This window comes from Leopardus geoffroyi, chromosome D4, assembly GCF_018350155.1.
Source record: "Leopardus geoffroyi isolate Oge1 chromosome D4, O.geoffroyi_Oge1_pat1.0, whole genome shotgun sequence".
Lineage (NCBI taxonomy): Eukaryota > Metazoa > Chordata > Mammalia > Carnivora > Felidae > Leopardus > Leopardus geoffroyi.
In genome coordinates, this window is record NC_059342.1 from 71,111,073 (window position 1) to 71,376,501 (window position 265,429).

At 39.5% G+C, this 265,429-nt stretch overlaps 1 protein-coding gene, 1 non-coding gene and 1 pseudogene across 3 annotated transcripts; all 3 read right to left on the minus strand.

The window, feature by feature from the left end:
* Positions 1–13,474: 13,474 nt before the first annotated feature.
* On the minus strand, positions 13,475–213,892 carry SVEP1 (sushi, von Willebrand factor type A, EGF and pentraxin domain containing 1). 2 transcript variants are annotated; one of them, XM_045469413.1, is made up of 48 exons: positions 212,785–213,890; positions 187,384–187,639; positions 184,215–184,391; positions 153,962–154,120; positions 152,420–152,599; positions 143,623–143,802; positions 137,448–137,645; positions 131,693–131,811; positions 128,697–128,826; positions 125,695–125,802; positions 124,582–124,713; positions 123,526–123,720; positions 120,081–120,202; positions 118,080–118,188; positions 113,860–114,024; positions 113,070–113,303; positions 111,023–111,184; positions 109,395–109,556; positions 102,687–102,848; positions 102,190–102,281; positions 101,013–101,109; positions 99,278–99,391; positions 98,106–98,219; positions 97,079–97,280; positions 93,648–93,805; positions 92,593–92,794; positions 90,571–90,746; positions 87,147–87,271; positions 85,969–86,092; positions 84,590–84,760; positions 83,413–83,586; positions 82,275–82,394; positions 80,695–80,871; positions 80,384–80,468; positions 79,299–79,490; positions 78,183–78,350; positions 59,905–60,577; positions 54,876–57,667; positions 52,723–52,948; positions 50,053–50,208; positions 36,758–36,821; positions 33,414–33,587; positions 31,614–31,790; positions 27,747–27,917; positions 25,862–25,957; positions 23,829–23,924; positions 18,664–18,757; positions 13,702–13,862 (listed from the first exon to the last, which is right to left on the minus strand). In XM_045469413.1, the coding sequence occupies exons 1-48, from the start codon at positions 213,313–213,315 to the stop codon at positions 13,841–13,843; spliced, it is 10,713 nt and encodes a 3,570-aa protein (XP_045325369.1). In that variant the 5' UTR covers positions 213,316–213,890; the 3' UTR covers positions 13,702–13,840. The 2 variants fall into 2 exon arrangements, with proteins under 2 accessions (XP_045325370.1, XP_045325369.1); XM_045469414.1 differs by lacking the exon at positions 31,614–31,790 and having other exon boundaries at positions 13,475–13,862; positions 212,785–213,892.
* On the minus strand, positions 18,335–18,444 carry LOC123593890. Its single transcript, XR_006710577.1, has one exon. It is a non-coding gene; the product is annotated as a U6 spliceosomal RNA (small nuclear RNA).
* A 21,098-nt stretch (positions 213,893–234,990) lies between the features above and the next one.
* LOC123593525 lies at positions 234,991–236,476 on the minus strand (annotated as a pseudogene).
* Positions 236,477–265,429: the final 28,953 nt, after the last annotated feature.

The window sequence follows — 265,429 nt, forward strand, 5'->3', positions numbered from 1 at the left end:
AGGCACCCTCACCTCTCATTACTACGTCTGTTAAGTTTTATCACTTTTATTTGAGACAAAATTTTTTACTGAATCTGTTTCGGATTGTGTGTGTATGCTTTTGTTTAAGAGGGAGGATAGCCAAGATGTTCAATGGCATGAAGAAGAGAATACATCCTCATGTCAATGTCATATAATTTCACGGTAAAAGATGTTTGATAAATGAATCCAGCCAGGGAAGAGCCCCCAATGGAGAAGGCATTAAAGGATCAAAGACAGAACCTATCACCTGGTTGAGTGAAGATGTCAAGGATATAGCTTGGGATATGCTTTGACCCTTTCCATACATCCTCCACTCTTTGATGCGGACAACTGATTTTCTCTTGATCTTAAATAAAGTCATTTGCAGGTGTGCCTTCAAGCTCCATTTCCCAACCACACTGCTACACCTATAAAGCCACCACTCTCTGGGTTTTGACAGTGATGTCCAATACCTTCTCATACCCTTTTATTATAATCCGGAAAGATTTCAAAGAGGATGATAGCTGCTTAGTGTTACCATTTATCTGCTCTCCTTGAGGCTGCAGTGGAGATCATCTAAACTGAGGGAAGAGGTACACATTCCCTGGGGGAAGGGCTAGTGGTCATGGCCAAGGTTCTGTTCCTCATGGTTATTCCTAATGGTGTCACTCTGGGTGAGTCCTTCACCCTTGAGCTCCATTTTTTAAATCTGAAAATCAAGAGAGTCCTTGGCCCCTGAGGACCTTAACTTTCCCAAGGCCCTTTCCCCTTCTGGTTATAACAACGATTCAGAAAACTGTGCCATCAAGGGGAATGACCAGTTGTGATTGTTACTGCAGAAGCTGATTTGGGAAAAAGCATACTTCCTAGGAGAGAGGACTATGAAGCAAAAGATCAGCATACCAGGAGAAAAGGGAAAGGGGATCATATCAGCAATCAGAAGACAAAGTCAGGGTGTGGAGGTGTAGTTCAGATACCACTGCCAAAGAGACAGGCCCTTCAATGTGTGTTTATGTGACTCACCAGGGAACTTGATGACAAGGCTGATGGTGGGTGGAGAAGGTAGTTTACGTGTGTGAAAGGGAATGATTCTGTTATGAGGCATTTTAGGGGGAAAGAAGTTGGATTTAGCCAACTCCTTTTTTCCGTTTTCTTCACTCACTTATTAGGAAAAACCAACAGAATTGAGGGGGGTGGTCAGGATCTGGAGAGGCATTCCACAATGACTCATACAAACAAAAACAATGGAGCTTAGGAAAGAGCCTTTTTCAAATCGAAGTTCAGGGTTTCAAAGAACTCATTTGTTTTTCCTTTATCTTGCTGTTTATTTTTTATTAACAACAGCAGGGTTGGGAGGACAAAGAGACTCAGAAGGCTTTTCACAGACCCAGAAAGCACCTCCAGAGACTTGGGCCAGCAATTCACCTAAGACTCTAAGTTTCCTTATGTTAAATATATTCATACAGGGCCAGGCACTGAAGATGTCATTTGATTGCTTCTTATTAAATCTAAGATACCACAATGGTAAGATACACGATTAAACTGCCAGTTATATTACACCATGCCATTTCTAAGATGCATTTTCATCTTAGAGACGTTAAAAATATATTTTTGGTAGGGGCACTTGGGTGGCACAGTTGGTTAAGCGTCCGACTCTTGGTCTTGAGTTTGAGCCCCGCATCAGGCTCAGTGCTGATGGTGCAGAGCCTGCTTGGAATTACGTCTCTCCTTTTCTCTGCCCCTCCATGCTTGTGCTGTCTCTCTCTAAATAAATAAATAAACTTAAAATAATTTATAAAAATATATTTTGGATGAATAAAATGTATTAAATATCCTAACTCTTTGAATATTGTGGTTTGTGTTAAAGTCTAACTTTAACTGCTCCCTAGACACCATCATAGCTAGGGATGTGGTCAGGTGACTCCAGCCAAGACTTTATTAATCCTCAAGGCCTTTTTCTTTTTCTTTTTTTTAAATTTTTTTTAATGTTTATTTATTTTTGAGACAGAGCATGAACAGGGGAGGGGCAGAGAGAGGGGGAGACACAGAATCTGAAACAGGCTCCAGGCTCTGAACTGTCAGCACAGAGCCCAACGCGGGGCTCAAATTCACGGACCGTGAGATCATGACCTGAGCCAAAGTCGGATGCTTAACCGACCGAGCCACCCAGGTGCCCCTCAAGGCCTTTTTCTAATACCTGGGTCAGAAGGCTGAACACCAAGCCAGTAGACCTAAGTGGAGGAGACTTTGTGCTGTGTTGGTAGCAGAGGCACTGGGTGGTAGAGTATAGGAAAACTGATTGTCTTAGCAACTTGAGAGCAAGCCATAACAATGGGCCAAGGATAAGAGTGCTCTTTAATTCCAGTTCTAGAGCTTGACCGTATAGTTATCTCAATGTTGTTCCTTCTTCAATGGAAGAGATTTGGGGCCATCAAGGCATCAAATCCATAAGATCCACAGAATGTTTCATTTACCTGTCTAGAGTATCGGCAATGTTGCATTGTAGCTAATGTTGCCTGTATTTCCTGTGAAGGAATCGTTTTTTGGTATTGTAACATTTCCTCCAGTCTAGTCCAGTTGCCTAGAGAGAATATGGGCTTAGAAAAGAAAACAGCCTGGGCTACAATCCCACGGATGGCTAGTGTAGTAATGGGACTCACAAGGAAATTTACTCAACTGAGAAAAACTGGTTCAGTAAACTGTGCGAGTGCCTACTTCTTTGTGTTTGTCATCCTCACGACAACAGCAATCAAAGTAGGTCCTGTTATTGCTTCCATAATGCAGACGAAGAAAGGGAGGCTCTTGGACAAGCACCTTGTCCAGATGATGTGGCCCGTAAGGCAAGGAGCCAGGATTTGAATGTGGGTGGTTGAATTCCAGAGTCTGTGCTTTTCATGACTATATCCATAAATAAGAAAGAAATCTTGCCATTACGGAGATTCAGACACATAAACTAGCCATGACATAAAGAGAAAACTGCCTTAAAAGATATGTGAACAAAGTGCCCTGGAGCCCAGAGGAGGAAGCTATTAAGTTCAGGGATCTTTCATAATACGAAAAGTGACAATGAGAGCAAGTCAGCTACATTTTCTATTTTTTTTTTTAAGTTTTATTTATTTTTCAAAGAGAGAGAGAGAGAGAGAAACCGAGAGAGAGACCGAGAGAGAGATCATGGGTATGCACATGCATAAGTCAGGGAAGGGCAGAGAGAGAGAGAGAGACAGAATTCCAAGCAAGGCTCCACACTCAGTGTAGAGACAGATGCGGGACCCGATCCACAATCACAAGATCACGACCCGAGCCAGTATCAAGAGTCAGACGCTTAACTGACTGAGCCACCAAGGCACCCCTGCACTTTCTTTTTAAGAAGGGACTTCCCTTATTGTTCTATAACCTCAGACCACGGGTTTCCCAGATACCGTGCATTTGCCTATTTGTGGATTGAATGGCAATACCTTTTCTCTAAGGCTCATGGATGTATATCAAACACAAGGGTTTTCAGCGAATAGCCAGTAAGTGTGATGTAAACATATTGTTTGGTTGTGGAAAATTTCACCCACACCCCAAGGTAGAGGACAGTATGATGAACCCCAAGTATCCCCTGCCCAGCTTCAGCTGCTATCAACATTCTGCTGCTGTTCTTGCTTTAGCTGCACCTGCCTGACCCCCACTTTTTTTTTTCCTGGAGCATTTAAAAGCATATACAAGCATCCATTTAGTTTCACTAGTAAATACTTCAGTCTGAATATCTATTATACCAAGCCTTAAAATATTAACGACAATACCATTATCCCAACCAATGAAATCAACAATAATTCCAAATATTCATCTGATATTCAGTCTGTGTCTAATTTTTCCTGATTAATAAGCACGCTTTTAACAGAAGAACTTTTACTTCTTTTGTGCAGAATAGATGCACACAGTTTTCCCTCTCAGTTCTATTCTGGCATATTTGCAAAGACACAACCTTTCCGAGGAGCGATTTAGGTTGTTAAGAAGTAAAATAAAATGAGTTTTCATAGATCACACATAGAACGTAGCTGTATTTGTAAGGTTAAAGCCACTAAGTAAATTAAAAAAATTTTTTTAACGTTTATTCATTTTTGAGAGACAGAGAGAGAGAAAGAGAGAGAGATCATTGAGCAGGGGAGGGGCAGAGAGAGAGGGAGACACAGAATCCGAAGCAGGCTCCAGGCTCTGAGCTGTCAGCACAGAGCCCGATGTAGGGCTTGAACCCACGAATTGTGAGATCATGACCTGAGCTGAAGTTGGACGCTTAACTGACCGAGCCACCCAGGTGCCCCAAAGCTACTAAGAAAATTGAAAAACAAATAAATGCCTGGTAATGATGGAAGCGAAATAGCATGTGCCAAGGTGAGGAACTAGGCTGCAAAAATCCTATTAAAGTATAAGCCTATTCTTGAGACACTAAGGTTACAGGCTTCTGGTTCCATTTCTGCATTTTGGGGTTTACCCAAGATTTAAGTGTAGCAAGCTGGGCAGTGGCTTAAGACCAACGTCATGAACTATTTTAATAGGAATGAAAAGGCTTATGGTGTGTGTGTGTGTGTGTGTGTGTGTATTTAAGAGAGCTTCTGAATATATCTGACCTGTTGCTTCTCCTCTGAATCTTAGTATCGTGAGTGCGCATGCACACACACATGCACACACTCACACACACACACACACACACACACTCACACAGAGTATATTCATTCTATATTGGATATCCACGTTGGTTTGTCTGTTCTACTCATTGGCATTGTTGACTGGAAGGAATACTGAAATGAGAAAGGGCATAACTCACTCTCCCTGTTCCTATGAACTTGACCTTGGGAGAGAGGCAGGGGGTTTAGAACGAAGTCACCAGCATCTCAGAACTCAAGAACAAATGGTAGAAAAAACAGTGTGGGGGATGGTGACTACCACGGTGGGGTTAGGTGAGAATTGGGAGTAGAGAACAGTGACACAGGTAAAGGGAAGGACTTGGGCAAAGGCCTCGAGATGACAACATGGGCATTCTGAAAACTGAAAGCCATTCATCATGAGGTCTTCTCAATGTGGCAATTATGACTTATGGAACATTTTGGGCTGCCCTTTAAACATAGCCTAGAGTTATTTGGTGGGACTCTCACAAAAACCAAGGCTGCTTTGTGATTAGGAACATTTTCTTTTCCAAACGCCAGAAACATAGGCTGTAATAATAAACTACCATGGTTACGAAGCTTATTTTGGGGTTGAAAATGCCAGCCATATTCTAGCTAAGGTTTGTTGTCTAGAAAGTGCTGTGGCTGAGTACTCAAGCCTAGCCTTGGACTTCAGGAGTTGGCTGGTAGTTCCTAGGTCTTGTAGGCATTGTTTCTCGGTAACTCAGTTTTCTTGGGTTCAAGAGAGACCTTTGCAGAATTAGCTGAGAAGGGTCGGGGAGGGGCTGAGAAGAGGGAGGGACACAAACATTTATTCAGCCATTGGTTAACATAAGGCATCCACATAACTTCTTTTGAGACAATGCAGGACAAAATACATGTTAAATTACAAAGCAGCATACAAACTGTAAGGTGTGCAGAAAAGAGTTTGGAAATATTTCCCCTTTGATTATATACTTCATAGAGTCTCAACAACAGCTCTTTTGAAGAATGTGGTAGAATTGAGAAACACACGTATGTAGTTTTTGCTTCTTTTTTGTGGTCTTCACGCGAATCCATTCTTTCAGGTTTTTCTAGTTTGTCAGTTCACACTCTTTATTACCTTTGCTGATCGGACACACTTTAACTTACAGAAGCATAAACTAGCTTGAGCACTGTGCTGGGGAAGTCAAAGATCCAGTGGACATAATGAAAGAAGGAATCTCAATGATTCAGAAGGGCGAGGATCAGGTGTGTAATTAGACAGGTCGGGACTTATGAGGGTGGAGGGAACGCACCAGAAAATGTTTTCTGTGAGCGGTGGGTGTGATCCGCATCTCTCGGTAGTTAGTACTGTAACTCTTACAGACACCCAGCTGAGTTCTGTGTGGGTTTCTTTAAAGAAGCATGGCTTTGTTCACAAAACGTAACAGCCCAGAATCGTTCCACCTGAAGAGCGCATATTTTAAGTGGCTTTGCCTGCTGCTTTCCGTGGCTAGGAGCATGTGGACGTGCAGCCCTGACAACACGTTTGCAGCTTTTCATTATTTTCAAAACAGCCCATTTCACTCAGGTTCCATCCAAGTCTACATGTTGGGCCCAGGTTACCTGGGATGGCTGGTTTGTAAGATAATGAGGGGGAAAAATGAAGGTCTGAAGTTGCTGTCACTGCCTTAAGGTCAGAATTAGGAGGGAATCATGAGTAATTAGGTGTAATCCCTTTAAAAAAAAAGAGTATTGTTGCCACTATGTTGGTTGTTAAGGAAGCATAAGAAGGTAATTCTGATGTAACCTGGCAGGCAACTTTGCAATATTGTGTCAGTCTCTTAGGTTTCCTCTAGAGCATAAAGCACAAGAGTATTCTGTAAAAATACACTGATAGTCTCAATAATTAATCTGTTAAATCCTTTAATTTGATCCTCAGCAAATATTTTTCTCCTGTGTACAAAGGTAGCTCAACATTTATTGGTATTTCCTCTTGGTAACAGTTTCCATTTTTCTATTAACCTAAGGATCACCTTGATGTGAATTCTTCTCTAAAGATTCCTAAAGAAGTGTTTAAACAAAACCATATGGAGGCAAGATCTTTCAACTTACACATGCCGATGCATACCCCAGGCTCATTAGGGCAAACGGAAAGATGACACATGCATTAATGGGGGGGGGGGCTTTAAATCAATTACTTTTCATGAATTTAAGATTACTTCTGATGAATATGAAAGTACACTTGTGAATATAAAAGTAATATATTCTCATTGAAAGTAAGTCAGAAACTCTAGCCATTGTCCTGGGACAATATGTTCCATTGCCGTTGATCCTTGAACCCTACTAATACCTGGACTGCACGTCTATCTGTGACTCTGTTCTGCAAGTAAACATAAGTATATGTGACAAATAAAAATTCTCTGCATGTTTCAGTAGAAAAAAAAAAGTCAGAAATAAAGGGGAAATTTGGACAAGAGATAAAAATCTCCCAGTGTTCCATGTCTTAGGGAAAATCATTACTAACAAAGACTGGCATACTATTTCTTTCTATGCATACTGCATATGCATATTAGGCAATGGAGAGCATACATAAGCACTTTGTTGGTGCTATTTTTTGATTTTTGATTTTTAAGTAATCTCTACACCCAGCGTGGGGCTCAAACTCACAATCCTGAGATCAAGAGTCCTGCGCTCCACTGAGCGAGGGGGCAAGCCAGGTGCCCCCTATAAGCACATTTCCTATACTGTTTTCCACTGAACATTATGCCATAATGATTTTTTATGTTATTAAAACTCTTTGTAAATATAATATTTAATGGCTTCATAGTATTTAATACTATAAATATACCATGAATTCCATAACCAATTCCAGGATTTTTAGTCATGTAAGTTGTTGCTAATTTTTAATATTAAAATGCCATGATATTTTTGTGCATAAATCTTTGTCTCTAAGTCATATATATATATATGTATATATATATATATGTGTGTGTGTGTGTGTGTGTATGTGTGTGTGTGTGTGTGTGTGTATATATATGTGTGTGTGTGTGTGTGTGTGTGTGTATATATATATTTACAGAATTCTCAGACTGGGAATTACTGAAGTAAAAAATATGCATGCCTATTTTTCAAGTTTTTAATACATGTTGCCAATTTTTTGGACAAAGGTTGTACCAGGGTACATTCCCTATAGAAGTTCAAGGAAATGACTATATTTAATAGCCAACTCCATTTATCACTAAAATAAATACCACCACCGCCACCAATTTAGTAGGCAAAAATTTACATCATTTTAATTTGCATTTCTTTCATAATTCATGAGGCTGTTCCTTTTCTATCTGTATTTCTTCTTTAATGAATTGCTTGTGCATATCTCGGCCCCAAACAAAATGTTTTCTAAGGGCTATTTATTAAGTCTTAATACTTTAGAGTATTATTATTTCGTCATGTATGTTTTTGCTTTGTTGGAAACTCCGTTTATGGTCATTTTTGACTTGTGAGAGAAGTTTTCACATTTTTTGAAGTTTATTTATTTTGAGAGAGAAAGCAAGAGCGTGTGCATGAACTGGGGAGGGGCAGAGAGAGAGAGAGGGAGAGAGAGAGAATCTCAAGTAGGCTCCATGCTGCCAGTGTGGAGCCCAACGCGGGGCTCTAACTCACGAACCGTGAAATCACGACCCGAGCCAAAATCAAGAGTCGGACGCGTAACTGACAGAGCCACCCAGGCGCTCCAGAAGTTTTCATATTTTGTAGTCAAATACATATTTCTTTTGTGAGTTCCTTAAAATTTTATTTTCAAATTATTTTTAAAGTGTACAAATCAGTGGTTTTTAGTCTATTCACAAAGTTGTGCAACGATCACCACTATCTAATTGCAGAACATTTCATCACCCCCCAAAGCAATCTTGTACTCATCACCAGTTACTCCTCATTCTCTCCTTGTGCATCTTCTGTCCCTGTAGATCTGCCTATTCTGGGCATTTTACATAAATGGAATCAAACAATATACGGCCTTTTGCATCTGGTTTCTTTCATTGTGCATAATAATTTCAAGTTCCCAAGGTTAATGTCAGTCTTTGTTTTTTGTCTCCTCCTGACCACATTTGGTTTTGCTACATCCTTTGTCCTTTTTGAGAAGCCATAGGAACTTAAGATTTATTTGGTTATAGCACACCCTAACCCACTGGCTTCAGTTAATTTGCTAGTCAGCTTCTACTAAACATGATTGATATTAGTTTGAAAAAGAAAAGATTTACTTTTCTTTTTATTTTTTTAGATTTATTTTATTTATTTTTTTTTTTAATTTTTTTTTTCAACGTTTATTTATTTTTGGGACAGAGAGAGACAGAGCATGAACGGGCGAGGGGCAGAGAGAGAGGGAGACACAGAATCGGAAACAGGCTCCAGGCTCTGAGCCATCAGCCCAGAGCCCGACGCGGGGCTCGAACTCACGGACCGCGAGATCGTGACCTGGCTGAAGTCGGACGCTTAACCGACTGCGCCACCCAGGCGCCCCAATTTTTGAGAGAGGCAGAGACAGAACATGAGCAGGGGAAGGGCAGAGAGAGGGAGACACAGAATCTGAAGCAGGCTCCAGGCTCTGAGCTGTCAGCACAGAGCCTGACACGGGGCTCGAGCCCACAAACCCTGAGATCATGACCTGAGCCAAAGTTGGATGCTTAACCGACTGAGCCACCCGGGCACCCCAAAAAAGGAAAAGCTTTACTATAGTAGAGAAGTATCTTTCTAGTCTGAGTTTTAGAGATTCTTACTGAGAATGGATATTAAACTTTGCTGAAAGCTTTTCCTACATCTGTTGAAGTGACCACATGACTTTTAGTACTTGATGTTCCCATGACACAGGGTAGGAATCACTTTACTGTGGTTGAACGGTTTTTTCACTCTTGTGGCAAAACCATATTCCATTTGACTGTCATATATTGTTGAATTTGTTTTTATCTATTGCTGTTAATTATTTTATGTTTGCCATATAGATATTCTAAAGTTAAGAAGTAGTATTTGAAGACAGTGAAAAGAGCACAGACATTTGGGGCCAGACATAGCTGAAGGTTTTTTTTTTTTTTTTTTAATATTTCTCTATTTTTAAGGGAGAGAGAGATACAGAGCACGAGCAGCAGAGGGGCAGAGAGAAAGGGAGACACAGAATCCAAAGCAGGCTCCAGGCTCCGAGCTGTCAGCACAGAGCCAGACATGGGGCTCAAACTCAAGGACCGCAAGGTCATGACCTGAGCCAAAGTTGGCTCTTAACCGACTAGATGCCACTATGAGTTTTAATTCAAGTTCTAATAGTTATAATTCTGTGACCTTGGCATTTTTCCTTAGAATTTTTATTATGCATTACTTTTGTAGATTTGTAACCAAATGAGCATGGAAAATTTTATATCTTGTTTTTTTCCCCCTAATTTAACCTTGTACCACAAGCATTTTCCATGTTACTGCATAGCTTTGAAAGCGATGTAATATGTGATTCAAAATGAGCTTCAGGTAGCAGAGTTTAGAATTCCTTACTGTTGAACCTTTCATCCACGTCCATATTTTAGCCAATAATAATAATGCTATGATCAACTCAATTATGCCTAAAATGTGCTTTATATTAGCTCAAAGTGTATAAAAACACTGATTCATAAGTTTATTTATTTATTTTGAGAGAACGAGTGAGTGAGAGCAAGGGAGGGGCAGAGAGAAGGAGAGTCAGAATCCTAAGCAGGCTCCATGCTGTCAGTGAGGAGGAGCCCCACAGGGGGCTCGAACTCATGAACTGGGAGATCATGACCTGAGCCAAGATCGAGAGTTGGATAGTTAATGCACTGAAGTCACAGCAGGCGCCCCTGTACAAATACTTTTAAGGATACATATGGTCAAAATGCTTTCTAAAATTATTATACTGATTTACATTTTCACTGACAATGTATAAGATTTCCTACATTTGCCCACATTGTTTATTAACATTCAAAGTAAGTCGCTGCTAATTCAATAAAAAAAAAATGGCTTCTCACTGTTGTTTGAATGTACATGCCACATTTGTGAGGCCCAACATTTTCTCACATGTATATGAATTTACTGCATTTCTTTGGTGGGTTGTCTGAGTTCTTGAATTCATAAATCTTCTTCAATTTATATAATAAAGATATAATAAAGACACTGTTCCTTGGTCTGTTATAAAAATCTGATTATGATTTTTTAAATGACACCAGAACTTTCCAGATGCTATCAAATCTGCCCATCGTTCCTACCATGATTATTCTGACTTCTAGGCTTAGGGGAGGTTATTAAGCCTTCACACTGTTAAGAAAAATTAATTCCCAAAGCCATTTTTATGGTTTTAATATTGGTATTTCACTTCCCTATCCATCCTGAATTTAGTTTTGTTTGTGGTGAAAATACAAATTAAAAGATTCTCTAAATTTTACCAATTGTCTAATGGCAGTCACTCCTTCTAATACTTGGCAACAAAAATTCCACTGGTCACTTACGAGTTTTTAAGTAGAATATTTGAAATTATGTATATAAACTATCACATTGATGCTTTTGTAATTTTTTAAAAATTTTAAGTGGGCTTCATGCCTAGCACAGAGCCCAGTGTGGGGCCTGAACTTCAGATCCTGATCAAGACCAGAGCTGGCTCGAGTCAGGTGCTTAACCAACTGAGCCACCCAGGCACCCCAGATGCTTTTGTGACTCTTGATCCAGCATGCACTATTCGAATTACTGTAGCTTTTTTAAAAATTTGAGAGAGAGCGCGAGTGGGGGAGGGGCATAGAAAGAGAGCGAGAGCGAGAGCGAGAGAGAGAGAATCCCAAGCAGGATCCACACTGTCAGCACAGAGCCTGATGTGGGGCTCAAACTTACAGATCGTGAGATCATGACCTGAGCTGAAGTCAAGAGTTGGATGCTTAACCGACTGAGACACCCAGGGGCCCCATACTTACTGTAGCTTTTCAGTGTTTTGAATTTTAGTAAAGATGGGCCTTTTCATCATTTTTCTTTAAAGTATTTTAATTTCTGGGACACCTGGGTGGCTCAGTCAGTTCAACGTCCAACTCTTGATTTTGGCTCAGGTCATGATTATATAATCTTATATAATTATGTAATTATAATATATTTATATTTTATATAAATATGCTGATATTGTGAATAGGATCTTTTTCACTACATTTTCTACTTTATAAATATTCAGGAAAGCTCTTTCTGTATATTTATCTGTAACAATTCAGCTTACTGGACTCTGTTTTTAATGGATTTTCAGGCCTTTGGGTTTTCATTTTACAAGGTATATCACCTTCTGCCAAAATAAAACTTGTGACTATTAATTTTCTCATCTTTATACCTTTTATTTGTTTGATAAATTTATGTATTACTGTTTTGGCTAGAACTCACAGAATAATGTCCAAGATAAGTGGGGACAGCTTTTTTGCTTTGTTGCTGATTTTAAAGGGAAGCATTTAATACCTCACTACAGGACTGGTTATAGTTGGTCTGGAACAGATAGGTTTTGGCATGCTGGACAAACACTCTCACTTCCTTTTTAGAAATTTAAGAATTCACTGTGAATATATGCAGTATAGAAAATTTAAAAAAGAACATTCTTCAACTACTTTTAGTGTTGTTACTCTGTGACTCACATTTCTAGTTAAGAAATATGATTTGCAAACCTCATATGTACGATGGTTTATTTCATATTACTGTCTGCCTAACACAGATAATTTGACTTATTGTGAAATATGGATTTTTTAACCTATTCAAAGTAACCCAATACGAGTTCTACTCAGTAGGCACACTTTCAGAAGTGAGTTTTGTTTTCAATTGCAGTAGCTTTCCCTAGCTTGTATTTTCTGGTACTCTCTTTCTTTTTGTTACTTGGCTTTCATTTTGTAGTTTTATGATTATGATGAAGATCAACATAGTTTGGAAGCTGATGGGACAGTGATAAGCTAAATAAGAGGTATGCTTGTAAGCACGTAAAATTGGTCGAGAGCGAATGTCAGGAGAAATAAGGAGAAGTCAACAGCCGGTACGTGCAGGGCGGTAAAGAGAACCACTAGGACAATGAAGATCTTTTTCATCATTCCTGCATTTCTTCATAGTGTTACAATGCACCCCACGGCCTATTTGGGAACATTTCTTCCAGAGGATGAAAGTGAGGTGATCGTGATTGTTCCTATTTTAAACAAAACCTAGCGTTTGGCGTCTTTTCCCCCCAGAAGTTTGGGGAAGTCTTTATCCCGGCAGAAGCACGGTGATGGAGTTAGCGGGGACTGAGGAGCAGGTCCACTCTGCCTTGGGCAGCATCAATTCTTTTTTTGCAAGTGAGACCAGGAGCACAGTTTTGGGGACCTTCTCCCATTTGCATTTTTCCTTCCCTTTCTCTGTCCTGCTATTCCTGTCTCCTTTCTCCCAAAGCAGTGAGTTGTGGAATTCTGACCCACAAGTGGGCTCTCTGTTAATCTTCTGGTTCGTGCATTTCTTATTCCAGCTGCGAGAAGAAAGGGGAGCGCTTTGTTTTGTGAACCATGACCATTATACTTTCTTCCTCTGTCCACTAAGTTGATTGCCTACAGCTTTACAAGTGCTGGGAAAGGAATTAGCCAGGCTGCCCTCTGAGCCGGGACAGCATTCTGTATGGAGGGAAGTATGTCCAATGCTTACCTGCTGATTAAATAAAAGGAAACCTTTACTGTTACACATACTGTAAAGAAGAAAGAGCTAGAAGGAAGGGGTCTCCTTCATTGGGATTTCTTGGTACACTGCTTGTGATCCTGTACTGTGCCAATAGCATAGATGAAAGATCATGACCCTCTTCATTATTTCCTGGACAGCTCACAAAATGGCACTATCCAGCAAACTATTATTTCATAGCAAAATATATTTTAATTGGAAAATCACTTGAAGTAACGGAATAAAAATGTGTAGCAGGAACTTTCCCAACAGACAGCAGAGTATGTACAGTTTGTGAGCGGAGCAGCATGTATTTAATATATTTTTATATAGAAAATACAAGCATATTTAAAAATGGAAACATGTAACAAAGTATGTCACAACGAATAACACAATATAACACAAAATAAAAAGGTAAACCCAAAATAACAAGTTTACTAAACAAAACAAGACCCAGCACCGTGTTGGAATTTCTTTGCGTAAGTTCCAGGATGCCCAGGACTCCCAGGAAGAGATGATCCTGCTTTTAGGAGAGCTGGTTGGTTGTGCAGTGGTTAAAACCCAGTCCTCCTTTTCCTGGAACAAAAAAACAAAGAGATTCAACAGAAAAACTGAAGACGTAAGAGCTTAGGGGCTGATGACAACAGCACTGAAAGTCTCAGATGCCTGGGCATTATCTGTGACATAGTTTGTAGGGATGGGGGTCGTTCCTTGAGAACAGGTGCTACCTTATGAAAAGATCGGAGAATCAAAAGAACCCGGGTTTTGATCCCGTCCCTCTCACCAATTCCCTGTCTGATAATCCTCTTATCTCTAAAATGATAAGCTTGGACTTTGTGAACCTGGAAGTCTCTTAAGCATTAACAGTTGATGGTTTTTGTTTACGGCATTTACTTAGGGTCAATTTTCTGAAGATGCACATAGAGATCAGAGGAAACCCGGTCTCTTTCTTAAGGACGGAACGAACTGGAAATGATACGGGGTCTGCCTTTTTCATCAGCAGAGGAGGTTAGAGGCTGAGGGATTTAATGGTTGCCATGGGGTGCTTGTCCCCCAGCCGTCACTGATGGCGGGAAGGCGCTCCATCCGTGAAGAAGCGTCTACTGAGCACCAGTTTTTGTGCCCGTACCAAGTCCGAGGGATACAATCTTCAAGGCACTCAGTCTTGTGGGAGAGAAGGAAATAAAAAATTGCTTGGAAACATTTACTGTTTTGATTTCTCAGAAAAGCTTTCTCTTCTCCCCATTTCAGGGAATCATACTCCACCTTTCTTTCTTCTGGGAACTGCCAGCCACCTCTCCCCTTCACCCATAAGTAAGGTAGAGATTTTGACAAAATGACCCTTCAAGTTAGTACAACAGAACTCAACCTAGGGCTGCAGTTTCACTGACCCCTCGTGGGCCCTTCAATCGATCTGGAGTAGTCAGTTCTTCTGGATTGTTAAACGGGGTCAGTGCCCTATTTGCGTGGATACTGTGGGATGACACATAAAACGTGGAAGCTATAAGCAGGGCTGTCCCTCCACCTGAACTGAGCAGCAGAGAAAACCCCATTGCAGCAAAAGACAGGATGGAACAGACGCTGGAGAGAGGAGGGGAGACAAGAGGCGGACAGGCTTTAGGTGGCTTTCAAGTCCTCAGTCTGGTCCTCCTGATGCTCAGCCACCTCATGTCTTTGGGTGCAAGGTCCTTCTAGCCTGAGGACATATTCCATTCTTTTTTTTTTTTTTTTTTTTCAACGTTTATTTATTTTTGGGACAGAGAGAGACAGAGCATGAATGGGGGAGGGGCAGAGAGAGAGGGAGACACAGAATCGGAAACAGGCTCCAGGCTCTGAGCCATCAGCCCAGAGCCCGACGCGGGGCTCGAACTCACGGACCGCGAGATCGTGACCTGGCTGAAGTCGGACGCTTAACCGACTGCGCCACCCAGGCGCCCCGGACATATTCCATTCTTTAGTGAAGCTAGCTAGAGTTGCAATAAGAGAGTCCCGACTGTTACACATCTCTTAGAATAACTGATCACAGTACAAGGAGGCAGGGACTTGCCCCATTTTCTGGGTTGAAGATGAACCTTTCCTCGTATATGGGCTCTGCCTCTTAGCTCATTTTGCTGAATATATACATCTGGATTCCTTCATTAAACTTTTGCTTTAAGAAATCGAGATTTTGTTCTCTTTATTAATCATTTTCTTCACATAAGCTAATAATTATCCTTCCCCTAGTTGAGAAAGAGATCCTCTGGAGTATTTTGATGTTAGGGAACCACATAAACTCTGGGTTTCCTTTTCTTATCTAGAAGATGAAGGAGTTGAAAGTATAAAATTATAAGAATTTTATAAATACTTCCTGTTCCTTTTTGAGTCACTGTCATTCTTAGTCCTTTTATCTTTCCTCTCTCTCTCTTCTTTTCTTTTTTCCCCCCAGAAATCCATTGCAGTTCGACTCTCGTTTTTTTTTAAATTCTTTCAACTCTGCTCTCATGTAAAACCATCATTTTTATCTTGGAAGTTTCTACATATCCTTATATAATCCAAATTTGCTCTTTGGAGTTTATGTTTTCTCTCTGCAGAGATGGCATATACTTGATAGGAAGAAATTCACTGGCCCAGGGCTGATTTTTTGTTGTTGTTGTTGTTAATAAAGTGTGTACTTAAATAGGTTTTTGCCTTTGCAAGCTGAATTGTATTCTAATCACAATGAAATTTTAAAAAATGGGAAAATTAGAGATGATTTCAGTTGGCTGAATTTCCCACTTTTTGAAGAGAATATGAAAATATCCATTTATTTTAAATGATTACTTTAAGACAGAAGTAAATGTACATAATGCAAATCTAAGTGATGTAATACAATGACACGTACTGAAAACCTTAAAATAGAGCTGTTAATATTCCAACACTGCAACATTTGTGAGGACAACGTTACAATATTGAAAATATTTTATCCGTGGTATGAGGTAGTACGTCTGACATTTCCTGAAGTTTAAAAAAGTTTAAACCTTGAGGAAGAAGAACAAAGCTAGAGGCATCACGCTCTTGCATTTCAAACTATATTACAAAGTTTAGTAATCAAAACAATACGGTATTGCCATAAAATCAGACACGGAGATCAGAAAGACAGAAAAACGAGCCCAGAAATAAACCGTTGCACGTATGGTCAATTAATTTATGACAAAGGAGCCAAGGATATACAACAAACTCTTCAACAAATGGTGCTGGGAAACCTGGGCAGCCACATGCTAAAGAATGAAATTGGACCACTTTCTTATACCAAACATAAAAATTAACTCAAAATGGATTAAAGATTTGAATATAAGAGCTGAAACCATAAGACTCCTAGAAGAAAACATAGAACTTGGTGATGATTTTTTTGGGGGGATTTGACAGCAAAAGCAAAGTCAAGAAAAGCAAAAATCAGCAAGTGGGACTACATCAAACTAAACATTTCTTCACAGCAAATGAAACCATCAACAAACAAAATGAAAAGGCCACCTACTGAATGGGATTATATATCTGATAAGATGTCACCATCCAAAATACATAAAGAGCTTATACAACCCAATAACAAAACAAACAAACAAACAAAACAAAATAAAAACAAACCCCAAACAATTGGATTAAAAAATAGGCGGAGGATATGAATACACATTTTCCCAAAGAAGACATAGAGCAGGCCAATAGGTACATGAAAAGTGCTCAACATCATCAGTCATCAGGGAAATGCTAATCAAAACCACAGTGAGATATCACCTCACACCAGGGAGAATGGCTATTATCAGAAAGACAAGAAATAACAAATTTCGGCAAGAATGTGGAGAAAAGAGAACGTTTGTGCATTGTCGGTCGGAATGCAAATTGCATACTATGCAAACAGCACGGAGGCGCCTCAAAAAAGAAAACAAAATTAAAAACAAAACTGCCATACAATCCAGCAACTCTACTTGTACTTCTGGGTATTTGTCTGAAGAAAATGAAAATACGAACTTGAAAAGATGTATGTAGCATGTTCACTGCAGCATTATTTATAATAGCCAAGATATGAAAACAACGTAAGTGTCCATTAATTGATAAATGGATAAAGAAAATGTGACACACACACACACACACACACACACACACACACACACACACACAATGAAATACTATTCAGCTACGAAAGAATGAAATCTTGCCATTTACAACAACATGGATGGCCCCTGAGGACTTTATGCTAAGTGAGATAAGTTGAACAGAGAAAGACAAATACCATATGGTCTCACTAATATGTGGAATCTAAAAGAACCAAAAAAAATCCCTTACAGATACAGAAAACGGATTGGTGGTTGCCAGAGGCAGGGGGTGGGGGTGAAATGGATGAACGGAGTCAAAAGGTACAAACTTCTAGTTATAAAATAAATAAGCCATGGGGATGTAACATACAGCATGGTGACTACAGTTAAAAACACTGTGTTGCATATTTGAAAATTCCTAAGACAGCAAATCTTAAAAGTTCTTACCATGAGAAGAAAATTTTGTAATTATATATGGTGATGGATGCTAACTAGATCTACTGTGGTCATCATTTTACAATATATATACAAATATCAAATCATTATATCGTATACCTGATATAACTAATATAATGTATGTCAATTATTCTTCAATAAAAAAGTTTACATTATTTTAAACGTATTTTTTTCCTTAGACTTAATTTTGTGATAATCTTTTCTCAACTAACATACTTACTGGTTAGAAATGAGAAACCAATTGACAGATGTATTTTTACACTAAAATTTTTTAGTCAATTAAATACTGAATATATATATATATGTATGTATATATATATATATACACACACACACTAAAAATATGAAACAAGAGTTTTGATTTTAAAAATAAACATTTCTTATCAATTTCAATAGTATTTTTTTTGTAATCAGGAATGCAAATGAACATCATTAAAATGTACTGTTTCTTATTTATTTTACAACCTTACATATGAAGGATGCAATCTTCTGCTCATGAAGGCAGTTAATTTATTTGTTTAATGAAACCTTTTTTCTTTTGTTTGGAAAACTATGGAATGTTGCATGAATTTGCATGCAATCCTTTTAGAGGAGGCCATGCTAACTTTCTCTGTAGTGTTCCAATTTTGACTTTATGTGCTGCCAAAGGTAAGCACAAGATTATTTATTTGTGAGATACCCTTTTGTCAATCCTTAACTAACACTTCTTTGTGTGGCTTTAGTTCAAATTTAAAGAGTACCGGAAAGCGGATATTTTTGGAAAATAAAAGCTTCTACTTAAACTGGAGATACGTTCTGGCTTTTGGGACACACTTAACTTGAATTTTGATCTCTTTGTGTTATAGTTAAACATTCGTTTCTTCTAATGGTCTTACCTGGAGCAGTCATGTCCTGTCCAAGCTGAGAGACAATGACATCGGTTTGGTCTTATGCACTTTCCACCATTTAAGCAGGGAGACTGGCAAACAGCTGGGATGAAAAATTCATGCATTTATTTAATTAATATTTAGCAGGTTGGAAAACATCCATGAAGAGGTGTAGAATAAGATCTGATTCTGCTTTCCACTCCAGCCATTCCCATTCCTCACTGACCATTTGTATTACACATTCCTGCCACTCCGTTTGACCTTGGGTCTCATGTGAACTACCCACCATCCCTCCCTTTCCCTTCCAAGCTAGTCAAGTTGCAAATGTAAGTCCCAGGTTAAGTCCTGCCTGTGTATTGAAACCTCTGCTGATGACATTAAATCCACTGATTTTTCTCAGCAATTCTTTTTATTTATGCAACCGATGTGATGTATACCGTTTTGAACTGCAAATTTTTCAAGCGCTCAGTGAGACTGTGTATCACTTGAGAGAGCTGGCAGTGAATTCTATGACTGACTGCGTTGTTACACCAGACATTGACACGTATGATAATCAGACACAAAGATTATCCAAAATAACAACAACAACAACAAAAAAACCAAATAAATAAAAATAGCAGATGATTCAAAAGCTCCTTGTATTTGCTAGAAAACACAATTTTCATGGCTTTTACCAGCTTTACTTGGAATTGCAGAACCTGGAATAGAATTAAAAGTTAGCCACAGGGAAAACCCTGAGTGAACATCCAAAGATTTACTATATGGACATCTTTTCTCACAAGGCCATCTTGGCATAACCACACTCTGCTTGCTACAAAATTTACAGATGCTAAAAACTGATGAAGACCTACCACCAGCAAGTTTAATATATCACAGAGAAAGAAGAACTTTCTCGAGGAGGAAGAAAATAAAATTCTTGTTGAAAGAAGGTTGGAAATGAGAAAGTTTCAGCCTCATGATTTTACCCTCATTATTGCTTGGACAAGTAGCCTTCCCCAGATGAAAAACTCATCTTTGGTAAGATATACATGAATGTCACTTCTTATTTTTATTTTTATTTTTTAAGTTTATTTATTTTTGAGGGAGAGACAGTGTGTGAGTTGGGGAGGGGCAGAGAGGGAGGGAGACACAGAATCTGAAGCAGGGGCCAGGCTCTGAGCTATCAGCACAGAGCCCGATGTGGGGCTCGAACTCACAGACTGTGAGATCAGGACCTGCGCCGAAGTTGGACGCTTAACTGACGGAACCACCTGGGCACCCCACAAATGCCACTTCTTTTATCACTTATTTATAAAACATGGGGAAAACTCCAGAAAGTACCAAGCACTTGATATGCAAGCACCAGGTGGGAAGAGCGAGGACAAAGGTAAAACCATCTTTGCCCGTGGGGAGCTCTCTTGGGGAGTTAAGAGTAGGTATGGGCCAAGAGAAGGCATGCATTTGCCACATAACAAAGAGGAAATTATGAGACAAAGCAGAATTTTTTTTTTAATTTTTTTTTCAATGTTTATTTATTTTTGGGACAGAGAGAGACAGAGCATGAACTGGGGAGGGGCAGAGAGAGAGGGAGACACAGAATCGGAAACAGGCTCCAGGCTCTGAGCCATCAGCCCAGAGCCTGACGCGGGGCTCGAACTCACGGACCACGAGATCGTGACCTGGCTGAAGTCGGACGCTTAACCGGCTGCGCCACCCAGGCGCCCCGAGACAAAGCAGAATTAAAAATAACAAAAATAAAACCCAATCATTGAAAACTAACTCTCCATAGATTCCGCTTGCTAATAAAAAATTTACTCCTTTTCATTTTTTAAATGTTTATTTATTTATTTTGAGATAAATAAATCTCTGCACTATCAGTGCAGACCTTGATGGCAGCTTGATCTCGTGAACCGTGAGATCATGACCTGAGCTGAGCCACCCAAGCACCCCAAATTACTCCTTTTCAATAGCATGATGATTTAGTGGTTCCTGACAGTACTAACAAATTCATTTCACTTCCTTGTCTAATAGCTTAACACCTTCCTCCTTCCCTATAATATGGGTGCCCCCAATATTCCATTTTAGGCTACCTTCTCGTGCTATGTGCCTTCTGCACCGTCTTACGTTTTTCTTCGTGTATGTTTTCCATTGATGACTCACATACCACTATCTTCAATCTAGATGTATCTTCTGGGAACTCAAACCGTCATTCAACTCCTTATCAGACCTCTCCCTTGCAGGTTTCATGGGCTCCTCAAACTCAACATGTACATACTTAACTCCTTAACCATACATTCACAGTTGCTCCTCTTGGGTTCTCTATCTCAGTAAATGGCACCACCTTTCCCTCAGGGACCCCAAAGCTGTATCAGTCTTGACTCTTCTCAGACCTCTCCCACTGCAGTGTATCTATAACAAAACAGTAACTTCTCTCAAATACATCTTTTTTGGTTATCATTTTTTCAGAATTCATTACATCTTGCCAATTCTGCTTTGATAACTTCCTAAATGGTCTCCCTATTGCAAGTATTACTTTCTGCCATTTTCCATACTGCTGCCAAAATCACTTTTCTAAAAGAAAATCCGATCGTATGATTTTCCTGCTTAAAACCCTTCAGTGGCTTCTGTTGCTCGTAAGACCTAATCCAGCATCTTGAACTTGGCACCCATTGCATTTTTCTACTCTGGCTCTGTCCATCTTTACAGCTTCATTTCCCAGCCACACCCCTACATTCCCTCTATGGCTTCAGTCCTGCTATGGTGAACACACCTGTGTTATGCTTCCACACTTTTGACTAGAATGATCTTTTGGTGACTACTCTCGCTTTTCTGATTCTATGCTTGCGAAGACTTCTGAATGTCTTTACTTGGTTAGTGTACCTATCTTCACTGTTGGCAGAGCCCCTTTTAGAGAATTCAATTAGCTAGAATTATCTACTTAGAGGCCATTCTGCATCTTTTCTCCTGTTTCATACACTGCTGTCTGCTTAATATGTAGGGGGTGTAAGCACGTGCCAAGATAGCTGCTGCGAGGTTAACAAGAAAGGAACACTATATGATGCGGCATCATTAGGGAGCTTATTCTAGTTAGGGAGCCAAGGAGCTAAAAGAAATACAAATAAAGCAGATCAATGGAGCTTTAAACTTCATGGTTCTAACGAACTGTGTAGTATCTACAGAAATGGAATGTTAGAAAATAGATTATTGTGGTATAAAGCAAGTTTGGGGATAAGAGGAAGCTTAAGCAGGGTTTTTGAGGTTGGATAAGCGTTGAAGAGGTAAGGGAAAGAGGGAGACTGTGAGTTTGTGCTGAGAGATGCGGGGAGAAGGGACTGACTATTTGGGGGTAATGAAGAAGCCATCACTGCGGGGGACGGTATGGGATTGGTAGGATGGGAACTGAGTTTTATCAGGTGCGCTGAAGCCAATTTAGGCAGAACCTTGGAGGTTAGAAGAATTTGGGCTGAAAAATATGGGCTGGATATGGAGACAATAGGGAACCATGTTAGGTTCCTAAATAGGGCAAAAAGATAAGCCCAAAGTGGTACATAGTGATGTCTAGCTGGGAAATGGAGACAGAAAGATTAATCAATAGACTCTGACAGTGATTCAAAGAAGAGCTCTTTTACTAGCTGGTGACAGTGAGGACAGAGGAGGATGTAGGAGATACTGTGCAGAAAGAAACAGAAAGGGGCTGATACTGGTGATCGCAGAGGAAGGAGCAGGAGACTCAAGGATGCCTCCATCTCGAAGAGCGGTGCCCCCACTGCAGAGTAAGATGCCTGGAAAAGGGCCAGACTCGTCTGCATGTGACTTCAATTTGAGAAATGCAGATAAAACATCACAGCTGACTTGTTAGAAACAAACACTATATAGATTGCGTTTAGAGTTTCAAACAAAAGCTTCACATTTGGCTTCCTCTGGTAGGTTTTTCCTTTCCTACATTCATGGGTGGCTGGCTTGAGGGAGGGTGACTACACGTGTGATTTTGCCTGTGACAGTATGTTTCACTCCCATTCCCTTGGTTTACTGATTAATAGTACCCCTTTCACTCAAAAAATGCCCTAGTGTGAAAGCTAAATTACATGGTCACTGAGCCTTAGAGTTCATGCCAAACCCTGGTGCCAATATGCCTGTTCTACTTGATGTTTTACCCACCAGAGAGGTGGTATAAATACTGCTTTCACGAGGGATGGTAGAATGTTAGACATAATACAAATAAATACAGCAAGTTCTGTTCTTTTAACAGTTGCCTAAAGATTTCAGACTTTAAAAACCTGTCATTCATTTTTTTTTTTTAAAACTTAATGTTTAATGAGAGACAGAGAGAGACAGAGCATGAGCAGAGGAGGGGCAGAGACAGAGAGAGAGACACGGAATCCAAAGCAGTCTCCAGGCTCTGAGCTGTCAGCACAGAGCCCGACTCGGGGCTTGAACCCACAGACCGTGAGATCATGACCTGAGCCGAAGCTGGCTGCTTCACGGACTGAGCCACCCAGGAGCCCCAAAACCTGTCATTTCAAGCAGATTCATTTATTCGATATGAGAACTGATCATATGCAGGCACTATGCATACAGACATACATAGACATACAAAGATCATGAAGAAGCATCCCTGCCCTCAAGTGGCATATAATCTAGGAGGAGCAAGGACAGATCGATAATCAGTTAAGACCTCAAAGTACAGAAGAGTAAATATTTGAGACAGGCAAAGGTTAAGGGGACAACATTTGTCACCAATCAATGAACAACAGTTTGTTACTGTTGTCCACGAAGGAACCATCTCTTTGAGGAGATTTCCACTTTAACTTAAATGGTTTTTATTCAGGGTCGTGTTCTTTCTAGTTACCACAAATACAGTAATTTAGTTTCACAGAGTTTAAAATAAATATTCTTCTGAACCTCCGCATGCTTTCTCGATATTCTGCAAACAGAGCAGATGACGTGAAGAAGGCAGGCGGCTGAGCTGACTTAGAAGCTCTTCTTTGGTTCACGACCCTGACAGGTGCCTACGAAGCAGCCGTAGAGTTCAGCATTGAGACTCTCATTCAAGACACCATCTTGGGGGATTTGTGAAAAACCTTGGCATCCTTTTGTTTCACTGCCACCTCTGAATCTGAGTCATACTCATCAATGTTCTCCAGGGCCTCATGGAGCCAAGTCACCAAGAAAACAAACCCAGAGAGAAGACCTACCTGTATGACAGCGGGACCCCGTCCAGCCAGGTGGGCAATCACACTGATAAGGGGCCACACAGCGACCACCGTTCAGACAGGGGAGGATGCATATTGCTAGAAAGGAGATCGACAGGGATTAAATCAAAACACACACACACTCAGACATCCGTTCAAGTGTTCACAAAACGTTTTCCGGGAGGAGTAAAACCTTGAATGACCCACTAGATAGTCTCCCCGGATGTGTTCTGTTTATTAATCAGTATCACTGGAAAAACACAATCAGGAAAGTAAGCCTGGACCTTTAGCCTAATGAAATGACTCTAGTGCCAAATGCACTCTTTTAGAGAGGATACACCGTGATCGATGTCCGCTATCGATGTGCTTTCTCTTCACAGGATAAGCAGAATGTTCTCCCGTTGTTATTGTTTCAAATTTCCTTTTCAAATTACATAAAGTGCTCAAGAAGTTTGGCCGTCTCGAGGCTCTCTTATTGTCTCGAATTAAATCTAAGAACGGGTCAGATGGGCTCTCTGTAGGCCGGTGTTGGCAACACATTAGTAGCGATGGAACAGCTCATCCTTTATTTCCTTGAAGCAAAGGCCTGATGGGGACTGAGTGAGGCCTCTCCTACACTGTCCCCAGTGATCATTCTTCCTAGAAATTACTGAGCTCTTTAAAAGGGAATAGTCTGTTTAGAAGGAGTGAGATTGTCTATTGGCTTGCTTACTCAAAGCACAGTTCTCCAGCCAATAGCATTACGTAGGAGTTGGCTACAAAATGCAGAATTGCAGGTCCCAACCCAGAACTACTGAATCAGAATCTGCATTTCACATCTCCTAGGAGGAGCGTATGCACCTTAAAGCTTGGGGAACCCTGGTCTAATGCAGTAGCACAGGCACGTGCTCTGTGAACCAAGCTAGGCCTGCTGTCAGGGTCCCCCAGGGTAAATGTTTCCCCAGTCTTTGGACGCTTAGCATTAAAGCAGGTCAAGTTTGGGAGCTCTAAATGGGAAAGAATGATAGCAGAGCAGAGGGAGGAAAAACGTAATTCTTCTTCTTTCTTACTCAGTGTGAGAATACTTGCTTTGGTGAGTTGTTGGCCTAAATTTATTTCCATTGTATATATTTTTTTCTTTCTAGATTAGTTGAAATAGTTACACTCAAAACAGTTTTAGAATCTCTTATGACATGTCTGGCCTTCAAAAAAATGATAAAACTGATAGAGGCCAAGAGCCATCACATGAATGACCCTGGATGTGATTTCCATATACCACTCCCAATGAAACAGGCAATAATTTTTCCCACATATATTTTTTAAGATATTAAAACAGAGAATAGTTTAGCCATTAAAATTTTTTTCAAAATCACTTATTCACTTTCTCCCGCAAGTTCAAATTCAAACTTACAAGGATCAAAATTCTGTATTAATTTACTAAGCGTTGTGTAGACACAGGAGTGACCGCTTCCCCTATTTTTTTTTTTTAAGTTGGGAAGAACCACCCCTAATGAAAAAGAGTGAATGGTGGGTTGCAAATACAACACACAAAGTACAATGTTATGCAATGCTGTGAATGTATCCCAACTGCAGCAATGAGAGACACAGTATATAAATTGACTTGAGGTAGGAGAAGATGGGGGCTGGGAAACCCTCTATTATAAACTCCTTCCCAAGAAGATTCTTGGGAATTTGTGACAGGAGGTATGTGTGGAGACGGCTCTTGATAACTGTGTTTTCAAGGTCACTTATATTCCTTCCAATTCTTCTGCAACCAATTGACATATTCAGATAGACTCCAGATGCTCTTGTCTGGTCTACCACAGGATCAAATGAGCTCCTTCCACCAGTAAAGCCCACCAAAAGCAAATGAGTTCCTTCCAGCAGTAAAGCCAGTTCCTTCCACCAGTAAAGTTTGCTTCCACCAAAGCAAATGAGTTCCTTCCACCAGTAAAGCCAGTTCCTAGTAACTCCCCTGATTTGGCAGCTTCCAGGCAAGGTATCAGGACTCAAAGTAAGATTTAAGGACATAGTATGTAAGGTCTGAGGAGACTCACGTTCTTCACAGAGGCGCCCCATCCAGCCATCTGGACAGGAACAGGCATTTGGGCGTTGGCAGATACCTCCATTCTGACATGGGAATCGACAGACAGCTGGAAAAGAAGCAGGATGGGTCACAAATCTAGGGAATTATAGAAGAGTGTCTGTCAGAAGACAGGATTCCTTATTTATATTTCCTTGAGTCAAGTTTTACAGAAGAGAAACAAAACTGAATCTCAAGATTCAGTGAGGGGTTAACGTGAGGGTTTTGAGACAGAGGCATACACAAGCTTGGGTAGTTCTGGGAATATGGCTTCCAAAACTTAATAACCTGGGGGTTCAGAGCAGAAGGGGACAAGGTGGTTCAGGCCAAAGGTAATCTCTTTTGGTCTGCCCCAGGGGAAATGCCTCTTCCAGAAGATGTGGAAATGCCCTTCCGAAGGTGCCCTTTGATGGCCAATAGCTCTTTGGTGCTGCCTCTGTCACTCAGTGTCTTAAAACAAACAAGTGAAGACACAAACAAGCAAGCAAAGCAAACACACGACTCTCATTTGCCTTCTGGTTTTAAGGGAAACTTGGGCTATTCTTTGAGGATGTCACCTCCTCAGCTGCCCTCTCACGACGAAGAGGTTGTACCTTCTCTTACATCTCGCCTGTAAGTGATCTCATTTCTCACTGCTGCTGTCAGACAATCTCCTTCCAGCTCTTGCAATTGCCCTTGCCTCTTTTGAGGCCATCCGTTCATGGATTTCCTCAATTCTCCCAACCCCACAGCTCATTAAAGACTTTGGCCTTTTCACCCCAAATCCAAATCCAACCATTGTTCACGCGGCCATGTGAACAACTCATTCAACAATTAGATTATTCTTTTAGTTCCTGAGTTAATGTTTGTCATGTTCACTAGCATAGCTCCTGACTTGCAGTAGAATGGAACAATCACTATGATTTGTAAAACAAAACAAAACAAAACAAAACAAATCTGTTCTACTAGAAAAGTATAAGTTTTAGGACATACCAGGATGCCTCATTGTCTACTTCTTTCAATTTTGCAGAATTTTAAGCACAGAACCTTCTTCCCCCAAGGAAGATTTTATTGAGTGCACATACACAATTCATCCTTGGGTTTGCCAATTCAGTGCACCAAATGAAGAGACAGCAGTGCTCACATGAACTCAGAGTGCTTGTCACCAGCCCCCAGCGTGGCCAGGGAGACCATGGGGTGGGCTCAGCTTCCCTGGAGCTGACTGGTACCTCTCTCCTCTGAATCTGCCCACTGGGCGGGCTATCCCGTCCCCAGCGGGGCTAGGGGTCTGCCCAGGATGCGAGTGTGGAACTGGAATCTGCTGAAACACCTGAGCATCCGAGAGGTGTCCTCGTGGCTCAGACATGACACAGCTTCCCCCTAGCAGCTGGAGAACACTCCAAGAGAGCACAAGCACTTCCCCGAGGAGCCATGATTGACTCAGGAAGGGGCAGTGTGCTGGGCCAGAGTTTTGTGTGAAAGCTTTTAAAACTCAAACCCAGAATGTTAAGGAAAATGACACAAATGTCAAGGGAAACATATTTATTTTTAAAAATGTTTTCTTAATGTTTATTTTTGAGAGAGTAAGAGGGAGACAGAGTGCGAGTGGGGTAGGGGCAGAGAGAGAGGGAGACACAGAATCCAAAACAGCTCCAGGCTCTGAGCTGTCAGCACAGAGCCTGACGCGGGGCTCGAACCTGATATCGTGACCTGAGCTGAAGTCAGACGCTCAACCAACTGAGCCACACAGGTGCCCCAAGAGAAAATTTAAAGCCAAGGAAAAAGAACAGAGCAGGCATCCTAGCTGTTGGCCTCCCCAGACTTCCATATACATTTCTCTACAGTTTCAATGAGAAATAACCATTCAAATATTTCCTTACCTCTGCAAACAGGAGGTGATGTCCAGGTTCCATTCTCCAGGCAAACACTCCTTAGGGGACCTTCCAACATGTATCCACTGTAGCAGGAGTAGGTGATCATGTCCCCATACTGATAACGCACGCCTCGAGTGATGGCATTTTCTACAAAAGTTGGCGGACCGCAAGATATTTCTACAGGAAAACAAAAGCACAATTGAGCCTGTGCTACTAACCCAGCCAGCGGATGAGAGAGAACACAGTCTCATCTCAAAGACTGAATTCATTTCAAGAGCAAAGATCAAATAGCACCAGAGAGGTGGCTTCCAAGAGAACTTCAATGCAGGATGTTTATCAAATTAGAAGACGAGAAGCATGGGGACTATTTGTAGTCTATTGTGTTAGAGTAAAGATCATTAATTGCAGTATTGCAGATTCCATCAAGGCTGTTTTATTAGTGCCTAGAGTAGCAACTGACATGCGGTGGGCTCTTGATAACAAATGAGTAAATGAATGAATATTGTCTCTAGCCTCTAGAGACTCAATTTACACACTTTGATGAGGTTTACAACATTCAAGGTTTCACATCAGTTTCCTTCTTTTCAAGACTGTAAAGCAGTGACTTGTCACTTATGAAACGTGTGAGAATGAATGATAATTTTAAAAGTGATGCATACTGTATATTTTTAATTTTTATTATTTTAAGAGAGAGAGAGAGAGAGAGAGAGAGAGAGAGAGAATCCCAAGCAAGCCCCATGTTTGGTGAGCAGCCTGATGCGGGGCTCGATCTCACGACTCTGGGATCATGACCTGGGCCAAAATCAAGAGTCGGACGTTCAACTGACTGAGCCGCTCAGGCACCCCCGTACTGTATGTAAATTTCAATAAAAAATCTTGTAACTAATTTTGCTTTAACTAGAGTCGTTCTGGGGAGGCTCACAAGACAAGGGTTGAATTAGAGTTGGTGCTCCAATCGATATCCAGTTTGTAGAAGTCTAACTTTCTGGATGACTCTCCCTGAATTGGCTTCTAAAAGGTGACTGTGGACATAATACCATTAAGAACTTGTCGGTGGAAATTAACAATGTGTACGATTTTTCTAAATTTTCTTTTCTTTCTAAGGTGGTTACAGACATTAATTAAACGAATCGGATATCAAATATGTATTAATGTAAATACTTAAATCAAATATTTATTGGAAACTGGAAAAGAAATTGATGAAGAAAATGCTGCCCCTTTACTCAGAGTAGTGGGAGGAAGATGGGCAATTTAAGAGACAGCTGTCATAGAGGCTTGGAGACTCTTTTATGGGAAAATCAAGGTGAACGTCACTAATTATGCCTAGGACTGTCAAGATACAAATCGCAGTGAGAGTAGCATTTGGACTAGGCTACAAAGCTTGAGTGGAGGCTATGAAGCTTCCAGGTTGGGGTGAATAGCATGTAGAAAGATCATGGCTGGTTCACCGAAGTGATCAAAGCATGGATTTCAAACCACCTATATGGGAATCACCTTGGGTTCACATTAAAAGTGCAAATTTTGGGGGGGCGCCTGGGTGGCTCGGTCGGTTAAGCATCTGACTCTGGCTCAGCTCATGATCTCGCGGTCCGTGAGTTCGAGCCCCGTGTCGGGCTCTGGGCTGACGGCTCAGAGCCTGGAGCCTGCTTCGGATTCTGTGTCTCCCTCTCTCTCTGCCCCTTCCCTGCTCGTGCTCCGTCTCTCTGTCTCTCTCAAAAATAAATAAACATTACCATTTTTTTTTAAAGTGCACATTCTGGGAGTTTCTAGCTTATGAGTCTGCATCTTACTACCCTTGGTGATTCCTAGACACACTGAATTTGAGTCGCTGACTCGTAAGGACAGATATCAGGATGAGGTGACAAAAAAATGAGGGAAGTTGTTGCTCATGTCTCTCAGGGAAGATACTTTCTTCTAAGCCAGAGGCTTTGCTTTAATGGAAAATGCAGAAGAGGGATTGAGGATAACAAACAATGGTAGAAACTGTCTCCTTCTCTCCAAGGCAACCCCTGATCCTCTCAAGAATATTGAGGAATAATTAAGCATGCACCAGAGTGCATGTCTCTCCTTGCTTTTTCTTCCAGTGCTCGGAGTGGTATTTGTCAGGGAGCCAAGACCGATGTGAGGATATGCGTGCAGAAATCAGGCCACTTGGCCTGCTTTAGTCCAGGCTGGTGGTCAAGGCTTATACACACGTAATGCTTCCTATTTCACTTGGAGTAGATTTTATAAGACTAAAAGCATAGTATATGTTCCCTGGAGTCAAATCAAAATTCTTTTTTTTTTTTAATCTTTTAAATGTGTATTTATTTTTGAGAGGGAGACGGAGTGTAAGTGAGGGAGGGGCAGAGAGAGAGAGAGAGGGAGACACAGAATCTGAAGCAGGTTCCAGGCTCCAGGCGGTCAGCCCAGAGCCTGGTGCAGGGCTCAAACTCAGGAACTGTGAGTTCATGACCTGAGCCAAAGTCGGACACTTGACCGACGGAGCCACCCAGGTGCCCTAAAATCAAAATTCTAATGCTGTAGTAGGCTGCTAGTTGAAACTCCAGGCACTTGGGCCATTGGTGCATCTCCTCCTACCAGGGGACACTGCTAAAATACACCAGTTCATTTACTCTTCAAAGCAAACTTACAAGATAGCTATTATTGGTGTCACTAACACAGGAGAGCCCGAAGGTTCGGAGAAGTTAGGGCACTGGCATGAGTTCCGACTTAGAAAGTTTTGAGGATAGAATTCAAACCCAGGTCTTCTCTGACTCCACAATCCCCATGGCCTTCACACTTCACAACTGGGGTGCAAGTGTTCTAAAGATAGACGCTACTGTAGGCATGATACAGTTGTCGACTATGTAGCCCAGTGTCTTGCATCTGGTTAGACTCGATGAGAATTTGTTCATTGACTGCTGCAGAGGGAGTAGCTTGGAGTACAAGGGAGCCGGAGGGCAGAACGTTGGGCAGGGGAGATGTTTTAAGTGCAGGAAGCGTATGTGAAGAGATGTCAAGAGTTATCACAAGGCAATAAGAGATGCCGCCAGATGACGTGTGATGTATCACATGGTACTAGCCTGGAGGGTCTCAAATCGTTTGGTTCCGGGACCCGCAGCAACACCTGGGGGCTTGTTCAAAAGGCAGATTCTTGGGCCTCGCTGAATCAGACATTCTAGGGTGGGGTCCAGAAATCTGTTTTAAACAAGCCCTCTAGGTGGTTCAAGTTTGAGAACCAATGTGGAATCATTTTCGTATTGTAAAGCATCCACAGCCTATAGTCTGGGGACTCTCAGAATATGGGGAAAATACGTATTTTATTTATTTACTTATTTACTTATTTTAAGGTAGGCTTCATGGCCAGCATGGAACCCAACATGAGGCCTGAACTTACAGTCCTGAGACCAAGACCTGAGCCAAGATCAAGAGTCAGACACTTAACCGACTGAGCCACCCAGGCGCGCCTTATTTTATTTTTTTAAAGTAATCTCCATGCGCGGTGTGGGGCTTGACGTTAGGACCCTGAGATCAGGAGCTGCATGCTCTACCCACTGAGCCAGACAGGTACCTCAGAAAAAAATATGTATTTTAGATTTAATATTTTGCTCATTCCTAGAAGAGCATGTTTTGAAAATCTCTTCAGTGAATTCTGGTCAGGTAGGTTTTAGCCTACTTCTGGGAAGATTTTTTCCTTTCTATGTTTGGAATGCAAAGATCTTTTTTTTTTTTTTTTTAATTTTAAAAATTGTCAACACAGAAGCTGATAACCACGATAAGACAGAGACCTAAATATCTACATTTAAGTTACTTGATTCAAAATAATCTCACAAGGATGAGAAAACATTTTGCACTCATGAGATGAAATGGCTTCCATCTCCATTTACTTACTTTCACATTTGGCACTTGTCAGTGTCCACGTCTCGTCGGGGTTACAGGTAATGACGCCCCGGCCTTGGAGCAGGAAGCCTTCCCTACACTTGATGGACACGTTCTGATCAACGTAAAACTCCTTTTCAGAAAGCAGAGCATTCTCAGGAATCACAAAAGGAACAGGGCATGGATTTGCTGTTAAACAGAAAAAACAATGCTTACCGATATTCTCTTTTCTGATTTCTTCAAATGCAGAGTGGGGTGAGCCCTGTAGGAGCCGGGTTCACAGTTATGATAATGAGGCTTAAAAATATGGAACTTCAAACATTAAGAAAAAAACAAAAAACCTCGGTTTGGGGGCAGGTGGGTGGCTCAGTCTGTAAGCACCTGACATTAGATTTTGGCTCAGGACGTGATCTCAGGGTTGTGAGACTGAGCCCCACGTCGGGCTCCACGCTGAGCAGGGAGCCTGCTTAAGATTCTCTTTCTCTGTCTCTCTCTCTCTCTGCCCCCCCTCTCTAAAACGAAAAAAGGAGGGTGCCTGGGTGGCTCGGGTGGCTCATGTCTTGATCTCACAGTGTGTGAGTTCGAGCCCCACGTGGGACTCTGGTGGCAGCGTGCAGTCTGCTTGGGATTCTCTCTTCCTCTCTCTCTGTGCTTCCCTGCTCGCAGTTCTCCCTGCACCCCCTCAAAATAAATAAATAAATATTTTAAAAAGTAGTGTTAAAAAAATAAAACAAAAAAACATAAAAATATTTGTTTTGTATCCACATGACATTATTTTTAAGGATAAGATCAGTTAAGGTCTGAAAACCCCAAGTTAGTCAACCACTCACACATTGCCCTAAAATTCTAAGATGGGAAATTAAATAGTTGTTTGAAATGATGGCTCAACACTAGGGAAACAAGAGGTGTGCTAGAAATCACAGAGTGCATCAACATTCCCCCTTTTTTTTCATTTATATATATGAAGAAAAAAATATTAAAAATGCAGAGTAAATGCTTCTCGTTGTCACTTTACTCTCTTTAACTGAACATCCTACAGAAGGACGACCCAGAGAATTGGCAGACATTTCTAAGCAAGCTGATATTAACTTTAGACTTACACTACCATGAACAGGATATTAGAACTTAAATTGTAGAGTTTTCAAAGCTTATTTCTAAGAGTGGATTCGTTTTGTAGGTGTGAAGGAAAAACAGCAATGATGATAGCACAAAGACTTCTCACTGCAAGTGTGTGACACACATATTAACATATATTTCAGCAGTTTTGGTTTTCCTGATTTTCAATGCGCACAAGAGGTGTTTGTGAGTGAGGAAGGCATCAGCTGAGTCTTGAAGGCTCAGTTACTGCATTATAACACTTGAAACAATAACCAGAGCTCCCTCAGTTCAGATCTTACATGTGAATATTGTTTTCATTCTAATGCTTCTAACTAAATTATCTTCATTCATTATATATATGTATATACTTTATTATATTAAAATTAGACATTAATATATTCTTTCTTCACCCTTTTCACAGCCCCAGTCAAATTCATTACACACTTGTGTCAAAATTTTTTCATTAAGTTGCATTTTTTATTAGTGCCTTGGACTACCTGTAATCATCCAAGGAATCTGACGAAAGCCAATTCTTAGGATATTTCAGATAATATAACTGGGTTTTAAAAATAGCCCACAGTATTTGGTTTGGATATACACTGATTGCTTTCTCTGGGTCAGTCTCACTCAGTGGAGTTTCCTCTGTTTCAGACACTGGGGAAATTAATCATGAAACTGAATCTGATTAAAACCTCTCTTAGAGTCAACACACACGTTTGCAGAAAGGAACTGGGTGGGTCCAAGCTCCGTTTTCAGTGCAGTATGCCTCAGGTGCCCCTTCAAGGCTGTACCCTCTGTTGCAGGAATATACCACACTGGGTCCAGCAGCAGTGTTTTCGACTTTGGCTTTCCCGTTCAGAAACCCAAGAGGAGCTTCACACCTGGTCTCTGGAAAGAAAAATAAAAGCCTCATATTACATGCTTCTTCCAACCCTCTTTCCTTCTTCTGTTACAACCGCTAAAGGTACTCAGTGCATCGTATAAAATATTATAGCCTGCTCATATGTGAGATACAAGGATACGTTTTGAAGGAAGAAAAAAACCCCAGCGTGTCTAAGTTTTGGATTCATACATGCAGGTGATTCAAGACTGGCATTTTGCCTATTGACTCTAGCTGTCTTTATGTCTATTGCTACCTTTTGTCGTTACTAGTGCTGGGGGGATAAATGAGCAAGCCCTGTCTCAGACCAAACGAATCAGAATCTCTGTGTTGTGGCCGAACTTCTGGTATTAAAAGCACCCCAAATGATTTCTAATGGTCACTCAGGGTTGAGAGCCAATGGATTAGACACTAACTGACTTCTCTGGGCTTCTTCCAGCCCGGTGAGTATTCCGTATACTGAGACCACGGATCTTAACTTTGGCTGTACCTTGGAATTACCTGGGAGCTTTAAAAACATATTGATGTGGGGTTCTACCCCCAGAGATTCTGACCTGATTGATCTGGGCAACGGATTTTTCAAAGCTCCCTTAGGGCGTCCCAGTATGCTGAAGGCTAAAAGCCATGGGAGTAACGCAGTGCTTTCAAACTAATGCACACAGGAATCACCTAGGGATTTTGTTAAAATGCAAATTTTGGTTCAACAGGGTTGGGGTAGGGCCTGAGAACTTGCATTTCTTTTTCTTTTTTTAAATATTTTTAATGTTTATTTATTTTTGAGAGAGAGAGAGACAGACAGAGCATGAGTGGGGGAGGAGCAGACAGAGAGGGAGACACAGAATCGGAAGCAGGCTCCAGGCTCTGAGCTGTCAGCACGGAGCCCGACGCGGGGCTCGAACCCACAAACCGTGAGATCGTGACCTGAGCCGAAGCCGGACGCTCAACCGACTGAGCCACCCAGGCGCCCCGAGAACTTGCATTTCTAACAAGATTCAGCTGCTATTGATGCTGCTGGTCTGTGGGCCACACTTTGAGAATCATATTGATGTGAACAGGCTTCCCTGAAAACTGATAATACAGATATCAATATATTTAACAATTCCATAATTATATAAGAATCTTTCAAATCAGGTTGCTCAGTATGAGCACTTTTCCCCCACAGAAATATCTGTATTTTTTATATGCCTCAGAAAAAAGGTGTATAATAAAATATATAAAATACCAATAGTTTTTTTTTTTTATCCATGAGTGGTGGAATTCAAACTATCATTTTCTTTTTGCTTATTTGTGTTGTTTAACTTTCTGCCAAGAACTTGTGTCACGTATTTAGTAATTTAGAAAGAGAAAACCCCACAGATAATAATAGGATTCATACAGAACTTATTACTATCTTGCATTTCAGAGAGAGCAACTGTACAAACCATTGTCATTGCAGTTTGATTTATACCCGCTGCAGAACTAAAACAATTCCCTCACCAATGCCATGGTGGGTTCCTATGCCAGATCTCCAAGTTTCCTTTTCTTTCCTCTCTCCCATTCCCTGCAAATATGTTCCTACATTTTATTTTAATCATGAACAGCTGAGATTAAAAAAAAAAATGCTATTATCAGGAATCCCCAATGATGCCTTTCTGTGACTTATCACTCAATATCTTTAAAAAATATTTTTCTGGGGCAGCTGGGTGGCTCAGTCAGTTAAAAGTCCGACTTCACTCAGGTCATGATCTCACGGTTCATGGGTTCAAGCCCTGCACTGGGCTCTCTGCTGTCAGTGCAGAGCCTGCTTCAGATCCTCTGTCCTCCCTCTCTCTCTGCACGCCCCCCACTCGTGCACTCTCTCTCTCTCAAGACACATAAATAAACTTAAAAAAAAATATTTTTCTGTATAATATATACAAGTTTTGGAGAACTAAAAATAGTCATATATTCCCCATTGAGTTTCAACCACACAATATTCCTTTAAGAATGTAAGATTCCTGTGTATATGAAATCAAATCGTTACTCTACCTCAGAAGACATGTGGAAACAACCTTGAGTCCTAGCGGCAGCTTTGACACTAACTTAATTTATGATACTGGGTAGGTCACTTCACTTCTCCTAGTCCCCATTTACTTATTTAGTGAGATAAATAAATCTATCTGATCTTGGACTTAATCCAATCTAGTCCAGTTGAATCATCTAAGAAGCTGCTTGACTAGAATCTAAGAGGCCAATTCTAATTTGAAAATTTGATGATTCCCCACGATTATTAAGAAAAAAAGTTTAAAGCCTGCCACTTTGATAGGCTTGTAACTACTTGTATCTAAATACAGTTGACACTTGAACAACATGGGGGTTAGGGGCGCCAACACCCCATGCGGTCAAAAATCCATGTATAACTTTTGAATCCCCAGAAACTTAAGAAACCAATAGTCTACTGTTGACCGGAAGCCTTGCTGATGACATAAACAGTTGATTAACAATATTTTGAATGTTTTGTGTATGATATGCTGTATTCTCACAATCAAGTAAGCTAGAGAAAAATGTTACGAAGAAAGTCCTAAGGATGAGAAAATACATTTACAGTACCAGACTACATTTATTGAAAAAAAAAAAAAAACCCCACATATTGTACATTGTCTCCAGCAGAGGGATCATATGGGCCATGTGTTGGGAATGAACTCATGTGAATGAACTCATGTCTTGCTCAATAAACTTGCATGTTCTCATAAGATGAGTTAATGCAAAATTCCACACACACACAAAAAGTGACAGATGTGATGGCAACATCACTTTAAAAAACTGTCAGTTTTGGCTAGTACTGTCACCAAAAAACAATAGCGCTAAGCCTTCTAATTATAATTATTTGGGGGAAAAGCCCACAAAAAGAATGCAAATAAATCCAATAATGAACTAATTTCGAAACAAAATGTTTGCTATTCCCAATTTGGTAATTTTGTGCTCTATTCCAATTTAATCATTAGTTTCTACTATTATTTTTGACCCTTTTATTGGCTTGGGGACCTTGAGCAAAAAGCCCATAAAAGATTCTCCGACAGTTTACGGAGATGATTAAAAAAATGTTTTTTTATTAAAAAACTGATTTATAAAGAAAATGTGGCCACGTTGTTATCATGTGTCACATGATATCGTATCTTTTTTTTTTTTTTTTAGGACTGCTCAGTGTCATTTGACTTACTTTTGCACATTGCTACCTCTCCACTCCACATTGTGTTCTTCTGACAAACACGTTCCTTGTTCCCCTGTGAATTGATGAGAAAAAGGTCATTGACAAGATTATACTCAGTAATGGAAAGATAATAAGGGAACACAAAGTAATCTTGGCCATGAACTTGAATCTTCCAGCACTGGAATGCTAAATAAATTGATTAAATAAATATAGTTTTTTTTTTTTTTTTTAATTTTTTTTTTTTCAACGTTTATTTATTTTTGGGACAGAGAGAGACAGAGCATGAACGGGGGAGGGGCAGAGAGAGAGGGAGACACAGAATCGGAAACAGGCTCCAGGCTCTGAGCCATCAGCCCAGAGCCCGACGCGGGGCTCGAACTCGCGGACCGCGAGATCGTGACCTGGCTGAAGTCGGACGCTTAACCGACTGCGCCACCCAGGCGCCCCAATAAATATAGTTTTTAAGGGCTAGGTTTAGACTTTCAAAAATGCTTTCATCAAATTACTTCAAACTTCAAACCCTGGCTGAGCAGTGTAATTAAAGTACAGATTTTATTTCACTTTCTACTGACCTGACAACTGATTATAACCAATAGCAAAGGTCGATCAAAAACATGTTTGAAATGTCAAAGAGGTATATTTGCTTAGTAAGTTTTAAAAATATTTTGAATTGAATTTATTTTTCAGTACCTGAGAGGTATGGCCAAGAATGTGAATTGGCATTGTTACACCTTATAGTTTTGAACATAAAACAAGTTAAGGTATCTTGTGGGTATGAAGATTGAATTTTTGGCAATGTAACTTAACCATTAAAGATAAATTTATCCTGGGGCACCTGGGTGGCTCAGTAAGGTCAGCATCCGACTTCAGCTCAGGTCATGATCTCACAGTTCACAGGTTCGAGCCCCGCATCGGGCTGTGTGCTGATAGCTCAGAGCCTGGAGCCTGCTTCAGATTCTGTATCTCCCTCTCTCTCTCTGCCCCTCCCCCACTCACGCTCTGTCTCTGTCTCTCAAAATAAATAAAGGTTAAAAAAATTAAAAAAAAAAAGAAAAAAAAGAAAAATTTATCCTACTAAGGGCCCAAGCATTCAAAATTTTATTTGGGGTAAAAATCTTTCTAAAATGTATTTCCCTGCCTTCTTAAATAAAGTAAAATGATGGGGCGCCTGGGTGGCTCAGTCGGTTGAGCGTCCGACTTCAGCTCAGGTCATGATCTCGCGGTTTGTGAGTTCGAGCCCCGTGTCCGGCTCTGTGCTGACAGCTCTGAGCCTGGAGCCTGCTTCGGATTCGGTGTCTCCTCCTCTCTCTGCCTCTCCCCTGCTCATGCTCTGTCTTTCTCTATCTCTCAATAATAAATAAAAATGTTAAAAAAAAAAGGATAATTTAAAAAAATGAATATAATTTACCTGAAAAATTTTATGATTATTATTCTGAATATATTTTTGCATATTTTTCAATATCCCATAGCCCTTGATGGCTATATAGGCAGTTGGTCCTCTACAGTTATTATAGGCATATTTGGACTAAGATTACTATTCTTTGACTTCTGGATATAATTTTTATGAGTCTTTGTTTCTTCCCTCTTTGTTGGTTATCTTTTACTGTAATCATCAGTGTTCCTAATGATAACGCTTCTCCATGCTTTAAATTCCTTAGCTACTATGGAAAAATAAGATAAATAAAATTTTGTAATATATGTTTAAAAAGATTAGGTTCTAAGCAAAGTTTTAGGGACCTTAATTCTAAGTCAGTATATGTACATGGATTTTGTCACCTGTTTCTTCATTGCTCAGAGCCCTTTGGATATCATATTGTCTTGAAGCTGTGTTCTACATTAGCAAGAAGTCTGAAAATGAGCTATTGCCTCTATTTTGGTTTGATCTGACTGATGCCTTTCATCCTTATTCTTTATCAAAGATATTTTCTTTGAGCTATCAGTTTATTGATAAATCTTTACCTATAAAGATTCCATTGACTTTGGTGAAAGGTTACTCTCCTGACTTTCCAAGAAAATAATTGAATCAATTAAGAAAATGTTCCTTTTGATATACATTATTTTTTTTCTTATTGAAAAAAGTTATGTGTGTTGATTATAGAAATTTTGGAAAATACAAATGAAAAATGGGGTTTTTCAGGATTCTCCATCCAGAGACAAACACTGTTAACATTTGCCATGCTTTTTCTACACCTATATACTTACGTATGCACAGGAAAATGTGCTATTTTAGTTTGTGAGTTTTTATTAATTTTGAGGAAGTGTATGACAAGCCATTAAAGCCAGTTCCCTATTTAGGTACTTCCAGAGCGGACTACAGTCAAGTAGTTAATTTCAGTTAATAGTTGAGCATTTTCCCCACTATTTTTCCCTTCTCTTTCATCTAACGATTTGAATAATAAATATTCTGTTTTGACTATGCCAATTTTTAATTCCAACAGAAACTCAAATAAATCTATTTTCTGTAATTATTGATGTAAAAAAAAGCAAATGCTATCTTTGGGCTCCCTCCACAGTTACACTGCGAATTTCATCATACTTTTCCTTTTGACTTTTTTTCTCTCTGTCCCTTTACATCTCTTATTTTTGATGAATGAAGCTGGAGTTTTAGATCCAGATTAACATTCAGTTGCTATTTTTGACATAATGTTTTTGCATGATCAACCATTAGGTTAGATACTTACAATGTTTTAGAATCATCACAACTACTTTATTGTTCCCTAGTGATTTTATAAAATGACTAGCCCATTTTTGAGTTCTTTATTTTGATTTATACCTCAATTTCCTGTAGTAATTTTATTTCAAGAAGATTGCACGTGTGGTAAAATTTCTGAGACTTAGGTGGCTTAAGAAAGTTGTTTATTGTACATATAAACAGTAACTTACTTACAAAGCGGAAGAATTTAACATGACTGACATTGATTGTCCAAATTGCTTTGCCTGATTTGGGTAACAATACAAATAGTAGTAGGGATCACAGTAATTGCCCTATACTGAACTGGAACCATGCATAAAAGGCAGTGCTTGCCACTTTTTAAATCTTCAGCCCTTGCAGTAACCTTGCAAAGGTCGCTATCAAATTTCTAGTGTAGACACAACAGAGATGAAACAGCGGCAGAGAGGTTTGATTTGTTCTCTTAACACTTCTCACCCAGTGAGAGACAGAGCTTGTGACAGAGGTCTGCTGGGACCATGTTGCTCTTCTTAACCACTTTCCAGCCACTGACCCTTGCCATCTGGAGTGCTTGTTAAAAATGCAAACCCGTACGTCCTATTTTTAGAGGATCGCAGCCTAGGAACGTACACTCCTTTTTTGAACTTCTCGGGTGATTCACGAGCAACGGGTTCATAGACCGCACTTTGAGAAACACGGAGTGATGACTCAGAGTGGTTCTCTGTCCTGGTCCTGGCCCTACATTGGAATCACCTGGGAAACTTTTTTTAAATTTTTTTTTTTCTTTTTGAATGTTTATTTATTTTTGGGACAGAGAGAGACAGAGCATGAACGGGCGAGGGGCAGAGAGAGAGGGAGACACAGAATCGGAAACAGGCTCCAGGCTCTGAGCCATCAGCCCAGAGCCCGACGCGGGGCTCGAACTCACAGACCGCGACATCGTGACCTGGCTGAAGTCGGACGCTTAACCGACTGCGCCACCCAGGCGCCCCCCACCTGGGAAACTTTTAAAAAGATGCTGCTGCCCCAGACCCAACCAACAGAGGTACTGAATTAATTAGCCAGGGGTGACAGTAGGTATTGGTAGCTTTTAAAATCTTGTCTCATGGAAAAACTCAAACACATGAAAAATGTAACAGTAGAAAGAAGAATAACAAACTCCCACATAACCATCACCCACCTTACACAATTAATTCAAAGCCAAACTTGTTTCCTCTAAGCCCCACTCCCTTCCTAAAAACTCACATTATTCTACAGCAAATCCCGGATATCAAATCATTTAACAGTAATTATTTCAGTATGAATCTCTAAAAGATGAGGGTTCTTAGAACTATAACCACAATAACCAATAACATTACCACAGCTTAAAAATGACAATTCCTTAACATTAATCTAATCCTGTCAGCAGTCAAATTTCCAATTGTTGCATAAATTTTGTAACTGATTATTTTGTAGTTCACTTGAATCGGGACCAAAATAAGTCCACCTGGTTTATGTACCTTTTTAAACCTATAGGTTCCTTCTATTTCTCCCTTACACTGCCAACTTATTTGTTTTAGCAACTGGAAAACTGGGTCCTTTGTTCTGTAGCCATTTCTACAGACAGAATTTTGCTGATTGCTCCATGGTGGTATCACGTAGCACGTCCTTCTGTCTTTGGTGTTGGTTGTCGGGATTTAGAGATTTTATAAGATTCAAATTCAAAAAAAAATTTTTTTGGCGAGACTTTTTCATATGGTGTGTTTTTCCATCCAGAGGCACATAACATCTGTTTGCTTCTATTTTTTCTAACACCAGTAGCCATGATGATGACCTACATCCATTAGTTCCTAAGAACTGCAAACTCTGAGATTTAAATCCTATTATTTATTGACTGAAATACTTCTATAAAGGGAAGCCTCCCTCATCTACTACTGGTTTTCTAGTCATCCAGCTAGACTGGAAAAGACAATTCTTCTTTTATTGCCTGTTTTCAAAATAATGAATTTGTTCATAAGCATCTTCTAATATTGGTTACCAACTAATTTTCTTTAGTGTCATTATGAGTCTACTATTATTCACGACATATTTGATGTGTTTCAGTCCATTAAGTTACTACCTTATTGAAGCCCAAATGGTCTTATATTGGTCTGTGGGAGCCTCATTCAGTTGACCCTCAAGGCTTTTTGACACGTAGGCTTTGATAAGTTCCCTGCTATCTCACAGGACAAGTTTTCTTAGCTAATCTTTTATATTTCATGTACCAGACCTGGCATTGTTTATTTCTGATAGTAATTGGACATTAACAATTTTTAAAAGTTTCTAAGATAAGGGGAGCCTGGGTGGCTCAGTTGGTTGAGCATCTGACTCTTGATTTCAGCTCAGGTCACGATCTCACAGTTCATGAGCTAGAGCTCCGGGTCAGGCTGTGTGCTGACAATGTGGAGCCTGCTTGGGATTCTCTCTCTCCCTCTCTCTCACCCCCTCCCCCACTTGTATGCATGTTTTCTCTCTCAAAATAAATAAATACACATTAAAAATTTTTCTAAAACAAGTTTCTAAGATATTTCTAACATGTAGCCTAGAATGAGAACTATGGCTATAGCACTTCTTCTCAATTTTATAGTTAACACTAAGGTATTTCCAAAAATTTTTAAGGTAAATTACCTACCTCCTCAAATTTAATGACGCATCAAGTTGTTAAATATTAAATTTCAATTATTAAGTTTAAATTTTATACCACTTTACTTCTTAAGAAAATGCAAGATTAGTACTCTAACATGAAGAAATAAATTTCAAAAACAGAAAAACTCTCCAGTTGCAATCAACCATTACATTATCCTCCTTCTTTTCTTTTTTTTTTTTAAATCTTTTAAGAAAATGAAATAAGATCCATATATGTCTAGTTCCAGTTTTCATGGACCTATGTTATGACAATTCTGATTGCATGCTCAAAAAATAATAGAACATACTATACAAATTTAACAAATCACTGGCAATGAATACTTCTGTAAAACCCCTATTTAAATACCATTACAACAATAAAAACAGGAAAGAAGTTTCCTGAAAAACCAGATGATGGCATTATGAAATATAAATAAGTCTCTTAAATTTCAAGTTTGATGATATAATCAATCTTCAGCAAAACTGACTCCCGAGAGGAGGGGAGGATGGCAATGGAGGAGGACCCTAGACTTGCCTCATCCCGCACGTACAACTAAATAACTATCAAATCATGCTAAATGCCACCCCCCCCCCAAATCAACTTGAACACTAGCAGAAGAGCATCCACAACTTAAGGTAGAGAAGAGGTCACATGGAAGAAGGTAGGAACTGAAGAAATACAGTTTGAGAGAGAAACAGATTGTGGTCATTGCAGTGGGAAGAAAGCTGCAGTCACAGAGAAGGGTGAGAGGCAGAATAGCATAGAGGGGAGTGCATGGGGAAAACAAATTCCCATAGCAATTGGCTTGGAAATCAAGAGAGCCTGAATTTCATGAGTTCTGGCAACCAGCAGGGCTTCAAGCCTGGAGTTTGTTTTTTTTTTTTTTAATTTTTTTTTAACTCTTATTTATTTTTGAGACAGAGAGAGACAGAGCATGAACAGGGGAGGAGCAGAGAGAGAGGGAGACACAGAATCCGAAACAGGCTCCAGGCTCTGAGCTGTCAGCACAGAGCCCGACACAGGGCTTGAACTCACGGACCGGTAGATCATGACCTGAGCTGAAGTCGGACGCTTAACCGACCAAGCCACCCAGGCGCCCCAAGCCTGGAGTTTTAAAGATAAGTATGCTTGTCTGGAAGAGCTTGGAGGACATTGGGGCTGCTCTTAGAGAGAAGGCAGGCAAACATCCTCGGACATACAGTGTGGACACAGTGATCTGAAGAATGTCTGGGGCATACAGTGGGAAGGTTAGTTGCTTATCTCGGAGCATGTCCTAGAGAGGTAGTGCTCACAGCAGACCCATCTGGGAACAAAGGAACTAGCAGGTGCCATTTCCCTCCCCTACCCTCAGCATAAGCCCAGAGCTACCTGCAGGAACCAGCACAGTGCTGACACTCACTACCTAACTTGCTTACACCAAACCATGCCATCCCATACTTCAGAAGAACCCTGCTTCCCAGTCATGCTTGCCTCAGTCCCAGTGTAGCAGACCTCTCCCTCAGAGGAACAGTCTAAACCCCTGCCAACACCTCATCTCTCAATCTGGGAGTTTTGGAAGACCTTACTTCTGGTGGTGGTGGTGGTGACAGATCTCATTTCACAAACAGACCAGAACACACCTAGTTAAAATGTGCCACATTCAGGTCAGGGACAAACACTGCTCACAATAAGCAAAGAGAACCTCTGCAGACCACTGGCCTGAAGTATAACGAAGCCAGGACACAAAATCAGAGCACATGCAGCACACATTGGAGTTACTCTCAGAAGCACCAGGCCCCGGGGAAAAAGGGACACTACAGTGCAGGGTACTACAGACCTCTTCTTCATAAAGCCATTAACCTCAAGAACAAGAGATGTAGCTGACTTTCCTAACACAGAGAAACTGGCACAGAGAGTTAGACAAAATGAGAAGACAGAGGAATCTGTCCAAATGAAAGAAAGGACAAGGCCACAGCCAAAGATCTAAGCAAGACAGATATAAGTAACATACCTGATGGAATGTTTAGCAATGATCATGAGGATACTCACTGGACTTGAGAAAAGAGTAGAGGACATCAGTGACATTAACAGAGATAAGGAATAACATAGCAGACAAAGGGCTCAAAAACCAAAATGAGCAACATGCTTAATGGAATGAACAGCAGGCTGGAAGAAGCAAGGAAATGAATTAATGACATAGAACAGAGTAATGAAAAGTAATCAAGCTGTAAAAAAGAGGAAAAAAAAGAATTATGAAAAATGAGGACAGACTTAAGGAACTCAGTGACTCCATGTATTATTGGAGTCTCAGGAGAAGACAGAGAAAAGGCAGTAAAGAATTTATTTGAAGAAATAATATCTGAGAACTTGCCTAATCAGGGGACAGAAACAGATATTCAGATCCAGGAGGCACAGAGAACCCCCAACAAAATCAACAAAAGCAGATCCACGCTAAGACGTATTATAAATAAAATGGCAAAATATAGTGATAAAGAAAAATATTAAAAGCAGCAAGACAAAAGAAGACAGTTACATACAAAGGAAATCCCATAAGGCTATCAGTGAATTTTTCAGCAGAAACTTTCCAAGCCAGAAAGGAGAGGCATGATATATTCAAAGTGCAGAATGAGAAAAAGTCTACAGCCAAGAATATTCTATCCAGCAAGGCTCATTCAGAATAGAAGCAGAGATAAGGAGTTTCCTGGAAAAACAAAAATTAATGGAGTTTGTGACCACTAAACTGGCCTTGCAAGAAATATTAAAGGGGACTCTTTGGGTGGAAAGGAAAGACCAAAAATGACAAGTATGAAGGTAAGAAACACAAAGCAATAAAAATGAGTATTTCTGTAAAAGTCAGTCAAGAAACTCACAAAATAAAAAAGATATAAAATATGACACCATATACTTAAAATGTGGGGAGAAGAGGAGTAAAGAATGGGTTCAAACTTAAATGACCATCAACTTAATATAGAGTACTATATGCAGAAGATGTTATATACAAACCTAATGGTAACCTCAAATTAAAAACCACTAACAAATATGCGAAGAATGAAGAGAAAGAAATCCAAATGTCTTACTAAAGAAAATCAGTAAAACATGAAAGAGAGAACGATAAGAAAGGATCAGAGAAAATCTTCAGAAACAACCACAAAACAAGTAATAAAATGGCAATAAATATACATGTCAATAATTACTTTGAATGTAAATGGAATAAATGCTCCAATCAAAAGACATAGGGTGACAGAATGGATTAAAAAAAACAAGACCCATCTATATATGTTGCCTACAAGAAACTCATTTTAGGCCTAAAGACACCTATCAACTGAAAGTGAGGGGATGGGAGTAACAACTATCACGTACCTGGGTGTCAAAAGTAAGCCAGAGATGCAATACTTACATAAGACAAAACAGACTAAAACAAAGACTGTAATGAGAGACAAAGAAAGACACTATATAATAATAAAGGGGAAAATGTAACAAGAAGATATAACAATTGTAAATAATTATGCCTCCAACATGAAGCCCCCAAACACATAAAATAGTTAATTACAAACATAAAGGATCTAATTGACAGTAATACAATAATAGTAGGGGACTTCAACACTCCACTTCAATCAATGGACAGATCATCAAAACAAAAAGTCAACAAGGAAACAATGGCTTTGAATGACACACTGGAACACATGGATTTAACGGAAATATTCAGAACATTCAATCCTAACATAGCAGATTAGGCATTCTTTTCAAGCACACATGGGACATTTTCCAGATCACATATTAAGTCACAAAACAAGCCTCAACAAATTCAAAAAGATAAAAGTCATACCATGCATCTTCTCTGATCACAACACCATAAAAACAGAAATCAACCACAAGAAAAAAATCTAGAAAAAACACAAATACATGCAGGTTAAATAAAATGCTTTAAACAATGAATGGGTCAACCTGGAAATAAAAGGAGAAATAAAAAATACAATGAAACAAATGAAAATGAAAACACATCAGCTCAAAACCTCTGGATGCATCAAAAATGCTTACAAAGAGGGAAGTTTATAGCAGTATAGGCCACCTCCAGAACCAAGAAAATCTCACATAAACAACCTAACTTTACACCTAAAGGAGCTAGAAAAAGAACAACAAGCAAAACCTGAAACCAGCAGAAGGAAGTAAATGATAAAGATAAGAGCAGAAATAAATGATATAGACAATGAAAAAAATAGAACAGATACATGAAACCAGGAGCTGGTTCTGTGAAAAAAAAAAATGAATGAAATCCACCTAGCTAGACTTATCAAAAAGAAAAGAAAAAGGCCTCAGAGACATAAAATCACCAATGAGAGAGGAGAAATAACAAACAACACCACAGAAATACAAATATTTTTAAGAGAATATTATGAAAAACTATATGCCAAAAAATTGGACAACCTGGAAGAAATGGAAAAATTCCTAGAAACATAGAAACTACCAAAACTGAAATAGGAAGAAATAGAAAACTTGAACAGACTGATAGCCACCAAAGTCCAGGACCAGATGGCTTCACAAGTGAATTCTAGCAAACATTTAAAGAAGAGTTAATACCCATACCTTCTCAAAATATTCCAAAAAACAGACAAGGAAGGAAAACTTCCAAATTCACTCTATGAGGCCAGCATTACCCTGATACCAAAACCAGACAAAGACATCACAAAAAAAGAGAACTATAGGCCAGTATCTCTGATGAACATAGATGCAAGTATTCTCAACAAAGTACTAGCAAATCAAATCCAACAATATGTTAAAAAATCATTCACCATGATCAATTGGGATTTATTCCTTGGTTGCAAGGATGATTCAATATTCACAAGTCAATCAACATGATACATCGTATCAGTAAGAGAAAGGATAAGAACCATACAATCTTTTCAATAGATACAGAGAAAGCATTTGACAAAGTCCAACATCCATTCACAATAAAAAAAAAAAAAACCCTCAACAAAGTAGGTTTAGAGGGAGCATATCTCAACATAATAAAAGCCATATATGAAAAACCCACAGCTAACATCATCCTCAATGGGGAAAACATGAGAGCTTTTCTCCTAAGGTCAGGAAAAAGACAAGGATGTCCACTCTTACCACTTTTATTCAACATAGTACTGGAAGTCCTAGCACAGCAATCAGACAAAAAGAAGAAATAAAAGGCATCCAAACTGGTAAGGAAGAAGTCAAACTTTCACTGTTTGAAGAAGACATGATACTGCATATAGAAAACCCAAGACTCCACCAAAAAACTTCTAGAACTGATAAACAAATTCAGTAAAATCACAGGATTCAAAATCAATCCACAGAAATCTGTTGCATTTCTATACACCAATAATGAAGCAACAGAAAGAGAAATTCAGAAAACAATCCCATTTATAACTGCACCCAAAGTAATAAGATACTTAGAATAAAACTAACCAAAGAGGTGAGAGACCTGTACTCTGAAAACTATAAAAGACTGATGAAAGAAATTGAAGATGACAGAAAGAAATGGAAAAACATCCCACGCTCGTGGATTGGAAGAAATAATATCGTTAGAATGTCTATAATACCCAAAGCAATCTACACCTTTAATGAAATCCCCATCAAAATACCAACAGCATTTTTCACATAACTAGAACAAATAATCCTAACATTTGTATGGAACCATAAAAGACCCTGAATCGCCAAAGCAATCTTGAAAAAAAAAGCAAAGCTGGAGACATCACAATTCCAGACTTAAGTTACAAAACACAACTGTAATCATCAAAACAATATGGTACTGGCACACAAAAAAAGACACACAGATCAATGAAACAGAACAAAATGCAGAAATAAACCCACAATTTATGGTCAACTACTCTTTGATAAGGCAGGAAAGAATATCCAGTGGAAAAAAGGCAGTCTCTTCCACAAATGGTATTGGAAAAACTGGATGGCAACATGCCAAAAAAATGAAATTAGACCACTTTCTTGCACCATACACAAAAATAAATTTAAAATGGATTAAAGATCTAAATGTGAGACTTGAACCATAAATTCCTAGAGGAAAACATAAGCAGTAGTCTCTATGTCACCAGTCATAGCAACATTTTTCTAGATAGGTCTCCTCAGGCAGGAGAAACAAAAGCCAAAATAAACTATTGGGACTACATCAAAATAAAAAGCTTCTACAGGGGTGCCTGGCTGGCTCAGTTGGTGGAGCATGCAACTCTTGATCTTGGGGTTGTGAGTTCAAGCCCCACGTTGTATGTAGAGATTACTTAAAGATAATAAATCTTAAAAAAAGAAAAGCTTCTGCATAGTGAAGGAAATAATCAACAAAACTAAAGGGGAACCTATGGAATGGGAGAAGATGTTTACAAATGACATATTCGATATAGGGTTAGTATCCAAAATATATAAAGTACTTATATAACTCAACACATCCAAAACAAATAACCCAATTAAAAATGGGCAGAAGACATGAACAGACATTTCTCCACAGAAGACATACAAATGGCCAACAGATACATGAAAAAATGCTTAACATCCCTCATCATCAGGGAAATGCAAATCAAAACTATGATGAGATATCACCTCACACCTGTCAGAATGGCTAAAATCAAAAACACAAGAAACAACAGGTATTGGTGAGTTTGTGGAATGGAATGGAATGGAATATTAGCCATAAAAAGGCTGAAATCTTGCCATTTGCAATGACATGGATGGATCTAGGGAGTATAATGCTAAGCGAAATAAGTCAGTCAGAGAAAGACAAATATCATATGATTTCACTCATATGTGGAATTTAAGAAACAAAACAAATGAACAAAGGGGGATAAAGAGAGAGACAAAGCAAGAAACAGACACTTAACTATAGAGAACAAACTGATGGTGACCAGGAGGGAGGTAGGTGGGGGAACAGGTGAAATAGGTGATGAGGATTAGGAGGGCATTTGTCATGATGATCACTGGGTGATTAAAATAAAAACTTTAAAAAAAATGCAGCTTTCCCACCAAAGTAAATAGGAAGATAGAGATGCTGCTGATGGGGTTTTAATATTACAAACCAGGAGTGGTCTTGAGACTAACTTGGTATTCAGCTAGAACTGCTCTGAGGATTTTCAGGCCACACCTGCCAGGTGGCAACCTAGCATTTCTACCAAGAACTCTCCAAAGTATTTAAACCCATTGCTTGAGGAAATCCTAGTTTGCATACGTCAGTCCCTATGGTTACCTCCCCACAGTGACAGATGGACTGGCCTGTTACACAGTAGGATTAACAAGAGGCCAAAACACAAGTTTAAATGGCCAACTAAAGTAACAATAAAAGTCTTGTGGCTGGTATACTAGTTTCCTCTTCCTTTTCATGGCTCTGATTCTTTTGTAATTTGAGACTTACTTTGTTTTTTTAAAATTATAAGTCATTTAAAAAAAGTAAAAAAAATGTTTTTAACGTTTATTTTTGAGAGAGAGAGTGTGAGTGGAGGAGGGGCAGAGAGAGAGGGAGACACAGAATCCAAAGCAGCCTCTAGGCTCTGGGCTGTCAGCACAGGCCTGACGTGGGGCTTGAACTCACGGACCGTGAGATCATGACCTGAGGTGAAGTCGGACGCTTAACCGACTGAGCCACTCAGGCTCCGCCCCCAACTTTTTTTTTTAATGTTTATTTATTTTTGAGAGAGAGAAAGAGAGAGTGCAAGCAGGGGAGGGGCAGAGAGAGAGGGAGTCACAGAATCTGAAGCAGGCTCCTGGCTCTGGGCTGTCAGCACAGGGTCCAACGTGGGACTTGAACCTGTGGACTGGAAGATCAGGACCTGAGCTGAAGCTGGACGCTTAAATGAGCCACCCAGGCTCCCCAATTATAAGTCACTTCAAATATTTCTTGGCAAGTGTTAGGATATAAGGTAACAAAGTATAAAAAAAATCTTTTAGGACCAGAACCAGTGAAACAAATTGGTATTACACTAAAAATGTTCCCAGAATACTCAAAAAACAAATTGATTCTAGTTAAACAATTTGTTCACTTACCTCTAATTCATAGCCAGGTTCACACTGATAAATAACTGTGCTTTCAAAAGTAAATTTACTGCCAAACACGAACCCATGTTCTGGACTTTCAGGTTTCCCACAAGAAACTGGACTGCAGGATTCATCAGAAAACGGTGGCTCCCAGGTGCCATCAAGCTAAATGACAAATGACAGATTAGAAGTTACACTTAAGAGTTAATACATATGAATGAAGTTGGCAAATATTGGCAGAGCAGAATAATCCCTAAAATGATGATCCTAGAATTTGGTTCTACTTCTGATACGTATAGTCTGTGACCTTAAAAAACACACATTAGTTATTAGATGCCCTTGTTAGTTACCACTGAACAATTTTAGACATTTCTCAAACACATAAAACAAGCATTTTCTTCCTAATAGAAACCATTAAAATATCAAGAACGCCAAGAAGTGTGTTTTCATTATGATGCATGAGGACTGGATTGTTGATACAAATATTCCAGGGCATCCTTCTATCCTGATACCAATCTATCCTCACTTTTCACTTTTATTTCCCACTGCCATGGTCAGAGTTAACATTTTTCAACCTTCTATTTAAGTGAAGTGAGGCATACACAGATGTTTCCCTTGAAGACTGTTATGCTCTTGCTAATATTCTTCTGTTTTCCTTGAGGAAACAGTGCATGAGCTCATTAACAGTCAACAACAGGACTTCAGGCTAAACCCTTTATTCTATATATGAGGCAGAATTAATTTTATACATATGTCTGCCTCATAGTTAACCATTCCCTTAGTGTCGGAAGTGTTAGTTGTATCTAATTTTTCAATACTATGAATGGTGCTTCAATAAAGATACCTTTTTGCATAAATTGTTCTGGGTATTACTGTTAACTTTTAAAAACTACATAGTACTGTTTTCTTTTGATACATCTGAAACCTGTTTTGGCATATTTTAATCCCCCCCCCCCATTGGTTACTTCATTATATCAGAGTAATTTGTTTACTAATGATTCCTTTCTCTATGGACTTGTGGTGACTCCTTTATCAAGATGTACTTGGATTTATTTCTTCCCTGCCACTCATTTTCCTTTCTGCTGAGTCTACACCAATACCACACTGATAGGACCTTTGTAATTCTGTAATATGTCATCATTTCAGGAAAGGCTGGACCTCCTGTACTCATGTTTCAAACTTCATAGTGATCTTCTCATCCATTTATTCTATGAAGGACAGAATCATTTTGCTCTATCAAGATAAAATATTTCTAGGCACTGAACATAGCGTTACACAATTCGTGCATCTAAACACTTATAAGGGGTCTATTCTACCTTTCGGACCAAAATTCAAACCCAAAACTCAGTTGTGTGAGGGTTAGGGGGTCATACCTTGTGTAGAGAAAGTGAGGAGGGTTGCCAAAAATAAATTACTGATTCAGAAAAAAAGAGCATAGTCACCAGTATTTGGGGTCCCACAGGGCACATGGAGGGGCACTCGATTGTTCGCACACCCAACCTGGAGAAGCTCTGGGAGAACATCGAATTATTCCCTTAAATGTGGTGGGACGAATTTCCCATTAGCTTATTTCAAACAGTTCAGGGTCTTTGAAGAAGCTTCCCCTCAAACTGCTTCAGTTCTAAATCTAAAAGGGATAATCTGGAAACGATACCAATTTTGAGAGCACGGTACCCCCGCCAGTCATCTGGCCTGCTTCCTGTGCTGTTCCTGTTTTTAGGTTTGGCAGAAACCAATCACTGAGTATGCATGACTTACAAATGGAAAACTGGGAGGAGAATGAAAGAGTTCTTGAGTCCCTGCTAAATGTCAGGCATGTACTAGATGCTTTATTAACATTAATTAAATCCTTGCAATTACTGATTTACAAATAAAACAAGTTGGGGGAACATAAGGCCACAGAGCCTATAAATACTGAGATGCAGTTCAAAGGAATGTTTAAGGTAAAACTTATTTCTAGACCATGCAGCCTGCTCCCCACCTTCAACTCCTCCCTCCCCCAACTCCAGAAACAGAAGAATATATCAACAACTCATTTTATTTTTCTTTCTCTGGCTCATCTTATGGAAGCTAGGAGAAGGGGATGTGCTAGGGATATCTTCTATCTATGGTGTTGATCTAGGCCCTTTCCCCCATTAATTCTCTAGTTTTTTGTTCTAATCATACAAGACACACACTATTATACACATTTTTTTTCAAATAAGGAACCTGAAGCTTAGACATTTTAGGTAACTTTCTTAAAGTCATACAAGTAGTAGGTAGCAGAGTCAACGTTTGACTCTATTTTTTCTGCGACTTTTGTTTTTTTTACTAAAACTAGAGACAGTTGCTCTCAAACAGGGCTCAGTTCCCACACAAAGACACTCTTTACGGGATTTATGTATGAGCCACCTGACTTATGGTTAATTTTTCATGAATATTTTGTTATAGACATTTGAACACTTTATCTGACTTTGGCACTTTTTATCTACTCTTGGCATTTTCTTGGTTTAAAAATGGGAATACTGAAAAGAAAGATGCTTTATATTTCTACCAAAAAAACTTCTCAAATTCTTGACACAATTGGAAACTTGAGACATTTTTTTTTTCAGGGCTGCAAAATACTTCTTGTGTGGACACACACACATTTAATATATGTAAATGAGTTACAAATACATGTTCTAAGGCAGTGAATCTTACCTGACATGCTGATATGTTAACTCCCTCATAGATATACCCTTCTTCACAGGACACAGAAACTTGCTTATTCACACTGAAATCATCCCCGTGAACAAGTATACGTGTTGTATTTGCTGGCAGAGGACATTTTTTAGGACTGCAGGAGATTCTCTCAGGAAACCAATGACCGTCTTTCTGACAGGTGAATGTGTCTATAGCTGTATCCATCACATAACCTTCTAGACATCTGGAATGGAAAAGCCAAGTGAGTGTCTTAAAGAGAGTACAATACAGCTGGTGACTTATTCTTGGATTTAAGATGATGTTCCAACACTCAGTGGAGATTTTATGTGACATATTAAAACTGATTCAAAGCTCAAGAGAATGGCACTGCCATGCAAAAACAAAACAAAACAAAACAAAAAACAACAGAACGAGGACAATCAGATCAGTCCTCAGTTGTCCACGCCAAGGATTAACCAAGCCTACAGTTGATTTAAACGTTGTTGACATTATTTACCTTTCTTGCAGGTAATATTAACATTGAATTCACTTTTATTCTGAAAATAGCTAACAGTTCTAAAAATTCTAGACAAAGTCCAAAATAGACTCAGATATTCACAAGAATATGACATAATTAATATTTATTGGGTATCTATTTGTGCCAAGCACCGTTCTAAGTCCTTGATAGAGGGCATTTCTTTTAATCCTGAAAGGCAGATACTGTTATGTAACGAACCATGAGTTTGGTATTCAAACTCAAATCAAACTGGCTCTAAAATACTCTGATTTTTAGAATTTGCATTTATTTATTCAGCGAATGTTCACATAGCACTTATTAAATTCCAGTCACTGTTCTAAGTGCTGTACAAATATTAATTGATTTCATTTTAATGTCAACCCTATGGGTAGGTATGATTATTATCTTTATTCCCATTTGGCAGATGATGTGACTGACACCAGAGATACCCCAGGAAGTGACAGAGCTGAGATTCCTGCCTACGGAGTCTGGTTCCAGAGTCCATGCTTTCAATGCCGTACTACACTGCCGCTTAAGTTGAACCATTTAATTAACTAACATTCACTAGGTGGATATATATATTTTTTTAATTTCACAAGTCACCAGGCTGGATAGGACTCACTTTTGCAAACCTGTAATCTGTTTACTACAAGATCTGAAACATCATCAACACACAACAAGGAAGAACAAACAAGGGGGGGTCTTGAGAAAGAGGTGATATCGGGATTTCTCAAGATATCTCACACATCAACATCCAAAGAGAAAGCTGAAAATATATTTCAAAAGCAAGGGATAATTGTTGTTTTTCTTCTTGGTGCATGATATAATACTCTTTGGCTTTCTTGTCATTGAGGATCCTCCTGTGGGTTTATTCTTACCGCAATTAGGAGAAAAGGAAAGTAGGGCTAAAATGCCCACAAGAACAGTTACTGAATTATTAACATCTAAGAAGCCAATATGTGAAAGATAATCCATAACTCCTTCACAGACGTGAGTCAAATCTAAGTTGATTTAGAGGGTTGATATATTTAGGGACATTCATTCCAATAAAAAAAATTAATTTATAGATTTATTCTGTATTCTCTCATTTCTTTTTAAGAATGCATTGTAGATAGGGAACTTTACAGAAAAACTCACTATTTGTGCATTAAACGCTTAGTTTGTTCAAATTGCGAAGTCTGAAAGGTTCCTTAAGATATCTCCCTATTTATATTGATCAGTGAAGGTATATGCTTTTTGACCTGAATTCTTCAGCTTTTGCCCAATATATCCAATATTTGCATGTATGGATATAACCATAAAGTGGTATCATAAAGAAATTTACCAGCATGATGTTTAAAAGAAAAAAGAGCCTTGCGACTTAAGAGATAGGAAAGCTAGCTAGAGAATCTTACTGTTTCATGAAGATCAACAGAATATGATAATCATGATACTTGTATTAGGAACTACAATCTGAAAATGTAGTTTATTTTTTATAGACAATGGACTTCTACATAATTATGAATAGAATAAGGCCAAGGGGTTAAAAACTTCAGTTTTGGGAGAGCAGTCCAGAGGTGGTATTTTCCCAATTTGCTAAATTTTTGACCGAGTGTTTTTTATTTTACCGCCCTCCAGCCTGCACCCTTTGGAGATTCTAGAGCCACGGTCTTACCTGAGTCTCACTTTACTTTCATAGGTGTGTGACTCTCCAGTTGCTACTGCATTGGCGACAGATGGTGGGGGTCCACAGGACAGAGGCTCACAGACTGGATAAGGCTGGCTCCATGTCCCCTCCTCGGTACAAATCAGATCTGAACTCCCTTGGATGACATACCCGGATCTGCAGTTGTAAGTTATCACATTTTCCTCCAAAGAGCCGCTCTCACTGATGAATGCGTTTGGTATCGTTGGGGGAGAACCACAAGAAGCGTGTTCACAGTGTGGGAAGACAGAGCTCCACTGGCCATTGGCTTCACAGGTGATTTCAGAAGCTCCATGGAGCTTGAAGCCTTTGAAGCACTGAATCTGGGTTGCCTTTCCACAGCCAAAATCTGTCCCGTTGACAGCTCCATTTTGAATTACTGGTGTGGAACACCTGCAAGGCAGGCAGGAAGGTGGGCTGCCGCTCCAGGAGCCGTTGGAAAGGCACCTTCTTGAAGGACTGCCATGGAGCTTATAACCAGGAAAGCACTGATACTGTATATGCCCCCCGTGATAAAAGGAGAAGCCATTAGAAAAGCCATGGGGAAGATCTTCAGGAGGGCCACAGTTGACTGGCTTACAGAAAGGAAACTCTGTATCCCAGTTGCCATCTGACTGACAGGTGAGTCTTGGAGCACCATGCAACACGTAGCCCTCCTGACAGTGGAACACCACTTCCTTCCCAAAGCCATAGTCCAAGCCATCCATCACTCCATTGGTCAACTGCGGTGGGGTAGCACATCTGACAGGCACACAGAGGGGAGTGGTTCCACTCCAATTTCCATCGGCAAGACAAACACGACTCCTGGCACCCTCGAGTAAGAACCCTACATTGCAAGTGTACTCAACCTCTTTTTGAAATGTATATTCATCTCCTTTCACCTGGCCGTTGGCTGAGACTGGAGGTGAACCACAGTCCACAGGGATGCAGATCGGCTCATTCCCATCCCAATTTTTATTTTGTTGGCATGTTCTCCTCTCGTTGCCATTCAACACATACCCAGGATTACACTCATAGAACACCACACTCAGGTAGGTGTAGTTGCTTCCTTTGACAGAGCCATTCATAACTGGATTTGGTTTTTTGCATGAAATGGCCTCACAGGTTGGGGAAGCACCACTCCACTCTCTATTCTGTAGACAAAGTCTTATGTCCGAGCCCACCAGAATGTGCCCAGGTTTGCAGCTATACTGTATAGCACTGCCCATGGTAGTCTCTGTAAAATGCATAAAGCCATTTTCAGGAGCAACAGGCAAGTCACATTCAACTGAAATACAGGAAGGTGCACTGCCATTCCACGTTCCATCTTCCTGGCAGATCAGTATAGGGTTCCCCAAAAGTTCATATCCTGGATTACAGGTGTATGAAACCATGGTGCCATGTGGAAAGTGTGCTAAATGTGCAGTAGGAGATCCCTTTGTGTTTTCCCAGGATTTAGTCACTGCTCCCAGGTGATGAGGAGGGACAGGAGTCCGATATGGAACTTCCATCAAGTCCTCTTCTTGGTCAAAATATCCTTGACCACCTTTGACCTTAGTACAGTCTCCAAAATCAATATGAGGAGGGAGACCACAGTCTATGGTTACACATGTTGGTATGGAGCCTGACCATCCTGACTCTTCACAGGTCTGCATGGCATGACCAGCTACATGGAACCCAGGAAAGCAGCTGTAGATGATCATGGCACCGAAGCTATAATCTGCACCCTCTACAAAACCATTTTCAATGGGTTGTGGGGGACTACAGTGGATCGCACTGCATGATGGAACATCCACATCCCAATCACCTGTCTCTAAACAAGTCAAGGCTTTGGGACCTTGAAGCCTGAAGCCTCGGTCACAAGAATATATAACGCTTTGCCCATAGTGTAGGTCTGTATAAGAGAATTTGCCATTCAAAATCTCCTTGGGTTTTGGGCACTCAATGGGTTTACAGGTGGGTTTTCCTCCGAGCCAGTGACCATTTTCTCCACAAAGGGTGGTAGTATTTCCCACCAACTCATAGCCTGGCTTGCAGGTATAGAGAGCTGTGCTGAGATAGGCAAGACCTTGCACATCGATGATGCCATTGAGAATTTCCTCAGGTTGGGGACATTCCACTGGGACACATTCTGGCAGTGGGGAACTCCAGGTACCATCAGCTTGGCAGGAGGTGGTAGGATTCCCTCTTAGGAAAAATCCATCCACGCAAGAATACTCGACAGTACTTCCAAAATGAAGACTGGAAGAGGGAGCGGGGACACCAAAGGGAATTAGGGGAGGTGGGAGGCAAAGAACCATCTTGCAAACAGGAAAAGAATCATTCCATTGCTGTGATAGCAAGCATTTCAGGACAGGGGGGCCCTGAAGGGCATGTCCTTCTTTACAAGAAAATGTCACCGTTCCTACTTCACTAGCTAATTCCTTCAGGACGAGCTGGTTTTCCAAGAGGGGTGGCTCTGGGCACCTGGAAGGCACACACTTCTGGTTTGGCTTCTTATTCCATTTGCCAGATTTCAGGCATGTCCAAGAATGATCACCAATGAGCTCATAACCCTCATTACAGAAAAACTGAACCTTGGACCCTACTTCAAAAATTTCTCCTTTCATGTAGCCATTCTGGATTGGGGGAGGTTTTCCACAGTTGAGGGGGATGCATGACAGAGGGGATTCACTGTACCAGTGGCGATTGGCTTGGCAAACAAATACAGGACTTCCAACTGCTTTGTAGCCTGGATTACACCGGTATCTCGCTTCACTCTCAAAGATCCTGCCAGTTGCATGCTGTATAACAGGGAGAAAACAATTAAGCACAGTTTGCATAACAAACCATATGGTTGACTAAATACTGTGAATAATAATTTAAAAATTAAACTAAAAATACCTATGTTAAAATGAATCCATTAAGGCATAAGTAAATGTAGACTTCTGTTTTTTTTCAATAGGTCCACTCTATTTTTAATAAGCGAAAAGGATAGGTCAAATTAGGTAATCTCTACTGCAGAAATTTTTACCATAGGGTTGAGCCCATAATTGGTAAAAGACCAACCGTTTAAAATTGATGATTTGATGGAGCACTACCAAAAATTATAAATTACTTAGTTCAAAAAAATCTTGCTCACCAAAGCAATGCTGGAGTGTGTTGCTTTAATCACAGAAAAGGAAACATACACATACAAACATACATCTATTTGTTAATGTTGTTAAAAAAGAAGCAAACAAAATATGTTTCATGGATATATTCCTAACAGTACCATCAGAGTGTTTTGTGTTCATTCTTTTTTTTTTTTTTTTTTAATTTTTTTTCAATGTTTTATTTATTTTTGGGACAGAGAGAGACAGAGCATGAACGGGGGAGGGGCAGAGAGAGAGGGAGACACAGAATCGGAAACAGGCTCCAGGCTCTGAGCCATCAGCCCAGAGCCTGATGCGGGGCTCGAACTCACGGACCGCGAGATCGTGACCTGGCTGAAGTCGGACGCTTAACCGACTGCGCCACCCAGGCGCCCCTGTTCATTCTTAACATACTTCAAAAAAATTGCTGCTCTGAGGATGGGAAATAAAAAAGTAATACTTCATCTTTTAAACAGAAAGTTAATACTCATGATCTCAACATTTAAATAAATAAGTGCTTAATATAAGAACAAGTCCTTTTCCTTTCCTTCCTTCCTTCCTTCCTTCCTTCCTTCCTTCCTTCCTTCCTTCCTTCCTTCCTTCCTTTCTTAAAAAATGTTTAAGTAGGTTTCACACCCAGCGTGGAGCCCAGTACAGGGTTGAACTCATAATCCGGAGATCGAGACTTGAGCTCAGATCAAAAGTCAGACACTTCACTGACTGAGCCACCCAGGTGCCCCAATAACAGATCATTGTCAGGCAGTACGAAAGACGAATTAGTTATGAAACCTTTAAAAGGATTATCATGGTAATGTCTAGCTTCCACGCTATAGTGAACTTCTCATTCTAGTGGACGTAATTATTTGTTTTGTGCATTTATTTCTTGGGCACCCACCCCCATGCACATAAGCACCATACCATCAGAGGCCTAAGCTGTGTTGTTAAATGCCAGCTTTCCGATGCTTACCTGGCACCTAGTAGGAGCTCCAGAGATATGTGTCAAAGAAACAGATGAAGAAAGCTCCCTTATCTTATATACACCCTCTTCCAATGGAATGCTAATACAGCTGAGCAAAGGTGTCAAACAGAAGGTTGTTACTGTTGTTTTAGAATATAAAGGAGAAAAGGTATTATGTATGGGTGGGTTTTTACATAGTGTTTAATTAGAATATTGTCTCTTTAAAATGGCCCTTGATTTGGGGAAGTAGATCCTCATTACTGTTTTCTTTTTTGTTTAAGTAGGCTTCATGCCCAGTGCAGAGCTCAACATGGGGCTTGAATTAATTACCAGGAGATCAAGACCTGAGACCAAGAGTCGGACGCTCAACTGACTGAGCCACCCAGGTGCCTCTTATTCCCATTTTCTTGATGGACTTCATGAGAAGGCACATATTAATATGAAAGGAAGACATGTGTGGATCTGAGAGAGCTCTTTGCCCTGGTGAATCTACCGTTGGGTCCGCTGAAAGAAACTTGCAGAAGCTGCATTATAGTGAACGGGTGGTTCACGCCATCTGCTGTTTAAAAATTAGAAATGATACCAGATGTCTACAGGTTCCATTAGACCTTGTTTTCTACAAAATATACATCCATCTTGGAATAACTTCTTCTACAAAGCAAAACAATATTGTATTAAAATTGGTTTATTCTAACTTCGTAGTTAGGACCAAGGTGTTGCTACAAAGCACTTCAAATGTCTCTATGCCAGCAGAAGGTAGAAACTCTACATTAAAAGGATTCCTAACCTCTATCAACTTCTTGCCAATACTCACTAACCTATAGGGTTAGCCACTTCTGTTTTTCAACAGTTAATGTGTTCAGTGCCCTGCTTCCGAATCCCAGGTTAGCTGCAGTGGACTAGCTGTCAGTGACAAAAGCCACGAACTACTCACTCATCAGTCTCTTACCTCCAGAAAGCCATTCTCAACCTTAGGTGGTTCACTGCAAGACACCGGGTGGCATGTGGGTGTGGGGCTACTCCACTGTCCGGTGGCTTCACAGGTGCTCTTCTTCTCCCCTTTGATGTAGAACCCTCTGTTGCAGCTGTAAGCCACGATGGCTCCAAAACTGTAGTTTGATCCACTTGCATAGCCATTCAGGATGCTTGGTGGCTCTCCACACCGCACGGGGATGCACCGGATGGACATGGGGGAAGGGCTCCACTGCCCGCCTCTCAAACATTCAATCTTTGCTGAGGTGTTCAGTACAAAACCTTCTGTGCATTTAAAGCTCACAACTGACCCTGCTGCAAATTTTGCTTTGCTCACAGATTCCAAGATGCTATAGGAAACAGATGGAGGTTTTTCACAGAAATGAGCTATACAACGGGGCATGGCCTGACCTTCTGGGGGAACCCACTTGCCCTGGGCATTGCAAAGGAGCTGGGAATTGTCTGCCAGGCTGTAACCATCTGAGCAATAGTAGAATGCAATGTCTCCAAATAACCGATGGGCAGTCTCTGGAGAGGCGTGTTCCACGTTGGGGGGCTCATCGCAGGAGACCGCCAAACACTGCTGGTTACTTCCATTCCACTTGCCATTGGCCAGGCATTCAATGGTGTCAGGACCAGCGAGGGTATAGCTATGAGATTGGGAGGAAGGGAACAATAACTAAGCATAATATTTGAGAAAAGGTATTTGCATCTTTGTATATTCTGTTTTTATTTTTATATCCTTCCAACAATGATTTTGCTTTCATTTGTTATTCTTTAAAATAGTATTGGCTAAGATGGAGGCATAGTAGGGGGACCCTAGGCTCATCTCGTCCCTCAAACACAACTAGACAGCTATCAAATCATTCTGAATAACAAGAAATCGACCTGAGGACGGACAGAACAAACTGCACAACTAGAGGGTGAGAAGAGGCCACGTCAAGAAAGTGCAGAGACGGTTTGGGGAGAGATGGATCACAGGTGCTGCAGAGGGGAGAAAGCCCTGGTGGTGGACAAAGGCGACAGAGAAAGCCCTCAGGGAAATGCACACAGAGAGTGCTTCCCCAAAGCGATTGGCTGAGAAAATGAGAGGGGCTGATTTTCGTGAGTTTTTGCAACCGGCAGGGCTTGAAGACTGGAGTTTTAAAGATCGGCAGGCGTGGCTGGTGTAGAGACCTGAGGACGCTGCCCTGCTCCTGGAGAGAAGGCAGGCAAGCGGCCCAGGGGCAGATGGCGCGATCTGAAGAACACCTAAGCCACACGAGGAGACTGTCTGCTCTTCTTGGACAGCATCCGTGGGAGGTGGCATTCACAGAGTTACCTCTGCAGGGACAAAACAGCCGGCAGGCACCATTTCTCCCCCTTGCCCCACAGCATGAATGCAGAGCCACTGGCAGTAAACAGCACAGCACCGACGCTGGCTGCCTGACCTGCTTACACCAGGTCCCACAGCCCCGAGCTCTGCTGCTACCGCCCTTCTCGGGCAAGTCTGCCCCAGCACCGATGCAGTGGGCTCCTTTCCCTTTCAGACCAGCACAAACCCCTGCCCACATCATGTCTTCTGACCAGAAAGTTCTGCAAGGCTTCAGTTCTAGTGGAGGTAGTATCAGGTCTTACTGAACAAGCAGAGCAGGGCACATCCACTTAAGGCTCACTATACTCTGGCCAAGGACCAAACACTGTCCACAGCAGGCAAGGAGAGCCTCAGCAGATGACTGGCCTAAAGGACAGGGCAGCTAAAACATAGCACCAGAGTGTACTCAGCACACACCAGACACCCCCGGAAGCCCCAGGCCCTGGACACCATATGACCTCTTCTTCACAAAGCCGTTCCTCTCAGAAGCAGGAAGCGTAACAGGTTTTTCCAACACAGAGAAGAAGACAGAGCCAGACAAAATGCCAAGACAGAGGAATTCATCCCAAAGGAAACAACGTAGTAAGGTCATGGCCAGAGAGATCTTATCGAAACAGATATAAGCAATGTGCCTGATGGAGAATTTAAAGCGACAATCATAAGGATACTTGCTGGGATTGAGAAAAGAATGGAAGACTTTAGGGAGGCCCTCCACAGAGATTAAGGAACTAAAAAATAAGCAGTCAGAAGTGAAAAATGCAGTAACTGAGATAGGAAATAGACAGGATGTAGTGAACACAAGGCTGGAAGAAGCGGAGGTACAAATAAGTGATCTAGAAGATAAAATAATGGAAAATAAGGAAGCTGAACAAAAGAGGGAAAGAATTATGGAACATGAGAATAGACTCAGGGAACTCAGTGAATCCATCAAATGTAATAACATTCATAAGAGTCCCAGAGGAAGAAGAGAGAAAAGGGGACGGAAAATTTATTTCAGGAAATAATAGCTGAACACTTCCCTAATCTGGGGAAGGAAGCAGACATCCAGATCTAGGAGGCACAGAGAACTCCCACCAAAATCAACAAAAGGCAGGTCAACACCAATGCATATAATTAAATTTGGAAAAGATAGCGATAAAGAAAAAATCCTAAAAGCAGCAAGACAAAAGATGCCCCTAACTTACAAGGGAAGAACCATAAGGCTAGCTGGAGATTCTCAACAGAAACTTGGCAAGCCAGAAAGGAGAGGCATGATATAATCAATGTGCTGAATGGGGAAAACCTGCAGCCAACAATACTCTATCTAGCAAGGGTATCATTCAGAACAGAAGGAGAGATAAAGTGTTTCCCAGACAAACAAAAACTAAAGGGGTTCGTGACCACTAAACCAGCCCTGCAAGAAATATTGAAGAGAACTCTTTGAGTGGAAAGGAAAGACCAAAAGTGACAAAGACAAGAAAGGAACAGAGAAAATCTCCAGAAACAACAACAAATAATAACATGGCATTAAATACATTCTAATAATAATTCTGAATGCAAATGGATTAAATGTTCCAATCAAGAGACATAGAGTGTAAGAATGGATTAAAAAACAAGACCCATCTTATATGCAGCATACAAGAGACTCATTTTAGATGTAAAGACACCTGCAGATTGAAAGTGAGGGGATGGAGAAACATTTATTGTTTATCACGCAAACAGGCATCAAAAGAAAGCCGGAGTGGCAACACTTGTATTAGAAAAACTAGATTTTAAATCAAAACCTGTAACAATAGATGATGAAGGGCACTTTATCATAATAAAGAGGACTATCCAACAAGAAGATCTAACAATTGTAAATATTTATGCCTCAATATGAAAGCACCCAAATACATAAAACAGTTAATGACAAACATAAAGGAACTAATTGACAGTAATACAATAATAGTAGAGGACTTTAACACTCCACCTACATCAATGGGCAGATCTAGGCAGAAAATCAACAAGGAAATAATGGCTTTGAATGACACATGGGAACAGATGGATTTAACATATATTCAGAACATTCCATCCTAAAACAACAGAATACACATTCTTTTTGAGTGCACATGGAACGTTCTCCAGAACAGGTCACATACAGGCCACAAAACAAGCCTCAATAAATTCAAAAAGACTGAAGTCATGTCATGCATCTTCTCTGACCACAACACCATAAAAATAGAAATCTACCATAAGAAAAAGATCTGGAAAGACCACAAATACATAGAAGTTAAATAACATGCTACTAAATAATGAATTGGTGAACCAGGAAATAAAAGAAGAAATTAAAAAAATATACGAAAACCAAAGGAAATGAAAAAACATCAGTTCAAAATCTTTGGATGCATCAAAAGTGGTACTAAGAGGGAAGTTTATAGTAATACAGGCCTACCCCAAGAAAGCAAGAAAAATCTCGCATAAACGACCCAAACATACACCAAAAGGACTAGAAAAAGAACAACAAACAAAAGCTAAAACCAGTAGAAGAAAGGAAATAATAAAGATGAGAGCAGAGATAAATGATATAGAAACTAAAAAAACAATAGAACAGATCAATGAAACCAGGAGCTGATTCTGTGGAAAAAAATCAACAAAATTGGTAAGCCTCTAGCCAGACTTATCAAAAAGAAAAGAGAGAAAGGACTCAAATAAACTCACAAACGAGAGAGGAGAAATAACAACCAACACCACATAAATACAATTATAAGAGAATGTTATGAGAAACGATACGCCAACAAATCTGACAACCTGGGAGAAATGGATAAACTACAATCCTACAAATCCTACAAACTTATAAACTACCAAAACTGAAACAGGAAGAAATAGAAAACTTGAACAGACCAATCACCAGTAAAGAAGCTAAATCAAGAGTCAAAAATCTCCCAGTGAACAAAAGTCCAGGACCAGATGGCTTCACAGATGCATTCTATCAAGAGTTAATATCTATTCTCAAACTATTCTGAAATATAGAAGAGGGAAAACTTCCACATTCATGCTATGAGGCCAGCATTATCCTGACACCAATAAAAACTCCACTAAGAAAAACTCCACTAAGAAGGAGAAACACACAACAACATCCCTGATGAACACGGATGTAAAAATTCTCAATAAAAAACTACCACATTGAATCCAACAATACGTTGAAAGAATCATTCTCCAGAATCACTTGGGATTTATTCCTGGGTGGCAAGGGTGATTCAGTATTTGCAAACCAATCAACAAGATACAGCACATTAACAAAAGAAAGGATAAGAACCATATGATCCTTTCAACAGATGTAGAAAAAGCATTTGACAAAATACAATGTCCATTCATGACAAAAACCTTCAACAAAGTAAGGTTAGAGGGAGCATACCTCAACATAATAAAGGCCATATATGAAAAACTAACAGCTAATATCATCCTCAATGGGGAAAAACTGAGAGCTTTTCCTCTACAGTCAGGAACAAGGCAGGGATGTCCACTCTCACCACTGATATTTAACATATTACAGGACGTTCTAGTCACAGCAATCAGACAATACAAAGAAATAAAAGGCAACCAAATTGGCAAGGCGTAAGTCAAACTGTCACAGTTTGCAAATGACATGATATTCTATATAGAAAACCCAAAAACTCCACCAAAAAATTGCTAGAACTGATACATGAATTCATTTAAGTTGCAGGATACAAAATCAATGTACAGAAATCTGTTGCATTTCTATACATCAATAATGAAGCAGCAGAAAGAGAAATCAAGGAATTAATCCTATTTACAAACATACCAAAACCCGCAAGATACCTAGGAATAATCCTAACCAAAGAGGTAAAATATCTGTACTCTGAAAACTATAGAACACTAACGAAAGAAATTGAAGAGAACACAAAGAAATGGAAAAACATTCCATGTTCATGGACTGGAAGAATAAATATTGTTAAAATGTCTATATTACTCTAAGCAATCTGCACATTTAATGCAACCTCTATCAAAATACCACCAGCATTCTTCACAGACCTAGAACCAATAATCTTAAAATGTGTATGGAACCACAAAAGACCCTGAATAGCCAAAGCAATCTTGAAAAAGCAAAGCAAAGCTGAAGGCATCACAATTCCAGGCCTCAAGTTACATTACAAAGCTGTAGTAATCAAAACAGTATGGCACTGGCTCAAAAACAGACACATAGATCTATGGAACAGAACAAAAGAAATCTAGAAACAAACCCACAATTATATAGCCAATTGATCTTCGACAAAGTAGGAAAGAATGTCCAATGGAAAAAAAATCTCTTCCACAGATGGCTTTGGGAAAACTGGATGGCAATATGCAAAAGAATGAAACTGGACCACTTTCTTGCACCATACACAAAAATACATTCAAAATGGACTAAATACCTAAGTGTGCGACCTGAACCATAAAATTTCCAGAAGAAAACATAAGCAGTAGTCTCTTTGACATCAGCTGTAGTAACACCTTTCTATACAGGTCCTCTCAGGCAAGAGAAACAAAAGCAAAAATAAATTATTGGGACTACATCAAAATAAAAGCTTCTGTATAGTGAAGGAAACAGTCAACAAAACCAAAATGCAACCTACGGAATGAGAGACGATATTTGCAAATGACATACCCAATATAGGGTTAGTATCCAAAATATATAAAGAACTTATATAACTCAACACCCAAAAACAAATAATCCAATTAAAAATGAGCAGAAGACATGAACAGACATTTCTCCAAAGAAGACATACAGATGGCCAACAGACACATGAAAAGATACTCAAAAATCAGGAATTGCAAATCAGGGGAATATAAATCAAAACCACAATGATATATCACCTGACACCTGTGAGAATGGCTAAAACTAACAATACAGGAAATAACACGTGTTGGCAAGGATGCAGAGAAAGAGGAACCCTCTTACACTGTTGGTGGCATTGAAAACTGGTATAAGTCACTGTGGGATAGGGTATGGAGGTTCCTAAAAAAGTTAAAATAGGGGCACCTGGGTGGCTCAGTTCGTTAAGTGTCTGACTCGTGATTTTAGCTCAGGCCATGATCTCACAGTCTGAGAGTCTGAGCCCTGCATTGGGCTTTGCACTCACAGTGCAGAGCCTGCTTGGGATTCTCTCTCTCCCTCTCTGTGCCCCTACCCTGCTCATGCTCTCTCTCTCTCTCTCTCAAAATAAATAAATAAACTTTAAAAAAAAGTTAAAAATAGAACTACCATATGATCGAGCAATCACACTACTGGGTATTTACCTAAAGGATACAAAAATACTAATTCGAAGGGACACATGCACCCTGATATTTATAGCAGCATTATCAACAATAGGCAAATTATGGAAAAAGCCCAAATGTCCATTGACTGATGAATGGATACAATGTATAAAATGATGTGGTGTGTGTGTCTGTGTGTGTGTGTGTCTGTGTGTGTGTGTGTGTGTGCCTGTGTGTGTGTGTGTGTGTGTGGTGGAATATTACTCAGCCTTAAAAATAAAATCTTGCCATTTGCAATGACGTGGACGGAACTAGAGTGTATTCTGTTAAGTGAAATAAGTCAGGGAAAAACAAATACCATATGATTTCACTCATACATGGAATTTAAGAAACTAAACAAATGAACATGGGGAGAAAAAAAGAGAGGAAAACCAAGAGACAAGACTTTTAACTATAGAGAACAAACTGCTGGTTACCAGAGGGTAGGTGAGCAGGGGGATGGATGAAATAGGTGATGGGGATTAAGGAGGGCACTTGTTGTGATGAGCACTGGGTGTTGTACATTAAATGTCAAATCACTAAATTCTACACCTGAAACTAAACTTACACATTATGTATGTTAACCAACTGGAATTTAAATAAAAACTTGGAAAGACAAAAAATAATATTTACTGCTTGAATATATTGAGCTTACTGATCAAATGATGCTCCTTTAAGATATAGAAATATATCTTCATATTAATATTAATGCTTGTTTAAGTAAGGGAAGTGGACTTACAATTTTGGCTATTTCAAAAACTCTAAAAATTGTTGCACATTTCTTTAAAAATAAGAATGACTCAGTTTAAATTTAGAACATCATCTGTCTACAGATGGTTTTAGTTGGTTGATTTTATCACTCGTCTTTGAAACAAAAACTCTAATGAACCATATGTGGCCCACACATAATTCATGCATTTACTCATATTCAATGATATTTAAAGCAGCAATTATAATTTCAGTCCGCAATGTTTCCTAAACCCTCAACCAACCAAGCGTTAGCATTTGGCGCTGTGTTCCACATACGGCTCTGCTATTCAACCAGTATGAATCAACTTTGCTTAATAACTCTCAGTCTTTCTTTCTGCCTTTAACATATTTTCCCATAGATGATGACAGATTAATGGCTTGCAAAACCTTAAATTATTCTCAAGGGCTCTCTCAACAAAGTGGAACAAAGTATCATGATACACAGTATTAGAATAATTATTATGGAGTCATCCTTATTTTTTAAAAAATTTTCTTAATGTTTATTCATTTTTGAGAGACAGAAAAAGAGAGAGCATGAGTGGGGGAGGGGGCAGAGAGAGAGGGAGACACAGAATCTAAAGCAGGTTCCAGACTCCGAGCCATGAGCACAGAGCCCGTGAGATCATGACCTGAGCTCAAGTCAGACCCTTAACCAACTGAGCCACACAGGCGCCCCTGGAGTCGTCCTGATCTTGATTCTTTCTTTTTGAAGAGAAAGATACAGAGTTTTAAAGGAATGTCTGGGGCACCTGGGTGGCTCAGTCAGTTGAGTGTCCGACTCCTGATTTCAGCTCAGGTCATGAGTTCACAGTTTCTGGGATCAAGCCCCACGTCAGGCTCTGCACTGACAGTGCAGAGCCTGCTTGGGACTCTCTTTCTCCCTCTCCTTCTGTACACCCCCGCCTCAAAAATAAATAAATAAAAAATATAAAGGAACGTCTAACACCTGATCAGTCCATCATTTTGCTACTAATGAAGGATAAAAGGACTAAAATAATTTGGCAATTAACATAATCCTTTTTAGACATACAAATTTCTTCATTTTACAGATGAGTTAATGGTGGTTCCACAGGTTGAAAGACCTGCCTGGAGTCACACAGCCGCAAGCAGCAGAGTTAAAAATCTGCCTTTGATTTACTAGATTCTAACACTTATACCTTTTCCATGACATTGTTCTGTTTCCCTTCCTTTTTCTTTTTAAAATGAGGCAGATCACAATTTGCAGGTGTCTCGTGGAAACTGCACTGCAGTGTCACTAGTACAAATTATTTGACCCACCCTTCAGCAGAGATTCTCAAGTCATCAGTTAGCAAACATTTCCCCTGAGGTCCCTTTTAGTTTTATGAGGGATCTGCTATGATAGAGAGCTTTGAATCCCTTCGCCCTCACTGTCAAGATTCATGAAATCTGTAGGAAACAAGGATCAAGGAGAAAAAGGCACAGCAACAGCAGAGATGTGAGCATTCACCTTGCTTACGGCCATATATCATGCTGTGGACAGAAGAGGTCTGGAAACACTCATAGACGTCCCTAACAACTAAGCGCAGGTTCTGCTACAGTTCATGGCGATCGATAAGCTCTGCTCTTTCTATTAGAAATCAAACTTAGTAAGTTTTCAGATGGCTTCTGTCTAGAAGGATACAGGAAAGTATCCAAAGACAATATGTAAAGGCATAATGTTTTTAAAAAAATCCATTATCCCAGGTTTGAGTGCCCAGATTTCACTGTTTCTCTGTTGAATGTGCTCTGAGTAGAAATCCCATCTTTAGAGGCTCCTGAAGTTTTGTATTTTTATAGCACAATTTACATCCTTTGGGCACTTTGAACCGTGCATCATTATTTTCATGGGTCCCTTGATGCTCCTAGCATCAGTTCATTGGCGGAAGTTCACAGACGTCACCTGAGACATCCCTGATTTATTAGGATCCACCGGGCCATCTATAAAATGCTTCCTTTGTTTCATGGGACCAGCTACTCTGAGGCAGAAGCATCTGCCTCCAGAACCTTCCTTATTCTTTGAAGCCTCTTAAGGATACAAAAAATTGTGTGTAGCAGTTTGGCAGCACTTTGTTAGGCCTCTGACCCCTGATCTTCAGGAAAATCTCCACCAACGACTCCTCCCTAACAAAAAATCACAGCAAAGCTCTTCTGTAAAGTAGTGGAAGATTACCACCAAATAAATATATTATGAATAAATGAATTTAAACAATGCATTTTCAACACTACCCATAATTTCCTGGAACCTACAATATCTCTTTCTCTGACCTCAGGTGTTAGCTTTTCTTTATTACTCTCAATCAGCATTTAGTCCTTCATTAAAGAATTCTTAAGGACCATGCTATGCGTTAGAGTCACTTCCTTAGTACACAATGCAAAGCTAATGCATTTGCTTGTTTTATGCATCTGTGTCCATCCTGTATTCCTTACCCCCTTCACTGCCTGGCGTACTGTAGGCCCCTTCACACCTAGAGAAGTTGCTTAAAGGAGAAACGATTGCTTCTACCTGAAGAATGGAAAGAGGAGGAAAGCCTTCCCTATTGAAATGGCTTTTGAGAGGAATCATCAGAGAAGACGAGCAGAAAAGGAGTCACTCAAGGCTGAAAAGTAACATGAACAAAGGGCTAGGAGTATGATATGGGTGGGGCATTCTGGCAACTTACAAATAGTTAGGAATGGCATATGAACACCGGAAGAAGGAAGTGGGGATCACTAGGATCTTGTGTGTTGTGGCAGGCACAAGTGAACAGGATATGGTTTTTGACGGTGTCTTTTCCAAGGATACTCAGGTTTTGGCAGACAAAATGTTGCTAGAGCAGAAAGACACTGAAGTGGTGTATTACCTGGATGACCCGAAGAGCACTGATTCATAGAAATAAGCAAGTTGGGAGTTTCATATCTTGTGAATGCCATAAAACTCTGTCCTCAGTCCCTATGGTGCATCAGTTTACAAGAAACACATAACAGTAGGGTGGGGGATAAGGATTTTTATAGTCCAGTTCTAATAATGTTTCTAATTACAAGTATAAGACTTAACAAAGATAAGAGGCAAAGGTCCTGCACATACACAGTAAAGTAAACCTGCACAAATGGCAAACCCGGCTTGATGACGGCCAATACGAGTCTTTAGTGTTTCACTGAATATAAGTTGAATGAGTCAATGGTGACATCCTTAAAGGATGACTGATTTCTAGAAACTCATTTATTTAGAAAGAGAAATGAAATAAATTTTTATCTTTGTATGTATGTGTCAGCCTCTCGATTTGGCATTTTTATCTCTGTTATGTTCTAATTTGCACGTGTCAGTGTGCATTATGGCTTCGGGTACCAAGGTTGAAAATGGACTGCAGACCTACAAAATAAGCTCAGACAGTGACTCTGAGAGGAACAGGCTTGTAATCACAACCATTTAAGAGGAACAAGAGCAGACTGGAGGCTGAGTTGGCTGAAATGTCTGTCTCTCGGCACCAGAATAAGGGATCCTTTCTCAGTCAGGACATGTGTGAAGGGCTGGGATCTTTTCCTGAATGCTCCCCATTAGCTCTAATGATCCCTTTGCAGGAGAACCTCAGGACCAAGCTATGAATACTCGAAGGTGCGGAAAAATGTATGCTGAGTAGTTTCAAGAAGTGAAACCAAAGCTAGTACTTGAGAACAGATAAAATATTCAATAAAGATGGGGGTTGAGGTTTATTAAAAAAAAAAAAAAAACTCTTCCGGGGCACCTGGGTGGCTCAGTCCGTTAAGTGTCTGACTCTTGATTTGAGCTGAAGTCATGATCTCACAGTCGTGAGACTGAGCCCTGCATGGGGCTGTGCGCTGACAGCATGAAGCTTGCTTGAGATTCTCTCTCCCTCTCCCTCTGCCCCTCCACTGCTCACATGCACCCTCTCTTTGAAAACAAAATAAAAACAAAAAAACGATCTTCAAAATATGTCAGGTAGTCTTTCAAGATGCTAAAGAAGGATATATTTTCCAAATGACAAAAAAAAAAAAAAGAGGAGTTGTTAACTATTGGCTAGATTGAATTATAATTGGTCTCTGATCCGACTGCTGCATTACTTCCTTATGTTTGGAGTCTGAAGGTGTGTTATGATTTCTGGGGAACATATTTCACCTGCTCATTTGTTTAAAAGAATCATTTAAAAAACAAACAGTTTTGTACAGATGATGACACACACCCTATAAATGTTGGCCAGCAAAGCAGGAAAATTGGAATTGGCACAAATCTAAAGTGCTAGAATATTTAATATTCTGTGACATATTGTATTCTCATTCAAGAGACATTGTGGACACTATTACAGACCCTCATTTAAAAATCAGGGCCTACGTATTATATAACAAATTGTTTTACTCTGTAATTCCAAGGAAAAATGACCCACTGATATTACAGTGATGCCATAAAGGGCATACTCCAGGATGCAGTTGCTGTAATTCATTAGCATATTTCTGGAATAATGTTGAAAAATTCTTTGAAAATGGGCAGAGTAGTCTTCAGATGCAATTTTCAGTGATTTGATTCACACACTGAGTGGAAGCCTACTAAGGGAGCATGTGTGAAGCTTTATGAGAGAGCTCCCCAGTGGATTATTAGCTCTTCTCTTTTTAAAAGAAGAACCTTAAAAGAGCCTTAAAATAGCAGCATACTAGATATGTAAAGAGCCGCAATTTAATAAGAACGATAGAAAGTATAAATTTCCATCAGCAGTTAATTCTGTTTCCAATTAAAAATGATCAAAATTTTTATCTTAGTATATTCAGTAATTGAATTTAAAAATCTCTATAATTAAAGACGAACCAAAGGGAAACATTCTATTAGGATTTTAGGATATCAATGACTCTTCTCTCCCTCTGAGCTTCTTATCAAAAGAGCAGACACATAAGAATGAAAAGGAAAATGAGAGACAAGTTACCATTTTATTAACTTGGGCAGACAGCTGAACACTTCCAGCCCAGTATTTTGATAAAAGGTGAATTTTAAAGACCAATTTTAGGGCAGGAGGCAGAAATCCACTTCCTGCTTCTTTCTTTCCCTGACACTCATCTTACCACTCCTGTCTCCTAAAGTATCGGCTCTTCCATCTAGAGTTGGGAGCAGTTCACTCCCCCTTATTTCAAGGAAAGGTCTGTACAAAGGACAACGCCAATATGAGAAGAAACAACACTGAGACTGAAGCAAGAATGTGTGTCTGTGGACTCACTAAGCAGGCCTGGGTGGCTCACACAGTGTGCAGGGCAGTGGGAGTTGAGGCGGCTGGAGAAAGAAAGAGGCTCTAACCCTCATAGCAAGCCAACAGTATCTTGGGAAGCAGAAAGAGACCGCCAAACAGGCCCATCGCACATAAGCCATCACTTGCACACAGTGATGCCATCCTGAAGACACAGTGCATGCTGGCCTATGCCAATCAATTCCTTGGGGGAAGAAACAGAAAAGGAGTGGACAGACAGAACTTCTACTTCTGGCCATGCCACAGTCTGAAACCTTCCCTCTACCATATTTGACGGAATATAACAAAAGTTATTATGCACATGCCAGAAATAAGGAGGGAATTAACAGAGAAGTAAGCCTGTGACTGGATGCTGCAATTGCCATGGATTGGACAGGGAAGGGAGAAGAGGTGGTAGGAAATATAACTTTGGAGTTGAAACAGGGGAGCAGCCAAGTATCGGACATGGATCTTTGTCCTACAAGGACATTCATTGAAAGGACATTCACTAGAAGAATTCCACCTAGAGGCCCAGTGAGAGGAAAAGTGAGATCTCTGTATTTGTTGGGGCCCTGGGTGGGTAAATAAAAAGTCCCTGCTAGGGGCACCTGGGTGGCGCAGTCGGTTGAGCGTCCGACTTCAGCCAGGTCACGATCTCGCGGTCCGTGAGTTCGAGCCCCCCGTCGGGCTCTGGGCTGATGGCTCAGAGCCTGGAGCCTGTTTCCGATTCTGTGTCTCCCTCTCTCTCTGCCCCTCCCCCGTTCATGCTCTGTCTCTCTCTGTCCCAAAAACAAATAAACGTTGAAAAAAAAAATTAAAAAAAAAAAAAAAAAGTCCCTGCTAAGGTAGTAGTCCCTGGGTCTCATCTCACGTGGACTTGATGTAGAATTTATACTATTTACTTTATATGGAAAGCCTTCAAATTTGTAAATTAATGTAAAATTGGGTTCTTATCTGGTGATATCCCCTGGGTTCCTGATAGAAAAAACTATCCACATACTTAAACCATAAGGGATTGTCATGGATAAAACAAGTTTTGCTCACTCTAAGGACACAATATGAAATTACAAAACATACATGATCATGTTTTTCATCATGAATCAGTCAGCAGGCAGAACAAATAAGCGAGATTAGAGTACCAAGAAATTGAGACAGTAAAAAAAGTTCTAACATTAAAAAATTATATGAAATAAGTATGTTGAAATAATTAATAATAAAAAAAGACACAAAATCCTATCAAAAAAGGAAAAGATATTTAAAAAGAAAAGATATTTAAAAGTTATTCAAAAAGAAATATTTGAAAAATAAACAAATATAAATTCTAGAAGCAAAAATATATAAAGTACATTTTTAAAAAAAATTGATGGACTCATTTAAAAGCAGATTACAGATAGTAGAAACTGTAAACTAGATGATATATGTGAGAAAATTACCCAAATTGCAGCCCAAGTTTATATACAGATGGAAAATGTGACAGACTAATAAACACGGAGAGAGAAAGGAAAGGTCCAATACATAAGGCTTAAAGAAACAGAGAAAAGCGAAAGTGAAGAGGAGGGAGTATTTGAAGTTAAGATAGCTGAGAATATTCCAAAATTGGTGAAAGATGTGAATTTTCAGAGGTAAGAAGTACAATGAGTCCTGAACAAAGATGAATGACAATATAACACATTTTTAGTCATATCATAAGGAAATACTAAAACAACAAAGACATATTAAAAATAAAAAAGCCAAAGGGGAAAGATATTACTTATAGTGGAACAACAATTCATTCAGAATTTCTCGATCTCCGCACTACTGACATTTTGGGCTGGACACTTCTGGGTTGTGGGCTGCTGGTCTATGCATCATAGGCTGTTTAGCAGCATCCCTAGACTCTATCCATGAGAGCTAGGAGCACCTTCCCCTCAACTGTGACAACCAAAAAAGTCTCCAGACGTTGCCAAATGTTCCTGGTGGGCAACACCGCCTCTGGTTAAGAACCCCAAGCAGACTGATGATGGAATCCTCAATAGCAACATTAGCAGCCATAAGGCAATGGGATAATATTTTCAAAAATGTCTAAGGTAGAAAACTATTAGTGTAGACTCGTATACCCAGCTAAACTGTAATTCAAGAGCAAAGGTAAAGTACTATTATTTTTAGACAAAGATCGTAGAACATACGTTTGGTGAAAAAAAAAAAAAACGTAAAGGATATACTTTAGGAAATAGAAGTATTAAACCCAGAATTAAGGAATGGGAGGCATAAAGCAATGGTGATGAAGAGATTAATAAATGTGAGTAAACCTAAATAAGCACTGACTATATTAAAAAATTACTAATTTGGAAAGTTGTAAAAAAAGGGAAATAAAATATAGTGATGAGACGTTTAAGATGAGAGGGGAGACAGAAGTTATTCATGCTTTCCAAGATCTTTGAGTTGTTCAGAAGAAAGGCAAAGATATTCAGTATGACCTCAGGGTGGGGATGATTCCTTAAATTTGACAAACACACACACACACACACACAAATATAAACAACTGATAGATATCAAATAATATCTCCTAAGGTTTAAAATATGCATATTTCATGACACAACACTAATTCTTGGTGTCTGAGCCAGAAACAGTCTCACTCATATGTACCAAGAAACATGTGCATCTGATATTTACTTCAGAACGGTTACATCAGCAAATAAAGTGGAAACAAATTAACCTTCTACCAGTAGAGAAACGGGTGACTTACAGATAGTTCATTCTTCCAAGGGAATACCTTATAGTAGTCAAGATGAATTCTGTTAATTTACACGTATCAATAGAGAAGAGTGTAAAACACGTGGTAAGCAAAACTCAAGCTTCAAAAAGACACTTAAGAGTACTAAGAGTCATATTCAGAAATTGAAAGACATAAATCAATAGAACATTGTTTATGGAGACATACATATGGAATAAGGGGAAAATGAACATTTGTTACTTCGGGGAGAATGGGAAAGTGATGAGGATGGCTTCTCGTTACACTTGAGGTACTTTGCTGTATTATTTTTACTTCATACTGTATTTCTTTCATGAAAAGAAAGCTATTATAACTATGGCAAAAAAATTAATATGTACTTGTCTCTCAAGAATGGATGCCCAGTAACTTTAAGTAGAGATTAATGACTTTTTGTGGTTTTCTGTATATTTCAAATGTCTCATTGGCCATTTGGCCAGACAAAAGAGGAGTACAAAGGCTTTCTTTCTATCTGGCCCTCCCTGTAGCATCCCAAAGAGGAGTGAGGGGATGCAAAGGGGCATCAATGTTCTTCCTCTTGCCTAAACTTTTGCTTTCAGAAAAAAAATGAAAACTATCTCTTAATAGTTTTTGATGTTTTTCGTTTAGAACAAAATGTAGATGGGCAGTGATTTGTGACTGCAGGTACTTTCTATTAATTTGATTAACTATTTAAGATAGTTGCCCCCTAAATTATTAAAATGTTATCACTGTATACAGCAATAATGGTGACAGAGAAAATAAAACAGCCATTTTTACACATAGCACTTCATGTATGTTTAAAGCACTTTCTTAAAACTGTTCTCAGGCCTTCTAACACCTATGTGATTTAGGTGGGTAGATTCGGTTTCCATCTTTTCAATGGGATGAAATCTCCCACAGAGTGTCCACTTGCCTAAACCAGGAGGAATATGTAAGATAATGTGGCCCAATACCTTCATGTTTTAACTATAAAGCTGGAATACTCTTTATTCTGCCAAACTTTCACTGTTGTAGAAGGGGGCACATGAGATAATTCATGTGAAAGTCCTCTGAGGAATGTAAACCCTCTATGAATGTATGGATTTGTTGTAATTTTTATTACTGCCTATAGTACTTTTAATAAAATCCTTTTGTATAATATATAGACTTAACATTAGGCAGACTCAGAACTCTTGTGACATATTTTAGGTGAATTATTCGTAAAGAAAAGAAGAAAAATGTTAATTTGCATCTATAGAGTGATCTTTAATATTTAAAAATATTTGTAGACAAAATTCTGGGAAGAAATACAGTAACTACTACCATTTACCTTTGGGTAATTAAATTTTTTTGATGTTTATTTATTATTTTTTAGAGAGACAGAGACAGAGCGTGAATGGAGGAGGGGCAGAGAAAGAGAGACAGAGAGAGAGAGAGAAAGAGAGACAGAATTCAAAGCAGTCTCCAGGCTCTGAGCTGTCAGCACAGAGCCCATTGTAGGGCTCAAACCCATGAACTGCGAGATCATGACCTGAGTTAAGTCCGGCGCTTAACTGAGTGAGCCACCCAGGCATCCCTATTTTTGGGTAAGTTTTTAAAATATATTTTTTACTTAAGAAGGTGTCCAGGTTTGGGATCTCTATCGGCTATTCAAGAGTTTGACTCTCAGGAGCTTTTTGCAAAAAAAAAAAATATTGTCGCCACCTGCTGGCAGTCCTGTATTCCCGGGACTGTCTTCAACCCAGGTGAAATGAACTTCAGCTTCTATGGTAGAATAGAAACTTCACTGTCATTTGTGCTCCAGTCATAATAATGGCAAGGTTTGTTGAATTCAGTTTTTTTTCTTTTTGTCTTTTAATTGAAATGTTTTTAATGTTTATTTTTTATTTTGAGAGAGACAGACAGAGTGTGAGCAGGGGAAGGGCAGAGAGAGGGAGACACAGAATCTGAAGCAGGCTCCAGGTTCTGAGCTGTCAGCACAGAGCCTGACATGGGGCTCGAACCCACAGACAGATCATGACCTGAGCCCAAGTCGGATGCCTAACCAGCTGAACCATCCAGGTGACCCTTTTTTGTTTTTTGTTTTTTCTGATTAGGCTAGGCATGATACCATTTTATTCCTCACAGTATCCATAAGAAGTGTGAGCCTTTAATGAGATTATTTTTATGTAGGACAATTGAAGCCCAGAGCTTTTCCCCAAAGCCACACAGTGAATGACAGACTTGAGATGCAAATCCAGAAAGCAGCAACTCTTCTGCTGTTGCTGCTTCCAACTGTGTGAAAAATACCTGCTGTTAATCTGGAGTGTGAAAGCACTATTAATGGTGAAAATGTTTCTTGAAGAAGCAAGGGGGGGAAGCAAGCAATGAAATGCACATCAGAGGAGCCGGGATTCTCCTTCACTTGCTTGTTGCCTGCCTGAGATCTTAAGCAGACCACCCTCCCAGAGTGAGCCCCCCCCTTTCTCTGCACTTCCACAGTTTTGGGAGGATCCTATGAAACAGTGAGTGTGAAAGCTCTTTGTAACCTGCTTCCTCGTTTTTCAAAATTTATCTCCGAATGATACGAGATCATTAAAAATATAAAAACCTGAACTCTATTATCTTTTGTCCCTGTGGACATGTCACCTTTATGTTGTGACTTAAAGTCTTGCCTTCAGGTTTGCAGAAGATAAATATGCAACTGCCTATTTTAATGTGTTTTTCTCATCTCTAAGAAAGGTACAAAGATATTTTCCACTGCACTGCCCAATATCCATTATTCAAGGCCTAATTTGATAAATTACTCTAATTCCAGGAAAACACTGTTCCCACAGGAGAATATGCTCCCTTTCTGCTGTCAGGAAACAAGAACATAAAACTCTCTGTGGCTTTGGCTGCCAAGAAATTTAATTTAGTGTCCAGTGGAGCCCATCTCCACAGTTGGGGGTGCGTCCGCTCCCTCGAGGCTCCCAATGTTTCTTTCCCTCATAGGGTTACTCACCCTTCTTTGCAAGTGTAAGTGACAGTGTTCCCAAAAGTGAAGTTGCTCCCAGTGATGACAGCATCTTTGATTGCCGGCGGCTCTCCACAGACGACAAGATGGCAGGTAGGTGGCGCTCTGTCCCAGCTGCCTGATGCCGAGCATTCAATGACAGAAGGGCCCTGTAAGCTACAGGAAAGAATGATGCCACCTCTTTCATTGGCTATTATTCACTGCTATGGAGAGGATTACATAAAAGCAGGGGAAACCCGAGCAGGCTCCAGGGTGTTTATAATAATGAATGGGCTTAGGGTCTCAGCTGCAAAATAAAATGTGCTCACTGGTGGTGGCGTAGGGCACTCCAGACCTCACAAATAGGATACCGGGATGAGAAGGGGTTAAATGGGCTGGTTGGGATCCAGCAGTAACTGAGGCAGACACTCAGGAAGTCATGGTAACTGAAGTCAACGGGCATGAGCCTGGGCACCTGAATGTGCGTTGCTCACGACTCTGACCTCTGGTCTTCCTTTGATTTACAAACCTTACATCCCAAGGGCGTGGCTTACCCACCTTTGCTTGCCAACCTGATTCTGACTGTCTGTATCATTCTACTTTCTGGTCACTGGGTATGTTTCACTTCAGATCCTGTTGGCCAAGTTTATGACTACAACCTCTCTCTATTGTCCCTTCTGTTTGAACATACGCACATACATCCCCTCACACACCATTAATCAAACCAACCTCTTACAGTATTAAGAACCCGGGCCCTTACCTTGACATGTTTTTTGGAACATTCCATGCAATGTTGAGTATAAGCGTGGTAAGTTATTTACCACCTCCCCCCCCAAAATCCAGGTATTGTGTTTTGCTTCGCAAACGCTTTTTGCTTTTATGTTTAATGACTGAATGCTTATGGTAACTGACCTAGAGCTCCCAGAGTCAAGGTTAGGTGGAGTATTTTTCTAGGCATTCCTAGCACTATAAACTAGTCTTCAGGAAGCATATAAATTTGAGACGATCTTTTACATTTAGAAATTTGTATTTAAAGTCAGCTAGTCATATACAAATGAAATCTACTGAGTGAATAACGAGTAACAGGGTATTATAGGCAGCTTGGCTGGTGTCTACGGACTTTACCTGTATCCACTCTCACACGAATATGACGCAGTAGAAAGGTAGGTAAGCCCGCTCAAAATATATTTCCCATTATTTATGTTTTCGGGGCTAGAACACTTGACCAGTTCACACACAGGAAGAGAATGACTCCAAGAACCGCTAGCAAGACAGGATGATTCTCTAGCACCATCCAGAGTATATCCTTTATTACACCTAAAGAAGATAAAGGAAAATTACTGAATATACTTTGCTTTATTTTGCATCATTTTATGAGCACCAGAACCTTTAAAAATATTGAGGATTTACACTTTACAATTTATTGGAGGAGTTTTTTTTTTTTTCCTACTGAAATAATGCTTTGAAATTTTTTTTTTTTAAGGTTGAATATTGTACATCTTCCCCCAGGGACCCTGCTGAGTGATAAGTAGAAAAATAAAGAATTTGGCTTGCCTCCAGTTTGTGCCATGGATTAGTAGCTGCAAACAGACAATTCCTAATTTGAGAATGGTCTGGTTTAGCACAAGTGCCTGAGATATTGGGTCTGGAGACAAAACTCCAGCTTATAACCAAGAATATTCATCAGCTTGCATGGCCTTCCTCTATGACATCCATTCTCAGAACACCTCAAGGAGATGCTGGGGACAAGAATAGGTGACTGGTCAAGGGATTTAAGGATTCTAGATAGGACTACCCATTAGGTTATTAAATTAGATTTCTTCATACTAGACATAATTAAATTAATTCCATATTAATTCAAAAACATCTTCTGGGATTCTTCTTCTCCCTTTCTTTCAGCATTATATCACAGCCAGCATGTCATCAACAATATATACAATGTAGTTTAAACAAAAATTTTTTAGTGTTTATTTATTTTTGAGAGAGAGAGAGAGAGAGAGAGAGTGAGACAGAGCATAAGCACGGGAGGGGCAGAGAGGAGATGACACAGAATCTGAAGCAGGCTCCAGGCTCTGAGCTGTCAGCACAGAGTCTGACACAGGGCTCGAACTCATGAACTGCAAGATCAAGACCTGGGCCGAAGTCGGACACTCAACTGATTGAGCCACCCAGGTGCCCCCTACAATGTAGTTTTAGTCTTACGCACTTACTGATATGTTACTTTACTGCCATAGGTAAATGCTGAGCCATCAAAGCCTCCGTTTTCTGGAATAGCTGGTACACCACAGGAAACAGCTTAAAGGTGGAAAAACAAAGAAGGTACTGTTTTTCTTTGCTAGTGTGTACAAAAATCTCTAAAAGCTCCAGGGCAGCTCTAGGTTATCTTGTCACGTTTAAAGATGAACCTAATAGTTGGGCTTTAAATATGAAGAATATTGATACACTTAACACGTGACATTTCTACACTTTAAATCTCTAGTGCTGCCCAATGCCACGAACATGGTGAATTTACTACACATACCTTCACAGTATGGTATCAGATGACTCCATTCTCCAGACCCCAGACATGTGATTTTGGTCACTCCCATCAGCTGATATCCTTCCTCACACGAGAATGTGACTTCGGCGCCCACTGTATAAGTCTCACCATAAGAGTGGCCATTTTCTGGATCTCCTGGAGCCTTACATTTTATAGGTTCTTGAAAGGAAGAACAAGTTTTTGTGGGGAAATAAGTGGTATTCACACAACCATGCAAGGTCTCACAGCAAAAGAGTTTCACTGCCATTAAAGTACCAGTTAAATTTTTTGGAAAAAAACTTTTGAAGGGAGATGCATGGAGGTCTGGGATAGGCTGGACATTAGACCAGAACGTTTTTGTTTTTGTTTTTTCAGAGAGAGAGAGAGAGAGAGAGAGAAAGAGAAAGAGAGAGAGCTAATAAGCGAATGGGGGAGGGGCAGAGGGAGAGAGAAAGATTCTTAAGCAGGCCCCACATGGAGCCCAATGCGGGGCTTGATCCCACAACCCTGGAATCATGACCTGAGCCGTAATCAAGAGGTGGATGCTCAACCAACTGAGCCACCTAGGCAAACCCACAGAACATATATTTAATAGGCATTTAAACAACAATATTTTGGAACATCAATGACTACCAAAAATATACAAAATTGATCTGGCTGCAAAGGGAGTTGTTTGTTGGAGAAGTAGCAGTGGTACCAGGGCATTTATTAGAAGAACGTTAGCTCCTCCTACCTCGCCCAACCTCATACCTACTTTTTAAGCGCAACTGACTTTCTCTCAAATTGATGTAAAGGCAATACCTAAGCATGTTTGAGGAAAGTTCTCAAACTCCCCTTCCAAACAGGCTATGGATCAGAGACCCCTCCTACGTACAAATTTGAGGTTGGTCACCTCTTCTAGGGAGAGAAATAAGTTAAAGGGATATTTGGGGCTAGAGTTGGATAGGAGTAAATATAATACTGGAATTCTCAAAAGGGGAAGATACATTGATTCAATCTTTCTAAAGGTCATTATGGCTATGTAAGTCAAGGACTTTAAAGCCTCTGAGAAAGTAAACGCCATTATAAGACTTGATTTTGAGCATTCCTCTTCACTTCCTGTTTACTATTTTCTGGGAGTTGCTTTCTCTCAATAAATGCAGAAAGACATCAGTGGGTTGAGGGATGCGCTCGTTTTATCAAAGTTACCACAAAATACAGAGATGTGATAAGGCAAGATGTCCCTTTTTTTCAACAATATAATTCTGTGTGGCTGAGGCAGAGGAAAGATACTGATGGTAAAGTATCTTCTTTGCTCCGATTGAGGCTTTAGAGGCCAGGTTATAGTTCTAAATCCCCTCTATTATTCTCATACTATGCAGATATTGCTTCAATATTCTGGTGATATGGTTGGCTTTTGTTTTTCAGAGACTGGGAAGCTGGGCATAGCACAGTGCTACGGTAAAGCTCCTTTAGTCGTTACTTATGTGTCTTTTTAAAGATGGTTTATCTTCTCCACCTGTCCTTTGAACTTGAAAATAGTGTTGTGTTTTTAAAAAACAAAAAAAATTAATAATCTTCCCAATTACACACGTACTAGTTACCTGCACAGTTTTTGCCGTCTCCTGTGTAGGGTGGGATACAGGAGCAAATGTAGGATCCATTTGTATTCAGGCAGGAAGCATACTCACTACAATCTGACCCAACTGCACATTCATCGACATCTAAAATGAAGACAGCTTACAGGTAGTGAAGTTGATTGATTTTTCTTATGTATTAAGCATTTTTTTATATTTAAATCATTACATATCGCTTAACATATAACACCGTATACATTTTCATAAAATTTAAATATAGTAATAATGATCACATTGCAGTTACGCAATCAAAGCTACGATTTCCGAACTACTCTACAATCTAGCAATTGCACTATTAGGTATTTACCCAGAGGATACAAAAATACAGATTTGAAGGGGTACATGCACCTCAACATTGATAGCGGCATTACCAACAACAGTCAAACTGGGGAAGGCCCAAATGTCTATCAACTGATAAATGGATAAAGAAGAAGTGGTTTATATATACAATGGGATATCACTCAGCCATCAGAATGAAATCTTGCCATTTGCAATGACATGGATGGAGCTAGAATGCAGTAGGCTAAGTGAAATAAGTCAATCAGAGAAAGGCAAATACCATATTATTTCAGTCATATATGGAATTTAAGAAACAAAAATGATGGGTATATGGGAAGGGGGAAAAAGAGAAGAGAGGGAAACAAACCCCAAGAGACACTTCATGATAGAGAACAAACTACGGGTTGATGGAGGGAGATGGGTGGGGGGTGGGCTAGATGGGTGATGGGTATTAAGGAGGGCACTTGTTGGGATGAGCACTGGGTGTTGTATGTAAGTGATGAATCACTGAATTCTACTCCTGAAACCAATATTGCACTGTATGTTACTTACATACAGTAAAAAAAAAACCCATTTCCCCAGTTTGTAGGTGGGTAAGTAGAAGAACAGAGAGATAAAAATAGTCTTGATGTTGAGCCTGGTAACAATTTAAAACATTTTTGGCACCTCTAGGGACAGCTGCTTGGTCACTATGGCTTGTCCAGGGTGTCTTGGGATGAGATGAAGTTAACAAAGGAATGTCACAAGAGAGCCTCAGGGATTTGGGGTGACTGTCTCTCATGGAGCTGGACTAAACGCACACAGTACTTGCCAAGATTTATCTCACCAAGGCATGATGGTGAAATGCCATTCCAGCTCCCATTATCTGTACAGAACATCCTCGAATCACCCAACAAATAGTAGCCATTGTTGCACTGGTAGGTCACTGTGCTGCCAGCATGGAAGTCCTCGGCTGAATAAAAGCCATTCTCCAAAGGGGGTGGCACCCCACAGCTAATGCCTGCCACGTGACCAGGAAGAACAGAACTACGTTAGGAGAAACATGCTCAAAGGACATGTTGTTTATATTAAACTAGTAGTTCAGTTAAGCATGACTTTTTCATTGCACACAAACATAGACGGAGAGTCTGCTAGGAGGGGGAGCAGGCAGAAGACATGCCCGTGCCCTCGGCATCTAGCGTGCTCTCTGGCTCAGAGTGGGCATGCACTTCATTCGTTAGGAAGAAATATTCACAAAGGTCCTACTAGACACTGCCAGAGGCGCTAACGTTGCAGTAACGAACCGGAGATAAACTCCTGCCCTGTGGAGCTTACTATCTAGTGGGAGTAGAGAAACAAGCCACAGATAAATATATAAGTCAGTGAGAATAGATGCTATGGAGAAACTTTGCTGATCACCCTACCTAAAACAGCAGTCTGCCTCCACCCAATCCCTCACTTTGTATTTCCCTGCCTTGCTTCATTTTTCTCCATAGTCCTTACTTCTGGCCCTTGTTTTTCTTATTTATTATAACTTAAAAAATTCTTGTTATTTTCTGTCTCTCCTACTCCAATGTAAACTCCATGAAAGAGACTTTCTTCCAATGCTGCATCCCTAGAACATAGACCCGTGTCTAGCACATGGTAGGTGCTTTAAAATTGCTGAATAAAGAAATGAATGGATGCACCCAACTCAAGGGATCTTTCCCTATTTCCCACCCGGCCATAACCCGTCCCCCTCTGGACTCCAGGTCGCAGATCTGTCTTTCCCTCCCAACCAGTTCCCTGCTGCACCTGGGGTACAGCCACAGGTGGGTGTCTCTTTGGATTTCCACCACCCATTTCCCTCATGGTGGCCAGCACAGTTGGTTACACGAAGGAACTATTCAATGAACATTTGTTGTATTTGCTACTGTGGTGCACCAGGCTTTTATGCAGCATTCCCGAAACATTTCTTATGGACATTTCTTATGGTCCAACATCTTTCAAGAGCTACTGAAATGCCTTCAACAAAGGCAGCTCACGTTCACAGTGGGGGAGTGGTTGTGTCCATTGTCCTTGATTCAGACAGTACTGCACAGGGTTCCCGACCATCTGGAAGCCTGGATCACAGAACAGACTGATTTTGGAGCCTGGCTTTAAGTCTGTTGATACAGTTCGCAGATGAGGTACCGTTCCTTCTAAAGATGGGCAATCTGACGGCAAAGAACAGAGGCGCAGAGCTTGTCAGCGACATTGTAACAGCATCGCTAGGTCGAGAGTTTCAAATCATGTGTTGTGCAGCATCCAAAGGCCACTCCACTGACACTAAAACAAGGTAACACGTGACCAGATCACTGACAAGCAAATTTACTCAAAAAAACTATTTGAGTCAACCACTTTTCCTCTTTCAGCAGAGGTCAGCTGAACATTTAAAAAAAAATTTTTTAATGTTTATTTTTGAGAGAGAGAGAGAGAGAGAGAGAGAGAGAGAGAAGAGAGAAAGAGAGTGGGAGAGGGGCAGAGAGAGAGGGAGACACAGAATCCAAAGCAGGCTCCAGGCTCTGAGCTGCCAGCACAGAGCCTGACACGGGGCTCAAACTCATGGACGGTGAGATCTTGACCTGAGCAGAAGTCGGACGTTAACCAACTGAGCTACCCAGGCTCCCCACTGAGTATTTTTTTTGAAAGGAAGAAGTGGTATTTTAGGAATATTAATGAAATCTATCAAAACCCACAAATTCTAGGACATCTTTTTTTTAATGTTTATTTTTGAGAGAGAGAGAGAGAGTGTGTGAGCAGGGGAGGGGCAGAGAGAGGGAGGCACAGAATCTGAAGCAGGCTGCAGGCTCTGAGCGGTCAGCACAGTGCCTGACATGGGGCCCAAGCCCACAGACTGTGAAATCATGACCTGAGCTGAAGTCGGACACTTAACCAATTGAGCCACCCAGGTGCCCCAATTCTAGGACATCTTTAGGAAATTCTTTACATACACTGAATTTTACAATCATTGAGACTTTGATTATTCAGTGTATGGGTTATAATGTCTGTTGCTTTACTCCTTGTAAAGTAGGCTGCTAGGAAGTGTGGAGTCAAGAGAGTACTCCATCTCAAACAGGAGGACAGGACTTTGGGGGCATTTCAAAAATTAACCGTATCCTTCCTCTCGTCCTATTTTCCTCATCTTCTTTTACCATTGTCCAAGTTTCCTCCATGATGAATTTCGTACTCTCTTATACAGCATGTATTTAAGAATTAAAAAATGAATCCTTTGGATAAAGGTTAGAGTGAAGACGAATTTGTAAACAACAGACTGACAGGCACATACTATTTGACCAACATGGAATTTTGAATTGTCTCCTTTTGCCATAAAGTCTCGGGAGTGGTCAAGGGATGGCAGTCTACAGAAGAAAGAAATTCTAACCAGAACAGAATATGCTCTTGGAATCGATCTTCACTTTCCCCACAATTCCAGACAGGAAATCAGCCCAGGCTAACACATTTCCTTTACGGAGTTCCTCTGGGCATGAGGTTGCCAGTGACTTCACCTGAAAGTTTAAACACACGTCTTTAGATCAACCTTACTTGCCTCAATGTGACAGAGTTATTATGTCTTAATTTAGTCCTGCTGAAAACATTCACAGATTTTAGCGGGGAGGGTAAAGGGAAGGAGGCTTTTGTACAGTATGATTTCAGGGGTAACAGGTAAGCCTCTTCCCTCCCTCTCTCTCCTCCACCCCATCATTCCTTCTCCCAAATACGTCAGTTGCCAGAAATCCTGGAATTCTACACAGAGAATTTCTCGTGAAAAGCTTTACAGTTTGTGGAAGTATTGTAGAGGTTCCCCATTCCTCATCCTCCTGTTTTCTGTCTCTGATTGAGAGGCGGGTAAACTGAGGTCTAGGCAAGTTCTGCCACTGTAATGAGGGCAGACATTTATGAAGCCCTTGCTCTGTGCCAAACAAGACCATGACTGTATATGCCGTGTTGTGTTCGATCCTGCCGAAACTCTACTAGGTACTATGCTATTCGCTCATCTTTCACAGATAAGGAAACTGAAGCTTGCTTGTTCATCTTTCACAGATATGGAAAACTGAAGCTCAGAGAGATGGGGTAACACGTTCAAAATAATCACTACACGTCTGTGGTAGAACTGGGATTTGAACCCAGGCTTTTGGACTCCAGACTGTCTTTAACCACTAGCTCATCTGTTAATCTCTATGCGTGATCTTGGGCCAACCCTCAATTTCTGCAACAGAGGAATTTGAAGCAGTATTCTCTACAATTTCGAAAGCGCCGAATCCTGACCACTAGACCACCAGGGGGTGTCCCTACAGTCCTGAAATTACAAGGCATCATAAAATAATCATGTCTAATAAAAGTTTAAAACATCACCGAGAAACCGAAAAGGGGATTCGCTGAAAGTCACTGTAGATAACCTCCGCCTGGCTTTGTCTACGACTGTAGCATCAAATGATCTCGGTGGTCAAGTTTGAAAACCCAGAGGTTGCAATAAGATATGGCATCATTAGTCTGTTCACAGTTGTACTAGGTTTGTACCTTTGTATCTCATTACTGTCATACACTGAAAATGGAATTGACCTGCTGTGGAGACAGGACATAGTCCCAGAGGTTCAGCTGGCTTATGGAGCCCACAAAAGACTCAGCTGGGTTGAATCCCTCTCCTTTTTTGTCTTGCTCTTGCCCAAGCACTAATGCACCACCACCTAAAGAGACAAGAGAAATAGGGAGGAAAATTGACCTTAATGTCTGTTAGTCTTGAAATGCCAACTTAATGAAAGCACTGCTGATATAAACATATCAGGGAAAATTATTGAAAAATCAAATTACCTACATTTACTGTGTGTTTTACCAATAAGGAAAAATTCAGTATTTTGTATAAAGCTTAGAACACAGTCAGAGAAGGTTTAAATATTAGATTTACAAATATTTAACTATTAAGAACCACACATATACATAATATGCATGTAATATTTTATGTCAACATTAAGTCCTATTTTTCCTCCTTTCTTCCGGGAAATTACCAGAAGCTTCCAGTAGCTGCTCTTTGTTTTCTTCTTAAGCCTACAGTGCTTACATTTCTATCACCAATTCCAAGGTAACTTCTACATTTGCCAGGCCTACCTAATCACCAAACTCAATGGAAAGTCTTTAATATTCTCCTCTGGGGATTTCACTGTATCATCTGTTGCAGTTGAACATTTCATTCTATTAAACTGTCCTTCCTAGACGCACTGGATGGTCTGTGTTGGCTCCTCCAGAGACACTGCCACCCTTCTCATCTCTGCTTTGTGCCCCCAAAGGTTGACACCTATCGATGGCACCACTGGCTGCCTTGTTCCTCTGGCTTCTGTTTATCCCTGGCCAATGGAAGGACCGGCTCAGGCAAGAAAGTGGGATGAGAGAAAAGTTTAGTTTTCCTGGATGCCTTTGTCCCAGGCAAAAGGTTGGAGGAGGCTGTTTTCCTCTATCGAATGTCATGGTTTCTGCTGGGTGATTTCTCTCCGGCACCACAGGTTTGCCTAAGTTCTGGCAACAACTCCCACTCCTTGCCACTTCGAGTTTACTTCTTGTGCCATTCCATTGTTGCTAGTCATGGATGTTTTATTGTCATGTTTTGCTTCTCTGAGTCCTGACCACACCTTTGAAAACAGTCCCTTCCTTAAATTCTTGTCAGTTTATCCTCCTCGCGTGTGCTACCCTTCCTGCCAGAAGCCAGGCTGATTCCACTTGGTGAACATGAAAGCATCTTCTCCTGGTTCTCCTCGAACATTTCTGCTCATTCATCTCTCTTGTCTGCCTGCCTCTTAAGGTGCTGATGCACCCAGGCTTCCACCCCTGGCCTCCTTGCTCCTTCCTTCAACAAGCTCCCCATCTAATCTTACTCGCCTGCCAATTGGTATGTGAAGAACCCCCTTTCAAGGCTTCCCAAACTATATCCCTTTCTTATAACGGTAATCATTAAAAATTAATACATGCACGGAAGGAGATTGGGAAAAATAAAGCATAAGGAATTCTACTAACCCAGAAAAAAACATTTAACAGTTTTGTGTATTTCCTTCTAGGATTTATTTTTATTATTTTTTTAGTATATTTGTATGTGTGGGAGAGAGAGATTTTAATACACACAACTAAGGATCATACTATATACAATGTTTGAATCTTGCTTTTCTTCTTTTTTAATTAATTAATTCATTTATAAATGTATATTTATTTCTTTTGAGAGAGAGAGTGAGTGGGAAAGGGGCAGAGAGAGAGCATCCCAAGCAGGCGCTGAGCTGTTAGCACAGAGCCTGATGCAGGGCTTGAACTCACGAACCATCAGATCATGACCTGAGCCAAAATCAAGAGCCGGACGCTCAACACTGAGCTAAAAAAGAATCTTGCTTTTCTTCTTCAACATGTTCTCATTTCATGAGTTTTAATGAATGTACAACAGTTCCTAATTTGCTTAATTAATTATTAACCATTTCTTATTGGATACTGGAGTTATTTCCAAGTTTGGTGCTAAAGTTTCACTGAGATAAATATATTGATACATAAGCACTTATTCAGATCATTGATTATTTCCTTTAATCTGATTCCTGGTAGTTGAATCGTTGGTTGTATGCACAGGGTTTCTCTAACGTTCTTGATGAAAGTTTCTAAAATGCTTCCCAGAAAGGCTGTATCAATTTTCATATCAGCAATCTCTAACAGTGTCTGCCACGCTGAATCCTTGCCAATCACATCCTATCATCAAAAACAACTCTGTCAATTTGGTATAAAATGGTAAAAACCTATGTTTTTAGCTGCATGTATTCCTGTGATTAGAATTCAAACTCAATATGTCTAAAATCAGATATAAAATCTTACTTCACTCCTAACCTCTGCTCTGATAACTGTCCTTTTTCCTAGAATTCTTTTCTCAGCTAAGAGACTCTTCAATAGACCTAGTCACCCAAACTGAAGCCATCTATTCACTAAGCTCTGTCAGTTGGAGCTCTGCAATTTTTATGGACTCAAATTCATTTATACTGATATGGGCAGACAACCATCTCCTTGGGTAGCTACTATTACAGTTTCCAGGTTTTATTCTCCTATTCCTTTAACCTACTTTCTCTCTTTTATCATGGTTTATTTTTTTTAAATACACAAATCCTTTTTTTTTTTTTTTACCATAAAGGAAATACACGTTCATTATGAAATATGGGAAGAGAATAAAAAAGAAAATAAAAGCCACCTGCAATCCCACTATCCAGAGAAGAGATAGTTGAACATAAGAATACTTAAACACAAAAAGGGAACAACACCCCACTTCACCTGATAATAATGCCACTTCCTGTTGAAACACTTTTAATTTTTCCTTATTTACTACAGGGAACCTCCAACCTTTCCTTTTCATATATGTCATAGAAGGATCCAGATAGAGCAAGCATATTGCCCTGCACAATACTGAGAACCCCATATCACCTAATACTTCTGCATTCCTTCAAACAAAAACTCTCTGAATACCTTTTAAAAAGTACTTTTAGAAAAGAGTTTGGAGTTCCATTTGAAAAAGGGCATTAAAGAATTGCTGGGAAGATGGCGGCATAGGAGGATGCTGGGCTCACCGTGAAAAAGGGCATTAAAGAGAGATACTATTAGCAGTGCTCCAGTTTATATATTGGATATACTTGTATACTATGTACATGATCATGAAACTAAATAAGCAAATGGAACACACCAGCAACTCCTCTCCTCCTTGGAAGACAGTTTAGTAGCCATCCATTGTTACCTCAGCATGGGTCTTGCTAGTCTTACTCTAAGTCCCCAGTCGCATTTCCTACACAGGGAGTCCCACAGCTCACCTAGGAAAAGCTTCTCATGATTCACAGTCTGGATAATCAGGGAGTAGAAATCGAGAGATAATTGTTGACCTTTGTGTAGAACCAAGGACAACAAAACCAGCAAACTTGATGTTCATCTAAGTACCTGCACGTCTGGCGTCAAACAGAATTACATTCCTTTAGCTAAGACATACCAGGTATGGCTGAACCAACAGAGAGGCCCACACCACCGTCAGATAATTTCCCATCAATATAGACTTTCCAGGCTCCATTAGCACTTGTCCAAGTGATTGCAATATGATGCCAACTTCCATCATTCACGGAGGGACAGTCTGTTATCTTTTCCTTGCCATTCACATAAAGAACCCAGCTGTGAAAAGATTCCAGGCAATAGAGTCATCAGTCATATGTTGTAATCTCATCTGTAAGACATGTTGCTATTTTTCTTCTTTTTCTTTTTTTGTTCTTTAAGCACTTCCAGCAAAAACATTACTTCTTTTCTTCCATTTAGTCATATTTCATTGAGGCAGATTTGGTTTACAAATTATACTTTATCGTAGTTCATTGAAAATTAATTTATGCTTCTTAAACATGAAGGGGTAGGAAGAAGTCTTAGGATGATGTGAGAGGCTGATACAATGTGAGATAATTCACCAACTGTCTATCCTGGAGACGGTGAATCAAGAATGGAAGGAATGAGAGTTGTACAAACGTCAGACTGGTTTCCTTCCTTCTGAGTGGATGTTCCTAAGACCCGGAACAAGCTTCGGATGACTCTCAGAAAGTAGTTCTGTCTCTGGGTTGCTGAGGCTGTCACAGGGCAGACAGCGTATGTCGCTCCAAAAGAAAGCATAATTGGCACTAAACAAAGGTGACCAACTACAAGAGGGTTCCAACAACCATGTCACTTTGGGGAATGTCAAAGATAATAAGCAGCTTAAAGTACTCTATCTTCAAAAGCAATTGGAGAAAAAGAAAAAATTAGGGAAAACTCATAAGGAAGATAAGAATCCGTTAAATATCTCTTTCTGCATCTTCTTAGTCCCTATTTAAAGATGTTTGTGGAAAAAAATGGTATCTTTATAATATTAATTGTTCCCCCTTTGTGTTTTCCCCTTTTCCTTCTGCTATTCAAGGGGGTAACAGATTCTCTCTTTATATGTATTTTGCCTCAGATTCTCTCTTTATATGTATTTTGCCTCAGGAGAGTTTTTGTTTTTTTTTTTTTTTGCAAATACCTTGGATTTTGTTTCTGAAAGTTCAGGTCCACTAAGAAGAATAGGGTTTGAGGACAGGGAGATTTCCACCAGAATAGTGAGCGCCCCCCATGGACTGAGGAGAGGGAAGGGAGCTCTGTGGGGCTGGCAACCTGCCCAGTAGCAACAGGACAGAAATTTGGGAGGATCAGACAGAGAAAGGACACCACAGAATCTGTCTAGATTGAAGGTAAGGATTCCACGCAGCAAAGAGCTGTGATTCTGAAGGAGCCACGGAAGCCAGGGCAGTTCACAGCCCAGTGGAGAGCAGTGTGGACAAAGGACCGATGACAAAAGTCCTGGCCAAGTCTGTGGCTCTTTAACACAGCTCTGTGGGGTTTTGACAATCTGCAAAAATCTAAGGTAGGGAAGTGCTCAATAGAAAAAGAAGGCAGAGACAGCTGAGGATGGCCTTTCTGACAGCCCAGAGAGATGGGGCCCTGCAGTTGGAATTAATTGATCCAAAAGGAAATAAAGAAATATCATTTTGTGCACCTGAACTTGTAGGTGGATTCATATTCAATATACGTGTCTCGCATGGGTCAGTAATGTCACTGAAATCCTTCAACCCACAGAGGCTCTGATATTTTAAAGACAGAGTGTCAGTGTTAAGAGTCAGAGTCTGAGACTTAGCTCTTCCACTCCCAAGGTGTAAGATTTTGGGCGAATCATTTAGTCCTTCTGAAACTTTGTTTTGCTACCTGTAAAACGAGTTCCTCAGGTCACTATGAAGATAAAGGAAGTGATACTTAGAAAATAGCAAAACATAATACATGCAGAAGGTACTATCCCTGAAACTTTCTTACAGAACTTGCCCAAATGTTCTGTTTGATTATTGCCACTCTGCTGTCCTGCTGGGGCACCTGACCCCCTTGTTCCTCTGTCCCCCATCCCCAATGTCAGTTCTACCCGGTGCCGGGATAAGATCCAGAGTATGGCTTTCCTGATGGTTTTGCTTACCCATTATAATCGGTCAGGAGGAAGGTGTTGTCACTGCCATTCTCAACCGCATAGGAGATCGGTGTCCCATAGTTAGTGGTGTCAGAGGATTTCATCCAGAAGGTACAGGTTACAGCATGGAGAGGTGGAAGCACACCATCTAGCATGGCGTAGCCATAGATACCCGAAACTTCAAAATCCAGGTTAAAACCTGAAGACTGGTCTGCAACAAATAAGAAAAGTGTGTGGCCCGTGGCACTTGGGAGGCATTTTTCAACTGTCTAAGGTGATCAGCAGATCATGTAGTACTATTGTCAAAGCAGCCCGTTTCAGTAAATATGATGATTTGAGAAGCAGTTTCAACATTAAATATATATTATTTATAAAATATAGAACATGTTCTTTTAAATAAAATAATCAGTGGGTATCTAAGATAGGGAGAGCACTCAGTAGTGTCAGGAAGCAGAGAAATAGGGAATAGCTAGAAGGAGAGGTGGAATTGGGAAGTTAGTAAAGCTGGCATTTACTTAGAGACACTAAGGCACGTCTATATGCTGATGGGATGACTCCGCAGAACGGGGTAATTGACGCTGCAGGAGAGGAGGAGGGATAACTGCAAGGGCCACATTCCGCCTCTACTCAAGCCCCTAGTTCTTCCCTAGTTCATGAGCAATTCAGCTCTGCCCCAATCCTGCATACCACACTCAACAAAACAAAAGTCCTACAGCTAAGAGACTCCAGCGTCCCGAGAAAGCTGCTCGGCACCGATTCTCATTCGTGTCCACGGACTCTGAAACCAAGTCCTCCTAAATCAAGCGTCCTTTCTAAACATGTAGAATGTGAAGAGTTCTACTATGTTCCATTTTCTCTATTTCCCCGTTAAGCTTCAGTTTCCTCACCTTTGCCATGGGGGAGAATATTACCTCATCTGCTGGATGGCTATGAAGATTAAGTAAATTCAAAATGCTTAGCATAGGTTATGGTATGTAGACAGTGCTTGGAACAGGTAAAAATGGACACTTTTATGATATCAATAATTTTAGTGCTGTTATGAGTAACACTGAGTTCATATATACCTATTTCACACCTGCTGCCTGAAAATCCTGGCCGACATTTACAACTGTATGAGTTTAATTCATCCACACAGGTGGCCTGATTTCTACATGGGTTAGAATGACATTCATTGATGTTTAATTCACAGAATGGCCCCGTGAAGCCTGTTGCACATTGGCACCTGAAAGAAACAAAATGTTACTAACACATAGAAAGGCATCAGAAGAAGTCTCCCATCTATGACAATATTGTCTCAAAAGCCTTTGAAAACTGAAACTCATAGATACAGAGAACAGATGGGCGGTTGCCAGAGTGGAGGTGGGATGGCAGAAATGGGTGAATTGGGTTTTGTTTGTTTTTAGTTTAAATAAATTGGGTAAAATACTCTGAAATGCTGAAACATGTTCCACGTAAAAACAATACTTTGTTAGTCACCTTTATTTTTTTAGTTCCTTTGATTAAACCTCTTTAAGACAATATATATTTGGAGTGTTGTAGTAGCAAAAATAGTGTAGGAAGTAGGTCTGATCCAGTTGAAGTATTATGTACACACTGGGAGTTCTCTCCCCATAGAAGTACTAGGAAAAAATATAAAAAGCTCACGTGCCATTCTAAAGCCTTTATATACATTAAACCAATCTTTACTGGTTTAATGAAGTAGCATTATTATCACTCCCCTTTTACAGACAAGTAAACTGGCTCAGAGAGGTTAATCTGCCCAAGTTCCCTTGTTATTAAACAATGGAGCATCATTTCTAATTAATTAATTAATTAATTAATTAATATCATTTAAAAAGTTTTTTAAATTTTTTTTTTTTGAGAGACAGAGAGACAGAGTGTGAGCGGGGGGCAGGGGCAGACAGAGGGAGACACAGAATTGGAAGCAGGCTCCAGGCTCTGAGGTGTCAGCACAGAGCCTGATGTGGGGCTGGAACCCACAAACTGTGAGATCATGACCGGAACTGAAGTCAGACGCTTAACCAACTGAGCCACCGAGGCGCCTCTGGAATATGATTTTAAACTCAATCTAGTGCCTTGTTCTTAATCATCATGCCATACGGTCTCTGTGGTATGCAACAAATCATTTAAACCTGTCAGAATGGAAAAAATATTTGATGATGTCAAATGCTGATATAGGTGTCATGAAATGGGAAATCTCATATAGTGAGTAGAAATACAATTTGCGATTGTCAAGGGAAGTTGAGAGTTTGCATTCCCATAGGCTGTATATCCATTTCTACTTAACGTGCTCCAGGAAATTACTGCACCAGTGCACAAGGACACGTGTAATGAATGTTCATAAGCATTATTTTAAATATTATGAAAAGGAGAATGGGAAAATAAACCGTGGTATAATCATTCACTGGAATACTAATCAGCAGTTAAAATAAATAAACTAGAGCCAAATGTATCAACCTTGACAACACATAATGTTGAGCGAAAACAAAACCTAAATTGCAAAAGGATATATATAGTATAATACCAATTATGTAATATGTAAAATTATACTATATACTATTTATGTGGTAAAAAATGAAATCTGAATGAGAAAAATATTCACCAACTTCAGAATAGTGGTTACTATTGAGGAAAAAGAGGAGTGTGTGTGTGTGTGTGTGTGTGTGTGTGTGTGTGTGTCTGTGTATGTGTATTGAAGGGACTCCAAAACTATCTTCAGAAGGTATTTCTTTAAAATAAAAGATGTGGGGGCCCCTGGGTGGCTCTGTCGGTTAAGCATCCAACTGTTGATTTCAACTCAGGTCATGATCTCACAGTTCGTGAGATTGAGCCCTGTGTCGGGCTCGGTGCTGACAGCGTGGAGCCTGCTTGAAATTCTCTCTCTCCCTCTTTCTGCCTCTCCCCTGTTCACGCATGCTCTCTCTCTCTCTCTCTAAATAAATAAATACATAAACATTAAAAAAAACCCAAAAGATGTGAATCAAATATGACAAAAGGCTAAGGTTTGATAATTGCTGTGATGAGTGTGTGACTTTTATTGTTCTTGGTAACCTTTTGTATGTCTGAAATATTTAATTAAAAACAATCAGTCCAATACATGATATTTAACATTGTTAGTAGCATGTTTCCATGGGGACCTCTAAGAATAAATGGTGTTTCAGGGGTTCAGAGAAAATGTCAGTTGGAATTGTGGTAGGGGGGATCTTTACTGAGCTCTCTCCATTTGGCAATAAATCTATTTTGGCTAAAATTTCACTCCTATTTATCTGCCCATGTTTGACATCATCACAGCAGTCCAATATCCTTGTCTGGGAAACAGGTTCGCTGTGGTGACAACTAACATTTCCTTGGAATTAGGAGAGTTTACCTTCACCTTTCCTCTAGTTAGGATTTAGACAGATTTGGTAATCAGCAATTGTTTTTGACGCTGGGGAGACTTTAGAACTCTGTGTTTATCTGGAAATTTCTCATTTCCTATGGGTAGGCACTATATGCCAGAAGATGTAAACAGCCTATGAAAGATGAAGCTACACTGATAAGATTTCATTTCCACATCAAGAGTGAAAGTCTCACTGCCAGAATTTGCTTCCTATTTCTTCTGGATAGTGCCCTGGCTATTTTGTCGGGGGACAGTAACAAGGAGGGGGGTTGCTGAACCAGAAGAGGACTGGGAAATGCTGGAATTGGGGTAGAGTGTTTTTTTCTTTTAACTTTTATAAACTTACAGAGACAGTGGCATGTTGAGGACAATAAAGTTTCCTAAGATTCTGCAAGTAAGACGAGTTCTGTTTTCTGTATTTGTACTACAGAAGGCATACACCCTGCACGGGTAACAGGATGAAATAGGGCAGACTTGATCACGATGAAGGAGAGTGTTGGTTTTCAAATGATACTCCACTGGCACCCCAAGAGCTGCCTCGGGAAGACAAAGTGTTTCTTCTCTACAAATACTACTGTTTCCGAACACAAAAGTTTGGTTTTTATTTATTTTTTTTACTTGTTTACATTCATATTAGATTTCTTATGAAGCAAGGGTTACTGAGCTAAAAAAAAATGTTTGAAAGCCACAGAGACTGTCGATTGGCCCTGTGACAGCATGATTGCACAATTTCCTTTGACTTTAGCTGGTGTAAAACCTCCAGCTAAAATATAAAACGTTTAAAAATGAGGTTTTGTCTCGTGCTTCGGGTATTTGCTTCTGTGTTTCTCTGTTTCTTTTGATCTTTTGACCTCCCAAGTATAGAAGAGTGGTTTCCAAGTCTGGCTGTGCATCAGAATCACAGGGGAACTTAAAATATACAGGTTGCCTAGACTCTAGCCCAGACTTAGTGAATCAGAACCTCAGGTGGTGGGGAGAGTCTACTGTAGTCTATTCTTGGGCTAGAATTAGGGAATGGCTGACTCGGGACTCACAGCAATACTCGGTAAAGACTGCAGAATGACTGAATGGTTAAGAAAATGAAAATAGTGCAAAGCACCAGACTTAGGGCTTTACCTGAAGCTACTGGCACCGTCTTTACAGGTAGCTCCATTTTTGCACGGTTGGCTGAGACACTCATCCATGTTTTTTTCACATCGGGTACCCAAAAATCCAGGAGGGCATTTGCACAAGAATCCCCCGACCTGATCTTCACAGACGGCATTATTTAAGCATGGGCTTGGCTGGCATTCATTGACTTCTGTTTCACAGTGCAGGCCTGGGGATGGAAGAGGACGAGGAAAGAGCCCAAATGTTAACCTTCTCGAAACCACGATCAAAGTGTTGACTCCTTGGAGGATGCTGCTCCTGAAGGAAGCAGGAGATTCCCTTCCTGGAAGGGAAGCTGTTAGAACTACTGGCCTGTCACACTGCTTTGAGATCCACTCCTGAATGAGCTTTGGCTTTTGTAAGTCATTTTAGCATTCTTTTTTCTTTTTTCTTTTTTTTTTTTGGTAATCTTCTGTTTTTATCTTAGAACTTCCTGAAGCTAACATTAGTAAGGGACATCTAATTGAGATAATGTTAAAAGATAAAACTAGCAAATTTAGTTCAAAATTTTACTCTGTTTCTTTGACCTTGCCCTTTTCCTTCACTGGTCATTTTTCTGGAAATTTCTCTTTATAAATTATATATACTACATCATTTTATTTAGCATCAATTTGCAATACGATCTTATACAATTTATTTCCGGTTCCTTCTTGAATGTTTATCTTAGCATAAAACTCTGGTCTTCTCTCTCTCTCTCTCTGTCTCCGTGTCTCCCTTTACACACACATACATATGCGTGCACACACACACACACACACACACACACACACACACATTTTTCTAAACTGTTTGAGACTAAATTGCACCCTTGATGCCTTTTTACCCTGAAATACTTCAGGGTGAATTTCCTCAAAGGACTTTCGCTTAGATAATAATAGCACAGTTACAAAATCAGAAAGTCAATGTTAACATAGCATAATGTTAAAAACAATGTAGTACCTTGTGGTGCTTTGCAGGACTTTGAGACAATGAAGGAAAAATGGAAACATCTTACCTGTGTATCCCTTCACACAGGTGCAGTGATAGCCATCTAAGCCATCAATGCAGGTTCCTTTATTTAGACAAGGACTAGAGTTACACTCATTTATATTTTCTTCACATAGTTGACCTGCAGAGAATAACAGAATATTTTACCCAGAGAAAACCTGAAAGGAATTTAAGACTAATAGTTTTCAAGCAAGTCATTCAGGTGTAAGAACAGAAGAATCAGAAATTGTGGCTAATATAGTTGTGAAAAATTGTTGCTCTTTGCCAAATATATTGCAGTAAAATGTTTTCTTCCATTCTACTTATTACAAAACATTTCTAGCAGGAAATCTGGTATTTTCAGCATAGGACGGAAAATGATGACCGTGAATATCTTGCTTATTTATTTATTTTTATATTTATTTATAGTTAGGATGATAAGTGTGATCTGCTTTAAAAACTTTATATTATTTGTTAGTTGTTCACCTCTCTGTTGAATTTATTCCCCGAGTCCTTAAACATGACTTACTTATCTAGTAGTTGTAGGTTTGTACCCTTAAATGACATATATGATAACCCCACACCCAGCCCCTGGAAACTACTATTTGACACTCCGTTTCTGTGAGTTTGACTTTTTTAGATTCCACATATGAGTGAGATCATACAGTATGTCTTGCTCTGTCCAACTTATCTCATTTAGCATATACCCTCCATTTTTGTCCGTGTTATTGCAAATGGCAGGATTTCCTTTTTTTTTTTTTTTTTTTTGTGGCTGAGTAACACTCCACTACATATAAATCGATCGCCTTTTATTTATCCATTCATCCCTTGAGATACACTTAAGCTTCCTTCCATATCTTGGCTATTGTGAACAATGCTACAATGAACAAATTTTCCAGACAGTGACTCCATTTCCTTTGGATAGATACCCAGAAGTGGAATTGCTGAATCATACAGTAGTTCTATTTTTAAGTTTTTGAGGAACCTCCATACTCTTTTCCATTAGAGGCTGCACCAGTTTACATTCCCACCAAGAAAGGCTCCCTCTTCTCCATGTGCTTGCCAAGACTGTTATCTCCTGTCTTTTTGATGATAGCCATTCGAACAGGTGTAAGATACTATTTGTGGTTTTGATTTCCAGCAATGAAATTTCAATGATTTCAATGTTTATACTGTAAAGACAACAAACTCTCCTCTTACCTGTGTAACCAGATGGGCATTCACAAACGAACTGCCCAACTAGGTCTTTACAAATTCCACTGTTGAGACATGGCAGCGAGCTGCATTCATCAACGTCTGTTTCACACTTTAAGCCTAAAATGGAAACCAAACACTGAAGGACAGTCAAAGGAAGGATTAACAGAAACAGAACCATGATCATTTAAAGATAATTCTCTCAATCATCTGAATTTATAGGGAGCGGTGGTGATGAAGGAAAGGGCAATATCCCTTAAGTGCTACCGTCTAGTTAAGTATTTAATGAAAGCACTGCCTCTTTCTAAAGAGATTTAAGATAGCCTTATAAAAATACATAAAAGATAGAAAATCCCAAGTTAGAGGTTGGTGGTGGGAAGGGTGAGGGGGAAGACCTGGGAGCATAAAATGGAGCCAGAAATTAGCTTAACTCCAAAGTGAAAAGCACCGAGTCATGTATACTTTCCACCAAGACCACGGGCTGAGAAGAGGGGGTGGGGCCAAGTCTCGCCAGATCTCAGCTCCTACACCAGGTGTCCTAGAGTGAGGATATATCTTTCCATAGGATGCACACAAGCTATCGGTGGGCTACCTCTGCCAGAAACCCATGTTCTTCCTCTACACCACTGGGTCTCAAAATGGTCCCTGGACCAATAGCATAAGCAATTACCTGGGAATGAAACAGAAATGCAAATGCTCAAAACTTCCCTCGATCTACTGAAATCAGAAATTCTGGGTTAGGGTCCAGCACTCTGTGTTTTAAGAAGCCCTCCAAATGATTCTGATGCACATTAAAATTTGAGAACCACTGTTCTATATTACGCCCTTGCTCAACCACCACTCGCTTATAAAATTCTAGGATAAGATCCATTATTTCTTATGGAATGTTGGGACAAAATTTTTGTGAAAATTGAAACACACACACACACACACATACACCCAAGTTGAAATAAGTGGAATGCCATATTCTTGATAGGCCTGGGCTACACTGTTTTCCAACTTTCCTTTTGTTCATTTTGTGGTGAATTCTTTTATTTCAATACCATTTTCCTCATTGAAAAGATATTTTATGTTGGCTTCATAAAAGTGGGGAAAAATGCAAAAACTACATTTCTAGGAGGAAATAGCAAACTGTTTTAAATAAATTATAATTTTAAGATATAGTTCACTTCCCTCTCAAAAACTGTATTTCTGGACTGAACTAGAATGCGACTCAAACTGCAAGAAAACATAATTTTTACATAATTCCTGCGTAATCAAGTTCAAAGCCATATTGTTTTTCCAGGCATAGCTTCCAGAAAGACAGAAACAAAGCAACAAATCACAGCTATTCACAAAAACTTCCACTAGTGTGAGGCCAATGAGAGAAACTGGAGTTTGTTTAAAGATGTTTATGCTGGACAAATTGTTCTACGTTGAGTATCATACATTTAATTTATGTTAGAATGGAGCCTTGGCCATGGCCTCTGAAACTGCATTCCTATTTAAATTGTGAGTTATGATGTAACTTTTTCATAGAGAAGATGATTCGTTATTCTTCCTCCAAAATGTGCAAAGAAAACTGTAATTTGTAATTTATGCACTTTTTTCACCTTGGTTTATCAAGCCTAATCAAATTTTTGTGCATTGATACAGTCTAATGTATCTCACAGGGTTTATTTTTAGCGTCCCAGAGTCTGATATGCAAGTCACAATGATTTCATTTGAAACGTATATTGAAAGTTGCATTCCTCTATGTTACCTGTATATCCAGATGGACAGAGACAAACATAACCACGCCCAAGCTGTTGGCAGGTTCCACTATTATGGCAAGGGTTTAAAAAACATTCATGGAAAACCTACCGGGTGGCAAAAAAGAAATCTATCAGAGACAAAACACTCAATCACTTCAAAGCAATCCTGACTAGGGAGTTTGATGTTTGCAGTGTTAGGTTCCTGTTTCTGGGTGAGTTCACGCAATGCTAGCTGGACTGTTGCCTTCATCATGTTGGTGTCTGCCACGTTGGACATATATGATATATATTATCCTTAAGTGATGTTCTAGTAAGTGTTTTCAAATGCTGCCTTCATGTTAGAAACCATTTGAGGTGTTTTAAAAGTACACAGGATGGGGCTCCCACCCAGACCAGCTAAATCAGAACCTCTGGAGGTTGGGGATCTGTGCATCACTGTTTTTTAAATTTGGCCAGAGGATTCTAATACTTCTCCAGGGTTGGTAGTCACTTCTCTGGTTATTATTACAAATTTCTATGTCTGCTGGGCTCAGTTTCAAATGTGACTTATGAAGCCCTGACAAGCTTGGACGAGACTGCAGAAACTTGAAATAAGAAATACAGCCTTATTATCCTCCTTAAAAATACTTAGAGCCAAAGAATTTATCATGACGTTGGGCAAGGTCTATTCAGAGTAATGGCTAAATCTACCAAACAATTAATCTAGTTATGTTCATGAGCTCTATCTCTTAATTTTTAAAAAACTATACCTTATTCCAATAAACAACTCTTTTTTTTCTCTGACAAAAATTGTAAATAACTTTCATGAAAGTTGAGTAACTCTTCCTGCCAATCAGAAAAAAAGGCCTTTGGCTAAACCAAATGCCCCTTACTCAAATGATGGGTTATGCTTGTGATAAGTGTTAGTTATTAGTGAATTTAGAGGTTCCCCTTACCCACACATTCTCTATGCCAGACATTGCTGGGGAAAATTCCCAATTTTTGGTACTCAGAATTTCTGATACTGCATTTTTTAAAGTTCTTATTAGAAGTCACAAGTAAATACTATTATTCATTGATAATATCCATGAGATGATTACTTAAGGTTTCAAATCTGGCAATTTCCCCGAGTGTGGCATGTAAAATGACATCATGTTTTCCAAACATTCCACTGGAGAAGATTCTAGAAGTATAAAAGGGACTTGCCTGACTGCTGACTTCATAGTTCTTTTTGATATGTCCAGGAGAAGTAAGGGGCACTACACTTTCCTCTGCTGCTGAGAAAGTTGAACTAAAACCTAATAAGATTAATAAGAAAACATTAAATTTTCCAATTAGTGTGCCATAGATATTGCCAGTAAGTAGACTCTACCTAAATATGATAGTCAATATTCTGGTTATCAAAGTGGGTAAAGTCACACATATTTTGTTTTAGTAAGAGTAAAAAAGAGACCATATAGATGGATGGCATATATAACTAAATCCTAGACTCTTAGAGAGAGATGTGGAAGTTATCAAGTTCAATGCTCCCAAAATAAGAATCTTTGAGTCACTGTCATCAAAAAGCCCCCCAAAGGACAATTTAGCAAGTCCCGACACCCACATCCACTGAGAATAGTAATATTCGGAATCACGGTTACCACAAGACAAACGCAAGTTGCCAACATGCGCGATTACATAAGAAATGAAGTGTATCTTCTTACTGGAGCAGTCGGTGATCGATCCGGCACCAGAGGAGGCTGTAGTTCCATAAAAGGGACAAGATAAGCAGAAGGACTTCCCTGGATTGGGTTGGTAGTAGTCTCGAGGACACGGGTAACAGGGTGTTAATCCAGAACGAGAGAATTCTCCTACTGGACAAGGTACTGCACGGGTAAAAACAAAGCATTTGTGAGTCAGAAGCAACATGCTCTATTTTGAAAAGAAGTACATCAACCTTCAGTGATAAGAAAGCTACTGAATTGTGAAAATATTCTCTTGCACATATCTACTGCTTGCACTATGTTATCACCCAAACATTCTGTTGTTCCCCCCCCCTTAACAACACACATTAACTCAATAAAAATTTGAATTGACCTTGTAATATTGTATTCTGATTTTTCTACTTTACATTATATCCTAAGCATTTCCCAAATCATTCTCCAACTTGTTAACCAGCATGGTTTTTAAGAAAAGAAAAATATTACATGCCATTGACAGACCATAAACAATCTAACATTTCCTCTACTACTGGCCATTTAGGTTGCTTTTCTTTGTTAGCTATTATAAATATTGCTGATGTGAAATTTTCTACATAAACTTATGTATACAGCTCTGATTATTTCCTTGGGATAATAGTTGAATTTGAACAGCTGAATTTGAGTCGTTGAATCTATAGATCTAAAGATAATGGAAAATGTAAAGCCATGAATACAGAATGTCAAATCCTTAAAAAAATAAATAAATAAAAAAGATTTTAACTTACGGCCCCATCAGTAGTGTATGGAATTGCTCTTACTACGTACTCATCACTACTGATAATGATCACTTAAGTATTTTTTCAATTTGAAAGTGAAAATGGAATTGCACTGTTATTTGAATTTACATTTTGATGATGATTTAAGTTGCTTTTTTTATGTTATTAGGAATTTTATTTCTCCTGTATAGTTATCCATGATTTATGGTATTTATGGGGAAGGGTCTTTTTTTTTTTTTTTTTTTTTTTTTTTTTTTTTTTTTACTTTTAAACCTCTTAATGTCATTTTGTGTTAGACATGCTTTTTATAAACAACATCCAGTTGAATATTGCCATTTATCCAAATCTTGCTAATTGGTGGGACGGTAACCAAACAAGAAATAGCTTCAAATATGACATGAACTTGCATTTCCTTCAATAAATTTTGGTTGCATTTGGCAGAGGGAAGATGGGGCAGACTAGCCACGACTAAATCTTTGGGTTGGGATTTTAGATTGTGACCCAAAGATGAATTCATCCAGAGCATGTTCTTATGTGAACTGACTGGTGTCATGTGCATGAGTCCTAAAACCGTTACAAACTGAGGAAACCACTAAAATTATCAAGACGTGTCTGCATAAATTTAAATATAGAAGAACACAAGGAAGTAGCTTTGGGGAATCTCAGCATACTTTCCATTTAGGTTTTGGATTTTTGTTAATAAAAATCAGTATGGCAGAAATAAGTAGCAATATGACTGAAAAATTTAGAAATGCACTTGAGGCTCAACGGAGCAGGATATTCTGGGTAATGGCATCTCTTTTTTATTGGTATGACAATAAACATTAAATAAGCAATAAAGCATTTGCGGTCATCTTAAGAGGTTTAGGTCAAAGTTTTTAAGCAGAAACAGCCAGTCACATCTTTTGCAAAAGTGCTCCTTTACACACCCTCTGACAAAAAGTCAGGAGTCAAATCAAGAGATGGCAGAAGATATCATAGATATTAATGCTTATTTAGAAACAAATATTCTCAATACATCTGTTATATTAAAACTTTAAATTGTAAGTATCTTAGTGAAACAAGATACTTGCTATAACAAAAACATTTGTATATTAAAACTTCAAACTATAAATACCTTTGTTCACCAAGAATAAATTAATCTATTCTTTGTTGCTAGATCTCAGAGTTCTAGACAGGGCTTTGCACAAACATATTATAAAGTTGCTGAGTTTAAAATGGGTTTTCTGAATGTCAAGTTTCCAAAAAAAATTATCATCTATTTGGAAAAGGTACCTCCAAACAGCTAATTACAGTAGTTAATTGGAGGCATAGATCTTCCACTAATAAAGGTATAAAACTCTGCTTCAGAGGATATATGAGTGTGTATGATAAGGTAAAAATATAAATTCTGCCAGTGAAACCAAGATGCTATGATGAATTAAACTGTTTTGCACATACATTTTTTTCAGCACCTTACCCTCAAAGAGAAAAAAGGACTCCACCCTTAGAAACTGACAGAATGTCAAAAATTATACTAATATGCAATAATAATAAAATCTTAAGATTAAAAATCAGCAAGTCAGTTGGCTTTTCAAAACAGTGATGTTTATATTTTGCTTTTTTTTTTTTTAACGTTTATTGACTTATTTGAGAGACAGTAGAAAGTGCAAGTGGGGGAGTGGCAGAGAGAGGAGAGGCAGAATCCCAAGCAGGCTCTGTGTTGCCAGCGTAGAGCCTGACATGGGGCTTGAACTGACAAAACTGCAAGATCATGACCTGAGCTGAAACCAAGAATGAGATGCTTCACCAACCGAGTCACCCAGGTGCCCCTATACTTTGCTTTTTGGCACAGAAAGTGTGAATTTTCATGTGAAAATGAGCTTAAATTATATTCCAAAGGGAGACAGTTGTCATCAGAAATATACTTTCCAGGAGTGGACAGTCAGTACTTAATATATTATTGATACATATAGTAAATATACATATATATATATGTTGTAAGTATACATATACCCATATAGCATATGTAAATGTAAACATAACATACATAACAATAGCGCTATATGTAGTATACAATACAGTATTAAATATACACACATGCGCCTATACACAGGCAGTTCCTCATGGTCTAATTTTGTAAGAAGAGAGGGGAAAAAGTCTCATTTTGAATCTTGGTCAAAGCAGCTGTGGTTTCTGAGTCAAGAAAAATGGGACAAGATCCTTTTAACCTCTTCTACTGGAGACAGAGAGAAATCTAAGTATGCCAAAAGTGATATTAAAATAGAATTAAAAATAGTGCATTGAAGTGACCTGAAAAATGTAATCCCACACGTCTGTTCCCTGATGGTGTTAAGGATAACACAGACAGCCCTGGAGCCAAGTGAATTTTGCATTTTAAATGGTTTTCCTGGGGCGCCTGGGTGGCTCAGTCAGTTGAGCTTGAGGTCAGGCAGGCTCTTAGTCAGCTCAGGTCATGATCTCCTGGTCCATGGGATCAAGCCCACTGCAGGCCTGCCGCAAAGAGCTTGCTTGGGATTCTATCTTTCTCTCTCTCTCTCTGCCCCTCTCCCACTTGTATGTGAGCGCATGTGCTCTCACTCTGTCTCTCTCAAAATAAATAAACTTAAAAAAATATGAAATAAAATAAATGGCTTTCCTAAAACAAATTCAGGGGTCAGAGACTCTTATCCTAAGCTTCCTTTTAACTTCATTCTGTGGGGCCGGGGTAAGAAATATCATCCTGGTTCAGCAATAATCTTTCCTTTTCCTATAGGACCATATGTAAACAACACCATCACCAAAAAAAAAATCATTTGTGGGACTTATTCTTCTGATAAAAGTCTACGTAATTTTTAATTTTTTAATTTTTATTTTTTAAAGTTTATTTATTTTGTGTGTAAGAGAGAGAGCTTGAGCCAGACTCCATGCTGCCAGCACAGAGTCTGATGTGGGGCTCGAACCCGCAAACCATGAGACCATGACCTGAGCCGAAACCCAAGAGCTGGATGCTTAACTGACTGAGCCACCCAGGCACCCCTGAAAGTCATTTTTAAAAAATGAAAAATTTCAGACTCTTCAGTTTGTAGTCACCGACCTAAGGATATTTAATATTCTAAGTGGTGATAAAACATGAAATGCATGAAATATATATTACTTTAATATAGTAATATACTTAAAAATAACTTTAAATTCAACATGCTAAAGAATGCAAAAAGTAAAACTTTAGTAAAAGAGTAGGTAAACCATAAACATATACCTAAAAATAAATCACTACAGAACGAAAAAAATAAGAAAGGGAGGAAGGAAGGAGCTTAAAACTGAGACAAATATATATGAGACTATTTTAGAAATCATACACATGTAAGTTTAAAGTAAAACGGTATTTATTTAACACCACAGAAGAATGTTGAGTTCAGCTCTGCCTAACTCACTTATGACGAACGGAATGTGGTTAAAACTTATGCTGGGAATATTAGGAGAAATATGGCAGTTACCAGAAGTTTAATTAGAGACTTTCTGGGAATTATAATCACTTTATTGCAATAATTTGGTATTAGACAAACCTCAAGGCTTACTTGGGAAGCTAAAAGGAAAAATCGTCAGATATGAATTTGTTTCACTGTAAAGATCCTAGTTACTTTTGTGGTTGGAGGGAGTGAGGGAGAAAAAGAGAATTTTTTACTGTAGACTTTCTTCCAAAACTCATTTGTATATTGACCAAAAAAAAAAAAAAAAAAGTCCTTAGTAGATCTATTTCAACCATAATGTGAAGCCTGATTTGCTTTTTTTTAAAAATTTTTTTTTTAACATTTATTTATTTTTGAGACAAAGAGAGACAGAGCACGAACAGGGGAGGGGCAGAGAGAGAGGGAGACACAGAATCTGAAACAGGCTCCAGGCTCTGAGCTGTCAGCACAGAGCCCGACGCGGGGCTTGAACTCACAGACCGTGAGATCATGACCTGAGCCGAAGTCGGACGCTTAACCGACCGAGCCACCCAGGCGCCCCCTGATTTGCTTTTTAATAAAAAAAAGAATCCTCAAAGCTGGTATGACGTAACAGACATGGTTTATGAGTTTCAATTAGGTCGCCGTTAAATTCTCTTCTCTTCAGTGAAATATCAGGTTGATGAACGCCGCTTGCCCGGTTCCAAAGTTCTAACAGACTTTTCTATGTACTGCGATCCCACCTGACTGAGACGATTTAAACTGACGAAACTGGCACAGTATATAAAACCTGTAATTATGGCATGCTTCCTGGTTTTCTCCCTGCAGCACCGTCTTATGAGGACTGCAGATCCTAAGATGTAATGCTGGACATTACAAAGGAGTGTCCCAGCACCAAAGGAAAATGTCCTATACAGTTGTTGTCCAAAAATTTGTTTCTAATTGGATACAGATGTGTATTATTTACTAAGGGAGCAGTTTTTAAATTTTCAGATGGCCATAGACCTTAGGTTTTTAAATAAGGGTGTAGAGAAAGTGGAAGATCCACAATTTTTAAAAAGCCATGTTTCAACCAGCATGCTTATTCTGTTCCCAGTGATGCAGCAGAGGTAGGCCAGCGACTTTTTATTTTTAAACAAGTTTCATTGACTTTGCAAAGTACATGCATGGAGTTGGGAGTTCCTGGCAGCAGGGCTCTTAGCCTTAGGGTCATGGCCATTTTAAGTTTTCATTTTTCAGTTTTGTTTGCAGCTTCTAGTCTTTATGCTGTATTGGAAAACTGTACATGGTAGGGATGTTAGAAATATTGGAAAACTGGAGCCCTAATCTTTTTATTTCTGTTTAAACCAGTGGCTCTTGGGGCACCTGGGTGGCTCAGTTGGTTAAGCAACCGACTCTTGGTTTTAGCTCAGGCTATGATCTCAATGTTCATGAGTTTGAGCCCTGTATGGGATTCTCTTTCTCCCTCTCTCTCTGCTCCTCCCCTGCTCATGCTGTGTCTCTCTCAAAATAAATAAATAAACTGAAAAACAAACACACGAACAAACCAGTGGCTCTCAACATATGGTCCCTGGACCAAGTAGAAGGAGCATCACTAATGAACTAGTTAGAAATGTAAATTTTCAGGCCCCACACCAGACCAGCTGACTTAAAAACTCTAAGGGTGGGACCCTGCAATCTTCATTTTGAAGCCCTCCATGCTGACATGTGAGACCCAAAATTAGTCATACTCAACTTTTCCTGTTACTTTTTTTTTTAATGTTTTATTTTATTTTTTAAGAGACAAGGACAGAGTGCAAGCAGGGGAGGGGCAAAGAGAGAGGGAGACAAGAATCCAATGGTGGCTCAGGCTCTGAGCTGTCAGCACAGAGCCTGATGCGGGGTTCGAACCCACGAATGCAAGATCATGACCTGAGCCAAAGTCAGAAGCTCAACTGACTGAGCCACCCAGGTGCCCCCTTGTAACTTTTGAATCACTTGGGGAAGGGTATAGAACTTAAAAAGAACACCAGACAAGTTAAATCAGAATATTGGAGAGGAGATAGGGCTTCAGTATTTTTAAAATGTTGATGTAAATGGGCAGATGATTCCAAAGTACAGCCAGAGTGGATAACTGCTCACAAAAACCTTCAAACTATAGGAAATGAAATGTCATAATTCATTGAATGTCTTTTCAGAGTTTCAAGGAACATGAGACAGGACCTCACTTCATAAAGGAGGAAACTAAGTTCCTAGATGAGACATATTTCTACCATATCATGGAGGCACATGTTTATTAATACTGAATCCTGAGACCAAGTCTTGCACCTTTTTTTGGGATCCTAAAGGCACGAGCACAGTGTTCGTGTTGCTGGTGTTTAGACTTAAGTGTTGACTGGCTGAATGAAAGGAAACTCTCCATGAAGAGACAGTAATTTACTTCCTTTGCGTGCAGTAGACATAACGGTTTTGCTGAAAACATTCCACTCCTCCAGGTATAGAACCTGTATCAGGTGTAAAGAAATAACAACTTCTAAGGCTTCGATTACCTCCACAAGCAGATATGTCCACGGCTCCTCTTTTCACAGTTGAAGTGCTTTCTGGACACGAGAGGCAGCTCCGGGAACCAAATGCTGGCTGGTAGCTGCCCAGTGGACACGATTCACACGTCTCAAGGCCATTTGATGAGTAAGTGCCTTGTTTGCACTGAGCTGAAGAGAAAAACGTAATATGGTTAGGAACAATGACATTAAGCTATACAAAACTAGCACTCGGTAGGGTAAGGTTTTCTGCATTTTAATTTATTCAGGATACAATGAGGGACACAAAGAACTACATATAGACTGTATTTTAGACTGCCCCATGCTTCTCTGTTCTAGTAAGTTTTAGACTGATTTCTAGTTACTTTCGTTATTACCTAGCATAGCCACCTAGAAAGTGCCAATAATTATTTTTTAATTTTTAAAGTTTATTTATTTTTGAGAGAGAGAGAGAGAGAGAGAGAGACCGAGCACAAATGGGAGAGGGGCAGAGAGAGAGGGGGACACAGAATCCGAAGCAAGCTCCAGGCTCTGAGCTGTCAGCACAGATCCCGATGCAGAGGTTAAACTCACGAGCCGTGAGATCATGACCTGAGCCGAAGTCGGACACTTACCCAACCGAGCCACCCAGGCCCCTGCTAATAAATGGTTTTTGAGTGAAGTTAGAAATCCCATCTCAGAAAGGTACTGTCATAAGAACAAGTTGTACACAGGGGGACTTGTCCTTGTATAAGTTCTCAGCTGGTACACTACTTCTGGAGTGACAGAAAACAAAACCTCGAATTGGGCTAGAGCCTCATAATTACAGTGGTAACTTCATGGCTCTGAGAACTGGCCCTCTTCTGCCCTCCTACCTACAGACCCCATCTGAGGGCTGGCAGAGCAGAGAATAAAAGTAGTCTTAGCATGAAGCCCAGAGAGAGTAAGCAACTTTCTAAGATTCAAAGCAGTGGCTTTGTGGTAGAGACAGAATCCTCAACCCCCAAGTACACCATCCATTCCTTCTGCCTTCGTCCTCCAAATGATGCTCATTTCCAGCACTGCTAATGTTTTTAGCACTTCTAATCACCTAGCGCAACTCTCACGTTTATATTTGTCATTCAGCAACCACATCTGCATTTGCAACAACAGTGAGGGGTGCAGGTCTGAAATTCCTTCTTCTAGGTGTAGCTTATTATAACTTTAACCATGAAAGAGAACATTCCCATCAGGAATGTTTATTGAGAATGACAATAAAATGTTTTTATAAAATCTTGAGATACTTTACTAGAAAGAATACATGCATCTGTACCTATAGTCATTAATTTCCAAGTAAATGGAGAGTTGATCTCGTATCAAGTATCATTCTAATGTGATTGCTAAGTGTTACGGAAGTCCTTGCCACCAGTTAATGTGAGATTCACTAAAAAAAAAAATCTGAGTTATTTGATAAATGTGGATTCGAATTATTGACAGTGGAATTTGACTTAGAGCAATAAAATGTTCCAAAGGGGAAAAAAATAGACTTCTTTAAAGTGAGGGAAACATTAAGATAATAATTGAAAATCAAAAGACAAAAATAATCCTATCTGCCATTGAGACTTCATAACTGGAGATCAAATTCAGGCTTCTGGTCAAAATGTGCACTAGGCCATTACCTTTGCATTCCGAGCTGCTTCTAGAATGGGGATATTCAGTATAAGTCCCTGTTGGACAGAGTTTGCACTCAAGTTGCCCTTCTTCATCTTGATAGGATCCCGTGAAGCAGCTTTCACAGACAGAATGCTTCAGGGAATAATAGGTTCCCAAAGGGCAATTGACTGAAAAGAAAACAAACAGGAAACACTGAATACAGTAAACTAGAGAAATGGAACACATTTGGGTTCTTTTTTCCTAAGGTACGAAAATAATTAAGCACGCTTCCAAGTACTACTGTTTATGTGTTAAATCTTATTGTCAGAGGTTTACTCACAAGATAAACCTTCCAGAAATGTATTTCTAGAAACCAAGAGTAGATTCTTTTTTGTTTAAGAAAATGCAAATTCTTATTGCCCAAGCTTCAGGCTTCCATGATAGGGGCTTTAAAGTGTGGATTAAAGAAGATCATCCCGGGAAACACAGAGCTAACAAAGAAAAGGCTGCTGAAAGAAAAGGATAAAACAATGCACATTTAGGTTAATTTGAGGCTTCAAGATCTGAAAAACAGTTCCTTAGCTGTTGCTCTGAATGGCTCCCTTATGAAATGGACTGCTTGTCCATTGCAGCATCATTTCTAGAAACAAAACCAGGAAAAGGCTGTGAGAGTAAAGAGATGAGTTAAGCAGACCCCTGTCTCTGCCTACAGGAATTACTGTCCACTGAAGGCAAGTCCGAGGCGTCCTCAGACTCAAGGGTTCCCAGGAAACAGGCCAATGTCAGGACCTTCTTCCTTGGAGATCTGGTCTACTACTTGGTGGACTTGACGTGACTGAGGATTTCTGAGACCACAGTGGAATGTTAAGCCCACTAAAAGGCTGCTTGCAAACTTAGTATTTGCACAGAGAGGATATTTGAAATTAGCACCTAGAGGATTCTGATGTTAAAGTCTATAAGAATTACCTGGGAACTCACTAAAAATTCAGAGTCCAAGGCTCTGCCCCCAAAGTGTCAGATATATTAGTTCTGGGATAGGACCTGAGTCAAGATGCATTTTGATAAGCACTTCAGATGCTGCTGCTACAGGCAGTCTCAAGAACACACTGAGAAATGCAGAACACTGGTCAAGGTGACTTCTAATTTTTATTCACAAGGTAGGGAGGAAACAAGAGCAGGCTCAGAATGACCACTTTAATGTGCTTTTGCTGGGCTGCATTGATCACCCAACTGAGCTCTGGGAAAAGCAATAAAAACTGCTGAGGCAGGTTTTCCATCCAGGAGGCAAGATCCCATGCCTACAGAGAGACTGGCACCAGACTCATGTCATTTGGTCCAGTTGAGTGTACAGAACCTGGTTAGAGGAGTTTCCAGTATCTATAAACAATCGGCTTATACGGGAAACAGGCTGGAATTGATCCAGACTGTGGCAGTCGGGGTTAGAAATTAAGGGACTGGGGGTAAGGAGAATGAGGAATGACTACTTAATGGTTATGAGATCTTCTTTGGAGGTGATGAAAATATTTTGGTAGCAGTGATGGCTGAACAACATCATGAATGTACTAAATACCAATGAACTTGTACACTTTAAAATGGCTGATTCTATGCCACGTGAACTTGGCATTGGCTACCCGGGTGGGAATCTTAGCTACACCACTTACTGTCTTAAGGGGTAAGACTTACTAAGTGCCTAGCCTCTCTCTCTGGCTTCAGTTTTGCCATCCATAAAATGTGCTTAATAATAAGAGCACTTCGCAGAATTGGTAAACAGAATTAAACACGAGAGGTGCTCAGCCAGCCTATGGAAATGGTCCAAAAGTATTCGTTATTATTATTACTGGAGATGTTGTTGAAAGCTGTGAACTCTAAGGATCTGAGTCCCATACGTGAAATAGTTTTCTTGTCCTGAACAATAGTGGTTACTTAGACTCCTCAGACAGAATAGTAGTAAGGACCACACAGCAAGAGCGAAATGCTTCATTTCAGTATCCCTGTATAGTTGTAAAACAGCTCTGTGCATCTCATCTGACCCACTATGCGCCAGGTATTTTGTATTGCAGGGAAAAGTCTTACCACACATCCGCCCTCTCAGCACTGAGCCTGGTCTGCAGAAAAGGAAAGCCTTTTCAGTCTCCAACGAATTGCTCTCGGCTACAAGCATGTCAGTTTCAAGCTGAAAGGAATACATGGGCTCCTCATTGAGGATCCTTTTCAGTTGATTTGTAATGGTTTCCAAAGTCATAATGAGTCGTTGCTGATTTTCCAGTTCAAGGGTATCATTTCTTTCACTGGGTAATGGCACACTAGCTGAGATAAAAACAAGATGAAATAAAACATAACACGGCACACACGGTGTTTCAGGAAACTGTAGTTAGTTCTTCAGCAAGAAGAAATGGCATATTTAGAATCTTCCAGGAAAGATAAACTCAAACTCAGTCACTACTTACTGAACAACTAGTACGTGGACAATATTAGGAACAATGCAATTTGTTTAAATCCTTCTCTTATATGCAGGATCTGGATTGTTTTTATGAAGTTCTCCCATGTAGCATGTTAAATTTCTGCAAGCTCTTGCTTTTTAAAAACATGCCTCAGTGTGTCATGTCAAAATGAATACAAAGAAGGCTACTTGTTGCTGCGAGAATCATAAAATGTATCTGTGATATTAAATTGAAAAGAATGACAAAACTTAGGGGACTGTGCTGTCCCTAGTTTTGGGTTCCAGGATTATTTCCTAAGAATGATAAGACATGGAAAATTTGCAAAATAGGTTTCCACACCTATTTTCAAGGTTTCCACACTTGAAATAGGTTTCAAGACTTCCCCACAATATTGTTTTTTCAAATAGACAGTCTATCCTTACCTGTGATGTTAAAAATTAACTTAATTTTGTGGTTAGATAATGGGGCGCTTCTTTTCATTCGTGAAGATCTGGCTTTGCTGGCACCTGAGGGTGTTTCTTGCACGGAGTCCAAGAAATCATCATAAGAGTAATCCAACCTATTAGCCGCGCCCCAGCCACCAGGTCCTAGAGAGTTGGGGCAGAGAAACAAGATTCTACAGTTGCCTCTTTAGCAGCATTTAGATTTTAATGTTAAGCCACAAGTCAGATCGCCCTTGATTATTTCTTAAATTGTCCATAATGAACTGAATGATGTCCATAATGAACTGAATACAGGGTTTCTTCTAGAACCTCATAGTTTTCATCTATAATTTTATAATTTTTAGGCACATCACTTTAATTTAAATTACCAAAGAATTACACCAAAAAGAAAGAAAAGTCTCAGTGGAGTTACCTATGCCTGTAAGCCATTCTATCTTTGAGCTAATAGTTAATTACTTCAGCTTTAGAGGTAAATAGGATGTGGGTGCAGAATTTTAATAAATTCCCATTTCCCTTCAGGATTTGTTCCATTCTCTTAAAAAATGTTAATATCAGCTTTACGAACTTAATGCACATGAGCAGGTTTCCTTTTGTGGGGATTATTCAAGATAGCTACATCATACTTTAGAGTGGGGTCAGTTTCTGAAGATAGCATGTAAGTTAAACGTGATGTAACCACGCTGGAGGATGTGACATGGAGACTTGAGATTCTTTAGATTCCCTGCATGGATTCAGATTGTAGCTTCATGATGTGAGGGTACAGTCCTCATCAAATTACTTTCATCTCTCTGAACCACACTTTCTCCTTTTATAAATTGAGGTCACTATTCTTACCGCACAGGTCTGGGGGATAACTGAGACAATATACATAAACCATCTAGCTCAGTATTTGACTCACTCTAAAACCCCAGTAAATGATGCGAATATTGGCCTGAGTATATTGTTGTTGCTTTCTTATGTGCTTTAAATACCAAATTATATTGGGGTGCCTGGGTGGCTCAGTCGGTTGGGCGTCCGACTTTGGCTCAGGTCATGATCTCACAGCTTGTGAGTTCGGGCCCCACGTCGGGCTCCGTGCTGACAGCTCGGAGCCTAGAACCTGCTTCGCAATCTGTGTGTCTCTTTCTCTCTCTCTGCTCTCCCCCACTCATGCTCTGTCTCTCTCTCTCAAAAATAAATAAACATTAAAAAATTATAAATATCAAATTATATTTATACAGGCCTGTCCACCTAAGTAGGCTGTTTAAAAATTTTAAATAAAATTTAAAATAGATTTTTAAATAAAATAAGCTGCTTAAAATTTTTTTTTTGTTTAACTTGTTTTGGGCTATTAAAATTGCCTACGATAAATAATTTTGTAAAAATTTTGTTTTTCATCTAAGTGTTTTTCCCACAAGTATTAGGTAGCCATTATAGAAAAACAGATGAGCAAGACCAAAAAAAAAAAGTGTAGATTATCTATAATTCCACCACAGAGAAGTAACAACTACAGCATTTTAGGCAAGATTTTCTTCTATGGATATATAAACCCACACATACACATTTATGCATACAGATACGTGTAACAGTGGAATAGATATAAACATAAAAGATTATACTATGTGTATATTATTTAGTAATCTTTTTCTAATTTTATCAATGGTATATTATGGCATTTCTGTGTCAAATGTTTTCATAATATTCTCTTCTATGTCTATATACCAAAAAATAACCAGGTTTCTGTTTTCAGACTTTTAGGTTATTTTAAAATTTTGAACATCCTTGTGCATATATGATTTCATACAGTGTAAGCACCATTATTGAGAAGACATATTCCAATTTCAGAGATGTTCAGATGAAAAATGTACACCTTAGAATTTATGAAATGGAGTACATCTTTGCATATTGGCATGATTTTTACCTTGAGGAATATTCTTAGAAGGAGAATTTCAGGCTTGAGTGTTTTTAATCCTTTTGACACATATTGTCCACTGTCCTCCAATTTCTCCTCTGTGTTCAATATGTGAGTATGTTTTTTTTTCCCTTATACCCTTGCCAAGTTTGGATGTTATGATTCTTATTTGAATTTGTTAATCTGACAGGTTGAAAATGGCATCTCATTTTAATTTTCATTTGAATTATAAGACTATCATGAGGTCAAACCATATATATATATATATATATATATATATATATATATATATATATATAAAGTATATATATATATATAAAGTGTATATATATATATAAAGTGTATATATATATATAAAGTATATATAAAGTATATATATATATATATATATAGTATATTTTTCATACATTATGACTCATCAAGTTGTTAGAAAAAATTATGCTAATCTTGGGGCACCTGGGTGGCTCAGTTGGTTAAGCGTCTGACTTCAGCTCAGGTCATGATCTCGCGGCCTGTGAGTTTGAGCCCCGTGTGGGTCTCTGTGCTGACCGCTCAGAGCCTGGAGCTGCTTAAGATTCTGTGTCTCCCTCTCTCTGTCCCTTCCCCACTCATGCTCTTTCTCTCTCTCTTTAAAAATTAAAATGTTTTTTTTAAAATAAATATTACGCTAATCTTGGGACTCTCCATTGTAAAGGCATTCAAGGATGAAGGCTTATCTCTTAGGATCAGTGGTACCATCTGTCCATGTCTGAATCTAGAAAACTGTTATTTTGATCCTTATCGGATGACAAACATTGCCTATCTCAAAGTCTTCTGACGGCAAGTGATTCTCTCTGTGTGTATCCCTAAACCCTCAATAATCTACCTCAGTAACATGGGAGGGGAAACTTGGGTCACGTGTGGCAGAAGAGGCCTGTTACTCTAGTCATGTCACTACCAATGCCACTTCATATTTTCCTACCTAAAACTTTAATGTCCGAAATTTTCGCTGAGAAGTTTTATATAATAGTTCAAATGGAGAGAAACCCCAAAGTCTACCAACCGGAAGTTGTTTACCTAAGTTACAGCAATTGATTGATTAAATAATAATATGTGGGCCCTGAAATTGAAGTATAATATTTAATAAAGGAAAAATGTCCTCAATAAAATGTTAACTAAAAATTCAGGTTAATAAGATAATATGGGCACATATACACACATACATGTACAGTTATATGTGTGTATACATATACATTAGTATATTATATATACATATATTAGTACATTAATGGAATTATTTACAGGATTATTTATGTGGATTATCTTTATTTCATTCTTTGGGCTCTGGTAGTTTTCAAATTTTTGCAATAAAAGTATATGCAAAATAATATTTCTAAAATTGAAAAAGTATAAAGCAAAGGTCAACATCACTCTTCATGCTAAGTCACTAAAAATATGATATATGTGATTAGTGCGAGAAACAAAAAGGATGTCTGCTGTAATGTCAACTAATATTGTCTCAGATAACCTTCTAAGGACTTTATTTGTACCTGTGTTTACTCAATTTATCCTGAGAATGGCCCTATGAGTTTAGAATTCTTATATACCCATTTTATAGGTGAGAAGACTAAGTAAGGCACAGAGTACAAATTTGCTCAAGACCACAAGCTAGCAGGTGGTAGAGCCAGAATTTGGATGTAGGAAGTTAGTGTTAGAGTCCATGGTGCTTAACCATGACACTATTCTGTTATCACTATTATTTTTAAAAACAGCATTCTGGAAGTGTTTGGCAGTTTTATAACAATGCGATAAAAATCAGAAATATAATTACTGGAAAGGTTGATGATTTTGCTAATGAAAGACCCAAGAGTGACTACTAAAATCTACCAGGAATATTAAGGCAGTAAGCAAAATGGCCAGATACGCCAGCAAAAAATCACACACCAGACTTAGGAATAACCTTAATAAAAATGTTTAGAGATGCCATGCAGAAAACATCAAAATTCAACCAGAAGGTATATCCGACCTGAACAGATTGAGTCTTAACATATTCTTGGTGAGGAATCGGAGCATTTTACACGTGTAACTGTTTTAAATTCACGGCTTAATTGCAATTTTAATTGAATGCCATATAAAAACTGCTTTAGTACTATCCTATCATATAAATATTAAACTATCACGATCATAATGTGACTTATTCTTCTTTTTATCACTTCAAGAATTTTGTGGCTTAAAAAAAGTTAATTTTTCTAATTTGTCCCACTCTTCTGGAATTAGTTTATTTTGCAGATCAGTCTTGCAAACTACTGACACTACATAACATAATTACCAATTGCAAAGCCATTTTCATAGTCATAATTATATTCAAGGCAATATTTCTTGGTCAGGTCCTCCAATCTGCAGTCAATGTCATCAGCATCACTACAAAATGATGGGACCTGCAAATAAAAAATGAAAAGTATAAAATGTAAATCACATCTCTGTGTGCTTTGGATAAGCCCTTCTTTCCCCTGACCTTCACAATTCTATCCACAGGAGAGAGGAGAGGGCTAGAGCCCTGCATGTTCCTGGACACACTCCTGGTCCTCCTCCAGGCCCCGTCCCTTACAGCCTCCCGTGTCTGTGAATCACCACAATTATTTTCATGCCTTTTTGTCTCTGTTTATATCACTGATCCCCAGAAGCCCAGAACTCCTGGCATATCTCTTGTCTCTGATCTTTTACTCCATATGGCTCTTTAGATCCCTTTCCTCTGACTTTATCTCCCACCCATCTCCAAGTCCTCAGAATCTTCCTCTGCCCTTTGGAACTCACAGCCAGTAATCAGCGAATCTCCTATTATTTTTTTCATCTCCTTTCTTTCTGTTCCTTTTACCTTTGCTCTCAATGTCATCTCACTTTCCAGCTTCCCCAAACTGTGGGCATAGAGGTGGAGGAAGTATCTTCCTCACTCTTCCCTGCTGTTTCCAGATCATGCTCCCTCACCCCTCCTTAGAGCCTCACAGTGCTGAAGCTCATGGTATAGTAGATGGCCTCTCCATGTGGCCGCTACCAACAGCCTTTCCCCATTCTGCATCACCCCCTCCTTCTAAGAACATCCAGTAACTCTCCCTGCTATAATTGTTGGGGATTTCTGTATCCATCCAGCTAATCCTTCCTTCACCTTGGCTTCTCACTTCCTTTTTCTCTTTCTCCTCATGTCTTCCAGCCTTACTTTGTCACCTGCTCTCATGGCCATACCCTCAGACCTCATCATGCCCGATAACTGCACCCTCTCCTCCTCTTGGAATTCTTTGACTTCATCAGATTTATAATCCGTTGACCCCTCCATCTCTTCACCGTCTCTCAGCCTGATGTCTCTTCACCTCCTTATTATGAATTACTCCTGAATTACTCTCTCACACGCACCCTTCTTCACTTGTTTGTCTGCAGAACCCTTAACCCTAAACTGATTGCTCTGCTTTGTCCACACATGCACCCACCCACATGGTTGATTACAGCTTGAAAGAAAACACACACCTGCTTCTGGCCAATCCTAGCACCTTTCTTTAGCACATTCATTTGTGCCTTTTTAGAAAATTATTTGGTACCATCACCTCTCTTTCCAAACCTCAACAACTCCTTCCCATCCTTATTCTCTCAGCTGATCATTCTGCATCGTTGTTCGCTGAGAAAATAAGAGACATCAGAAAAGATCCTCTGAGACACTCCCAGCCATGTGTACCCATTCGTGCGCCCGTGTTCCTGGGCACTCTGCCTCCTTGCCTCCCCTCTTTCTCTCACACTGCACATCACATCTACTACCACCCATTCCACTCTTAGAATCTATCCCAAATCTAAGCTGCCTACTCCACTAGGGATTCAAATACGTATAGAACACGTTTCCTGCCTTTGAGATGCTCAACACAAGTTAAATATATTGCTTTGCTTTCCTGTAAACATTGAAAGAATCCTCAACAAAAATGCATGAAAAAGAAAGCCCTTTCAATGTTCAATTATCCCATCCTAAAATAAATACAGCCTACAATGGCATTTTTGTCATACTTTAAATAACAAAGCAGACATTTTCAAACCACACGGACCCCACGCTTCTCTGGCTTTCTGACTCAGAATGTTTTAAAAAGTTCAAAATGTTTTAATAAAGAGTCACTTATAATTCATTCCAGACGTCCAAAACCTATGACCAATTCTAAATATGAGGGAAAAGTCTGGATTACATAGAGGAGGGAAGTCATCAGGACAAGGAATTCCAGTGGCAGGTTACCCTGAGACGCGACGAAAACGCTCAACGGTATCCTTTAAAATATGACAGACAATACTACTGACATACCATTTTCCCCAGGGTAATCTCAAATGCTTCAGAAAACTTCTTCAACAGATCTGTATCATCACAACGAGTTGCTTTGTACAGCATCTCAAAGGACTTGAACCCATGATTTGCAAAACGCTTTACTGGAAAATGTTAGAGAAAACAGTTTCACTTAGCTGGTGTTCCAACCCAAAGATTTAATTGTCTTTGGAGTAATGGTAACTTAGTATTTTAATTCTAAAACAATTTGTGGGATCATTAGAAAAACAGGAGATGACAGTTAGGAAAAGTTTCTAGGCATTATAAACCACGAGCCAAGCAGCACTGTACCAAATTACCCAGTGATGAGTTTGCTTTGATAAATTATTCTTTAGCTTACAACCACGTTAAGAAAATGAGTATTTAAGGGAAAAAGAGATGTAAAAATTTTTTAATTGTATTTCTGGGAATTTCTGAAAAATCCTGCCTGGGTCAAAGAAATCTTTTATGTTTATATAAATTTGTATCATACATGTTTATATTACACTTTTAACCAATAGACACTGAAATTTTTCTAAATATTAGAGAAAATAATTCCTTGAAAGTATAATTTCCACAGAGAATTTCTCCTTGGATCAAAAGCTTGCATGGTTAGCCTTAGCAAGATGTCTCCAAATATTCAGAGACAATGCCTCCTAGTAGTATCAGCATTAAAATCCTACTGTCTAAATCTGTGATAGAGGTGAATGATACTGCTTCTAATTACTTCCCTCATTTGGGATAAAAAATAGCTCAAGTAAGCGGGCTTTACCCTTTCTCCAAGACACTGGCATTTAAACTCCATCTATGGTACTGGATCAACTATTAATTCCAAAGAATATTTACACTAGACAAAGATATTGGTTATCTTTATAACAATACACATATTTAAGATTATAGAATAGCTCTAAATCTAAATCAGATCTAAAGAGAATGTGACTGATCTTTCATCCTATCACACATGTTGGATCTTACTTTTTTATTTTTTTTAACTTGTTTTATTTTTTATTTTTTTAAATTTACATCCAAATTAGTCAGCATATAGTGCAACAACGATTTCAGGAGTAGATTCCTTAGTGCCTCTTACCCATTTAGCCCATCCCCCCTCCCACAACCTCTCCAGTAACCCTCTGTTTTGTTCTCCATATTTAAGAGTCTCTTATGTTTTGTTCCCCTCCCTGTTTTTATATTCTTTTTGCTTCACTTCCCTTATGTTCATCTGTTTTGTCTCTTAAAGTCCTCATAGGAGTGAAATCATATGATTTTTGTCTTTCTCTGACTAATTTCACTTAGCATAATACCCTCCACTTCCATCCACGTAGTTGCAAATGGCAAGATTTCATTCTTTTTGATTGCCGAGTAATACTCCATATTGTGTGTGTGTGTGTGTGTGTGTGTGTGTGTGTGTGTGTGTGTACACCACATCTTCTTTATCCATTCATTCATCCATGGACATTTGGGCTCTTTCCATACTTTGGCTATTGTTGATAGTGCTGCTATAAACATGGGGGTGCAGGTGTCCCTTCGAAACAGCACACCTGTATCCCTTGGATAAATGCCTAGTAGTGCAATTGCTGGGTCGCAGGGTAGTTCTATTTTCAGTTTTTTGAGGAACCCCCATACTGTTCTCCAGAGTGGCTGCACCAGCTTGCATTCCTACCAACGATGCAAAAGAGATCCTCTTTCTCCGCATCCTTGCCAACATCTGTTGTTGCCTGAGTTGTTAATGTTAGCCATTCTGACAGGGGTGAGGTGGTATCTTATTGTGGTTTTGATTTGTATTTCTCTGATGATGAGTGTTGTTGAGCATTTTTTCATGTGTCGGTTGGCCATCTGGATGTCTTCTTTGGAGAAGTGTCTATTCATGTCTTTTGCCCATTTCTTCACTGGATTGTTTTTTGGGTGTTGAGTTTGATAAGTTCTTTATAGATTTTGGATACTAACCCTTTATCTGATATGTCATTTGCAAATATCTTCTCCCATTCTGTCAGTTGCCTTTTAGTTTTGCTGAGTGTTTCCTTTGCCGTGCAGAAGCTTTTTATTTTGATGAGGTCCCAGTAGTTCATTTTTGCTTTTGTTTCCCTTGCCTCCGGAGACGTGTTGAGTAAGAAGTTGCTGCGGCCAAAATAAAAGAGGTTTTTGTCTGCTTTCTCCTCGAGGATTTTGATGGCTTCCTGTCTTACATTGAGGTCTTTCATCCACTTTGAGTTTATTTTTGTGTATGGTGTAAGAAAGTGGCCCAGGTTCATTCTTCTGCATGTCACTGTCCAGTTTTCCCACCACCACTTGCTGAAGAGACTGTCTTTATTCCATTGGATATTCTTTCCTGCTTTGTCAAAGATTAGTTGCCCATACGTTTGTGGGTCCATTTCTGGGTTCTCTATTCTGTTCCATTCATCTGAGTGTCTGTTCTTGTGCTGTACCATACTGTCTTGATGATTACAGCTTTGTAGTATAGCTTGAAGTCTGGGACTGTGAGGCCTCCTGCTTTGGTTTTCTTTTTCAAGATTGCTTTGGCTATTCGGGGTCTTTTCTGGTTCCATACAAAGTTTTGGATTATTTGTTCTAGCTCTGTGAAGAACGCTGGTGTTATTTTGATAGGGATTGCATTGAATATGTAGATTGCTTTGGGTAGTATTGACATTTTAACAATATTTGTTCTTCCTATCCAGGAGCATGGAATCTTTCTCCATTTTTTTTTGTATCTTCTTCAATTTCTTTCATAAGCTTTCTCTAGTTTTCAGTGTATAGACTTTTCACCTCTTTGGTTAGATTTATTCCTAGGTATTTTATGGTTTTTTGTGCAGCTGTAAATGGGATCGATTCCTTGATTTCTCTTTCTGTCGCTTCATTGTTGGTGGGACCTTACTTTAAATATAAGCTCTTCTGCAGACTATAAGGTTATACTTTAAGTTCAAGTTTATAGATCAAGAACAGTAAGTCTCCTCAGATATTTCTGATAAATAACAATAAGAGGGCCAAGATGGTTTTGCTTTAAACTGAATCTTGTCCTGTAGCAATTCAACCAATAACCAGTCTCTGGGGGGGGCTAACATTTTAAATCAAGGGATGAACATTTCTCTTATCCACAGACATTTCAAATTCATGGCACCATTTTTTCCTAATCCCTATTGTAAGGCAGTTTTCCTCTTTAATGGTCAGAAATGTGCACACACCCAGGGGTGCCTGGTTAAGTGTCTAGGTGCATTTGGTTACGTGTTCAACTCATGATTTCGGTTCAGGTCATGATCTTACAGTTCGTGAGATGGAACCCTGTGCCAGGCTCTGTGCTGACAGTGCGGAGCCTGCTTGGGATTCTCTGTCTCCCTCTCTCTCTGCCTCTTTCTTTCGCTCTCTCTCAAAATAAGTAAACATTAAAAAATGTACACACACCCAAACACATACTCACATATATGAAAGGAATCCAGAAAAAAAAATTAAAACTTACTAGCACAGTCTGGCCATTCAGTGGAATATGGCGGCCTCCATATACCATCTTCAAAAGCACAGTAATAATTCTCAGTAGACCCTTCTGTGAAATCATAGCCCTCCAAGCAACTTAGTGTGCAGTTAACTCCAGCACTATCTTTAGTGCATATAAAATCCCCATTTATTGGTGTGAATGGAACTTCACAGGGAGAACCTGTATAAAAAAAATTAGACTATTTATATACAGTGGTATAAACAACATAAATTAAATTCCATGAGTCTAAGGTGATGTTTGAAAAGAATTCCCTTTCCACCACTATTCCTAGAAAAACTTTTAGCATAAATCCTTGTGACAACGGACACTTTTTGGTTCTGAGGCGGACACAGTTGAAAAGCTGTACCTATGTGTAATCAGAATTAGAGGCTGTGCAAATTTTATGAAATGCTAAAAGTTATTTCTGAGTTGGGGTTGCTGTTTGTGGCGTTCCTTTAATAAGAATGAAAAGTAGGTAACATTATGTAGCAAGTACATCTTCAGAACCTGTCTCCTCAGTTATTTGAAGTAGAATTATGACCATAATATTTTGTACCTTTAGTGCAAATGTTAACGAAGCATTAATTAAAGACTACCTTGGAAGAGGTGCCTGGGTGGCTCAGTCGGTTAAGCATGCACCTCTTGGTTTCAGCTCGGGTCATGATCTCATGGTTCCGTGACTTCAAGCCCTGCGTTGGGCTCTGCGATGGCAACACCAAGCCTGCTTGGGATTCTCTCTCCCTTTCTCTCTCTCTCTCTCTCTCCCTCGCTCTCTGCCCCTCCCCCACTCACACTGTCTCCGTTTCTCTCAAAATAAAGAGATAAAGGTTAAAAAAAAAAAGTAAACTGAAAAAGACTACCCTGGAAGAAAATATTTCTACCTATCGTCAGGTGAAGCAATAATAATCGGAAACGTAAATAAAATCTGTCAGTATTCTAAATTCACAAATCTGCTTCGCACAGCCTATTTTCTGCCATAAAACATAGCAATTAAACGTAACAAATGTCAACCAGATTTTTTGAGGCTTATGAAGAGAATACCTTTTATGACAATGTGGATGTCACATGTTCTGTTATTGCCCGAGGGGTCCGTGGCTGTATATTGCACTACAGTCTCCCCATGAGGGAAAAGATCTCCTGGTGTATGGCTTCTGGTGATGATCAATACAGCCCCTAGAAGGGAAAGAAGGGATCTAGTTGTGGGGTGACTGGTCTGCAGTCACTTTACTTCTCACTTGCTTTGATTTGAATTTTCATTTTCTATTTATGCAAACCAGACGGGCACGCAACTTACGTTGATTTGGCCACTAGTGAAAAACAAACGATGTTACGCTATAACGCAGAAGTAGTAGACTCAAAAGGTTCGTTAGACTAAGGCATTCTTGCTGAATAAGTGATTTTCCTCGAATGGGTCAGTCTGTTGGGACCCTGCAGAAACTTAATTAAGAAATCTATGTAATTTGCATTTTTTATTATTATTTACTGGGCGTTAGTGAAACCTTTAACATGAAATTCAGTTGTGTTTGCTCTTTTTTTTTTTTTCTGCTGTCCTATGAACTTTTATCATTTTGGGGGCATATGTTTAAGAAATGAGCATGAATACATAAACTGTACTAAAGATACGAATAAAATGCATAGTTTATGCCTTCAGGGATAATATAAGCTTAGAGATTCAGTGAATTTATAGAAATCTTCAAGTCCTCCTAGTACAGGTTTAATAAATGTCCGCTAAATACTGAATGAAGGAAGGGAACCTAAAGAATGGGTAAGATTAATAATATTAAATGACATGTAATTATCCTAGATTAAAACATATTACCTTATGTGATTATTCATACCACTTAGACAAGATGTAATTTGCTTTTCATTTCTTTTATCCTTTCAAAAGCTTTTAAGGGGTGCCTGCGGGTGTCAGGTGCTTAAGCGTCCAACTTTAGCTCAGGTCATGATCTCATGGTTCAGGAGTTCAAGCCCCAGATGGAGCATAGAGCTATCAGCATAGAGCCCGCTTTGGATCCTCTGGCCCCCTCGCTCCCTGTCCCGCCCCCACCCTCTCTCTCACTTTCTCTCAAAAATAAACGTTTTAAAAAAGCTTTTAAAAAGGAAACATAATTCAGTGTTACCATGCTGACCACAAAATCCCTGGGCTCGCACCTGAGTTGTCTGAGAACTGAGGCTCATCCCAGGTTGCAGCATGCTCCTTCTCTGAGACCTGCATCGGAGGTGGGGATCTGCACCAGTCTATGCTAGGCGGTTCCACATCTAAAAGACAGGAAAGCAGACAAAGAAGTCACAACTGATATTCAAAAATGACAAGGAGGTTTGCATAAGAGAACTGAAGTCTACTTGTGCTGGCAGAGAGCCTTGACCTTGTTAGCACAAGGCTGGCCCTGGAGCTCCTTTGACAATGAGAGTTTGTTATCCCTCGTCTCAAGGCAGGAGAGAGAGCTGGTTCTTGCTATACTTCCCTCTGCCTGTTGAAGAAGAAATGTGTCTAGAAAGGTGTCTAAAATCACCCTATGCACAGTGGTGTCCGAGGCAATTCTGGATGCGGCCAGGAAGTGAAGAGAACCTTCCCAGAGAAGCGGAAGGAGTGAAATGACCAAATCTCAGAGTACGCAAATAAAGGGACTCATCTGAGGTCACTACGCTAGAAAATTGCAACCGCAGGCATCCAGACCAGGGTGTTTCTTTACATGATATATGAAAACACACACTCCGAAATTAAATGAGCTGTATCCGTGAGAATGTAGAGATTTCTGTTTTACACTACGTCTTAGGAATAAATTCCATTTTCTCTTTTCCTCATGCTTGTCATTTCATTGGTCTAGCACCTTTGGTTTGACTCCTTTTCTAGACCGTAAACTCTGGGGACCAGTGACGAAGTCTCTCTTGCTCACAGTTAGGTTTCCACTGCATAGCATAGCACCTGGCCTGTCACACAGGCTCAGAAAAACTTGCTGCACAAAGAAAAAAGTGAAAAAAATGTTCAGTGGAGGTCTGTGCGCTTGAAGAGTGACTCAGTCGAGTCAATTTACAGTTAAACTGAAGAATCTGGTGGTATTTACTATTTTCCCAAAGACATTGCAAATCGGTTCTTTCCAAGATTTTCTACACTTATCTGATTCTAGACGAATATTTTAAAGTCGAACTGCAGTACGAGAGGGTGCTAAGACTCAGTCAATTACTGTCAAAAGAATGGGAGGTACCAGCGGAGGCGTGGTGTCCAAAGGAGAGAGAGAAAGCCTATTTCAAAGCAAGTGAGGCAGTATTCCCTGGAAAGCTAAGCCAAAGCATTCCTGCCTCCTCTCATTTATCAATAAGACACCCACACCCTGTCATCTGAGGAAACAAGAAAATGCAGGCTTTAGAATATTTTCTCTGTCTCTTATCTTTCTCTCTCTCTCTTCCCTCCCTCTCTCCACGTCTCCCTTTCTCTCACCTTCTCCCGCTTCCTCGTCTTTCCCAGGTCACCTCTCTCTTTCACACTTTGAAAACTCAGCTAGTGTCTAGTCAGACGCTTGAGTACGTATTTTACATTTCACTGTGCTGACTCTTCATGGCGAAACACTGAAACTTGGCAAATGCTTGAACCACAATGCCATGTTTAAGATCATAGCACCACAAAAAATGAATCCAGCATCTTTTACATATGACTGGCCAAGTTCATGCTTAAAACAAGTGAGAAAGCATTTAAAATACCTAAGCACTCTGAAACGAAGTAGACAGATTTTTACTTGAGTCTCTTTCTATGCACTTCTACCAAATCCTATCATTTCTAGGGTCAGGAGCCGGTCTGATTATACATTAGTTATTTCAAGAAGTTATGTAAAATTCTTAACATAAAATGAACTTGTTGTATTGAAATTTTAAACAAACAGATTAAAATATATGAGGTGAATATTGCTAAATGTCAATATGTTTACACAGAACTTAATGTGAGTTAGGCACTAGTTCGAGTGGTTTGTATATTTTAACTAATTAAAAGCCTTACAATAACCCTATACTCTACTTTTGGATGAAGCAGATTGGGTTCAGAGTCTGTGCTCTTGACCACTACAGGCTGCTACATATCCTATTTCTCCACATATTACTTCTTGGTGGTGGGTACCTGGTATCTATTGAATATCTACTGAATTGATCGAAAGTACAAAGAACAATTGGAAGACTAAGAAATAAACCAGCACCCCATCCAAAATAAGGACTGATCTACAGCAGTGGTTGTGAGGGTGAAGAGACTAGGGCAGATTTCCGAAACAATATGTAGATGAAACCAGAAGAACTTGAGAAATAATTGAGTGTTGATGATGGAAGGAGAGGAGTCAGGGATGACTTCCAGATTTTTGCATGGTAGGTAGGTGGTTGGTTGTGCCATTCTGAGCTAGGTTTGGGTGAGTCTGAAATGCCTGTAAGACATTTACCTGGGAATGTTGAATAGGCAGTTCTATATATTGGTTTGAATTTCAGAAAATAGATCTAAGCTTCAGATTGAATTCTGGAAGTTGTCAGTTAACAAAATCGCCAGAAAAACTAGAGAGAGAGAGAGAGAGAGAGAGAGAGAGAGAGAGAGAGAAAAGAAGGCTAAGGCTTGAACCTTGGGGATGATCCACATTTGAGAGCCGGTCTGAGGAAGAGAAGCAATGTAGGAAAGAGATAAAGAAGGAGAAATGAGAAAAACAGGTTGTGGAATCAAGACAGATTGCTGTCAGATAAGCTGGGGAAGGAGACAGTTTCGATAAGGAGAGTGTGGTTAATAAAATCTAAGATGATAAAATCTAAGGAAAGGTTATGTAATATAAGAACGAAAAAGTGTGCAGTAGAAATAACTCTAGGGACCAGTGATGCCCCTGATGAAAGTAGTTTGTATGTGAGTGAAGGGGACGAGAGTCACTTGAGTGACTTTGAATATAAATGGCTGTGGAGACAAAACAGATGACAATTACTGGGAACCTTTCCAGAGGCTCATATTGGAAGAAATCAAAGAGAGGCAGCAATGGTTAAAGAGGATGTAGGTTTCAAAGAGGGAGTGGCATGGGCAGGTTTCAAAGCCAGCCGGGAGAATCGGGGGGAGGGAGTTGTTGAAGATAAAGGAGAAGCCAAGCCCTTGGACTACTGGATTATTTTTGCAATCCTACTCAAGCAATTTTGTGACTTACCGACAACCTTGACGTGGAAAGTGCAGCTGGCTTGGTTGCTGGATAGGTCAACGGCTGTATAGGTGATAGCAACATCTCCAATTGGGAAGAGGTAAGGTGGGGTGAAAGCTGGATGAACATGGATGGATACCTTTTAGAGATAAATAAATATTTTGAAAGTTAAGGTTAATACTGACAGTGTATTTACTGTTCTTATATTTAAATATTATTAGGGAAAATAAAATTTAAAACGGCACAATCAATATTTCATATATATAGTGAAATGGAAAAAAAAATCAGACACAGCCTTTTAGCATGTTTCTTTCCAGACTACTATTTACATAGTTTGTGCAGCTGACGTACACATGGAATATTATTCTTTGTTTTTTAAACATAATATCTTAAAACACTCTTTATTCTGTTACGTAGTCTTTAGAATTCAAGATTAAATGTCTCTGTAATTTTCTATAGAATAAATACATGGTAATTTAAAAAAATCTATTGAAGGACATTTAAATTGGTCCCAAATTTTACTATACCAAACAATACTGGGGTGAACAGTTTTGTACAGATAATTCTAAAATATTTTTATTATGTCTTTATAATACATTTCCAGAACAGAATTACTAACCAGAAGTCATTAACAATGTATTGATAGATAATACAAAATTCCTTTCCCAAAACATGGTAGTAATTTGCATTCCCATTTGTCAGCATTTGAGAGTCAATGTGAAAGTTCCCACTCTAAGTTCTCTGACCTATATTAAATAAATGATATGGAAATATGGACATATTCATTCCTTTTTTTTTTTAAGTTTATTTATTTTGAGAGATCACGACCTGAGCCAAAATGAAGAGTGGGATGCTTAACCTACTAAGACACCGAGGCACCCCTGTTCTTTGCTTTTTGAGTGATATGCTTGCCTTCTTAGTCCCTTTGAAAATTATGTTATAACATAACATGAACATGTTAGGTAATACATATTCTTCACTTTTGACACTTTCGAAGCATTTTTTTTTCAAGTTTGCTATTTGTCTTTTAATTTAGAAAATTTTTAAAATGCAAATTTAGAAATGCTTTTGTAGTCAAATACCCTGGTCTTTTCAATTGCACCGTTAAAAATATTTCAACACACAGGTGCTGCATTTAGTGTGACTTCTCATTAGATCCTGAAATGTGTCCCTGTGCTCTTCTTAGAGCTTGATGACGATCAAGATGAAGGTAACAACAATGCATGCATGTTTTCATGGGTCTTTTAGTGAAAAGTAAAAACCACACATGACGGACTGATCGTTCAACACTTACATCACCTACTAGATGTCACATTTGCACTTTCAAATTCACATGTAAAAGTTACCTTGTCTTTAGTTACCTAAAATACCATAGGATCTCATTTAATGCAGACTCTAAGAAAACAAAAAAGCAAACGCATAGATACAGAGAAGAGATGGTGGTTGTCAGAGGAGGGGATGGGGGTAGGGGTGGGGGTGGTGAAATGGGCAAAGGGGATCAAAAGGTACAAACTTCCATTTATAAAATAAATACATCTGCTGGATGTGTGATGGGTTTTAAGGAGGGCACTTGTGCCTGGGTGGCTCAGTTGGTTAAGCATCTGACTTCAGCTCAGATCATGAACTCACGGTTCCTGAGTTCAAGCCCTGCTTCGGATGAGCTTGAGCTCTGTTTTGGGTGAGCCCTGTTTCTTTCTCTCCCTCTCTCTCTCTCTGCCCCTCGTAGGATTTTTTCTCTCTCTCTCTCTCTCTCTCTCTCTCTCTCTCCCTCCCTCCCTCTCTCTCTCTCTCCCCCTCTCTTTCTGCCCTTTGCTCACTTGCGCCCTCTCTTGCACAAAAAAAAAAGGAAAGAAAAAGGAGGTCTCTTGTTATGATGAGCACTGGGTGTTGTATATAATTGATGAATCACTAAATTCTACTCCTGAAACCAATACTGCACTCAGTAAATAACATAAAGTAAACAAAAATAAAAAAAAATAGGGGTGCCTGGGTGGCTCAGTTGGTTAAGCATCCGACTCTTGACTTCAGCTCACAATTTGTGGGTTCAAGCCCTGCATCAGGCTCTGTGCTGACAGTGCAGAGCCTGCTTGGGATTCTCTGTCTCCCTCTCTCTCTGCCTCTCTCAAAAATAAATAAATAAACATTTAGAAAAAATAAAACATTAAAAAAATACCCTCCCCCCACACAAAAAAAGAAGCTGGTTTTACACAACACACACACACACACACATACACACACGCTCTCTCTCAATCAATCAATCAATCCTGAGAATGTAACCCATAGTTAATTTTTTTAAGTGACCTTGATTATAAGTATATTTAACACAACTATCAGAACAGTTTTGTGTGTGTGTTGTGGGCCCCACCCCAGTATATCCTGTCTGCCATGATTTGTGTATATTTATATGCAGCTGTGAAAACAATGTACCATAAAAGTATCTTCATGTATGTGAATACTAACAGTACAGGTTCAAGGGGAGTTAAATCATAAATTTATTTCTTTTCCAACATCTGATGGATAATTATCTCAAGCTACTGTATATATAATATTAAAATATTGTATTCTGAATAAAATACTGTGTTGGAAAATGCTGAATTAAAAACACTGAAATCTCCTTCAGCTTGGCCAATATGCAGTCATTTGGGGCTCATATTTTAAAAGATATGTTCATAAATAGGAATTAAGATCGTTTCCATATCTTCTTTTTCTTAAAAGATCACTGGAGCCTAGTAAGAGGCAAAGAATTTTTAGTCAAGTAATCTTAGGGGATATACAATACAACAAGTCCACGGAATAAAAGTTTTCGTTTTAGAGATTTTTTTCTGATTTCTAGTTAAAAATTCAAGGTGAATCATTCTTTTATCCAATGAGGCATTAATATTTATGAGTAGAGTTTATACAGAAAGTACTATCATGAGGGTATTAGTAAATCTTCAATATCGCACATATTTGCAGCGCATTCAGAATCCACTTGAAAAGGATGCAAGTATTTGCACAAACCTTACCTTTTCCCCAGAGTTGTCGTTAGCTGTGGGGATTTGCCAAGTGATATTGGCGGAGTCTTGCTGTTCCTGGGTCTTCACCTCTATGTCCTTGGGACAGCTGATCTGAGGGGCCTCCACATCTGACTCAGAAAATGCACAAATCGATACATAGATTGATATGTAATTCTAAGTCATTTAGGAAAGAGGCAAAAATATATGAATACTCTGTGACTCATGTTTTTGTTTATTTATTTTGAGAGAGGAGAGAAGGCCAGTGGGGATGGGGCAAAGAGAGAGAGAGGGCGAGAGAAACCCAAGCAGGCTCCGTATGGTCAGCATAGAGTAGCCCCAATTGTCTAGCCCCAATGCGGGGCTACATCGCATGACCCATGCGATCATGACCTTAGCCAAAACCAAGTGACTGAGCCCTCAAGTGACTGAGCCCTCCAGGCACTCGTGACTCATTTTTTACACCGCAATTCCAGATTAATTTGGAATGTACAACTGCCTTCAGCATGGCTTATGAGGCCCTTCCTGAACTGAAACCTGCTGACCTCTTAGCTTCATCTCTTACGGTTCCCCTACTGGAACTCACTCTCCATGCTGGATAGTCTCATTCCCATGGAAACCCTGTGGTCTTTCCTGCACCTGAGCCTTTGCCCATGTTCTTCTCTGTGCCTGAGTCAGTGCCCTCTTCCTGTTTTACTTAGATAACTCCTATTTGTCTTTTAGCTCACAGATTAGACACAATCTCCTCAGGAAGTGCTCCCTCCAAAGGGGCCCCCACAGCCTTCTGTCCTTCCTGACCAGACAACTTGCCATCAGGAAACTGAGTTTCTCCTCCAACAGAATTCAAATTCTTTGAAGGCTAGGGTATCTCTTGTCCCATTGTGTTACACAGTTGCCTGGAACACACTAGAAGCCTGATAGATACTTTTTGAATGAAATAAAGAAACAATCAAAAAAACCTGGGGCACCCGGGTGGCTCATTTGGTTAAGCGTCCACTGTGGCTCAGGTCACGATCTTGCGGTTCGTGAGTTCGAGCCCTGCGTCGGACTCTGTGCTAACAGCCCAGAGCCTGCTTCTGATTCTGTGTCTCCCTCTCTGCCCCTCCCCTGCTTGCATTCTGTCTGTCTGTCTGTCTGTCTCTGTCTCTCTCTCTCTTTCAAGTATAAATAAATATTTTAAAAATTAACAAAAAAGAAACAAACAAAAACTAAATGTTGACTGTGGCAGGAAAGAACCACGCTTGAAAACAAGGCTGTCAAGTAGAATTAATTAGCAGTGCTAACATGTACTGTCAAAACAAGAAATTAAAGCCAATGTTATTTTTTGCAGTGTGAAACTCTATGGTACAAATACTGAGTTAGAGCTGGTAACATAAACATAATCCACATCAGTCACTGTAGAGCTAAATTCTGAATATATAATATAAAAAATCCCTTATTTTATGTTATGTTAAATTAGGTCTTCTGTAACTTGCAGGTGAATATATCCGAGTTGATACAATCTGTGTCTCTTCTTGTTTCTTTGAAACTTCATACAATTTATATTTTCTTTTTTTCCTGGAGGGAGCTTATCCTTGGACACTTTTTCCCCACAAATATGCATTAACATATTGACTCTGAAAATCTAAAAGAGTAGCTGACTTTTATTCATACTTGACTAATACTTTAACTGGATTTGGGATTGAAAGTTTATATCCATTTTCTTTCTGTATTCTTTGGACATTGCTGTATTTCCTTCTGGCATTTATAGCTGGAAATGAGAAGTATAATGTAAGTCTGGTTCTTGTTTCTTCTGTGCAATTTCTCTTTTCTCTCTGGAAACTCATTTAAGACTTTCTCGCTTGTTTTTGTGCCAATACCATACTGTCTTGATAATTACAGCTTTGTAGCAGAGGCTAAAGTCTGGGATTGTGATGCCTCCCACTTTGGTCTTCTTCACTACCACTTTGGCTACTTGGGGTCTTTTGTGGTTCCATACAAATTTTAGGATTGCTTGTTCTAGCTTCGAGAAGAATGCTGGTGCAATTTTGATTGGGATTGCATAGAATGTGTTTGTAGATTGCTTTGGGTAGTATTGACATTTTGACAATATTTATTCTTCCAACCCATGAGCACGGAATGTTTTCCCATTTCTTTTTATCTTCTTCAATTTCCCTCATAAGCTTTCTATAGTTTTCAGCATACAGATCTTGTACATCTTTGGTTAGATTTATTCCTAGGTATTTTATGCTTCTTGGTGCAATTGTGAATGGGATCAGTTTCTTTATTTGTCTTTCTGTTGCTTCATTATTAGTGTATAAGAATGCAACTGATTTCTGTACATTGATTTTGTATCCTGCGACTTTGCTGAATTCATGTATCAGTTCTAGCAGACTTTTTGTGGAGTCTATCGGATTTTCCATGTATAATATCATGTCATCTGCAAAAAATGAAAGCTTGACTTCATCTTTGCCGATTTTGATGCCTTTGATTTCCTTTTGTTGTCTAATTGCTGATGCTAGCACTTCCAACACTATGTTAAACAACAGCGGTGAGAGTGGACATCCCTGTTGTGTTCCTGATCTCAGGGGGAAAGCTCTCAGTTTTTCCTCATTGAGGATGATATTAGCTGTGGGCTTTTCATAAATGGCTTTTATGATGTTTAAGTATGTTCCTTCTATCTTGACTTTCTCGAGGGTTTTTTATTAAGAAAGGATGCTGAATTTTGTCAGATGCTTTTTCTGCATTGATTGACAGGATCATATGGTTCTTATCTTTTATTAACGTGATGTATCACATTGATTGGTTTGCGAGTATTGAACCAGCTGTGCAGCCCAGGAATGAATCCCACTTGATCATGGTGAATAATTCTCTTTATATGCTGTTGAATTCGATTTGCTAGTATCTTATTAAGAATTTTTGCATCCATATTTATCAGGGATATTGGCCTGTAGTTCTCTTTTTTTGCTGGGTCTCTGTCTGGTTTAGGAATCAAAGTAATGCTGGCTTCATAGAATGAGTCTGGAAGTTTTCCTTCCCTTTCTATTTTTTGGAACAGCTTGAGAAAGATAGGTATTACCTCTGCTTTAAATGTCTGGCAGAATTTCCCAGGAAAGCCACTGGTCCTGGACTCTTATTTGTTGGGAGATGTTTGTTAACTGACTCAATTTCTTCACCAGTTATGGGTCTGTTCAAATTTTCTATTTCTTCCCATTTGAGTTTTGGAAGCGTGTGGGTGTCTAGGAAACTGTCCATTTCTTTCAGGTTGTCCAGTTTGTTGGCATATACTTTTTCATAGTATTCCCTGATAATTGCTTATGTTTCTGAGGGATTGGTTGGGATAATTCCATTTTCATTCATGATTTTATCTATTTGGGTCCAATGGAATAGAACAGAGACTTCAAATTGGACCCACAAATGTATGGCCAACTAATCTTTGACAAATCAGGAAAGAATATCCAATGGAAAAAAGACAGTCTCTTTAACAAATGCTGCTGGGAGAGCTGGACAGTAAGAATGAAGGACAGAAGAATGAAACTAGACCACTTTCTTACACCATTCACAAAAATAAACTCAAAATGGATGAAGGACCTGAATGTGAGACAGGAAGCCATCAAAACCCTAGAGGAGAAAGCAGGGAAAAACCTCTCTGACCTCAGCTGCAGCATTTTCTTACTTGACACATCTCCAAAGGCAAGGGAATTAAAAGCAAAAATGAACTACTGGGACCTCCTCAAGATAAAAACCTTCTGCACTGCAAAGGAAACAATCAATAAAATGAAAAGGCAACCAACGGAATGGGAAAAGATATTTGCAAATGACATATCGGACAAAGGGCTAGTATCCAAAATCTATAAAGAACTCATCAAACTCCACACAAATAAAAACAAATAATCCAGTGAAGAAATGGGAAGAAGACATGAATAGACACTTTTCTAAAGAAGACATCCAGATGGCCAACAGGCACATGAAAAGATGCTCAACGTCACTCTTCATCAGGGAAATACAAATCAAAACCACACTGAGATATCACCTCACGCCAGTCACAGTGGCTAAAATGAACAAATCAGGAGACTATAGATGCTGGAAAGGATGTGGAGAAACAGAAACCCTCTTGCACTGTTGGTGGGAATGCAAACTTGTAGAGCCACTCTGGAAAACAATGTGGAGGTTCCTCAAAAAATTAAAAATACATCTACCTTATGACCCTGCAATAGCACCTCTAGGAATTTACCCAAGGGATACAGGAGTACTGATGCATAGGGGCACTTGTACCCCAATGTTTACAGCAGCACTCTCAACAACAGCCAAACTATGGAAAAAGCCTAAATGTCCATCAACTGACAAACGGATAAAGAAGATGTGGTTTATATACACAATGGAATACTACGCGGCAATGAAAAGGAATGAAATCTGGCCATTTGTAGCAACGTGGATGGAACTGGAGAGTGTTATGCTAAGTGAAATAAGTCAGGCATAGAAAGACAGGTACCATATTTTTTTACTCACATGTGGATCCTGAGAAACTTAACAGAAGACCACGGGGGAGGAGATGGGGGGAAAAGTTACAGAGAGAAAAGGAGGCAAATCATAAGAGACTCTTAAATACTGAGAACAAAGTGAGGGTTGATAGGGGGTGAGGGGGAGGGGAAAGTGGGTGATGGGCATTGAGGAGGGCACCTGCTGGGATGAGCACTGGGTGTTGTATGGAAACCAATTTGACAATAAATTATACATATATACATATATATATATCTACTTTATATGTATATCTATACATATGTATGTATATGTGCATACACACACACACACACACACACACATATATATATATATATATATATATATATATATATATATATATATATATATAACTTTCTTGTTAAACTCTGAAACTCAGAAATTTCACCAGTAGTGAAAATATGCTGCCGTCCTGGGCTATGATTGATCTCAAGTTTAGCCCAGAGAAACTTCCTTCTGCTGGTAGGAAAGTTTTTCTCCTCCATCGACTCCTCTCTCTGCTTCTGGAACTTGTTAGTAAATGGATACCGGGTTTTTAAAAATCTATCACTGGTATCTCTTAACTTCCATCTTTTTAGTTTGATCCATTGGGATATTCAAGTTCGTTGTGTATTATTTCTCCGTTCTGAGGGAACTCTCAGTTTGGTTCTTCAAATTGCTAATACTGTTTTCAACAATATCCACTCCACTTTATTTATCCTTCTCTTAGAGATATTTATGATGTTTTTACTTCTAAGAACTCTTTCTTGTTTTTAAAACCCCCTTTTATGTAGCAGCCTATTCTTGCTGCCAGTCAGATGGCAATATTCTATGAAAGTAATGGGATGCTCATGTCTCTTTAATTTTTTTTAATTAAATTTTAATTTTTATTTAAATATTTAAATAAATTTTTTTTTATTTTTTTAATTTTTTTATTTTTTATTTTTTATTTTTATTATTTATTTTATTTTATTTATTTATTTTATTTAAATATTTAAATAAAATGTTTTTTATTTTTAAATTAAATTTTTTAAATTAAACCTGATTTCCAGCTTGAACATTATCCTTATTTTTCTATTTCTTCTGTCATTGCCTGGCATATTATAATTGGATTCTGTAAATCCATCATTTTGAAACAGAAACCCTCATAGATCATATTAGGATAATACCCACCACTGTATCATGGGTTTGCAGCAAAAGCTGCAACGAGGCACAGCCCCGCACTGTACCAGTATATCATTATATAGGAATCTGGTTTTCAGCCCGATGGATGAATGATGGGACCTACCTTTACAAACAGCTGTCTGAACTCTGGCACTCCACTTTCCAGAGGTGGTACATCTCATTTCTTCTCTGACGCCTGATAAAATGAATCCTCTGCGGCAACTTAGTTGACAAATCGCCCCAGGTCTGGCAGGCTGCTTGCCACAGCTGGCCGGGAAGATGATGACACCTTTGGGCTTCTGAAACGTGGGGCAGTGGCGCTCTATTGTAGGGAAATGAAAGAGTGTTACTTGCATTTCCACAAATTTCAAGAAAAATACAATTGTGCTGCCTTGGAACTGATGTAAGTCACTAAACGGTATCTGTTGATGACACTGAACCTATGATAGATTATAAACAACGCTAAACTGTTCTCTCTCTGGTTATCTCATGTTATTTTCCCAGTGCATCAACACCTAGAAAAACTTCTTATATTTTAATTAATGCCAACTGTGACTGTTATCACTTTCAGTTTGTGGAACATTTAAGGTTCTGAAGTATGAAAGGAGTAAACAGAGTTCCGCGTTCATGGATTAAGCAAAATATTCAGCAGTCTCCATTTTATGAGTTTTTATTGGTTCCATCTTTATTTAAGTGGGCACATTATGAGAAAAGTTTTTATTCCCTCCCTCAAATCACTGTGTCATAATCGGGGCCCTGACCCTTAATGTTATCTTTGGAATCAATGAAGAATAACAAATGAAGGGGGCAGAATGCAAACAAAATGGAAAACCAAGACTAAGACCTAATGTAGGGTGTGTGTGTGTGTGTGTGTGTGTGTGTGTGTGTGTGTGTGTGTGTCTGCCCATATGCACATTTATTTGTTGTAGGAATGGTTCTCCCGGCAGCAGTGCTAACATCTTTAGTTTGCATCTCCCATGTAATAATTGCTAACATGTATATACTATGATACTATGTGCTGGTCATTGTTCTAAGTGCTTTACAAGCATCGACTCATTCAATCCTATGCACTAAGGGGTACTGTTACCATTCCCATTTACAAACAAGAGTCCCAAGGCACAACTATGGGGAAGTTACCCACAGTCTACATTCTTGAGGTCACCCCGCAGCTAAGTGGCAGACTCTCTGTGCCCCTAAACACTTCACCACCAGGCCTCCTCCCTGAAATTTCTTTTAACCGTCTGTGCCGGCAAATGCAATTGTTCCTGAGAAATTGGTTTCTTCCTTTTATTTTCGCCCAGTATGTGCCAAATGACTGCCCAGCCTTGCTGTTCCGCTGTGATGAAGAGCAAAACACAGAGCCAAATTTGCGGTTCAAATGTAATGACTACGTGGGGCTCAATATACCTTATTTATGGATGGCTCTTCATAAATTAAGAAAATTATTCTTTTGGCTGTGATAATTGTTGAAGATTTTGTTCCCTGTTAATATTCTCTTTTTTATTGTTTGCTTACGGTATTTGGGGTAAACATGTCTTTAATTATTTATATAGTCTAATCTGCTGATTTTATGTCTGCTGCTTTTATACTTAAGTCCTGAAATTGGCTAACGCTCACCTATTTTAACTATACTGTCTTCTAATTTTTAACGGTTTTATTTTTTTCTTTATATTTTAATATCTAGGAAGAATTAATGTCAGTGTCTAGTATGAATTAAAGACATACGAGAAATTCATTTTGTTTCATTTGTTTTTCCCAAAGAGCCAGCCAATTTTTCTATATTATAAATTGAATAAATCTTTTCTTCGCAACTGACCTGTGATGCTTCCTTAGTAATACATGAAACTCGTAAGTTTCAGGATCTATTCAATCATCTTGATCTATATGGCAGTACTTGCAAAACTCTTCATTTTTGTATTTTCAGTATATATTTTAAAACCCTGTAGGAGCTACTTTCTCTTTACTATTCTTTATTACTCTTCCCTTTTCAATCTTATTTTCGTGATTCTTGCCTACATATTCTTCCAGATAAGCTCTAGGATCACTTCCTAATTCCAAAAGAGGGTCAAAAAGAAAAAGCTTTGTTGGGACATTAAATGAGATTGCCTTTTACCTATACATATATTTAGAGAGAACTTTCATTTTGATACAATTTTATTAAAATATTAAGGTATGTTTTTTGCTTCTCAGTAACATTTTCTAGTTTGTGCGACACAGGTTCCATGCACTGCTGTTTAAGATTATTCTTACATATTTTATATTTTCCACAAATCTTTTGAATGTGATTTTTCACTACATATTCTGCTTATCACTGTACATGGAAAAGTTCTTTATTTGGTATTCTTATGACTTTAGTGAACTCTCAACTCTCTTAGTAGATTCATTCAATTTTAAGACATGTAATCTACAAATGATGATGGTTTTAAATCCCCAAAGCTCTAATCTTAAGATTTATTACACGTGCTCCAGCTTTTTTTTTTTTTTTTAATTTTTTTTTTTTCAACGTTTATTTATTTTTGGGACAGTTAGAGACAGAGCATGAACAGGGGAGGGGCAGAGAGAGAGGGAGACACAGAATCGGAAACAGGATCCAGGCTTTGAGCCATCAGCCCAGAGCCCGACGCGGGGCTCGAACTCACGGACCGCGAGATCGTGACCTGGCTGAAGTCGGACGCCCAACCGACTGCGCCACCCAGGCGCCCCACACGTGCTCCAGCTTTGAGAACAATACTAAACAATGGATGATTCTGAGCCAGCACCCTTTTCTCTTCCCAGATTTAATAAGACTGCCTATATTGTTCCATAAGTGGCTGGGGGTTTAAGGACATCTTTTTTGTTACGTCAGTTATCAACAAGAGTTCCTCAGAATTGTATTGAAAATGTGATTTAAACGATGATGAATGGCATTTTTATCTTCTACCAAGCAGCCATGTGAATTTTTCCTATTTGTTATGGTGAAGTAATTTATTATGTTGATAGATTATATCTTATTTTAAGCCCTTCTGCATTCCTGGGATAAACCCCACTTGTTTGACAGGCTATTCTTTCAGATATGGATTGGTAGCATATTTGCTGTCATAGTTTATTACCTGTTTGTTGGTAATAGCTATTGGGTTGCCAACAAAATAACATTATTTTATTTGTTAATATAACCTGTTTAGCTTCCCATTACTTGGGCCAAATTATACAGCACAGAGTTACTGTTTCTGAAAAGTCTGGAAGAGTTTCATTGGTCCCTCAGTCATTTTTGGAGAATTAAAACTCTGATAACATTTTCCACTTATGACTAATTATACACTTGCATTTCTACTTTTTCTTGATTCATTTCAAAACTTTCCTTTTCATAGAAAATCATACATAAAATATCAACGATTTTTATTTTATGTGCACATATTTATGTATGATGTTTTATTATTCCTTGAAAAACCTCTGGCCTCTTATATTCTTTGTTAGAGCTTCTTAGAATAATTTTACTTTTGCATTTTTCTTACTTATACTTTAAAAATCCATTATTTTATTCAAAGATTTCCCTCTTACTCGCTCTATGGCATCCCATCTCCCTTTATAGCTCATTTTCCTTTACTTAAACATTAGTATGTATTTCTTTCAACTTCTGTTGCAATCTTTCTTTTCCTAACTTTTGAATTTAATGTTTAACTGTTTCCACTTCCCTGATTAACAATGAAAGGATTTCTAACTATAAAATTACATCAGTGTGTAATTTAGCCCATATCTCGTAACTCTGGTTTTAGAAATTTCTCATTTTTTATTTTCTAAAAATTGTATTTTTAAATTTCTCCTTTATCCATTTAATTCACTTCCTTTATGACTCTTGGTATTGGAGTCTATACACTTTTGTGTTTTTGTCTAGTTTCATACTTTAGAAAATGTTAAGGACAATCATTAATAACATTGACGTGGTTGTGTGGGTTTCAAGTAACCTTTCTTTTTCACTGTTTGCCTTTTAGTGATGTAAAGAATTCATTTGAAGAGTTACTGTTTAATATTTAAATCTTTATGTATTTAAATATTTATGTATTCAAATCTATTCTTTTTTCCTTTTATTCTTAAGAAATTCTTCTCCATTAAAAATTCAGATTGTCTTTTATTCTTAGAAAGTTCCCCTTCATAAAAATCTGTACCTTTTCTTACATTTCACCCCTTAACTTGCCCAATTTAACTAATTAACTTAATTTAGTGATTTTTTTTGTGGGTGTGTAGTGAGAGTCAAGACTAATTTTTAGATAAACTTTTTCCCCATTGATTTCTGAAATTTCCTTTACCAAGTGCTATATTCTTCTATAAACTAATGTTTGTTTCTGTACCATATTTAGTCATGTGTAGCTCCATTGTTCTGTGCATTCTTGTACCATTAATGTGCTATTTTAGTTACTGTGGGTGCACAATCTGTTTTATGATGGCGAGAATAAGTTCTCCCTCATTTTACCTCATGTTCAAAATTTTTGTTTTGTACCTGTCTATTCTTCAACACACATCCTATTCATTTATATCAATTTTTTAAAAATCAGAATTATCATAGTAATTACGGTTGTTGTCAGAATTTGGAGGCTACAGTGAGTGGTTCTCCAATAAACTGTAAAAAGTGATGCAATCTCCCTTTGATGGTTACATAAATCACCAAGATTTGCATATGCTTTAAATCATTACAGAAATGCACACAATGATTTTTAAAAGAACTGAGAATAGGAAAACCTTATTAGATGCATTATTTTTTTTTAAGTTTTATTTTATTTACTTTTGAGAGAGAGAGAGAGAGCACACAAGTCAGGGAGGGGCAGAGAGAGAGAGGGAGAGACAGAATCCCAGGCAGGCTCTGTGCTGTCAGTGCAGAGCCCAACTCTGAGCTTGACCTCACCAACCCTAAGATCATAAGCTAAGCAGAAATGCAGAGTCTGATGCTTAAGTAACTGAGCCACCCAGGCACCCCTGTATTACTATTTTTAAAAAAAGATTGGGTCCCTCAGAAGAGGAGTTGATCAGCCATGGAAGCAGGGTAAGAGGTGATTCTTGGGAGTAAACATTTGTACTTACATAGAAAATCTAGTGTAAGGAGACAACATCCCAACTAAAGAAGTTCATTGACATTTATTGTGCCATCGTAAAGGCACCTTTCTATGATGGAAGACCCATCATTTTTACCTCATTTAATTCTGTGGAATATCTGAAGGGCTATCTCCCTTTGTCTGGGTTTCATACAAACTAAGTGTATTCTTGACTTGGGTGTCCTTGCAGTTTCTGTCTACAAGGAAATACAACGTATTCCAGGCCTAAGTCTCACAATATCCATAATAGTAGGCATCTCATTGTTAATGAATTGAATTTTTGCTTAATAGTGAATTTCATTTGCCCATCCAGGAGAGATTAATCTCTTCTCAGTTTGATAATATCAGTTTTTCTTAGCTTAAACAGTGAGAGTCAACTTTTGGACTGTTAAATGAATCCCCCCATACCCTGTAAGCTCAACAACCTTCCTGGTGATACCTTCATCAACCACGGATCGAGTACTAGATTATACTAGAACAAACCTGTAAATCAATTTGGAAGGAAATGACAGATTCATAGTAGCTCGTTTTCCCATCTTGGGTCCTGGCATATTTCAATTTATTCCTTACATATAGTTCTTCTTTTTCCTTTTTTGGAAGTTGCTTATTTAATTATCTACCTGCCAAGCTCTGCATACTACATCTGACATTTTATAAGGATTCTCATCATCATCATCATCATCATTATCGTTATCATTTGTATTTACAGTGTATAAGGAGCAGCAAACTGGAAAGATTCCTGAATTTATTCATTCTGGACCTGATTTCAGTAGTGAGATGTCACAACTCTTCGAGAAGGACAAGGCAAAAAAATCTTCTGATGAAATAGAATATTATGGTCTATCCTAAGGTTCACTGGTTCGTAATTTTGTCCTTTTATCAACAAGGTAAAAGTAACTTCTGTTTAACAAAGCAAGGGAATCACACGGAATTTGGTCTTTAAAACATCCATCCAAATTGGCCCCAGTTACAAAAACATCATCACCATTTCAAGCTGTAAACTTCAGTGACTCGGATAATGGGATTCTGGTGTCTTTTTATCAGTGGAGAAGAATAAAACTGCACACTCGTTTATGTACCTGTATACCTGTGTCTCCGTGCATCTGTATACATGGATGTGGATTTATATTCATTATGAATCAACTTCACAGAAGTTCTAGGCCTTCACAGAAGAAAGGAGAAATCAGAGAGCAAGAGAAATAAATCACCAAACGCACCATGCCTTCCATGACTTACCCACACACCGAGGTTCTAGACCATCCCACTGGGTGTTAGCTTGACAAGTAAGCTTAGCACTTCCTTCTAATCTGTACCCTTCATCACAGGTAACCAAACACACTGTCTTGTAGGACATTTCCTTGGTAGAACAGCTGATGCGGCCATGTTTGGGTTGGCGAAGATGGGGGCATGTTCGTACTATATAAAATAAAAAACATTGGGTCACATTTTACTAAATAAAGACAAAAATAGTAAGTTTAACAACGTCTACACATTGCAAGCAAGAATATAACTTTTCTTAAAATGGCAAATAGTAAATAGCACATCATTATGTTTTGAGTTAGTATGGGACAACTGAAGGCATGTGTTTCATCAAATGCATTGCCCTAGTAAGATCCCGGCACTCAACCTCCTGCCCATAAGTGGGAAACTTAACCTGTTTAAGGAGTCTGGTCCTAGATGGACGATGATACCTGTAGATTGGAGGTGGCTGACAAAGGGAGGGATCTTCAACCTTCAGCTGGGCCTCTGCTGAGCTTTTTCAGGCTACATTCCAACAAAAAGAGGACGTCTTTTCCAGGACAGGGATTCAGGTTCACGATTAACTCAATTCTCAGATCTCATGGGTACATCCTGGGCTTTTAATGACCCCAGCCTCTGTAATCTTCAATTTCAGTATCCTACTCCTTGACTGTAACTCTGCTCCTTTTGGCTTTTTCACTCCTTTCTTCCAAGACACTTGCTGCAAACTCTACTTCATGATGCTAATCTTGACTTACGCGCTAACGTTGTTTTGTTTGTGTGTTTTGCTGCTTTGGCAAAGAGTGCCAGTTGTGCACCCGATAACATTCTTCCCAGTTCTATTCAGCACCAAATATGCACAGTTAGAAGGTAACAACTGCCCACCTCCATCACAATGATTGACAGCCAATGAAATATAAGCTGCAGTTGTGCGGGATTTCTGGAAAAGCTTTTTAATGGTGACCCTTTCAATTGAGAGAGTACTTTTTGCCTTCCCCTCTTCCTCCTTTGTTGTCCTGAAATATGGACATGAGGGATGGTACCCCAGCATATTATCGTCTAAGTACGAGATACTACTATAGAATAACTATCAAGTACTAAGAGGGTACAGCAAAAAAAAAAAAAAATTAAAGAAGCCTGGGTCTCTGATGATAATGGAGCTATCATACCAGCTTCTCATTTTCTTTTAGATGAGAGAAAAGTAAACTCTTAATTGCTTTAAGACATTGTTATTTGGGTCTTTGAAATAGCAGCAGCTGTACACAATTCCTAATTTCCTGTGCATCCATTCACTCCTCCTTTGCTACTTTCCTAGGGAAAGGTTTCTCCCCTCTTTCAGCTCATGGGATTTGTGTGTGCTCCAGCCCTGCTCAGAGGTAGAGCATGTGACTTAGGATCACATTTCCCTGGGCTCAGAAGTGAGCAGGTACAACTGGTGACATGATCCTTTTTTCTAGCAACTTCAAAACCACCCTGAGAGAGTAGCCAAGGGGTATTTACTAACCCCTCAATGCTGGAAATGCCCCTGTGCCTCAGTCAGCCTCAACACCACCAGCAGAAGTCCCACGGGGTGTCCAGAGACATATGCCTTTTCCTAGTACTGCAAATTCTAACTTGATGGCTTCAACACTACATCAGAGAAGCTACGAGAGAGTACTCATGCTGATTCTGCCTCTACAGGTCCCCAAATGGAATCTGTGCTCTGAGCTCTCCTGGCAAGATTTTCCTCACTGCCCAGCCCACCAAAATCCCATAATGTGTTTTAGGGTCTCTCTCAATTAATCCCATGATGCCCTATATTTCTGTTTCTGACAATCTCATAGGAAGCCCAAGGCTCCAAAGTTATCCCTCATCTATCAGGGTCATCCTCATATACGTCTAATCCAAATCTAACTCACAAACTCTGGCACCTGCCCTCTGGAATACACAATCAGTCTTCAATAAATCCCCTCATAACCTAAACTTCACTTGTGAACTTTTCTCTCACTTTCTTATCTTAATCAGAATCCAATGGTCTCTTATAGACAAGGCCTGGAGAAAAAGATGTCCTCTTTGTTCCTTGTGCCTTCCCAGATTATTCTCTCTTCCTCCTCCCTTCTCTGTAAAACCTTTTAGCTCCCACGAAGTGTCAAAGTGTCATATTAAATATTCAACATCTTTCTCCCCCCAACTGTCTGCTGACCTCCGGGCCACTTCTCATTCTTTGAAGATTTTATTCTGTCTCTGTCTCTATCTGTCTCTGTCTCTCTCTCTCAGACACACACACACACACACACACACACACACACACACACACACACATTGATAATTTCATTGTCTGTGTAGATGATCATTCCAGTATTGTGGGGTCATATTCTTCACCTCCTTTCCTGCAATAACCAAATCCTTCACCTATTTCATTGCCTTATCCTCTAGACCGTGCCATCACCAAGCTAACATCCCACCCTCTGACAACAACCTCCTGTCTTCTTGGATCACTCGCTGAAGGGCTTCAACTCCATCAGTTTCTGTACCCTACTGGGCTCTCCAATATGTTGTGTGTTCTGTAGATAAAATCATCTCTAAAGAATTTATACTCTCTCTACTTCTTTTTCTCCAGTTCTAGCTTAAACCCACTCCCTTCAGATTTCCAATCAGGGGAAGGAGGGCAAGGGAAAAGGAGAAAGGAAATGGGAGGATAAGAAGAGAGAAGACAGGGAAGAGAAGGGGAGGAGAAGGTAGGTATAAGAGAAGGAGGGGAGGAGAGAAGGGGAAAGGGGATACGAAGGACAGTGTAGAGGAGGGAGAGGAAGCTGAAAAATAGGGAGGAGAAGGCAAGGTAGGAAGAAGGGAAAGGGGAAGAAAGAGGGAGCGGGGAGGCTGTCCAGCCCCGTGGAAATTTGTCCTGTCAGACAGCATGTACATCCCTGTCATAAACAGAAATACAGACAGGAATAGAGGGTGAATTTCTGTTAGATATGTCAAAGGATGGTCACATAAACTCATGTGCTCACAGATAAAATCCTACAAGCATCAGGAATAGCACAAAAAAATAACCCCTACAGAAGAACAAAGTTCTACTATCAACAATAGCACTTCTGCAACACTAAAGGCCCGAAGACAACATAGCAATCTCTAAATATTTTTGAACAAAATCATTTGGGACTCAGAATGTTTTGGAGGACTCTGGGTAGGATGCATTTTTCTTTCTTCCACATTTCTGTATTTGCCAGTTTTTCATATCAAGCATATATTTATGAGGAAAGCTTAACTTTATAATAATAGGAAATGAAGTTGGGGCAAAACATTCAGTGCATATTCAACTGAAGTCACCGCCTGGCAGGATCTATTCTGAAGGAACCCATTCAAATGATATTAGTCGGCAGAGCATAAATATTGGGTGCATTAAATATATATTTAGGATTGATCATTCTTAGAGAAAAGACAAAAATCAAATTAGAAGTTAAACCATAAGCCTTTGCCTTTCAATCCCTGAGATGGCTTGGATCGAAATCAACTACTAATGACAAATGAGTAGACACATTTTGCCTTTCACATCTTGATTTTTACTGAATGTGCCCATCATGTAAGTAGAATCATTGCTGAGTGCATCAAGGGCATAGAAATATTTTGCCTTCCACAGTTTGGTTTTTACTCAGTGTGACCACCATATGTAACACAAAGCCAAGTGCCACGTGGAATTAAAAGGTAAGATAAATCCCTATGATCAAAATGTATAAAATCTGGAAAGCCATATCTTAAACAACTGCTTTTAGATTTAAAACACTGATGAAATCACTCCAGCTTTCCCACTAAAATGAAATGGATTCGCAACATCTCTCAAGAGTACTGATAGTAAATTAGAGCTGGTGTTTCATACACATACAAATTATATTGCTTCTCAAATGTTGCTTTCAATAAACTTGATTGCTCCTCTGAGAAAACAAAGCATATGCAAGGATTCCTAGTTAGCCCTTAAACATTTTATACTCCTTTTCAACCAGGAATGACCATGTATTATCATTCTTAATAGGAACATGTTTATTTATTAGTTTCAATAAAATTTTTTTTTTATTTCAACAAGCTGACAAATTGTGCAATAAACATTTCTTGATTCACATTCATGTCAAAGCAACCTTAAATGCTCATTTGGTCTTTTTAGAAAATAGCAATCGTTTCAAGAATACAGTCTACTAAGAAGTAGACACTGTGAGACCTGCTCTGGTTCTCATTTTAAAGACTAATTAGATTTCCACCCATATAAATAATTCCTGTCAAACCCAAATTGTGATAGCATCTATACTGAAAATAAAATAAATCTGATATTAAGTGTAGGATCCTTATTGTTGTGTGAGCCATTTTCTGAGGAAACCTATCGCAAAATTTAATTTACTGTGATGTTGTGGCTTAGTTATCATTAGGAAACCACAAAAAAAACCCTTCCTAGTTTAGCAATAAATGTATAATTCAGAGAAAACTGAACAAAAAGTATAAATGCTTTATGATGAGTACAGAGGAGGAAGAAGGCTCAAGCCTATTAAGTATTACTTACCACTATAAAACATTAATGATGCAAAATGAAATTTGTAAAAGGCTTTACATTTTAAACTGCTCTTTCATTTCTGTCTCGATTTCAGGAAGATTTGCAAGAAAGAGATGACATAACTAAAACGATTCTGTTCGTACCATTAGATTTCACCTGGAAATGTAAAATACAACTTTCTCCAGTTATCCGCCCTGAAACAGAAGTGAATCCCAATGCAGCTGTCATATTTCATTGAATGCCAGATGCCCCATTTGTGAGGCACACCATTATTTTATGTGCCGCTAATAAAGAAACAGTAATATCTATGAAAGGATTTCATGCCACTGACTTTAAGGTACATCTGAGTTTTTAGAGACGTTAAAATATGGGGGAAAGTGTTTTATAATTAATGAAATATGGTATATATTTTCAAAGAGCAATATCTCAAGTAATTAAAGTCACAAATGATGCGCCAGAGTTAGGGAGTAGATATCTTCATTCGGGACAGCTTTGTACACTGGTAAGTTACGTGGTAGCTTTGGGAATGAAACCAACGGGATCTTTTAATCTTTGATTAACATTGTTTTGTTTACATTGGAATGTCAACTGAAATCACATAAATAAGAACAAGAATGCTCTTTAACAATGTGAATGCATAATGGGAAGTGACGCAGTCCGACCATCAGTATATCTATTTATCAATGGACTTACCAATACATCTATTGATCAAGTTCTTGATCATTCACCAGAGGTATAACTAAGGGTTGAGAAGAAAAGATACATTCTGTGCTCATAAAGAACTCAGTCTAGCAGAGGCGACAGACAAGCTGATTAATAAAAGTTAAGTGTGTTGGTTTGTATTATATCGAGTTGGTTAAGCTGGGAAACAAGCTGTCAGACTCCCCTTACTATAGGCCAGGCTAGGGTTGGTCAGAAGAAGAACGTGCCCTGGATTTTGGAAAGCAGCCTGGGCCACTGTAGCCAGACACAGTGATGGACAAATGTAGACATGTCCCACGTATCCCAGCTTGTCTTTGCTTGCCTCTATTCCATGTCCCAATTGTTGACTGTGTTGGCCTGAGGAAGCCCCCAGCTTGCTGCCAGGCTCTTGGCTGTGGAACCATGGAAACCTTCTCTAAGACCTCTCAACGCATTTCTCCTTTTCAGTTCCACCCCAGCAGCAGGGCAGGCTTGGTCTCACAGACTGAGTTGGTAGAAACACCTCTGATGCTCCAACTTCTCTTCTAGATCTTCAGTTTGCCTTCAGCTCCTTCCAAAGTTGCATAAGGTCCAATTCCTAAAATAAATCCCTTATCCCATGACACTCATGGTCACTGTGCCTCCTTGACTGACCCTGACACACAGAGCACAAGCTCTAGAATGAGGGGAGAACGGATGCGTGGACACATGTACAGAGGTTGAGGTCATCCCATCCAGGCTGAGAAGTCTGATGACAGCAGAGGGTTTATATAGAGAGACAAAGAGCAAATTCAGGGCCATCAGGCACTCAAAGCTGTGGTAACAACTTGTCAAAGGATGGCTTCCCGAGAGGACATGGCCATTTCTTATGGCTTTAGTGTAGGGTTTGAGGCTCAGGGTGTAGACTGTGGAGGGTAAAGAGGCAGGGGTTGGACCTTACCCTGAAGGCATCGTCTACCCGCTTTTCTCACTCTTCTTTGGAAGACCAGTAAGTGGAAAAGTTAAAATGTAATGTTTTCCACCCTCTGCCATGACGTATTTGAAAGAAGGGGTAGTGATTTTACACAGAGCTGATAACTGTTGACTTTATAGGAATATATCTAAGAGGCTTTCTGTGATTAACTTTTTCAGGCACGGGATGTGGCTTTTTTACCATTTGAGACTGCATGACTGAAAATGTCTTTCCTTGGCCTTCCCACATAAAACAGTAGCTGATCTGAGCTCAGAAATCTAGGGTCTGATTCTTTTCTCTCAGACTCCTGGCAACATACCCTTATCTTCTCATATTTAGAATGGCTAATAAGAGGCTCAAGTCTGATTCTCTTTCCTTTGTAGGTAATATTATTTATTTCTAACTGTGAAACAGGCACAATTTTCTATTTTTCCAACACATTCACAAATTTCACTACTATTCTTTCCAGACATGGATCTGTTTTTCAATAATTTTTTTCTAGCACCTCATTAAGTGATTTTAAACTGAATATCAAAGATGTTCATTGCATATATTTTCAAGATTTCTGCTTGGGGCTATGTTCTTTTTCATTCCACTCTCTCTCTAGGTTCCAAATATGAAGAGTCTATTTCCCGGGGCTATTCTCATGTCACGTTATCATTTTATATTTTTTTAATCTTTGAAACTCTGCTTTACTTTCAGAAGAGTTTCTTTTTTTTAAAGTTTTAATGTTTTATTTATTTTTGAGAGAGAGAGAGAGAGAGAGAGAGAGAGAGAGAACAAGCAGGGGAGCGGCAGAAAGAGAGGGAGACACACGATCTGAAGCAGGCTCCAGGCTCTGAGCTGTCAGCACAGAGCCTGACACGGGGCTCAAACACGTAAACTGTGAGATCATGACCCGAGCTGAAGTCGGAGGCTTAACCAACTGAGCCACCCAGGCGCCCCTTTCAGAAGTGTTTCTTGAGTTGATTTTGTAACTTATTAATTTGGCTTTTAACTACGTCTATTCATTGTGTCTGCACACTTTTATTCCCTCTTAAGAAATCCTTTTGTTTTCAGAGATCTCCTATTTCTTGGAATCCTGGCCTTATTTAAGCACTGGAATTGCCTTAGAATCTCAGTGATTCCATTTGTTTCCCTTTTCTTTCAGGACTCTCTTGTTCAATTTTGCTGATTTCTTCTTATTTTTTTAATGTTTATTATTATTATTATTTTTTGAGAGACAGGGAGAGAGCACAAGCAGGGCAGGGGCAGAGACAGAGAGGGAGACACAAATCCGAAGCAGGCTCTAGGCTCCAAGCTGTCAGCACGGAGCCTGACGTGGGGCTCGAACTCATGAACCGCGAGATCATGACCTGAGCTGAAGTTGGAGGCTTAACTGAGCCACCTCAGCACAGGCGTGCCTCTTCTTTTTTTGTAGGTACACAGAAGAGGACGGGTTGGGACCTGAGTTAAGCAGACTCATACTTGCAGATGGTAAAAACTGGCAGGTGATAACCACAGTGGTTGTCTCCTGTGGCTCACAAACGACCTCAGAGCCTGAGTAGGTGGGCTTCCCTTATGAGTGCAAGAGCCAAGAGAAAACTCCTTACCGTACTCCAGTGAGCTGTGTGATGTGGGGTCCTGGAGCAGTCAAATCCTCAGCAAAGTGTATTGCCAAAGGATGCCTGGGGGATGTGGTGGGGGGTGAGGTTGCCAGATTTAGCAAAGCAAACAAACAAATGAGGAGATCCAGTTAAATTTGAGTTTTGGAAAATCAACACCTCATTTTTAGTATAAGTAAATCCCACATCTTGCATGGGACTCACTTACACTAAAAGTTGTTGTTTATCTAAAGTTCTCGTCTCGCTGGGTGTCCCCTGTATATCATCTGGCAACTCTAGGTAGCGGGTGAATACTGTATTCAGAAGCTTGAAAAGGAGGGATTCTCAAGGTCTTTGGCTTGTTCCCCTCTTTTCTTAGATAGCCATCTTGTCCAACCCTACTTGTGAAACCTTAGGAAGTTAGTTGTGTGTAAAAGTTGTAAGAAGAAGGAAAGGAGATCCTACAGATGGCGAGAGTGGAGGTGAACTAAGCTACCATAATATTCGTCTTTTCTCTGTGTGATGTGGGAGCCTCTGCTTCTACTCGAGGTACAGTCCCCATTTCTATTGGCCTGACTCGACTCTGTGATCTCACTTTGGCAAATCCCCACTCTCTACAGCACACTGTCTATTCCAAGCAAAGGCTGGAGACATACAAGTTGGCTCACTGCTCCCACTGCCGGACCCTCATGTGGCTCCCTGAGTCCTCCAATCACATGAGTCCTCAAAGCCCTCATTCTAACCCTCTCCTTGGCACCCTATTTTGGCTGCTTGAAATCTGAGGTTTGGGGTGACCTGTCCATTTCCTTCCCAGGAAGGCCCTTTCTTTGCTCTCTGTCTGTTCATAAAAGAAACATAGAGGGCATAGTTTACGATGATGTGGTCAATTGAACTTAGCAGTTCTGACTTCCAATGTCCCTATAATTTTTTTCTCTTTCTGTGGTCTGTGGTCTATGAAATCAAAAGAAACAAAGAACTTCACTGGTCCATTAAAGGTTAAGTTAAGAAAATCAAGCAAGGCAATCAATAAACAATGTGAACTGGCAGTTTGCATACCTCTGCAGGAGCTCTCTGAACCGGACCACAAACCATTGGGTAGACACAGAAGGATGCTGCTTCCCACGAGGTCAAATCCAGGGTTACATCGGACCCCACAGGCTGCATTGAAGTGGTTGTTGCAAGTGTTCTGGATAAAGTAACCGTTTTCGGGAGGCCTCAGGGCAGGGCAGTGGACAACTAACATTTACAGAAAGAAAATAAAAAAGCAAAATTAGCCTTTTGCCTATGAAACGGCCTCCTTTCCTGTGTTTGTTTAAGAGGACATTTTACACACACAGCTAAATTACCCACATCATTCCAATTTACTGCATCTCAATTTCTAAGTGCATATTTGAAAGAAGAACCCTTACATCTCACTCCTATTAGGTATGTATTTACTTCCAATTTTTTAAACAGACTAAATATATTTTAAGCCCTAAAAATGTTTTATTTTGACATCTATGTGGATATGAAATTTTCTAGTTCTTGATCTTCATAGGTCATAACCTATTTTCCTTCTTTTTTTAATATTTATATATTTTTGAGAGAGAGACAGGGACAGAGCATTAGAGGCGGAGGGCAGAGAGAGAGAGGGGGAGACACAGAATCCAAAGCAGGCTCCAGGCTCTGAGCTGTCAACACAGAACCCAATGTGGGGCTTGAACTCACGAACTATGAGATCATGACCTGAGCTGAAATTGGACACTTAACCAACTGAGCCTCCCAGGCGCCCCTATTTTCCTCCTTAATTAAGGGGGCATAAAACAAAGAATAAATTCAACAAAGTATGTTTGCTAAAAATCCCAAGAGCCACAGCCTCTTGTACATGTTACAGGCTAATTACACAGTTTTAATTTTTGATATGAATAATATCAAGACACTTTACTCATAAACATATTCTCTTAAATGGATATAAATGTCACCAGAGCCCAAACTAGCTCATTTATTATATTTTTTGTTAAATTTGTGGCTTTTAGATTCATATTTAGATCTTTTTCAAGTACTAAATCTTTCTGGTTTCATAGTTATTGGGGTCTCAGACCTACTTTCTCTGGAGCAAGATATGGGTGTATGCATTGAGAAGAAATGCTACTTAGTAAAAGCAAAGGGGGGCACCTGGGTGGCTCTGTCAGTAGAGTGTCTGACTTCAGCTCGGGTTATAATCTCATGGTTCGTGAGTCTGGGCCCCATGTCAGGCTCTGTGCTGACAGCTCAGAGCCTGGAGCCTGCTTCGGATTCTGCGCGCGCATGTGTGTGTGTGTGTGTGTGTGTGTGTGTGTGTGTGTGTCTGGCTGTCTGCCTCTCCTCCACTCATGCTGTCTCTCTCTCTCTCTCTCAAAAATAAAAAATAAAACAAACATTAAAAGATATTTTTTAAAAATATAGCCACCTTGGTGCCTATGGTTATAATTAAAAGAAAAAAAAAAGAACTTCCCCCAAATAAGATTAGAGAAAGGATTATTAAAGATCATTTAAAATAAACTGGATGGAAATATCAGCATCATTTTTCTTAAGAGATCAGCTTTTGTATTTCCCATTTGCCAAATGTGGGAGGCTTACCTTCACAGGTCTGGCCGGATGCCCGATATCCCTCCTTGCAGACACAGTCTTCCAGGGACGTACTCCCAGGTGGAGAGGTGTGATTTTCATCAGGACACGGAAGGCAAGTGCTGATTCCTCCTGGAGAACCTTCTGGTTTGTAGGTCCCTGACGGGCAAGCTGGGGAAGTCCATTTTATATTAACTGATGGTAAGTGATAGTTAACATTTTTGAGACTAAGTAGGCAGAAAAAAAAATCCCAATAATAGCTTTCCATACCAATAATAGTATAATTCAAGCAAGGACAGAAACAGAGATTCTTTTTTTAAAGAATAATGTAGTTTGTTATTTACAGGTTAGGATGTGGCCTCTTCAGTCCCACAGTTAGTTACGATTACAACACAACCCAGCATGAGATGCTTGGGCTTATTTGTGGGAAAAACCAAAACAACGACGCATGTTAAGGGACTAAAAGGAATCAGTGATACAGGACATATAAAAATTCTTTTTTTTTTTTTTAATTTTTTTTAACATTTTTTAATTTATTTTTGAGACAGAGAGAGAGAGAGCATGAACAGGGGAGGGTCAGAGAAAGAGGGAGACACAGAATCTGAAACAGGCTCCAGGCTCTGAGCTGTCAGCACAGAGCCCGACGCTGGGCACGAACCCACGGACCGTGAGATCATGACCTGAGCCGAAGTCGGATGCTCAACCGACTGAGCCACCCAGGCGCCCCTAAAAATTCTTAAATACTGTTGACTCCGTATTCTCCTACCCCCACCTGTACAGCCCCACCTCCCCTACTACACTCTGGGATCGTCTGCCAGCAGAGGAGAAGAGCCAAATACGCAAAAACCAAGGAGCCCATTGTTTCTGTTCAAAGCACTTGTCTAAGGATAGAAGAAAGTAAAAGAGGGAAATAATCCAACTGATGGGAAATAGGCCCTTTGAAGAAAAAAGAATTATTAAGACCCTGCTGTCCCTGGCTCAGAAAATCTCATTCCCTCTCTCTCTCTCTCTCTCTCTCTCTCTCACACACACACACACACACACACACACACACACATGCTCTTTACTGACATTGTCACTTTGAATCTGTGACTTACTCTCTGGAGTTACACATCTACAAAATAACTCAAAATTGAGTAAGGAAATTGCCAAAAGGCGTCGGCTGGGTGGCTCAGTGGTTAAGCTTCTGACTTCGGCTCAGGTCACCATCTCGCGGGTTTGTGGGTTCGTGGGTTTGAGCCTGCATCAGGCTCTGTGCTGACAGCTTGGAGCCTGGAGCCTGCTTTTCTTCCCGTGTCTCCCCCTCTCTCTGCCTCTCCCCTGCTCATGCTCTGTCTCTCTCAAAAATAAATAAACATTAAAAGAAAAAAAAAGGACATTTCCAAAAGAAGGACTTGCAATGCTCAGCTAATTTGATGCAGCACTGTCAAGTATGCGTGCAATTATTTAAAAATAGTAGCAACAGGGGCGCCTGGGTGGCTCAGCTGGCTAAGTGTCCATCTTCGGCTCAGGTCATGATCTCACACTTCGTGGGTTCGAGCCCCGCGTTGGGCTCTGCGCTGACAGCTCAGAGCCTGGAGCCTGCTTTGGATTCTGTGTCCCCCTTTCTCTCTGCCCCTCCCCCACTCATGCTCTGTCTCCCTCTCTCTCTTTCAAAAATAAACACACACTAAAAAAATAATTTTAAAAATAGTAGAAACAGGGGCGCCTGGGTGGCGCAGTCGGTTAAGCGTCCGACTTCAGCCAGGTCACGATCTCGCGGTCCGTGAGTTCCAGCCCCGCGTCGGGCTCTGGGCTGATGGCTCAGAGCCTGGAGCCTGTTTCTGATTCTGTGTCTCCCTCTCTCTCTGCCCCTCCCCCATTCATGCTCTGTCTCTCTCTGTCCCAAAAATAAATAAACGTTGAAAAAAAAAATTAAAAAAAAAATAGTAGAAACAAGTAATATATACTTGTGATACTATTTTATATAAATCATCTCATTTAGTCTACAAAGTATTAGTCAATAGTATTAACAGTGTTATTAATATATGCATTAATTTTATTAGTATTTTGTCCACCTTAAAGATGAGACAATGGAGGCTTAGAGAGATTTGCTGACTTGAGTGAAGTTCCTGAGGAGGTAATACGGCTAGAATTTTTTCTTTAGTAGTTAACATTGGTTTGCTACATTTTTATGACAAAAAAATCAAAGTTACATTTATCTTGTTCTTAATTAGCAAGTCACATATTTCTAAATGGTAGCACATTCCTTTACCCTTCCTGTTGTCATTTGTTTAAGCTCTGTTTCTGAGAAGATAAGGTCTGGCTTATTTATTTAAAAAAAAAAATACATATATATGGTTTACAACAAAATTGAGAGGAAGGGTAGAGCTAGAATTTTAAAGTAAATATTTATATGGTACTTACTATGTCCCAGGGACTGTTCTACATATTTTATAAATATTATCTTTTTATATCTCCTTAAAGACCTATGAAGTAACTAATATTATTAATTTCCTTTTATAGGTGAGAAAACCAAGGCAGTAAGAGGTTAAATAACTTGCCAAAGTTACACAGTAAGTGGCAAAGCTGAGATTTGAACCTGGATAGTTTGTATCCAGAGTCCAGATTCTTTACCACTGCACTTGCTGTGCAAGACCTTAAAACCAGGTCTCTTGGATGCTATATTCCTTGTTATAACCACTAGAATAGGCTAAAAATATAAAAGAGACAAGATTCACAATATAATGTGATTATTAGAAAAAAAATAACCATGCTTCTGAAATTCTTGATTATATTTATAAACAGAAGGTAACATTTTCCTGTGATATTTAGTAGAAAATTCTAGGACTGGCTAGATCTGTGACAGTACTTAAGACTGAAAGAAACATTATAAAAATAGTTATAATGATATGTGACTTATGAAAAATAGCTCAGCAGAAAGAGAACATTGCAATCAAAGCATCACAGTATTAAATGTCGAATTATTATTGAATTATTCATATTACTGAGTATTTCTTTCTAGGAAAAGTTCAGTACATATTTGCACCAGTCTTCAAGAAGATGCAAGACAACATGGTCTCCTTTATTTTTTTATTATTATTATTTTAAAATTTTATTTAAGAGAGAGGGAGAGAAAGACAGTGCAAGCAGGAGAGGGCCAAAGGGAGAAGCAAAGAATCCTAAGCAGGCTCCACACTCAGCACAGAGCCTGACGTGGGGCTTGATCCCATGACCCTGGGATCATGACCTAAGCCAAAATCAAGAGTGAGATGCTCAACTGACTGAACAATTCGGGCACCCTGAACATGGTCTCCTTTAAACAGAAGTCAGCAGCTGTAGGAGAAAATGATTAAGACGAACACTGAGATGGAGAAGAAAATACAAACTGTAACAGCAAAATTAAACTTCTGTGAGACAGTAAAAAGAAGCCATAAAATTCCATAACAATAGAACTAAGTACACCTAGGAAAAGTACTAGTTGTGATATTAACATGAGAATATATCCCTTACTTGAAGATTTAGTGCAAAAAAAAAAACCCCTCAAGTTTCAGGTGAAATTAACAAAAAGTGATTGACACCCAGGATAAAAGAAAAGTATAGCAAGCATCTAGGAAAGAAAAGCAAGCATTTATAAATGCAAAATCAAGCTGATATTCCATTTCTCCTGTGCAAAAACAAAAGGCAGGAGAAATAATGGAAATAAGATATATAGCTATGTGGAAAAAATATTATCAGCCCCGAATTCTATATCTAGGCAAGCTATTGGTAAATATGAGGAAGAGAAAGACATTCCAGGATATGTGTAGCTTCTGGAATTAAAGACACATTTCAGTGACTGAAAAGAAATCAAAATTAAAAACTCAAGCATGGGAAAAATGGTATTTAGCAAACAGCTTGAGATTAAGAAACGAGCAAAACATACAGTAAATCACTAAATATCTTGCTAAAATTGCAAAAATGAAAAAAAAATATCAAATAAGGCCCTTTTTAAAAAGAAAGATAGATGATCTGGGGTGTCTAGGTGGCTCAGTCAGTTAAGTGTTTGACTCTTGATCTATAGATCCTGTGGTTTTCCAGCTAAGAAGCAGAATCTCATTTTAGTACCTTTAGTTTTTTAAGTCATGAAGCCATATCTTTATGGGCTGTATTTAGAGGCACAAAGTCTGGAATATGTGTGTATTCACATAGTGTACATTTTGTACTTTGAATCACTTTGAAAAGTGTCTCAGAACATGGTTCACGGGATCGAGCCCCACACTGGGCTCTGAGCTGACAGTGCAGAGCCTGCTTGGGATTCTCTCTCTCCCTCTCTCTCTGCCCCTCCTCCTCTCTCTCTCTCTCTCTCTCTCTCTCAAAATAAATACATAAACTTCTTTTAAAAAAGAAAGACATATGATCTAAAGAAGAAAATAATCTGCATAATATAAAGAAGAAAGGTTTAAAATATGAAAGAAATTGGGAGATGAGTGGAATGAGGAACAAGGGGGGGGTTCTCATTTCTTTTTAGGTACATTGATATGATAAAGCCGAAAGAAAAACAGAGGATCAAATTTGTACCTGAAAAAAGCAAGGAACTATGAACAGAAAAAGACTGTATAACCTCCAAATCAGTGGAAGAGGGGAAAAAAAAAAAAAACACCAAAGAATACAGATAGAAAAACCCTAGGAAAATAAAAAAAAAAAAATAACAGAAAGAATGAAAAACAGAATAGCATAAACTAACATGACAGAAGAAAACCCAAACACATCAGCTATCATAAATTATATTCATGGACTAATTTAACCCTGTTGATAAGATACACACCTAAAATAAGCCAGACCTACAGGTCAAAAATCATTGGATGTACAAAGATACACTAAATACTTCAAAAACCTATAAATTACTACTTTAAGAAGAAATAGAAACTTAATACATAAAGAGCTTTATCCAATGCATGAAAAAAAAATGAATACTCCAATTGAAAAGTTGACAAAGAACAAGAACTAGAAATTTCCTACAGTAGAAATGAAAATAACCAAAAATCACAGGATAAACAGTTTAACCTCACTCATAATAAAGAAATACATAGTGATGGCTACATTTTAATTTGGCAAAATTTTTAAAGGATGTTGATAGTCATTTGCCAGTAAGCATGTGAACAAACATTCTCTCCTACTCTGTAGGACAACCTGGGGGCAGACGCCAAAACCCTCAAGTGGAACCCTCCTTTTTTTTTTTTCTCTTTTTTTTAATGTTTTCTATTTATTTTTATTTTTTATTTTATTTTTTTTAATATATGAAATTTATTGTCAAATTGGTTTCCATACAACACCCAGTGCTCATCCCAAAAGGTGCCCTCCTCAATACCCATCACCCACCCTCCCCTCCCTCCCACCCCCCATCAACCCTCAGTTTGTTCTCAGTTTTTAACAGTCTCTTATGTTTTGGCTCTCTCCCACTCTAAGCTCTTTTTTTTTTTTTTTCCTTCCCTTCCCCCATGGGTTTCTGTTAAGTTTCTTAGGATCCACATAAGAGTAAAACCATATGGTATCTGTCTTTCTCTGCATGGCTTATTTCACTTAGCATCACACTCTCCAGTTCCATCCACGTTGCTACAAAAGGCCGTATTTCATTCTTTCTCATTGCCACATAGTATTCCACTGTGTATATAAACCACAATTTCTTTATCCATTCATCAGTTGATGGACATGTAGGCTCTTTCCATCATTTGGCTATTGTTGAGAGTGCTGCTATAAACATTGGGGTACAAGTGCCCCTATGCATCAGCACTCCTGTATCCCTTGGATAAATTCCTAGCAGTGCTATTGCTGGGTCATAGGGTAGGTCTATTTTTAATTTTCTGAGGAACCTCCACACTGCTTTCCAGAGCGGCTGCACCAATTTGCATTCCCACCAACAGTGCAAGAGGGAACCCTCCTTTTGATTAATCACTTGATTTCTGAGAATATGTCCCAAGTAAAGATGAGTAAAAACATATGTATAATTGTTGTTAACCATTTACACACTCAGCAGTGGCAATAACACAAACGTCAAGAGATGGGGGGTTTGTTAAATTCTTATGACAATTCCATCCAATGGAATAGTAGCCATAAAAATACAAGTCTTGACATGGAAAATCATTCAAATTATGCAGCTGAGTGTAAAAAATGCAGGTTTCAAACACTATGTTTTATATGAGCCTTTTGCGTTAATAAATACATATAGGAAACTTCAAGGATATGATCTTTAAGGTTATGTATACATGGTATATATTCATGGTAGAATTACGAGCCTTTCGGGTTTATTTTTGTTGATCTAGTATTTTCCAGTTTTGCTACACTGAATAGGTATTACCTGTGCAAAAAGAATTAAAAGTAAATAAAAATTATATGTAAAAGAAAGTCATTGTCTCAAATGCTGTATTTCACGAGGTTACTGGTTCTCTGACCTCGGAGATCACTTTGGTTCCCCCTTCTCCCTCTATCTTCTCCAATATCCAAATGGAAACCGTGTTTTTCGGATTTTTCTCTTTCCAAAATCCTCTGCGTTTCCCCCCTCCCTCCATCAGCATTGCCTTATCTTCGATCTGAACTCATTATCTCTCATCCGGGTTTTTACACAGCTCTTTACTGGTCTCTCGGCCTCCATTTCTTCTCTTCATTCCACCATGAATGCTGTGCCTGAAGAGCTTTCTAAAATAGAAATGTGATCAAATCACTTTCTACCTAAAAACTGCACCGACAGGATAAGGCCTTCTCTCTTCACTCTGATCTTCACCGATCTTTGATCTGTCTGTAACATTCCTGTCCGTCTCCTACAAGGGATCGGTGCAATTTCACATCCTGGTTGGAACCTGCTTCAGAATCAAGGAGAGCCTAGTCTTGCATACCTCCTCCATCTCAATTTACTGGACTTGGGAGTTTGAGCAATTAGTTACTTTTTCTGGGACTTGGTTTCTTCGTGCGTAACATTAGTAGTATGTCCCTTATAAATTTTGTTGTTAGGATTAGCAGAAATAATGTGAGTAAATGCCTGGCGTGGAGTTAGCATTCAGTAAATTTTAGAATAAGGTCTCCAACTCTTAACTTTCTCAACAGATAATTATCCATCTTTTATAGATTTGTTGTGCCTGGTGGGTGCTCGGTGCTTGGCAAATATTACCTCTTTTATCTTCCAGTTAGCTTTGCCTTTGCATAAGCTCTCCTTTGTCTGAGTGAACCGCCAGCACCTTTCATGACTAACTCGTTCTTCACAGCTCCTCTGACTTTTTCAGACAGATTCCATTGCCTTCGTTTCTGTGCCCCCAGAGTACCTCATGCTTACCTCTGCTCTGGCACATGTCACACTGTATGTAAAATATGCAGTTGTCTCTTTCTCTCAGTAATATGAACATGCCCTTGTATGTTCAGAGTCTTCCAATTATCTGACCTAGCCATTAGCCATTGCATCGCCTGACCAAGTCACTCAATCAAAGAAGGGCAAGGGCAAACAGCTGTGTTGGAAGGTGCAGGGCGGGTTAGTGAGGAAGGAGGACTAAAGTCAAAGAGAATAACAATCAGGTGATGTGAAGGCATTGACCTTGGGGTCAAGACCACCGAGTTGCATGCAACCTTGGCTCTTCTGCTGACAAGGGACAGGGTCACCGGCAAGTGACTTTCTTCTCTTTTCCTACAACCTACAGAAGTTACAACTGATGATGGCCTTGACCTTTTCAATGCTAACATTTGATGATTCTAGAAATAGAATAATACTAGAAAGTAAGTTAAAGAAATCTTCCATAGGAGCAATCAGATTCGGTTTACAGATTCTACAATTTATTTTTAAAATAATATTACATAAAAAGGAAGCAATCTTAACAATATTACTCTCGAAACTGTTTTGAGTAATCAAGAGTTTATAACATTGGAGAACAGTGTTTTGGATAAAAATATCCAAAAGTACATTTGGAAATGTATTGTGAAATTCATAATGATAATGGAAAACAGACTTCAGGAGAACTATTTAAAGGCATTGCACAATTCTAGTGGGAGAGGTGTAATCAACTTCTTTGATACCCAAGGGGGAAAGCTCCTCATCTAAAACCAAGCAAAAGTTGAAAATACTAAATAAAACCATGGTTTGAACAAGTTTCACAAGTGATGGTAAAGGGCCAGGTATGTTCTTTTTTTTTTGTCATGAAATGTTTCCTTCCTGGAAATGTACCAAATATTATTTCTTAATTGCTCTTTTAGTTGTTAAAATAACCACTTTCTCTTTTCAGAAACATCTTGGCAGCTATCAGCTACTATTACTGGCAGTGTGATTCTTGAAATTATCATGTTGTGCTAACATTAGTCTTCTGCTCGGCTGACAGAGGAATCCTTTGATTGATGCAAATTAAAACATCAGCCAGTTTGGAATTTGTACAATATAAGGGAGCCTCCATTCTCTCTACTCTATCTTATCCACAATATTAAACTGTTAGATGACTATTTTAGCTAGAATAAATAACATCCATTATACAGTAACAAATATTTTATAAACTTCCTTCTTACACATAATCTAAGATTAATTTTTTAAAACTGTGATAATTGTTAAGAGCCTCTTTTCCTTGCACAACTCATCTTTAAAGGTTAACGAATTCCTTTAAAGAATATAGTGGTATGGGGCGCCTGGGTGGCACAGTCGGTTAAGCGTCTAACTTCAGCCAGGTCACGATCTCGCAATCCATGAGTTCGAGCCCCGCGTCGGGCTCTGGGCTGATGGCTCAGAGCCTGGAGCCTGTTTCCGGTTCTGTGTCTCCCTCTCTCTCTGCCCCTCCCCCGTTCATGCTCTGTCTCTCTCTGTCCCAAAAATAAATAAACGTTGAAAAAAAAAAAAGAATATAGTGGTATGGTAGCTACATCAGCCGCATTCAGGCTGTGTGCTACACCACCCCAAGGGTGCCCATTCAGGTAGATGACAGTGCCACCCCGGTTCTGCTCTATCTAGGAAGGGCACCAAGCAAATGTCTGGGCTCCCAGAGAAAGGTTCTTTATTATTACAACATCATGTTCCTCCTCAACTTTATGGATCTGGTCTGAATAAGGAAAATGTTCCTACAAAGAGTTCTGTTCAAATTTCGAGCACAGGGATCCACCGCCCTAGAAGAGAACCAGTTCTCTTTCCCCATGCCGAGCCAATATTTTCATAACTACAAGACAAGGACGCGGGCATGCATACAAAGAACGACGCTTCTACCAGAGAGCCGAGATCCTTCCGATTTTCATTAATGAATTAGATAAGGGGACTTTTAACTGCCTTGGATGCCGCACAACTGAATCTGTCGTAAACGAATTAGGAGCCTGTCAATCTCCCTGCCATTGGGTAGCTCATTTGGCTGAAGTGCAGCGTATTTGGACTCAACTGAATTCGAGTAACTGTGTGGTGCCAAAGGAGCAAATGGCACACTCGCGGCGGGACGCCATGTTGCAAATAGAAGCACCTGCTCAGACTAGAGAGGAGATTACTGATGGATCAGGACAAGTCTATCAAAAAACAAAAATGAAAAGCCTCAAAAGACTGTGTCCAAAAGAGGATGCATCAGCAAAGTTATTATTATGTATTAAGAAATAATATATGTGAGGCGCCTGGGTGGCGCAGTCGGTTGAGCGTCCGACTTCAGCCAGGTCACGATCTCGCGGTCCGTGAGTTCGAGCCCCGCGTCGGGCTCTGGGCTGATGGCTCAGAGCCTGGAGCCTGTTTCCGATTCTGTGTCTCCCTCTCTCTCTGCCCCTCCCCCGTTCATGCTCTGTCTCTCTCTGTCCCAAAAATAAATAAACGTTGAAAAAAAAAATTAAAAAAAAAAAAAAAGAAATAATATATGTGACACACACACACACCCACATGCTCACACGTAAATATGACCTGGCTGAGTACAGAATACAAGGTCTTTTGGGTTGAAAATTCTGTCTTCTTAATTGTCTTAAGGTGTCTACTGTCTAGACGAGAAATGTGAGATCATCCTAAGTTTTATAATGAAAACTTGGTGGGCAAACACTTTTAGGAGAGGCCACTGGGGATTTTAAAATTATCTTTAACCTTGTTTAATAGCTAATGACTCAGAATCATATAAAGAAGAAAGTAAAATTTACTGTAAGCTAAACCACATTGGTTTAATGTTTGATATTTAAGCTGAATCCAGTTTTTTAATAATTATAAATAACTTTCATGCAATCATCTTGTTCTCTTATTTCTTTCATCCATTGAAAATCTTTTCTCTTAAGCAAAATAGTATTAACTTTTCAAACTCATTAGACTATTGTCGAATTACTTTATATTTATATATTTATATTACTTTATATTTGACTTAAAGTCAAATACTTTATTAGGGCTAAAAGTATATATCTTATTGTACTCTCATGAACACTGGGTATTAACTTTTTTTAAAATTACTAATTAATCAGGCCATTTTGGAGCCTGCGGAGACCTGCTGGGAACAGGACTCCTAAAATGACAAACATGTCTGGAAGGCTGTGGTCCACGGCCATTTTTGCTGGGAGCACACAGTTCTTAAAGTTGAAGGTGTTTATGCTCGAGATGAAACTGAATTCTATTTAGGCAAGAGATGTGCTTATGTGTGCAAAACAAAGAACAACACAGTGACTCCTGGTGGCAAACCGATAAAAACCAGAGTAATCTGGGGAAAAGTAACTTCTGTGCATGGAAACCAGTGGCATGGCTCATGCCAGATTACAAAGCAGTCTTCCTGCTAAGGCCATGACCACAGAATCCGTGTGATGCTGTACCCCTCATGGATTTAAACTTACTGAAAAGTAAATATAGGTATAGATTTGTTCTCTTATTAAAAAATAAAATAACCAATTAATCAATTATCTAAATGTGAAATCCTATGAGTTTCAGTGCAACAGGGTTTCAACATGAACCTAGGGTGGATCTACCCCTGAGATTCAAATATGTGTAGGTCTATTGCTTGAAGAATGTGAGAACATTTTGGGAGAAAACACCATCCATGGAAGGGTGATATTCAAAATATTACAACTCAGTGGCACGACCACTGATCACTGACAAGAGACATTAGCTGTAGCATCAAGCAGAATTCTACAGGCCCACCCATCTGCCAGATGTTGCCTCTACAGGTGTGGACCATGGGATAGGTGCCAGTGACCCTGGAAAAGGGGTTAGATCAGTGAAGGAAAATTCAAGAGACTTAGGGCAGTAGCCATTTACCAGTCAGTACATAAGTATTTCAATATCTCAACAACTTTTACAACTGGACTAATGCATAGCTGCTGAATATTAGCCTTTCCTAAGGAAAGAGAGCAGTGGTGCAAGCTGAATCTAAGAACAACCTTGGCAGTAAGAAAGGAAGAAAGCTCTGAGTATGGTTTTGTGTTTAGTGTCAAATTTGTTTCCCTGTGGTCTCATAAGGAGTGGTAAGTGACGAGTAAAGTCTGAGGCCACACTCGCCTTCAATAAGGCTTTAAGATCTTTGGTAGTTTGGAAATGTGTTTACCTGTTGTTTTCCATGCTCACTGTTGTTACACTAATTATACCTAATTATTTTATGATATGATTGATTCTGTAACCTCCATACATACAACTCTTGTTCTAGGTTACATTCAGTGATTTCTGTCCACAGATGCCGAATTCATATTCCTGTAACATCGTTTTGAACGTGCCACTTTCCTGCTCAAAAATCTTCAATGTCTTGCAGTTGTCAGTTAACCAAAGGCCATCTCTGTAGCGTGGAATTCAAGCCCGAGTACAATCTAGTTCCTACTCCCTACCTTTCTTGCTCTGAACCCCACTATGTTCACAGATGTAGCCCGTTCATCCATCCATACAAGCTATCACCAGTCCCCATCACGGGTCTGTACTGTCTGTTCTCCACAGTGGTATCTCCTATTTCTAACTGTCCAAGTCCTATCATTCAAACCCGGTGAAAATCCCATTACCTTCATAACTAAATATTTTCAGAACAGTGATAGCCTTTTGTGTATCATACATGTCACAACATTTTAATTTTCATTCAATCTCAGTTGCTTAGAACCGGATCAGCTATAACACTTCGTTCATGACACACATTCTGACTTCTTTATAGTTATAGCTCCATTTCATGATAAGCTACTTTAAGGCAAGTTTGGGGCAATAATCATATCTTCCAAAATATCTAAAAGATATTTGACAGTTAAAGGAGTCAATGGATAGATTGAAATGATTTCCTTCTGGAGTTTCCATAAAACCCTTATTCCACCTGGCATTCATTCTGGTATCTGTGTGGTCCAGTCACTGCACCTTGAAGTAGTCCGCTCATGAAGCAATATTTTTCCTTCCATATTCCCATGTTAAAATGTTTGGATTATTTTCTGAATAATCTGTGTGTAAATAAAATTGCAAGTTTCACTGTGTCATCACCTTTCTCCCATTTCATCCATTAAAGCAGGGTGTGGTGCGAAGGATCAAGTGCAGAATCCTTGGATGAGAATTCTGCTAATTATTACTGGCTCTGACACTGTCTGCCCTTCTCTAAGTTATATAACCAATTGAAGAACTTGTTTTGCCATCATGACACGATGGGTGATCATGTTTGTAAAATTTCATGACCCTCTGGGGGCGTCTGGGTGGCGCAGTCGGTTAAGCGTCCGACTTCAGCCAGGTCACGATCTCGCGGTCCGTGAGTTCGAGCCCCGCGTCAGGCTCTGGGCTGATGGCTCAGAGCCTGGAGCCTGTTTCCGATTCTGTGTCTCCCTCTCTCTCTGCCCCTCCCCCGTTCATGCTCTGTCTCTCTCTGTCCCCCCAAAAATAAATAAACGTTGAAAAAAAAATTTCATGACCCTCTGTAGAGATGAAAAGGGTATGACAGGTAATGGGCTACAGGGGACAGGGGATAACACAGAACTCCATCTGTACCTTACAGTCATTCGCTTTGACACAGATGATTAAGAGGGGTAAAGTGCCATGTTATATGAAAACACATAAGAGAGACACTACCTAGACTTGAAGCAGGGGTGGGGTGATCAGGTAAGCTTTGTTGGTCAAAGCGATTTCAGAGCGAGACCGGATGAACCATGCACACCAGTGAGAAGTGTAGGCGGAGGGCGATGGCATTCAAAACAGAGGCATCGACATGTGTGGGCCCAGAGGCAAGAGAGAGCATGCCTGAAAATACACGTGTTCACTCTGCCTGGAGTACAGAGAGGCCAGAAAAGAGAGTGAGTGCCAAAACCATGAAGGTTGGGTAAGCCACATTCGAAAGCTAGGAGTTTATCCTTAGAACAGTAAGAACAATGACAATGTTTAAGTTAAGGTACGTGACAAGATCGCTTTGGGTGACTTCTGGAGACTTATTCAGAAGGACCGTAACATTTCATTCTCAGACACATGGCATGACTCAGTCACTTCCATTTTTCCCTATATGTAAGGATCATTTAAGAACTTTGAGCTCTGATGAATGTTTTTTTTTTCTTTTTTGCTTAACTGCAAAAAATCAAGATTTTCTCTATAGCTTTGTCTAAAATTGTTAGCCTTTATTTATTGATCTTTAATTATTTTTTTTTCCATTTCACTTTTGATTTCAGTAGAAACAAAGTCATCACTGGGTATAACATGTGGGAAAACTGATACCGCTGTGCTTCCACAAAAGATGTCCCTAAGTAAGTCAACACATAAAAAGTAATACCACAGTCGGACTGATACAACCAACATGGAAAAATCTGTCCCTAGAGAAGATCTGATGCACACAAAAAGCAGAGGAATCTGTTTCTGAGAAGATGGAGTAGATGCACTTTTTCTCAGTCTTCCTAGTGGTACAACTAAAACCTCTGAATGTTACATATAAAATAAACATAAAATGACACTGATACAAAGGCAGACCAGCTAGGGACCTTGAGAACCAAAGCCCAACATGGCAGTGAGTCCCTTGGGCTTCCTTTTACCTCACATATCCCAGACTTAGGGCTACAGAAGCTGGCAATCCAGAACACCAATGGGAATGGACAAAAAAATCCCAAAACAACAAAATACTGCTCTCTCCAGCCAAAGGATGAAGAAACAGACACCTAGCAACTTAGGACACTTTTAGACAAGAGCCACTCAACTCCTCTACTCCAGCCAAACACCACACACACAAAAATATAAATATAAATATAAATATAAATATAAATATAAATATAAATATAAATATAAATATAAATATAAATATAAATGAAATAAAATAAAATAAAATAAAATAAAATAAAATAAAATAAAATAAAATAAAATAAAATAAAAACAAAATTACAAAACAAAACTGTGGCCCAATGCAGCCATACCAGGCAGAGACCAAGTGGGAAGTCTAGATTTCTACTCTTACAAAGCTCTAGCAAGGCACCCCAACACCTCTGCAGGTGCTATCAGAGAAGGTCAAGTAGCCTTTCACACCAGTGGAGACCACAGAGGTGAGCACTGTCTCTCACTTCCACACCCGCCAGAAAGTAGCAAAGGGTCTTTCCTCTGCCCCCTGGAGTGCTGTTAAAGCCAGCCCGTGGAGAGTCAGAACTTTCATCACCACCAAGCAGCAAAGAGGTCCCCTCTTTGTAGTGACTGGGGAGCAATAAGGAGGCCTTCCTAGAGCCAGAAATCCCATCTGCAGCCAGCAGTAATGAGAATCCCCTCACACACATTCATATCAGGGTCACTAGTAGCAAAATGAGGAATGTAGATATCTATGTTCACTTGGCAGGCGTAAGGCAATGCTCTTCATCCCTCTTTCTCTGCTGAGCGAATGATTATTTAACATTCTTGAAATGACAAACTTATAGAAACGGAGAACAGATTAGCATTTGCAAGAGGTCAAAGTGAGGGCAACTAGGAGTAGAAGGGAAGTGTTGGGGCTCTATGAGAGCATATTATGAATCCTTGTGGCGGTGGGGCTGTTGCGTATCCTGACTACATCCATGTCAGTATCTGCACTGTGATATTAACTATAGTTTTGCAAGATGCTACCACGGAGAGAAACTAGGAAAATGATATAGGGGATTCCTCTGTATTATTTCTTTTTTTTCTTTTCTTTTTTTAAATGTTTATTTATGTTTTTGAGAGAGAGAGTATGAGTAGGGGAGGGGCACAGAAAGGGGGACAGAGAATCCAAAGCAAGCTCTGAGCTGTCAGTGCAAAGGCAGACGTGAGGCCCAAACTCATGAACTATGAGATCATGACCTGAGCTGAAGTCAGATGCTTAACAGACTGTGCCACCCAGGCACCCTATTCTTTATTATTTCTTTAAATAGTTTTTTTAATGTTTATTTATTTTTGAGAGAGAGAGAGAGACAGACACAGACACAGAGCATGAGCAGGGGAGGGGCAAAGAGGGAGATACAGAATCCAAAGCAGACTCCAGGCTCTGAGCCGTCAGCGTAGAGCCTGACACAGGCTCAAACTCACGAACCATGAAGTCATGACCTGAGCGGAAGTTGGACGCTTAACCGGCTGAGCTACCCAGGCACCCCTGTATTATTTCTTAAAACTGCATGTGACACTACAATTATCTCAAAATTAAAAACGTAATAAAAATTAAAAAGCAAAAGGCAGGAAAGCAAAATTTCAAGGTACATCCAAGAATATCCAAGATCAAGACACTGTATTTTAAAGTCTGGGGTACCAGGACACTACATAGGTGTGGTTGGTTGGTGGTTGGAGGTATTTCTTCACGGCTAACCATTGCTTTACAGATACCTTGATCTGTGAAACAGAATACCATGAACAGTGTATGTGAGCACTAGCATGACTAGAAACTCATATTCCTTCTGCTTAAAGTCATAAGTTGACCTTCTTATTCATAATTGGTTTCCATAAAAGTTTACAGTTCCTCATGGGGGTCACATAATTCTATTTCAAATTATTCTCATGAAATATATATATTTTCCTTATTACTGTAAAAGAGATTTGATAAGGTTTTTTAAACCAAAAGTTTCTACATAAAAATTTATTGATTTTAATTGTATTTTATTTTGTCAGTTTATAAATCTATTAATTCTAGTGGTTTCCAATTTACTTCTTTGTATTTTCTAGGTTAAGAATAATACTACATACAATAGTAAAACAGCTCTTTTTTTGTTTAGAATATTAAATATTGATCGTGAAACAGATGTTGAATGTTGCTTCAACATTAACGTTTATGGTTGTGCCTTCAGTATTTCACATATAATGTGCATTTGATTTGTCTTTTCTTATAACTTGTTCCATAGTTCATGACATATTTTCACATACCTGCTTCCATATTTTGACAAAATTTATAAATCTCAAGTTTCAATGGAAATTTTCCTGACCGCTAACATTATCCTACACATAGTAACAATGATTTGCCTTATATATTCATTAAATGATTGCTAAAGTGGTAAAAATCCACATCATCCCGGAATGCTGTCTTACACTGCTAGATGAATTAAAACACTTTCCCAAACTATCAATCATCAATATATTCAAACAGCTTTACACACACACACACACACACACACACACACACAACACACACACACACACACACCATTGTTTTAGGACTGGATTTTGGAAATAATACCAATAACTAGATAACATAAAAGAGATAAATGTGTTATTAGCCACTTCCTATTGTTGAACTCAGCCTTCCAGATGGCTTGCTTTGATTCTAAGCCAGTGCTTCTCAGGGTCAGTAGACTTGTTCACCTTCACTTCTCCAAAAAAGGAATGGAAAATTCCCAGGAAGTTGGGAACCAAGCAGAGTTTCCATATGTTGTGTTCTAGTATCTGAACATACAGTTCGCTTTATTTATTCATTCATTCTTCAAGGTTTATTAATGCTTACTCTAAGTCCCTGTGCCATGTAGCAGAGGCTATTAAAAAAGACAGAGAGAGAGAGATACAATCCTGCCTTAAAGGAATTCATAGAATAGTAAAGAAAAAAAAAACTACCCCGAATGATAATACCATGTGGTGGGTCTTAACAGAAAGAGAGAGGTATTTAAAAAAACCAAAACAAAAACTCTAACCCAAACTCATTGCTAGAGCAATGAATCTATGCAGGAAGGGATGAAAGGAAAAGTTTCATGGGAGAAGTGAATTTGTTGTGAACCCCAAGTACCAGTAAGAAATAGAAAAGATGTGGGATATTCTAGGCAAAGGGGACCAAAACGCACAAACTTGGAGCCATGAAAGGCCTTGACGTGTGTGAGAAGCCGCAAGGGTTTGAGATAGCTGGAGGAGAAGATGCTGCAATGTTCATAACCAAGAGATAATTTAATCCTAGTAGAATCACGTGGCTTTGATGTTTCCTCTACAAGTTTAAAAAGAGATCCGGTAATGCTTTTTGAATCTTATGTTAAAGCATTAACTCAGTTTGTCAGTACAGAGCACAGTTTCCCAACCCCAGTGCTATTGACATTTGGGCCTTGTTGATGATGGTTAGTGTATTATAGGATATTTAGCAGTATCCCTGGCTGCCAGCCACTAGATGACAGTAGCTCCTTCCAGCTGGGACAAACCATATTGTTTCTGGACATTGCCAAGTACCCCCTGGGGGGGGGGGCAAAATCGCTCCCTGTTGAGAATCATACTATAGACTGTAATAATTTAAGCCAAAAAGGGGGGGGGGTGGAGGGGCGCCTGGGTGGCTCAGTAGGTTAGGTGTCTGACTTGGGCTCAGGTCATGATCTCACAGTTCGTGAGTTCGAGCCCCTCATCGGCCTCTGTGCTGACAGCTCAGAGCCCGGAGCCTGCTTGTGATTTCACGCCTCGCTCTCTGCCCCTCCCCCACTCATGCTCTGTCTTTCTCCATCTCAAAAACGAATAACTGTTAAAAAATAGAAAAAATTTGGGGCGCCTGGGTGGCGCAGTCGGTTAAGCGTCCGACTTCAGCCAGGTCACGATCTCGCGGTCCGTGAGTTCCAGCCCCGCATCAGGCTCTGGGCTGATGGCTCAGAGCCTGGAGCCTGTTTCCGATTCTGTGTCTCCCTCTCTCTCTGCCCCTCCCCCGTTCATGCTCTGTCTCTCTCTGTCCCAAAAATAAATAAACGTTGAAAAAAAAATAGAAAAAATTTAAATTAAGCAAACACTTACTATATGCCAAGCCTCCTAGTGAGCTTTTTGCACACATTATCTCATTAATTTTTATAACAATCCTACTATTACTAGCCCCATTTTATAGACTAGAAAACTGAGGTCCACAGAGGTAAAAACAACTTGCCCAGAAGAACACAGTAAGTGACAGAACTAGGATTTATGAGTAAGATTAATGCCACTAACTGCACTCAAGAACTATACATACAGATATCATACATATATGTATGATATATACAGATGCTAAGATTTATATATATCACATATAAAAAAAGTAAGACAGATATATATGCATTTAGCATACTATGGGGCACATCATGATTTTAGAGAGTCTCACTTTCTCTAGCTTGGGCCGTCATTTTCAAATTGCCAACAGTGGCTATCACCCAAACTTGGCTTATCATCTATCGTTCAGTAAAGTATCAACCCCGTGCAGACCCCACAGAACCAAACATTTGGGATGCTGAGCTACAACTTGGAAGCAAGAGTTGCCTTTAAATACAACCTGGAAAGAGCATCGAAATATTTCTGGATCATTTCTTTGATGCAGAATGACCATGCAGTAAGTGTTATGGATGGATCGTGGGCAATCTAATGACAACACGGACACTAGGATCTGAGAGAACTGGGTGCGCATGCTAACTGCTTTATGGCTGAATGGCATTAGGAAAGTTTCTTAAATTCTTTAACACTGTTTCCTCTTCTACAAATGAGGAACGTAAATAGAGAAAAACTGCAAGAGGCATGCGGTTGTAGCACGAATCTTTTCAGAGAAACAATTTCCAGAACCTCAACATTGACAGGTACTCTTACCTAAGCTGATGTACCAAAGAAAGCATCCACAGCACCTCTTCACAACTGCCCTTCATTCGTTTTTTCAAAAAAAAAAAATGTGTACTTTTCATCCCTTTTGAATCTTACTACGGTGCATTGTCCCAAGGTGGCAAACCTTCAGCACAATTCAAAAATCTTGGTACCTGGAAACCTTTCTTTAATTAAGGTACCATAAGCAAGTCCTCTAAGAAATGTTCCTTGTTTTTCACATATCCCAGTTAAATATCATTCAATATTTCCTGACCTTAGAAATGGAGTATTTTGGCTCGTTTCTGGGATGTTCTGAATTCAGAAACATTGTAGGCTGGGAAAGTACCAGTAAAGGCATTGTTCATTTACCACCTTTTCTTTCCAACTTCCTGACTACTGTCAAAGAATATGTCACTTCTTTAGAAGAGTCCAATGAGGGCAAAGCAAGGAAGAAAATGTCGACGGGAAATATTGAAGGCAGCAGCAACTTCTATCCAGCTGAGAGACTCAAGAGCAGGCTCTCTGCCTTATTCATCAATTGTGGAAATCTAAAGCAATATGCTGGCCACTGGAATGTGCATTAGTTTATTTAGCCTTTTTCTCTCAGAAAAGATTTGGAGGATAGGTTTAACTGTGTGAACCATTTTCACAAATAGGTTGTATATAGATACTTGTCCATAGATTAAATAAGCTAAATCTATGGCTCCAAGATTTTGGTAAGGATATATTAATGCACATTCTAAGGTAAAATAATTTTATCAGAAACTACTGGATTGCTAAAAGTTTACTGAAATTTGTATTGTTTTGATTTTCCCAGACATAATTAAACAAAGCTCTTCCATATGAAATAGTAACAGGTTGTCCTTTAACGTGTCCTAGTGAAGTCTCTAGGGGACTTCCCAGAAACTTGTGAAAAAGCGAATGGTTATAATGATTGGGTAACAACTACTTTTGCAAGTCAAAAGCATTCCAATTCTTCAGTTTCAATAAAATTGAAAAAGGACCAAAGGGAACAGTCAGCTAATCATCTCCAATATTTTTTTAATGATAGATCACTCATTTATTTTTGGCACATAACTCAGGAGGAACTCAAAGAATGAAGTGACGTCAATGTCACACAACTCTTTCAAGCTCCATCTACACATTGGTATGAAGGTTTTCAGCACTAAGACCTACAAAAATGAAAAAGAGAATGCAATTGATGTCGTATATGCCTTTATTCTTATAGCAGAAGTCCACGGGCACATGAATTAATTAATGATCCATCCCATGAAAAGATGAAATCTCCAATAGCATCTTATTTCTACGGGGAGTAAGTATCAAAAGGAGTAATCGCTCTGACAAATTATATACAAATAACAATTATAATAATAACTCTAATACTTGATATCTAACATCAATTTTGATCACAGAAAATTTAAAAATTAATTTCAATATATATCCACAATTTTCATGGCAGAGAAGTAGAATTCTGTGATCAATAAAAGGCTTTAGAAAATAAAAACTTACTGTATTCGAATCACATGGTACCAGGAGAAGGGAAGAGATCTAAGAAAACAAGAAACCACGCAAAGTTTCTCCACTGAAAAAAGCTGCTTCACAAACGAATATTACCAGAAGGAATCAAATTTGTTATAGTATTGAGATTTCAAAGGGTACATTTAAAAGTGATATAACACTTTTATTTTAAAAGGCAATATTGAATTATGGAAATACCATCTTTAAAAATCTTGCTGAAAACTTTTTGATAGCTATTTAAAAATCAACAAGGGGTACATGGGTTTTTAGTTATTTTAGGGGTGACATGAGCAAAATATTTAAGGACTACCAATTAGCATATGTTAAATGTTTTTCTTTGCATCCTTTTTCTTGTTACTGAATTTACTTAAAATGGGGCTAGGAAACAGAAGGAGAAAAAGTAAGATTCTATGATGATAAGCAGGAATTGGTTATAATCCTTATTTTCAAAATTTTAGAATACTGGATATATTTTTATGAGTACTCCTAAAAGACACAACATACTGACTTTGGGAGATTCCAGTTCAAGATAATGATATAGGAGGATCCTGGGCTCACTTCATCCCAAGGACACGCTGACTCTGCAGCTACATACGGAACAACTTCCTCTGAAAGAAACTAAAAACTGAGCAACCACTACGTATCAGACAAAAAAGAGAAGGCCCACTTCGGTGTGTCGGAGAGACTAGGACACCATCTCATCCTAAACCCCATCCCTGCCCGGGATGACCCACCAATGGGAGGAAACTCAAAGCCCAGGGCATCTCCTTGAAGAGCGAAGGGTTTGAATCCTACATCAGACACCCGAACTTTTGAGACCTACACCTGAGAGACGAGCCCAGAAAACGTGTAGCTTTGAAAACCAACTCAGGCTCCAGGCTTGTGTTCACAAGCTGCACAGGGCCGTAACCAACCTAGAAGCGGGTCTCTCAGGAATCCCTCGATTCACCTGCCCCCGCCCAGCCACCTGCAGCCAATCCGGAGGCACCGAGACCTCACATGATGAGGCTCATTTGCTAACCCTAAAGGGTCGGCCTGGTGGGCAGGCATCTCGCAGAGCTCACAGCTAGAAGCCTGCTGGCTGGCAGGCACCATCTTCCCGCTTGCTAGCCAACGGGCACCATCTTGTTTGTTTGTTTCAAATGCGAGGTTTTTGAGGGTTTTTTCCCAGCATGTGCCATCTGTATGAAGTCTCTCTGCCACATTCTATGGTGACAGTATCTCCGGTCTAGGGCCCTGGCTTTGCAGCTGCAGCCTAATCAAGGCTGCCCCTTCATCACCCGGCTCTGGTGGCCATGGGCTTGTGCTCCTGGGTCCCACAGATGGTATCAATGGGAGGGAGAGTTCTTGGCAGGCTACCACCGCCAGGGCACTGCAGAGACAACACCCCCTGTCTTTCTTTCAGAGGCCTGTTGCTCGTCCTGGAGCTTCGGCCTACAAGCGCAGCCTCTGGTTTGGCACACAGATGCTTCCTGCTGAGAGGGAACAGAGGCAGGTGGCTGCTATCTTGGTGCTCTCCCTCCGCTTGCTACAGCTCACCAACATCTCCCCCACAGGAGTATATACGCTCCACTGGAGGTTCAATTTTTCCAACTGCCACCCAGGGGACACCTCTAGATCACCTGGCTCTAGTGGCCAGGAATGCCAGGGCTTATGCAAGCATTCCCACAAGACTGTGTATATTTGCATACTTTAAAAGCTGCTTCCTGAGGGTCTGGCTTCTAATCAATCTGTATCTAGATGCTAACTGCGCTCCTCCCATTTGGGACACTGTCAGGTCTTGGCACACCCTTAACAACTGAAAGCCATTAAAGATAAAAATGGCTGCTTGGACAATCGCAAAGGTTTGAGAGACAACCAAAGTTAAGTTTCATCTCCTTATAGGAGGTCATTGCTTCAAGACTGGGAGAGGTGGCTGTTTTGTCTAATGCATAGACACGAACACAGAGAGTCAAGCAAAATGGAGAAACAGAGGAATATTTTTCAAACAAAAGAACAATATAAGCCTTTAGCAGAAGAAACCTTGACGAATTGGAGATAACTAATTTGCCTGATGCACTTCAAAGTAATGGGTCATAAAGATGCTCACTGAACCCAGGAGAATGGATGAGCACAGTGAGGACTTCAACAGAGAGCCAGAAAATATGAGAAAGTACCAAACAGAAGTCACAGACCGGAAGAATACAATAACTGAGCTGAAAATACAATTTATTGACTTGGGAGTTTGGTGGTGTTTCACACCTATGGTTGTAGGCATCTAATTTTATGCATTTCCCTGTTATAAAATCGTGATAGACTGGAAAATGCACCACCAGGACTGAATACCTACCTCATTCAGTGGAAAACTGAACAAACTAAACTATTCTAGGCAGCAACCTTAAGTTGGTGGGAATCAGTGTCAACCTGCTAGCAATATTCTCTCATAAAAAGCAAATAGGAATACATTGTACAAATTCCTTGTACCTTACAAACCCATTATTAGGCACTGCTGGGGATGTTTTTTTGGGGAAAAAAAAGTCAGCTAAGCTCTGCTCAGAGAACAAGATTTCCAAATGTTTTGGTTTCCATTCAAGAATTTGTAGAGCTCTCTGTCCTCTCTCTTTCCAAAGAAATGACATAATATTTAGACAAGAAAATATCTGTGTGCAGTAGGGGGTAGGGATTCATGTGCATATATTTACATGCATAAGATATTTCCACACAAATATTTTAGTGTTTCTATTTCTATGGCGTATCCTCCTTTTATGAAAAATAATGTAACTGGGGCTTCCGCTTTTTATCAAGCCCTCAGCCTTGGCCCTTATCCAGCTATAATTTCCAATCTGCGAATCATTCCAAACTCACTGAAATAGAGTCAATGTCTGCAGAGGAGCAGTGTCCTCAAGATGCCTATTGTCTTCATACTCTGCATCTCTCAAATCCCTTCAGGGGAAAGTTTAGAACAGCTGCCCTTGCATGGAGTTACAATGAGAGTTCACTGGCTATTCACAACTGATTTGATGACCTAGCCATCCAAAATGACCAATCCAGATATCGACCATAGACTGAATTTGATTTATTGTTGACAAAGTTTAACCAAATGTAAATATTTTACATTAAAAAAATACATTCTTGAACTTTTCTTACCATGTGCCTTTGGGCTAGGGATCGTGTGGTCCCCAAGCCAGACATGGAAACCATGCATTGACTGAGATTTCAAAAATGAGTTCTCGTCTACTTAAGATTCTGGTATTAAACTTGACCTCTTACCTACATCCTTTTTTCTTTAGCATTTACTCTTCTTCTGAAGGTAGGCAGTGGGGATACAAAATGAGCCCTTCAGTGCCTGTTAGAATCACTAGTTGGATGAGGTAGGACAAAGAAAATAGTTGGGTGTGGTGGAAAAGAGAACCAGAAGAAGCATGAAAAAAGGTCTGAGGAAAGAAATAGCACAGTATTTGGTGGAAACTATAACTAGTTCCAGCTTTTAGCTCAAAGGGTAAAGACAGGCCAACTCAGGCAAAGCCTTTATGCCATGCTAATAAGCCTGAAGTTTATTCTATGAGTGAGCCATAATTAAAAAACATTAAGCAGATCTGTATTTTATATAACTCCTTTTCTTCTTTTCCTTCCTAGTATTCAGTTAAAACATACACTATTTTGTGGGTAGAAAATGATCAAATACTGAAGATCTCATAAGGGTCCAACTAATACTTAGCAAATTTGAAATTATATTTTTAATTGCGTGTTTGTTAAATACCAATCTCTATGGCCAGACTGTAGGCTCTGGAGCCAGACAACTTAGGTTCACCTCCCAGGTCTACTAGCTATGTGACTCAGGACAAGTGACTCAACCTCTCCAATTTTTAGCTTCCTTGGCTCTTCCTTGGTGTGTGTGTGTGTGTGTATTGATATATATTGATATATATTGATATATCAATATAATTGATCAATATATGGATATATTGATACATATATCAATTATATATGTGTATATATATATATACATATATACATATATATACATATATATATATATGTATATATATATATAAATGTTTGGGAAAGTGAGTGCCTGGAATATCATAAGTGCTCTTTATTTTTTTTTATTTTTTTATTTTTTTTATTTTTTTATTTTTGGGACAGAGAGAGACAGAGCATGAACGGGGGAGGGGCAGAGAGAGAGGGAGACACAGAATCGGAAACAGGCTCCAGGCTCTGAGCCATCAGCCCAGAGCCCGACGCGGGGCTCGAACTCACGGACCGCGAGATCGTGACCTGGCTGAAGTCGGACGCTTAACCGACTGCGCCACCCAGGCGCCCCTCATAAGTGCTCTTTAAATATTAGTTAATTATTATCAGTTATTATTGCTGTCATCATCATCATCATCATCATCCATATCCCTGTCAAAGCCAATGTCAAAGATGCAGAATGAAGAAAGGAATACTAGAGCTAGAAATGGAAGCAACAACTACTTTTCACTAGACTCCACAGTTAAGCAGTACAGATCCCTTAGCTGAAGTTCAATTACTAATCCTAGAGGAATGTCTTTTCAATCCTTTAAATATAAACATGCGGCATTAAAACCCCACACCTGAATTTGAATCACACAAAATATTTACGGTAAATGAAACTGAGTTATGTAGGTTTAAACAAAACCAAAATATCATAGGCCTTAAGCACTGATTTATGACAACAACAAAAAGTACTGATATGTAAGTATTCTTGGCTTTTCTCCCTCTCTGGTACCCCAGAGGGTGATGCAGATGCAGGAAGAAAAGAGTGATAAGGATGCGGAGTTTGAGTTAGGTCTTGTAAGGTACATATATGTGTGCTTGAGTATGAGTGGTGTGTGTGTGTGTGTGTGTGTGTGTGTGTGTGTGTGTTTAGGGAGGAATTTGAACAGATAAGCACAGAAGAGTTATGGTTTCTAAGGGAAAGGATGATTAAAAAGGGGTGATTTTAAGAATTGCTTGGGTCTATAAATCCCTATTTTGGAGTCAGAGAAAATCAAGCAAAGGACTTGCACTATTTTGAAATCTATTTTGGTTGCTGCACTGGATTTCTTTTCCTGCAATGCCTCTCTGAGCCTGGAGTAATGGGAATATGGATCTGTAAGTATTACAACTATGTTTCAAATTCTCTTTCCCTAGCAGGTTTTCTACCATTAGTTGAACTTTTATCAAATATGGTTTCTGTGGTCAATGCCATTACACAAATGATTGAGACATACACGAACAAAGCATCATTCTACTTTGGATTATCTATTTATTATATAGTCCTCACTTCTGTAAAACCTACTAGCACACACTCTCCAAGACCACCACAAAAGCACGTGATTATATTGAGACGAACTCAAAAAAGTTTTGAGCCAAGGGAAATTAGAAACCAGCTCAAACATATTAAGCAATGTCTCATAAAATTGAACTCTTTTGTCAGAGCATTACTTGTTAGTAACTTCTAATGAATATCTTCAAGCTCGCATTCAAGCTAAGATGTTCAGAATATGGGACGGATCCCCAGTGATTAAGATCTTTCTGGGCATCAAGGTCTTGTCCGTGAAGCAGCTGCTTACTGTGACAGTGGTTCTCAGGCCATTTCAAGCAAAGCTACTGCCTTGGACAGAGCTTTAGAGAGTCACTGTTTCAGAACCCAAGCAACCTAGATTGCCCTTCACCCAGAACGAGGACAGAAAAAGAGAAGAGCCCACTCATCCTACAGTTATCAGCTTTCTTTGAAGGCTGACAGCACCAGTGAAGATGGTCTAGTATAAAGGAAGGACCATAGGGATTTGGGAGACCTCCATTCGGCTTCCACTCTGACACTTATTTCCTATATGATCAGAGGATTGAATTTCCTCATCTCCCAAGTGAGCAGGGAGAAAAGTTCTTACAGGTAAGGTAGCTCTAGCATTCTGGTCTATGAAATTAACAAACACAAGTTACCTCAGCATAGTTTTCCCTAATCAAAGTAAACAAGCTCAACTTTCTTCAACATCAAGTGGCACATTATCTCACTGTCTTCTCTCCACTCAGTATTCTTGATTTGCACTGGATACTCATGGGTCAAAACTGCATTCCCAACACTCCTTTTACCTTGAGTACGTGTAAGCCTTCTTGATGGTGTCCACCTGCATGCATCGATCTTCCTAATCCTCCCATGGCAAAGTTTTATAAAATATACGGTGTCATTCATCTTCAAGACTCTCACACATGAGGTAACTACTTAAATACCCATCCATTAACTTTCTCATAATAATACTTATATCATCGCACAATAATGATTAATCATAAAAGTATTATTAGGATTAGTATGATTAGGAATTGATGGGCCAGATACCATCCTAAGCAGTCTATTTTCTCAATTAACCTAAATATATATACATATATAAAATATATAAATATATGTAAAATAGACACATATATGAACATATAGACATATCTATGTATTTCTATATACAAAGATATATGTGTGTGTATATGTGCACATATATATACCATTATCAGGTATATATACATACACCAATATCAGGCCCATTTTACAGAAGAAACAGAATCAGAAGAAATTATCAAGCCCACATCATTTGTAATTGGCAGAGGCTGAATTTGAGCCAGATCTTCCTATGTTTTTAAACACTTTGAGCACAGTTCGGTGTCTACGGTCTCTGAAGAGCAATGTATATAAGAAGATATTTTCAAAAAGGCAAAATAAGCAGCGTGCTATCTTGGAAATAACCTAGAACTTAGATAAGAAGTGTCCTGGGTCCCTACTGGGGTCCTGCTGATGGCTGGATATGCCATCTTAAGTAAAATAATTCATCTTTTCTGAGACCTCAATTTCCTCTTGTAGAATGAGGGATTTCAAGCAGATAACCTCTAAGGTTTCTTCTGGCTCTGAAGAGGAATGATTTGGTTCTGAAAGGCACTGTTTCTACAATGAGGAAAACTACTGGGAATTCCAAGTATTCAGAGCGAAAGGTAACATCCTCTCCTGGAGCAAGACAATAGCTGCTATCAAGGCACCTTCAGATCTTACTTAGAGGGATGATCTTAGTAGAGCCTTCCCTGCAGCTCCTTCTTTACCGCACAGGCCTTTTTCTTTCATCACAGTGCGTGATTACAAATTGGCTTGTGTGGGGAGGCTGTGAGTTCCCAGCAGGTGAGGACCATGTCTGTCTGCTCACCATCAAACCCCTGCCTGGTGCCTAGCACAGGGCTTGGCGTGAAAAACACGCTCAATGCCATTTGTCGACTGAACAGATTGTAAAAGGAGGATCACGGCTTCCACGTTTTCACTGCTGGATGATTTAGGGCTAATATTTCTTTTTGCCTTGCCTAAAGAGTCTGGTAATGAGTCTTTCATGCCACAGGAAAAGATGCAATTAATTTATTTTCTCTTAGTTCCTAGCGTGTAGGAGAAGCCAGTGATGAGTGCCGCCTCCTACAAATACACAAATCACAGCAAACAAACTGGGGTTCCGACACTCCTTTTCCTAATCCCTTTGAAACAAATACTGAAGATGACAGTATGAACATTTATATCGATGCAACTAAATCCAATTTAACTCTTGCGTGAAAGGAAGCAGTAAGCTGAGGCTCACTCATTTAAGAGAAGGGATGGATAAATTAATCCTTTTGTGTTGGTGTTCTTGGCGAGATCCAGCTGCAAAAGTACTCCTGTCCCCTCTAGGAAGCTCTACTGACAAGCCCACCCAATCTCACACATTTACAGACTGCTGTCGACATGCCTTCCAGCCTGGAGTGCATGACTAGTAGCAGCCGCAGCTACTTGGGGATCTGGGGGGTAGTGGGTTTGTGAACTGCCCCCTCTCTCATTCTGCTGCTTCTCCCTCAGGATGCGAGATTATAGGGTCGCGGAGCAGAGGAGGCTGCAGCCCAGCATGGCTGGGCAGCCACATGGCAGTGGCTTATTGGCAAGGAGCAGTTCGGCCTACGACCACACGGAAAGCAAACATGCTGACTACAGCACGGAGAAAAGAAAATGAGAGCTTCTGCCTGCGTTTGGTGGGCTTGGGTGGGAGGAGGGGAGAGAAGGGGGTGTTGGGGAGAGTGCCAAGCTGGGCTGTTGATGAAAGTGTGGGAAGATTCCAGGGGAGGCATTTTGCCAACTCAGAGGCAGTTGGGTTGATCCCCCCCTCCCCTTTCTTCTGCTTAAATGAGAATTCCTGCTGGGTGGGGTAGGAGCAGAGCCAAGAAAGGAGTGATTTGCTGGGTGAGCATGGATGGTTGGACCTAGGAAGTATGTGTCTGCCCGCTGGGACCCAGGCCAGGGGAGGAAGGAGAAATGAAAGGAGAGGAACTGAGGGGCAACAGGAGTAAAAGAGAATAAAGGAAGAATGCACGAGGAAATGTCCTATGAGGAGAAGGAGAAAAAAGGAAAGAGACAGCAGGTCACGTAGACAAAGAAAAGCCACGTTTCTGTGCTATAGAGCAGGCCTACCTACCTCCCAAATGTCAGCATAAAATAATGTTCACATGAAACAAGCAGTAAAAGACCACATGGTGCAGTATAAAGTTAAGCTACTGCTCCTGCATTTTCCTGGTGGCTGTTAATTTCCATGGGAATGTATCTTTCCCAAATAGCAAATGTTGCCTTTTGGCTAAAACAGAACAAAGAAAATGCTATCACAGAAAGCCACATACTACTTCTAAAGATTAGGAGAATATGATTTAGAAGTAGTTCCTGGGGCGCCTGGGTGGCGCAGTCGGTTAAGCGTCCGACTTCAGCCAGGTCACGATCTCGCGGTCCGTGAGTTCGAGCCCCGCGTCGGGCTCTGGGCTGATGGCTCAGAGCCTGGAGCCTGTTTCCGATTCTGTGTCTCCCTCTCTCTCTGCCCCTCCCCCATTCATGCTCTGTCTCTCTCTGTCCCAAAAATAAATAAACGTTGAAAAAAAAAATTAAAAAAAAAAAAAAAAAAAAAAGAAGTAGTTCCTAAAATACAATGTAAAATACCAGAATCCTAAGTTGCTCTCTTGGCTTTTCTAATAAAACACTAGAAACATAAATATTCTCCTGTCAGGAAATCTAGAGCAGGTAGAATTACAAATGTCGATGAAGTGAAACCCATTGTGAAGTGATATCACTTTTAAGGCTTTCATTTTTTAATTATTTTAAATGTTTATTTTTGAGAGAAAGAATGTGAGCAGGGAGGGGCAGAGAGAGAGGGAGACACAGAATCTGAAGCAGGCTCCAGGTTCCAGGCTGTCAGCGCAGAGCCCGACACGGGGCTCGAACCCACACACCGTGAGACAATGACCTGAGCCGAAGTCAGATTGCTTAACTGACTGAGCCACCCAGGTGCCCCAACTGTCAAGCTTTATGAGGCCCCTATGTGGAGGCTTGCGAAGAGGTGAAAGATCATCAAGTGAAAGTTGCAATTTTTGTGACAATCCCGTAAGTTATATGAGGCCTAAGGACCAGAATCCCACTGGCTTCAATCTCCCACAGAGACAACAGCATATTTTGGCTTAGGACAGACTTGGTTACTGATTGATTACAAATGAAAGACCCCAAATCTTCCCTTTCACAGTTCTGAACCGAGACTTCAAGAGGTCTTGCAAACTTCCTTTCTCTCTCTTGGACCTCTGCCACCCCCACAGGGACAAGCCCGGGCAGCCTGAGAGAATCTGAGAGGTCACACGAAGGTCAACCTAGTGGTCCTAGACAAAGTCATTATAGACCAGACTCCAGCCAGCTGATGCCCAAACAGGTAAGAAAACCCAGCTAAGACCAGCGAGGCAGCCGACCCAACTCACAGCTGATGACAAATGCACGCGTAAGCCAGCACTGCTCAGACCAGACAAGCTGCCCAAGTGACCCACAGACTCATGAGCGGCAATAAATCAATGCTTTAAGCCACTGAGTTTGGGGATCTTTTCTTTACACGGCAACAGATAACTGACACGATGATGCACAAACTGGAGACTCACCTGTGCATTCGTACTGCAGACCTTCCCCATAATAGCCCTTTTCACAGATGCACTCAAACTGCCCCGTGTGTGTCCCACATTTGCAGCTCGCCATTCGGTCACAGCAGTCTTTGCCGGCTTCACACAGATAGGAGCAATGAGACATATCCTCTTGAATAAAACTCCCAGAAGGCAGATCTATCAATGACATATGACAGAGGGTAATAAAAAACAAATTCGCCGATCAATGTTACATTCTCTAGTTACTAAAATGTAGGTGCAAGCTGCAGAAAATATCTTTTCATATCCGTCTAATTCCCAGCTGCACCCCACTCCCACCCAGATATGAATGCATGTTATTTGCACTAGCACAGGCTGGGAATTTGCTTCAGCCAGTTAAGTTATTTCAGTCTGGGACCTCATCATAAGTTCTTGGGGCCATGCAGGGTCAGGCAGAAATTAAGCACTTCAGCAAGGAATCTCCAGATGCCGCAGGAAGTATTGTAGTCCGTTCCATAGGTCACTTCCCTGGCTTCCACACAAGCAGCGTTCCACTGCCTCAATATGAGGTCAGGCAGCAGTAACGAGATTTCCAAAACGTTTTTCAAAAAATAAATAAATAAAATGACAATCTTGATCGCTGCAAAAGGATTTTGATTATGAGCTACTGACTTAAGAATAAATCCCGTAACTTCTATAGTTATTTGATAAAGACTTCACAACGCCACACAAGTTTAATAATAGAACCAGAATATGGCTTATTTCTCAATGTTAAGTAAATGATCGTGTTTTATGTGACGGGAGATCATACTCATTACGTGAGCCATGTTCTGAAGTGAGGCATGCTGGGAAGTCAATAATTCAGGCAGAGTTGTTCAGAAAGTGACTTAACTGGGTAAGGTAAGGTTGAATATGACCCACCCAGAAAGAATGGCCTAGAACCAGGCAAACAATAAGTTCCACTTATCTGTTGAGGAAGTTTAAAAGTCTTAACCCAAATCCTAGAGGTAGGTCCATGGTGCTGGGCCCACACATAGTGATGGGCCCGTCATAGGAACTCGAATGCATGAGTTCCAGCAAGAAACATGCACTGCAATTGAATACCTGGAAATAAGATTGGTAGTGGCCTCATTTATGGAACATCTGTCTCTATGCATTAAGACTCTGAACAATAAATACACAGGGGCAAAGTAAGGAGAAGACTCCAGCCCCAAGGGAAAGAGACCAGTACAATCAGGTACCCTATTAAAGCTCCATCTAACAGACTGTGGTGTAGGTTAAAGGTCTGCAACACGCACACTTAGTTCTGAGGCACTGGGCCATGGGATAATTTGGCGGTAGAGCAACTTAGGAGCAAGAAAGATCTAGCTACCAAGACTGGTACACTGGCATTCATGTCTGGGAGAGAGATAAGTATACATGTTATGGGAGGCAAGCTATTATTCTGCAAGCTATGTCTATGGAAGATGGCCAGAAAAACGGATGGTCTTGAGACCGAAAGTGGATCCAACCAAATTGAAAGTAGCTTCGGAGGACAGAGAGGCAGGGAAAATGATGCTCATTTCCTTCGATTTGACTATGTCTTTGCAATGGGAACAGGATCTTTTCTTACCAAATCCGGAAACTTGATCAGAGAATTATGCATTCTAGATATTTGTTTATTGTAATAAAAGTGATGCCTTCCAAAACTCTGTTGCAATACTGTAACCAAGAGAACACTCTGTCCCACCCAGCTTCTGGGGCAACTTGGCATTAGGGTTCTAGAAGGCCCCAACGCTACAAGCAGAGGGATCACAGGACCGGAAATTAGTCCTCCACAACATAGCTAGTAACACCATGATTTCAGAATCCCATCTATTAACAGCCACCGTGCCTTCCCACTCAACATATCACTTTTCCATGAGAAAAGGAGAAACAAAGGAAGCCCCATAGTTACTGAACTTCCACCAAGTGACAGCACTATACTTGGTAAATTTTAAATATTTTATTTAATCCTCTTGACAAAACCATACGGTACACATTATAGTGTCTCCGTCTTAAAAGTAGAGGAAGTGAGGCTTGTAGACGTTATTACATAAATTGCCTAAGGTAATAATAACAGTGGACGGTTAATGAGGGCTTCGGATAATAAGCCCTCAGTAACTTTTCTAATCACTTTATATGTATTAACCCATCTAATCCTTGTGACAATCCCATGGAGTAAGTACTATTCTCATTCCCTATTCTATTAACAAGACACCTAAGGAATGTAAAAGCTAAATAATTTGCCAAAAGTCACACAGCAAGCAGGTGACTAAGATTTTTTGTTGTATCCATAGCTAGTCTGAGACCCTGTTCTAAACGCTTCCTTTGGAACTCTGATAGGGCTGATCTGTCGTTATGTACATCACTAACTGCTTGAAACCTTGTGTGGCCCGATTTGCCCATCAAACCAAATCTTCCACATGGATACCTGCAAGGATCAAGCCTCACCTGCTGCACGGCTTTGGTCTGAGGCTGGATCTCCTCTAATTTCCTCCCAATCGACACTTTCTCTTGTGGCTTACCAAGATACATGCCCATATCATGCCTGGAAGTTCATCTAACCTAAATCATATAACTAAACATCCTTATAAATGGTGTATAAAGAACTCTAATGATAGAGTTACTGATTTTATTCCTTGTTGGGGTAATGTTCTTCAACTTCTACATAAGCATTATGTGTCTTCAGTCAGTCAAGAAGTACGTGCTAGTATTTATTGTCCCTATATCTTCATGTGTATTTCTGGAAACATTCTGGTGAGATTCACTATGCATGTCTCTGAATGTTTACTTCGGCTTTCCAGATAGCTGTAAATGAGATCTAAGTCAAGGCTTCCCACTCTGTGTGTGGCCTTAAAACACACCTAAATTCATTCCATTGATTCTAACAGTTCCTAGGTGGGAGCATTATGGATATTCTAGTGAAAATCCATCACAACTGTTAAAAAACAAAACAGAACAAAAACCCCAAATATTCTTCTTGCAAATCAGACTGTCATTTCTATTTATGAAGTTCAACACAGCTCACAAAACACCAAGGATACATGGGCATCATGCTCAGTGAAGACATCACAGGGTCTGGTATTACCCTCCAATGGGTTTCAAGCAGTCAAAGTGAAGGACCCCCCCCCCCCAATTGCATCATGTTATGTCATTGGGTTTCCATTACCTTCATGCAATGCCCGGCGAGCTAAAGCCTCAAATTCTTCAAAACTGTGCAGCAGGTAGCAGTGCTCCTCCTTTGGGGTGGAAGCCATGTCATTCAGTTCTCGAATGTTCCCTTGCCATATGCCAAAAGTGAAGATCTCCACTCCAAAATCTCGCAGAGATGCTGCAATTGGCCTGGGATCTCCCCCATTGGAATATCCATCAGTAATGAGGAATATAACTTTTGTTGAGTTTTCTCTAGAGTGACGAAGAATTTGCTGTAATGAAACAAAGTTAGCGTGAGTTTGTATGGTGTTGGCCTACTACATGCTTCCTTTCTTACGTAAAACAGTATTTGTGGGGATCATCAGCATGTCGCAAGAGTGAGGACAAACACTGATCAATGAGAGTAAGATAGAAGTAGGCAGACTAGGGCCTACCACGGTCTCTGCACAGACCCACAAAAACCTTAAAAGCACTTAAAAGATATCATTAACAGCAGCAGCAGCATTATCATCAACAAATATTTGTGGAATTCTTATGGATTTCCAGGCTCTCAAAACAGGAACCAAATCTGAGTCCTACATATCTATTTCCAAGTACATCAAGTACATCCAGCTAGCTGCCCATCTATCCACTGAGCTGAACCCCCTCGTGATCATATATCAAAAGCCTGATTAGACGCAAATTTAATAGAAAATGTCTCTTCCAGAGTTAACAATGGCCAACCTACTTCCCATGTTTGTTTTTCCACTGCTCCTCCAAAGCTGCAGAACTGATTCAATCCTTCATCTTTTCGGGACCACCCAGTATTAGCACAAAATCAGCTGGTTTTGGTGGTGTCCTATCTTTATGAGAAAATACTGATTTATTCAATCTAACACTTGGGCTTTATTATTTTAGGGCAAGTGAGTTATGCTTTATAACGTTATTATGCTATCCTTCTTCTACAGAAAGAAGAGAAAAAAATGAAACCTTTTTTCAAAAAAGGCATCTAATGGGGCACCTGGGTGGCTCAGTCGGTTTGGCATCCAACTTTGGCTCAGGTCATGATCTCACAGTTCATGAGTTCAAGCCCTGCATTGGGCTCTGTGCTGACAGCTCAGAGCTTGAAGTCTGCCTTAGGTTCTGTGTCTCCCTCTCTCTGCCCCTTCCCTCCTCTCTCTCTCTCTCTCTCTCTCAGAAATAAACAAACATTTAAAAAAAGGCATCTAGGGGCGCCTGGGTGGCTCAGTCGGTTAAGCGTCCGACTTTGGCTCAGGTCATGATCTCGCAGTTTGTGAGTTTGAGCCCCGCATCTGGCTCTGTGCTGAAAGCTTTGAGCCTGGAGCCTGCTTTGGATTCTGTGACTCCCTCTCTCTCTGCCCCTCCCCTGCTCACACTCTGTCTCTCTCTCTCTCTCAAAAATAAATAAACATTTAAAAAAATTGTTTTTAATTAAAACATTTTTTTTAAAAGGCATCTATTTATTGCCACTGATGCACGATAACATCAATTTGTAAAAGCACAAGGAATCCAGTGGTCACTCTGGCATTATAATTAAATTTACTGTTATTGCTTTTTACCAGAAATGGGTAGGAAAGGAAAAGAAGTGCCAGGGTGTATTTTCTGGCAAGCTCTTAGAAAGAAGACCTCAATGTCTATTAGGCAATAATTCAAGTACAGTCTGGAGGTAGTGAGGAAGAGCAACAATTATACCCTATGTTTTGGAAAGTTCAAAGGGGATGATATGATTAAAAACTCACTCATTCACTGCCTCAATTCACTTCAAGGGGCAGACTTCAGCTCTAAGCTCCATGTCTTCATCAGTATATAATTCATAGCTATTGATTCTAATTTAATAACTCTTAGCAAATTTTATTCCTGTTTGTGAGCTAAAGATAAAGCTGTTAAACCTGAATTTAAAGACAATCAAATTAAGGGCGCCTGTATGGCTCAGCTGGTGGAGGATGTGACTCTTAGAATTGTGAGTTCGAGCCCCACGTTGGGTGTAGAGATTACTTAAAAATAAAATCTTTTTTTTTAAAGACAAATTAAAAATGACTTTGGAAACATCTGGAAAGCCAGCAATTTGAGAAGAAGGATTCAAACATGTCCCCCCCTTGTCTCAAAAGCCTACTACTACTAAAGACAAAAAGAATTAAACCAACCTAAAGAAGCTCCTTCTGGCCAAAGGGCAATTTGAGTATCAGTAAAAGTAATAACTGAAATGAATTTAAATGCATCATATATATTTACATTTTATCATAAACATTTACCTTTAAATGTGTATAAACATTTCTATTTTCAGTTAGTACACACCCCAGGTGAAAAGCCCTATCGATATAAACAATAATTGGAATGGACTGAAATACACACACACACACACACACACACACACACACACACAGCCACTTTTTTCATTCAGTACCACCTCTGGGGGGAAATCCAATGATTTGTTACAGGTGGCATGAAATGAGATATTATTTTATTTGTCTTTAAAAATAGACATCAGGACTCAAAGGGTAACTCCTACTTCCAGCACTCTGAGACGTGGCAACCTGTGCTTACACTGGCCTTGCTCTTAACCACGTGATAAACTCTCTCTTTCTGAGTTGTTCCCCTCTGAAATCATAACCTAACCTCCGCGGACACTCTGCTAAGCTTTTGCTCATTTCCATTACTCTCTCTTTTAGGAGACCATGGAGCAAACCGGAAGCAAGACCCTAAGGAAGTGAGAACTGGTGCAGAAAGAAGACAGAAAACAAGTAAATTGTCTTTTTCGGTCTGGTATTCTTGACAGTGTCTGGCACAGAGTATGGGTTCATAAATATCTACTCAATGAATGGATCCAAGAATGGATGGGTGAATAGACGGAAGGATGCCCTGAACACAGTTACTTGAATGAGCTGGTCTTGAGGGAGCAGTAGGAATGCATAGAATGTCTGTGTGCCCTCGCACACTTCATTTTGCAGAGTTCTGTACAAAAAAGATAAAGTTTCTTTTTGTGCCTTTCCTGTCCTTCTGACATAAACAAATACTATTTGTAATATTAATTTTAGCTCAAGTCAGTAATATTCCTTAACATTCAGGTTAGGATTTAGCAGACATTTCTTGCAGTACGATTCATTACGTGCAAGACACATTGAGCTGTAATTCTATTTTTCTTCTCTTCTTGCAGGGAACTGGGAAGTATTTACAGGAACCGTTATATCTGTTGGCAGGACAATATATTAAGCTTAAAACAGTCAGGAGAATAGCAGGACTACTAGTCCAAGCAAAGAATTACACAAGATCTGGGTTTGGAATGCACTTTAAAAGACAGAGGAGGAGTAGATGATTTACTGAAAATATTTTGTCCCCTTCCCCCAATCTTTCTGCTCCATCATACTTGAATAAAAACATAATTCAATAAAAACATTTTCATCCCACAGATCTAAGAAATAAATAGATCTTTGGTAATGTTTGTGGAATGTGGTAGAGGCCTAGCACTCGATTCTCCTTCTGGTGTTCCTGAAATCGTTTACATCATCTGCTATCCTTTATAAGGCATTTAAGAAATAGAATTTTTTTTTTTTTTTTTTGCTCCAGAATACGGAATGAGGCAAGCCCTTTGCTGCCAAAGAAAAACTCGACATGGGCTTTGTACGGCCAAAGGTTATCACCATCTGTATTGTATCAAGCCTCTGATTAGCTTGTATAAATATCTGGCAGGGAAGGAAGCTCCCCTTGTCCAGCAAAAGTCATTAAAATGATAAAAATGCAGGGTTGTGTAACATTGTTCTAACACCCGAGATTCATCACCATTACACAAGACTGCAACTCCACCCCTACCCCCTAAGGCAGGCCACGAGGGAACTGTTTGGAAAGATGCTCTTGAAAGAAAAGGAGAAGTCACAACAAATCTGACGTGGCGACAGTATTTGCCCTTGGCCTCCATTAATTAAAATACATGTCGGTAGAATACCAACTGTCGCACGGCCCTGCGGTTGTAGCCCAACCTAACTGCGGAGACCAACGAGAGAAGCTCAGAAGTCACCCCTGAAAGACGTGGACTGGAATCCATGCCTGGCATGACTCTCTCGGGGCCGCTCTCAGTCAGCGAGCAGGAAGTTAGTAAATACTGTCAGTGTTTCAACTGATTTTGCACATGTATTTTTTTTCCTCGTTAGGAAACATCAAGGACAAACAAGACACTGGAAGCTACTTATAACACTGTCCTCATCCTTCACAATCTAAGATTTCACCAAGCTTCCTCTGTTAGGTACTTCATATTTTTAATCTGAAGACTCAAATATTCTTCAATTCAAGGAATGCTTACTGTTCTGCATCTTTGTAATAACATCTCTGGGGAAAGAGGTTATCGTCTGTTGGCTCGTCATTTTCCGGACTTCATAGACTTTATCCTGGTTTTTTCCCCCCCACTTTTATCTCATCTTCTTGCCCTTCTGAATTTGGTGGAAATGTCTGAAGTTTTTCTTCCCTATCACCTTTTGTGCCGGATGCACGATCCTGTCTCCTCCTTTGCATTTCTGACTAAGAACTGATGCTGGCCTCGCATTTTATTTTTCTTGTGACGATATTTCTTCCTCTTGCACATTCTCTCTTTGTTCCTTGCAGCTTCTCGGCCACTTTTGTTTTCATTTCAGTCTGTTGTCTATCCCCTCATTTCTCATCTTATTTCAGTGTTTTATTTACTTAAGTTCATGGAACAAACGCTTTCTAGGATTTGGTTCTGCTCTGTGTAGTGAATTCTTGTGCTTTATCTGTATCTTACATTCTATCTTTATTTTATTTAGCAGAAGCCTTTCAAAGAAGCCAGGTAGAGAGGGGTTCTACTGGATAGTGCAGGTCAAGATAGATATAACCTCATCCCAGGAGGAAAAGTTACAAAAAGCCAAGAGCAGGCCCATTGAAATCTTCCGTAATATTTTTTAATGTTTATTTATATTTGAGAGAGAGAGAGAGAGAGAGTGTGTGTGTGTGTAAGTGGGTGGGGGTGCAGAGAGGAGACAGAGACAGAATCTGAAGCAGGCTCCAGGCTCCGAGCTGTCAGCACAGAGCCCAACAGGGACTCACACTCACAAACCACGAGATCATGACCTGAGCCAAAGTCAGATGCTTACCTGACTGAGCCACCCAGGCGCCCCTAGCCAAAGATGTTTTTAATTATAAAATTGTAGGGGTGCCTTAAGAAATAAGCATGGATACACAGAAAAATTGATTGCGAAGGATGTGTATCCCAAAATAATTTGCAATATAAAGAGTATAAAATTCCAACAATAGGTGCAGGTTAAATAAATTACAGGGCAATCATGAATGATCCTTACAATGCTACTGTTGTGTAATAACAAATTTTAAAACTAGGCAACCACATACAAGGATTTTATTACATTACCTGTGCATGTATGTGTACATGTACTACATGTGTGGGCATGTATGTATTAGTATGCTTGAAAGTATATACATCCAAATGTTGACTGTCTCTGGCAGTATATTTAGGAAGTTTTACTGACTCCTATTCTGTAGTGTTATATCATTTCTAAATTTTTACTTTTTCCTCTCTAGTCTTTCCCTGGGGAATGTCATGTGAACTCAGAACTTTGAATCTCACCTATAGATAATGACTCCTAAATAAATCTATGTCAAATTGAACTCTTTAACTCTCAAAGTGAAGTTCCATTGGCCCAGTAGACACCTCTGCCTGAATGTTTTATAGTACTCTCAAACTCAACCTATCCTCTCCGTGCAAAAGTAAAGGTTCCTTTCTCCTGTTTTCAAGATACATGAAACGTGGCACCATAAACTATCCCATAAACATGGCACCATAAACTATACAAGTCTGTATCCAAGAGCAATTATGATGCCTCCTTTCTGATCTATCACCTTTAGTAATCCATCTAGACCTATACCTTTCACCTCTGAAATATCTCCCGACCTTGAAATCCTATTGCCCTAGCCTTGGTTCAGGTACTTCTGTCTGGATTATTGAAAAGCAAGAGGTGTTTTCAGCATCTCTTGCTGAAATTGCTCCTTTCAAGTTCATTTGCTGACCTACCATCAAGGCTATCATTCTAAAATATTGATCGAATCATGTTTTAAGGCTTTCATTATTTTCCCTGTCTCTGAAGTTTAAATTTCTTTACATGTCCTTAGACAATTCAGCCCTAAATAATACTTCCAGCCACATCCCTTGTCGCACCCCATCTCCAGCCTACTTCCCCAACCTACCTCTTATATTATGTCCTCACCACACAGGTCTATTTGAAGGTTTTGGAACATACCATTCTTTCCTTATGTTTGCTCTACCTGAAGTTTTTAACAAATCTTTCTCATCTCCTAATATGTCTATATCTTCATCAATCCTTCAAAATCCAGATCGAAGTTCACCTTCTCTTTGAAACTTTCCCCAAGTCTTCTGCTGTACAGAAAATATTAAGTCAATTCAACAATCCCACAGCACACCATTACACTAACCCCATCAAAATTATAGGTAACTTGTCTGGCTACATCCTTAAGCTAACTGCAAGATTCTCTACGGCAAAGATTGATTCTTACATTTCCACTCTGTTGATGATCAAAAAAGGGCTATGCAACCAGTAGATGAAAAAAAAATCAATAAACAAATGCCTCAATTTTCACTAGCTACACGTTTAACACGCAGAATAAATGAGTAAGTTCTAAGCCAAACGCTACTGTTACAGTAAATCCTTCCCTGTTAATTGTGACATGAAAACTCTTATAAAGATTACACTTAAACTTATCTCACCAAATCCGTGCAGAGCCTCTATTATATATGAGGCACTGTGCCAGGGTTTTTAATTGTACTATTTGATGATACAATCGAACCATTAACTAAAAACAAGCCCAAACTAAAACAATGACAAAAGTATACCTGGCAAGAGTATCCAGCAGTAACTGAGTTTTCCTATTTATATTACAATGCCAAATAAATCATATTTAGGTATTTAATATGTCTCATTTATTTTAAGTATTTACTCAGGCTTCACAGACTGAAATTCTAGCATGAAAAGAAAATCTTGGCTCAAATAACATTTAGGCTATTTGTTACAGTCTAGCCAAATCACAGAAGAGCCAGAGGGTCAAAAAGAACGTAATCTCAGATTTATGGTCATAGAATTTTTCCACCCACATACATGTTTTTGTTATTAAACATGGACACAAATCATTTTCAAATGGACCCATAGGGACAGTACATCACATTGGGAAATGGTGTGCACAGGAGTTGATGAGTAGAAGACTCAATCCAGACTATAAAAAACAACAGAATAAATAGGCAAAAGACCAGACAGATTTTCAATAATGCTGAATTCCATCCACTATCCATTCTACAGACACACAAGGAATAAAGAAAATGAAGAAAAGTCAAGTCATCAGAATCCAAATAAAAATGAAAGAGGGCTAAATGACTTTGAATGGTTACCCTTGAATTAAAGGTATTACTCGGTGATCAAGAAAAAATGAAATCTTGCCCTTGCAACAACATGGCTGGAACTAGAGTGTATTATGCTAAGTGAAATAAGTCACTCAGAGAAAGACAAGTATCATATGATTTCACTCATACGTGGAATTTAAGAAACAAAACAAATGAACATAGGGGAAAGGAAGGAAAAATAAGATAAAAACAGAAAGGGAGACAAAACGTAAGAAACTCTTAAATACAGAGAACAAACTGAGGGTTGCTGGAGGGGGGGGGTGTGGGGGGATGGGCTAAATGAGGGATGGGCATTAAGGAGGGCTCTTGTTGGGATGAGTCACTGGGTTCTACTCCTGAAACCAATACTACACTATACGTTAACTAACTTGAATTTAAATTTAAAATTTTTTAAATGTTTGTTTATTTTTGAAAGAGAGATAGAGTGCGAGCGGGGGAGGAGCAGAGAGAGACTGGGAGACACAGATCCCAAGCAGGCTCCAGGCTCTGAGCTGTCAGCACAGAGCCTGACGAGGGGCTCAGACTCACAAACCGTGAGATCATGACCTGAGCCAAAGTCAGACACTCAACTGACTGAGTCACCCAGGCGCCCCTAATTTAAATTTTAAAAACAGGTATTTGCACAGTTTCAAGATAAAAATTTAGGGAAGGATGTCTTAACCACACTTGGTTGTCAGTAAAAATTGGATATCCGCTTTATTAGCTTCAACAAAATGGGAATTTATTGGAAACAGAGAGGACTATCCCTCCAAACCCAAGAGCAGGGAGAAGAACTGGGCCTCAAGAGGACCAACCAAGCTACAGGAACCAGTGGCTACTCCCTTCAGCCTTCCATTTGTTTGCCTGTTTGCTTCTGCGGCCATGCTGTGTCTTGTCTCAGTTTCTGTCAACACATCCTCACTCACTCCTAACATTGATGGCATTCCTCTGGTTCTCTGTGCACAGTCTTAGCTTTATATTCCCTACCTACTGGCAAAAAACCAACAACAACAACAACAACAACAACTATGCTCTCAGAGCTCTTTGTCCCCTCTTCTAAATTCCTAGGAGAAAAAATATAAATGATCCATCTCAACCTCTAGATTGCACACCCCCCCCCCCCCAACACAAACAGAAAAGGATTGCCTCTCTAGGCTGGGCAAAGGACTGACGATGAGTGTGGTTCTCAGTGAAAATGGTTGCTGACGGACAGGGACTACAGAAGAAATGAGCTTCAAGGAGAAGAAAGAATTGAATACTATGCTTGGATTTATCCAGTAGAAAAATAGTTGCAAAAGCGTATCAGAGCAAATTCTCTTTCTAGAAAAGCACAAAATGCCAGGAAATGATGTAGAGATATGGGAGAAGTCAACTGTAAAAATTTTCCTCAGAAAGGAGAAAAATCTTCTTTAGGATTCAAAGCTGTCAGCAAAGCAACACTGTCTTACTAGGTATATTAATAGTAACTATGAGGGAAAAATTTATCAGGAGCTTAGAATATATAAAAGACACAGAATCTAACCATTATGTGGCAAACACTTGGGCTTCAGGAACAACCTTACTTTTCAAAAAGCCAGATATGCTTCAAATCAAATGCACTGACACGTGGGAATTCACAGGGAGCAGAGGCTGAGGGGAAACTTCAAGTTCATGAACCTACTGTGTATTTCATTTGTTACAGTTATCCAAAATGTATCAAAAAACACTTTTAATTGGGACATTTATTAGCATTCCAAATAAATGACATGTTGTTTCATTTTTCTTTTTTTTTGTTTGTTTTGCGTTTTAGTTTATATAAATGACCGCATCAATTACCATTCTAGGGCAAAAGATTCTGTGTTTCATAGCTTAAGAAAACCTGAAGTTAAACCCAAATAATTTAAGGTTGCATAAATTAAAAGATTCATTGTATCTATATACTTAAATAATCAATGACTCAAAGTAATATTTACATATGTAAGTGTTCAAAGGTGTTGACTTTTACTTTTTAAAGTTTATTTATTTATGTTGAGGGGCATGAGGACAGATTGAGAGGGAGAGAGAGAATCCCAAGCAGGTTTTGTGCTGTTGGCACAGAGCCTGACATGGGGCTCAATTTCAGGAACCGTGAGATTATGACCTGAGCTGAAATCAAGAGTCAGACAATTAACCTGCTGAGCCACCCAGGTGCCCCAAAAGGTGTTGACTTTTAAAATTACTTTGAGAAAAATATACTCTGGTGGATTAGCCAACTTCTTTTTTTAATGTTTTTGAGACCGAGAGAGAGAGAGAGAGAGAGAGAGAGAGAGAGAGACAAAGTGCAAGCAGGGGAGGGGCAGAAAGAGAGAGGGAGACACAGAATCTGAAGCAGTCTCTAGGCTCTGAGCTGTCGGCACAGAGCCCAAAGCAGGGCTCAAACTCATGAACTGTGAGATCGTGACCTGAGCTGAAGTTGGACGCTTAACCAACTGAGCCAACCAGGCACCAACTCTTACAATTTAATTTTAGCCAACTCTTATCATTTAATCACATGCTTACGCTTACAACAGTGACAGTTTTCCCTAAATATGCACTGGATACATAAGTAAGTCGAGTTCATTACCTAAAGGGTTTGAAAAAAGGTTTTTCTAAACACTGATGATCATGGAGCTGATTGCTAAAGTGAGCATTCTTTTTACCTGAAGAAACTACTAGAAGAGTCATAAGGGAGATTTTTTTTTTCTTTGGTGAAACGGGATGGCGCATGGAAGCAAACAAACAAACAAACAAACACACAAACAAACAAGGAATATTATGATGCAGGGGGGAACACTGTGTATCCCAGATTGGGGCATACGGAATTTAGTTGGAAGGCCAAATTTTATATGGAGGTTTGGCATAAACATTTATAAACTTAAGTTTAGGCTGTATGGTGATTTGAGAAAGGGACTAGATGCACCTAGGATTGAAAACATGAATTCTCTTTGAGTCGTATTTTGAGTTTAGTGGAGAGTGTGAGGTTGAGTACCGACCATGGATTACAGAAACCTAAGAATTCATTCAGGAAACTAGATAAATGAAGAGGACAGACACAGATGTGTTGCAAATAGAAGATGATCTTTCACTTCCTTGGTCTGTGCAATGGTTCGTAGACACATCAGTTAAGGCACACAAAACGGGAGGTGCTAGCCAATCAAAGTATACTGTATACAAATGGCACATGAGAGGCAATTCCCTGGGCTGAACGGGGGTCAGAGGGGTGGGGGGGTCAAGGTGATCACTTGGGACTACCAGATAGTGAGAGAGCATCCATTCAAATGATAAGTCTCCAAATGCTCACTCCTCTTGGTCCTGCATCTGCTCCATGTGGCCTTCTGCTCCGTCACCCATATACCTAGGGCCCGTCATGGCTGCCCTCTCTGCCTCGTGTCTTCGCAATGAACTTCAACGATAAGTATGTATCCGGGGGCCTTGTACCTACTAGATCTTCTGACAGTACAGCACAGGGTAGTACTACACGGTGGTTAAGAACTTAGACCTTGGCTCCAGTCTTGGCCCAGATGTGTATTCTAATACCTGGACTTACTAGCAGTATAACTTTGGTCAAGTTACTTACATTCTCTGTGCCTCAGTTTCCTCATCTGTACTTAGGGGATAATAATACTAGCCTACAGGGGGGAGATTTTTCTGTTGTGAGGATTTAATGAATTCATACAGGGAAAGTACTTAGCATGGTACCTGATAAGCACTGATTGATTACTCATCACCATTATCATGATGAGTAAAAGAAACTGCTAGCACATTGCCGGGATGTGTGTCAAGCAGATAAACCATACAATGGAAGCAACATTTTGTTCAAAGCTGTGAATGAAAACAAGTAATCGTATTTGTAGGAGCTGACAAAGTGGATCAGGGGATTTAGGAGAATTATTATTCTGTAACCAAAGACCAACCCTACCTGAGCCAAGAAGAAGGTGATAATGCTTTGGGCAGAAGACCAGAAAAATAATAACCTGACTTTTGCAGTTACTGAGGATGATACTGCAAGGTTGGTAAAGGGCAGTGTGGACATCGACACGGAGGGAGGATGTGAATTCACAACGCAGAGGCCTGCAGATTCCCTTCTGAACTCACGGCATGGAGTTCTCCGCAGAGGTGCTGTGGGATTTGCCCCCCTTGATCAGATTTAGTGTGGGTGTGTGGGCGGGGAGGTAGGGATTCACACTTGCCTGAGATTCTATTCGACAGTTTATGTCGCTCCCTTGGGAAAGTGGTCTGAAGGGTAAATTTGCTAAAATTATTATAATCCATCATTTCAAAAGTCAAGCATCCCCTAAATCCTCTGAGAAGATGTCCTAACTATCCTCATTTTAGTTTGAAATCAGAGCACAGTACTACCCTTGATATACTAAAATTTAAAATGCTAAACAGACTAAGGTATGTCTTTTCCGGAACACCAGGGTTATAATGAATATCATTCACTAGGTCCTGGAGCATAGATGAAAATCACGTAAGATGTAATTTTTGTCCTCCACAAGTAGAGGGGAGACAGGCATCACACAACAAGTGCTATTTGCCACACTTCCCTGTAATTTCCTTAATCAGATACGTCCTTACAGTGTTTTTCCACATTTTGGGAACATGTCAAATGAGTGAATGCAGATTACTCTGCAAATCCCTGCAAGGTTCTCTGTTGCTGGGACTTCATCAATCTCTGCCTAGTAAATTCTGATAATGGGTCTTATGCCTTGAAGGTGTAGGAGAAAATGGAAATTTCGAAAGAGCAAAATGTGAAAAGAAATAAAGAAAAAGGTGTTGGCGCTTTCTGGGTTTGTGGACCACCAGACGCTCTGTGCTTTGGAGACTTCCGCACCTTTACTCAGATCCAGCTCCCAGGAGAGCACTCCACAACTTACTACTGGAGATGTCTTGCTTAATGGGCAACCAAGTGACTCAATTCCAGATACTTTCTGTGGTTGTCCTTCACTCGTGGAAAAGTCACACCTCTTGGCTTTACAAAGTGCTACTAGGGTAGGCCGTTCCTCTGAGCCCCCTTTCTGCCTGCAACAGCGGACCTTGTCCATCCCTCCCTGTTCCCATATCTCAGACTTCCAACTGCCAGCATCTGTATCTCTTCATCTGAGGGCTTGTTTTGGTGCCTGGAGACCACTCTGCCCACTCACAGGGGAGGTGACAGTGACAGAGAATTGACGCCCTCCAGAGAGCAAATCTCGACAGCGACAGATGAGACTAGGTCTATAAATGCCACAGATCCCTCTCAGGTGTGGTCATTCTAAAGCCTGAACTCTACAGTGCCCCCCACCCCTGGTACAGTTAACCACTATTAGCTTTTCTGCTGTTGGTTCCCTTCCCTGTCTCATGTCCTCAGTGTTTAGTTAGGATCACCTCCCAAACAAACAACTGGCACTTGAATCCTCATCTCAGGTTCTGCTTCTGGCAAACCCAAAACTGAGACATTGGCCGTTGTCTCTGGCTTGCTTCTTCTCCATTACACAGGCACGGGGACAAATGAAAGCTTCTGCCCAAGGACATTTCCAACCAGTATATAGAACGCCGGTCTCTTCTTTGCTAAGTTGCTGGAAAGGAAAGAACTGCACAAAGGACAGAAGAGATCTGCTTTCAGTACGAACGCTGCTCTCCCCCAGCGTCCCAATGGCTGCTCTATTTCACTGTTTATCTCTTGCTCCCAAATTCTCTGTCCGGTGGTACAGACTAGAGTCGGATGCTGGGCAGGAGGTGAGGGGGATTGAGTTTATAGGGTCTGTGCTGCACAGTCTGTGAACTCTGAGCGAATAAATCACTTTCGGTTATTGGTGGCTCTAAAATGTGGAATGCTCAGTGTTCTTTCATTTAAACCGTGGGTTCTGGTGCAAAATCTGGGGCAACACAGAGTCCCACATAACATCCTGTTGCCGATGAGTATTTAAAACACAGATTTTTACTGCTGACCAGATACACAAAGCCTAAACTTTGGTATCTTTATTGCTAGGAAAGTCCAACAACAACGGTCTCAAATGATGACTTTTGAAGCGCCATTTAAAAGCCAAGCACACATATTTTGAAGGAAATTGTGACTAAAAAAAGAGCAATCTTGGCTAGAAAGAGTAATGTGAAAAACATAAACAAAAAATTGCTTCGCTTCTTTCAGAGTGAATTTCAGGTTCAATTGGAAAGGTGAAGCCTATAAAACAGGATTAAAATGATGAGGCTTTACTTGCAGATATGACTCAACTGGCGTAGGTCAAAATATGTAAGCCAAGTTGAAAGAAATGCCAGGATCAAAATACACTATCAAACAACACCTCTGAATGTGCCTGAATGTTCTCCATCAACAACAGCAGGCACACAGACGGTCTTTTACTGCACAGGACAAAAAAAAAAAAAAAAAAAAAAAAAAAAAACTCACAATAAAAAATGAAGCGTGAGAGCTACGGAAAGAGAATGAATTGTGGGAAACGGGTCCTTTGAGGCAACCATTTCATTTACATGTGATAACATTAGAGGGTTACAGGCTTTCTTCCCTGAGAATGTCCTTTGATGAGCATTACCAGTAAGGATGAGAGATGCTGACAGAGCAGTGGGCACGGCGTCCCTCCCGGTGTGTGACAAGACAGAGGAAGGCCACATTCTCCCGATCTCTGAGAAAGGTGATGGAGGCAGTTATTTCCACCATCCGCAGCCTCGACCCCCTGCGCTGTGTCACCTCATGGCCAGCAGTCCGGGCTCATCTCCTCAGCGAATAACTGAAGAAGGCAGTTTGCCAAGTAGTGAAAAAACCACTGTCATCTGTGTGCACAGTTGTGTGGGAATCTGGGTTCTCAAGAGCCAGTGTGACACCAGGAGGGAGGAGAAGGACAGCTGGGGTGGGGTGACAGCGTCTGAAGGGTCAGTGCTTTCAACCCAGTATGATTCTCCAGCCCTAACAGACTCAGTGCTACAGTACTTGGCATCAGGCGAAAATAAGACTAGAATTATACCATTTTAGTTTCTTGATAATTAGCTAAAGCGCCTTTCATTTCATAAGGCAGAGCTATGCTGCGGGATGGAACACCATATTCTCCTGAATATTTAAGAGAAAAGCTGAGCCATAAAAGGACTTTCATACTTGAGACCGATCCCTTCAGGCTATGCCTCCAATGCCCCCAAGGTACGTCTTCAATCACCGGTGCCCAGGTAGACATTGAGATTTTACTTCCTGTTATATAATACATGTTCATTGTAACTACTTTTTCAAAGGCAGTAGAAATAATATAATTCCTATAGATAACTACTGTTAACATTCAAAAATTTTTCTTCCCAGTTTTTTTTTTTTCTATGTTATAAATGCAGTTCTATATACTGATGCTAAATACACACACAGAGTTCCAGCTCATTTAATATGCTATTTGGCCAATGTATTACATCATTAGGTAGTTTTCAAAAATGTGATTTTATTGACTATGAGACATTTCACTGTGGATAGGATATTTGATTAAATTGTCTTGAGTTGTGGGAACTTGGTGGTTGCTGCCTCCAGTTTCTGTGTGGGGTGGCAGCCATTACAGTTACCCTCTGCCCCCCCCCCCCCCCACACACACACCACTTCTCACTCTTCTCCTGAGGAAGAGGGTTTCCCCAGCCCCTCTCTGCCCCCCTTCTCTTTGGCCTCTGGCTGCCAGGAAACAGCTAGGTTTTACAGGGGCAAGCTCCCATGTGCCCAGAACTGTCTTTCCTGGGGAGGCAAGTCAATCTAATTTCAAGATTCAGTATTAGAAAGCTGTGCACCTAAGCCACATTCTCCATTAGCAGGAGACAAGGACATGTTTGATTCTCCACCTGCCTTTTCCGTTGCATTGTAATGCAATTGATTTGGAACTCAAGAGAGGTGAAGAAAAGTATAATTTACTGAGCCTTCCCAAACCACAGCCAAACTGTTTCTAAATTTTCCCTATTCCAAGTAATGCTGGGATGAATATCCTTTTAGAGGAATCTTTCACTATGTCTTGGGTTATTATTTTCTAAGAAACTCCTTGACTGGTAACTACTTAGTTTTAAGATATTTACTTTGAAGACCTGTAAACATACTGACAATTTATCCTACTGCTCTGGAAACATGCTACCATGTTGTAAACACACAGATGTATTGTGAATGCTCTCCATTGGGAGGAAGATCTTGAAGATGTAAGAAAGAAGGGGAAATACTTGGTGGAAGGTCTTCCTTGGCTGAGGGAAGAGACCCTTACTCTAATACGTATAAGGAAGCATTGATGCACGCTGAGTTTGTGGAACTAGAGGAACTAGTGAAAATTTGAAAGAGTTCATACCTGAGAAAATGAAGCATATGTGTTTTAACCACATAAATGTATATGCATTTAAAATATCATATTTGAAAGTAAAAAATAAAAACTACATTTTGCATTGGCGGCTAGTACGTCCTATAACCCGGTGCTACAGGATGGACATTAAAATAATGAAGGTTATCAGGAATGGTTCAGCAGGAATAAAGAAAATAGTGCATCAAATGCACATATCGCAAAGTATATTTTATATGCTCTAGCAACAACTTACAACTGGAAAAAACATCCAACTTGGACTATACTAATTAAATGACTAAGTTTACGAAGTAGCCTTACTTAGCAAATGATTCAATCGTGTAATAGCTCCTGCTAAGAACTTTCTTTAAAATGTTTCTATCAATATTGTGGGAAGTTATTTCCCCCTTAGTTTTGAATTATATCTATTCACGTGAAACAAGGTAACTATCACTATTTCAACATATACAGTAATGAGAACCTGTCCTCAGGTTTATAGCTTTCAAGTTTACTCTGTCTACGAAAGAACTATATGCTCTGAATTTGAAAACTCCTTACTGTTTAACACTACAAAATAAAATAGCAACTGCTTGAATGACCTCATGAGAAGGACTGATAACAAAGGAGATACATGCTATAAAAACCTTTTTATGAATATTGATAAGAAAATTACCTACTAATGTGTTGCAGATTTCATTTGCACTATCGCTCATCTCATGTGAAGAGCTGTAGCAACATTGAACATACATCATCAACTCTCACAGAGTTTTTCCTATCCACATTTGGCCTCCAAATCATAGCAGGTTACTGGATATAAGCAGAGTCTATGCCAGAAACCCACTTTTCATATGGCCTGGGGAGCTTTAGAGAACAGTCTCAAAAAATCTATGGGAAAGGCAGCCACAATACAGAACAGGACATTCCTTTTAATGTAAAATTCTCTTAACCTGACAGCTTACTCTAAGAAAAGCCAAAGAAGTACCATGTGTTCCTGAGAAGTGTTCATTTGGGTTTACTTAATTAATGACAAAATATTAAAATTAAAATATTAATTTTACTTTATTGTGTGCATCTTCCCCCATCACTTTCAGTACAGTATTTTATTTGTGAGTTAATGCCATATTATTTAGAAGCTTCTGGCTCCCGGGAAAATTACATAAGTAGCTTTCGATGCCAAAATTTAAATGGATTGCTCTGGAACATTGATAGTTTTTACTAAAAGAAGTGGAATCTAGTACAAGGAATAAGTTAGGCGAGGCCTGACTCTCCCATCTTGAGCTGAATCAGGCCAGTGCCACTAAGGAAGAAATGAAGTGGGATTTCCAAAATTTCCCCAGTTAGACACAAGCTCTCCCTGACACACTGGTGTGGCAAAGACTGCTTATAACTTCCTCAGCATCCACTCTCTCCTCCCTCCCCAAGGATGGATATGAACCTGAGTTGTTCCAAATGAGACCTACGAGGAAGTGTTGTGCGCATTCTCAGAGTCTCCTTAAAGAATGGTGTAACTCTCTTTGCTCTGTCCTCCTTCCTGGAGTCTGGAGTAAGCCCCTGATGTCTTAGTAAGCGCTCCAGCATCCATCTTGGACCACTGAGGTGCCCTAAAGATGACAGAGCAGAGAGCCCAAAGGAAAGACTCCAGATCCCAGAAGACATCACAGACTTGCCATACTAGAATTTTCTACTTAAAACAATTCGAGAGAGAAATAAATGTTTATTGGGTTTAAGCTAGTGGTACTGGAGATTTTTCAATTACATCCAGCTTAACCTACTCCTAGCTAATTCACTGGTTAAAAAAGGAAGCTCAGAAGATAAATTAGAAGGGACTACGCCATTTCAGGCTCTGCCAAGGATTAGTCTATGTTAGACCGTGGAAGAGCAATCAAGGACCATGAAATGAAATTCCCTGTGCCAGGTCTCTGATGAATTGAGACAGATCACACCCAGAATTGCTACATACTACAATTTGTTAAAGGGAGGCCAGAAAGTCAGATTTTTTACAAAATGCTATTTTCTGATTTTAAAATTTCTGCTCAAGTTAGAAAATGTATCGTATGTATACTATAGAGAGAGAGAAAGGGATATTTAAACACACACAAACGTGAACATATACACATATCTCCAACTGAAATGCACCCGCAGAATGAAAAGGCCTGAAAGCCATGGTTTATGTCTTCTGGGTTAACATGTTTGGCTTTGTACCTTATGTAACACTTCAGCTTCAGAAATGGAATCTTCCAGTTCTCCCTAGCTTTTGATATAACTCAGGACATGGCAGTAACACAGTAAAATGTGGGAAATGGCAGGGGACACAAGGAAAAAGACAAGATGACAAGTCAGAAGGCTGGATTGACTCTGTCTGTGGCGTTTACTTAGCTTTGTGATTAGCATTTAGTTACCTGACTTCTAGAATCTGATGCTGTCCCTGTAAATCTGTAAAACTGACTGTAAAATCGTAATATGAAAGCACTTTGTAAATTATAAATCACTTTACAAATTAAAGGTATATTTGGTCAAGAATGATGCATTTAATAATTTAATGGCCACTATTTTTTTTTTAATTTTTTAAGGTTTAATTATTTTTGAGAGAGAGTGTGCATGCACAAATTGGGGCAGGGGGAACAGAGGATCAGAAGTGGGCTCCATACTGTCAGCGCAGAGCCTGATACAGGGTTCCAACTCACCAACCCTCAGATCATGATCTCAACGGAAGTCGGACACTTTAGCAACTGAGCCACTCAGGCGCCCCCATGGCCACTATTAAGAGAGATCGTCTCTTCGCACGTTTGTACCAGGAGGACATGGCAGGGAGTAGGGGGTGGGAGGGACTTTCCTATCCTTTGACCACAGAAGTGAAGTAGGACAGAACAGTCTAACCTCTCTCTGTGTCTAGGCATTCAAGCCTTTGACCAAGAGTTCTCAAGATGCATTTCAGCCAAGCATAACGTAATACTGGCAGCCAATAATGGTAAGTGTCTTTAACAGAAGCAGGAGGTGTACATTCTTATTGCACACCTATAATAATAATACAGTGTCCTGTATGCTGGGAAAAGCAAAAGGATAAATAAAATATACGCAAGTGGGGAATTAAGAACTTTGGATGCAATCGATATTTGAGAATTATTTGCTCTCTCTCTTCAAATGAACAATTCTGGAACCATCTTTGCCTGGGAAATATACATGAGGTCTGGATCTATTTTATGCACTGAGGACTCATTCCATTCATTCATTCATTCATTCATTCATTCTTTCTTTCTTTCTTTCTTTCTTTCATGCTGCTAAAGTTCCTATAGAAGACCAAGGCAATAGGAGAACTGTTGAAAAGTTTAAGCAGCACAAAAGAGAGAACATTTCCAGAAGTACATTTAGAAATAGATCTTCTCAGGATCGAAAAAGAACTTAGCTTTTGCATCAGTGAGCAACTCTTGACATCTAAATCATGCTCTCAGTTTGGAACAGCTGAATCTACTGCAGATTGTATGACTGCCCCCGCATTTTCCCAAAGGAAAGGAAAATTCAAACCTTCCTTATTCCTTCAGCAGTTGGGCCACCAGAAAGACTGCTGGGAAATGCCCAATGGCTATTATCAGCTTATTGTCTGAAAACAAAATGGCCCTAATTTTATTCATCAGGGTTTTAATCTAGGGCCATCTCACACATCTCCGGATCTTATTAGAAAACTTAAAAGCAGATCCTTTCTTCCCATGAGGCTGACAAAGCAGATTCGTGTCCTGGTAACAGTGTGAATGTGTACTACTGTGGACATATAGCAATGATGCTCTTTGCCTACAGCTAGGAAGGGCTGCCCCCATCCATTCCCAGTCTTCTGGCCATCTCAAGCTGGAATTTTTGGTGAGACAGCACATTCCCCACCAAAGGATCCTATTTCTGGAACTCTGAAACAATGGGGAAAGCAGAAATTTTTTTCAAAGGAAGCTTCATGCTATTTGTTTAAGAGATACTTAGCGGGGCGCCTGGGCGGCTCAGTCGGTTAAGCGGCCGACTTCGGCTCAGGTCATGATCTCGCGGTCCATGAGTTCGAGCCCCGCGTCGGGCTCTGTGCTGACCGCTCGGAGCCTGGAGCCTGTTTCGGATTCTGTGTCTCCCTCTCTCTGACCCTCCCCTGTTCATGCTCTGTCTCTACCTGTCTCAAAAAAAAAAAAAAAAAAAAAAAAACAAAAAAAAACACGTTAAAAAAAATTAAAAAAAAAAAAGAGATATTTAGCAAAAGTGAAGTAGGAATGAGGAGATTTTATTATGACTTGAAATGCTGAAGAGGTGGGGAGCTTTGCACTCATAGTGGGGTTGATCCAAAATATGCAGTTTAGGAAAGGCAATTTATAAGAAGTACACAGTAGGGAGAAAAACTAAGAAGAAAAGTCATTATGAAATTGTCACTCCTTGAAAAGGAAAATCTGAAGAGATTTCTGTTTATTTCGTAAAAGGTTTTCACATAATTAAGTTCAAGGTGCTAAATTTTACCCCCATTCTCTTGGTTGTGCTTCTGGAAGGATCTGTGCTAAGTAGATTTCACTGCTTTAGTCCTATACTCTTTGATGAGTGCCGGGAGATGGTGTCTAAAAAGAAAAGGTCTACGTTGCGGTTTACTGTTTGAAATAAAGTGTGATAAGGGTCCACACATATACTTTCCATTAAGCTGTCCGATTCTGATACCAAATAAAAAATGAAGCCCACTGTTATCTTTCTGTTCAGTCAAAAAGTCATATGTGCTGAAATATAACAGCAAATTTGGCGTTAGCAGAAGAGATTCCGTATCTTGAGATTTTTACAGAAGAGGAGTAAGGTGTATGAATTGTGAGGGGTAGCTGTGTGCTTACAGGCACATCCTATATCTACGTTTATGTGTCTGTGTATTTGTCTGCCTGTGTTTGTGTCTGTGTATCATTGTGTGGACATTCAGTTACAAGTGGAAACGTTTGAAAAACTAATTTTTCTGGGGAAAGTAATTAACAACCTCAGAACTGCCCCTATGATTTTCAATTTCCCAGATCATAAACACAATCAGTTCCAGTAATACCATCGTGCACACACATGGGAATCTGATGAACTGTCTCATTTCCATGATGAAATGTATTAAGTTTCATATCCAAACCCAAACGACAGAGCTAACCATTTTCAAACTAATTCCCCAATGAAATATGCCTCCCTGATCCCCGTGCAATGAATCCATATTCAAACCTCTACTAATGTCATTTTCAAACATCAGTCACCTTCTAATCAATTTTCTCCAAACGGCATACTTTAATTACACCTAAGAATGCTCAACAGGGATTTGGAAAGGTTACAGTAAAGACATGTAAGTCTCCAGGTTAGACAGGGACGGAGTCCAGCTGACCCTCTCCTGTACCTTCTCATAACCCAATCAAAATGAGAAAAGAAAAATAAAATCAAGGGGAAGTTGAGTTAACAAAAACTTCTGAAAAGTCTCTGCTTGTTAATTACAAATGGATCTAGGCTGAATTAAGGCACTGGGAACCTAGTTGGCAAGTTCATTTTCCAAGACAGGATGTAGTATTTGGAAGGAGAAAGCTGAAGACAGAGTAGGTCTGGAGGCAAGCAGTGTGTACTCGATTCATTACCCATATAACTGCTTTGGATCAACGTACTCAGGGGCCCCAAGCCAACCTGGCCAAGCTAAACAGAGGAACGGGTATATGGCAAGTTTTTCCCTGATGCAGCAGGGTTCTTCTCTGATGGCGTGGGTGGTGACATCAGGAATAAGGCCAGCCTTAGGACCTCACGAGTACTTGGAGTGGAGGCCAACAGAGGACTGGATCTGCAAAACTGAACCCTGACTGGTGAAACAACTTCAATAAAAAGAGAGCATCTTTAAGGAGTTATTTCATCTCTTAGAGGCAAAAGCTTTTGAAACATCACAGGAAATGAAAAAAGCACAAATAAAAAGAAAAATAAGTTCAGTGACAGATTTAGAAGGCAAGTGAAACACTGAGAAAAACTATTTGCCTCATACTTAGCAGCAGGAGGGTTAATACCATTACGATGCAAAGAGCATTTGCAAATCGCTAAGAACCATCCTCAAATACAAAATAGGTAACAGTCCCAAAATATTTTAACGGATATTCAAAAAAGAACTATATACGGCAAATCATATATGAACAAAGTGTTCGGCCTCACTAATAAGGAAATGCAAGTCAAAATGGGATTCCATTTTTCACGTAGAAAGTGGGGCAGAGGGCGGGCGTGTTCAAATGACATTAACCTATGTTGGCTGCATCCTAGGTACTGATCCAGACAACTGCACATAGCTGCGTAATTTGGTACCGATTTTCTGCAGGGAAACTTGGCACATGTACCAAAGGCCTTAAAAGATGGGCACACTCGGGACACCGGAACAGTTTAGTCGGTTAGGTGTCCAACTCTTGATTTTGGTTCAGATCACGATCTCACAGTTTGTGAGTTCTAGCCCCACGCTGGGCTCTGTGCTAAGAGTAGAGCCTGGTTGAGATTCTCTCTCTCCCTTTCTCTCTTCCCCTCACCCTGCTCATGCACTCATGCTCTGTCAAAAAATAAGTAAACTTTAAAAAAATGAGCAAAAATTTAGTAACACAGTGTTCTTTTTAACGGCCTAAATATATAATAATAGGTATTTATGTGGTAAAAACAAAGGCATGTTCTACAGTGGAATACTAAGCGACAATGAAAATGATACAGTATAATTCTTTTTTTTTTTATTTTTATTTTTTAATGTTTATATATTTTTGAGAGAGAGAAAGAGAGAGTGCGAGCAGGGAAAGGGCAGAGAGAGAGGGAGACACAGAATCCAAAGCAGGCTCCAGGCTCTGAGCTGTCAGCACAGAGCCTGACGAGGGGCTTGAACTCACAAACTGGGAGATCGTGACCTGAGCTGAAGTCAGATGCTTAACCGACTGAGCCACCTGTGTGCCCCAAAAGTATATTTCTTTTTATGGAAAGAAAACTGAAAATATGGTGGAATAGAACGTCAAGTTACAAAAGAGAACATATAACATGATCTTTTGGGGGCAAACACTGTTTTTACATGCACAAAATCATCCCTGTTACCTGGATAACTGCAAAGCCAAGAAAGCTGTGTGTCATAATATTACAATGTATTTACAGAAAGTTTGTCTGATTATTTTATTTTCTGGTTATAATAATAACTATTTATCATCAGTAAATAAAATATATTTAAAAAGAAAGAAATGAATCAAAGAAACTTCGACAAGAATCCAGATACAGAAGATATATTCAGAAAACCAATAACGTTTCTGTACATCAAGAATAATTCTTTAAAATTTAATTTGACAAGGTGTTATTCATGGTAGCAATATTGAATAGAATATATTTAGATCTAAATTTGGAACTAGATGTAGGACTTATTAGAAATCTACAACTTTACTGAACAACATAAGAAGAACTGGTTATGTATGGACATACCATATTTTTGACTTGGGGGGACTATTATTATAAAATATAAGTAATTCACAACTTAGTTCAGTATTTTTCCATATTGATTAGCACCACACTCTAACCAACTGAGCTAACTGGCCACCTAGTATTTTTCCATATTGAAATGGAAATCCTGGGTGCTTTCATTTGAAATATGTGAAAATGAATTAAAAATTCATATTAAGTAATAAATACATAAAAATTGATTTTAGAAGTATAAGAAAAAGGGAGAATTTGCACTACCATATATTTAAATATATTGTAAAGTTATAATAATTAAATCACCTTTGCAAAGTTTAAAAAATAATAAATATACAGTAAAAATTAATAGAAAGCCAGGAGAAGATAAATACCCATAAGATTTAATATATGATAAAAGTGATGTTCAATTAAACTTGAAAAGGATGGATGACTTTTAAGCAAATCATTTGAGGACAACTTGTTAACTATTCACTAAAAAATAAAATTAGACATCTTTGTCATGCCATACACTAAAATAAGGTCCAGATGGATTAAACTGTTAAATGGAAAACCATGTCTCCAACTTGGGAAATGAAAAGACCATTCTAAGAGTATAAGCAAATACAGGATCTTAGGGACAATGTTTAATAGGTTTGAATTATATAAAAAGTTAAATCATCCATCTAATGACACTGCAATAAAGACAAGTAAAAGGCAGTGAACTGGAAAAACATTTGCAGCACATACAAAAAAGAGTCACCACTCTTACTATATAAAGAGCTGTTATAAATCATTAAAACCACACACATACACACACACAACTAATGTACTGTCATTGCAAAATGGGCAAAAATTATGACCAGGTAATTATCAAAGGAAAAACACAAATGCCCAGTACATACTGGAAAATGTTCATCCTCAATAAAACTTTTTTAGTTTCGGAATTTGCTGAAATGATACCTCTATTCACCTGTGAAATTGGCAAAGATATTTAAAAAGTTAGAGAGGGAGGGAGCCAAACCATAAAAGACTCTTAAAAACTGAGAACAATCTGAGGGTTGATGGGGGGTGGGAGGGAAGGGAGGGTGGCTGATGGGTATTGAGGAGGGCACCTGTTGGGATGAGCACTGGGTGTTGTATGGAAACCAATTTGACAATAAATTGTATATTAAAAAAGATAAAATAATAGTACATGTTATTGGTGACCATGTGGCAAACTAACTGCTGTGATACTCTGCTGGTGGGAATGTAAATTGAGACAATCCTCCAAGGGAGAATCGGATAATACGTATCAAGAAGTTTACAAATGTTCAAGTTCTTTAATTCAGGAACCTCTATAGAAATGCTTCCTAAAGTAGTTAAAAGGGTGCACAAATATTTGTGTCTACCATAACTTAGTTGATAAAAACCTTAAGTGTCCAATAATAGGTGACAGGTAAATTATGGTGTATGTATTCAATGGAATATTATACAACTAATGTTGATATCTAATACCTATATTAGATATATAATATACTAAAGTAGATCATTTTGATATAACATGAAAAATGCAGGCTACAAAACAGCAAGGCATCAATTGGGTGAAAAGTGTGCAAAAATGTGCATACTGGGCAACTGTCCAACAACATGTAAACAGTGGTTTTGCAAGGGTGACGGCGTTACAGTTTTTCTCCCCCCTTTTCCTCCTTTCTGTTTCATTCATTCCACAAACACTGGCTTGCTATTATGTGTCAGGCATGTCAGTATGTTCCAAATTTTCTTCAACTGAATATGTATCACTTGGTAATCAGAAAAAGTTAAATGGTGTAAAACTCCATCATCTAAAACGGACTTCCTCTTGCAGATGCTAAAAATTCTGTAAAGGTCTCAGAGTAAAAATAGGAAAGGCACGCAAGGGTAGCAAAGGCATAAAATAACATAAAAAGGAATTGAGAAACTATTCCGTTTATTCTACGTCTTACCTTCAGCGACACTTCATAAAACACACTCACCTGTTCAGCTCGGATATGGTCTGTCCTTACAAGTGTGAATGCGAACCGCATCTTAAGGATCCCTTCCTAAGAAGGCCCTCAAAGAAGACCACTCCCTCAAAGACGACCACTCCGTGCCATCACGCTGAGCGGTTAAAATCCATGACCCCCGAGGACTCCCACCTCCCCCCCCCCCCCAACAATGGGAGGCTAGGTATGACTCTGATTTTGTGCACGGGAACTTGACCTGGGGAGGCTGTGGCTCGCCCGAGGCTGAACCCCGGGTTGGAGGGGAGCGGGCAGCAAAGGGTGGGCAGGGCCGGGGGCGAGGGCCGGAGCCGGGAGGGCGGGCGCCTTACCGCGGCTTGCTGGAAGGCGCCCTTGGTGTAGGTGCCGCCGCCACGGTAGGTGATGGCCGGGATCTCGCGGCTGAGCAGCGCGCACTTGTGCTGGTGCGCGCGTCGGTGGGAGATGTAATCGACGCGCGGCACCACGTTGTTCTTGGACGAGAAGGTCACGATGGCCACGCGCGTGGCCGTGGGCACCACGGGGAAGTCGGAAAGCAGCTTGCGGACGAACTTGAGCTCGCTGAGGAAGTTGGCTTGGCCCACGCTGGACGACTCGTCCACCAGGAAGACGAGCTCCAGGCGCTCGCTGAGCTCCCGCAGCCGCCGCACGCGCCGCCGGAACGCCTGGCCCAGCCGCTCCACTTTGCTCTCGGCCGCGTCCTCGCCGGGCGCGGGCGGCGCGGGCAGCAGCCCCGGGGCCCCGGGCGCGGCCTCGGGAAAGAGGCGGAAGCTGAAATTGCGCGACGGGGACATCTGCTGAAAGGTCGCCCAGCCCGAGACGAGCGCCAGACCCCAGCAACAAAAGGCCAGGCGCGGCCACATTGCGCTGGAGACGGAGCGGCCGGCCCGGAGCGCGGGCGTCGGCCCCGGCGCGGAGAGACGCTCGGCCGCCCGGCTCGCCGAGGGGCGTGCGCGGCGCGGGCGCGGGGCGGCGGCCGGAGCCTCGGCGCCCCCTGACCCCAGCCGGGGGACTACGGGTGGGCTCCGGCGCCTCGGGGGCTCGCAGGGAACCGCGCGCGCTCTCTACCCCTCGCGCTCTCGCCCTTTTTCTTCCCCCTCTCCTCCTTCCTCTCTCCCCGAAGCCTATAAAATGTTTGAAGGAAAGGGGGCAGTCAAGAAAAATCTCCCGCGTCCCTCCTTCTCCCTCTCTTCCTCCTCTGTCTTTCCCGCTCCCCTCTCCTCTCTCCTTCCTCTATCTCTGCCTCTATCTCTCTCCTCCCCCTCTCATTCTCCTCCCGGGATCCAGCCAAAGTCTCGGAGATTCCATGACACCAGAACCCCGCGTCTGTCAGGCTGTCAACATTCCCGCAGCAAGCGCACCAGCGCCGAAGCCCTGATTGATCCCATATGTCTGGCAGGAGCTGCAGAGGAATTCACTGGAGATGGATCCAGATACCGAGAGTGCCACAGTAATTGGAAACACTTTGTAGAGGAAAACACACACGGACCGGCCAGAGAGTTTAAAGCATCCTTTGAAAACTGCTTGCTCACCTTTTGTGTGTCTCTTCCCCCGCCCCCCCTCCGGTGCCCCCAAACCCTCACCAAATACATGTGTGACTTTCCTGGTGGGGATTTCTGATCAGTTGGTCTGTGTGCGCGTGCAGACTCTTGAGGTCCCTTCAGACCACACCGTATCAGGGACTGCATCTACCCCCCCCCCCACCCCACACCTCAGGGAGATGATTTGTCCCGCTGCTTCATCCGTGCATTTATTTATTCATTCATCTGTTCATTCATTCAACAAGTACCTTTGAGCACCTATTATGGGGCCAGGACACCAGGAAGATAATGAGGAACAAAAAACTGGTGTGGATCTTTGCCCCAGGGAACTTAAAGGGTAACAAGTGAGGTGACCATAGCCAGATATTCCACCAACAACATCTATAGTTACAGTCCTCCACGCTAAGTGCTGTGGAGGAGATCTTAAGTAGACAGACCCGACCTTGAAGAGGTCAGGAAAACCTCTGAGAACATTTATGCTGAAATCTGAAGAATGAGCAGGGGTCCTTTTCCCCCAGTCCCCTTTCCTGTGCTTGTGGTCCGTTTCAACAGGCAGGACCCAAAGAGGTCTACTCCCTTGACTTTGAGCTGTAGTCAGCACCCAGCTACTGTGAAACATAGTTGCTACCTGGGTGTGGTTTTTCCAAAGCAAGATCCCCAAAGTAAAAGCACACTTTGCAATGGAGAGAGAGAGACCTTCATTAAACTATCCCAGCTAGGAGTCGGGAGCCTTGTGGAGAAAGTCCCGGCAGTTACATAAACCACCTGAACCAAGTTACCGCCAATTCTTGGCATCAGCTGCATCTATTTCATGCTAGAATTCAATGATCTTAAAGTTTCCTCGCTCTCTAATATCAGGTGATTTAATTCCATCTATATTTATTGAAATTCCTTCAATGAGAGATATCACAGGGCGTTGGCTGAATTGTTAGGGTTCTGGAATCAGTTTGCCGGGGATGAAATCTTGGCTCTGCCATTCACTAATGTATCACCTTGACATCAGTTTGCTTATCTGTAAAATGGGGCAATAAAAACAGTCTGTTAGGGTGATTATAAGGACTTAATCATAAACACCTAGAGTTCTTAGGACAGTGCTTAGAATATAGTGTGTACTCTATAATTGCTGCTTCTGTCATTGCCATCTTTCATCATGAAGGTTCTTCAAATTCTTATTTTTCTAACAATATTTATTGACCATCTATCATGCACCAGGATGTTAGATACTGAGGTTTTAAAGCTGAATAAGACCCAGTTCCATCCAGTCCTCCAGAAGTTCAGAGGATATCAGAAGAGAACGTAATTTGCAAACAGTTACAGAGCAGTAAGATGACTGCAGGGATAGAGAAGGGGTAGCAGGAAGGAGAAAGGTCTGAATCCTCCTGGGGGGTGAGCAAGACCTCATGTGAGCTGAGACTTTAAAAAAAGAGAGAGTTTTTCCAAATTGTATCTCCTCTGTGTTATTTCAAACACATCATTAAGAGCTAACATTTCAGGACTTGTATGTGTCAGACTCCATGGCAACTACTATGTGTACTGGCCCATGTGTTCTTCACAAAAATCCAGGGAGGTAGACAATTGCTCTAGGATTATTTGGTTGCAAACAATAGGCACCCCCTTCTCCTCATTTAAACAAAAAGGGATTTCTTGGCTCACACAGGAAAGGGTAGGGGGCGGAGCTGGTCTCAAAAAGGCTTGGGAAGGAAATCACAAACTACTTAGATCTTCCATTTTTCTCTCCTTCTGCTTCTCTTTGCATGTTAGATTTAGTCTCTATCTTCAGATTTGTGATCTGAGAAGGAAAGACTCTTCTTCTCAAGTTTAACTTTAAAAAGTTATCAACACAACCACCACCGTCACCTTAAGGAAGGTCTCCACTAGAGCAGGCATGGGTTATATGCCCATCCCTTAACCCACTCTGTGATCAAGGGGATGGGCCGAGCAGAATCACCGTACTTATCTCAGATTTCCCATCTACCCACTTGATATTGACCTTTCTGTCACATGCAGCTGAACTGGATCCTGACTGATAAACCCAAACCTGTAGCCAAGGGCTGTCTTTCAAAACAGGCTTTGCTTTACATGAGTGCTGTGGCAGAAAAAAGGAGAACATAATGAATTGTTCACGGCCTCCCAAAGTTGTCCCCAAAGGTGATACACATCACTTCTCCATTTCATTGGCCAAAGAAAATTATATGGCCATCTGTAATTCCAAAAAGGAATAGGGAAGTATAATCCTACCATATTCCCAGTAAGCAGAAAGCTAGAAATATTTGATGAAAAGAACAAATAATTACCATATTGAGTCACGTGACAATGAGAAGACAGATGACTTCACAGAGCAAAGGAAGGGAGAAGGAGTGGGTAGGGGGAAGGGGAAAAAAAAACCCAGAAAGCAAAGGAGAGATAAAAGCCTGGAAAGCTTAGCCTACCCCAACATTTCAGAGGTTCCTACAGGAAAGAGTTATCAATCAGTGTCTGGAAGAGCTTTCTGATCTTTGGTTTGGGACAGTAAGTTTATCTGATGACTGCTATATTTACATATAACTATGGTGAATTATGTAACGGTACCCGATTTTAACAGGAGTTTTAATTGAGCAGCCATGGGCATTAGGTTAAAATCTTCTTTTCTCTGTTTTTCACCCCAGCCCATCCAGGAACCTTTGTCTTTCTGTGCATAAAAACACTGGATTATATTAAAATATGGTTATTCAAATGTTTTTTATTCTAAGGGTTTTTTTTGGATTTTTTTAGATTCAAGTTAGTTACCTAAAATATTTAAAAAATTTTTTTTTAATATTTATTTATTTTTGAGAGAGACGGAGACAGAATGTGAGTGGGGAAGGAGCAGAGAGAGAGGGAGACACAGAATCCAAAGCAGGCTCCAGGCTCTGAGCTGTCAGCACTGAGCCCGATGCGGGACTCGAACTCACGAGCTGTGAGATCATGACCTGAGCCGAAGTTGGACGCTCAACTGACTGAGCCACCCAGGTGCCACTAACTAAAACATTTTTTAAAGCTAAATGTGTCATGTGGTAATACATGTACTTCTTCATGATCACATTAAATAACTGTGTCAACTGTTCTATAAATGCTTTCTTTTTTTTTTTTAAGTTTATTTATTTATTTATTTTGAGAGAGAGAGAGAGAGCAGGGCTGGGAAGAGAGCACAGAGAAGGGAGGCAGAATCCCAAGTAGGCTCCTCATTGTCAGCACAGAGCCCAACGTGGGGCTCAAACTCACAAACCATGAGATCATGACCTGAGCTGAGATCAAGAATCGGATGCCTAACCCACTGAGCCACCCAGGTGGCCCTGTAAATGCCTTATTTTCTAAACAGTGATGAAGGTAACAGTATTTTGAGGTATTTGGCGTGGGTCTAGGCACATTTGAAACTCCCTGGATGATCCTGACACACGCCCTAGGGGTGAGCATATAAAGTCAACATGGTGTCATGTTCTTATGATAGGCTGAACAGTCAGGACTGTGTTCATCGTCCTCATGGTAAGAAAGTGGGGGCACAGGGAACATTATTCAGACTCCAGCTCCAATCTGGGCACTACTCCTCAAAGCTCTCTACGTATTCTACTCTCTAGTCTAAAGCAGTGGTCCTTAACGGGGGTTGACTTTGCAGAGAGCATCGGGCAAAATTTGTAAATATTTAGGGGGAGAGCAGTATTACTATTTGGCGGGGCAGAGAGCAGTGTTACTAGTATCTGGTGGACAGGCCAGAAATGCAACTAAACATCCTAGGATGCACCAGACAGCCCCCACAACAAAGAATCATCCAGACCAACATGTCCATAGCACCAAGGTTCAGAAATCCTGACTTAAATAGGGTTTAAACAATAAGTAACGGACACAGAAAATGATAAACTTTCACTATACCCAAAAACTAAGTTTGAGAAGCAACCAAAAGCTACTCAAATGACTCAGCTGAGAAAAAAACTACCCTGGCTTCATCTCATGAAATACAGATTTCTGTGAAAGAAAGTGTGTTGGTGCAGTCGGGGAGGAGGGATGCATTATATTTCTCTCACCCTGACTCAGAGTCCTATGGTTTGATCAACCAGAGACTGAACTTCCATCCCTGTCTGTCCACTGACCCGTGACAGAGGACACTCACCTCCATCCCACCCTTCGGTGGCAACCATCTTTCTACATTAAAGCAAGTGCTGAAAAAGACAGGATGCATGTGTGTTTGGGGAAACATGGAGAGGGGACTAAGAAAGGGAGCAGAGTTATGCTGGCAAAGATCCTTCTGAGACATCAAGAATCGAGTCCAGTAAATGGAAGGGGAGCGGGAAAATTTTCAGATTCCACGTGCGCTGGGAAAAGTGTCTGGTTTTGTTTTAAAATCTGCAACACAACGTTAGCTAATCACAGCGACAGACAGTAAGGACAGGAGGAAGATGCCCCCTTGTGACTCTTTTCTATAAGAATATCTTTTTGTTGTGAGTTTAACAAAGGCAGTCTCCCACATACAGAGGTTGGAAAAATATACCACCTTGTATATTTCTTTAAGTAGAATTACCCGAAGACAGAGCTCAGTGTGTGAAATACAAAAGTATCAGTAAAGATAATTAATTTCCTAATAAATGTTGTAAATCTGGTTACAACACTAGATTCAGATAAAAAGAATTTTTAAGCATCCTGTTTATGTGTTTTATCTCATTTAATCCTCCATAAATCCTGAAATAAATATCATGGTTACTCCATTTTTATAGGTGAAATGATAGAACTGTAAAGATGCCCATAAAGCCTGAAGATATAAGTGGTTTATTGCTATCACCTTCCAATGCACGGCATGTTCAACGTGCTGTGCTTTGTTAGCAATGCAAGCTTGCAGTGAACGTGGTGCATTACTCTATCATTCGTGTCAATCTCTGCATTTGTATCTATGATGTACTGCCCTCAGATAATTTGGTCTCTGATTCCCACAGGCTAAACCTGAGCCTTTAACAAACCCCAGAAGAAGGAATCAAAAAAGTTCTGATCTGGCAGTCTACCCCCACATCAGCCAATCCAGTGTTGGAAATTATCCAATGAGTCCCTTCCCCTTCTGCCTTAATGGGGTGCTGTGCCAGCCTGTTGGAACCCAGCCCCAAGCCTGTCATATGCGGTCACTAATTGGTCCTTTTGCATGATGAAATTCATCTCTTCAGACATGTCGCTTCAAAGAAAATGGTCCCAAGACACAGGTCATGTCACACCATCGCTCTGCCTTGTGTTTGGGTGGCTGAAGTCCAGTGGAAGTTGTCTGGATTGTCTCCTGGCCCATCTCCTTATTTGTGTGCCTCCCTTTCCAAATGAAAAGTAGCTGGGTCTCAAAACAGTCTTTAGAAAAGCAGGTGTTCTTGTCCAGGAGACCTGAGTTCCATGAGCATATTTTCAAACAATAGTTGGGGTTATCCTTGGCTAAACTTTGCAGGACTTGCATCTTGAACTTGCAAAGGCACATGTGTTGAGAATCTTACATGGGATACTGCTACACCCCAAGGTCAAGGCTTGAACCCAACTCTATTGGTGATTTCTACCATAATTCTGGAGGTTGCTCTGCTAGTAACAAATAATAATGATGGTAAAAGTTTTAAAAAGGCATATTTTTCTTTATCTCTTTTCCTTCTCCTACCAGTGTGTGAAATACGAAAGTATCAGTAAAGATAATTAATTTCCTATTGACAAAGTATATCACCATCACTCTCATTTAGAGGCACCTATAATATGGTTACTTTATAAATTTTATTTTTAAGATTATCATACAGTCGGGGCGCCTGGGTGGCTCAGTCGGTTGAGCCGCTGACTTCGGCTCAGGTCATGATCTTGCACCCCGTGGGTTCGAGCCCCACGTCAGGCTCTGTGCTGACAGCTCAGAGCCTGGAGCCTGCTTCAGATTCTGTGTCTCCTTCTCTCTCTGCCCCTCTGCCTCTCATGCTCTCTGTCTCTCTCAAAAGTAAATAAACATTAAAAAAATTTTTTTAAAGATTATCATACAGTAAAATTGACTTCATGTGTATACAGTTCCGTGAATTTAGACACCTATATGGATTCATGTAACTACAACCACAATCAGTATACAGAACAGGTCCATTCACTCCAAAAAACTCCTCAGTAATTATGCCCTCTCCTCACCCCTAGTCCCCAGGCAACCTACTGATTTGTTCTGTATCCCTATAGTTTTACCTTTTTCAGAATCATATAAATGAATCATACAGTATGTATTTTTTTGGAGACTTTTTTTTTTCACTTAGCATAACTTTGAGAGTCTTCTGAGTTTGTACACAGGTTTTTGTGTAAACTTAAGGTTTCATTTATTTAGGACAAATGCCCAAGAATGGGATTACTAGATTATATGGGAAAAGTATATTTAATCTTATAAGAAACTGCCAAAATGTTTTCAGGGTGGTGCAGGTACCATTTCTCATTCACAACAGAAACAGAAATGTGTGAAAGTTCTAGTGGCTGTGTATTCTACCCAACATTTGAGTGTGTGTGTGTGTGTGTGTGTGTGATTGTCACCATTCAAATAAGTATGTAGTGGTATCTCATCATGGTTTTAATTTGCATTTACAAATGGTTAGTGAACATCTTATTCTTTCTTCATTCCTCAAGTTTCAAATTTCCTTCTGTCTGAAGAACTTCCTTTATAAATTTTTGCAGAGCAGATCTGCTGGCACAAATCCTCTTAGTTATCTGTCATCTGAAAATGTGTTTTTTTCACCCTAATTCCTGAAGGATATTTTGCTGGATATGTATATAATACATATGTAAAAGTATACAGATTATATAAAAACCTATATCTATATCTATATCTATATCTGGATCAATAGATATAGATACACTTACATATGTAATTACGTAGTTGCGTATAATTCTAGATTGCTACTACTCCCCATTTCTCTGTTATCTTCAGTCTACTGTTGGGCCCATTTAAATTTTAAATTTCAGTTATTATGTATTTCAAGTCTCAAATTTTCCTTTGATTCTTCTTCATATCTTCTATTTGCTAGGATTATCTGTTTTTCCATTTGTTTCAAGAGTACTTGTTCCAAGAGTGTTTATAACCTCAACATAGAGTGTTGAGGTATCTCTATGATACCTTCTCTGAAGTCTTTGTGAATTGGAAGTATATAATTCTAATACGTCATCTTTTCCCATGCAATCTGTGGCTTCTTTTTTTATATGGTGGGAAATTTTTAATTGTATCCTGGACATTTTAGATATGTTATGAGACTCTGGATCTTGTTTAAATCTCATAGAAAGAGCTGATATTTTTATTTTAGTTGTCAGTTAACCTGACAAGGTTCAGGTCACAAGATCCAACCGGCCTTTTGTGGGTGTTCGTTCCCATGTTAGTTCAGATTCCAAAGTTTCTGCAATGCTATTAGGACTTTTTCCTATGGGTGAGCTCCCCAGTGGTCAATCTGGAACCTGGGTGGCTGGCGTCCAGTTACAAATCAAAATCAAATCCATGCACAAGCAGCCAAGAAGATCCCAAGCCCTTTGTTTCCCATGACCTCCCCATTACGTTCCTATTTTCTAGGGCTCCTCTTTTCAGTACTCTCTCCAAAAAGCTGATAACTTCGTTACCCTGCTCTCCTGCACACTTTTGTGACTGTGTTTTTGCATCTGGGCCAAACAGCAGGAAGACAGCAAGGCTTTGCCCCATCCTCCTGGATTTACAGCTCTGCTGATAAGAGAGGAAGGCTCTTCCTCCAAGATTTGGCTTCTGCAGATTCCTGTTGCATTACAGTCTCTGCCATCACTGCAGTGCTCAAGAGATTGCCTGAAGTTTGGGAAGTATGAAAGCAGAGAGGAGAAAAACAAACACTCTCTTTCTCCCTTTTTAAGCCTGAACTAGAATGCCTTCTCCGGAGCTCACTCGGTATCAATGCCTACTTTTGGGTTTCAGACTGTTACATTCAACCTTGGGGGATCCTGGAGGGGAAGAAAATGATAAACTCATTGCTGGTTCAGTGGCATTCTGAATTCGTCTTCTTCCCAAGTCCCCTGCTACTATTAACTTTTCTGAGTTCTCAAATAGTGGCTCCATGCCTCCCATACAGACTTTATAGTTGTATTCAGTGGGAGAGACAGGGTGGAGTAAACTTACTCCAACTCATGCAGAATTAGAACATTACTTTATATTTTGAAAAACAACTTAATTTTCCTCCATTACTCTTCCAAGGTTATTTGTTCATTTAAAGTTTTATAGCTTTTCTTAAGAAAGTTATAGTAATTAGCATTTTCTTAGGAAATTGTCCTGATTTAAATGCAAATTTAAAAATTTATTAACAGAGATTTAAGTAGCATATATTTCCAATTATCATATTCTCTTCTGTATGTAAGGTGTCAGGTAGTTTCTTTCTAATGTTATACCTGGGTCAATTTACTTTTTTTCTCTTGATTACTTGTGTGAACACTTAATCTATTTTGCTGTGCTTTATGGAGACCCAAAACTTGTGGGCTTTTTGTTTTCTGATATATTAATTTATGCTTTTATCCTGAACCATTTCTTTTGTCATTCTTTGACTTGAATCCTTTGTTCATTTATTTTCATTTATTCGACTTTTTAAATAGAGCTCTTAGGGGCGCCTGGGTGGCACAGTCGGTTAAGCGTCCGACTTCAGCCAGGTCACGATCTAGCGGTCTGTGAGTTCGAGCCCCGCGTCGGGCTCTGGGCTGACGGCTCAGAGCCTGGAGCCTGTTTCCGATTCTGTGTCTCCCTCTCTCTCTGACCCTCCCCCGTTCATGCTCTGTCTCTCTCTGTCCCAAAAATAAATAAACGTTGAAAAAAAAAATTTAAATAGAGCTCTTATAGATGTCATTTTCCACTCAATCTCATGTGTAGTGCATGATTATTTTCTAAACACCCTATAATTGGACTTTTATTTCCTTTTTGGCCAAGAAATTATTGAAATGGGTGATCTTATTATTTTTTTTAAGTTTACTTATTTATTTTGAGAGAGAGAGAAAGAAAGAGAGAGAGTGCAAGCAAGAGAGAGACAAGGAGAGAATCAGAAGCAGGCTCTGGGCTGTCAGCACAGAGCCTGTCATGGGGCTCAAACTCCTGAACAGTGAGATCAGGACCTAAGCCGAAATCAAGAGTCGGATGCTGAACCAACTGAGCCACCCAAGCACCCCATATTTTATTTTATTCTTACGTGACCATTTTAACTCCAAGTGTTTGTATGTTTTGTTAAACTATTTTAAAATTAATTCCCAAGTTTATTTCACGGAGGCCAGAGAATAGGACTGTCCTCAACTGAACATTTCTGTGACCTAATATATGTCATATAGTAACACATACCATTAGGTTTTGAGAAAAACGAGCATTTTTAGTTGTAAGATATAAATTCTCCTCTAATAAATCAATTTTACCATACACATTATCTAAATGCTCTGTATCTTTATTCACTTTAATCTAGCTCATCTGTTCAAGACTGAAAGTGTGTTAAATTCTAGTACAGCCATTTTTTGACAATTTATACTTGTATTTTAGGGTCTGCCTTATAGTTTTATGGTATATTAAGGCTTATGCATAAATGTTCATTATGGCTATATGTTCTCTGTGAATAAAGATATGCTCATTACCAAAGTAACCTCAAACTTCAACAACATAAAAGTAGCCTTCATTCATTTAGCGTATTCACTTTGAATTTTACTATGTCTGGATGGCACCTCGGCTTTATTAAAATTATTACTATTAATATCATCAATATCACTATTTTCAATTTGCTTGATATTTTCTTTTTTTAATACTTACTTATTTTTTGGAAAGACTGCAAGTGGGGGAGGGGTAGAGAGAGGGGGACAGAGGATCTGAAGCAGGCTCTGCACTGACAGGCTGACAGCAGTGAGCTTGATGGGGGGCTCGAACTCACTAACTGCGGTATCATGACCTGAGCCCAAAGTCAGATGCTCAACCAACTGAGCCACCCAGGTGCCCCACAATTTTCTCGGTATTTTCTTATTCAATCTTTTTACCCCCTCTTTTAGTCTGTCTCTCTTTGATATGCCTTACGAGGATAGTTGGTTTCTGATGGATTTAGAGAGAGAAATATAAATTAAATCATAAATAAGACCAAAGAATACACAGATGAACATTTAGAAGATTTTAGGGTAGGAAGGAATGTTTTAAACATGCAAACAAAAGACAAAACCACGAAGAGAAACATAAATTTGTTTGACCACATAGCAACAAACACCCTTACTCATCATAAAATATCATAATCATAAAATATCATAAATTAGATGGATAAAGATTGGATCACGGCAGAAAAAAATCTCATTATCCTTCCATATAAAGCACTCTTGTGAGTCCACATTAGCAAGACAATTGAAAATATGGATAAAGGATAATGGAAAAGCAATTCACAAAAGAATAAATTCAGATGGTCACCAAGCATACAAAAAACCATTCAACCACATTTATAATTGTGGAAATAGGCATTATAATGAAAACAAAAAACTTTTTTTTTTTTTTTGTTTTCATGTTGGCAAAAATTACTGAATATATACTCAGCCCCAGACTGGCTAAGGCTGACTAGCAAACACAAATCACATGTGCTTCTATTCTCCCATCCTTCACTGAAGTTAAACATCACTAATTTATCTTAGCATCCTTAACTGCTAAAGATAAACTACATGTGGTCTTACAGCCAGTCCTCATAAAGGAAGACCAGGTCACCACTACTAATTCATTGATGCTAGTACTCCAGATGGAATCAATCTGCCATCCCTAAAGTTTGATGAAAGTGCCTGTTATACATGGTTAGCCTTGGCAGCCTGATTCAATAATATGATTTTTTAAATGTTTATTTATTTTTGAGAGAGAGACACACACACCGTGTGAGCAGGGAAGGAACAGAGAGACAGGGAGACACAGAATCTGAAGCAGGCTCTAGGCTCTGAGCTGTCAGCACAGAGCCTGACACGGGGCTCAAACCCACGAGCTGTGAGATCATGACCTGAGCCGAGGTCGGACGTCCAACCAACCGAGCCACCCAGGCACCCCAATGTGATTTTCTTTTTAAGTTATAATGATCATATCCTTTAACCAGGCATCCTCTCTAAGTAGATAATTAAAGATGAACACACATTTATGTACAAGGCTGAAATTCAGAGTACTAATTACAAAAGTGAAATGCTGGGAATATTGGCAATTATCTTAACGTAAAATATTAAGAGAATGGTTAAAGCACATTCAATGCATACGGAGAACATTTACAATTAGTATGCTTATGTTTTCAAAAAAGTGTAATGCTATAAAAATGCTCAATACGTCTTGCTAAATTGGGAGGGGGGAGGCAAGAAACACACTTGTGTAATGTGAATCCAAAAAAAATACACATAGGAAAAAAAACTATGCAAGGAAACACATAAATATGTAATAACGTTCATCTTAGGATAGAGCAATTGCTATGGTTATTTTATTCGCTGTATTTTAAGCCACAGACTATACCTTTGTGTCCATATCCAGACAGTGTTGAGGAGGTCATACAGAGGCTGTAACTGCCAGTTGACCCTTGAGCTGGATCCAGGCAACTGAAGGTTCCCCACCACCTGCCCTGTCCTTGGAATATACCTTCTACCTACCATTCCCACCGTGGGAAGCATTTTCAAGGAAGTAGCCTTGAGAGAGCAAAGTGTTGTTGAGGCCCTCTGGATGGTATATGTGACTAAACCCAGGTCAGGCCTCTATTTAAACTTTTAAGTTTCTGGGAGGTGGGTGCAGAGGTCTACTGATCTTTCAGCCTGCAAGTCTCATACCTAAGTTTGCTCACTTATTGAACCTGCCATCTATCAATCTGGAGTGGTCTGCCTCTTTCTTAGATCTCTTTGTGCCCTCCATGCCTAGGGGCAAGTTTCAGATTACTCCTGGGAAACTTCCGAATTTGAGAACCAACAATATAGATATTATGAAATATATATCAGTGGTATGCTATGGTTAAGTAATTTAATATGGTAAACTTCCCAAAATGTCTACATCTTTTTTTAATGCTCATTTGTTTACTTTGAGAGAGAGAGAGAATGTGTGTGAGCGGGGGAGGAGCAGAGAGAGAGGAAGAGAGAGAATCCCAAACAGGCTCTGTGTTACTAGCACAGAGCCTGACACAGGGCTTGATCCGAGAAACCATGAGATCATGACCTGAGCCATGATCAAAAATTGGATGCTTAACCACCCAGGCACCCCTCAAAATGTCCATGTCTAATACAAAAATGTTTTTCAAATTCTGGAAACATAATGGTTTCCAATGATCTATTGTGTATAAACCACTCTAAAACTTAATGTCTTAAAAATTATTACTATTATTATCTCTTATGACTGTATTGGTTAATTGGGATCAGTTGACTGAGTCTCACTTGGTTCTCATGTGATTCCAATTAGACAGAGGCTCTGGCTGGAGTTGCCTAGAGGGTCAACAGGACGTCCAAGATGGCTTCTTCACTCACATGTATGAAACTCAGTGCATCTCTCTGTAGTTCTTGGTCTAAAAGAATAGCCCGGGGGCGCCTGGGTGGCGCAGTCGGTTAAGCGTCCGACTTCAGCCAGGTCACGATCTCGCGGTCCGTGAGTTCGAGCCCCGCATCAGGCTCTGGGCTGATGGCTCAGAGCCTGGAGCCTGTTTCCGATTCTGTGTCTCCCTCTCTCTCTGCCCCTCCCCCGTTCATGCTCTGTCTCTCTCTGTCCCCCCAAAAATAAATAAACGTTGAAAAAAAAATAAAAAAAATAAAAATAAATAAATAAAAGAATAGCCCGGACTTTTTACATGGTGGCTCACAGCTTCAGTAGACAGGAAGCAGAACTTCTGGATCTGTTAAGAGTGATGACTGGAGATGGCATGGCATTACTTCTGTCATTCTAATGGTCAAGCAGATAGAAAACCTATCTAGATTCAAAGGGTGGAAAAATACACTCTACCTCATGATTGGGAAGTAGTGAGATCACATCACAGAAGATCATGGGGAATGAAAATTATTATCGTGGACCTCTTTGGAAATTATACTCTGTCCCTCAGTATTAGAAGCAAATATGTCACTTATTTTTTTAGTTTATTTTTGAGATAGAGAGAGAGAGAGAGAGAGAGCAGGGGAGGGGCAGAGAGAGAAAGGGAGAGAGAGAATCCCAAGCAGGCTCCACACGGTCAGTGCAGAGCCTGATGTGGGGCTGACACTCCCACAAACTGTGAGATTGTGACCTGAGCCAAAATCAAGAGTTAGATGCTTAATGGACTCAGCCACCCAGGTGCCCTGAAAATCTGTGACTTTTAAAGATACCTTAGCTATTCTTCATCTTGCCAGTCTCATGCCTAAGGATTCTAATCCTTCAAAGAGCGTTAATTTACTCAATGTGTCTTAAGCTGATGGAAAGTCTAAAAAACAGGAACTTCTCTTATTTCACTACTTGATAAAGGACCAATTTGCAGTAGCTTAATTTATCCCTTATGGAATGTGATTTGATCTCAGACTTACAGTGTTTGCAAACTTGAACAGTTTAAAATGAAATAACATACTCCACTAACTTCTGTTCATCCTGTTAATCTGTGCCTTGTTTTCCTCTAGCCAGATGTTTCTTATACCTCATTTGCCTAACAATATTCAGACTAGGAAACGATTCTAGCATTAAAATGATGCACCAAACATACCCACATTTATTTTCCATATCCTTGGCTCTTTCTAGATCTGTCTTGCATTTTTCAACATCCTTCATTTCTATTGAACCCAGATGGAATCTATGTTTGCCAGGAAAAAAAAGAAAACCAAACATGCGACAGTATTTTATATTCTTCCATGCTCCATGGGTGAGGTCTGAAGATATAATGTGCTCTTTAAGATCATTTGGTTGAGGAAAGTGTGGTAGGCAACTTCTGAAATGGCCCCTGAAGACCCCTCCCTCCTGCTATTCATGCCCTTCGTAATTCTTTCTCCTTGAATGTGGGTTGCACTTCATGACTTAACTTCCAACAAATAACATACGGCTAAAGTGTTGGGATGTCACTTTCACGATTAGGTTACAAAAGACTCTGCTTTCCATTTTGCTCACGCTCTTTCACTCTCTCCCTCACTTGCTCTGAGGAGAAGTCACGGGATGCCCTACGGAGAGGTCCGCGTGGCAAGGAACTCAGGTCTCTGGCCAACAGCCAGCAAGGACCAGCAGCCTGTCGATAGCCATGCAGCGACCTTCAGAGTGGAACTTCTGAAGCCTGTCCATGGCCGTATGTTCCGAAGCAGAGCCTCCCACCGCCCAGCCCAGAGATGACTGCAGCCCTAGGCAGCATCGTAACTGCAACCTCGTGAGATGCTATGCACCAGAAAACCCAGCTCAGCAACACTTAACTTCCTAAACTACAGAAAACATCAGATACTAAATGTTTCTTGTGTAAAGCCCTAAATCTTAGGGCAATTTGCCACGGCAGCAGCAATTTGGGTACTAGGATCCATAAAGAAAGCTCATGTCTTTGACTATAGAACAAAGAAGAGGGCCTCTGTGGTCCAAAGAGTATGGAGGCAATCAGCAGTAGTATTATTTTCTCTTTTCTCTTGCTTCTTCATCCTGAGGGCAGTCCTGGTAGCAGTCTGCACACAGAGTGGGGGGGGATCCAAATCTGAAAGAAACTCTGGCTGTCTAATCAGAGGACCTGGAAAAGGCACCACAAGGGGCAGAAAGTGTAGGGAAGATCCCAGGGAGTAGACCACTGGAGGAAGTTGTTCTCATTCATGAACCACAAGTGAGTGGAACAGACACGGAGAAGCATGGCTTTGAGAACCGAATGACAATATAAACCACTAGCAGCCCTGACTAATCCCTCTAAAGGGCATGGACGAAGCAGACCCAAGCAACACAGAAAAGTCTTTGAAAACGAAACTTATATTCGGGTCACCACCCACAGAAAGAGAGAACTTGTAGTCTAAACCTAACTGGATTGACGGCCTGCTAAAACAAAACATAGCAAAATAAAAATAACTGACATCTCCAGAACACTTTAAAAGGACCCAGAATGTCACAGTGTAATGTCCAAAATATCCAGGATATAACCCCAAATTACTTAAGAGAAAAAGAAAATTCTGACCACTCTTCAAAGGAGAAGACAGGCAACAAATACAAACCCAAAGATCGCCTAGATATTTGTTATCAGACGAAGATGTTCAAGCACCCATTATACCCATGCTCCCTAAAGAAAAGGTGAATTTTCTTCCTGTTTTTTTTCTTTTCTTTTTTCTTTTCCTTGACTTTTACTGTTGCATGCAGAGATAACACTTCACCTACCTAGAGGTATTTCTTCCATAGAGCCTTTGTGTTCAAATTGGTTTTTTCCCCTTTTTCTTTTTTCTTTTTTTTCTTAACTTTTACTGTTGCGTGCAGAGATAACACTTCACCTACCTAGAGGTATTTCTTCCATAGAGCCTTTGTGTTCAAATTGTTTTTTTCCCCTTCTTAGCTTTTACTGTTGCAGCAGAGATAACACTTTACCTACATACAGGCATTTCTTCCATAGAAAGGCGGACATTCTGAAAACGCATAGAAAAGTAGAATTTTAGAGCAGAGAAACTGTAAAATGAGCCAGATAGAAATTTAAAAACTAAAAAATACAATATCTGAAATTTTTAAAAATTACTGGATGGCTCCAATGGAGGAAGGGATGACAGAGGAAATGTTTAGTGAACTTGAAAATAGATAAATTAAAATGATCCAATCTGAAGTGCAATCAAAAAAAGATTAGGAAAGGGGTGCCTGGGTGGCTCAATCGGTTAAACATCTGACTTTGGCTCAGGTCATGATCTCATGATCTCATGGTTCATGAGTTCAAGCCCCATATCAGGCTCTCTGCTGTCAGCGCTGAGTCCTCTTCAGATCTTCTGTCTCCTTCTCTCTCTGCTCCTCCCCCCATCTCAAAAAATAAATAAACATTAAAAAACAATTTTAAAAAAAGGGGGGACACCAGGGTGGGACAGTTGGTTAAGTGTCTGACTCTTGATTTCGGCTCAGGTCATGATCTTATAGTTTGTACATTCAAGTGACACGGAGCCTGCTTCAGATCCTTTCTCTCCCTCTCTTCTGCCCATCGTGCTCACTCGTGCTCACTCTCTCACTCTTTCTCTCAAAATAAATAAACATTAACAATTTTTTTTAAATATTAGGAATAAAAGAATAAAGTCATAAGTACCTTTGGGACAATATCAAAGTCCTAATATTCACATCACTGGAGTCTCAGAAGGAAAGAAGAAATTGATTGATGCAAAAATGCATACATTTGAAGAAATTATGTATAAACACTTCTTAAGTTTTGTGAAAGACATAAATTTACAGATTCAAGAATTTCTGAGAACCTACATGGGATAAAACAAAACCCATGCCTAGCCAGACATATCATAATCAAACTACCAAAACCCAAATATATATATATAATATATATAGTATATATATAGTATAAAGACAATATATTTATATTACATAAAACACACAGGGAAACAATTTGAATGACTATGGGTTTCTCATCAAAAACCATGGAGGCCAAAGACAGTAAAATAACTTCCAAGTGCTAACAAAAAAAAGGAATTGTCAACCCCAAATTCTATATCCAATAAAAATCTTCAGGAGTAATGGCAAATGAAGACATCTTTGGCTGATGGGAAACTAGAACTAGGAACCAACAGACCTGTTCTAAAAGAAACACTAAAGGAAGATCTTAAAGATGAGGAAAAACAATGCCAGAGGGAATCATGGAACTACAGAAATAAAGAGTAACAGAAATGATAAATATCAAGGTAAATATAGTAGGTTACTTTTCTCCCTTGGAATCCTTTAAATATAACTATCAAATGCAAAAAGTGTAACATTGTCTGGTGAGCCTTTCAATGTGAATATGTGTGTATATATTACAACTATAATACAAAGAAAGGAGTAGAAAGGGACCTATGTGGATGTAAGGCTTCTACATTTCTACATGTTCCAATTAAAAACAGAAACTGGCATATTAGATTGTAAACCAGACTCAGCTATATGTTGATGACAGGAAATCCACTGTATATATAAACATATAGATCGATAAAAGTAAAAGGTGAAAGATATATTATGAAAACACCAATCAAAAGAATACTGCAGTAGCCATACTAACATCAGATAGAGTAGACTTTAGAACAAGGAAATATTATCAGGATAACAAAGGACATTAAATTCATTGTTAAATACTAATAAAGGGATGAATTCTCTAAGAAGACATAATAATATTAATACATATGCTCCTAATAACAGGCATCAAACTATGTGAAGCAAAAACTGATAGATCTAAAAGAACAGATTAACAAATATAGTTGAAGATATCTACAGTCAGTGATCAATAGAACCAGATGGAAAATCAGCAAGGATATAGGAGTTTTAACACTGCCATTTATAGAACATTCCATCCAACAACAGCAGAATACAAATTATTTCCAAATATTCATAGGACAGTCACCAAGACAGATCATATTCTAGGTCATAAAACAAGTCTTGACCAATTTACAACTGTTGAAATCACACACAGCCCTACATCGTATGGCTCACTATAAATGGAATTACACTAGAAATGAATAACATAAAGACATCAGGAAAATTCCAAAACATTTAGAAATTAACCCATGGGCAAAAAAAAAAAAAAAAAAAAACTCAAGGGAAATTAGAAAATATTTTTACCTGAAATAAAATGAAAATGCAATGTATCATAATTTATGGGATGTGTAAAGTTAAATGCTTATATTAAAAAAAGGAAAATTTCATGTTGATTATCTAACCTCACATGAGGAAACTAGTGAAGAAGAACAAGTTAAACCCAAAATAAGCAGAAGGAAGGAGACAATGTACACATTACTATGGAAGTGCACTCTCCAAATATATGAACAGATATAAATGGAGTGGTAAACAGAAAAATAGTAGAGGCAACCAATCAAACCAAAGAGTAGTTCTCTAATAAAACTCTAGCCAGATGAAACATGGAAGAAAAAATATGCAAGTTACCATAATCAGGACTGAAAGGGGAGATAAGACTACAGATCCCTCAGATAGTACAAGGACAATAAGGGAATACTACGAACAACTCTATGCACATAAATTTAACAACTTAAATGAGATGGACCAATTTCTTGAAAACTATAAACTACCAAAAGTCACCCCAAACCAAATTTTCGGTGACTGGAAGGTGTTCATCTCAAAAAACTCCCCAGGCTTTATTCAGGACAATTGCCTACTCCCAAGTGCTGTTTCTCCAGCCTCAAGCTGATTTCCCATCTCCACCCTCCAGCTACCATCAAAGTTTAGTCCCAAATTCTGGCCACTGATTCTCCAGTCTACCCTTTTCCTTAGAAACTTCTAATTTCATACCTTTGCCCTCCCCAGGCTATTTTTATTGAGAAGAATTGATGTAATCTTTGGAATCTTGGACAGTGTAGGCTTCCACAGGGAAATTTTTGAAGAGTGTCTGATCACCTTCTCTTTCTGGGAGTCCCTCCCCTCTCTCCCTATTATCTGTTGCCAAAACTTCCTCAGCAGCAACATGTGCACTTGGTATTAGGGTACATTAAGAAAGTTTCAAAGCACTTGCTTGCTACTCTGTACATGGCCAAGCCCTCAGTCAAGGGCCTTTCTTCATCTAGCCATACTGCTCCCCAAATCAACCACTTTTCAGGAGCATGTGATTTGTCTCAAGCATTTTATTTCCTGCTTAAAAGGACCCACAGCGTCCTCAGAGGAACTAAGCTCTTTGTTCAAATAATTGTGGTAAGATTAGGACACTAAAAGGACATCTGCTATAGCTCTTCCTTCTAATTTAAGGAAGAACTCAATGTGTTTTACACAACTTATGTCCGTAGATTCTGGTTTATGGATTAACTTCTAGGGCCCCTCCTCTCTTGTCAGCTTTCCAGTTAGTTTGTGTGAGTGTATAATATGCTGGAAAATACATATACCAAAAGCATAATTCTTGTCTCTGTCTGAAAAATGATTAAGTAACTTTTATCAATTTCTTATAATTTTGGAGTGGCATCTCCAAACTAATACCGATACTGGACAGGTATCTATTCTCAGGCAGCATTCGCCACTGCCTTGACAGGTATGACAGGTCCATTCCTGGCAATATTTTGAGAGAACACAGGAGCAATGGAGTTTGTAATAGATTCAGTAGTGCAGTCCAAAAAGTTACAATGTTTGAACTTCCCAAGAGCCGCCCCCTTATTTAATATGAGTTTCTTTAAACCACCAGAACTGGGCCTCGTTCCTCTCCCACACTCCCTGGGAATTCTGAATCCCATCCAGGATCTTCCTTATGATTTAAGACCAGGAGGACATGGTCTTTATGGTGTCTCCCAAACTGGACTTCTCCTCTTAGTTACATACTGACTACTAGTTTCTCATTGAAGTGATCCCCAACTTTGCAGAAATACCTGAATGCTAGCACCAATACTTCTCAGAGCTAAGCCCTTGCCCTGTCTTTTTTGTTTTTTTATAACCAACATCTGTGGCATGCGCTTCTTTAAGAAAATACAACGTCTGCTCTCCTCTTTCTGTCTTTCAGCAGCTAGCAGGCATGGCCTACTGTCCCTGTTACACACAATTACCTCTTTATGCGCTACCCCTTCTTTAAAGAGGTATTTCCCTCTTTTGTTCTCTTGTATCCTTTTCTAAAGCCCTAGGCGTATTACATTTAGGACTTGGATTTCACTCATTTTCCACATTTGTAGCACAAATGTCACCAGAGGATTTATAACAGATTAAGTGAAGAAAAACACAGAGTTCAAGGTGAATGAAGAATTTTAAAAAACTCTCCTGCAACAGATGAACCAAAAGGCCAGGCAATTATTTTCTGCCAGAACATAATTTCGTCAAGTAAGTCATACTTATTCTGAGAACTACAGCCAGTTTGATCAATCAAAAAAAATCAATTTATATTATTTTTCTCCTTTAGAATGCAGATTTTCAAATTTGAATGCCGGAGGAATTCTTAAAAACGCTAACACCTGATTCCCAGGCATGAAGACTCTGATTTAACTTGCATGAGTTGCAACCTAGACATCAAGAATTTTTAAAGTTCCCCGGGTGACTCTATTTTGCAACAGAACGATTTTATCGTGTGCAGCAAATTTATCATGATCAGAATCACCAAGATTTTGATAAGACACAGATTGTTAGCGTGTCTGCTAGGTTTAGATGGGGCCTGAGAATTTCCATTTGTAACAAAACCCCAGCTGAGGCAGTTGCTCTGGAGATCTTCTGTGGGAAGCCCTACTTTAGAGCACTTTCACGTGCATATGAATCACCTTCTTGCGCCTATGATTCTGTTAAAAGGCAGGCCTGATTCAGCCGGATTGGAGTAGAGATTCTGCATTTCTAGTAACCTCTCGGGAGATACTAATGATGCTAATCTGTGAACCATACTGGATACAGCAAAAGATTAGAGTATGGGTAGTTAACTATTAGAGCAGGGAATTCATTAAATACATATGATTTTGTGAAACAGCAGGGAAAAAATTTAGTACCAAAGCACTCTTTTGAAGCAAGTTTTCAACTGTAGTTTCAATATTATTACATGGATACATTAGAAAAACTTCATGAGGGGCGCCTGGGTGGCGCAGTCGGTTAAGCGTCTGACTTCAGCCAGGTCACGATCTCGCGGTCCGTGAGTTCGAGCCCCGCGTCGGGCTCTGGGCTCATGGCTCAGAGCCTGGAGCCTGTTTCCAATTCTGTGTCTCCCTCTCTCTCTGCCCCTCCCCCGTTCATGCTCTGTCTCTCTCTGTCCCAAAAATAAATAAACGTTGAAAAAAAAAATTAAAAAAAAAAAAAAAGAAAGAAAAACTTCATGATCTCTGAGAAATGACAACAAAACCTATTTTATGTCACAGAATAAGAAAACCAAAAGTACTTTCCTTTTCAGGCTTTTTATATTTATTCTCAAAGTGATTCAACTATGGAATGATGCATTTTTAGCACTATGAAATCCAGAGTTTTCAAATCCTTTTCCCCTGCAATTCTGTTCATTGCAATTCTATAGGCCTCAAGAAACTCTCTTATCTGTAGTTATTCATGCATTCAAGCATTCAGGATGATGTCTGATATGATCAGTAATAAAGGTTGCAATGAAGTAGTAGCTATAATAATAACCCTCTTGTAATCTGAAAACAACAGGGACTTTGTACAAACAGCTATGAAGTTACCAGGTAGTAACTGTCCATCTGAAAGGAACTGGTCATCTTTTCCTTGGTCAATTAGCACGTCTAGCTGAGAACCTGGATAGGACTTCAAAAGATGAGAGGCATTATAAGCCTTCCACTTACTTTGATCTCTTCCCAAATATCCACTAAAGGCTTTTGTGTGTGTGTGTGTGTGTGTGTGTCCCAAAGACAGAGCACTGGGTTGCAAATTGGAGCAAATGCTGATACAGATTTGTACTTTCCAGGATTCTTCAAAGTACAGATTAGAGATTCATGTGCTCCCACAGAGTGGCCAGAAATTGACATCCTTTGTGGGTCCATTGGAATATGGGCATTTATGAGTTGAGCAGCTCCTCAGTTACCTAAGAATACATTCTATAGGTAATTTTCCAAGGATCTTCAATAGCATCCACATAAAGCCCAGCGCCGTTGCCAAAGTCCGAGCTCTAGCCTTCTCCTTTAAAATTACAGACACGAGGGCTGGTATCTGGAACAATGACAAGGCCAGGTTCTGAGGCAGCTTGATGAGAACCAGACTTTGACACAAAATTTTGTTCTGTGCAAGTTAAACCAGACAGCCAACTCAGTGCAGAGGAGTTCCCAGTTTCTGCCTTTGGTAGTAAGTGATGTGGGAATGCTGGGGTTTGGAGCTGACGGCCAGGAAAGAATTCTCGAGATATCTTCGGTGCAAAAAGGTGGTTTTATTAAAGCACAGGCAAAGAACCCGTGGGCAGAAACAGCTGCACTGGGGTTGTGATGGGTGACTGCTTATGCACTTTCAAGTTGGGCGGAGGCTGGGGATAGTGTAATTCTCTAAGGAATCTTGGGAGCAAGGTTTCCAGGACCCTGACAGGGCTAGCTGTTATTGTTAGGAAGAGGTCATTTATTTCTGTTTAGTAAATGCTCAGTCATGAGACCTGTCAGATGTATATCAGCGTATGCTTGGAGGATGATTGCCAACATACATTTGGGGGAAGTTTCCAAAGGAATTTTTACATGTTAAAGTAGACTTAGAGGAACCTGGAAGTCAGGATAATGTTAAGCTAAGATTGCCTTTTGCCCTCAGCAAAGTGTCAACATGGAGGCAGCTGACCTCCTACAGGAATGTCACTCTGCCAGTCTCAAGGACTCCTCAATGGGCTGTAAATCGTCAGGAGACTTAATTTTTTTCTTTTGCCTTTGTTGCCCACATCAGTAAGGAGACAGCCAATTTTATTTTGCAGTTCAGTTCAACACTGTTATGTTCCAAACCTTTCTACAATCCTCCAAAGCCTTTGTTGCTGGAAATCTGTTTGAATGTCATTCTTCTCCCGACCTATCGATATCCGCTTTTTTGTCTGCACTAAAGAACAGATCTGGGATTGGCGGCGGTGGGGAAAGAAGCAGCAGCTGGAATGGAAAGGTGGGGCCTCTGCTCTGTCTTTTTAAGGTAAAAGTGTCTAATGCTCCAGAATGCCTCCCAAAGCATTGATAATATATATGTTTGTCAGTTTCACTGAAATATAATTTACTTACATAAAGCTCACCCAATTAAAGTGCAAAATTCAATGGTTTTAGTCCATTTACAGAGCTGTGCAGCCATCATTATGATCTAATTCTAGAATATTTTCATTATTTCTAGAAGAAACTCCCTACTGAGTGGCAGTCACTTGCCATTCCCGTCGTCTCCCTTACTCTGTGAGCCCTGGGAATCACTAATCGACCTTCTGTCCTTACCTATTCTGAACATTTCCTATAACTAGGATCACACAGGATGTGGTCTTTTGTGCCTGGCTTCTTTCATTTAGCCTATGTTTGTTTCTCTGTTATATAATTCTGTCAGCATTACAGACAGGTTTTTTTTTCAGGTGATATTTAAGAATACTCAGTTTTTTGAGGCTCTTAAATACTGAGAATAAATAGGGTTAATGGGGGTTGGGGGAGAGGGGAAAGTGGGTGCTGGGCATTGAGGAGGGCACTTGTTGGGATGAGCACTGGGTGTTGTATGGAAACCAATCTGACAATAAATTATATTTAAAAAAAAGGAATATCCAGTTTTTGTATCTGTTCATTTTTTTTTTCAAGGGCAAATTATCAGCCCTAACCAAGAATGTAAGAGTAAACCAGTAACCCATATTTATGCTTTTAAGTACATCATAAGAAGTATCAGATTTCACTCTGGCTCTTCTGAGAAGTGGGAGGAACACATGAAGATTCTGTTTGTGATGTAACTGGCTTACCACCACACTAGTGAACCTTCCTAATTTTCTTATCTGGAGTGACAAGCTTCTACGGCTCTAAGTGCATTTCCTGAACTTGAACATGTACAGCTAGCACCTTACTAAAGTTTGCCACCATCCCTTTCGAGGCCTGACAAGTTTTCTGACCAAACGCTATCAGGTAAGTTCATTTGGAAGGAAAAAAGCAAATGCCAAGAACCTTGGAATAAAAACGTAAGTCTTGTGGCCATTATTAAAAATCAGTGCCTGAAAAGTACCTATTAAATGTGACGATTGGAACAACCAGGCTCATGAATAATGATCTGGGGGCCATTTTCACAGAAGAGTTCTAATGTTACAATTTCATAATTCAGCTTCTGCTAACTACTTTGTATTTTTTTTATTGTCTATGCTTAAACTTAGTAGGCTTAACAATTTCTATGCTCCTTCTACTCTACAAGTGTTTATCCATTTTTACATAAATGACGAATCAATTCCTGAATTTTGTTTAGTGCTCTCTATTCTTTGGATAATGAAGGTCTTATTATAGGGTGGAGAGAGAACATTTGGTTTCTTTTGTGTACTTCGCAGGCACACGTTAAAGCAATGGCTTCAGTTTCAGGAACTGATGGATTTTTTGGGAAACATCTGAATGTCAGACTTCCAAATTCTGAGAAAATATGTGAATAACCAAATAAAACAACATCGTAGTGTGATAACCAAACCTTTCAGACTTAAGGTTCTGGATTTTAGAGGCAGTGACAGATACAAAAATGGCAAGAAATACCAGAAAATGAGAAAGAATTTGATAAGGCCATCTTTCAAAAATAGGAATAAGATACTTAGCGGATGTTAGTGAAAATAAAATCAGTAATATGTGTATTTCTCTCTTGCAAATTAGGATTCTTTTCACCAGGCTGAGAGCTCATGGGTGAAGGTATAGAGGCTTTCGGGAATCAATGCAAGTGAACAAGACAGGTTGGGGTGACACCCCATCTGGGCTCTCTGTAAAACGAGAAGGTTCTACCTGACACCGTTTCCTAGTCTATGGGGGCAGTGGCTTTGAGCTTCTTAATGCTTTGAGAACCTTCCGAAGGCTATGGATCCTCTCCTCAGAAAAATTCATAATTTGCACATAATTCCATAGATTCCAGATGCCCTGAAGATGGCTAATGGGTGAGGGTGCCTGGAGCCCAAGTGAGTCATAGACTTTACACAATTCAGCACAGAAGAAGTTACATATGTTGGTGATGATGATAATAAATAGCTTTGGGGGGCGCCTGGGTGGCTCAGTCGGTTGGGCGTCCGACTTCGGCTCAGGTCATGATCTCGCCGTCCGTGAGTTCGAGCCCCGCGTCGGGCTCTGTGCTAACAGCTCAGAGCTTGGAGCCTGTTTCAGATTCTGTGTCTCCCTCTCCCTCTGACTTTCCCCCATTCATGCTCTGTCTCCCTCTGTCTCAAAAATGAATAAACGTTAAAATAAATAAATAAATAAATAAATAAATAAATAAATGAATAGCTTTGGTTCACGAGGTGAAGAATGAGGAAAAAACCCACTTATTTTATAAATGGAGTTTCATTTAGGATAGTGACTAGTGACAATTCCTCCCAGATTCTGGCAACAGGCTGTCAGCCTATACTGTTGATATGTTATTTTGAATGCTCATTCTTTTCTGTTTTTAATCAATAATTTTTGGCAACTTGGGAAAGGATCCATGTAAGAATTACTGGCGATTTATTAATGACCTTGTACCAAGCACTCTGATAAGCAACTAGTCTGCATTAGCTCATTTAATACAAACAAATCTTAGTAAACGAATCCTTCCTACTAATGAAGAACTTCAGAATTCTAGTAACTCCCAATGGTCTCACAGTCTATTGTGGGACAGGAACAGCTTTGTTTCATGAAGGGAAGAATGTGTAGAACACAAATCATTGTTTTAATAAAGCCATCTTCGTTGCCCCAGGAATTACTGAAAATTTCTTCCAGATTCTAACAACAGTCTGTTAATGCTGCTTTTCACTGTTTGTTGTTTCGGACTGTCATTATCCTCTGGCTCTGTCAGTATTTTAATGTGAACTCTGGACACGATAAAGTCGGAGCTGCTAGCCAGAGGCCATCTGAGCCCTCGTATACACCATTCCGACCAGAATTGTCATTTCCATGGCAGAACTCCAACACTGCCATTTGGCTTTCCTATTAGCTTTGGCTTTTCCCCAAAACCAGCTACCTGGGTCATAAACTGAAACTTATTCTATGTTTAAACATGCGTACCTTGTTTTCTTTTTCATTCATCCTGGTTTCATGCTAAATACGAAATTAGCTAGAAAACTGCCACTTCCAAATGTTCATTGCAAGGCTGTGGAGAAAAGAACACCGTTTTTGTAAAGACTATCATGCCCACATTTATTTGGTAAATATTTGCCATTAATGGCAGCAGGTAATGGAAACTGCTCATCCTGTGATCATCTGCTTTCTTTTTTTTTTAGTCTTCTAGCTTCTGTCATTTCCTTCCACCACTCAAAAGTTTTCCTTATGCATATTCCTTTTTCTGGCCTCATATTTTCATGCCCTACACATTCCCCTTGAGTGACTTCATCCAGTCTCTCGCAGTCCTCCACTCCCAGCCCAGACCTCTTTCCAACCTCTTGACTTGTTTAATCATTTACAACTTGGATCGGCCATCTGGTTTTCCATTGGCATCTCAAACTCAACACGTCCAAAATAAAGCTATCACCTTCAACAATCCTTCTATTTCCCGAATCATCCACTTCCCTCCCACCATTCACCCATAAAGAATTAACCTCTGATGTTGCGCGCTACCCCATACTATTCACCTTCATTAATTTATCCACGTGAAACTCAGAATCCCCTGTGTTCATCGATCCAAGTGGTATTATCTCATTAAACACCATTTTCTGCATATGTAAGTAGGAAGAATAACATCCACTTATCCCAGCGGGGTGGGGGGATTTGCTACTGTTTTAAGGCTCTTTCAAATCTACTTTTGTGCGATTAAAATGATGGAATATCTTTGAATGAATTTAAGTATAAAACTATCTCTATATGTTTTTTACTTTCGGCTTAGAAAATGTTAATATTTTCATTCAAGCCATCTGGGTCTTGGAAATACGTGCTTTTGATGACTATATGTGAAAACTATTTTTTGCATCTTTAAAAATTATTGAAGGAATGCTACTTACTAAATTTGCTTTCCATTTTTCTGACCACAAATGACAATTAACTTGCAGTTCAAAAGACAAACTTGAAATATATTTAAGCCGTTCCAAGTGAACACCACGGATATCAAATGATCAAATGAAGATAGGGATAGCTGTAGATGACTCAAAAGTTTCTTTGACTTACCACTGTCTTTTGTCTGCATGTAATTTTCTTTCATATTAAAAAAAAAAAAAGTCCTTTGGTACCATCTACTCCTGTATTACTTTGCCACGCTCAAAACATTTTATTCCCGGACGCTGCAGTTTTGAAATTACTCCCTGAAAGTCTCTTGAAGAAAATAAATTGAATTTCCATTCCCCCAGCTTGTTTCTTAACAAACAGCAGACGGAGAAAGTTTGTGACTCAAGAAACACAGAACTACATGAATATTTTGTTATAATCAGACATTTCCCTTCTGATTCTCCCTCTGACCCTAAGGCGACACGGAAACAATATTTTATGTGCTATGTACACAATCTGTGCAACAGTTTTCCTTTAAAATATGCAGATCTACTTTTATAATCTGAACCATAAAATGGGGCGAATTTTCAAGTAGTCTCATCCATTTTATGGATAAACATTCAACAAATGACTAGACTGCCAAAATAAATTCTCCGAGGGAAGTTGATAGACTGAAGCAATAAGACCGGTAAAAGAAATCCAACAAAGTAAACAGAGTCTTCCTCTATGCAACACATACACTCAGATGCATGTAAAACTATGTAAAACATACACTCAGATGAAAATCAGGCTTTTCCAATTTTTGACAGTGGTCAGAGAGGATGAATCAGCTGACATCTTCAGTGTGTGCAACTCCAAGTGGGTGATACTGGTTTAGAAGTATAAATAAGTGGTATTAAGATAGTGATACTGGGGCGCCTGGGTGGCTCAGTCGATTGAGCGGCCAACTTCAGCTCAGGTCATGATCTCGCGGCCCGTGAGTTCGAGCCCCGCGTCAGGCTCTGTGCTGATAGCTCAGAGCCTGGAGCCTGTTTCAGATTCTGTGTCTCCCTCTCTCTGACCCTCCCCCCTTCATGCTCTGTCTTTCTCTGTCTCAAAAATAAATAAACGTTAAAAAAAAATTAAAAAAAAAAGATAGTGATATTGAAATGGTCATAGATGGAATAACAATAGGCCAAGTATAGGTTCATCCATTTAGTCAGTATTCAATATACATTGAACGCCTGTTATGTCTAGAGTCTGTATCAGTTTCTGGAAAGAATCAACCATTTTCTTAGAATTTATAACAAAATTTACTCATCAGCTTGTAGATGCAACTGGACCTCCTTCCTCCAGTATATTCTATTTGAATCCATTTTCCACATACAAGCCAGAATTAACTTTGTAAAGTTAAAATTTAGTTACATGGTTAAGCTCAAACTCCCCAATATGGTTTACAAAGACCTTTATGGTTTGACTCTTGCTTACCTCTTCTGCCTTGTTGTTCCACCTAGCTCCCTGATCATAATGAATTACTAACCATTCACAGAGTAAGTCAGGCCTTTGCATTCTGTTTCTCCTGGCCAAATGCTTTTCCTCCTCTCCTTGTCTCACCCTTTTCCTCTGACCTTCAGTTTCTAACCTAAACATCTCCTTGGCTAAAACTTCTCCAAGGACTAAAACATGGTTAGGTGAGCCTCTTAGGCAGCAAATGTTCTACTCCCGAGCTATACCCACAGGTGAACCTTTTTTTTTTTTTTAATGTTTATTTTATTTTTGAGAGACGGAGGGAGAGAGAGAGAGACAGTGCGAGTGGGGAAGAGGCACAGAGAGAGGGAGACACAGAATCCAAAGCAGGCTCCAGGCTCTGAGCTGCCAGCACGGAGTCCAACGCGGGCACAAACCCAGGAACCAGGAGATCATGATCTCAGCTAAAGTCCGATGCTTAACCAACTGAGCCACACAGACGCCCCCTGCAGGTGAACCTCTTATGCACCACATAACACCCCAGGCCTTCTACCTTGTAGCCCCTAACACAGCAAGTGATTTACTTGTCTGCCTCCTACTAGACTATATATCCCTCAAGGACAGGAAATATCCCCTCATCTGCCCTGGAAATCTCCTGATGTGAAATAGAGCCTTGGCACATCTTAGTGATGATTTGCTAAGTAAGTGGAAAATTAAACCGTGTATTCTTCCCCTTGATTTTGGTAAGACCATTTGACGGTGGCAGCCGTGGGAGGTAAGGAAGTTATCCCCAGCCTCACTACTTGACTACATGAATTGAGATATCCGATGGTAAATGCACACACTTGAACACATTCCCTTTTCCCCTCCCTCACACATTTTAGTTCTAATTTATCATTAAAATGTTTCATCCTGAAATCAATAAATGCCCCAATCTTTCCCACTGAGAATATTCCGTGACTTCTTCTTGCTCTATGTTTTATGATGGATCAAAATACAAGGCATCTCCAAAATCAACTTAAAGCTTTTTCTTTTCTTTTGAAAGCAGGGTGGAAACTAAAATGCACTCATCTAGAAAAATAAAAAGAACTCTGTCCAAATAAATTGTTGTGCTCTGCACAGTGTAACACATAAAAAGTACTGAACTTCTTAAAATGTTTTATGTCATTGGTATTTTTCTTTAAATATTTATTGATATGGATATGGCACTTCAGTGTTACAGCATAATTTTAAGCTATATCTATAGATTCCAAGATCAAATCTGGAAAGTGAATAAACCTCCACCTATGTATATTTGACTGGGAGGGATTAGATCAAAACACAACAGTTATCTATGGTTGAATTTTATTTTCATTTTTCACTCTTCTATATTTTCCCACACTTTCACAATGAGCAAGTCAAAAAGAAAACCAATAAACATGCTTACACACAGGAATGAACAGAAAAGATAGTGACATCATTCAAACAGAAATTAGTAAATATGGGTGGTCTGTAAGTTTCTTGCTATCTTTAAAATTCTATAATTTTACGACTTCTCAATGTACTATGCACACATATGTGGATTTGTCTACACTAGACACAATAGGGATCCAGATCCCTACAGAAATGCGTGGCAAATGTTCTTTTACAATAGAAGTAATTAATGGAACAGTTTACATATGACTTTGGCCATAATAAACAGTGAATGCCTTGCACATAGTAGGCACTCCTTAGGTGTTAAATGAAGAAATCCAGCAATTGGTCAACGAATGGTAAATGACCTTGGTGTTAAAATTCTGTCTCTGCTGCCCTCCAGTGGCTCACGGGCTTAACTCTGAAAGACTTCAAAAGAGAAAATCAAGTGTCTTCCATTCCCAGATCCTTATTTGAAGGGACTATTGACTGTTCAGATTTTGGGGGCTTGGTATTCATTTTGGACAAAGTTTTATATACGTCCTCTGTGATATTACCTTGGTAGGTCAAGATCAAAGCATTATCCGTCTCCTCCCACCTGAAGAAGGTCAAACTGAAGCAATAGTTACAGATGGGATCAATAAACACGAATATTTGTACATTCACACTTCATAGAGATTTCTCACTTGTGTCATCACATTAAACTTCTAGCAAGAATCTGTGCTGATAATAATGAAAATAATTGCAACTCTTTTATTAGAAAGTTCTGGGGGCGCCTGGGTAACTCAGTCGGTTGCGCGTCCAACTTCGGCTCAGGTCATGATCTCTTGGTTGGTGGGTTTGTGCCCTACATCGGACTTTGTGCTGACAGCTAAGGGCCTGGAGCCTGCTTCGGATTCTGTGTCTCCCTCTCTCTCTGCCCCTCCTCCGCTCACGCTCACGCTCTGTCTCTCTTGGTCTCTCAAAAAATACATAAACATTAAAAAAATAGAAAAGAAAAAGAAATCGTTCTGGCCCCTTGTTCAGATACACAGGCATGATAGTGTTGTCAAGTGCCATTAGGCATGAAGGTTCGCATCCATTGTACACCTTAAGGAGCAGTCCAGAACTCTTAAACTTACGTATCATCTTGGTGTAGTACTGTAGAAAAATGTTAACTTAGCAGCGAACACCATCAGCAAATATCAGCGCCGCAATCGGTGAACATTAGAACCGTATTTTTATATCGCCTTGGTCTGTGGGGGTTATATCCTGAATTCAGGTAGTTGGTCAGTAGAATGATCGCCGGAAGAAACCTTGTTTCTAGAGAAACCTTATTTCTGAAACCTTGTTTCAGTCTCAGTGCTTTGACATTAGCTATGATCTACTAGATATCCTGCTTCCGGCCTCATCCTGTGGTTTTAGACAACAATCTCCAACTGAGTTATCTTCTACATGACTTCCTAATGTGTTTATCTTCCCCTGTTATTGTAGTTCTTCTGGAATATCCTTTTAGTGTTAGCCAAGGAGTCTCTCAATTCTTTCCTCGTCTGCCACCATACCTCCAGGTGAGGCGATTATTTCTATCCTTTTGCTCATCTGCAGTCTATCTTTTTGAATTAGAGTCTTTTTATGTACTTTTATTTATTTTTATTGTATTTTTTTAGTCTTTACTTTCCATCTCTTACTTCTGTCTCTTACTTGAACAATTTCTTCCTTGTCAGTACTATGGAAGTATGTGGTATTATCCTTCATAATAATGAGTATTTTTTCTTATTCTCAGATTACTAGAGTCGTGTGTATTTCACTGATATTTTCATGAGCTCTTGGGTTTATTTAGCAAATGTATCATTTTTGTGCTTTTTACATCACAGTAATTTAGCAACTTGTTTTCAATTATAATACTGGCAATATTATAAAAGAACATTTATTTTTAGAACTAATCCTAAGAGAATAATTTTTTCACAAAAGGTTTTTATTTATAAAACTGAAGCATTTAAAAAATAAACTAAAATAAGGGCACCTGGCTGGCTCAGTCAGTTAAGCATCCGACTCTTGATCATGGCTCCGGTCATGATCTCACGGCGTCAAGAGTTCAAGCCCCACATCGGGCTCTGTGCTGACAGCATGGAGTCTGCCTGGGATTCTCTCTCTCTCCTCTCTCTCTGTCCCTTCCCAACTCATGCTGTGCCCCTCCATCTCTCTCTCTCAAAATAAATAAACATTAAAAAAATAATAAACTAAAATAAATGTCCAAGAGATGTATGATACAAACTCAATAGTATCATAGAATGCAGTAATATTCAGGAATTCCAAGTTTTACTTTATTCATTTGCTTGTTACAAGTCCCCAAAATACCAAGTGAAAGTTAAAATTATAAGAGATTTTGGGAGTTAAAAAATAAAAACAAAGTACAAACAGTATTTTCCCCCATTTTAAGAAATGAAGGTGCGTGCATATATTGTGTGTATGTTTATGTGTTATGTATATGTACACTTAATGTCTGAAAGAACATACTCTGAGCTAATAACAGTGATTTTATCTGCGATGAGGTTGTCAGATAATGAAAATCTGACTCTGTAACCAAAAACTACCCCAACTCTCATTATTCTTATAACAATGAGGACTTTAAACTGTCCAATTGTGGGGGTGCCTGGGTGGCTCAGTCTGTTAAGCATCCGACTTCGGCTCAGGTCATCATCTCGCGGTGTGAGTTCCAGCCCTGCATCGGGCTCCATGCTGATGAGACTGGAGTCTGCTTTGGATTCTGTGTCTCCCCTTCTCTCTGCCCCTCCCATGCTCATGCTCTGTCTCTGTCTCTCAATAATAAATACATGTTAAAAAATAAATAAACTATCCAATTGTGCCTTAAACTTCAGCATATATTTTCATACAATTTCTTAAACATTTCCAATCAATTTATTGTAATGCAATGAAATCTAACACATAACACCATCTCTAGTCTATCAGTCCCCATCAATTATTAGCAGAATATATTTGAGACTAGCACATTAAGATAATTTCGTTGATCAATGGGCATTATTAAGCAAGAAGGGGAATTCAGAAGCAGAAATGCACTGCATTTGAGAAGCAAAGACATCAAGATTGGTTTGTAAGTACAAAATGATGAATTAAGAAGATGTGTCCTTAAGACCTTACGGAGACACATACAAAAGGAAAAATAAACAACTGAACCGTGGTAGCCTTTACATTTTTGTGGCAATGAAAGTGAGCCAAGAACACAATGAGAATTTGTTTTAAACCACCAAGTTTGTGGGACTCTGTTACGGCAGCCATAGGACACAAATACAATTTCCTTAGGAAATTATCCATGTTATCAAGGTTTTAAATTTTTACATGTATAGACATCTATAAAGCAGTCCCCTGTGATTTTTAATTGCTTTCTGCTTCAGTTTGTTTCCACTCAATTTCTCATTTAGTATTTTTTAACTTTCTTTTTCCTTAAGTTAGTGTTTGTCTAGTGTTTTATTTTGCCAAAAAATGGGGATTTTATTTATTAATTAGATCTGTTTTCTATTCTGAACCTCAACAATTCCCGGTTTTATCTCTACTACTTCCTTGCTTATTTCTTTCTTAGATTTGCTTTATTTATCTTTTTTTCCTTTCTTTTTTCCCCCTTGCATTTTGAGCTGGAAATTTATTTATTTTCATTCTTTAAGTTTTGCTCATAAAAGTGTTTAAGGCTATGAAGCTTCCTCTGATCGGTACTTTAAATATACCAAATAGAGTCTGATACGTAGTGTTTTCATGTCATTATTTTTCGAAAATTCTGTAATTTCAGTTTGTATTCCCCCATCACCTATTAAGCAAGAACTGTTGAATGGAAGGCTTTTAATTTTCCAGCTGGACTTCTGTTGTCAATAATTTTTATTTGTTGGCTCTGTGATAAGATAATGTATAACATTTCTACTTCATGGTAATGATTGGTATTTTCCTCATGACATATGATCAGTTTTCGTGACTGCCATGTGCACTTGAGTAGGGACACTCTATTAACAGAGTTTGAAGCTTTATATATCCTTGAGCTTTTATTATCAACTTGGTATTTGTGGTCTCAAGTTTATCATGGTATTTTATAATTACAATGTACATTTGCTGAGTTTTTTTCTATACATTGCAGCTTTTCTTTGTTTTGTTTTTTACCTTTTAAAATCTCTTTCTCTATTTAGAAAGTTCTAGTGTTACCCTTATCCTTACGTACTTTTTAATACTCTTAGTTCTCTCTTCCTTCTTTAACCTTTAACTCAGCATTTTATTAGTTATTTCTGATATCCATTTACTCTCGTCCATTCTCTATATTTAAAAAAAAAAAATGAAATTAGCGGGGCGCCTGGCTACCTCAGTTGGTGAAGCATCCGACTTCAGCTCGGGTCTTGATCTCATGGTTCATGGGTTCAAGCCCCACGTCGGGCACTGTGCCGACAGCTCAGAGCCTAGAGCCTGCTTCAGATTCTGTGTTTCCCCCCCCCCACCCCCGTCCCTCCCCCACTTGTGCGCTCTCTCTCTCTCTCTCTCTCAAAAATAAACATTAAAAAAGTTTTATAAAGAATAAAATTATTCTACCTTCCCCTTTTGCTGTCCCTTCTCCCATAGTTTAGTTGCGTTGTTTATATTTGTCAAAGAATAACTTACACAGCATATAACGAATTCTTCTACCACGCTTGTCTCCATTTTTGTTTTGATCTTACTTAGATCTACAACTGAACATATTAAATGTATGCCGTCTTTTTTTTGCTGAAGCTTCCTCAGTCATATCTTCAGTTATGAGAAGCTCCTGTTCTAGTAGATTTCTCAGGAAGGGCCGTTGGGTACAGAATGAGCTGCTCACTAGCATATTAGCATCAATATCTGAAAGGCAACTTGCCTTTCTACAATTCTTGGTTCACACCTCCTTTCCTTAAGCTGTTTGAAAACACTGTCAATTGATGCCTCGCTTTACTTATGCTTTTCTGAGAAATTTGATGTTGGTCTCATTATCTTGTCCTTGGAACTTTTTTTATTTTTTTTAACCCAGTGGCCTTGAGAAGCTTGTTTCTAATTTAAAAAATTTTTTTTAATGTTTACTTATTTTTGAGAGAGAGAGACAGAGCACGAGCAGGGGAGGGGCAGAAAGAGACAGGGAGACACAGAATCCGAAGTAGGCTCCAGGCTCTTAGCTGCCAGCACAGAGGCTGACGTGCAACTTGAACCCACAAACCAGGAGATCCTGACCTGATCCGAAGTTGGATGCTTAACCGACCGAGCCACCCAGGCATCCCTCTTTTCCCTAATTTTTAAAGTCTAATAGTTTCAGACTAATAGGTCTAATAGGGTATATCACAGCATTTATCATTGTGGTTCAATTTTGCCTGGTGGATCAATTTTTCCTCCTTCTGAAACTGCAGTTATACGTAAGTTAGTTCTTCTTTGCTTGAATACCATCTCAGTCACTTTTCTTTGGCCTTTTAAAAACCTCTTCTTTATTTTTCATTCATAAGGTTGTTTTCTTACTATTTTTCATTACACTTTATTAAGTGTTCACTCACATCTTTTCTTCCTTGGGTTCTCCATAATTTAGTCTTTTTTTTTATATGATTCCCCTCCCCCTCCAATTCAATCAATTCCCATTTCATTTCCTTCTATTCTTGACTCTTGGATTTTTGATGTAGCCTGTTTTTTGTTTTAATTCCAAAAGACTGGTTTAAGAATATTTAATTCAGCTTGGGGCACTGTGTTATAGTTTCCTCCTACTTCGCTCTTCTTCTGTTTGAGGAAAAGTTCATCAGATAAACTCTTTCGATTTGCATTTTTGTTTTCTCTTAACAGTAATTTGTACAAAGACTATGTCCTTGCTTGGGACTCTTTTGTTTTTAAGGTTTTATTTTCAAGTAATCTGTACACACAACGCAGGGCTCGAATTTACAATACGAAGATCAAGAGTCGCATACTCTACCAACTAAACTGGCCAGATGCCCCTTATGAGATTCTTACTCAAAAACACCTTCTTCTGTCAGTATAACAAAGTGTAACTTCTTTTTAGATGGTGCTTGATTTTCTGTGGAGAGTAAAGAAAATGTGTGCTCTTTGACATTTTTATTTCCTTTTGTCTTTCAGGATCTTAAATTTCTTTTGCTTCTGTTTCTCATTTATGCTGAATTTTTCAAGACGTGTCTCTCTCACCTTTTTAAGCCTTATCTTTCACCAAAATTTGTTCTCTTCCAATTGCTTTCTTATATCCTCTTATACATTTTTAAGCCCCTTTCATGAAATTACTACCCTTTTTCAGCATTTTTACACTTAGGGTTGATTTCCTTTCTCTGGAAGTAATTTTTAGATCAATCTTAGGTCCACTGACATTTCTCTTTTTCTCTCACGCAGTTTTTAATGGGCTGCTGTTGACCTCAGAGAACACTTCTGTCATGAGTATGAGATATAGTTCACTGGTCTTTTTAGTCTTCTAATTTTACATGTAAACTTTCGACCTTCTCTACTACAAGAGTTTTGCATAGTTTTATTTGTTCTTCTTGTTATTCTGATTTTTTTTTAAGAGGCCATGTTGGGAGATTTGAATTTACACCACTGTCTTTGCTTTGGGCTCCTCAGACTCCCACAATTTTAAGTGGTGGATTTTAACATATTATCATCAAGTTAATTAAAAGTTACTTTGAAAATAATGTGTATTTTTTAAGCAAAAAATCCCACAAAGCTGCATAAATGCTCCTCAGCAGGAGACATGTTGAAGTCTTCAGGCCTCTACTCAAGGAGAAACTTCTTTCAAAATACCTGAATCACTCACTACTAAGCATCTTTGAGACATTAAGGGGACATGGGACAGTTGCAAGGGTATTTATTACAAGTGGGTAAATGAAGTTTTCTCAACATGAAAGACAGATTAGGTAAGATAATTATAGCAATCTTGATTTTGAGCCTAAAATAGTGTTACAGAATGGCTATTAAAAAGGTAACATGCGAAGCACTGGTTGAACATCAGCTTATTGTGAAGAAGTACTATCAGTTATCTAGACTTTTTTTTGACAGGATAGCTAGATTTGGGGGTTGTTGTAAATATAAATGTATCTGGATGTGTGGTTACATTTGACAAATCTTTTATTAAACCCCTTCGGACAGAATGGGAAAATGGAGGCTGTATGTTTCTTACTGTTTCCTATAAGCTATTAGACTTATATTTGTGACAGATACTCATTCCTTCCTACAAAAGAGGTCTATCGACACATTCTTTTTCACTACTGTTGTCCTAACCAATTTTCCCTTATCTGATCCTTGTTTGTTTTTACCCCAGCTTCTGACCTGTTCCATTTTCCCATTTATGACTTTGCCTTGAGCCTTGGCATTCATTACAATTTTCTGGCTAGCAGTGACACCTGGCTAGAATTCACATTCTCTTGGATTACTTCTAGAAAAGGGATGACTATAAATTGAAGATGATAAAGCTATAAAGTAAAACAAAGGGATAAAAGACTGACAGAGTCCATATTCAGATTTTGAAAACCATTTTAATGGCACCATATGTAAGTTAAACTAAGTGAATTTCATAAGATTTCTTCATATATGTTCCTCTTTTCCCTTAAGTATGTCACAATGTTTAAGAATTACTGACTTCCCAAATTCTGAAATTTCTTGTTGTTCTGAAGAAACAGCAGATGGCACTGCTAACCTGAAGAACCAATTTCTAGATGCATTAAAAATTGGAGACATGACTTCTTAAAACTATTAACAGACACTATTGTTTTCAGCTTACATGTGTATTGTAGAATGGGAAAATAAAGTTAAGCAGATGGAAGAAATTTAAAATCCATAATTACAGATAAAATCACTATGAACATTTTAGTGCACAGCCAAGTTTTCTATTCACATGTTTAACAAAAATGGAATATATCTTGCAAGAGCTTTGTAACCAGGTTTTTCAAATGAACCACGTATTATAAACAAATTGCCTTGTCATATTTCAAAAACCGGTTTTTTATGGCTGTAAAAGGATATCATAATTTAGTTAACCAATTACATGTTGTCTGAAATTTGGATTATTTCCAGTTTCCTGTTCTCATAAATAACACTGTCATGAACATCCTATTGCCTAATTCCTTAATTACAGGGTCACATGCTTAATTGTCTCCACAAGATAAATTCCTAAAAGTAGAATTTTTGTTTGAAAATATATCTCTATTTTTTAAGTATTATTTTTAAGTTGGTCCCAGGACCAATTTTTCCCTTTGATTTACATATACTCTATATTAAAATACATTTGTTTCAAAGTAAGTATAAAGTATAACTTTTAAAAAATTCTGTCTGATTAAATATTTTCAAACTTTTTATAGGTTTATGGCCTGCTTGATTTTTGTGAATTTCACAGAGTTCATGTCTTTTATCCCTTTTTAAAAAACAGAATAATTCATGATTTCTCTACTTATTTTGTGAGGATTCTTGATATATTAAGGTTATCATTGCCATTAAGGTTATCCTAAGTATCCCAATACTGTTAACCCAAAAGTAATGTAGGACAACATTATTTTACTTTAAAAAGAATATATTTCTTATTTTTTTTTTTTAATTTTTTTTTCAACATTTATTTATTTTTGGGACAGAGAGAGACAGAGCATGAACGGGGGAGGGGCAGAGAGAGAGGGAGACACAGAATCGGAAACAGGCTCCAGGCTCTGAGCCATCAGCCCAGAGCCCGACGCGGGGCTCGAACTCACGGACCGCGAGATCGTGACCTGGCTGAAGTCGGACGCCCAACCGACTGTGCCACCCAGGCGCCCCTATATTTCTTATTTTTAAAGTTTATCGAATTTTTCTTTGAGTGTTATTTTAGGATTAATTTTAATAAATGTCCACAGGAGCTACGAAAAGAGTTAGTCTATACTTGCATTCTATAGAATTCAAAATTTATAGTTCTGGCATATTTCTCATATCCTCTACATAATGTTTATTTCTTGACCACTTGGTTTTTCATGGAAAAACAGTTATGTTTCTTTTCATTTTCTTTTTTTTGCTTTCTCATTATATTATTTTGTGCATGAAAGCTCATAATCAACATATTGTGTAGATTTTGCATTTTGGTTCAAAAAAAAGCTCTTCACCCTATTTCAGTTGCTTCTTTCTCTCGCTCTCTTTTTTTTTTAAATCTCAAATTATACTACTTAGTACGCTTAATTAATTTATCAATTAGTACATTATTAATATATCAATCAATAGATACTTCTAAATGGTTGAAGAGTTTGATCTTTTCAGTAGCCTTAAACATTGTACTGATAATGTTTTCTAGGTGTTTTCAATGTCTCTCTTCAAACTAGCCCTACCACAGATTCATGTCACCACACACAATGGATTATAAGGGTCTGAATTCCATAATATAAATGCTATCAAGAAGGATGTGAGTATCTCTTATGTACTCACTGCTTAGGGAACTGCTCAGTTGGAATAGAATATTCCCATTTAAATTAATGGCTTTTTTAAAAATAATAGTCATTCACTTAATGACAGGGTTTTCAGGAATAATTTAAAATCTTTAAGCACAGGATGGTGTATTTCCTTATCAAACAAAAGTAGGTATTATTATTATTACAACATTTTACAGATGAAGAAAGAAAGAGATTAAATTACTCCCCTCAGGTAAAGCATCCAGGATCCAAACCCACACTACAAAAATATCTGAGTTTGTGGTTTTATTCCCACAACCATGCCAGAGGAAGAAAAGCCTGTGAATTTTTATGTCCTTTGCTGAATAGTCAATTGGAATTTTTTTCTTATTTTATACAGTTTACATAAGCTCTTTATGTGCTATAGTTAGTAATCAATTACGATTTCAGTAACAAGTATTTACCCTTACTTTCTCTTCAGGAGAGAAAGGTTCTACCTCATTCTTGATGTCTCTGTGTGAATCTATTTGCATAAAATCCCTGGATATCTTGGCCTTGTTATATCACTCTTTTCGAGGGAGAAAAAGCATCATGATCCCATCGATGAGCTTGGGAGCAAACTTCCCTCCAGTGAGACAACAGAAACAAGTTCTGTTCTGCTCTTTCATGCTGTGAGTTTGATAGGGGCAGGCCCCCCGTATTTTGTGAAGGCTCTGGTTGGTCCAAGGCTAGCTGTGAGTGGATGGGTGTATCGACCTAATTCAGCGACTTTATATTAGCACACACCTACCTATTACTATCCAGCAACACCCTCCAAGATTAGCTTACTAAGAAAGGTGATATCTTGGTCTCTACTGACCGATCTCTTTTATTTTTCAATAGGTTCAGAAATGGGACAGAGTAGAGAGGTACGATTTATTGGACAATTTGAATTTCAATAATTTGGTGTTTTCTTAATGATTTTTTTATAATATAAAATATTTTAATGTGGGGGAAGTAAAATGTATTGCTCTTTTTTTATTCTTTAGGTTGCTTTTATCCTTAGAAAATCTTTACCCATGCTAAGATCATTCAGGTTTATCTATATATTCCATCCAGCTATTACATAGTTTGGCTTTTTGTTATTTAAATTCATGTGAAATTAGCTTATGTACAAAAGATGGGAAGATTTATTCTCTAAATAATTAAGAAAACACCCTGGCAAGTTTTAAATTTTCTTTTTTATTCACAAAATTGCTATAATTTCATAATATAACACATATTTATGTGTGAGTGTATATGTTTATGTTATGCATGTGTGTGTGTATATATATGTGTGTGTGTGTATATGTGTGTATATATACATATGTATGTGGGTGTATATATATACGTGTGTGTGTGTGTGTATATCTATATATATATATATATGTATATGCACGTGTTTACCCACATATTAGTATATGTCATGTCTCTGGACTGTCAATTACATACTCTTTTGATTCTTTTACCAAAGTTCTATTTGTCAATTACCCTAACTACATATATATTTTTTTTTCATTAAAGTATAGTTGACAAGCAGGGGTGCCTGGGTGGCTCAGTTGGTTAAGCGTCTGACTTTGGCTCAGGTCATGATCTCATGATTCGTGAGTTCGAGCCCCGTGTCAGGCTCTGTGCTGATAGCTCAGAGCCTGGAGCCTACTTCAGATTCTGTGTCTCCCTCTCTCTCTGCCCCTCCCCGGCTCATGTTCTGTCTCTCTCTCTAAAATAAACATTAAAAAATTAAAAAACAAATAAAGTATAGTTGCCATGCAATCCATATATATTTTTTAATCATGTAAGGAAAGTTCTGGTTTGCGTGATCTGATTGTGTGAATACATGATATAATCCACAACATAACATAAAATACTATTTTCCAGCTATAAAGTTTGCAAGCAAATGTCTAAATCGATTTCCTACAACAGCTTTTATTACTTTATAATTATAATATTTAAGCACTGTCCATGTGTATGAAGAGACTGTGAGTCCGGCCATAGACTGTATTGCGGATTGTGCTACCAGCTGGCCTATTGCATGACAGAGAACGGTCACCACCAGTCACAAATTACATCTGTTTGTGCCTCTATTTGTTAGACAATCTGGCACCAGTAACAGCTGAGAAGAAAGACTTGCAAACAGCTTGTTTGATTGATGTGTCTAGAGTCATCTCTAAATCCAAATGAAATGTTAAGGGCTATCAAGAAATCGTAAATCAGGCATATCTCTCTTTGAGCCATGAGAAGGTTTTGCTAACGCTTTTATGGCACCCATGTGTGAGAGGTATGATTGGCTGATATTCAAAAAGAGAAATCGGACCTGCTTGTTCCACACAATTAATTAGGTCACATTTTTAACTTTATTGAGCTGTGAGGTGTTCCACAGGGCCTACCACTTAAGTCATGATCATAAAAACTGTTGGGGAGTAGGGGTTTCAACCAGGTAAGAGGAATACAGCATCAACTAAGGATGCAGAAGGTAGTTGATTCCAAGGAGTATGTTGGGAAAGCAGATAACCTGTGACCGAGGTTACATGTTCTGGGGTAGCCAGACATCTATCAGGACAGGCATGTACAACCAGGATAGCTGAGCACTAACCAGCAGGACACAACCTTGGGGGAGATGCCAGCACTGAACCTTCACGGGCTATGACAAGAAGTTTTCACATTTGGTATCAGTGAAAACTCTAAATGCCCAGGAGAGAGTGCAAAAGTACCTTTTTATGAGGTAAATCTTAAAACAAAAAATTCCTTATCTGTTGTATTAGATGCTACTGATTAATACCACCTCTGCCTAACTGAAGGGGATGAGTAATTACTGGAAGAAGATCATGAATCTCACAGAATCCACACGAAGCCTAGAGGATCAAACTTGAAAAATGGGTAAAAACCAAGGGAAGTTAGGCAGGAGGCACTGTGTCAAAGCAAGGGCCCGGGAGACGTCGGGCTCTGGTGACACGTTGGCCCTCGCACTTCTGTCCTGAACTCTGTGGCTGCCATGTGCCATGACAGTGAATAAGTTCTAAGGTATCCTTGGCTTTCGTTTTATTCTTAGAACTTAAATTCCTGGTTAGGAGCATCTGATTGGCTGATGCTGTTCATGTGCCCGCCTGGTTTGGAAGCAAGCGGGGAGAATCTGAAACCTTAGGCTTCTTTAGTGTGAGGAGTGCCTTGACTCCTTAGAGAATCCCTGAGAGTAGGAAGGGAGAAAGTCTGGGTGTTGGGTAGGTAGCAGGGGGAAAAATGGAGAAGAAAAAAAAGAGAAAGAAAAAGAAAACAGGCGCGCACACACACACACACACACACACACACACGTATCAACAATGAAGTTCTATACCTGAAATTTTTAAAACATTTTGAATATTTGTTACTTAGACAAAAAAAAAATTTTTCCACAATAATTTGTTTTGAAAAGGATATTTCTTAAGGTCTGCTTTTTTTTTCTACTTTTGGTGAAAGAAATATCTTCTCTTTGTTCATTCTTTTGATAAGCGCCTGGTATACCTCCCAGAAACAGGGTGCTTGGACCCTCCTTGATTTCCCCAAGTAAGGCTGATCTCTAGCTCCTGGATCCAGTAGTCCAAATTGAGTGCAGAGGGATGTGGGGTAGTGGACAGTCCTGGTAGGTAAATCTCATTTCTGGAGAATTTCTCATCTGTGTCTCTCAAAATACCTCATCCTGTGTGGCTGGATGTCAGGGCATAAGCTGTGGAAACCCACGCAGAAGCTGTGCCACCTCCAGGAGACTATTCCCCACCTCTGCCCATGCCTATTTCAGTCCTCTGAACAGTGAGCGGCCTAGACCCTGACCAAAGCTTTCTAACGTCACCACTGTTAGCAGCCAGTGACTTGATGAAGACTTCCAAGGCTCAGAACTCTCGGGACAGTTACTCGTGAGCCCTACTGGACTCCCCTACAGCACTTACACCATCAAAGTCTGGTAAGCAGCAGCTGGCAAAGGCCTTCCAGGAAGAGGATTTTCCTATGTTCCCATGGTCCATTTCCAACTCAAGCTATGGACCATGTAAAATAATGTATGTTTAGAATTCTTAATTTTTGGAAGGCTCTAATTTCTAAGGCAAATGATTTGCAAGTCAATCTTGATTAATCTTCTTTAAACAAGTCTCATGTGCCTTATAATTAGAAATTCTAGCATTTGGATGGTACCCTTCCCTAGTTTCTTATATGAATGTAGTTGTTTCTCCATTCTTGGCTGATTCCCTTAGTTACTCGGGAGGGAAATGCTGGACATCTGCCGTCAAGTAGCCAACTTGTCCGACAGATGGCAACGTGATCTGCAATTGTTCTTGTTATATTTTATTTCACCTCCTCCTTTGAATTCCTGTCTCCTTACTTTCTTTTGGCATTGACAGAAAGGCAGGAGGCAGAAATGAATTGGGCAAGAAGGGAAATAGCACATTTCTCTAATATCCCCACCTCTTCGAGAGGCTGCTTCCTGGGAGCTTTGCTTCCTGCCCTCACATCTACCTAGTTAACAACTGTTCAGCTCAAATGCTACCCTCTCTGGGGAGTCATCTTAGACTGCCCTCAACATTGCCGGAGCCCCCATAAGTGCCCAGAGTGCTCCCCTAGAGAGCTCTAAACATGCCTCTCTAGCACTTATCCATGCTATCCTAATTGTTGATGTATTCACTCATCTCCCTACCCAGACTGTGAGCTCCCAGATAGAGATGGACTCGTCAGTGTACTCCCAGGGTCAAGTTCAGTTAGTAAAAGGAATAAACAGGTTTGGGAAGGAGACAAAAGAGTCAAGAAGGAGCGTTTTCCTGAAACCTCTAGATTGTTCTTAAATTGGTACCACTGAAGTTCTCCCGTGCTTTTGTTCGACCAATTTGAGAAGACAAATGTGAAGAATAAAGAAAGAGCTGGATTACTGGAGCTGATAACTATTTTTCACTTACGCCCTATTAAAAACATAGTGCGTGTGTTGGGTTAATTTATTGATTGTAAATAGTTATTAACAGCAAATAGCAATACAACATAGCTTTTGATAATAGGCTCCACATAATCCCAGCTCTTTATAATACATGCACTATTCTGCACTGGTAGAAAAATAAGTTGTTCACTGTGAAAATGCCACCCATTAGTGCCACTGCTCCCAAACGATATACAATCTTGTGTTTTATGGCTCTCAGCTGCACACTGCCTGGAAGATGCTTTAGACATGAGCCAACTTTTTACATCTAACAAATGCCCAGTAAAAGACACTTAGAATTCCAGTTGGACTAAACTTGCCCCTTCTCCAGAGGGCACATAAATGAATAAATACAAGGAAATCCCCTCCCATTGCACACACACATATGCACGCACGCAATCCTCAGAGCAGCTGTGTTATATTATAAGTTGGAGGCCTTTTGTTAGTTCAGATGTTTCAGGTCTGCAAAGGCACTCTGGAGAAGAAATAAATATTATGAGTAAGTCTCGTTTCCATGCTTGTAGTGGGGAAACACTTACTAGCACCATTTACTACAGTCTTAAACTGAAACAATCTCATAAAAGAATACCAGCATTACTCACTCAGCACATGACTGCTAAGACAAGATGGTGTCTGTTTTATTCCCTAAATATTCAAAACATGATTTCATTCAGACTCTTTCCCAGATGGACTTCCTTTTCAGTTAAACTAATCGGAATAATCATGGATTGTGTGCTTGCTAAATCTATTTTTTTTTCCTTAAACCATTCAACTCTCTTTTATTTTACTAAGTAGTGCATATAAATAAAATTTCACAAATGAGAGAGCTTGGATATTAGCATTAACTTATCAAAGGAAAGGCAGGTTGGAGCTTGGTGGGAGCTCAACCTGGAATCCAGGTCATTCCATGTGAGGATTTGGTCTTCTACTGGGAAAGCTCGGCGTCTGAAGTTGACAAATTTGGTAAGAAGAAGACCGTGTACTGGAGAGTGATGTAAATGTGGATTTAGTAATTTACGAGGAGAAAGGGCTCTCGTAATAACAAAAACACCACAAGTCTGCACAATCAGTGCATTCTCTTATTATTATCAAAGTATGTGTGAAGCCAAAGTGTAATAAAATTTTTTCGTGAACATACAGTCAGAACAAGGGGACACGGAGAAATTTATTTTTAATGGCTCTGAGAGCCTGATACGTCCATCTCTCTATGAAGCCTTGTCAAAGGGATTAGAAACACTTTGCCATGCTTCTCCCAAAGCCTGGTACATTCTCTCCCCATTCTTCACTAACTTTTACTAATCCATCTAATCTTAGCTTCATTATCACTTTCTTAGAGACACCTTTTTTGGTCTTCTTATCTAAGAAAGGATCCCCACTGAACACTCCAGAGCGCTCTGTAATTTCCCTTTATAGCACTTACCTCACTTACTCATCTGTTGCTGTAAGATCTGTCTGCCTCTAGACTGTAAACTCTAGGGGAGCAGGAACCACGTTTGTTTTGAGTCCCACTAGCTCCTCAGGGCCAACCACAGTGCCTGGCACCTCTGAAAGCATTCAGGACCTACTCGATAAATGAACTAATGAAAGCACATCCAGGAGCTGGGCAGAGTAAAGGCGAAGGGCACAGGTGCTATATTCAGGCTTCCTTGTTTGAAATCCTGCCTCTGCCTCTTAGTGACTGCGTGAGCTTAAACAAGTTACAAAATCGGATTCTTTATAAAATGAGGACATTGACAGCTCCAGCCTCCTAGCATTCTAATAAGGATTAAATAAATTGATACAAAACACAGAGTGAACACTCAAGCAGAGTCAGTTCTTCATATTATCTTGTAAAGGACAACTCTAAGAAAAATGTGAAGCCTGACTGCTAAAACTCAGTTTCCTTGGGATGTTCCTGGGATGGGTATGATTAATACTAACCTCTGAAGATATTTATTCATGTTTTCCACGGTTTAGCAGTACTATATTTCTGATTAAGAATACTTCAGGGGCACCTGGGTGGCTCGGTCAGTTGAGCATCTGACTTCAGCTCAGGTCATGACCTCATGGTTTGTGAGTTCGAGCCCCACATTGGGCTCACTGCTGTCAACCTAGTGCAAAGCCCACTTTGGGCCCTCTGTCCCCCTTTCTCTGCCCCTTCCCTGCTTGTGCTCTCCCAAAAATAGATACATATTTTTTTTAAAAAAGAATACTTCAATTAAATAGGTGAATATATTAAAACAGATTATATCCAAGCCCTTCCAGCCTGGAACCCACTTTATCTTCTTTGTATGATGTTTTGTGTCTATCTACTGATCCATCATGCATGAACATCAGAGCTTAACTCAGATGGCAGCTGGATTATCCTTATCTCCAAGTTCTTGGGACAGCCATCTCTGTAACAACGAACTATGGACAACAATATTCAAGGTGGATATTTTATAACACTTAGAAAGTAAAAAAAGAACATTATAAATATACACAATTCCATAACAACAGAGGTAATCATTGTATTTGTCTTATTTGGTTTTAAAGGCTTTACTGCTAAATACCATGGGAAAAAGTACCATATTTAACAATTACATATTACAATGTTGTCAGACAAAACTTGCATGGTTGTTAGAATCTTGGTCCCTGGCTCATTTGTTGAACATGTATTTACTGAGTGCTTAATATGCGCCAGCCATTACACTGGGGGTGGTCTATAACACTTTGGGTTTGAACTGAAGAATGACACAAATAGGACTCCATTATTTGATGAATTGGTATTTCAGTCATCAAACACTAAATACATTTTTAATATATTACTGTCTGCTATTTTCAATGATAAAATGCTGATAATGATAATGTGTGAGAATGTACCGCTAAAACAACTAATGTGGGGGCAACCACCTTTTCCTCCCACCCTACATACACATGAAGTGTGTCCTTTGATCATTCGCTGTAGGTGATACTCAAAGAGCCTATTTTCATACACAGTTGAGCATTATTTACTTGAAATTAAAACACATCTATGTCAAAACACACCTCTTCCTTACTTTTAATGTTACTATAGTAAACCCCAAATCAGGCCTTTCTGATGTGCCTTTCTAGATCTGAGCCTTGATTTGTCCATCTTCTCTCTGTTCCACCTTCTTATTCCCTCATATAGGACATCTAATGTTTTTAGTCCATAAGGTAACACTTTACCTGTGTCCCCGTGAATATCCCAATAAACTAAGATACTGAATCTCAGAATTGGGCCAAACTCAAAGATCTTACACAATTACTCATTTGTTGCTGAATTTCTCCTTGCAAAAAAAGAAAGAGAAAAAAAGAAAAAAAAAAACGTAATGAAAGAAATTGAAGAAGTAAATGGAAAATTTAATATTCATGTATGAGAAGAATCGTTACTGTTAAAATGTCAATACTACCCAAAGCGATCTGTAGATTCAGTGCAATCTCCATCAAATTCCAAAGGCATTTTTCACAAAAACAGAAGACACAATCCTAAAATTTGTATGGAACCACAGAAGACCCCAAAAAGCTAAAGCATTCTTGAACAAGAAGATAAAATGGCAGACATCACATTTCCTGTTTTTAAACTACACTACAAAGCTACAGTAATCAAACCAGTATGGTAATGACATAAAAATAAACACAGAGATCAATGAAACTGAACAGAGCACTCAGAAATAAATCCATGCATATGAGTTCAACAAATTTTCCATAAAGGCACCAAGAATACGCAATGGGGAAAAGACAGTTACTTCAATAAATGTTGGGAAAACTGGACATCCATATGAAAAGAATGAAACTGGACCCCTATCTTACACCATACACAAAAATCAACTCAGAATGGATTAAAAACTTAAACATAAGACCTGAAACTGTAAAACCCCGAAAAGAGAACATAGTGGAATAGCTCTTTGACATCAGTCTTGGCAAAGATGGTTTGGATTTGACACCAAAAGCAAAGGCAACAAAGGTAAAAATAAACAAGTGGGACTACATTCAATTAAAAAGCTTCTGCACAGCAAAGGAAACCATCAACAAAATGAAACAGCAATCTATGTGACAGGAGAAAATATCTGCAAATCATACAGCTGATTAGGGATTAATATCCCAACTATATGGAGAACTTCTACAACTTAAGAGCAAAAACGAAGAAACCATCCAATTACAAAATGGGCCGAGGGCTGAATATCATTTTTCCAAAGAAGACATACAAATGGCCAACAGGTACGTAAAAAGGTACTCAATATCACAAAGCATCAGGGACATGCAAGTCAAAGCCACAATGAGACACCATCGCAAACCTATTAGAATGGCTATCATCAAAAAGACAAGAGGTGACAAGTGCTGGCAAGGATGTGGAGAAAAGGAAATGCCTGAATGTTTTTGGTGGGAACACAAATTGGTGCAGCCACTATGAAAAACACTACGGAAGCTCCTTAAGAAATTCAAAACAGAACTACCATACATTCCAGCAATTCTGCTTACGGTATTTATTCAAAGGAAACAAAATCATTATCTCAAAGAGACATCTGAACTCCCATATTCATTACAGCATTACTCACAATACCCAAGATAAGAAAACAACCTAAGTGGGGTGCCTGGGTGGCTCAGTCGGTTAAGCATCTGACTCTAGGTCTCGACTCAGGTCATGGTCTCAGGGTTTGTGGGTTCAAGCCCTGTGTTGTGCTCTGCACTGACAGTGTGGAGCCTACTTGGGATTCTCTCTCTCCCTCTCTCTTCCCCTCCCCCACGCATGCACACTCTCACTCTTTCTCTCTCAAATAAGTAAACTTAAGTGTCCATTAATGGATGGATGTCAAATAAATAAACTTAAAAAAAACCTTAAGTGTCCATTAATGGATGGATGGATAAAGAAAAGGTGGTATATACATACAATGGGATATTATTCAGTCTAAAAAAAGAAGGAAATCCATTTGTGACAACATGGATGAACCTGGAATGTGTTATGCTAAATGAGATAAGCCATACATTATGGTATGGTAGAGTTTATAAGCAGAATCTAAAAGAAAACAGTTAAGCTCATAGAAAGTAAGAGCAGAATAGTAGTTGCCAGGAACTGCAGCGGGGAGGAAACGAGGAGAGGTTTATAAAAGGGTACAAATTGCAGTTATAAGCTGAATGAGTTCTGAGAACCTAATGTATGTCATGGTGACTATAGTTAAAAATACTGTATTGTATACTTGAAATTTACTAAGACCATAGATCTTACACATTCTCACCAAAAATAACATTTAAAAAAGGTAACTATGTGAGGTAACGAGTGCGTTGATTGTAGGAATCATTTCACAATACATACATATATCAAATCATCCAAGTTGTAGAGTTTAAACACCTTATAAATTTGCCAAAGAAACCTTAATAAAGCTGGGGGTAGGGTGCCTGGGTGGCTCAGTCGGTTGAGCGTCTGACTTCGGCTCAGGTCATGATCTCGCAGTTGATGGGTTCAAGCCCCACATCAGGCTCTGTGCTGACAGCTCAGAGCCTGGAGTTTACTTCAAATTCTGTGTCTTCCTCTCTCTCTGCCCCTCCCACACTCATGCTCTGTCTCTCTCTCTCTCTCTCTCTCTCTCTCTCTCTCAGAAATAAACATTAAAAAATAAATAAATAATAGATAAATCTGGGGAAAACTTAACCATTTCCACTTAAATTACCAACTGTAGAGAGGTATGTTAAAATCTTCCATAGAGGCTATAGATTTGCCAATTTCTCATAGCAATTCTATAATTTTTTCTTTCATGTTTATTGGGGCTATATAATTAGATGCATAAAGCTATAGTACATGACAGTGCGTCAACAAGGAACAGATACTAACAAAACACAATGTACAAATATAAAGCATGTTTACTATTACCCTCCCATTCGTGTGCTCATGGGAGACATCAGTAATCAATTATGGCACCCTAGTCTGCTCTGACATGGCTCCAGAATGTTTTAACGCACCATTCCATGCAATCATCTTAGTTGTCACTCAAACTAATTCCTTTTGCCTTTCCCTGGCCTACCAATTTATAGCCCTAAAGGCTGGAATATTCTAAAAAGGTGAGATTTCAGATCAATGGGATGAATAGAATATTCTTCAATAAATAGAGGTAGAACAACTTATGCTTTAAGAAATAATGTCATCTTTCTACTTTCCATGTAAAGTAAGAATAATTCTGGATTTACCAAAAACTTCAATATAAAAATTATGAACTCCTGAACAGTCTAAAAGAGAACACGGGTGAAAATGATCTTTTCTGGGGGTTCAGAGAGCTTTTATGACCACAAAACAGAGAGAGGATATAAGAAAAGGGTCTGATAGATTAGGTTTTATAAAAATTAAAATCTTTTTTTCAGTCATAAAAAACAAACTGAAAAAATAAGGGAAAGTTTAGCAGTGTACATAATAAGGTTCTTTTTTTAATGTTTGTTTGTTTGTTTAAAGAACACGAGGAGGGAAGGAGCAGAGAGAGGGAGAGAGAGAATCCTAAGCAGGCTTCGTGCTGTCAACGCTGAGCCTAATACGGGGCTCAAACTCACAACCGTGAGATCATGACCTGCACCGGAATCAAGAGGCGGATGCTAAGCCCACTGAGCCACCCAGGCGCCCCATATAACAAAGTTCTTAATGTATAAATATCTTCTAAATTAAATAAGAAACAAACATCCTAGAGGAAAAATAAACTAAGAACAACGTAATAATTTACAAGAGACGAAGTATTAATGGCAAACACGTATATTGCAAAAGGATACACTTCATACTAACAACAAAAAAACACGAGACATCTTTTTCGCCCATCAAATTACCATAACGGGTTCAAAAATGAGAATGTCGTGACAGAGTGTGCATAGGCAAAAACATCTGGAAGGAAATTTGAATATACATACCAAGGGCCTTATTAATATTCACACACTTTGACTCAATAATTCCATTTCTTTAATGATTGGAAGGCCATAATTACAGCATCACATGAAACAGAAGGGATAAGATGCTGACATTTTATTCCTAATAGTTAGAAATCAGAACTACCTACAACAGGAGAATGGCTACACAGATAATAGTGTATTTGTACATTAAAATAAAATCTGTAATAATCAATGATGGTAGAAATGTACACGAAACAATGTGCAGTGTGCGTCATATTTTATTTAACATATTTTCTGTACATATAATATGATAGAAGTTAGGACATAAATGTACAAACATGGTAATAATGTTTGTTTTCTAAAGTCTGGGCATGTCTGTGAATTGACTGTTATTTTTATTCTCAATATCTTATGGTTGTTTTCTTCTTATTTTTTACAGTGCATGGCTAAAATCAGCAAGAGATTTTTAAAAAGGAAATGTCGGAGGACAAAGAGTGCCTAAAATCACATCAGTTTAGTGCAATCTTCAAATATTTCTTGATCCAGAGATGTACAATCAGCAACCAACTTATTCGACTATTGCCAAAGAAACATCTCCAAATAGTACTTTGCTCATGAAGATAGAAAACCACAGAAAATGTGTGTGCCCTTGAGTATGTGTTGTAATAATGTATAAAGGCCTGTGTAAATCACAGCTCAAAATCTCTAGGACTTTCCCTAGTCAGCACAGTTCAGCCCGGCCCCTGCCCTAACCTAAAGCAACCCTAAGTCTGGTCCGCAGGCCACACACCCAGGCTTTGAGAAAGAGCCAGCAGCACTGCTGGGTTGCCTACCCTAATCCTGTGATTACCAGAACATTACAAAAATAAGACTTATCTGGGGGTTT

Bases quoted from the DNA above. Each gene is read 5' to 3' on its own strand.
- SVEP1 (XM_045469413.1), bottom strand. From the start codon at position 213,315: ATGTGGCCGCGCCTGGCCTTTTGTTGCTGGGGTCTGGCGCTCGTCTCG. The intron at 131,812-137,447 runs GTAGGTCCCATC...TTTCTGAGTCAG, and splicing joins TCAGACAGCTGTTTGTAAAG to ATGTGGAGGCCCCTCAGATC. The intron at 79,491-80,383 runs GTAAGTGCGTAA...TATCTTCTTTAG, and splicing joins GGCAGTAAAGTAACATATCA to GTGTAATAAAGGATATACTC.